General features: G+C 55.1%; 4 protein-coding genes across 14 annotated transcripts; 2 read left to right on the forward strand and 2 right to left on the reverse strand.

Moving 5' to 3' along the window:
- Window positions 1–5,800: 5,800 nt before the first annotated feature.
- ETV3L (ETS variant transcription factor 3 like) lies at window positions 5,801–22,644 on the forward strand (the record flags this gene model as incomplete). The annotated part of the gene is made up of 6 exons (XM_084614153.1): window positions 5,801–5,878; window positions 17,049–17,109; window positions 18,328–18,565; window positions 19,439–19,610; window positions 20,518–20,641; window positions 22,010–22,644. The coding sequence occupies 6 exons, from the start codon at window positions 5,801–5,803 to the stop codon at window positions 22,642–22,644; spliced, it is 1,308 nt and encodes a 435-aa protein (XP_084470279.1).
- Window positions 22,645–45,577: 22,933 nt separating this feature from the next.
- Window positions 45,578–127,403, forward strand: ARHGEF11 (Rho guanine nucleotide exchange factor 11). Of its 6 annotated transcripts, none has more exons than XM_084613480.1 (41): window positions 45,585–46,069; window positions 86,149–86,240; window positions 89,948–90,046; window positions 91,618–91,667; window positions 91,776–91,833; window positions 93,896–94,074; window positions 94,271–94,342; window positions 94,921–95,040; window positions 95,598–95,652; window positions 97,081–97,157; window positions 98,262–98,399; window positions 99,677–99,751; window positions 100,524–100,625; window positions 101,322–101,420; window positions 102,061–102,103; window positions 103,191–103,287; window positions 103,429–103,551; window positions 104,212–104,235; window positions 106,003–106,147; window positions 107,451–107,550; window positions 108,913–108,942; window positions 111,206–111,332; window positions 111,525–111,704; window positions 112,571–112,618; window positions 113,030–113,217; window positions 113,460–113,606; window positions 114,656–114,735; window positions 115,189–115,314; window positions 115,453–115,570; window positions 115,974–116,152; window positions 116,275–116,350; window positions 117,052–117,219; window positions 117,462–117,549; window positions 118,585–118,692; window positions 119,311–119,393; window positions 119,746–119,988; window positions 120,473–120,847; window positions 121,545–121,637; window positions 123,190–123,455; window positions 123,744–123,929; window positions 126,895–127,403. In XM_084613480.1, the coding sequence occupies exons 1-41, from the start codon at window positions 46,035–46,037 to the stop codon at window positions 127,048–127,050; spliced, it is 4,848 nt and encodes a 1,615-aa protein (XP_084469606.1). In that variant the 5' UTR covers window positions 45,585–46,034; the 3' UTR covers window positions 127,051–127,403. The 6 variants fall into 6 exon arrangements, with proteins under 6 accessions (XP_084469611.1, XP_084469608.1, XP_084469606.1 ...); XM_084613481.1 differs by having other exon boundaries at window positions 45,587–46,069; window positions 107,454–107,550; XM_084613485.1 differs by lacking the exon at window positions 121,545–121,637 and having other exon boundaries at window positions 45,578–46,069.
- Window positions 127,404–129,047: 1,644 nt separating this feature from the next.
- On the reverse strand, window positions 129,048–140,176 carry LRRC71 (leucine rich repeat containing 71). 5 transcript variants are annotated; one of them, XM_084613491.1, is made up of 16 exons: window positions 140,094–140,176; window positions 138,972–139,093; window positions 138,406–138,525; window positions 136,939–137,079; window positions 136,345–136,420; window positions 135,446–135,520; window positions 134,936–135,004; window positions 134,319–134,478; window positions 133,658–133,741; window positions 132,502–132,591; window positions 131,973–132,086; window positions 131,317–131,431; window positions 130,969–131,075; window positions 130,148–130,256; window positions 129,527–129,648; window positions 129,048–129,329 (listed from the first exon to the last, which is right to left on the reverse strand). In XM_084613491.1, the coding sequence occupies exons 2-16, from the start codon at window positions 139,072–139,074 to the stop codon at window positions 129,207–129,209; spliced, it is 1,608 nt and encodes a 535-aa protein (XP_084469617.1). In that variant the 5' UTR covers window positions 139,075–139,093; window positions 140,094–140,176; the 3' UTR covers window positions 129,048–129,206. The 5 variants fall into 5 exon arrangements, with proteins under 5 accessions (XP_084469617.1, XP_084469618.1, XP_084469616.1 ...); XM_084613492.1 differs by having other exon boundaries at window positions 130,969–131,057; window positions 138,406–138,528; XM_084613490.1 differs by having other exon boundaries at window positions 138,406–138,528.
- Window positions 140,177–141,907: 1,731 nt separating this feature from the next.
- PEAR1 (platelet endothelial aggregation receptor 1) lies at window positions 141,908–198,071 on the reverse strand. 2 transcript variants are annotated; one of them, XM_084613275.1, is made up of 24 exons: window positions 197,880–198,071; window positions 164,270–164,365; window positions 163,002–163,106; window positions 162,308–162,408; window positions 160,923–161,015; window positions 158,791–159,037; window positions 158,484–158,607; window positions 157,832–157,968; window positions 153,998–154,210; window positions 153,316–153,490; window positions 152,893–153,013; window positions 152,052–152,215; window positions 151,280–151,382; window positions 150,116–150,262; window positions 149,338–149,466; window positions 148,847–148,975; window positions 148,634–148,762; window positions 147,770–147,898; window positions 147,381–147,596; window positions 146,973–147,085; window positions 145,744–145,864; window positions 144,895–144,957; window positions 143,948–144,151; window positions 141,908–143,501 (listed from the first exon to the last, which is right to left on the reverse strand). In XM_084613275.1, exons 2-24 carry the CDS (start codon window positions 164,362–164,364, stop codon window positions 143,341–143,343), a joined length of 3,219 nt encoding a protein of 1,072 aa, XP_084469401.1. In that variant the 5' UTR covers window position 164,365; window positions 197,880–198,071; the 3' UTR covers window positions 141,908–143,340. The 2 variants fall into 2 exon arrangements, with proteins under 2 accessions (XP_084469401.1, XP_084469402.1); XM_084613276.1 differs by lacking the exon at window positions 147,770–147,898.
- Between the last annotated feature and the right edge of the window lie 31,379 nt (window positions 198,072–229,450).

Here is a 229,450-nt window from a genome sequence, read left to right on the forward strand (position 1 = left end):
GCTGGGGGGGGGGGGCGGGGTTCTGCATTTGTTTGGGGCTGTGTGTATACATCTGTGTGTTAGTGAGGGGAAATGATCAGTCCAGATTACAAATATAATTTGCCCTGATGAATTCCAACACACCTCACACTCAGTTGATCCCATTTGGAGTCTCACCTCAGCCCCACCCGGGTGATATTTTGGACCAGGTAAGGAAAAAAAGTCCAGCAACTTTGTGGCATGTAGGCAGAAGGGATCATGCATCCCTTTACCTAATTAACCTTCAGGGTCCATGATGTCTGGGCCTGACGAACGTCAGAAAGAACAAGGTGGATACAGCTTAGCATCTGAACATTAACACAAGGGTGTGTGTGTATGAGAGGAAGAGTGAGAGAGACACTCAACCTTTCTGGAAATTGCAAGTTTTTGAGACAAATTTGTGTTGAAAATTGAATTCTCAATCAAAACACCCAAACCTTTTGACACTGAATTTAGTTGAAAAATATCAGATTTTCAGACCAGCAATACAGCTGGGCTAAATGTTCTGCCGATCAAAAAGTCTAAAATTTCAAAATTTTGACTTTTTTTTTTAAAATCCTGAAAAACGGGGGGAGCGGGGGTTGAAAAATTCCCACAAAATATGGTTATGGTTTTGTGAGCCACGCTGGTATCTCTCCCTCTCTCTGTACCCCCTGACCCTTCCAAGTGATCCCGCTCTTTCATCCTGCCTGCTTGCCTGAGAGGGAGCTAGAGAAGAATTAGGGCTCTGTGCTATTGGCCACTTCTTTGGTTCACTCCTGTGCATGTCTCCTGCTTTCACCAGGCATGCAGTCTCACTTTTGTTCATGTGTTATACTTTTTCTCAAACGAAACAGTCACAACTGCATAGCTTGTGCTCACGCACACCACAGTGACTCTCACTCACTCAACACACAATTTATCTTTTGGTCTTATCTAGACTAGGTGCTTGGCTACTCATCGGGTTATTCTGGAGTAGCAATTCTGAAGTAACTCCATGTGTGGAAACGCTTATTCTGAAGTAAGAGTGCTGGATTAAGCTAAAGAGGAACAAGGCACTCCGTCTCCAGTAAGAATAACACGTAGAGTTATTCCGGAATAGCTAGTGCATTTTAAATTCATCTTCTACCTCTAATCTGAATTAATTTTTTAAATGTAGACAAACCCTTGGATTTAAAGGTGTTTGGCATTAGACTGAGTGACCGAGGCTTTAACTCATGTTCTAAAGTGTAATTGCTTGGTCTCCAGTAGAGATTTAGAGTAACAGCTGTGTTAGTCTGTATCAGCAAAAAACGAGGAGGACTTGTGGCACCTTAGAGATTAACATTTATTTGAGCATAAGCTTTCATGGGCTACAGCTCACTTCATCAGATGCATGCAGTGGAAAATACAGTAGGAAGATATAATATACAGAGAACATGAAAAAATGGGGGTTGCCAACCCAACTCTAACGAGACTAATCAATTAAGGTGAGCTATTATCAGCAGGAGAAAAAAAACTTTTGTAGTGCTAATCAGGCTGGCCCATTTCAAATAGTTGACAAGAAGGTGTGAGTAACAGTAGGGGAGAAATTAGCATGGGGAAATAGTTTTTAGTTTGTGTAATGGCTCATCCACTCCCAGTCTTTATTCAAGCCTAATTTAATGGTGTCCAGTTTGCAAATTAATTCCAGTTCTGCAGTTTCTCTTTGGAGTCTGTTTATGAAGTTTTTTTGGTTGAATAATTGCAACTTTTAGTTCTGTAATTGAGTGTCCAGGGAGGTTGACGTGTTCCCCAACTTGTTTTTGAAGGTTATAATTCTTGACGTCTGATTTACGTCCATTTATTCTTTTGCAAGGAGACTGTCCAGTTTGGCCAATGTACACGGCAGAGGGGCATTGCTGGCACATGATGGCATATATCACATTGGTGGATGTGCAGGTGAACAAGCCTCTGATAGTGGGGCTGATGTGATTAGGTCCTATGATGGTGTCCCTTGAATAGATATGGGGACAGAGCTGGGAACAAGCTTTGTTGCAAGATTTAGAAGGTGTTAATTTGATCAAGCTAGGTAACTTGATCTAGCTTCCTACTTTTAGATCTTAGTTTAGACAAGAACTATAACATACACCCTCTCTCCACAAACACACCCATACCACTGGGTCTCAGTCAGACGCCCTCTCTCACGCATACTGCTCCTGTCTCTCTCTCTCTCTCTCTGACACACACTTCTCTTACACAACTTGCTCACTCAAACACAGTCACACACCGCATCCCCAGCACACACATTCCACATCCATCAGCCCAGTGCATTTATCCCATTTCCATCATGTGAGCGCCGGTGGATTTAACCAGCAAATAGCCGCGCTTTTAATTCCCCAGCCCTCTCTTCCAATCTTCATCAACTCCCAGGTCTGTGGGGCAGGAGGTAGTGAATTAAAAGGCCTCATCGCTTCTCATTGCCTGTCTGGAGTTAAAGCAAAGAACGAGGCAAAGCAGTGCATTGATTTGCAGAGGGGACATCTATTGATCTCTTCTCTCTATGTAAGTGAACAAAGAATGGGACATATGTGGAATATCCCTGGCGATATGTGGAATGTGAAGAGGATGGCTGGGCTGAGTTCAGGAGGTCTGGTCAATAGCATGAGCCCTACCAGAGAGAGATCCCCACCCTAATAGGGTCCTAGAGCCTGGGCTCCAGCCCGAGCCTGAACGACTCCTCCACAGTTAAACAGCCCCAGAGCCCAAGCCCTGCATACCTGAATCAGCTGACACAGGCCAGCCGCAGATGCCTAATGGCAGTGTAGACCTACCCAGAGGTTCCACTTCTCCTTTGCCCTGCACCTTGTGCAGTCATTTACACTAGTGCAAAGTGGGCGCAAAATGCTGCCCTTCTGATTTTACACCCACTTTGCACTGGTGTAAATGACTGCACCAAAGAACAGCCATGCTGGGTCAGATCGGTGTCCTGGGTCACATCATCTAGCCCAGTGTCCTGTCTTCCCACAGTAGCCAGTGCCAGGTGCTTCAGAGGGAACGAACAGAACAGAGCATTTAGCGAGTGATCCATCCACTGTCATCCAATCCTGGCTTCTGGGAGTCGGAGGTTTAGGGACACCAGAGGTTTCCTCTCTGACCAACTTGGCTAATCGCCATTGACGGACCTATCCTCCATGAACTTCTCCTTTTGAACCCGGTTACACTGCTGACAGGCTCAGGGCAAGGGAGTTTCAGACCCAGCAACCTGACCCATCCTGGCTTCTTCCTCAGAGTCACAGCCTGGCTGTGTTTCCGCCAACGGCGTCACTTCAGCCTCATGCAACTGGTGTTTTAGCCTCTGGTGCGAAGGCCGAGTGCTGACACAGCGTGCACCAGCATGGCATGATTGAAACCGACACAGAACTGCACCCGTGTCAGTCACACGGCACGGGTGCAAGTCACGGCTGTGCCGGGTTTGTGCAAGTGGCTAAAATCCCAGTGGAGCCGGGGCCTTGTGCTAGGCAGCCCTGAAGTGCTGAGCAGAGATTGCCATGCCAAATGCTGCAGAGAGACCAAGGGATCCCTTGTGGGCCAACCTTCCCTTTGGGCAAACCCCGCGTTCCCCTGAGCGTCAGGTTGCAGAGATGCGGAGAGCCAAGCAAGCCATTAGCTGCTCTTCCTCAAACTCTCTGTTGGGGATTGTTTCTTTTTAAAAAAGTTCTTGACTGGAGCTAGGAGAGCTAACGCTGCGCAGAGCAGGGATAGCAGAAGGCCAAACTTCCTTCATGCATTTCCTTCCTACCTGGGGCAGTGCTTGGGATGTGCTTCAAAGGGGTGAGTTCAAAAAGTCCCCGTTCAGCCACAGATTTCTTATCTGACCTTGGGCAACTCACTTAGCCTCTTTGTGGCAGTTTCCCGTTGGTCAAATAGGAATAACAGCCCTGCCCAACCGGACAGGGTGTCGGGAGGGTGAATGCATTAAAGGTTGTGATGTACACAGGCACTGCAGTACCTGCGGGTTGTATCAGTACCGAGAGAGACTGCAACTTGAGGGTGTCCAGTCCTCCGGCTGTCAACAGGGTGAGTGAATAAGGCCCTGAGTAATGATGATTTCCTGTAGCGTAGACACCTCTCCCCTTAGAAGTGGACTGAGCCCCACTGACTCATTTCACACAGGTGCCATTGAGTCTTGATTTTCAATCCTGGGCTGGATCTGAGCTAGTGATTTTGGAGGAGAATGGCTTGGCTGCATCTCTGAGACATCCTTCCCTGTTTCAGAACAGGCTGGGATGAAAAACCCTAGTTCTGGCAACTCACTGGGTCTTTCCCACCATTGGAGACCTCCCCAGGGCTCTCATGATTCTGAGTCCTGAGGGCTCAGTCCATATCAGGCCCATGGTCCCGGTCTGGACCAGTCTGTTTAATTAGGCAGGTTAGAAGGATTATTGTCCCCGTCCTACAGAGTCTGTGGCAGAGGCAGGAGTTGAACCCAGGTCGCTAGCTCAGTGCCTTAGCCCCAAGACCGCCCATTACGTGAGTGGAGAAGCAAGACGTGCGGCACCCCAGGCATCCTCTAGAGAGCCGTCCTCGTCGCAGGCGCCGGAAGGTGGCAGCAGCCCGGCACCAACAACACGAGCTGGAAGCAGGAGGCATAGCCGAACTGGGCCCAGGACGAGAACATCTGGAGGTGAGAAGCGGGAGTTGTTAGCAGCACAGGGCTGCCGGGCTGTGCCCGCGTTACCTAGAGGAGCTAAGTAACACATGCCAACGCACCCTGTGTTGCAATGGCCAAAGGCGGCTGCTGCTGTCCCACTCCTGCTTGCCCAATGGCCAATACCAATCTCTACTCCCCCAGCAGTGGGGCAATAAGGTGTCTCTGAACGCTCCCTCTAGAGAACGCGTGGAACAGAAGCTTCAGCTGGTGGGATGTGCCACCGGGCGCCTTCAGTGCGTCCTGTCTCAACTGCCAGCCCTCCGGCCACGTGACCCCATGGTCCGGGTGCAAGACCAGTTGCCCAGAGATCGGGTCCTGTGCCTGGCTCTGCTTAAGTTGCTTTCTGCTTCCCCTCCTGCTGCTTGTCTGTCTTGGCTATTTAGACTGTACGCTCTTCGCTGCGGGGCCTGTCCTCCGTTTTCTGCGCCATGCCCAGCACAACAAGCCCTGATCTCCGTGGAGACCTCCAGATATTGGCGCCCTCCTCTAGCGGCTCCACGGTAGGCAGGTAACTGGGTGTTGTGCCTTTTTGGAGCACTCAGGTTCCATATTCCATCTTGTTGGGCTTCCCCACCCCTAGCTGGGCCCTGGAAAGCTCCAGCCAAGGTCTCTAGTAGGTGTCCTTCAGCAGCTAAGCGAGATCCAATCCCAGCCCCTTCCAGTTAGTTACTCCCCCTCCGAAGAGTGAGGGAACTCTTTCCCCCTTTTCTTGCTGGGCCCTTTGCTCCCTTCCCAGAGACTGCCACCTCTTATTAGCATGGGCATTTGCTTTGCTCATTGCCTATGGCAGGAGAGACCACAGCCTGGTGTCTCTGCCACCCATCGCTCCCAGCAGGGATCGCTGCGGAGAACAGCTCCCAGCACCGGCTGCAGATAATGGCCGTAGAATTTCTGCCTGGGAATGGGGTAGGGGGTGGGGAGAAACGAACCACGTTCACCGAGCTTCCTCTCCCAACCGGGGAGCCCGCGCAAGGAGGAGACGAGACCTGGGGCTGCCATCTCCCGCAGCATGCAGCGGTCGGCAGCTGGAGACCTGCGAGGGTTAACGCGATTGTCTTTGCAACCGCGGACGCCCTCCTGGGAGTGTGGAGTGCTGGGTTTTCATTTTAAGTAACCCTAACGCGGCATGTGATGAAATGCACAAGTCGTGTGCGACAGACAGAGCGAGCGGGGAAGAGAGACCAAGAGGGATCCAGGTGGCTCGGAAAGGTAAGAGAGCAGCAACCCATTCGGGGGGGAGGTCTTTAATAAAGAGAATTTTCTCCCTTGTAGGTATCTCCAGATCTTTGTCATCACTTCGGATTTCCAGTCACCCAGTTCTTAGATCCTTGCTGTCCTCTGAAATCTGCTGCCACTCCGACCCTCTCCCATCCTTCCGTATAGCCCAGCAGAACTTCCCCTGGGAGCAGGTGGCTCTGTGCTGTTGGATGCACGTGGGCCATTGCTTCCCATCACACCTTTTATTCTCACCTGAGGGTTTCCACCTTTTGATGGCGTTCGCAGACGGGACAGAACTTTAACTCTACCAGGAATGAAACCCGCTCCTTCGGTGCACAGGGGCTGATGGGCTGTCAATATTGTAACCGTAGGGTTCCCGCCAACCCTGGGCTTGTGATCACCCCCAGGACTGCTTGTGTTCATTTCTTTCCCCCATTTAAAACCATTTTCGTGTAACCAGAGACCAAGGCGACAGCCCTGTTTGGCGAACTAACTTCTTCGGCGTGCTGCTTCTTGCAGTGAGACCGGCACGGTGCAGGACTTGTACCATTTGAGAAGGGAGGGAGCATGGCCTGTCCTTGAGGTGTGGGGGTCGGAGGGGTCTCCTCCCCAGGGAAAGGTTGTGAAATTACCTTCCGGGTGGTACATCCCACAGGCAATAATAACATGCTCTTCAGATTAGAAGAGTCTTCACGAGCCCTGGGGAGAAACGCGTCTCTAGCTGGAGAGGATTTAGCAGCATCCACAGAGCAGGGGAACCAGCGTGCTCATGGGATGGTACCGCTGGGCAGCTGTAGCAAGATGCATCTTGCCCCCACCCCAGTGCCAGCCGCAGACCTCTCTCAAAACCCATCCTGTGTAGAGCTGGGGGGTGGTCTTGTTGAGCTGAACCCCCAATGTGCCAAGGAATGGAGGAGGACTGGGATCCATGGGCCAGATCCTTAACTGGTGTCAATCAGCATAAATTGACTTCAATGGAGCGAGATGATTTGCATCAACTGAGAATCTGACCATGGGCATAGTTTGGGGAGTAGGGGGGGACATTTCCCCCCAAACTGCAAGCCTGAGGCAGGTGGGAAATTCCGCCCCCCCACGTGCAGCCCCATTGGCTGAACTGGAGGCCCCCCATCCCAGATATAGAAGTCATACTTACACCTGTGGATCTGACCCAGTCATTCCAGTTTGGGCCCATTCAGTCTCTCACTAGGAGGCGGATATATTCATCAGGGTACAGCATCCCCCTGACCTGTCTCAGCTCAGGGCAATTTTATTTACTGCTTTCATATCTCTAAGCCCGTAACAAATGCACTCCCAGCAGCTTTTGGCAGTCAGCCCTCTACGAGCATGTAGGTGGGGAGGATGCATCGGGACTGTCCTGGGCTGCAAAAAGTGCTAAGCATCATGATTCAAAAACTGGAACAACAAGATGCTCTTCATGCCTGAGCTTTGCTTCCCACAGCTGGAGGCCCGGGAAGGGGCTGCCGGTGGGGAAAGTGGCAGAGGGAGCGGAGTGGGATTACCCCAGATGGGCTGTGCTACTGACTGGATTATTCCCTCTGATACCAGCCAGGATTGTCCATCAGTGCTGAGGGGGATTTACCCAGAGACGGAAAACCCCAAAGAGCTTCTAGGATTAGGTCGGGGCTTGGAGGATAAAGGCGGCTAATATTCCATCCCAAATCCAAGTCCCCTTCTTAGTGTGAATCCTAAGCGGAGCCAGAGAGAGAGAATGCGCAAGGGCCCAATCCTCCGTCGCCCTGCACCTGGTGCTGTCCGTGACACCAGCGCAAAGCAGGGTGGCAAACAGTGCGGGCACTGTCCCTTCTGACTTGCATGCTCAGCACCTACTCCCATGGGGCCCTGCGGGCAGCAGCAGGAGCCGCGTAACCATTTATTTTGCTGTCTTCCGCGTGGGGTTTGTGCTTCTGGATCTGCACCCCACAATCCAAGTGGGCCTCTGAGTCGAAAGGGCCACGCAGCCCCTGGGTTTACATGGAGAGAGGAAAATGGCAGCACTCCTCAATCAGCCCTGGGTTCTCTCCAGAGCTGTTGCGAATCCTGCAACAAAACTGAAATCCGGACGAGCTTTGCATGGGGTTGGGTTGTGTGTGGCGAGTGTTACGGCCCAGGGAGGGCAATGACCCCCGCCCTTGCTCTTTTTTGCTGTATCCAGTGCATCGGCTCCACTATATAGTGTAACCCGGTGCACTGGCCCCTTTAAGGCAGGCCAGGATTGCTCAGGACCAGAAGCCTGGCTTAAATGCTCCCCCAACCCCTAGTGCAACAGCGAGCAGCGGCGTGAGGGAGGCCTTTTAAAACATTACTTTTATAGGGCTTTTCTAGCATCAAAGCATCCGATTCATCCCAGAGTCAATCGCTGGTTGGGCTGGAGCTGAGCCAGCCTCCTTGCCTCTGCTCAGCCGGTGTGACTGTGAAGAGTGCTCTGTTCTTAGCTGCCAGCCTCGCTCAAGGCTTTCGAGTTCAGCAGGGGGAGGCTAGTTCTCTCTGGGAACACGAATAAGGAGGTGCCGACTTGTACGCTGGGGCTCACATCTGCAGCTGGGGAGGTTGGGTGCTGCTCTCCACTGAGAGGGCAGCTTGCCAGGCACTTGAAGTGCAAGCGGGCATCATGCCGGTCTGCGTGGGCATGTGTTTATATATAGGCCTGTGTCCATCTATGTGTGTAGAGGCCTGAGTCTGGATTACAGCAAGTCCCCTTCACGCAGCCAGGGCCATGTAAATGAGACACAGGCTCTAGACATGCACGTGGGGAAACTGAGGCACAGCAATGTGACTGGCATCCAGCCCCCTGAACCGCCTGCTCATTAACATTTCCCTCCCTTTCTAGCCAGCAGGGGAGTATGTGCCAGCAGGGAGCACTCAGAAGAAGCGGCTGCTTCTAAGGGGAGACGCGTTGTTCTGTACGGCAGTGACGCCTTGAGCAGGATTTGGGCCCCATCGTGCTGGGCACTGCACACACGCAGTGAGGGAGAATCCCTGCCCCCAAAGAGCTTCTGGGCGAACTAGAGGAGACAGGGAGTGAACTGCCAAAGGTCACCCAGCAGCTCAGAGCCAGGAATAAAATCTAGGTCTCCCGACGCCCAGCCTGTCACCCTCACCTCTGTACCAGGCTGCCGGTCCATGCGCCAGGGGCTCTCTGTCCTTCCCAGCTTTGTGGCTGTGTGTTACGCTATCATAGTCGGCCTGAGCTGCCTGTTCACAACCTAACCATGGTGGGTGGTGGAGAGAGAAAGGAGCAGCGGGAAAGACTGCGATGGAGACAGCCAGACTCAGCTACTCACTCGCCTTGGGGGCTGGTTCTGGTCCTAAGCTTTGCCCCCGGGATTTGCTCCTGGCTCCTGTGGCCCAGACCCTATCCCAGCTGGGATGCTCTGAGCCTTGTCTGGCCTGCCAGTTTCCAGGGCTTTTACTTTGAGTGACCTTCATCCTTTTGAATCTGGCCCCCACTCCTCGTTTAAGGTTTCTGTTTGACAGTGTTACAAAAGCCTTTTAAATACCACTTCCCCGAGAGACCCAGACCAGCAAATGAGGAGAATCAGCACCTGGGGTCGGAAGAAAGACTTAAGTGGGGGTGGGAGAGCTGAGTGAGACCCGGAGCCTGATTCTCCTCCCACTCCCTCCATGGCTACACCTCTGACTCCAATGGAGCTACACCGGCCTGACACCGGAGTGAGATCAGAATCAGGCCTGCAGGCTGGGGTGCGGGGGCAGATCCTCTGCTGGTGTGAACTGATATACAAGAGTTGAGGATCCAACTGTCGGTTCTAAGCGCGCCCCAATGAAAGGCAGTGAGAAGCCAAGGAGGGGGTTAAAGAGGCACTCCCTCAAAGAGGCAAACTAGACAGGCAGAGCAGGGAAGTGGTTAGAGCAGTGGAGACGGGGTGTCCAGACTCCTGGGTCCCATACCCAGCTTTTCAGCGAGTGTTATCTAGGGGGTTCAAATGAGGGAGGTGGGACTCAGCAGACCTGGGTTCTGTTCCTCGCTCTGCCATGGGCCTGCTGGATGCACATGGGCAAGTCAGTTCCCCGCTCTGTGCCTCAATGTCCCCGTCTGCAACCTGGGGATAGTGATACCGACCGCCTTTGGAAAGTGCTTTGAGATCTACGGATGGAAAGCACTAGGTGTTCTTATCATCAGACCCATGTTGCAGATAGGGAAACTGAGGTGCGGGGAAGGGATTGTTTAGACTGACAGAGTTTATCTATCAAATCACAGTTGTACCGAGTGCATCAGTACAGATAGCCTAGTGTCAGTTACACTGAGGCCCCTTTTCGCTGCCAGAGTGGTATAAAGGGGGCAGAGTACAAATGAGAATCAGGCCCTCAGTGCCTAATACCTGAGAACCGGCAGCATCTGGTACTGACAAAGCTAGGATTAGAACTCACGTCCCTTGCACCGCCTGCTAGACACGCTCGCTGAAAAGCTGGAAAGGGAACCCCGGTGTCCGGGCTCTCAGCCCCCTGCTCAGGCCAGTAGCAGAAAACAACTCCGTTAAATGGAGGCTGGTGTGTGTGTGTGTCCTGTCGCTGCTCCTCCCCGGAGTGTCTCTTCTGAGGACAGAGCTGTCACGCCAGCCCCTTTCCCCAGGGCTAGGTTCACCTGTGAGAGAAGATCTGGCCCCTGCATTCACGGCTCCCTCCTGGGAAGGAAGCCATCTGCCCAAGCCCTGCTCCCCCCTCCCTGGCTCCGGACTGTTCCAATGTCCCCTAATCGGCTTGCTTTAATAGCATTAGACGCTTTTAAACAAACAGGCCCTTGACCCTCTTCCCCCACACCAGCTCTCCGCTAAGGAGGAGGAGGCTGAAACGCCCTGGGATGGCTGCGCAGGGCCAGCTAAGGCGATTGGAGGGGGATTTGGGAGAGATAAAGGGGCAGGAACCCAGCCAAGTCTTGCTTCAAAGATCCAGGCTGGTTTGTTTCGCACCAACAAGCATGAAACACTCTCCCAGCCGCACCCTGTCTCGTTCATCTCCCCTCATGGGCGTCTGCTTCTTCCCCGGCGTTTCATCCTCCCCTCCTGCCCTGGGCTGGGCAGGGCGAGCTGGTACAGAGACCCCGGAAACCAAGCTAGGGGGTGCAGCCTGAAAACACCAGGCGCTGTCTGTCAGCACAGAGAGGTGAGGTGACTGGGTCAACAAGCCCAGGCTGTGGCAGAGCCAGGGGCAGAACCCAGGAGTCCTCCCTCCCAGGCGTTGCTGCTCTAACCAATAGACTCCACTCCCCTCCCAGACCTGGGGCTAGAACCCAGGAGTCCTAGCCCCTCATTTTCCCGACTCCGCTCTAGCCACTAGGCAGTATGTGGAGTGCTAGGGACAGATATATGCTGCTTACCCAGTGCCAGTTTGGGGGCTTTCCCCACACACGCTGAGCCACGTTCTGATCTGTCACCCTGGTATAATTCTATCCAAGCTGCTTCAGACACTTAAAGTTACGAGCCTGCGGGGTCAGGGCCTGACTGTGGTCGGAATAATCCGGGGGAGCAGTTACGCTGCATCCTGCCGGGGGTAGTGTGGGCAGGGGGCGGGGGGGAATAACTCTCTACGATGCAACACTTAGCAACTCCCTGCCCCTCCAGAGCACTGGCCAGCCGCCCTCCACAGGCGTTCCTGACTCTGATCTCCCTGTGATGTAAATCAGGAGGCACTTCACTACAGCTAGCAGATTGAGCCTGGGGTAACACAAGCGTGAGATCAGAATCAGCCCTTGTCTCGCTTTCCTCCCTCCACTCATGTCTGTTCTTCCTCCTCTCCTCCTCTTCATAACTCCTGCCATGTGAGTCCATTCTCCCTGCCCCCCGCCCCCACGTCTCCCTCCCTCTATGGGCCCAGTTCTGAGTGACGCTAAGGTCCCTTTACCCACCCTTTTGCGCTAGCAGAGCAGTGTCACTCGGAACCGGGCCCAGTGGGATTATTTCACGTGAGCGAGACTGCTCATGGCTTAAGCTTTTTCAGGATCAGGACCTACGAACACTCGACTTGTGAAAAGAAAAACACTGCCGCGTATTGATATGGCGGGCTTTGCGGAAAGGAAAGCAAACTATAAAGCAAGGTCTCTATTGAAAACAGACAAACCAACGAGGATTTCATTTCTATGCATCTGTTAAACAGGATTTTACTTTTCAAAGAGACGTAAAATCCAAAAATCCAAACATCCCCGCCCCCAGCCCTAAATAATGAAAACAAGATAAAGAAGCAAAGAAAGAAAGAAAAACAAAAGAGAAAGATGGGGAAAAAGAAAGAAAGCTGGAAAAGAAACAATAAAATCATTATTCATAAACTTAAATGCCAATCAAATAACAGAGGTGTCTTTAATATCTTCCCCTTCCCCTTCCGATCTGTTATCCTCAGTGGCCTGTTTGCACTTCTGCTTTAAGCCAAGCAGAGAGAATTGTCTTTATTTGACTGTAATGTCCAGAAAATATAATAAAAGGAAAATGCAAAAGCAGAGTTGAGGACACTAGGTGAGTATCTGGCCCAAAATAAAGGCAGGTTCTGGAATAAGGGAAAAGATGGACTTGATAAATTTCACCTTGAGTTGGTGGTAGTAGGAAGTGGAGGACTTTGACCAGGGAACTGCACTCTCCCTCCCGCCCCATTGTAATGATTTTCTGTTGTTGTTTTTAATGTGAGTGAATATTAAATCACACTGGATGTTTCCATTTAACAGACGGGAGTTTAGTCACAATCATCTTCTCCTCAGTGACATTTTGGATCTGAATATAGAGAGAATGTGATTTTTATCAAATCAGGTTCTGCACCATGGGCTTGATCCAAAGCCTGCTGAAATCAGTAGGAAATCGCCATTGATTTCAGCAATGCCTGGAGCCGTCATCAAAGTTATTGTTTATGCGTTGCATACAAAACCAGCTGCCTGGTTAGAATCTGCCAAATGCAGATTCCGTCACCTACCTCGGGACCATTCCGACACCAATATCTATGAATGTGGGCACCTTCTTCCCCGCAAGTCCTCCCATGATGGAAGAAATCTGTTGTTTTTGCTTGTTCGTTTGTTTTTATAATAAACTGCATTAGATGAAAACCGTGGTGGAACAACTGACCAAAGTGGTGTGTTTGCAGGATCGGGCCTTTGTGCGTGTGTGTTCTGAACAGGCGCCTGTGGAAGTCAGTGGAAAGACTCCCACTGATATTAGAAAGGCCCGTTACTGGGCCCAAGTCTCTGCCAGTCTGCTCCTGAGCAGCCATTTGCTCTGTGCGACCCAAGGGCACACCATGGGGCTAATCGTTTTCCACCCTGGATTTTTTCTCCCTGGGATCCTGACAATGCAAAATATGTTTCTTCTCTCCAGATTTTGATGCTTTTTGGCTTCCTGTTTCCTTTTCACCCTATTTTCCCTTTAAAGCTACTTTTCTCTCTATTATTTGCTTTAACACTGTGCATTTTTTTTTTCAAAATGGCCTGTTGCCCATGCCAGTAACATTCCCAAATAATTTGCAGAGTTTTGGGGTTCTGTTTGTTTGGTTTTTGTTTTGTTTTTATTCTCAAATTAGCCAGTTTAGACTTTTCTGGAAAATAAGGGAAAGTTCAGGAAGAAAAAAACCCCCACAGTTTAAAAAAGAGAACTAATATTAAATGCATTTCATCCTATGGATTCTTTTCTCTAGTGGCGATGGCTTTTGTGGAAAGGGGTTATGAAACAGCTGTTTGTAAAAAAAAAAGCTAACCAAACTGGATTTGAATATTATTTTCATGGGATCAGTGGGTCCTGGAAAGGCAGTCGTTGCAGAGAATCCACACACAATTATGTGTGTGAGTAGCTTTATTCACACAAGTCCCATTTCTCATGTGGATAAGTGGGTACAGTCAGGCCTTTCTTCGGCTCTCTGTTGATTGGGGATAAAATGATAGGGGGGTTTCTTCTTTTTAGAGCGTTTCCTAGGGGGGTTGAAAGATGTGAAATTCACCAATCCCGACTCTTCTCTTCGTGCAGAACCTGCCTTCTTTAAGTCGTAGGGCCAGAACCTCAGTGAGTGAAACTCCAAGTTTCTCCGTTGACCTCAAAGGTCCTATGCCGATTCACACCAGCTGAGGGGCTTGCCCTTTATCTCAACTGAACCATGAATTTCTTAAATTCTCGTATTGCAAAAATAAAAAGAAGAGTCGCTCTTGGCTGGTTACAAGCCCGAGCCCTTCCTTTTCCTGCATCTCCCTGTGGGTGACTTTGTCCAGGAGGACACTGCAGGTACGTTCAGCCACAACCTTGCTGCTTGTCTGTTTCCTTATTCACAATTTAAAAAGCAGGGTGCAGAGGACTAACTGCAGTTTTACTATGGGCCGATGGAAAACCCAGCAGGAAAATTCCAAATCCTTCCAGCCTCAGGAGTAGGAGCTCTCGCTCCCTCTTTTCCCTAGGAGTGGGGTAAGAAGATTTAAAATTAACCCTTCCCCCTCCTTTATATATAAAGATGAATCTTCCTAAAACTCTCAGTGTCTCTCTCTTTCTCATTCATTTCTAACTGCATGCAGTAGTTTCTAGCTGAAAAAAATCCCCAGAGATCCACATCTCAGCGGCAAGGTAGGTGAAGACTAGATCTGAGAGCTCCCAAGATTTCTAGTTTTCAAGGCTGTGATTTTCAAGGGGGCCACTTTCAACCCTTAGTCAATTTCTTTCTTTCTGAGCCAGCAGTTTACCTAGGGAATTTTGGGTGAATGGGGTTTTTTGCTTATCACCCTATGATGTTTGAAATCCTGAAATGTGTTAAGACGCTCAGAAAATAGTTATAAATCATAACCAACAAAGGAGTTTTCTCAATTAAAAAAATTGCATTTTTCTTAAGTAACAACCCTAATGGAAGGGGTGTGGGGGGAGGGGGCAGGGAATTTCTCTTACAATCACAGCAGAGTGACTGAGATATTTGCCCAAATTGGAGACCTAGATCTTGGGGAAAAGTGAAGGTCCTTTGATTTAATTTTCCAGCCAGGCATTTGTTATATAATTCTTCCTTCTGCTTCAGAAATATTGGGCCCAAGTAACAAATCAATGCATCCCCACTCACAGTTTGCAGTGATGCCCTGGAGAAGTCAGGAGTGAGAGGTCCAGAACCGCTGAAGAATCTGTAGACAATGAAGTGTAGAAGTCTCCTGGAGACAAGAGAGCAGAGGACAGGTCTTCTAGAGATGTAGACAATAGACATGGTTTTCTGGATGTTGGTCAAGGAGATGTGAGGTGCAAAGGCAGAAAGGAACGACATGCCCTATAGCGCGTGGGTCTAGGCTGGGTCTTTAGGGTGCAGAAGGGGCTTTGGCTGGCTCCATATCCAGCCTTTCTACGCTCCTCAAAGGGAAATCAGCAGAAGGAGCAATCAAGAGGAGGAAATACACTCTCTCACGGCTGTCTGGCAAGAAGTGGAGGTGGCATCTGTCTGTGGTGAAGTTACACAGCTCTTCGTCTGAGGTACAGAAGTGATGGGAAAAGCTTGCTATGTCCAGTCAAGTGTGTCCAAATGAGGGTCAGTGCAGGATTGTTCCTTCCAGCCCCCTCTCCAAAACTGCCTCTCTCTCTCTCACCACACATCCCCCTCGGCAATCTCTCTGCCCCCGTTTCCCTCAGCCTCGAGTCTCTCACTCCCAGTGCTGACCAATGCTTCGGGTTTCTCCTTCTCACATTTGTTATGACCCACGGGTTATATTGGTCCCTCTCCTGCGTTCCTTGTTCACTTTCATCCACTAGCTCCTGCCCTTTCGACTTTGGCAAATATATTTCAGCGGGTCTTCATGTCACATTGCATCCGGATGCCCAACTCCAAGCTCTGAGCAAGAGCCGGCCTGACCTCCTTGATCATGACGCTGAATCAGTTCGTGTTTGGAAAGTACTTTGGAGGGGCAATGTGCTGTAGGCCCTAATTCCTATTTACACTCTGGCCCCTTTCGGCAGTCGCTGCAGGAGGACCACAGCGCCCACGGAAGGGGGCCTGTCTGAGTATGAGAAAGAATCGGGTCCTATGGGGCCGATCCTGAACTGAGCTTCGCCCAGTTCCACCGAGAGTTCTGTGTATTGTTAGCGGGAGCAATAATCTGGGCTTCATTCTTGTTTGCCTGCCACTCTGGCAATGTTTAGGGGCCTTAAAGTGAGAGTAAATTATAGCTATAGCGACGTTACAGCCTTGGCCTGGCCGGAACTGAATAAAGGAGCCTTAGTGTGAACAAGAATCAGGCCCTTTAAGTCTAAAGAAACATGACGCCTCGTAACTTTATACTGGAGAGCGTCCTTAATGATCGTTGTGTCTTCGCTGGCTGCTATGATGTAGATGATCGGGTTATATACTGTACCCTACCCTGGCCCTTAGATTATTATCTTGATTTTTAAAATGTTATTTTTGAGATTGTTAGACACTTTTTATTCTTCAGCCTGCAAAATCCTCGGGGCAAGGACTGTCTTTTGGTTGTTGGGCCCCACTCTATGGTTATGGCCCCACGGGGCAAATAATAATAGAGCGTATCCATATGGCCCAGTAGCGGGAGCTGTGGAGGGGTTGTTGCTGGACGGGGGTCCTGACTTGGTTGACATCTAGGTGCTATTTGCAGGGACAGACACACACACTCAGCAGAACAAGAATGTCCTGTCCTGGAGTGACTCTTCCCACATCCTCCACGGGCCAGGGCTTGCGAGCTGTAGCTCTGGGTTTAGGAGGGGCAGCTGGAGAGAACACCCCAGCCTGAGGCATGGTGGCAGGTTTCTTGACACTCCCAAGGGCCTTTGGCCAAGGGCTCCCAGCAACCACAACACATGCACCCTGTGTTTATTTCCTTGATTTATGCAAATGTCGTGTGCCACCCGACAGTACGTGTTCTGCAAGAAACAAGAGGAGAGATCCCTGAGGGAGCCAGACTGTAGCTGCGTATGAATGAGTGTGGAGACCCCTTTCCTCTTAGCCCTGATGTCAAATACACCTGTGAGTTAGGTAATAGTCCCCCTTGCAAAGAGGGGGGAAACTGAGGCATAAGGCAGCGAAGTGACTTGCCTAAGACCATGCAGCAAGTCTGTGGCAGAGCTGGGAATGGAACCCAGGAGTCCTGACTCCCAACACGGCCTCCAATGGTAATCAGACCATATTGTGCCCTGTGGTCTGAGCCCATGTTCCATTTCACTGCCATGGTGGCTTTGATTTTGTGCGTCCCCAGGTCTGTAAGATGCACTGTGGCTGCGTGTCTGAGGGGGTCCCCAGCTCCTACTGGATCTCAGGTGAGAATACAAACCATGCCGCGTGGAACTCCAAGGGGAGAGAGGAAAGAGCGTCTTCCTTTCCTCCTGTGGAGCCGGTCCAAGTCCTTGCAATGCTACACAGGGTGAAGCTAAGTTAGGGAGTGAGGGGCCCAGCCCTGAGAGGTGCTGAGCACCTACATCCCCCTGGAGGTACCACAATCTGGTACCTTTATGCAGCAACTTTCCTCCCAGAGCTCTTTACAGACTATACATATGGGGATCACTCTCCCAGCACTGAAATGCAGCCACCTCTGGGGTGGAACTCAGCAGCTGTTTGACATCCTCACAGCAATGCTGCACTTAGGTTGGCAACTTTCTAATTGCACAAAACCCGAACAGCCCTGCCCCACCCCTTCTCTGAGGCTCCATCCCCACTCCCTTCGTCGCTCGCTCTGCCCCACCCTCACTCACTTTCACTGGGCTGGGGCAGGGAGTTGAGGTGCAGGAGGGTGGTGAGGGCTCCAGCTGGGGGTGTGGGCTCTGGGGTGTGGCTGGGGATGAGGGCTTTGGGGTGCAGGAGGGGCAGGGGGTTGGGGCGTGTGTGGAGGAGTGCAGGCTTCAGGAGGGAGTTTGGGTGTGGGAGGAGACTCTGGGCTGGGGCAGGGGGTTGGGGTGCAGGAGGGGATTCGGAGTGCGGGTTCAGGCGGCGCTTACCGTGGCTCCCAGGAAGTGGCCGCCAGGTCCCTGCGGCCCCTAGGCACATGGGCGGCCAGGGAGGTGCCGCGTGCTGCCCCCCAAGGCACATGGGCGGCCCTCGCACCCATAGGCGCCACCCCCGCAGCTCCCATTGGTCGTGGTTCCCTCGGGGCGGGGGCAGCACGCGGCACCTCCCTGGCCCACCATGTGCCTTGGGGCCGCAGGGACCTGGCAGCCACTTCTGGGAGCTGCACAGAGCCAGAGCAGGCAGGGAGCCTGCCTTAGCCCTGGGCCCCCGCTGCCCCACCGACCGGACTTTTAACGGTGCCCAGTCGGCAGTGGGCGTTCCAGTCGAAAACCAGATGCCTGGCAACCCTACACTGCACAGGGCTCACTTGCCCAGCACTGAAATGCAGCCACCTCTGGGGTGGAACATGGCAGCTGTTTAACAGCCACACAGCAATGCTGTGTAATACTTGAAGCCAGGAAGTCCCCTGGGAGTTGTGGGGAGGCTGAGGGCAGCACAGCTGGGGTATGACTATGCTCTCACTTGCTCTGCAGGGCTGGCTTTCCCAGACTGGGCCTACAAGGCAGAATCCAGCCCCGGCTCCCGTCAGATCCAGCTCTGGCACTTCATCCTGGAGCTGCTGCAGAAGGAGGAATTCCGCCATGTCATCGCCTGGCAGCAGGGCGAGTATGGGGAGTTTGTGATCAAGGACCCTGACGAGGTTGCGCGTCTGTGGGGCAGGAGGAAATGCAAACCGCAAATGAACTACGACAAGCTGAGCCGGGCCCTCAGGTGCGGAGAAGGGGCCATGTGGGGCGGGGAGCACGGGAACCCGTCTCGACCCAGGGCAGAGACTAGGGGTCTTATCGATCAAAGGAGAGACTGGGTATTTGGTGGAGAGGCAGAGAGCAGCCCATTCCAGCACCGCTTTGATCCATCCAGGATTCAGGGACACTAGGTAGCTCAGTCCCCGAGCTAGAGGGAACCACGGGGTCTGTCTGTGTCCAGCAGCCTCATTATAGTCCTCGCTGCTGAGTCCTGCCTCGTCCCACCGTGAGGAATCAGGGCAAACTGACGCCTGCTAGCCATGGACCTGATCCAGGCCGGGATCTGAATTCTCCTGCTTTTAGGGGAGTTCAGGCCCCAGGCCTAGCACACAGATAAGAGGTGACCTGTGAAACCCAGACATGGATTTAAAGGAGGAGGGGAAACTTGTTTCAGTCTGGCTGTACCTTGGATGGACTCAGAGGGACACCCAGATCCATCCCCGACCCTTTGGAGCAGGAAAAAAAAAAAAAGGATGATGGAAAAGAGAGAGTAAGGGGACAGAAAGAGTGAGAGAAAGAGCTTATATCTCTTTTATTTTTCTAGGGAAAGATAGTCCCTCTTCTCTTCTCGTCTCGTCTCGTCTCCTCTCGTCTCTTCTCTTCTCTTCTCTTCTCTTCTCTTCTCTTCTCTTCTCTTCTCTTCTCTTCTCTTCTCTTCTCGTCTCGTCTCTTCTCTTCTCTTCTCTTCTCTTCTCTTCTCTTCTCTTCTCTTCTCTCTTGTCTCTGTTCCTGGATCTTCTCTCGGCTTCCTGGTGCTTGTCTGTTTAGTGACACGTCCGTCCGTCCGTCCGTCCCCCGCTGCTCTAACCTCTCAGGCTTTTCCCTCCCCCGCCCCCAGGTATTATTACCACAAGCGCATCCTGCACAAGACCAGGGGAAAGAGGTTCACCTACAAGTTTAACTTCAGCAAACTCACCTTCCTCAATCCCCCGCTGCGGGACGCGCACTGTCCTTCCCCGCCCGCCAGCGCGTGCCGCCCGCCCGGGGTCTCCGCCGGCCTGCAGAGCGAGGTAACCACAGGGCACGGGGCTGGGATGGGGTCCCAGGGTGCCCCGTGGGTGGGGGCAGGTCCCAGAGTGCCCCGTGGGTGGGGGCAGGTCCCAGGGTGCCCCGTGGGTGGGGGCAGGTCCCAGGGTGCCCCGTGCACGGGGCTGGGATGGGGTCACAGATTGCCCCATGGGTGGGGGCAGGTCCCAGGGTGCCCCGTGGGTGGGGGCGGGTCCCAAAGTGCCCCGTGGGTGGGGGCAGGTCCCAGGGTGCCCCGTGCACGGGGCTGGGATGGGGTCACAGATTGCCCCGTGGGTGGGGGCAGGTCCCAGGGTGCCCCGTGCACGGGGCTGGGATGGGGTCACAGACTGCCCCGTGGGTGGGGGCAGGTCCCAGGGTGCCCCTGCACAGGGCTGGGATGGGGTCCCAGACTGCCCCGTGGGTGGGGGCAGGTCCCAGGGTGCCCCATGCACGGGGCTGGGATGGGGTCCCAGACTGCCCCATGGGTGGGGGCAGGTCCCAGGGTGCCCCATGCACAGGGCTGGGATGGGGTCACAGATTGCCCCGTGGGTGGGGGCAGGTCCCAGGGTGCCCCGTGCACGGGGCTGGGATGGGGTCACAGATTGCCCCGTGGGTGGGGGCAGGTCCCAGGGTGGCCCGTGCACGGGGCTGGGATGGGGTCCCAGACTGCCCCGTGGGTGGGGGCAGGTCCCAGGGTGCCCCGTGCACGGGGCTGGGATGGGGTCCCAGACTGCCCCGTGGGTGGGGGCAGGTCCCAGGGTGCCCCATGCACGGGGCTGGGATGGGGTCCCAGACTGCCCCGTGGGTGGGGGCGGGTGAGTGTCAGTACCAGCTGCCCCAGGGACCCCAGGCTCTTTGTTAGGACCCTAAGTATGGGGGTCCCCACTGCAAAGCTCATTCCCCCTCCAGCTCCTGCAGAACATGATCTTCGCCCGCCAGGCCTTGGCCGACCAGCTGACCTTCCACAGAGGCCTCAGGGACCCGCTGGACATGGCGAGCCCAGGGAACAAGAAAGGGACTGCCAGCGGGCCCCGTAAGTGCCATGTGTGTCTGTGACAGGGAGGGGGCAACAAGGGGGACAGCAGCACAGGGCAGGGTCAGAGAGGAGCTTTTCAGGAGACCTCAAGGCGGTACCCGCACGCATGTGTGTGAGTGCACTGGTGTTTGTGTGTGAGTGTCCCAGATCAGTGGGTGGCTGCCGTTAACACAGCAAGGGAGAAAGAAGGGCCCAGCTCGCGTCCGAGCCGGACCGTGGGTGAGAGGATCCAGCCTCTCACCAGTCCGAGCAGCAGCGTCTGGCAGCTCCTGGCACTGGCTGCATGATGGTGCCGGGCAATGCTGAGTCCAGCCCTGCGGGCCCCGCAGGGGCATGTCTGCCCCAGGGTCTCTGACCAGCTGGATCCAAACACCCCTGAATTTGGGGGGATTTGAATCTGGATCCAAATGTCCCTCCCCCACCCTCCGCACACTCCCGCTACCTGCTGCAGGTCCCTAAAATGGGAGGGGTGGGGGGAGGATGTCCTGCCAACAGGGAGGGGCTCAGGAAGGGCAAAAGCCTCAAAAAGCCCTTCCCCCACTGCTCAACCCCCTACCTGCCTGTTTCTGGAAAACTTTGGGCAGCCACAGCTGCCTTGCAGGGGTCACCTGCACAGAGAGCTGCCTGGTTTTCGAAGGGTTAATCCCCAGCAGCCTGGACTGCAGACCCCGCCTGGGTGCTCTGGAGCCAGGCCGGGGGAGGAAGGTGCGACCCAGCTTCAGTGACCCCTGCGGGGCTTTGCAGGGACACAGAACCGTCTGGATCTGCCCTGCCCAGGCCCCCTCCCCGTCCAGGGCCCCTGGCAGAGCACAGGACACAGGGCCACTCTGAACCAGGGGTGTTCCCGCCCCAGAGCCCCTTTGCCACAGCTCCAGCGTGAGCTGTATTATAACAGCACCTAGGGCCAGATCCGGGCCCCATTGTTCCGGGCGCTGCAGACAGGGAGAAACAGTCCTTGCTCCAAAGAGCTCGCAGTCTGAATAAACAAGGGTAGGAGGGGAAACTGAGGCACACACCAGTGGCGTGACTTGCCCAAGGTCACCTGGCAGGGCAGTGGCAGAGCCCGGGAAGAATCCAGGTGTCCTGACTCCCAGCCCAGTGCCCAGTGTGTGCTCAGCCCCCCACCCCCAGCACGCACACAGAAGGCCCAGCTATTGAGGTCTCGTTTTCAAGGAGGTAGCGGGGCCTAGGGGCTTGGGCACTGCGTGTGGGGACTCAGGACTCCTGGGTTCCATCTCCAGCGCTGCCAGTGAGCTTGGGCTCCGTGACGTGGGGGCTGCCTTGGGATGCGCGGTGGGGGGCAGCTGGCTGGTGTCGGCTTTGGTCCGGTCTCACTTTGCTCCCTGTCTCTGTTCCTGTCCCCAGAGTTCAGCTCGCTCCCCTCTCCCTGCCTGTTCGGCTTCTGCTGCTGTGGGGGAGTGCAAGACAAGTTCCCCCGCCTGGGCGCCTTCCTGCCAACGATCCCGCACTCCGGCCTCGGCCCCCACTCCAGCTGGCAGCTCTGCCCCCCTCCCCAGTACCCCCAGCCCAGCTCCCCCGACTGGTGGCACTTCCCCAGCCACGTCTTCCAGCACGGCCGGTCGGTGCTGCCCCTGGAGGAGAGGGCCCACCCACACAGCCCATTGGGACCCCCCAGATCAGAAGCCCTCCAGAAGGGTGTCAGCTTCCCAGCCATTAGGCTGCAGGGGAGAGCGTTCCCCGGGCTCCCATTGGGTGCCACGCGGGGCCACGGGAGCGCAATGGCCGGAGGGAGGCTGGGGTTCCCGCCGGACCTCTCCCAGCCTAGGGAGGAAGCAGAGGCCTCCTCTGCAGAGAGCTGCCTGGGTGTGAAACCGGAGCTGGAGCTCGAGGGCCGGCCTCAGGCCAAGGGCGCCGGCAGTCTGGAGCCCAGTGGGGGAGGTGAAGGTCTGCATTACCCCCCCGAGTTACAAGGCCTCCACCCACCCAGCATCCCCTGCTTGCCTGGCTTTAAAGCTGGCTGCTCCCTGGATCCTACCTAAGGCAGGTGGGCAAGAGTTGAGGGGATGTCAGCTCTTCTCCTCCAGCCCTGATTCCACTGTCCCAGGGGACCCTGCCATTCCAGCTAGCAGACCAGAAGCTCCCTCGACCAGCCGGCTCTCCGCAACCCGCCACTCGCCCTGTCTCAGGGCTGAGGAGGTTGGTTTCCAGTGGGGTGCTGGCTGGGCCCCCAGAAAACCAGCCACCAGGGTCTGCCAGTGACTCATCCTCATTCACCCACCAATAACCCCTCCACCCACAACTCCCTGAGGCAGAGCCAGGGAGATAGGTGCCCCGAGTGTGCAGAGCCCTCTGTCTTCCTCGCCTGGTCTCAGTGCCCCACTCCGGTAGCCTGAGACATGCTTCATTCATACCTCAAACTTCCCCAGCCTCTGCTCTGCTTCACAACTAAACCTGGGTCCAGCCCAGCCCGGCCACTCTTTGTGATCAGACACCCTCTCTCCGGGACGGCCCATCCGGTGCCAGACCCCAGCTCTTCATTCGCTTTGAAGCTCTCGGCGTGTGTCGGGGTGGCGACCGGAGCTGATGTGCAAACAGGTTTGGAATCCCAGGGGAACCCCTGAGGAACACGACAAAGTTCTCATTTTCCTTGCCATTTTTTTCTTCCAAAGGTTTAGGTGGGGAAAAAAAGAACAAACAGATTGTTCAGTGTTTGGCAACAGGAAAATTTCAGCCAAAAAATTTCAAATTTTCAACAACCCCCGCACTCAGTTTAGCCCAAGACGTCACCCGCAGAAATCTCTGCTTTGACTAAAAACTTGGTTTCTGTCGGAAAAAACCTTGAGAAGGGAAAATATTGACTGGCTCCAGTACCGCTGCTGCTGGCTCATCCCCAGGGATCCCACGTGGGACGTCTGGATCAAAAACACGAGCCACCCGTGTCAGCAAAAGAATAAGGCCTGTGAGCTTGGGCTGTATCTGTCTCATCAACTTCATGCATCATCCAGCTCCTGGAGGGGGGAAAGTCCTGCACTGGGTCCGCATGGGGAGGTTGAAAGTGACTCAGTATTTCCCATTAAACACTCAGTTTCCCCCACAGGGTTATTCTACCCCTTTTTTCTTCTGGTACTCCCCAGCCACCGCCCCACCCATGCTGGGGACACGTTCTGAATTGCTCAGGCCCCAGTTCCCTTTGCCTGGCGACACTCTGGAAACCAGAGGGGGGGGGGGTGTCTTTCCTCTCGACTTTCCTCCCTCTTGTTCAAACATTTGTGTGGAGTGTTTGCTAAGTGCCTAGTTGTTGGTCCCCTTTGCCCTGCTGTTGGGTTCCCTCTTAACTCCTCGTCTGCCAGATCTCAACTCTGGTCTTGGGCTGCGCTGCATTCGCGCCCTGCTGAAATCAGGGGAAGGTCAGGGGCCGTCCAGCGCTGAGGCAGGGTGTTCTGCCTGGGGGGTCCCAGACCATTCAGCACAACAGGTGTACTCTGGAGGTGCTGGGCATGGAGCAGCTCGGCAGGGATCTTCTACCTGGATAGGCTGCTCCTTCCAGCATCAGAACAGGTGCATTCTCTTCGGCTGGAGCCTGGAGGTTCACCACCAGCCCAGCCCGATTTGTCTGTATATACAAGTCCCTGTGCCACATCGCCCTGACGTCTTCCCCGCTCCCCCTGTCCAGCAATACCCTCGCGCCCCACGGCACAGTTTGTCAGTGAAATAAACGTGCACGGCCTGTCTAGTCTCACCCCGTCTGTATAAAAGATGAAACCAAACCCGGTGAATAAAGATTGTTGGTAGACCAGAATCTCTCGGTTGTTTCCCCAAATCCCCATCTGAAGGGGGCTAAGTTAGAACGAAATCCACCTTGTCATCTGGAGGGTTGGAAAGGGTGCTGCTTGTCCAAATTCTTGACAGAAAATGCTCACCCCATGTTCCTGGTGGCCAGAGCCACTTATTCCTATGTGCCAGTAGGTGGCATGTTTTATATCACATAGGTCCTAGCTAGACATCAACCTAAGCCACAGTCATCCAAAACGGGATGTTCTTTGAAAAGACCGACACTAGTTCACCACAGCAATTGGACATGGCGCAGGAATTAATTCAAGGAAGCCCTATGGCCTGTGTTATGCAGGAGGTGCGATCAGATGATCACAATGATGGTTATATTTGTAAAAAGAACAGGAGTCCTTGTGGCACCTTAGAGACTAACCAGTTTATTTGAGCATAAGCTTTCGTGAGCTACAGCTCACTTCATCAGATGCATACATCCGATGGAACCTGGTAACACCTGGTCACACCCATTGTTTCATGTTCTCTGTGTTTATAAATCTCCCCACTGTATTTTCCACTGAATGCATCCGATGAAGTGAGCTGTAGCTCACGAAAGCTCATGCTCAAATAAATTGGTTAGTCTCTAAGGTGTCACAAGTCCTCCTGTTCTTTTTGCGGATACAGACTAACACGGCTGCTACTCTGAAACCGGTTATATTTGTGTGGACAGGCGATGGCCGTGCCTGGAAATCCAGGTGCAGGGGGAAAGAAGACATAGCAGTGCGAAGGCTTTGCCGCGCTTGACATCTGAGCGGTGAAATATTGCACATCGAGAAATTGACGTGGAAAAGCACAGGCCTGGTCTAGCGGCCACATCTAAAAAAGTTGACCCCTGGTTCTTATTATTCTTTGTCATGTGGTAGCAGCTAGACCAAACTTTTGTGTGAGTGGCCCCTTTCACAGAGCAAGCTTCTGAGTGCGACGCCCCTTATAAATTAAAAGCACGTTTTTTATATTCAACACTATTATAAATGCTGGAGGCAAAGCAGGATTTGGGGTGGAGGCTGACAGCTCGCGACCCCCCGCCCCCACATAATAACCTTGTGACCCCCCCCCGAGGGGGCACAACCCCCAATTTGAGACCCCCTGAGCTAGACCATCCCGAACCAAGGTGATCAGGGTCCCTTCGTGCTAGGTGCGGTACATAGACCTAGGAGAACCGGTCCCTGCTCCCGAAAGGTCATAATCTAATAGAGAAGGCAGGCCTAGAGAGAATTGCCCAGCTGGGCAAAGATGAAGGGACTTGCTCTAGGTCACGTAGGCCGTGAGCAGGGCCAAGAACTGAATGCAGCTCTCCGGCGCCCGACACCAGTTCCCGACCCACAACACCAGCCTTCCCCGGGCCCCGGCGTGCTAAACAGCTGGTGGGAGCGAGAATATGAGACAAGCAAGCGCAGCTGGCGTGGATCTCGGGGCTAGGCTATTTCCCATCACCTCCATTGCTTCGTCTCTGATTGGCATTCTTTGCCATGCGGGAGGGGAGCCCCCCCCAGGTGTGCAAGACGCTGGTGAACGGTGCAATCTCAGGGAGGCCTGGCTTGCAGGGGCCCCGCCAAAGGTATTTCTGTTACACTGTGGCCTCTCAAAGCCGCCTGCTAATGATTGACTCAAGGGTCTGTGTGGCACTAGTGACCCCTAGTGACCAGCCTGGGTCATCGCCGATTCACCTCCTGCTCACCTGGCATTATTACAGTGGGGTTAATAGACAAAGCCTCCCCTCCCCTCAACTAAAGCTTTGGAGACACCAGGCAGAACACTTGGGGCCTCGGTGACATAGCTTTCCCACATGGAAAATGTAGGGTCTAGACCCAGATCTGCTATGCAGCCTTGGGTACGTCCCTGCCTTTCTCTGGGCCTCAGTTTCCCCTTCCACCCTTTGTTTAATAATCCCTTGCTCTTATCTAGCACTTTTCATCAGTAGATCGCAAAGCACTTTACAAAGGAGGGGGCAGCCCCATTAGCCCCATTGTACAGATGGGGAAACTGAGGCACGGGGCGGGGCAGTGACTTGCTCTAAGTCACCCAGCAGGCCAGTGCCTGAGCCAGGAATAGAATCCAGGTCTCTTGAGTGATTTCCAGCCCAGTGCTCTGTCCCCTGGGCAACACTGTCCCAGTTGGTTTCTTTAGCCTCTTTGGGGCAGGGAATGTCTCTTGCCATGTGCACGTGCAGCACCCTGCACAACGAGGCCCAAATCTAAGTGAGGGCGGGGCCAGGAATAGAACCCGGGGCCAGTGCTCTAACCACTGGACCCTGCTGCATCTCCCTTGGGGGGGAAAAAAAAGACTTATTTTCCTTTCACTTTCAGAACGTAAGAGCTCATGAACAGTGACCTTGGACACATGGACAGCCAAGCGCCCGTCACTTACAGGAAAATAGTGACCGTATTCCAGAGTAAAGGCCCATCCGCCATATACCTGTGCCCGGGGCAGCCTCCAATGCCATAGAACCCCATTCTGGCTGGGAACCTGCCATAACGCCCATCACAGGAGGGCAGGTCAGTTCACAGCTAGGTTGGCACTTACTGAACACCAGAGTGGGTTTGAGAAGGAGTGATGGGGTGCACTGGTCTTTGGGGGCCCCCCGCTGGCAGCTGCAGCATCCTGACACAGCCGAGCCCGGGTTTATTGGAAGCCTCTTGACTCTGCTAAAGACAGAAGGGATAACGACATGCCCTGTTGCCTCCTGTGTGTGTGCAGTGCCCTGCCCCATGGGCTGATCTGCGAGCGTTACTATATTCACAGTTTTCAGAGTAACAGCCGTGTTCGTCTGTATTCGCAAAAAGAAAAGGAGGACTTGTGGCACCTTAGAGACTAACCAATTTATTTGACCATGAGCTTTCGTGAGCTACAGCTCACTTCATCGGATGCATACTGTGGAAACTGCAGCAGACTTTATATACACACAGAGAATTTGAAACAATACCTCCTCCCACCCCACTGTCCTGCTGGTAATAGCTTATCTAAAGTGATCATCAGGTTGGGCCATTTCCAGCACAAATCCAGGTTTTCTCACCCTCCACCCCCCCACACAAATTCACTCTCCTGCTGGTGATAGCCCATCCAAAGTGACAACTCTTTACACAATGTGCATGATAATCAAGTTGGGCCATTTCCTGCACAAATCCAGGTTCTCTCACCCCCTCACCCCCCTCCCAAAAACCACACACAAACTCACTATCCTGCTGGTAATAGCTCATCCAAAGTGACCACTCTCCCTACAATGTGCATGATAATCAAGGTGGGCCATTTCCAGCACAAATCCAGGTTTTCTCACACACACCCCACCCCCATACACACACAAACTCACTCTTCTGCTGGTAATAGCTCATCCAAACTGACCACTCTCCAAGTTTAAATCCAAGTTAAACCAGAACATCTGGGGGGGGGGTAGGAAAAAACAAGGGGAAATAGGCTATCTTGCATAATGACTTAGCCACTCCCAGTCTCTATTTAAGCCTAAATTAATAGTATCCAATTTGCAAATGAATTCCAATTCAGCAGTTTCTCGCTGGAGTCTGGATTTGAAGTTTTTTTGTTTTAAGATAGCGACCTTCATGTCTGTGATTGCGTGACCAGAGAGATTGAAGTGTTCTCCGAGTGGTTTATGAATGTTATAATTCTTGACATCTGATTTGTGTCCATTTATTCTTTTACGTAGAGACTGTCCAGAGGCCGGACAGGATCCCTGGGAAGCTCTGTGGAGTGGAGACCACCTTTGATCGATGTTTGTGCTGCGCCTAGGGCCCTGAGGCTCTGGGCCAGGACCGGGGCGCCCTGTACCACAATACAAATAATAACGTTCACAGAGTTGTAGATTTCAAGCCAGGAGGGAACCGTTCTGCTCAGCTAGCTGAGCTCCCGCAGAGCACAGGCCGGAGGATTTCACCCAGTGATCCCTGCATCCAGCCCAGAGCTCCAGCCTGAGAGAGAGCGTGTCTCAACAGCAGAGGCTGCGAGAGACATACATATCTGATTAGACCAAACTGCACCCGTTCACGTTCCAGAAGGACACACGAATCCTCGAACCGATCAGACCCGGGTCAACATCATCCTCTCTCCGGCAGGGGCCAGCTTCAGAGGAAGATGCAAGGACACTAATGGTACACCCTGACCATAGGGCTTTGTGGCTGACTTGCCCTGCCGCTGCTTATTTCCTTGGGGCCGCAGCCCTTCGTTGCTGGGCATGCTGGCCCTTTAAGGGGAAGGTGGGCTCAACCTCACCTATCCCCAGTTAGGGCTGTGGTTGGATCAGGTGACATGCTTCCTATAAGAGGCAGCCTGCTTGCTCAGCTAGAGGAGTTGAGGCTGCTGTAGCAGGGGACACAGAAACCAAGAGCTGGGAACAGGTGCTCCTTGCTCGCCTGAGAGAAGGGTCCGGCTGGAGCTATGTGCAGTGAGGGGCAGCAGGAAAACCCTCTTCCAGCGTGGGAGGGTATTTCTAGAAGGAAGCAGCCTGGCTAGGACAGTGCAGGCAATGGGGCGTGTGACGAGGAACTGGCACTGACTTGAGGCTCTCGACTGGGCCTTTTAGGGAGGACAGGAGGCAGCTTCCCCACCTGCAGCTTCTTTTGCCCTGTGGTGAAAAGGTCAACAGGCTGCTGAACTGAGGGGGAGGCGGAGAGAGAGGAGCTGAGGCCTGGTGTACGTGAGACCTCCCTGAGGGCACCCCTGACTGAGGTGCCTCTGTTGGCACATGACTCCAGGAGCTGGGGCTTTAAGAAAAGCACCAAAAGGTCACCAGCCTTGCAAGGATCCACAAATCTCTGACCAAAGCGCGTACACAAAGGGTGGTCGGGTGCATAAGGAGCTGGCCTGCAAATCAGGAGATCTAGAGTCAATCCGTGACTCACTTAATCCCTCTGCACCCCAGCCCCTCCTCTAACACAACCTTCCTTTATCTCCACTCTTTGGACTGCCGGCTCTTGGGGCAGGGATTGTCTTGCTCTGGGTATGTACAGCCCCGAGCACCATGGGGCCTTAGGTGCTACAGTGATGCAGCTGGCACTGATCTAACCCTGAGGCTTTGGCTCTGCCTGTTGCTTGCTGAGCAGAAATGGCTTCACGATTTAAATCTTAATAGAAAGCCAGTGAAAAACGTCAAGGCCTCCGTAGTCCTTGCTTTAGCTCTGCCTTAGCTTGTACCTGGGCAAGAAAGTGGGAGGGAGGTTGCAGAGAAGGCACCGGGGAAGAATCTCTGGCCTTCCAAGCATCCGCAGGCCTGTGCCATCCCATCGGCAGACTTCCTCCTGCTTGGGGGGCTGCCCCCTGCTGGCTGGCTGGGGTGCATGCTCTAGCAACAACTCTGGACCGCCAGGGATGGAGGTCGGTTGGGGCCATGCACACCTAGAGTGCCAGAAGAACTGAGTTGCTCAGAAGATCCTGAAGACCACCTCCATGTCCTCTGAAGATCCCGCTTCCCCCCTGCCCCCCACCCCAAACTTCCTGGGCCTGACAGCACCCTGGTCGCTTCTCACAGAGTTGCTCAGAAAATGGATTTTCCAGCTTGTGAAAACTGAGATTTTTTTATTTTTAAAAAGCTTCCATCCCCAAGCCGGAATTCTGAAATTTTCACAAAAGTTAAATTCCTCCCCCCTCCCATCCCCCCCAAAAAGTTTTGAAACCATGGGAATTTTTTTCAGTTGTATTTGAAACACTCCCTTTTAATGCTTTTCATTTCAAAATGTACTTTGATTTATACAGGAAAACAAAAGTGGTTCGGAAACAACAAATCAGAGGTGGTTTGGTTCCAGTGGTTTTCAACATTTTCAAAATGTCCTTTGTCCCTTTTTTGTTTTAAAATGACTTTATTGGTCGATCAGCCTTTGGGACATTTGGGTTGTGTCGAAATGGCATTTTCTGATGGAGAATGGTTTAGACCCTTTTCCAACGGGCTCAAAGCAACTTTAAGGGGTGTTGTGGGTTAATTCTTCTCACCCCCAAGGGAGGGTTGGGGCGTAGTGGGAGTGTCATGGCAAGAAAGGTGGGTGTGAAGGGGTTAAACACCTCCCAGCTGTCACAAAGTTAAGCCCCGGGGTTAAGGGGAATTGAACCAGGAATGGCGCCTCTTAGTGGAGGAGCTAGGAAGTGCAGGGAGCTAGGAGGGTGCTGCTTACCGAAGCCGGGGGGAAAGGGGGGTGCGAGCATAAGGCTGGTGAGTATGGTCCTCCCGTCTCGTGGAGTGGGGGAAACTGAGGCACAGACCATGTAAGGCTGACATTTTTGAAAGCAGCCACAGATTTTGGCTGCCTCAAGTTTTTTGGGGGAGCCCAGCTGGAGACTGGGCTCTCCTCTGCCCCACGATTTGTGGGGTGCGCTTACATCCGTGTAAACGGGAGGGGGTGTGTGAAAAATGCTGCATCCCGGTAGTTGCGCTTCACGCTTACTTTGCTCTGATGCAAACGGGGCTGCTCCAGGGTAAGGAAGAGTCCGCCCCCCTCAGTGCTGAATTCTCTTCCTCGAGGGGCAAACTGGGGGCTCCTGTGTCCCCAGGGTGCCGCACGCTGGCAGCCCCCCCGGGCGGTGTGTCTACACGAGGGGCGCGACACCCGCGCTGATAATTACGAGGTGTCCAAGACAGAGACCAAATGTGGGCGTGGAGTAAACAGCTGAACCTCCCCGTCCAGCCAAGGTGGGTGACACCCCCAGAGAGGGGAGTGGGGTAGGGGAGGGGAAAGTTTCCCAGGGAGAATTGTCCAGATGTCACTTTCATTTTCACTCTCTCCTGCCCACCTTCCCAGCGGCAATCAAGGGGGATCAGCTCAGCCCTTCCCAGCACTCTCACCTTCGGGGTAACCCCCTCACCCCACCGTACCCCAGTAAGGCTGTTTCCTGCTCTCCTCCCCAGCGTCCTCATGAGCAAAGGGGGGGGGGAAGAGGGAGGAGTGTGAATATGAACCCCTCTCTGATACCCCCAGGGGAAGAGGGATAGGGGACCCCCAGGGGAAGAGGGGCTGTGAAGGTGGGGGACACCCCAGGGACCAGAAGGTACGGGACCCCAGGGGTAGGGGGGTCTGTGAGGGTGGGGACCCCTCTAGCACCCCCAGGGGCAGGCAGAGTAGGGGACCCCAGGGGAAGGGGGGCTGTGAAGGTGGGGGATCCCTCTGGCACCCCAGGGGCAGGCAGGGAAGGGGGCTCTGGAGGAAGGGGGGCTGTGAAGTTGGGGGATCCCTGTGGCAGGCGGGGAAGGGGACACCAGGGGAAGGGGGGGCTGTGAAGGTGGGGGATCCCTCTGGCACCCCAGGGGCAGGCGGGGAAGGGGACCCCAGGGGAAGGGGGGGCTGTGAAGGTGGGGGATCCCTGTGGCAGGCGGGGAAGGGGACACCAGGGGAAGGGGGGGATGTGAAGGTGGGGGATCCCTCTGGCACCTCAGGGGCAGGCAGGGAAGGGACCCCGGGGGAAGGGGGGGCTGTGAAGGTGGGGGATCCCTGTGGCAGGCAGGGAAGGGGACACCAGGGGAAGGGGGGACTGTGAAGGTGGGGGATCCTTCTGGCAGGCAGGGAAGGGGACCCTGGGGGAAGGGGGAGCTGTGAAGGTGGGGGATCCCTGTGGCAGGCGGGGAAGGGGACACCAGGGGAAGGGGGGCTGTGAAGGTGGGGGATCCTTCTGGCAGGCAGGGAAGGGGACCCTGGGGGAAGGGGGAGCTGTGAAGGTGGGGGATCCCTGTGGCAGGCGGGGAAGGGGACACCAGGGGAAGGGGGGCTGTGAAGGTGGGGGATCCCTGTGGCACCCCAGGGACAGGCAGGGAAGGGACCCCGAGGGAAGGGGGGGCTGTGAAGGTGGGGGATCCCTCTGGCAGGCGGGGAAGGGGACACCGGGGAAAGGGGGGGCTGTGAAGGTGGGGGATTCTTCTGGCAGGCAGGGAAGGGGACCCCGGGGGAAGGGGGGACTGTGAAGGTGGGGGATCCCTGTGGCAGGCGGGGAAGGGGACACCAGGGGAAGGGGGGGCTGTGAAGGTGGGGGATCCCTCTGGCACCCCAGGGGCAGGCGGGGAAGGGGACCCCGGGGGAAGGGGGGGCTGTGAAGGTGGGGGATCCCTGTGGCAGGCGGGGAAGGGGACACCAGGGGAAGGGGGGGCTGTGAAGGTGGGGGATCCCTCTGGCAGGCGGGGAAGGGGACACCGGGGGAAGGGGGGGCTGTGAAGGTGGGGGATTCTTCTGGCAGGCAGGGAAGGGGACCCCGGGGGAAGGGGGGGCTGTGAAGGTGGGGGATCCCTCTGGCACCTCAGGGGCAGGCAGGGAAGGGACGCCGAGGGAAGGGGGGGCTGTGAAGGTGGGGGATCCCTCTGGCAGGCAGGGAAGGGGACCCCGGGGGAAGGGGGGACTGTGAAGGTGGGGGATCCCTCTGGCAGGCGGAGAAGGGGACACCGGGGGAAGGGGGGGCTGTGAAGGTGGGGGATTCTTCTGGCAGGCAGGGAAGGGGACCCCGGGGGAAGGGGGGGCTGTGAAGGTGGGGGATCCCTCTGGCACCTCAGGGGCAGGCAGGGAAGGGACCCCGAGGGAAGGGGGGGCTGTGAAGGTGGGGGATCCCTCTGGCAGGCAGGGAAGGGGACCCCGGGAGAAGGGGGACTGTGAAGGTGGGGGATCCCTGTGGCAGGCAGGGAAGGGGACCCCGGGGGAAGGGGGGACTGTGAAGGTGGGGGATCCCTGTGGCAGGCGGGGAAGGGGACACCAGGGGAAGGGGGGGCTGTGAAGGTGGGGGATCCCTGTGGCAGGCGGGGAAGGGAACACCAGGGGAAGGGGGGGCTGTGAAGGTGGGGAATCCCTCTGGCACCTCAGGGGCAGGCGGGGAAGGGACCCCGGGGGAAGGGGGGGCTGTGAAGGTGGGGGATCCCTGTGGCAGGCGGGGAAGGGGACACCAGGGGAAGGGGGGGCTGTGAAGGTGGGGGATCCCTCTGGCAGGCGGGGAAGGGGACACCGGGGGAAGGGGGGGCTGTGAAGGTGGGGGATTCTTCTGGCAGGCAGGGAAGGGGACCCCGGGGGAAGGGGGGGCTGTGAAGGTGGGGGATCCCTCTGGCACCTCAGGGGCAGGCAGGGAAGGGACCCCGAGGGAAGGGGGGGCTGTGAAGGTGGGGGATCCCTCTGGCAGGCAGGGAAGGGGACCCCGGGGGAAGGGGGGACTGTGAAGGTGGGGGATCCCTCTGGCAGGCGGGGAAGGGGACACCGGGGGAAGGGGGGGCTGTGAAGGTGGGGGATTCTTCTGGCAGGCAGGGAAGGGGACCCCGGGGGAAGGGGGGGCTGTGAAGGTGGGGGATCCCTCTGGCACCTCAGGGGCAGGCAGGGAAGGGACCCCGAGGGAAGGGGGGGCTGTGAAGGTGGGGGATCCCTCTGGCAGGCAGGGAAGGGGACCCCGGGGAAGGGGGGACTGTGAAGGTGGGGGATCCCTGTGGCAGACAGGGAAGGGGACCCCGGGGGAAGGGGGGACTGTGAAGGTGGGGGATCCCTGTGGCAGGCGGGGAAGGGAACACTAGGGGAAGGGGGGGCTGTGAAGGTGGGGGATCCCTGTGGCAGGCGGGGAAGGGGACACCAGGGGAAGGGGGGGCTGTGAAGGTGGGGAATCCCTCTGGCACCTCAGGGGCAGGCGGGGAAGGGACCCCGGGGGAAGGGGGGGCTGTGAAGGTGGGGGATCCCTCTGGCAGGCAGGGGCAGGCGGGGAAGGGGGGCTGTGGTGATGGGGGATCCATCTGGCACCCCAGGGGCAGGTGGGGAAGGGGACCCCAGGGACAGGAGGGGAAGGGGGGCTGTGAAGGTGGGGGATCCCTCTGGCACCCTGGGGCAGGAAGGTTGGGGACCCCAGGGGCAGGTTGGGAAGGGACCCCGGGGGAAGGGGGGGCTGTGAAGGTGGGGATCCCTCTGGCACCCCAGGGACAGGCAGGGAAGAGGGCCCCAGGAGAAGGGGGAGCTGTGAAGGTGGCGGATCCCTCTGGCACCCCAGGGGCAGGTGAGGAAGGGGGCCCCGGGGTAAGGGGGGGCTGTGAAGGTGGGGGATCACTCTGGCACCTCAGGGGCAGGCGGGGAAGAGGACCCCGGGGAAAGGGGGGCTGTGAAGGTGTGGGATCCTCTGGCTCCGCAGGGGCAGGCGGGGAAGGGGACCCTGGGGGAAGGGGGGGCTGTGAAGGTGGGGGATCCCTCTGGCAGGCGGGGAAGGGGACACCGGGGGAAGGGGGGGCTGTGAAGGTGGGGGATTCTTCTGGCAGGCAGGGAAGGGGACCCCGGGGGAAGGGGGGGCTGTGAAGGTGGGGGATCCCTCTGGCACCTCAGGGGCAGGCAGGGAAGGGACCCCGAGGGAAGGGGGGGCTGTGAAGGTGGGGGATCCCTGTGGCAGGCAGGGAAGGGGACCCCGGGGGAAGGGGGGACTGTGAAGGTGGGGGATCCCTGTGGCAGGCAGGGAAGGGGACCCCGGGGGAAGGGGGGACTGTGAAGGTGGGGGATCCCTGTGGCAGGCGGGGAAGGGGACACCAGGGGAAGGGGGGGCTGTGAAGGTGGGGGATCCCTGTGGCAGGCGGGGAAGGGGACACCAGGGGAAGGGGGGGCTGTGAAGGTGGGGAATCCCTCTGGCACCTCAGGGGCAGGCGGGGAAGGGACCCTGGGGGAAGGGGGGGCTGTGAAGGTGGGGGATCCCTCTGGCAGGCAGGGGCAGGCGGGGAAGGGGGGCTGTGACGATGGGGGATCCATCTGGCATCCCAGGGGCAGGTGGGGAAGGGGACCCCAGGGGCAGGAGGGGAAGGGGGGCTGTGAAGGTGGGGGATCCCTCTGGCACCCTGGGGAAGGAAGGTTGGGGACCCCAGGGGCAGGTTGGGAAGGGACCCCGGGGGAAGGGGGGGCTGTGAAGGTGGGGATCCCTCTGGCACCCCAGGGACAGGCAGGGAAGAGGGCCCCAGGAGAAGGGGGAGCTGTGAAGGTGGCGGATCCCTCTGGCACCCCAGGGGTAGGTGAGGAAGGGGGCCCCGGGGTAAGGGGGGGCTGTGAAGGTGGGGGATCACTCTGGCACCTCAGGGGCAGGCGGGGAAGAGGACCCCGGGGAAAGGGGGGCTGTGAAGGTGTGGGATCCTCTGGCACCGCAGGGGCAGGCGGGGAAGGGGACCCTGGGGGAAGGGGGGGCTGTGAAGGTGGGGGATCCCTCTGGCAGGTGGGGAAGGGGACCCTGGGGGAAGGGGGAGCTGTGAAGGTGGGGGATCCCTGTGGCAGGCGGGGAAGGGGACACCAGGGGAAGGGGGGCTGTGAAGGTGGGGGATCCCTGTGGCACCCCAGGGACAGGCAGGGAAGGGACCCCGAGGGAAGGGGGGGCTGTGAAAGTGGGGGATCCCTCTGGCAGGCGGGGAAGGGGACACCGGGGAAAGGGGGGGCTGTGAAGGTGGGGGATTCTTCTGGCAGGCAGGGAAGGGGACCCCGGGGGAAGGGGGGACTGTGAAGGTGGGGGATCCCTGTGGCAGGCGGGGAAGGGGACACCAGGGGAAGGGGGGGCTGTGAAGGTGGGGGATCCCTCTGGCACCCCAGGGGCAGGCGGGGAAGGGGACCCCGGGGGAAGGGGGGGCTGTGAAGGTGGGGGATCCCTGTGGCAGGCGGGGAAGGGGACACCAGGGGAAGGGGGGGCTGTGAAGGTGGGGGATCCCTCTGGCAGGCGGGGAAGGGGACACCGGGGGAAGGGGGGGCTGTGAAGGTGGGGGATTCTTCTGGCAGGCAGGGAAGGGGACCCCGGGGGAAGGGGGGGCTGTGAAGGTGGGGGATCCCTCTGGCACCTCAGGGGCAGGCAGGGAAGGGACCCCGAGGGAAGGGGGGGCTGTGAAGGTGGGGGATCCCTCTGGCAGGCAGGGAAGGGGACACCGGGGGAAGGGGGGGCTGTGAAGGTGGGGGATCCCTCTGGCAGGCGGGGAAGGGGACACCGGGGGAAGGGGGGGCTGTGAAGGTGGGGGATTCTTCTGGCAGGCAGGGAAGGGGACACCGGGGGAAGGGGGGGCTGTGAAGGTGGGGGATCCCTCTGGCAGGTGAGGAAGGGGGCCCCGGGGTAAGGGGGGGCTGTGAAGGTGGGGGATCACTCTGGCACCTCAGGGGCAGGCGGGGAAGAGGACCCCGGGGAAAGGGGGGCTGTGAAGGTGTGGGATCCTCTGGCTCCGCAGGGGCAGGCGGGGAAGGGGACCCTGGGGGAAGGGGGGGCTGTGAAGGTGGGGGATCCCTCTGGCAGGCGGGGAAGGGGACACCGGGGGAAGGGGGGGCTGTGAAGGTGGGGGATTCTTCTGGCAGGCAGGGAAGGGGACCCCGGGGGAAGGGGGGGCTGTGAAGGTGGGGGATCCCTCTGGCACCTCAGGGGCAGGCAGGGAAGGGACCCCGAGGGAAGGGGGGGCTGTGAAGGTGGGGGATCCCTGTGGCAGGCAGGGAAGGGGACCCCGGGGGAAGGGGGGACTGTGAAGGTGGGGGATCCCTGTGGCAGGCAGGGAAGGGGACCCCGGGGGAAGGGGGGACTGTGAAGGTGGGGGATCCCTGTGGCAGGCGGGGAAGGGGACACCAGGGGAAGGGGGGGCTGTGAAGGTGGGGGATCCCTGTGGCAGGCGGGGAAGGGGACACCAGGGGAAGGGGGGGCTGTGAAGGTGGGGAATCCCTCTGGCACCTCAGGGGCAGGCGGGGAAGGGACCCTGGGGGAAGGGGGGGCTGTGAAGGTGGGGGATCCCTCTGGCAGGCAGGGGCAGGCGGGGAAGGGGGGCTGTGACGATGGGGGATCCATCTGGCATCCCAGGGGCAGGTGGGGAAGGGGACCCCATGGGCAGGAGGGGAAGGGGGGCTGTGAAGGTGGGGGATCCCTCTGGCACCCTGGGGAAGGAAGGTTGGGGACCCCAGGGGCAGGTTGGGAAGGGACCCCGGGGGAAGGGGGGGCTGTGAAGGTGGGGATCCCTCTGGCACCCCAGGGACAGGCAGGGAAGAGGGCCCCAGGAGAAGGGGGAGCTGTGAAGGTGGCGGATCCCTCTGGCACCCCAGGGGTAGGTGAGGAAGGGGGCCCCGGGGTAAGGGGGGGCTGTGAAGGTGGGGGATCACTCTGGCACCTCAGGGGCAGGCGGGGAAGAGGACCCCGGGGAAAGGGGGGCTGTGAAGGTGTGGGATCCTCTGGCACCGCAGGGGCAGGCGGGGAAGGGGACCCTGGGGGAAGGGGGGGCTGTGAAGGTGGGGGATCCCTCTGGCAGGTGGGGAAGGGGACCCTGGGGGAAGGGGGAGCTGTGAAGGTGGGGGATCCCTGTGGCAGGCGGGGAAGGGGACACCAGGGGAAGGGGGGCTGTGAAGGTGGGGGATCCCTGTGGCACCCCAGGGACAGGCAGGGAAGGGACCCCGAGGGAAGGGGGGGCTGTGAAAGTGGGGGATCCCTCTGGCAGGCGGGGAAGGGGACACCGGGGAAAGGGGGGGCTGTGAAGGTGGGGGATTCTTCTGGCAGGCAGGGAAGGGGACCCCGGGGGAAGGGGGGACTGTGAAGGTGGGGGATCCCTGTGGCAGGCGGGGAAGGGGACACCAGGGGAAGGGGGGGCTGTGAAGGTGGGGGATCCCTCTGGCACCCCAGGGGCAGGCGGGGAAGGGGACCCCGGGGGAAGGGGGGGCTGTGAAGGTGGGGGATCCCTGTGGCAGGCGGGGAAGGGGACACCAGGGGAAGGGGGGGCTGTGAAGGTGGGGGATCCCTCTGGCAGGCGGGGAAGGGGACACCGGGGGAAGGGGGGGCTGTGAAGGTGGGGGATTCTTCTGGCAGGCAGGGAAGGGGACCCCGGGGGAAGGGGGGGCTGTGAAGGTGGGGGATCCCTCTGGCACCTCAGGGGCAGGCAGGGAAGGGACCCCGAGGGAAGGGGGGGCTGTGAAGGTGGGGGATCCCTCTGGCAGGCAGGGAAGGGGACACCGGGGGAAGGGGGGGCTGTGAAGGTGGGGGATCCCTCTGGCAGGCGGGGAAGGGGACACCGGGGGAAGGGGGGGCTGTGAAGGTGGGGGATTCTTCTGGCAGGCAGGGAAGGGGACCCCGGGGGAAGGGGGGGCTGTGAAGGTGGGGGATCCCTCTGGCACCTCAGGGGCAGGCAGGGAAGGGGACCCCGGGGGAAGGGGGGGCTGTGAAGGTGGGGGATCCCTCTGGCAGGCGGGGAAGGGTACACCGGGGGAAGGGGGGGCTGTGAAGGTGGGGGATCCCTCTGGCAGGCAGGGAAGGGGACCCCGGGGGAAGGGGGGACTGTGAAGGTGGGGGATCCCTCTGGCAGGCGGGGAAGGGGACACCGGGGGAAGGGGGGGCTGTGAAGATGGGGGATTCTTCTGGCAGGCAGGGAAGGGGACCCCGGGGGAAGGGGGGGCTGTGAAGGTGGGGGATCCCTCTGGCACCTCAGGGGCAGGCAGGGAAGGGACCCCGAGGGAAGGGGGGACTGTGAAGGTGGGGGATCCCTCTGGCAGGCGGGGAAGGGGACACCGGGGGAAGGGGGGGCTGTGAAGGTGGGGGATTCTTCTGGCAGGCAGGGAAGGGGACCCCGGGGGAAGGGGGGGCTGTGAAGGTGGGGGATCCCTCTGGCACCTCAGGGGCAGGCAGGGAAGGGACCCCGAGGGAAGGGGGGGCTGTGAAGGTGGGGGATCCCTGTGGCAGGCAGGGAAGGGGACCCCGGGGGAAGGGGGGACTGTGAAGGTGGGGGATCCCTGTGGCAGGCGGGGAAGGGAACACCAGGGGAAGGGGGGGCTGTGAAGGTGGGGAATCCCTCTGGCACCTCAGGGGCAGGCGGGGAAGGGACCCCAGGGGAAGGGGGGGCTGTGAAGGTGGGGGATCCCTCTGGCAGGCAGGGGCAGGCGGGGAAGGGGGGCTGTGACGATGGGGGATCCATCTGGCACCCCAGGGGCAGGTGGGGAAGGGGACCCCAGGGGCAGGAGGGGAAGGGGGCCTGTGAAGGTGGGGGATCCCTCTGGCACCCTGGGGCAGGAAAGTTGGGGACCCCAGGGGCAGGTTGGGAAGGGACCCCGGGGGAAGGGGGGGCTGTGAAGGTGGGGATCCCTCTGGCACCCCAGGGACAGGCAGGGAAGAGGGCCCCAGGAGAAGGGGGAGCTGTGAAGGTGGCGGATCCCTCTGGCACCCCAGGGGCAGGTGAGGAAGGGGGCCCCGGGGAAAGGGGGGCTGTGAAGGTGTGGGATCCTCTGGCACCTCAGGGGCAGGCGGGGAAGAGGACCCCGGGGAAAGGGGGGCTGTGAAGGTGTGGGATCCTCTGGCACCGCAGGGGCAGGCGGGGAAGGGGACCCTGGGGGAAGGGGGGGCTGTGAAGGTGGGGGATCCCTCTGGCAGGTGGGGAAGGGGACCCCGGGGGAAGGGGGGCTGTGAAGGTGGGGGATCACTCTGGCACCCCAGGGACAGGCAGGGAAGAGGGCCCCGGGAGAAGGGGGGGATGTGAAGGTGGGGGATCCCTCTGGCACCGCAGGGGTAGGTGGGGAAGGGACCCCGGGGGAAGGGGGGGCTGTGAAGGTGGGGGATCCCTCTGGCAGGCAGGGAAGGGGACCCCGGGGGAAGGGGGGGCTGTGAAGGTGGGGGATCCCTCTGGCAGGCGGGGAAGGGGACACCGGGGGAAGGGGGGGCTGTGAAGGTGGGGGATCCCTCTGGCAGGCAGGGAAGGGGACCCCGGGGGAAGGGGGGACTGTGAAGGTGGGGGATCCCTCTGGCAGGCGGGGAAGGGGACACCGGGGGAAGGGGGGGCTGTGAAGATGGGGGATTCTTCTGGCAGGCAGGGAAGGGGACCCCGGGGGAAGGGGGGGCTGTGAAGGTGGGGGATCCCTCTGGCACCTCAGGGGCAGGCAGGGAAGGGACCCCGAGGGAAGGGGGGACTGTGAAGGTGGGGGATCCCTCTGGCAGGCGGGGAAGGGGACACCGGGGGAAGGGGGGGCTGTGAAGGTGGGGGATTCTTCTGGCAGGCAGGGAAGGGGACCCCGGGGGAAGGGGGGGCTGTGAAGGTGGGGGATCCCTCTGGCACCTCAGGGGCAGGCAGGGAAGGGACCCCGAGGGAAGGGGGGGCTGTGAAGGTGGGGGATCCCTGTGGCAGGCAGGGAAGGGGACCCCGGGGGAAGGGGGGACTGTGAAGGTGGGGGATCCCTGTGGCAGGCGGGGAAGGGAACACCAGGGGAAGGGGGGGCTGTGAAGGTGGGGAATCCCTCTGGCACCTCAGGGGCAGGCGGGGAAGGGACCCCAGGGGAAGGGGGGGCTGTGAAGGTGGGGGATCCCTCTGGCAGGCAGGGGCAGGCGGGGAAGGGGGGCTGTGACGATGGGGGATCCATCTGGCACCCCAGGGGCAGGTGGGGAAGGGGACCCCAGGGGCAGGAGGGGAAGGGGGCCTGTGAAGGTGGGGGATCCCTCTGGCACCCTGGGGCAGGAAAGTTGGGGACCCCAGGGGCAGGTTGGGAAGGGACCCCGGGGGAAGGGGGGGCTGTGAAGGTGGGGATCCCTCTGGCACCCCAGGGACAGGCAGGGAAGAGGGCCCCAGGAGAAGGGGGAGCTGTGAAGGTGGCGGATCCCTCTGGCACCCCAGGGGCAGGTGAGGAAGGGGGCCCCGGGGAAAGGGGGGCTGTGAAGGTGTGGGATCCTCTGGCACCTCAGGGGCAGGCGGGGAAGAGGACCCCGGGGAAAGGGGGGCTGTGAAGGTGTGGGATCCTCTGGCACCGCAGGGGCAGGCGGGGAAGGGGACCCTGGGGGAAGGGGGGGCTGTGAAGGTGGGGGATCCCTCTGGCAGGTGGGGAAGGGGACCCCGGGGGAAGGGGGGCTGTGAAGGTGGGGGATCACTCTGGCACCCCAGGGACAGGCAGGGAAGAGGGCCCCGGGAGAAGGGGGGGATGTGAAGGTGGGGGATCCCTCTGGCACCGCAGGGGTAGGTGGGGAAGGGACCCCGGGGGAAGGGGGGGCTGTGAAGGTGGGGGATCCCTCTGGCAGGTGGGGAAGGGGACACCGGGGGAAGGGGGGACTGTGAAGGTGGGGGATCCTTCTGGCAGGCAGGGAAGGGGACCCTGGGGGAAGGGGGGGCTGTGAAGGTGGGGGATCCCTGTGGCAGGCGGGGAAGGGGACACCAGGGGAAGGGGGGACTGTGAAGGTGGGGGATCCTTCTGGCAGGCAGGGAAGGGGACACCAGGGGAAGGGGGGGCTGTGAAGGTGGGGGATCCCTCTGGCACCTCAGGGGCAGGCAGGGAAGGGACCCCGGGGGAAGGGGGGCTGTGTAGGTGGGGGATCCCTGTGGCAGGTGGGGAAGAGGACACCGGGGGAAGGGGGGGCTGTGAAGGTGGGGGATCCTTTTGGCAGGCAGGGAAGGGGACCCCGGGGGAAGGGGGGGCTGTGAAGGTGGGGGATCCCTCTGGCACCTCAGGGGCAGGCGGGGAAGCGGGTCCCGGGGGAAGGGGGGGCTGTGAATGGGGGGATCCCTGTGGCAGGTGGGGAAGGGGGGGCTGTGACTGGTGGGGATCCCTGTGGCAGGCGGGGAAGGGACACTGGGGGAAGGGGGGGCTGTGAATGGGGGGGATCCCTGTGGCAGGCGGGGAAGGGGACAGCGGGGGAAGGGGGGGCTGTGAATGGGGGGGATCCCTGTGGCAGGCAGGGAAGGGGGGGCTGTGAATGGGGGGGATCCCTGTGGCAGGCAGGGAGGGGGGTGCCGGGGGAAGGGGGGGCTGTGAATGGGGGGGATCCCTGTGGCAGGCAGGGAGGGGGGTGCCGGGGGAAGGGGGGGCTGTGAATGGGGGGATCCCTGTAGCAGGCAGGGAAGGGGGTCCCGGGGGAAGGGGGGGCTGTGAAGGTGGGGGATCCCTGTAGCAGGCAGGGAAGGGGGTCCCGGGGGAAGGGGGGGCTATGAATGGGGGGGATCCCTGTGGCAGGCAGGGAAGGGGGTCCCGGGGGAAGGGGGGGGCTGTGAATGGGGGGGATCCCTGTGGCAGGCGGGGAAGGGGGTCCCGGGGGAAGGGGGGCTGTGAAGGTGGGGGATCCCTGTGGCAGGCGGGGAAGGGACACCGGGGGAAGGGGGGGCTGTGAATGGGGGGATCCCTGTGGCAGGCGGGGAAGGGACACTGGGGGAAGGGGGGCTGTGAATGGGGGGATCCCTGTGGCAGGCGGGGAAGGGACACCGGGGGAAGGGGGGGGCTGTGAATGGGGGGATCCCTGTGGCAGGCGGGGAAGGGGGGGCTGTGAATGGGGGGATCCCTGTGGCAGGCGGGGAAGGGACACTGGGGGAAGGGGGGCTGTGAATGGGGGGATCCCTGTAGCAGGCGGGGAAGGGGCTGCTGTGAATGGGGGGGATCCCTGTAGCAGGCGGGGAAGGGGGGGGCTGTGAATGGGGGGATCCCTGTGGCAGGCGGGGAAGGGGACCCTGGGGAAGGGGGGGCTGGGAATGGGGGGGATCCCTGTAGCAGGCAGGGAAGGGGGGGCTGTGAATGGGGGGGATCCCTGTGGCAGGCGGGGAAGGGGGGGCTGGGAATGGGGGGGATCCCTGTGGCAGGCGGGGAAGGGGGTCCCGGGGGAAGGGGGGGGCTGTGAATGGGGGATCCCTGTGGCAGGCGGGGAAGGGGGGGCTGGGAAGGTGGGGGATCCCTGTGGCAGGCGGGGAAGGGGGGGCTGTGAATGGGGGGATCCCTGTGGCAGGCGGGGAAGGGGGGGCTGTGAAGGTGGGGGATCCCTGTGGCAGGCAGGGAAGGGGGGGCTGTGAGTGGGGGGGATCCCTGTGGCAGGCGGGGAAGGGACCCCGGGGGAAGGGGGGGGCTGTGAATGGGGGATCCCTGTAGCAGGCGGGGAAGGGGGTCCCGGGGGAAGGGGGGGGCTGTGAATGGGGGATCCCTGTGGCAGGCGGGGAAGGGGGGGCTGGGAAGGTGGGGGATCCCTGTGGCAGGCGGGGAAGGGGGGGCTGTGAATGGGGGGATCCCTGTGGCAGGCGGGGAAGGGGGGGCTGTGAATGGGGGGGATCCCTGTGGCAGGCGGGGAAGGGGGTCCCGGGGGAAGGGGGGGGCTGTGAATGGGGGATCCCTGTGGCAGGCGGGGAAGGGGGGGCTGGGAAGGTGGGGGATCCCTGTGGCAGGCGGGGAAGGGGGGGCTGTGAATGGGGGGATCCCTGTGGCAGGCGGGGAAGGGGGGGCTGTGAAGGTGGGGGATCCCTGTGGCAGGCAGGGAAGGGGGGGCTGTGAATGGAGGGGGATCCCTGTGGCAGGCGGGGAAGGGGGGGCTGGGAATGGGGGGGATCCCTGTGGCAGGCGGGGAAGGGGGTCCCGGGGGAAGGGGGGGGCTGTGAATGGGGGATCCCTGTAGCAGGCGGGGAAGGGGGTCCCGGGGGAAGGGGGGGGCTGTGAATGGGGGATCCCTGTGGCAGGCGGGGAAGGGGGGGCTGGGAAGGTGGGGGATCCCTGTGGCAGGCGGGGAAGGGACCCCGGGGGAAGGGGGGGCTGGGAAGGTGGGGGATCCCTGTGGCAGGCGGGGAAGGGGGGGCTGTGAATGGGGGGGATCCCTGTGGCAGGCGGGGAAGGGGGTCCCAGGGGAAGGGGGGGGCTGTGAATGGGGGATCCCTGTGGCAGGCGGGGAAGGGGGGGCTGGGAAGGTGGGGGATCCCTGTGGCAGGCGGGGAAGGGGGGGCTGGGAAGGTGGGGGATCCCTGTGGCAGGCGGGGAAGGGACCCCGGGGGAAGGGGGGGCTGGGAAGGTGGGGGATCCCTGTGGCAGGCGGGGAAGGGGGGGCTGGGAAGGTGGGGGATCCCTGTGGCAGGCGGGGAAGGGACCCCGGGGGAAGGGGGGGGCTGTGAATGGGGGGATCCCTATAGCAGGCGGGGAAGGGGGGGCTGTGAATGGGGGATCCCTGTGGCAGGCGGGGAAGGGACCCCGGGGAAGGGGGGGCTGCTCAGCAGCAGGAGGAGGGATTAGCTGGGGGGGGCAGGGATACCAGGCAGCTCCCCTCCCTCCTCCCGCCGCAGCCTGAGCTGGCCCCAGCAGGGCAGGGGAAAAGGCTGCGGCTGCCCCCTCCTCCCTGCCCCCTGTCACCTTCCCTCCTTCCTCCCGGGGTGGCCTCCCCCCCCTTCCTTTTCCTCTGGGAGAGGGAGGGAGCCACGGGAGCCGGGGGGAGGCAGGGCTCCACAGAGGAGGGGAGGCAGGGCTGGGAAAGGCTGGGGATTGAGAGCTGCAGCTAGGCCGCTCCCTGGGCAGGATCCCACCCCAGCAGCCCAGGGAGAAGGGGCTTTGGCCCCCAGGGGCCCGGATTCGCCCCCCCCTGCCATTTCCAGGGGCTGGAGGAGCGCAGGAGCCGGGCAGCAAAGAGCCAGAGAGGGAGAAGGGGAAAGAGGAGAAAGGGGGTGGAGAACCCCCCTTCCCCCAGCTGGGATGCACAGAGACCAGCAAGCATAATTCAACCAGAAGGGGACAGGCTCTTTACTTGGGTTTCTCCCCCCCGCTTCCCTGCCACTTAATGCAGTGAGAGAAGGAAGAAAACAGGAGGCGGGAGGGAGAGATATACAGGGACCTTTCAAACCAGATTTGCCAGCAAGCTCCTAACAAGAATTGGTGCAGTGTTGTGGTTTGTTTTTTCCCTTTTTTCTTCTTCTTCTTCTTCTTCCCACTGAAAGACTCAGACAGAGGAAGAGAGAGAGGCAGAGAAGCGGATGAGGGAAAGGGAGGAAGAGAAATAAAGAAGGAAAGACTCTCCATTTCGTGGAGAGGGGGAGTTTGCAGGGAGTGATTCATTTTAGGCTGCAAGGAAAAGGATATTGGGGTTCAGAGGCAGAGTTCAAGAAAGGGGTCACTAGGCCTGGAAAGGTGGAAATTGGGGAGTCTTTTGAGGAACCAAACAAGAATTGCTATTTATTTTCAGGGAGCCTGTGGATTTTTTGCTTTCGGAAGCTGGGTTTGCATGAGCTGGTATTTTATCTTCTGGGTTTGTTCTGTTTTGTTTTGTTTTTAAGGAAGAAACCAATTTGTGTCAAGTTTTAAGAACCTTAAAATGCAGTTTGGGGGTTTAAAAAATTAGGAAATCTTTTTTATTTAATTTTTTTTAAGTGTTGAACTGGACTCAGAAATAGTGTACATATTATTGTATGATTTTTTATTGATTATTTATTTTTCAAAGATAGTAAGGAAAGACCGAGCTGTTACCCTAAAAGAAGTGCCAATTTGTTGGAGAATTTGAGCTTCTGGTATTTTTTTTCTGCTACAATTTTTCAAGTATTAGGCGAGGGATTTTATTTTAATTTTTTTTTTTTTTGGTCTCTGCCCTGCAAGCAGAAGAACAGCTGTTAAAACTGGATTATAAGGATGTTTTTTATCTGTGTTTTGCAGTTAAGACTTTAATATTTTGAAGAAAAACTGCTTTGTTTCCTTTTAATTTTCTTCGACAGCATCTGTAACCTTGAAAAGACTATTTTTGGGCGTAATATAAAGGCAAGTGCATTTTTTAGGTTTTTTTAGAAGAAAACAGGAGGGGAAAAATTAAAAAAAAGAAAAGGAAAAAAAAAGAGACCATGTTCCGACTCCAGCTCAAGATGGACCTGCAGCTTCCAGGATCTTGGTCTGTTTTCCTCTTCTGGAATTTTTTTTTTTCCGGGAGGGTGCGATTTTAAAATTATAAAAGCAGCAAAGAAAGCAGAGGACCCTGGATTTTTGGATCAGCGAAGGAGACGAGAAGAATCATGAGTGTGAGGCTTCCGCAGACTGCACTAGACAGGTATGTGTTTGTTGGGTTATTTATTTTTTTGTCCTCTTAATGCTCGTGATTGAATATCAAATTTAGTGATGCTACTTTGGGATTTTGGTTCATTTTTCTGGGCAGGGCTTGTTTTGAATTGAGGAAACTGGCTACTTTGCTAGTTTGAGTGTGATGCAAATGGGGGGAGTTGTTGGGGGCTACTAGTGGTGCTACACAAATTGTGTATGGGGTGTTTTGTGTGTGTGTGTGTGTGTGAGAGAGAGAGAGAGAGAGAGAGAGAAAATTGGTATGTGGGTTGTGAGAATTTGCAGGCTGGGGAATGCCCTGTTTTGTTTGTCCACAGGAGGAATTGTGTGTGTGGTTTTTCTACATAAAAATGCTTTTAAATAATTTTATTCTCAGTGTGCGAGTTGCTCCCTGTCTGGGTCACCCCCCTCCCCCACTGATCCTCCAGCTTCCTCTGTTTCCATCCCTATGCAGACTGCAGTGGGCTGTGGCTGGGCCTAGTCTAGGATGGGCGTTATTACATGTATGGTACCCAGGTTCCTCTGCAGACTGTGTGGCCACTTGGTAAATTACCTAGATAAGCTCCCCTGGAAGAGGAAATTCCCTCCCCCTCTCATGCACCATGTCAGTACTTGATCCTGCAGTCCTCACGCAGGCAAGGCCCCCACTGGAAGTTAATGGGAGTCTTGACTGCAGATGTGACCCCTTTAGTGTGGTCTCTGGTGCCTGGAGTAAGGTTGTTGCAATCTGCCAAGTGATGTTGGAGAATGTGGATATGCCAGGCGGCAAGTGGGGTGTAGGCAGTGAGGTTAGTTGCTGCAGTGGGGTGGTGGTAATGGATTGGGACAGTGCCATGCTTGCTGGGGGCTGGGGAAGGCCATTGGATTGAAACAGAGGGGAGAGAAGTGCATGGGGGATTACTCCCCCACCTCTTCCCAAAACAAAAGTCCATGCAGAAAACACTGCACTGATTCTTTCCTGGAATGCAGTATTCTCCTTTCACTACTGTCATTGGTTTAATATCCTCCCGTGTGGAAAGACATGAGATAAAGCCGGTATTTTAGTGCATTCTGCATGCCTGGGGTTCTATTTTTATTTATTTAGTTTTTTGGTCCTATCCCTTTCTGTGCTGCTCAGAGGATTTTTATCATCCACACACACTCAGATTTCTAAATGCCACCCAAGCAGGAGCTGATCCATGGAGTTTAATCTCTCACGTGTTTTCTATAAGTTAATAATAACGAATAATATGGTGCATTTTTAAAACTAACACTTTTCATCCTCTGAGGAACCCCACTGTGCTTTAGAAGTTGCAGGCTAGGCCTGCATGCTCTTCCTAGCAGGTGTACTGTTTACTACTGCAAGTAGTCTCACTCAGTAGCAAGCACTACTCCAGCTAGTTAAAGTCACGTCTACACTCGAGGTGCTACAGCTAAACTGCTGTCGTGTAGATGCTTCCTACAGGGCCAGAAGGGGTTTTCGGTCGATGTAGGTAACCCACCCCACCCGCCCCCGGTCGGTGGTAGCTAGGTCGACAGAAGAATTCTTCTGTCAATGTAGCCGCATCCACACTGGGGGTTAGATCTGCTTAACTGGGGCGGTCAGGAATGTGAACTTTCCGAATCCGTGACGGCCGTAGCTAGGTCGATCTAACTTCTAAGTGTAGACTAGACCCCAGGGTTTGGAGTGTTGGGAGATGGCTTCACTCTGAAATGCATCCACCCCTAGGGTGGAGGATGTCAACAGCCAATGGGGAGGGGCGAGGAACGAACCCCTTATTATGAAAAGTTCCACAGGACCTTTGCGGTACCTGCAGCGCCGTCCCTGCTAGGATTCGAAGTGGCTTGTATTTCGGCACGCTGTGGTACTGTGTCTCTGACACCTGCCTCTGGTAGCAACTGGCTTTGGGCTGGTAGCTTCAGTTTTCCCTGAGGAGTGTTGGCTGTGCAAACAGCAATGGTCTTTCTCTGTCCGTTCAATCTCAGCTACTCCCTGTATTAGAACAAATACAGATTTTGATTAGGTAGTTATTAAACCCTGATAAGTTAGGGCCTGGTGATTCATTTACTTAAAGATATTTCTCTTGCTCTCATTGCCACAGTAGTCAAGTTTCTGTAGGCAAATGAAATCACTGCCAGAGGTGAGGCCCCACCCCCAGGGTCAGGTAATACTGTGGGCAAGCCAGGGGGCTGGCTGGGGGTGCTAAGCTGAAAGTGTGAAGCACCTAAACCACCTGGAAATTAAAATCTTTCTTGGCCGCGGTGGGCCCTGAACTCTGTGTCTGCAGGATTTCAGCTGTCGTTGGAGCTTGTAGCCCTCCTGGTTATGACGATATAGCCTTACAGCCGCGGACCCAGGCAGGGCTGTCTGAGTCTGCACGCAGGCCACCCCCGGGCCTCTGCTGATGCTGGGAGCTTTCCGAAGGAGCTGTGTGATTGTCAGGAAAGCGGTAGGATGCAGAGCTGGGATTGGGACCCAGTGGGCAGCGGCCACACCCCCAAAAGTCCTGCTGACTTCGTGCGGCTGCTGAGGGGTGTGTGGGAGGCTGTGGGCTGCAGGAAAACACCCTGCAGCTGTTTATGGGGGAGAGGACAAAGGACCCCAAAATGGAGTAGAATAGTGGGAGCCTCCCTCTCCCTCAGTCCCGACCGGAGCCAAGATGCTGGGGGAGTCGGGGATCATAGAATCATAGAATATCAGGGTTGGAAGGGACCCCTGAAGGTCATCTAGTCCAACCCCCTGCTCGAAGCAGGACCAATTCCCAGTTAAATCATCCCAGCCAGGGCTTTGTCAAGCCTGACCTTAAAAACCTCTAAGGAAGGAGATTCTACCACCTCCCTAGGTAACGCATTCCAGTGTTTCACCACCCTCTTAGTGAAAAAGTTTTTCCTAATAGCCAATCTAAACCTCCCCCACTGCAACTTGAGACCATTACTCCTCGTTCTGTCATCTGCTATCATTGAGAACAGTCTAGAGCCATCCTCTTTGGAACCCCCTTTCAGGTAGTTGAAAGCAGCTATCAAATCCCCCCTCATTCTTCTCTTCTGCAGGCTAAACAAGCCCAGCTCCCTCAGCCTCTCCTCATCAGTCATGAGTTCTAGACCCCTAATCATTTTTGTTGCCCTTCGCTGGACTCTCTCCAATTTATCCACATCCTTCTTGTATGGATGGTAGGAGAAAATAGTGGATACCTAGCAGACGCCATTCCAGTCCTTTTTACTTCTCCCTGATGGCTTCTGCACCCATATTCCAGTTTCCGCTGCGGCCCTTTGCTCCCTAGTCAGCAAGCTCTGACATCGGGGCATGCGTCGGGCTTCCTTTTTTTCCCCAACAGCAGAGGACCCAATGGCCAGAGGCTTCTGAGAGAAGAGCACGGACAGCACTCCGGTGGGAATCCCAAAACCCTTCCCAGTAGCTGTGGGTAGCAGGTGGTCTGAGGTTTTCACTCCAGGACACAGGAGGCTATCAGACATTCCTAGCATTTGTATCGGTCCCCGGGAAGGTTCATTTGTTTGGTTTGTCCCTGCTGATGTAACACGGGTTACATTCTTCCTCTGATCAAAAGAAGCTCAACCCAAGCCTCCGAGGCCCGCAGCGGTTTGAATCCTGGAAGAGACCCTGCTTATGTGATGGCCGACACACCAGGGATTGAATCCGGGGCCTCCAGAGCTGCTACAGCTTGAGCCAAAGAGTGACGGCGCTCTAGGAGGGGTTGTAACAGACTCCTGTCCCCTGTGGATCAGGCACAGGGTTGCAGGTTGGAGACAACTCTGTTTAGCTACCTGGGCGCACCATAGTTTGCTCTGTAGGACTCTCTATCCAGGACCATAAAAACCTCTGTGCTGTCTGCTGAGCAGGGGATGTTGCAGACCTTGTTAATGTCTCTTCTTCCAGTTGCGTGGCAGCCTGGAGGCTGCTGGGCTTCCACCCTCCGTCCCGCAAGCGGCTCCGGTTCCAGTTCTGCGCAGCTGACATGAAAAGTGCAATGTCAGTGTAGCACCCAAGGGCGGAGCGCCTACTGAAGTGAGCGAGTGGAGACGCCCCTCTAGCTCAGCTGGATGGCCACCTGCCTAAGAAGCCGTTTTCTAGTCCTTCCTCCGGCATCTCCTGCCTGCGCTGGGATAGCAAGCGCCTTGCTGGTGGTTGTTTGTACTACTCTTGTGCTTGGGAGCCCTAGGTGTGGACCAGGACCCCAGTGTGCTAGGCGCTGTACAAACAGAACATTTACAGGTGTGTGTTGTGCCTAGCTGGGGCGCACAGGGGCACAGTGTGCCTAGGGAGTTAAAGGAGAGTGATTACAAAGAGGCTGCCTGTTTCTCATACTGGGTCAGACCAATGGTCCATCTAGCCTTGTAGCCTGTCTTTCCAACAGCGGCCAATGCCAGGTGCTTCAGACGGAGTGAACAGAACCCGCAATCATTGAGTGATTCATCCCCTGTCAACAACTCCCAGCAAACAGAGGCTAGGGACACTCAGAGGACGGTGTGGCATCCCTGCCCATCCTGGCTAATGGCCCATCCTTCTCAGTGCCAGTAGGGCACTGGTGGCGAGGGGGCGTGATGCCTTCTGTGCCCTGCAGGTGTGGGCTGGTGCGGGTGGCAAGCGAGGCATTGGTAGCGCGGGTGTCTGGGGTAAGCCTTCTCCCTTGGAGCCCGGGGTGGCCGTATCACGTGATAATTCTGAGCCCTTGCACAGTTTCTCGTCCAGGGATCTCAAAGCACTTTTCAAAGGTCGGTTTGGGTTAACAATCCTTGGGTGGTGGTGATCAGAGAAATGAGGAAACCCCTTGGCTCCACGCCATATAGTGAGGCTCACAAACAGAACCCAGCTAGAAACAGAAACCTTGAGCCTTAGTCGCTCGTTCACACTCCTTCTTTGAACTGGAAGTAGAACCCAGGAGTCCTGAGCTGGGACTCGAACCCAGGAGTCCTGTGAAAACCGCTAGGTAATGCTGCCTTGAGACTGGAGTTCGTGTTGTAGAGTTACAAAATATACTACCCTAAACAGGGAAGGGAAAGTGCAGCCAAAAATAGAAAGGAGAAATAACAAGGTTTATTCCTCTGCTGTTCGAATACCTTTTGCTTGTCACGTAACTGGAGCTTGTCAGGAACCTTTATGCCCCGATGAGTTTGCAATTTCTCCGCATCTCAGTTGGGGAGGTATAGGGCTGAAATGCAGCTGTACTGTGTGGCCATGGTGATGGGCTGTTAGTCGGAGGAGGGAAGGATTTCTGCCCTTTTATCCTCTGCAGGTTTCAGTTCCTCGCAAGCTAATGAAAGCAAAATAATCGGCTGCAATGTCCGCAAAGCGCTCTGCAATTTTACTAGTTAAATCTCCACAGGAAGCGGCCCACTTCTGCTCCAGCGCAGCAAATCAGATTAACTGTCTGTACCAGACAAGTGTTGGAGGGGGTGGCTCAGCAAGCTACGCATCCGTCTCCATGGAATCACGGGTTCAAATCCGTGCCTGGGTCCTCTCAGCTCTTCATCCTTACAAGGTCGAGGAATTCAGCTCCCCGCTGGCTACAGCATAGGAGACGTTAATAAAACTAGATCTGGACTCTTTCCCCCACACGCCCAGGTGTTAGTGCGTGACAGAGGGATGCAAAGGTGATTCTTTTGTAGGAGAATGGGATTGGTCCTGCCCACTGCCTCTGTCGTGCTCTCTACCAGTGAATTGCTGTCCTCCACCCCAGAGGTGGCTGCATTTTGTTGCTAGATTTTGGTACATACAGGTATCGGTGCTGTGCTGAGCTGGCAAAGCCCTGCTCAGAATCTCATTAAAGACCAGGAAAGAATAATTGCATGTGTGTGAATCTGATCAGGAATCCCAGCAGCAGGGCTATTGGAATGGGATGGTATTTCAGGTTTGGATAGGTCAGTGAGGCTTTATCGGGACCAGAGAGGCCTGCTCAGTGGAAGACAAAGGCCCTATTATGGGCTTTGCTTGCTAAATAACCTTTCTGGTGGCAGGTAGTTCCTTTGTTTGGCCTCTGATTTGGGCCCTCTATTCTGTACTCTGCAGAACCTTTTACCTTTTAAATACGTGTAAGTTTCTGTTTCTTCTCCAGGCCACAGTTAGTACTGGGATGATGATATTACCCTAAAAAGAAAAGGAGTACTTGTGGCACCTTAGAGACTAACCAAAAAGTGAGCTGTAGCTCACGAAAGCTCATGCTCAAATATATTGGTTAGTCTCTAAGGTGCCACAAGTACTCCTTTTCTTTTTGCGAATACAGACTAACACGGCTGTTACTCTGAAACCTGATATTACCCTAGCGATTATATAGTGCAGTTCATCAGCAGATCTCAAAGCACTTTACAAAGGTCAGTATCGCCATCCTCATTTAACAGCTGGGGAAACCGAGGCACAGAGAGAGGACGTGACTTGCCCAAGGTCACCCAGCAGGCCACTGGCAGAGTCTGGAACAGACCCAGGTCTCCTGGATCCTGAGCCAGGGCTCAGTCCCCTAGGCCACACTGCCGCTCCATCAGCAAAGTTGTATTTCTCCCCTACGGATCATCTTATTTCTCTCTCCTGGTGTGGCCTAGTGATCTGAGTGCTGCTTGCATCAAATCCCATCTCTAACGTGGTGGCACATGTGCCTCTCCATGCCTTGGTTTTGGGGATATCGATGCCTCGCAGCAGGGTCATGGGGACCAGTTGGTAAAGGTCCTTGGATGGAAAGTGGCAGAGTTTGATGCCCTGGGCCTGGGAATTTCCTTGCCTGTCATGGTTTCAATACCAACTTCCTACAATAGGCATGAGGCTTCAGCCAGGGTACGAAATAAATCCGGCTCTGCAGCCATATTTAGTGCCTCCGAGGTTGAAGCTATGCATTACATGGTTATTCTTGTCCTTTGGGTCTAATGGCAGAGACATGGGCCCTAAGTCTTGGTGGTCTGTTTTTTATTTTACTCCTGTTGGCTTTAATGCACTGGGTCAGAATAGACCAGAGTTTGTTCCTGCTGCAGCTGATTGGAGTGCCAGCTTCCGGACCCTGGCATGCACAGTAGGGAGGACCCCGTATTGGCAGCCCGTTAGAATGAGCCTTCTGTCTCAGCACATTGTGCCCGAAAAATGAAATAACTTCTGTGAGTAACTGAGGGACAGAGGCAGATTGTTCACGGCATGGCATGGAGAGATGCTTGGGATATCAAATTGCAGTGAGCAGTTTCCCTGTTCTGCTGGCGTTGGCCTCACGTCACCCGCTGGAATCCCTAGTTAGCCGGCTCTTTATCGTCTGTGTTACAGTCCCGCTTCTGGGCGACGGCCACATGGATGTGACATTGGCACAGCATTGTCTTGTAAGAATGAGCCTGCTTCATTCATACCAGCAAGCTCTAGCGTGGAAGCTGTTCCCTCTCGGCGCGCTTTCTGCAGAGAACAAGGTTTCCTTTCCCCCTTCTTGTGGAAGAAGCTGGGACGGGGCATTGTAAATATGGCCTTAGAAGACTTGACACTCACTTGAACAGCTCCTCAGCTCTGTTTGTTGAAGTGGCTGGATTCTGTGATGTTGCGCCAACTGGGAAGATCTCTTGCAGGCCTGAACTTCCATCCAGGCCTGCCTGAGGACCTGATCTGGACACTTCGAATGTGCCCATCACAGTGGAATCTAGGCACCATCAACTCTGACTATGTCAACACATGCCACTGCATCCACTCTTGGCTTTGGTTGGAAAACCTTGCCTTCATAGCCTAGAAGATGCAAGTAGAAATGTACCAACAGGGCAGCTGTTGATTATTCTGCAGTTGGAATGTGGCATTTTTCACAGCAGGTGTACAGTTGATACTGGGGAACACACCTCCCAGTTACCCCGATCCAGCAGTCCACTGGAGATCTCCTGTAAAAAGTACACACCTCTTTAACCCCTGGGCCATGTGCCCTGTCAGAGGTGGGAATGGAACCCAGGAGACCTGAGTTCTATCCAAGTTTGCTGTTGGTGGTTACTGGGCTATGGGGACTTTAACCTCTGGGTGGCTGATCTGACTGTAGCCCAGGTGAGTGGTGAACAAAAGCTGTGGTGATCTGATGGCTGGTTAGCAGCCCCCTGTGCGGAATGTTTGGTGGGTCTCTGCCTCCTTCCCAGTATCCACACAAGCCCATCACTACGCTGGCAGTAACTGGGCATCCTTGTTGAAAACCTCCACAAGGGTGAGTGAACTACATGCAGGAGGGAGTCCAGTCTCAGGAGTCTTTCCAGGTTGGGGTTGAGGCACGCGGGGAGGGAGGATAGGACTGGTTTGCGGATAAATAGAGAGAGAGAGAGAGAGCATTTCTGCCTCCAGATCGGTCGTTCTGGCCACTTTTATCAGCCCTAAATTCTCACTCTTCAAAATAAACAAACCAGACAGATGCTGGTTGCATTCTCCTGCTGCAAGGTTCTTGTTTCCATGCTGAGAGAGAGTGTGTGGGTGGTGGTGGGGATGGACTGGGGATGGAGGGCAGGTATTTGCTGGGAAAAAAACACTTTCTTCATGTAAATTTCTAATAAACCGAAAAAACCATCCGGAAGACTAAAAATAAATAGGGTATGTCTACACTGTGGAGACGATAGCCCCGTCTTGCAGATACAGCTTACGCTGACAGAAGTTGGTTTCCTGACAGTGTAGGAACATCCCCTTTGCTCTGTCTAATTTTTAGGCGTGTGAGGCTGTTGGTTAAGGCACCTGTCCAATCTGGCCTTGAGGCGAGGATTACTTCCTGATTTTTCTCTCTATTGCAGTCAGCTCATGCCCTGAAGCATGAGACATGGTTACTCTTAACTTGTGCTGTATAAGTGCAAATACTGGGCTTAACATTTTCTAGCCCTTTTTGTTTTTAATAGCCAGATTGTCCTCCGCTGCTTTTATTTAAGCCCTTGTCTTGTCTACATGGTGGAAGCTGACTGGCCTCTCTATTCCAGAACAGCTCTCTCTGTGGACACACTGTTCCAGAGTGAAAGTGACTTTTATTCCAGAATAAGTGTGTCCACACAGAGAGTGGCTCCAGAACAGCTAAATTATACTGGAATTATGATGGTTTATTTCCCTGTGTAGATGAGGCTTGAGGCACCAATCACCACAGTATCTGTGTCAGTGCATCTGCAACTTGGTCTCAGCTGGTCTCTTTTAACACGGGCATTGTAGCAGTGTGGTGTGAACCTGCTCCCATTACCACACTGTCCTGTGGAAACTGATACCCAACTGTGTCTTTGTGCAGTGGAGGACCCAGCAAATAATTGCACTGGCATCTTTGAGGTGGAGAGTGAATGGGGGTGGGGGTTGATGGCTCTTCTGTGTCGTTTCTGGAAAGTTATAGGGTCGTACCCCTGCTTTAGGGCTTGACCCTGAGGTGTGCTGTTCCTCTAAAGGGAGTTGCTTCCTTATAGAATTAATATTCCTGGGCCATGGAGTGTAATACGCGATTATGCTCGTGATAAAAGGGGGAGCATTGGTTTGGGGTCGTGGCGTCAGTTTGGAGTCATGGCATCTTATTTTTGAATAGGCCTTCCCTGTTTTAAATGCAGAGCACATCGGTAACCAGCGAGAGAGGGCCTGGCTGAACTGAATCAACACGGCTTTTTAATAGCAGTGGCCTACATCTGCTGAGGTCCCTTCCAGCCCTACATTGCGATGATTCCCTCAAGATGTCATCTAGTCCAGCCACCTGCTCTGAGGAAGGACCAAGTAAACCTAGGCCAGCCCTAAAAGGGGTTTCCTTCTCTTAAAAACCTCCAATGATGGAGATTCCACAGCCTGCCTTGGAAGCCTGCTTCAGAGCTTAACCACTCTTAGGGCTAGAAAAATTTTCTTAATGTTTAACCAACATCTCCCTTGTTGCAGATTAAGCCCTCTACTTCTTGTCCTACCTCCAGTAGCCATGGAGAGCCATTGATCACTGTCCTCTCTATCACAGCCCTTAACATATTTGAAGACTTTCAGGTCCCCCTTCAGTCTTCTTTTCTCAAGACTAAACATGCCAGTTTTTTTTAACCTTTCCATATAAAAGGTTTAGAAAACGTGACCTATCATTTTTGCTGCTCTCCTCCAGACTGTCTCCAGTTTGTCCACATCTTTCCTAAAGTGTGACACTTAGAACTGGATGCAATACTCCAACGGAGGTCTCATCGGCACCTAGTAGAAAAGGACAGTGACCTCCTGAGTCTTACATACAGCACTCCTGTTAATTAGGCTTTTTGCAGCTGCATCACACTGTTGATTCATATTCAGTTTGTGATCTGCTGTAACTCTGGATCATTTTTTTTTTTTTAAGCATTACTACTCTCTGGCCAGACGTTCCCCCTTTTGCAGTCATACATTTGATTTTTTTCCTTCTTAAGTGTAGTACTTTGCACTTGTCTTTATTGAATTTCATGTGTTTGTGAGGGGGAATAATACACACACACACACACAAAATCTCCCAAGGCCTGTTTTGCCACTGCCCTGCACTATGTGTAGTCTTTTCCACCAGGGCAAAGTAGGTGTGAAATGCTACAGCTCTGTAATTGACCCCACACAATGCAGGGTGATGGAAAGTTGGACCCTACCATTAGAGGTGGTGTGATGGAATTGGTGGTGTTTAACTCATTCTTACTATAAACCCTGGGCTTATCATTTCACCATCAGATACAGAAGCTGGGGTGAAACTAGGTAAACTTTCCACTCCATTTTTTGTCAAAGAGCTGATACTGCCAATTTCGAGGCAGACTTGTCTAGTGGTTAGAACAGAGGGCTGGGAGCCCGGGCTCCTGGCTGTTAGAGCTATGGACAATACAAAGGAGTTTTTAAAGTATATTAGGAACAAAAGAAATCCTAGGAGTAGTGTAGGCCCATTACCAGGTGGAGATGGTAAAATTGTTTGATGATGACTCAGAAACATTCAGGAAATATTCCTGTTTCATAATTGGAAAGATGCGGGATGATAAAATTGTATTGCATGAGGGATGACTAAGCTCTTTCCGGTCCATTAGTAACCAAGGGGGATGTTGAACAACATTTCAAATCAGCAGGCTGGGATCACTTGCACCCAAGAGTCCTTAAAGAGCTGGTTGTGAAGATCTCTGCGCCCCTGATGTTAATTTTTAATCAATTGTGGAATGCCAGGGAAATTCCAGAAGACTGGAAAAGGACCTTCTCAGGGAGAAAGTCCTGCGTACTAAAGGGTTCTTTAGTCCAGTGGAGAAAGGCAGAACAAAAACCAACAGTTGGCAGCTGAGGCCAGACAAATTCCAATTAGAAATAAGGCACACATTTTGAACATGGAGGGTGAGCGACCATTGGAACAAACTGCCAAGGGAGGTGGTGGATTCTTAGTCTCTTGATGTCTTCATATCAAGACTGGATGCCTTTCTGGAAGAGATGCTTTAGCCAAACACAGCTGTTGGGCTCAAGACACGAGTAACTGGGTAGAGTTTAAGGGCCTGTGATATATATATCAGCTTGGAAGGATTCGATTTTTATCAGTAAATGTCGATTTCACCGTGCGCGCACGCACAGGCTGATGAAAAGATATTTCTGTCCATAATTTAAATTTACAGCGAGGCACAGTAAGAAAAATGCTCCTTGAGACACAATTAGGGTTTAATTTAAGGATATTGGCTTTGTGTATTTTGACATGATGTTGACAGTTTGTGTTTTAATGGTTATAAAGCTTTAATTTTTTGAATCTCCGCATCTACTGTCATTAAATAGTTCTCTGACCTCCCCCCACAATTTCCTGCAACTGTGAACATTTAAAATTGATAAAAAAAATGCTTTAAAATAACCATCTATATTATCTATTGAAATTATTTAAAAAAAAAAAAACAACCGCATTCTGCCACGCCAGGATATATGGGAGGACAGGCTAGATGATGTAAGACAAGGGTTCTCACAACAAATTTTTTGGTGGCCTCAGAGTGCGGCCACCAACTCTGGCTGGTGGCTGTGCTGACAATTTTTCGTAAATTATTTAATTAACTTTAGGAAAAACAAATAAATACGCACATATACACGTCCAAATCATTGTAATTTATTTATGTAGGGTTTTTTCAGACTCAAGAATAAAAATAATTTGCAGTTGCCTCTATTCTTTACTGGACATAAACAGAATAGATACACAAATAAGGTGCTTCACTTGTTCTTGTCTTTTTGTTGTTGTTTCTTTTGCTGTTTTGGTTGCACTTTCCCCCCCACCCACCACGCCTTGCTAGCTGGTAACTCTTCTGCTGTGAAAAGTGATATTTGTATGTTTGTTAATATCACTTTTCACAGAAGACTTACTCAGCCCTGGCAAGCCCTGGGACAAATGAAGCCGTGGATGGGGAGTTGGGCAGGGAGGCAGTGGGGCTCCGGGACAATGGGGTGAGGGGAGGGGGTGGTGAGCTGGAGGCTGAACCAGAGCTTGCCACTGCATGGACGGAGCCCAAAGCCCCATGATCGAAGCCTGCCTCCCCTATGCCCGGGAAAGCGGGGAATTCACCAGCTGCCTGCACCTCCAGTGTTTGTGTATCCAGAGGGAAGCAGGGCCCAACTGCTGCTGGGGGAAGGGCCACTGCTTTGCGTCCCCCTGCCCCCATCACAGCCCAGGAGGCTGTGGCCGCAAGAAAAAACCCTGGTGGCCACATTTGAGAAACACCGAAAGGGTCCCTTCTGGCCTATGAATGGGAAACTACTACCATCTCTGCTACTGCTTCATTGTGTGACTTGAGGCAAGTCATGTCAAAGATCCGTGCCTCAGTTTCCCCCACCTAGAGATGAAAAATTCCTTAGTGCCAACAAGGAAATATATGCAACAAGTCGCTCTGTGTGGAATAAGAACATCCACTGAGAGTGGTACTGTCACCTCCTTGCATAAGTGCTGGAACTAAGGGTGCGGGGAGTGCTGCCCGCACCCCCTGGCTTGAAGTGGTTTCCATTATATACAGGGTTTACAGTTTGGTTCCAGCACCTCTGCTTCCTTGCCATAGGCTGCTGTGTCACTGTTGCATTTTCCAGTGTAATTTAGACTGTGAATTTCTTTGGGGTAAAGGCCGTATTGTTCTGAGTGGCCTGTAAAAGCCTCATGCATGCTAATGGCACCATAAAGATCCTAATTCTTCACCCGCTTTTTGTAAAATGCTCTGAAATCCTGCTGAAAGGTGTTAACATGGTGGGGATAAATATTGCTGTAAGTTTGTTCATCTCTTTCCTGGGCCTAGACATAGTCTCTCTTAAACATAAATAAATCGAGGCATCTCTCTCTCTTTCTAGTTCCATTTTTAGTTTTCAAATAGTGAAGTATCAGTGATTGGACTGGAAGGTTTAGATTCCTTCAGACTTCATAGCGCGCTCGTCTGGTATGGATGCTTCACGCTGAAATACAGGGCCATGCAAGTAACTTAAATGAATGCAGGGTTTGTGTGAGCAGACCCCCTCTGCCCACCCAGATCCCCCTTGACTTCAGTTCAGCCCTCATGGGTCAGGTTCTAGGAGCAAGCGGGGAGGGGTGTAACTGCAAAGTTGACAGCTGCTGTTGCTCAACCTTAACTGTGTCCCCTTGTGCGTATCTATTACAAAATTGGCTGGAGCTAGGTGACGGTTGCAGTAGGAATGAAAAGTCCCACCATTCGCTGAGCTGCATCCATTGTCATGGGCATACATGTCTTAGTATCCTCGTAGAGTCTGCCAGGTGCTAGTATTGTCCTTTGTCGACAATAAACCTGGCCTGGTGCCTTCATCCCTTAACAGATCTTGTGGTCATTGGGTGATTCGCTCGAGGTCTGGCTGTCTGCACAGAGCTGGGGCAGCACATAGGGAGAACACACACAGCCAAACATCTAACCCCAACTGTAATGCTTCTTGAATAATGCAGCTTGAAGTATGTATGTTGTGTGACTGCCATGGTGGAGAAGATGCTAAGTCAAAATCTGTGGAGGCTGAAATCCTTGATCTTGCCCCAGGACAGAAGCTGGCTGAGTAAATACATCGTTAGTGGGAGAGCTGGGGGATGGTTGGGTGGGGAGTAAATGATGATCATTGTAGATATGGCCTGAGGCTTGGCCTACACTTAAAAGTTAGGTTGAAATAGCTTTATTGATCGGGATATGAAAAAACCACACCCTTGACCGATGTAGCAGTGCCGACCTAACCCCCAGTGTAGATGCAGTTATGTCAACAGAATTGTGCTTCCATCAACATAGCGAGCTGTGTTTGGGGAGGTGGTGCTCCTGCACCGATGGAAAATCCCTTCCGTTGGTGTAGGTTACATCTGCACTGCAGGATGGTGTCGGCATCGCTGTGCTTGGATCGTCTCCCGAGTGTGGATATACCCTTGGTGTTGAACAGAAAAACTTAAGCAAGGGGTTAAACAAATTGAAGTAATAAACAGTGTAAAGGTGATTGTAAGCTCTCTAGGGCTGGGACCTCTTTCTGTCATTTCCTAAGCCCCTCTGCATCGCTCTGGGGCTTGATTTCTCCTCTGGAACTCATCTACATGCCAAATTGCTCTAGCTTAACGTAAGCCCATGTCTACACACACACATTGTACCACTAGTGTAACTTCATCCGTCCTAGGGCTTGTGCCAGTAACACTGTATCAGCAGAAAAATCACCCCCTTCAGTGTATGGTTTTATCAGTATAAAAACGGTGTGTAACAATGCCTTGAGGGGTGTTTTAAACGGATTTAGTGAAACTAGTGCATGGATGCGCTTAGGGCTCGTCTGCATGAACGTTTAGTTTGCGACAAGCTGGCTTGTGAATCCACCCTGCACGAGCCTGCTGCGGACGAACTATCCGTGTGGTCCCTGCTCACGCAGTTCGACCAAGTGGCGCTCCATTTCTGTGCCGCAGTTTCCCTATCTGTGTGAACTTGGGGCGGGGGGTGGGGTGGGAATAATGACATTTACCCATTTTTTGTAACTTGTGCTGAGCTTTGCGGATAGAAAGCGCTCAGGGTTACTGTTAATCTTACTTGGCTTCCTTTGCTGTAATAATGATATTTCGCATTTACATGGGACCTTTCAGGTTCAAAGTGCTTTGCAAACTTTACCTAATTATGGCATAAATACTTGTTTATGCCTTTATCGCTTATTTCTGCCTCCTGGGCGCCTGCTCTCTAATCTTTCATGACCTCTGGAAAGCAGAGGCTATGCAGCTCTTGATCCAGAAAGCCTCCGTTCAGAACCTCACCTATGGCTTTCAACCTGCTCCTCCAGTCTTAGGCTGCAGCCACCTTTTGAGAAACTTGCCGGACTAGAACCTGGAGCACTCTTCTGTATGGGGATGCAACATATGTTACAGGCATGGTGGGTGATAACAGAGGCTCTGATCAGAGTCTCAATGTGCTAGGTACTGCGCATAACATAACTCAGTTGGCTTCAAGAGGCAGCTTTGGGTGAGGATGCTCTTAAATGGATTGTAAGCCTCATTTACATTGGTTTCGCTTGTTGAATTCACAGGGCACACCCCAAACTTTCTAACTAGTTTTTAACCAGTCTGTCCACCTAGTGGCTTGCAGTGTCTGAACTAAATCAGTTTTTAAACAGATTTTTAGTTGAACTGGTGCAATGTCTGTGTGTAAACAAGCCCTCAGACTGGTGGTGGGGGAAAGAAGGTGAGTGATTGTTAAATTTCAGACGAAATAATTCTGAACTCTAGGGAAGGTATATTAACTAGTTGCGCCCAGCAATACATCTCTTTAAAGTTCATTGCATTCTCTGGGCCCAGTCCTGCCACGTGCTCAACACATTTTCCAAATGGCTGACGGGATTATTAAAAAAGACTAGGAATCGAGCCTCCATGACCCCTTGGTGGCTTTGTAAACTTCAGCATAGAAGGTGGTTTTTAATTTATTTATTTTTTTGGATACTTAAAGTTAATAAACAGAGATATTTTATAGCACTGATTTTAGGCCTCGTTGAAACACAAGTGCGGTTTTCGTTATAAGGGTATTGTTAAACCAGCCCTAGTGTGGACACAGTTTTATCGATTATAAAGGTGCCTTGTACCGAAATAGCTCATTCTTATATAGGTATAAAGGACCCTAATACTGCAGTCCTACTGAAGTCAATGGGACTAATCACAAGCTAAGGTTAAGAACGTGCTTAAGTGCCTTGATGGACTAGAGCGAAAATACCATTGAATGCCCTAAAATAAATTTAGGGCTAGTCTACATGGGAAGCACTATATGGGTGCAACCACACTGATGCGCTGTGTAGCACATCTGGTGAAGACGCTCTGTGCCGACCACAGAGAGCTCTCCATTGGCATAAGAAATCTACCTCCACAAGAGGCGGTAGCTAAGTCGGGGGAGATGTCGGGGTGGGGACGGGGGTTAGACAATTGAAGGGTCAGGCAATAATATAATGACACTAGACATTGAGATTCGAAAAGCAAAAGCTTTATGACCATTAAAACACAAACTGTCAACATCACCTGTCAGAAGGTACAAAATATTTTTCTTAAATCAAACTCTAATAAGTTCTCAAGCAGCAGTTTTCTTATGTTGCCAGTCTGTAAATTTGAATGATTATCAATGAAAATATTTTTGCACTGATTTGTGTGTGTACGGGCGAAATTGACCTTTACCAGTAAAAATCTAATCCTTCCGCGTCTGGTTACAGGGACTCCTAAATATGTGGTGTAACTATTGTAGGTAAAAGAAAAAAAAGCTCCCAAATGCAATTTTATTCCCCCACACCCTTCTTTAAATTTACGGCATTGCTTTACCAAAATGTAAACCTACCTCTGTTTGTACTGAAACTAAGAACCAGACAGATAATTATAAAACTCCCCTGTGCATCATCCCTTAACGGTTTTACAGAGAGGCCATGAAACAAGCCCATGAGATAAAACTCCACATCCAAACCCATCATTTTCTCCATCCTTGGTTTTTCCAAATGGCCTGGCAGAAAGGTGGGCTATGCAGTCTGGGAGCGCCTACAGACCACAGCTGAGATTGGGGCCTTGTAGCCTTGGTTTCTGTACAAATGTGCTGTAGAAGACGGGGGAAAAATTTACAAAAGCACCTAAATGACATAGACTCATGGATGTTAAGGCCAGAAAGGATCGTCATGATCATCTAGTTTGACCTCCTGCATGGTGCAGGCCACAGAATCTCACCAACCCTCTCCTGCAATAGACCCCTAACGTCTGCCTGAGTTTCTGACATCCTCCAACCATGCTGCGCGTAAGTCCCATTGAAAGTCAACTCCCTTAGCCATGAGACTAAATTTTCTCTTGCTGGAATGCCCTGCCTTGTTCACTTCCAACTTCTGCAACATATGAGGCAGGGGTCTTACAGACAACAGCCTCCTTCACTACCCAACCCTGATTAACCCCCAGAGCTGGGCCAGTCTGTGCAATGAATTAACTGGGGTGTTGTGGAAAAAATAATATGTGATCATGTAATTAAAGACGTCCAGTCAGGTTTGGGAGCCAAGATTGGATGGCGCATGCACAGTGAAGACAGACTATCCAGATATTGTAGCTGTGAAAATCTCCCAAGTTCTATTGAGCATGTGAAAATTGCAGTTTTTATGAAGATTTATAACTGGGCCAAATGGGGAGGATTTTCAAGGGGACTGAAAAGACACATCCCTGACATCCGATGAAGTGAGCTGTAGCTCACGAAAGCTCATGCTCAAATAAATTGGTTAGTCTCTAAGGTGCCACAAGTACTCCTTTTCTTTTTATCCCTGACACAAAGGTCCAGCCACTGCTTCAAAGCATTGGTGTGCTCGACCTGTTCAAAGAAAAAGTGGCCAGCATTTTTAGCACTGGCGAAAGAAGGGGTATTTTTCCCGAGCCCCATTCTTGGAAACAGCTTAACCATTCTCGCTGAAAATCCCCCCCGAAAAGTCAGCCTGAGGCCGAGACACAGCCTGAGTGGTTGAAGTTTGACAAAGTTATAAGCCACAGAAAACAGGATCTTATAAGGGGAGACGTCTGCCTTGTTAACAGGTGGGGCTGGTGCCAACAACTATAATGTCGTAGCCCAGTCTCTGATCTGGGTTGGGACAATACACAATGGGAGCAGTGAGTCCGTTGTAAGGCCCGATCCCAAAATGACAGCTATTTCTTCCTAAACGGCAGCTTTCATTTTTGTTCCTATGATCAGTCCTGATCAACCTTCCCGTAACTTACAGACGAGAACATTTTACAGGCTGACTTGCTCCTGTGTCCACGCCAGGGATTACGTTGGTTTAAAAAAAAAAAAAAATTGCAGCCCTAGCAGAAATACTTATCCTGGCATAAATCCGTGTGTAGACCAGGGCTTAGTCAAAGGTTTGCAAAAGGGCATGTGGACACTGTGATTTGGTTTAAAACAGGCTTATTTTGGCCCATTTGTAAAATGCTTTCTCTTCCGAGGAGGTGGTTCTGGGGGCCAGGGACCATTTGGAGACTTAAAATATCCCAGCTTCTCAAACTGCGTGTTTGCCAAGCCCCAGCTGGAGACTGACCCACTTTAAGGATTTGATCCTGTTTCTCTCTTAATCTTTTAATTGCAGCATTTGTTCCGCTCTGGCTCCTGAGACGAATGCGTTTTCTTTGCCTTAGGTGTTTTTTTTTTTCCCCCCTCTCGTTTTTTAAAGTCTGCTCTAACACAAGGTTCTGGGCATGCTCTGGCTTTGCAGTTGGCTGTGATCAGAAGAGGCTGTCCTCTAATGTGGAGAGGTAGGGAGCTGTTCGGAGTCCCACACCTTGGACGGGCCAAAGGGGAAATAAGGAAAGAAGGTGGAGTTAAGGATTCGTGGTACCAATGAGAAATCTGTCTCTGTTCTTGCTTTGGCCAATACCTTTCAAGGTGCTGTAGGCCCTCCTTTCCTACTGTTGTCAAATCCTGCTGACCTCTACCTTGCAGAATCCGGCCCTGCTGTTAGCAACACTCATTCATAATCTGGAGTCTAGACTGCTGGAGGAAAGCTGGAAGAAGTCAGATGTCATTTGCTGTGACCCCTCTGATGGGTTATTGCAACAGGCTCTACCTGGGGGTATCTGCGGAAGTGGCCTGGAAGCTCTGGCTGATCCAGTTGTGGGTGGTGGGATGCTGACGTGAGTTGAATTTATGTTTGCGTTGCTGCACTGGCTGGTGCAAATTCAAGGGACTGTCTACTGTACATAAGGCCTGGAGGGGTCTAGAAACGGGCTATATTAAGGATCACCTTGCCATCTCTGACCCATGGCTCAGTGCTTAATTTGTAATTAAAGTGGTGCCGGGGCTCAAGCAAAGATTTACTTTCATAACTGATGCAGCGAGCCCAAAGCTGCTAGGGCTATGAACCGCCAAGCCCAGAGGTGCTGGGGCTTGGCCCTGGCCTGATTCCGCACTCACTCACCTTGGGGCAACCCACTGACATCAGTGGGTGGACAAACTCATGCACACCCACACATTTTCTTCCTTCCAAGAGGGAAGCTTGTGGGTGCTATAGGCAGAGCTCTCTTGGGCATCTCCAGGAAGCTGCAGTAGGTGTTTCTTTGCCACGCCCTTTCCCAACTGATAAAATCTTTGTTTCCCAGCTGCCTAGTAAATCTGAAGGCACATGTGGTTTGGCCTTTCTTAAGGGAATCTTGAATGTCACTCCTTAAAGCCTTGTAACGCGCCCAGATATCATGGTGATGGGCAAATCAGTTAAACGCGTGTAGTAATTATAATCTGGGTGATAGGCTGTTGGTGAAGGATGTTAGAAACCTGTAGCTCCATCTAACTCTATGGGCAGAGTAGGTAACATATAATGCATTTATAATTCTGAACCTTTATAACTTGTTTTAATTAAGTAGGTTAATTATCCCTATTTCACAGATATGAAAACTGAGGCTCACAGAGAGAACGTGACTAGCCCAAAGTCACAGTGTGAGTCAGTGGCAGAAATGGAACCCAGGAGTCCTGGCTCTCAGTTCCCTATTCTAGCACCAGATTCTTTGGAGGGCAGGACGTCAGAGAACTCCAAACACTCTTCATTTCATTCAAAGCAAATCGTTTTCTTTCTTAAGAATCATTGATGAAAAACATCTTTATTTCTGAAAAACTGAACTGTAATTTGCCTAAAAATAACTCTCTCTAAAACCAGGAAAAATAAAAAACTTCAAACAAGAAGCCTTAATTATACAACTAATAAGGGAAGATTGTATGATGCCCAGATGCAAGTATAACACAGAGATGGTGCGGGTGTGTCCGTAAGTGACTTCAGAGGATGCCAGTTTGCGTTAGGCAGTAAGTTCCCCTCTGAAAACTATGGCCTCATACTTGCATGATCCAGTTGATCTTGAAGGAATCTCAAAGCCTCTTCGTGCGCCAGGGTTTCATTTTTGTGCCTTGCCTGCGCTAGAAAAGTTTTGCTGGCATAGTTACACTGGCATAAGTCTACCGGCAAGCCATCCTAGTGTAGCTGCAGTTTATGCCGGCATAAAAATGCTTCACTTGTCATAGTTTATGCCACTTCCCTGAGAAACATAAGCTGTAGTGGCAAAAACACTTTTAGGTCCATATCAGTGCGCCTGTGCAAGGGCTTACACCGGTGTAGGCATGTAGTTTTCTTTTAAACTGATGCAGCTATGCCAGAATAAGCCCTAACGTAGATGCACTTATCCCACCATAAAAAAGATTTTTCCCACGACAGCTAATGTCTTTCAGGGAAACGGTGTAAGCAATTTCATGGTGGGAATGTGGTTGCCAGAGCCCCGTGGGCCAGAGATTTCTGCTGGGAATACCCCCGTACCTCACTGATGTGGGGATGGTCTTTACTGGGTTCAACAATGCAATTTATAGCTGAGAGCAAGGCAATAAATTGACTTTTCAGTGGATTCCATCGCACGTTGGTTTATAAAGGGGTCAGATAGCTAAAAAGTTGGCAGGTCAGAAACTCAAGAAGGAGTGAGGATGCTGATGCCCTGTCAAGGAGTATCTTAACTGAAATAAATGGTTGAAAGATAAGATCCACCGGTCGATATCAAAGCATCTTGGGAAAATAACATCCATTATCCATGAGACTGCGGACAGGGCACACTGCAGGAATGAAAATCAACCGAAATATAGCAACGCTGCAAGCTGTGTCGGGAGCGGGCTGTATGTAACTTTCGTCCATGCTTTTGAATGTAATAATGGAAGGAAAGTGATGCTATTCGGCTGGGATACTTTTGATCGAGCCCTTTCAGAGGACTCCGTAAGAGTTGCCAAGCCCATGTTTGAACTTCACGGCCCAATCCTATTATCGGGACAAGACAACAACAACTGTGTAAGCTATGCAGCATTTTTATGCAGGTATCAGCCACATCTACACTAGGAGGCTTTGCCAGATAGCTATGCCAGCAAACTCATCTAGTGTAGACAAGGTTGCACATAGCACTCTAAGGCCTGGTCAGTACTGGTGCTGAGAAAAGGAGTAATCACTCCCCTAACTGATGTCGTGTTGCCGGTATGAGTGTTAAGTGTAGAGCACACTACATTTTGCTTTGCTTTGATGACACCTGTATAAAGCTGTACACCCATATCCCTTACTGTGGCTGCAGTCATACCGGTTTAAAGATGTTTATACTGGTATACTAATCCTATACAGGAAGAGGAATAAGCCATACTGGTTTAAGTTCCTTTTGTGCTGGTAAACTGCATCCACAGCAGGGGTTGAACGATCATGTCTAAAAAAAAATCACAGCCCTAACCAAAATAGTTATCCTGGCATAAAATCTGTGTGTTGACTAGGTCTTCGTCACAGTGGTGCAAAAGGCTATTTGGACACCTTGATTTGGTTTAAAACAGGCTTATTTTGATTGACTTTGTCAGTTAGGAGCCGGTTTAAGCTAATCACAAATTGGCTAATCTTAAAATGGAGTAAGCAAGGCCACACAAAGGTTTGCCCGGTTTAAAAACCTCACCTTTCGGTTAAGCTGGTGCAACTTTCTCATTTAGATGTGGCTTTTGTGTTTTGTGTGGCTTCTGCTGAGCACGGTTTGTCCTTGGCTGTGCCCTGTTTTCAGCCGCACCCATTGCGACACCTGTTGTTAGCAAGAGATAACTATCCTAGAGCAGAAGAGAGTTAAAATCTGCTTCCCTCCCACCTTGTTCCCCAATGTCACAGCCTAAGACATTGCATCAGGGCCACTGTAACAAGAGCAACCCGTCCCGCCCTACCCCGGTTACAACAGCATCATCTGATTGGCCAGGAGTCACCTGGGCCAGGCCTGTGGAATAATCTCGCCTTGCTCAGCTTCTCCATAGTAGTGTTGGCTCTGTAATCATGTCACGCCTGTGCCTGACTGTCAGCAGCTGTTCATCCAGGCTGCTGATCTCTATTGGTAGAGACTTTCCTGACAAGAGGGGAGCCCCACCCCATGGGCGCACTTGTGTGTATGTGGGGGGGGGGGGGGGCGATGCCAGATCTTTAGGGCTGGTGTGTTTGCTTTTGAGGGTGGGGAATCTGACACAGTTGAGACACGTGACTCTCAAGTATCTAGGCTGTGTCTGTAGGAAGCAGCAATTATTTTCTTCTTTAGGGGCGTGTGTGTCTGAGGGTATCCAATGGGGCAGGCAATAAACCCTTGCGCTTTACAGTAAAACATCGCATGCATCCCCCAGAGGGAGACCCATTCTCTTCCACCCTGGGGTAACGAGGGAAAGCATCCGCCAACAGCCGAGCTGAGACTGTATTATTGGTGAGATGGGCTATGCAGTACAGGTGCGAGATACCAGCGAGATACCCGTCCCAGGACGTTCACCTTCTGACGCTGGAGTACAACAGAAAACCAGTGAATGAGCCCTTGGAAGGGAGAGGAGCGAGGCAGCATGGGGAGATGGGTCAGGCCGCTTGGAGTTGACGCAGCCTTGTGGCTGAAGCTTTGGCCTCGCATTTGGGAGTCCTGGCTTCTATTCCCAGTCCAGCCACAGGCTCCCTGTGTAACTTTGAACACGTCACTTCCCCTATCTGTGCCACAGATCCCCACTGTGCATGTGGGGATAATACTGTTCCCTTTGTCTTGTCTAATTTAGATTGTAAGCTTTTTGGGGGCAAAGCCTGTCTCTTGCTGTACATAAGTACAGCACCTGGCATGATGGGGCCACGACCCTGGCTGCGGCCTCTAGCTGCTACTACGATACAAATACTAATAAGCCGACGTCCCTCAAAGCCAGGCCATGCAGAGGTCCAACAGCGCTGCCTTGCGCCTTTGAAAGTCCCACCCACGGGGTGCTTAGCATTGGCCTAACTCTGCTCCCTTTGGCGAAACTCCTGTTGAGTTAACGAGAGCAGCGCAAGGCCAGCGCTGGATGCTTTTGGAGCTCTTTACTCCTTGTGTTTGACACGGCCTTTGTTCCGTGGCAGTCATAATGGGCTGCGTGCTAAGAGGTAGGACAGGAGTCGGAATGGTAACAAAGGGGCTGCAGCGTTACTCCTTTTAGGCAGCCTAGCTCCCGTCTTTCCCAATTTTTACTGACACTTGAACAGGCAGCTCTCTGGTTCAGCCATTTGCAAATCATTCAGGGACGCATCAGCTTCTAGGAGAGGTGTCGGCCCCCCTGCAACTTACTGTAGTACTGAACCCAAGTACAGCCTGGGGGGATGCATCTTGTTTCCTCCGTGGACCAGTCAGTACATGTTTCCTGGCTGCTCCCTGAGAATGAGCTCTAAGGGATGGATCTTTGAGAGCTCTGCTCCCATCTGCACCAGACTAAGTGGTCAGAGTGCGGCACACTTGAAAATCTGACTGTGCCTTTTTTTAAAAGGCCTGTGTCCATGAGTTACAATAAGCCAGACCCTCAACTCCTGGTGACCATGCAGGATCGGCCCCAGACTCTGGGCCTGAGTAATAGGATGGAAAAGTCTGCGTAAGTTTGCTTTTTTTAAAACCAAGTCGAGTGTGTGACATGAACCATATTAACAATCCCACCTTGACTTTAATGGGATTCTGCCTGTTTCTCTGCAGCTCAATTTGTAGCTGCTGCTGTAGGTCAGTAGTGACCCCTGTGCTCTTTACATTGGCTGCCTAAAAAAATATTCTACATTGCACTTGCACTGGGGCTTTTTATCCCAGGATCTCAAAGCGCTTCACAAAGGTGGGTCAGTATCATTATCACTGAGAATAGAAGCCCCCGGCTGCCAGCTCCCTGTTACCCCTGCCTTTCCCAGTGCTGGGGGTAGAACCCAGGGGCTTTTCGGTAGAACCCAGGGGCTTTTCGGATTCTGTTTAGATTCTTACATTGTGGTATCTGAGCAACGGCTTATCTGCTGCATCTGGCAGGCTCATAGTTCTGCCCTTAAGGTGGCAGAATAGTTTTAAAGGTCCAGGCCGCACTAAAGACATCCTCCTTGAGCCTCGTTCTAACAGGTGCCTACGCTTTGGGTACCAAGCTGCTGTCTCTTAAAATTCTGCCATTGTACCTCTGGCTAGCAAGGGAGGGTAAGACTGTAGAGGGAGGAATTGCTTCCCTTCTCCAGCCTGGAGCAGTGTTATGGCCAGCTGTGGTAATGCTGCCTGCAGTTAAAGTCACCTGATACTCTTCATACATCCCTGATTTCAGTTGCTTTTTAACTTTGCCATTCAGGCTGCAATTTTCCTTGGGGGGTGTCAGCTTTTCTGAAAAGGTGAAGCAAAAATCTTCCAGCTTTTTCCGAGAAGGAGGTTGGCCAAAACAATATATTACTCCCTCTATTAAATTCTGACAGCCGTTTCGCTGAAAGGCTCTAGTCCCTCCGAGCTTTGTAACAGGGACCTGAATTTTGGCAGGAGGGTCACCCTGGTATCAGGAGTGTGCCTTTTACCTGTGCACCCTTAATTTGGCCCTCTTGTGTGTATACCTCCTGATACAGTCTTTAGTCACGTGAGCCCACATACTTCTACTTCCACAGGGTTCCTGCCTCTTTCCTGGCATGAGATGAATGGTGCTCACATCAGAGATGTGTAGTGAGGAGCTGAGAGGTGAAGTGAGTTGCCCATCGTCTAGACTAGAGCCAGCGCTGGGAACAGAACCCAGGTGTCTTAGAAGAACATTATTATTTATTTGCATCGTGGTAACACCTTGTTAAGCATAAAGTAATAGGGATAGTTTGGGGGCCAGACCCCCCTGGTGCCAAGCGTTGTACAAACACAGAAAAAAAAATCCAGTCCCCACCCAAGGAGCTTGCAATAGACGTGTGTGATTGGCATTTACACCGGGGTGCCATGCACAGCCAGAGGAGCGTAACAGTGCTGCTGTGTGACTGAGGATCCCTGCTTACGGGTCATTTGCTTATTGGATCAAGTGACATCTCTGCTGCTGCATTCCCACCCCCCCCCCACCACCCCCCATCTCTTCTCTGCAAAGCATGCACCTTTTGCAGCGTGGCCATGAGGCCTGAGAGAAGGCCCTGGGATTTCCCTCCTGCCCCCGCCCCCCCCGGCATTGTCAAAATGGCGCAGAGTCGTCCAGAGTGCCTCACAGGATCAAATTGCTCTGAACGAGTTGGGCAGCTTGGCACAGCCGACACCTCGACCATCAGCACCCCCCTCTCAGTGGACACCTCTCGCCTCCTTCCCTCTGACTCCATACGCCTCAGGGCCCGGGGCGGGGCGGGCTCTCTTCACTGCTAGAATGGCCAGTGCTGGGAGGGGAGGGGAGGCTGCTAGCCAGCTGCGTGCGCTAGGCAGCGGATGGAAGTTTCAATTAGGAGTACTCACTGCGCTCTGACTTGGCCACCGGGGGTGCGGGAGGAGGGCATAGAGAGGGGCAGGGGAATGCTGATCCAATGGAACGGGGATGGAATTACCCTCCCTGCGTCGAACTCGCCTATAATTATGGTTTCAAGGAGCCATGTCGTCTTGGAAATCTGCTTCAGCAGCAGAGTTTATGCTTCAATGGACTATGACTTTCCATCCCTCAGGATGGGGTAGGGGTAAGGAGGGGGTGGAATTGCTTTGAAAAACCCCTATTGTTTGGAGCTTATTGCTAATGTACCTGCTGGATTCTACGTGTACTCCTAGTGCCTAGGAGTGAGGGGGATTGGGGAGTTTCTTGATTAGCTATGGGTTTTTTTTTTTTGTTTTTTTTTTGTGACTGACAATGCACAAAGGCACAAAGAGGTGAGAACTGGCTGTTCCTGTGGTTTTGTATTTAGCTTGTGGCGTCTTCCTAAGCCAGCGTTGTGGCTCTTCTCTCCCCCCTCCCCCCGCCTTGATAATATGCCCGATTTGGCTTCCCTCTGAACTTAATGTTTTCTTTTTTTCTTCTTTTAATTTGGAATAAAACCCAAACTTTCCCTGTTACTTTATGCTTAATAAGGACATTCGGCCCCAGGGCATCCTGGGACTGCTGCCCCAATGTTAATTGATCCTCACGATCGCCGTGGGAAAGGGGGATGTCTTACTATCCTCCTCCTAGTATACAAGGGGTGGAAAATGCAGGGGGATAGGACTGAGGCTCAGAGGAAAAGCGTCTTGCCCAAATAGCTCGTCTGTCAGAGCCCACTTAGGAACGAGGACACATCTATGCTACAGCAACAAAGGAGTGTTTCCATTGATGGAGCATGTCTTCAGTACACTTCGACCAAGTCCTGCTTGTGTGCCTTTGTAGTTCTCCTGCCATATCAGTCCATGCTTGGCATGGTTCTGTTGGAGATCCCACTCTAGGTGTCACGCTGTCTTCCAGTGCTCTGGGGCTTGCACTAGTTTTCTCACCTCCAGCAAGCCCTGCCACTCCAACCAGAGCCAGAGTTTCTCAGCTCTGCCCGGATTATGATACTTTTGGTTCTGCTGTTTGTCTCCCAGGTCTGCCAGTTGCTGTTCGACTTGCTCTGTGATGCTTGGGGCTCTGGTACGCAAGTGTGACCTTGCTGTGATGCATCCATATAGAGAGTGTGAATATAATGTAACTAAAATATGCTTCATGCAAAAGGTCTCTTGTAAGGTATCATTACAAAGCTTATAATTTACTGAGTGTGGTCATCCTATTTGTATAAATGCATCACTCTTGTATCTGAAACTAGAAAAATAAAATAAAACACGCCAGTCTAAGTCCAGTACAGTAATAAAAACTGAATACAGATAAGGGTGCTGGAGTCCTAAGCTGGCAGGGCAGGAAAGCAAGAGCAGAAGTAGTCTGGGCACATCAGGTGGCAGCTCCCAGGCAGTTTCTGTGATCCAACCCATCACAGTGGCGTAGTCGGCAGGATCTGTGCACAGCTGATTGCTTTGAGATACTGGTAGTGATTTGTAAGTGAGTCTTAAGTGTGGTGGCTGGAGAATAGACAAAGTGGTTACTGATTTGTTATTTTCTGTTTGCTTATTTTGGGTAAGGGAAGTAGGGACAGAAAAGGAAGCGAAATAAGTTAGAGGGAAGATCAGAAGAAGCTAAAACTGCACAGGTTGCAAATTGCCCACAAAGGCTGAACACTGGGCACTGGGAAAGTCTCTGTTAACTAAGAAGCCCCTGAGCTGAGTGCATCTCAGTGTCAGTGAACTGCAGATGGATATGGCCCAACCTCTGTGTCTGTGCTGAAGCTGACTGGAGTGTCTTAACTTAGCAAGACAGGAGTGGAGGGGTGCCTGTTCTGGCAGGAGGGGGTTCTCTGTGGTATCCCAGCTCGAGTGATGGCCTAACGGGAAGACAAATGGAAATTGATGTGCAGTTTGCCCGGGAAAAGGCTGCTCTGGAAAACGAGAAGGCTGCTCACCAGCAAACCCTGGACAAAGCAAATCGAGACCCAGAAGCATGAATGGGCTGTAATGGAGTGGAAGAGGTGCACAGAGACATGTGTCCTGGAGCTGGAAGTTGGGGTCCTGGCGACTGCTGCAGTGGGAACAAACCCCAAGGACTCTGTAGCTGGAAGCAAGCCCAACTTGAGTGAAGTGGAGCGGGGCGGGGGGGATTTTGCTGGCCAGTGAAGGGTCTGTCATTGCTGGTAGCTGTGAGCCCGCAGCTGGATCAAGGTCTCTTTCCCTTTTGGGGGACACAGGAGTGTCTTCCCAGAGGGGAGCCCAAAGAGGAATTTTAGGTATACTGCCTCCGTCATGGTCAGTGTCCAAGTCCCTGGCAGTAAGTTCAGGAGGAGGGTGTGACACACTCTATAGAGAGAGTGTGAATATAATGTAACTAAAATATGCTTCATGCGTAAGGTCTCTTGTAAGGTATCATTATAAAGCTTATAATCTACTGAGTGTGGTTATCCTATTTGTAGAAATGTATCACTCTTGTATCTGAAACGAGAAATATGAAATCTAACTCAGAGGGCCTACTGTAGTTATGCAAAGTGTGGGCCATTAATGGTGGTTTGGAATCTTGATGGCTCCCAATAACCAGGACAATTGACTGTGGATGGCTCTGTTTGCAGGCAGGCCTTCCTGTGAGTCAGGCTCTGAGGAATGAAGGCTTGGAGTCTCACAGGACATGTGATCATGTCACCTGAACTGGAATCCATCTTTAACCTGGTGCTTTTCCACTGAGACGGAAGGGTGGGAACCCAGAGGGACAAAGGATTCCCGCCATATGCAAAAGATATATAAGTGGGTGGAACAGAACAAGGGGGGCAGCCATCATGGGGAATCCCCTAGCTACCATCTGAGCTGGAACAAGGGCTGTACCGGGGAAAGGATTGTGCCCAGACTAGGAAGGTGTCCAGCTCCAGTCTGTGAAAGAAACTTATTGAAACATCTTTAAGGGTGAGATTTTATCTATATTCAGTTTTTATTACTGTACTAGACTTAGATTGGCGTGTTTTATTTTATTTTGCTTGGTAATTCACTTTGTTCTGTCTGTTACTACTTGGAACCACTTACATCCTACTTTCTGTATTTAATAAAATCACTTTTTACTTATTCATTAACCCAGAGTATGTATTAATATTTGGGCGGGGGAATGGGGGGGCAAACAGCTGTGCATATCTCTCTATCAGTGTTATAGAGGGCGAACAATTTATGAGTTTACCCTCTATAAGCTTTATACAGGGTAAAACAGATTTATTTAGGGTTTGGACCCCATTGGGAGTTGGGCATCTGAGTGTTAAAGACAGGCACACTTCTGTAAGCTGCTTTCAGTTAAGCCTACGGCTGTTAGGGAACATGGTTCGGACCTGGGTCTGGGTTTGCAGCAGGCTAGCGGGTCTGGCTCAAAACAGGCAGGGTGCTGGAGTCCTATGCTGGCAGGGCAGGAAAGCAGGAGCAGACGTAGTCTTGGCACATCAGGTGGCAGCCCCAGGGGGTTTCTGTGATCCAACCCCTCACACTTGCGTAATCCCGTTAGGTGTGATTGGTGACAGGAGGTGGTGGTGGTGGCAACAACTGATGGCAACGTGGTTTTATTACGGGGCCTATTTAGTGAACCTCCCTCTGTATCAAGTGGCGCTTGAAGGTGGAATAGTTTGTTGCGGGGAGAGATTCATAGCTACTCATGTGAATTTAGATTCAGCCCTCTTTGTTGGACCATTTAGGAATGCAAGAATTGCCAGACTGGATGGGACCCATGGTCCATGTTGCCAGGATATTATCTCTGACAGTGGCCAGTACCTGCTGCTTTGGAGGAAGGTGGACAGTCATGTAATAACCTCCACAAAATGTCTTTCAAACCTCCATCAAATTAGGCCTCGGCTATGCACGGTTTTTGTACCAGTGTAACTGTGCTGTTTGGCGGTGTGACTTTTTTTTGTATTGGAAGACTTACACTAGTACAATTCTTAGTATGAATACAGTTCTGTTGGTATAAAGATGCCTCATACTGGCATAATTTATTCTCTTTCCCACATAGGAATAAGCTGTACTGGTATAAGGATCTTTGTACCAGTATAACTGCATCCCCATAAAGAGGGTCATATTGCTGTAGTTAAACCCGTACAACCTTTTTTGTGTGTAGACAAGGTCTCAGTAGTTGACCGATTCCCTGAAGCAGAAAAACTTTATCTTGCTGCATAAATATGTATCCTGTCCTTTGGGGCAGACCCAGGGTATGTCTGTTCTCCTGCCTCTACAGTGCTGCTGTATTTCCGTAGCATAGACACTTCCTGTGTTGACAGAAAGGGTTCTTCCATCAGCGTTTCCGTCTCCAAGAGGTGGTAACAAGGTTGACGGAAGAATCCTTCCGTTGATCTAGCACCAGGAGTAAGGGCGACCTAACTATTGTGCGCAGGGGTGTGAAATTTTTTAGCTAGGTTGATCTAAGTTTTAACTGTAGACTAGGCCCAGTGCCCATTGAAATCACTGAAAAGGCTCCGATTGACTTACTAGTTTTTGGATCAGGTCCTGTGTGTTCCTTTTCTGCATGCATTTGAGTGCTCAAGCATGGATGCTCTCACAAGTTGAACTTTTAGCTCTGGTTTTTGCTGAAAATGAATTTTGAACCTTATATTAGAATTTTATTAAATTTTGAGGGTTGCCTTGGTGGTTGGTTGCATAAATCATCCGGTCGGCCAATAGGCACAGTACCCTATGACTTGGGTAACTAATCAGCATCATGGGGATTTTAAATACTCTCAGCAAACTCAAAGCTGGATAGGCTTGGCAAGCCGGTCAATTGACCGGTCCAATAATCTCAGATGACGGGTCAATTGACACCTATTATTTGACCAACGTCAAATATTCCAGCAAGAATGTCCTGATGTAGGCGGCAGCTTATGTTTTTGATTGCATCATGGTGCCATCTGTCATCAGGCCTTCTTAAATATCTTGATCACGCTGCGACAGGTTAATGCCGCCTGATGGGGAAAAAAGGTGAACTAATTGAACATTGAACAGTGGCTGGAATCTTCAACAAGAAACGTGTGTATATATATAAATATCTCTTTATTTGTATACCTGGCCATCAACCCACATGGCGGTTTACAAAGCACATTAAACATCTTAAGGACAAGGTCCCTTCCTCAAAGAGCTTACAGTCTAACCGACTAACGGAAGGGAGTGGGGAGGGGGAAGGAGGGTTCACAGTCATTAAACCTCCTCCCCCAACACAATGAGAAGAGATGCACAACCCTTAAGCTGCTTGGAGATCTGGCCTGCTGCCTGCCTCACAGAAGTGCATTTAAAAATGACTTTGCTTTTATAGGTGCTATGTGTTTGTATCATTTTGCTTTTCTTTTGTAACATGGATAACGTTCACCGTTAAATGCTGACTGAACATTGCTAAATAGGTAAGAATAATAATTATCCTTTTTTTTTTTGAACTTCATTTCAAATTTTTGCATTTTTCTGAGTTGAAATAACTCATTTCAACAGCTTTTTTTTTTTTTTTCATTAGACGTAAGTAGCTATCTAAGGGTCATTCTGCTGGAGACCATAAAAACTTACTCCTTTTTTAAAACCTGTTGTTACTGTTCTAATAGTGCTTTAAAATATGTGACCATTTTTGACATTATTTGGCCAGTCAGTTGACCAGTTATTTTTGGATAGGTCAAATGCCCAACCCTTGACCTGCAGTCTCAGAGATGTTTCAGGAAGTAACTAATCAGTTTCCAGTAACCAATAAACTGGATAATATTGCCACCTCTTGGACAGCCAAAAATGAAATGGATCAAATTATTTGCCATGAATTATTTGATTGTCTTTATTCTCAGTCAGTGTTTGGACAGTCTACGGAGTAGAACTGGAGGAGGCGGGTGCAGCAGTGAAATGGTAAATTCGAACTTCAATGTCCTAGAAGTCGGGAGGCCTTTGCTTAGATCTGGATCTGTGTTTCATTGGGTCTGTTAAATCCATGTGGACAAACGCGTCCGAGGCATCTCTGGGCTGTTCAGGATACTGCAGCGGCCTGGGCCAATGAAAGAGTCTCGCTAGTTGGCTTACACAGTTTCATGGGTCTTATGCAGCTTTTCATGCATAGCTTTCAGTGTGCTTTACAAAGGAGGTCAGTATCATTATCCCCACTTTTCAGATGGAGAAACTGAGGCACGGCGGTGAAACAGCTTGCCCAAGGCCCATGGCAGGACAGTGGCAGACAATACCATTGACATTCTTTGTTCAGGAGGGGGCCAGGCCTGAAGGGAGGGTCCCATGGGGAGCTGGCGACGAGATGCCCAAGGTTGGAGGGAGAAGCGCGGGGGGAGCTAGTATTGGGGGGTAGGAGCTACTCCAGATGAATTGGAGGAAGGAGCTTCAGAAGTGACACTTACATGAGTCTCTCTGTAACTGTGCCTGGCTCTCCCCTTGTTCTCTCTTAAAATCGAACTTGGGCATTTAAATAGAAATGAAAACCACGTATAGCTTTGCACCTTTATTCCACCTGCCCTTGCACATGGTGGCCCAGGAGCTGCTTGACTTAGCTAACTTTTCTTGGAAAATACAAGTGTCTCTTCTGCTTCCTATGGCTGCTCCAGTCACTTAGCTTCTTCCCTGTTTCCATTCACTCCCTAGCCTCAACCACCTCTCCAGATAGCCTGAGAGAGCGCGCGGTCTGATGCTGGATGCATAGAGGAGGGGGAAGTTGGCCCACCTGGACCTACGCAGATCTTGCTGTTCTCAGATGCAAGTGATAGCACGTTTGGCAAAGAGGGAGAGGCTTCTGGCAAAGGCGTGGGTATCGCTGGGGTTGCTTTTGGCTTGCAGGAGAGCCCCAAGTGGATTTTCAGGGTTAAGCTACTAGCTGAAGAATTCATAAGAAATAGGGAAGTGAAAAGCTGACCCAGAACTCTCACTAGCAGCTAGAGCAGGGGGCTGAGTTGGGTCCTGGTTCTGTTTCCAACTTCACTGCTGACACTACAAATTACTTAGCAGTTTGTTCCCATTGAATTTCATCTGCCATCCTGTTGCTTGTTTGCCCAGTTTGGTTCAATCCCTCTGAAGTTCCTAGCAATCGTCTCCTCTGGTCTTGACTGACCTAAATAATTTTTGGATCATTTAGCAAATTTTGCCATTTTTTTTCTCCCCCCACCACCACTCCCAGTTCACCAAATTCTGTAAAACAACACCAGGATTAATTGAGTTAAATCAACGATGATTTAAAACACCAATTTTAATAATGATTTAAATCAACAAATAGGAAACCTTGGTTTAAATAATTGATTTCAATCAGGTTTTGTCTTTGCACTTTAGTTATTGTCTTAAAGAAAAGACGATTCTCATTGGTTGGTAACCATTAAAACATTGATTGGCAACTAAATAAAGACTCTACACTAAACCCGGTGGTACTTTTTGCTAACCGGGAGTTTATGCTCTTTCTAGTCACGCTTACTTAAGCAAGTATGTAGCTTAACTTACATTTATTCAGATTCTTATATGTACATTTTTTTTTTTACATTGGAAAATGGTGAATGACGCATTTCTGATTTTACTAGATTAATTTTTTGCTTGTGATTTGTGTCAAGCTCTGTTTGGTTTAAATTGATTTAAAGTGCACAAAAATAGCATTTTAAATTTTTTGTGTTAAATAAAACTACCTTAAATGTGCTGGATATACGAGGGAAAAAAGGTTTATCAAAACATGTTTTGCATTTAAAACTAATTGATTTATTAGACTGCTTATCTGTCTATGTAGCTAAACTATCTGCAAGTTAATGAATTGAACTGATTGTTTTTGGTCACCTTGTCCTTCAAGATTTTAGAGCTCATAGATCTCATCCTCTCACAACTAGTTTTTATTCATAGATTGGAAGAGGAAAACAAGCTTTCCTGTCTTTTCAACTCCCAACTGGTTTCTTAACTTTGAATGAACTAGTCATTCAGGGTGGATTGATTTAAATCACCAAGTGGAAAGCCTTGGTTTAAATAATTGATTTTAATCAACTTCTCCATTTTGTACTTCAGTTATTTTCTAAAGAATGGTGCATTCTCACTGGTTGATATAACCATTAAAACATGTTGATTTACGAAGAAATAGAGCTTTTACACTAGATTTGATATAACGTTTTTGTTCCCTAAGGGGGCACATTATAACTAGGCATTTATTAAAGCAATTATATGGCTTAAATGGTTTAGGTTCTTATTAATTTAATTGTATATTTTTAGTATCTTAGAAAATGCCGAATGATCTATTGCTTATTCACTAGATAATTAATGTTTTGTTCATGGTTTGTGTCAAGCCTGCTGGTAACCTGAATTTACTTATATATACACAGAGCAGCATATAACATTTATTTTTATTATAGCAAACAAGCCCTTGGTACAGTACTTGATGCATTGTGCCATAAAGCTTGACCTCAAAAGTTCGATGTTACCCCCCCCCCCCCGCCTTAATTCTTTCTTTATATAGAAAAGCAGCCTTTAACTTAAAGTTTTGGATAGAGACTCAGGGATCCAGCATATTTATATTTTTACTTAAATGTTTTAAGAGATTCTGAAAAGTTAAGGCCTTAACATATTTGGTATTACATTCAGATTTTATTTTAAACGGGTTTATTTTTAAAAAGAAAAAACTTCTTATTTAAATAACGTCAAAAATTCAATTACAATTTTTTAAAAATTTGTTTTTTTAAAAAATCCATTTTTATCCACCTGTAGGCATTGAACTGAACTAGTTGAATAAACTGAAATGAAGAAAAGCCAGAAGTAGCTCCTAGGAGCCCTGACTCTATTCTGGTACCCTCTCGACTGGACGTGGAGCCATTCTCATCAGCTGGTGGTTTCATTGGGTGAATCTCACTCCAGTGTCTGCATCACGCTGGGCACTAACTGGGCTCCCTGGCTGGCAGAGAGACCCAGCACAGAGTGCGCCATGAGGGCTGGGACGCTTTCTCCAGAGCAGGGTGCTGTGGCTTTGTCTACACTAAATGCGTTGCGATGGTTTAACTGAAGCAAGCTGAACTGATTCTTCTTTTAAGCCAGGGTTAAACTGACTCGAGTTCATCTGCAGTCGGGGTTTGCACCAGTTTAGCTAGATCAAACAGCTTTATTACAGTAGAGCCTGTCAAGCCCAGCTGTGCATTGCATGCGCTTCGCCCCTGCACCGATGAATTTACAATCTCAACCGATGAGACAGACAAAGGGTGGGAGAGGAAACTGAGAGAGGAAGTGACTTACCCAAGGTCACGCAGCAGGTCAGTGGCAGACCTGGGACTAGAACTCAGGTCTAGGTCAGTGGTTAGGGCCTCTTGTTTAGTAACTTCTCTAGCCTAGACCAGGCCTTTGCGTGTACTGCTGTTTGCGCTGTCCATGCGTTATAGATGCACAGAAGACATTGCTTGGGAGCTGTGGGACCAGCACCGCTGACCAGCCCAGGCCCCCCCCCCGCCCTCTTCAGTGTTTCTCTTTACTTGTGCTTTGATCAGTGGGCCCTTCACCTTGACAGTCCTGGGAGTGTGCCATCCACTCATGCAGGAATGTTGCCAGGTGGCTTTGCTTTCTTATCACGGCTGTGACTCCTCCGAGAGGATGCCAGGTGTAACTTCATATTTGGGAGGTACAAGCATGTTCAGTTGAGATTTACCCCAGCATTACATGCCGTGGGAACAGGCGCCATGGAAATATCGTAGATTGGTCTCCGTCCCTTCATCTGTAAGCAGAGGATGCTTCTTCCCACCTACTCCAGAGCAGTAGGTCACATTCTCCTCCTCTTCCCGGTATGAACCTCTCTGTAGTTCTCCTCCCCTTTTTCCCCAATGGAACGTTTTACTGCCCTACAACTGCTGCCGAAGCAGAAATCGTTTTTCCCGTGCATACTTGGTGCCTTCTGCATGCAGTTAGCACACTCTGCGGACGGCAGCCGGATTCCATCTGCTGCTGATCATGAGCAAAAGTTTAAAGGTTGGGCCTTTGTGTTTTGTCTGGGCCAAAAAAAAATGTTCAAGACCGTGCCAAATTGGAAATGGAGTTTAACAGTCGTGTCGACTTGAGGCGCGGTGTGAGCAGGCTGCAGGGGGATGGATCCTGGGGATTTGCTCCACCAATCTGGCACAAAACTTGGCAGTGGCTTCTTGTTTTCGTGTGTCTGTGCACACGTCCCAAAGAGCATTATAATGCCAGTCCTTGCTTTGGCCTTGCAGAGTACAGAGCCCAGGAGCCAAATCTCTGTGTGCATGTATTAAAATATACATACGGTGTGCCTGGCTTTTAGTTACGCTTTGGTCCCTGTAGGCTGCCCTAGCAATGTACAGGGGCTTTCAAGTGGGCAGAACTGGCTCCCTGAGAGTCCCGCACATGCCGGCCCCTTGCACAGCCCGTGTGGAGCCGGCATGCGAGCTCTGCTCCGGACCTGTGCCCAGTCCCTGGGGGGGCCGATCGGGGAAGTGGCCAGAGCGTGCTGCACTGTTGCTCTTCTCAGCTTCCCAGCGACGGTAGTAGAAGCAAAGAGCAAGTTCGCGTGGCCCTGCGGCTGCTTTTCACAACACGAGCCAGGCAGACCCCTGCATGGTTCTGGCCTCCAGGGAGAGCAAAGGTGGCTTGCAGGCATCTTCACGCCCCGCCCTGACCTCTCTGCCACTCACTGCCCACGCACAAGAATTGAGCGGCTGAGCATCAGGCCTCGTTGGATTTACCTAGGCTGTGTGTTTTCTAGGGAGGAGCTGAGAACTCTGCAGCAGCGTCCAGACCTACCGAGTTTCATTAGTTCTTCCCCAGCCCTTCCCCCTTTTCTGGCTTTCATTTTTAAGTGTGGACTTAGCCTGGCGAGAAAGGAAGGAATTTGCTGCCTGCCTCAGTGAGATGGTTGCAGTCTGACTCATGCGTGTTTGGTGGTGGTGTTGCTTATTCGATAAAGGTATGCGTGCGGGAGAACGGGCTTGATCCTGCCTCATGGAGGGTGTGCGTGTGGGTGGGTGTGTGCCCGTTAGCGTGCCGTGCAACGCACGGAGGCGGTGCGCATTTTCAGAAGGGCGCCCAAAGGATTTAGGAGCTTAGGGAGGAGAGTCTCAAAAGCATCTAAAACGGTTAGTGGGATGCGGGGAAAACCCAGGGCGTGTCCTGATGGGAGCGCTGCAGCCGTTCTGTTACCCCTGCTAAGCAGCAGGTGGGCAGCTTGATTGGCAGGGTTAGGCCCTTCCGTTTGCAGGGTTTTAGACTGTAAGCTCTTTGGGGATCTCTGATGCTTATTGGATGTCCGTACAGCACCTAGCACCGTGCCACCTGCAGGCGCCCTTCAGGTGCCGACCTGGTAGACACGCCATGACTGCCTCTCTCAGACGCAGCTCTCCCATCCGCTGTCTTTCTGGTCCAGAGCAGACTGACGTCGGTGGGATCCTCTCGGTGGGCTTTGGATCAGGCCCCAAGGGAGCAGGCACGCAGATGGCTCCGCGGCACTTGGAGAGATCCACTTAGTGCTGTGGCTTGCGTCTCTGCTCTTGCTCGCACTTGCGGGCAGCGCCCCTCCCTGCCAGCGGTGCAGGGGCTTGGCAGCGGGATCAAGGCCTGAGGCTGCGTGGATAAGTGCTTGGGGAAGCCACCAAAGTTCAGACTGGACCTGTAGTTTGCCCCCTACCCCCGCTGTGCAGGTGGGCACTTGTGGAACCTGTCACCGGCCCCACCTCGTCCCCCTGCTCATGTGTGCTCATGGGACCCATGGTGTCCTCTCCTGCACCATCACCCCCGCTCCCCCCCCATCGCACCCCATTGCAAGGGTGTGCTCCCGATGCAGTGTCCCGTTCCAGGGTCACACGTGTTCTGTTACAGTCCAGTCGCGTATCGTACCCAAAGGTGAAGATGTTTTGTCCCAGTGAGTACAGCTTGCATTTCCTTATCCTCCTCCTCCTGTGCACAAAGCAGTCGAAGGAATCTGGTCCAAACTTTCTGATTATGTTCACTCTGAGCCAGACCCCGAGGCTGGAAAACTCCAGCCCGAAAGCGGGGTCGTAACGGAGACCACTCAGCGCCCTTTTCTGGAGCTGTCGCTGCCTGAGTCCGCCATAACAGTCTTGCTCCTTTTTAAATTGTCCTACCCTGGAGCGGACTAGATGGGTTGGGCAAGGGGTGGGAGAGGGAAGGGGCGTCGCTCTTGGGGCTTGGGAGGGAAGGATCAGCTGCTGAGAAGGTGATCAGTATGCAGATGCGTGGGGAAGGGAGTCAGAGGGAATTTGGTCCCGATCTTGCAAAGACAGAAGCACCTACTTCGCTTTCTACAAGTGACTCTAATGCATAAAATTTAAGCACTTGCCTGAGTCTTTGCAGTACCAGGGCCTGTGTGAGGCTCTGAAGGTAGTTGTACCCCTCTGGCTGTTGAATGCCCTGCAGGAAACGATTTTGGTGGGACTTGGTCCCTAGTGGACACCTTTTGGCATCCCCCTTGGCACTGTCAGCTTGAATGCAGAGGTCAAGAGCTGAATTGGCTACAGAGGGGGAGCTCCCCTTCCGCTCCTCGAAGGAGTCCTGTTGGGTCACTGAGGGTATGTCTGCAGCCCCTCCCAGCCCAGGTCGGCAGACTCTGGCTGGTGGGTAAAAAGCACTTTGAAGCAGCAGCTCTGGCTCTGAAGCCTAAGGCTAGCCGCGCATCTGCCTCTTCCTGTCTGTCCGTCCCCTCTCCTGAGTGCTGAGTATGTTTACAGCTGCGTCATCCATTACACCTGTCTCTTTTCTCTATTTGTCTCCTCTCCCCCCGCCACGCACTCCCAATGCTGTCCTCTGGACCATGCGCCATCTTTACCACCGTCCTTGTCTTTGGTGTCAATTTCTGTCTTCCCTCCTGGGCAACAGGCCAGCCAGTAAAAAGCACTCTCACCTGCCCAGGTAAGATGGGGCTGGGGGCGGGCTGACAGAATCGCATACTTGGCGATGCACTCGCTTTGTCGAAGCCCCTGCGTGCAAAGTGAAGGTGGAGATGGTGTCACTCAGCTCTCATGTAAATGTCCTCGTGGCCTTTCTTCTGCCATTTTATATTGTCCACAAAAAAAAAAACCCAATGACCCCCCAACCTGGCTGGCTCAAGGGGGCCAGGGAAGATAAAACGGGGTTTTTCACCTCTTGTGTCCTGGTACTAATGTGGCATCAGATCAGGAGAACTGGCTGGCCCCGGGGATATTGGGGAATGGAATATGGGGCCTTCCCCCATAGGATCCTGTAGGGTGCTGTCTCCACTATGCCACCAGGCTCTAGAAGATCAGGAAATCAGATATGGGGCCTTTCCCCTATAGGGCCCTGGTTCCAATACCAGATTTGGGGGAAATGGCTGTCTTGGGAGGTGCGGGGTGGCAAGAATGGGATATGCGGCCTTTCCCTTATAGGATCCTGACTCCAGTCTGGCCCCACGCTGGGGGCAGTAGGTACTAAGGTCTTGCTTTCGCTGCAGTTAATTCAGGTGTTGCGCCAATCTCAAATCCTGTCCACACGCACAACCCCCTCACTCGAGTACCGCGGTGCTATTAACTCAAATTGGCTGCGGGGGGGAGGGGGCAGGCTACAGCTCAAGATAGCGCTGCTCCCTGCAGCCTGCGTGTTCTCCCGTGTGGTTGCTCTCCCTCGAGCCTGGCTAGCTAGAGAGGCATCTGCGCAAGGGTAGGTAACTGGAGTGAACTCCACCCTTCGCCGTGAGTCACGGCTGCAGGTCGCCCCCGTGTGCTGGCTGCCTAGCGGCTTGCGTGAAGAATTTGTTGGGACTCAGTCCAGCTCCTGCTGGGTCGGTATGTCCGCAGCATGCCGACCCACCACAGCATTAGGCAGAGAGAGCTGGCCAGGACCGAATGGGCCGTGGATTCGGAGCTCCCTTCTCACCCCACGGTCAGCCGGTCCCGCCTGGGTAGGAGAGGCCTGGGAAGCTTGCAAAGCCAGTGCTATTGTTGTACCTCTTCCATGCGCAGAAAGCAGCTTTGGCCTGCAGGGCTCTCAATCCAGCCCCCTCCCCCATCACAGAACTGCCTGGAATAGCAAGAGCACCTCAAAAAAAAAAATTAAAAAAAAAAGAGAAAGTAACTGTCCATTGTCTCTCTCATTCGTTCCTCGCTGCTTCATGTTCTCTTCTTCCATCAGCCCCATTGCAGCCTGGTAAGCTCTGACGCTGACCTCCTGTGCTGTGCGTGTGGTTTGCATGAGCGCATCTCTCTGTTGTTCGTCATGTTCTGTGGAAACCAAACCATCCCCTCTCCCTGCCCGTCCCTCCAGGGTTAGCAGACCCGCGGGTTACACGGTGTAGCGCCCTCCCTGGGACTCTGGCTCTCTCTGCTGGAGGCCGCTTTTGGCAGTGGGGAGAAGCATTCTTCAGCTCCTGTCCTGGCCCTGCGGGAACCAGCGATCGCTTGCCCTGAGAGCTGCTCTGACTACTGCTGGGGCTTGCTATGTCCTTAGAGGGAGGCGTCTTGTAAGTGGAAGGATAAGTCTTGTTCCTCCATGACTGTGTCTGTCTCATTCCCTTCAGGTTAAGCAGCCTGTCTTCACTGGGCGATTCGGCTCCAGGACGCAGGTCTCCCGGGCACCGCCGCCAGCCGTCTGACTGCACTGAAACTCCAGGTAGCTTTTCCTTCTTTCCTCCCCACTCTGAGTTGCTATGACAGCAGGCTCGGGGCTGTACCATCTGGCTGTCTTGGCTACGTCTCTGGCCCCCCCATTGCCTCCCAACACCTCCCAGTTGTGATGGTCTTGATCCCCCCCGGGAGGTGGGCAGGGCTTGTCCGCCCTCTGGGCGCACAAGGAGCTCTGAGGCCCACAGACGGGAAGTCACTTGCCCAAGGCTGCAGCAGCAGAGCAGAGAACAGAACCCAGGTCACCCACGTCCCAGGCGAGCACCCTGACCATGGGACCGTCAGGCACACAGGTAAAGCTGGCTGGAAGATCATGATGCAGATGGCCGGAGGCTTTGGCATGCGTGTCTCTGTGCAGCGTGAAGCCCCTGTTATCAGACTCAGAGATTATAAGTCCAGAAGGAACATCGAGTCGGGCCTCTTGCAGCACCTAGGCTAGACAGTTTCACCTGGTGATTCCTGGACTGGACCCGTAACGGCTGATTGAGCCAGAGGGCATCATTTTCTAGAAAGAGACATTGGATCCTGAGTAAGCTTTGGAGTTGGGGCAGGGCAGGCTGGGAATGACATTGAGGGGTAGGGGTGTCTTCATGAGCCATCAGCTGTTCTGGTCTTTGTGGGTTTGAATGGCTCACCTGCCCTTTACCGCCATGGGGGGGAGACATGGGGGATAAAATGATCTTTTCCAGGCCTGCGATAATTACTCCTCCCATCTAGGCCTTCATATGGGGCTACTTACACCTTTCGTCTAGGGTAGAATTGGGAAATGAGAGTTGGGACCCCAGGAATCTATTAATATCTCTGCCACTGATTGCCTGCCAAGTTGCTGCCCTCCCTGTGCCTCCGTTTCCCAATCTGTAAAATGGGGATAATGACACTCCCCTCCCTTGTGAAGCACTTTGAGATCTGTGGATGGAAAGTGCGAGGTTAGAGCTAGCGGGATGATGACGATGGTTCTGTTTACGATTCCAGTTGCCCAACCAGTGAAAACAGAAGAGTGGCCTTGTGGCTAGGTGTGGACATGGAAAGCGTGTTGCAGCACCCTCCCTGCTTTGAAATGTGCCACCCCAGTTCCCACTGGAGGGGCAGTCCCCCTCCTGCACTGTGAGTTGCAGTCTAGCCCTCACTCCTGCTGCATCAGGTTGGTCCCTGTACCCTAAAAAGGGGAGAGGAAAATCCTTAGAACAGAGCCATGCGTACGAGAGCAGCGGTGACATGGGGCCAGGCCCTTGCCCTGAAATGCTTCTGCAGTGCTGGAGCAAAGCTTGCAGGCCGTGATCCTCGATTAGCCCCCGGGCCACAGTGCTTGGGGTATAACTGCAGAGCATGCACCGAGTGCAAGAATCGGCCAATGCAAAAGCGCGAGGTGATGCAGGGCTGTCTGGTGCCAACGCCAGGTGCTGATCTTGGAGAGGGAATGGCTGTCTGCCTAGAGCAGTGGTTCTCAACCAGCAGTACGCATACCCCTGGGGGTACGCAGAGGTCTTCCAGGGGTACATCAACTCATCTAGATATTTGCCTAGTTTTACAAGGGGCTACATAAAAAGCCCTAGCGAAGTCAGTACCAACTAAAATTTCATACAGACAATGACTTGTTTAGACGGCTCTATGTGCTGTGCGCTGAAAGGTAAGCACAATATTTATATTCCAATTGATTTATCTTATAATTAGATGGTAAAAATGAGAAAGTCCGCAATTTGTCAGTACTAGTGAGCTGTGACACTTCTGGTTTTTTATGTCTGGTTTTTTAAGCAAGTCATTTTAAAGTGAGGTGAAACTTGGGGGTACTCAGGACAAATCAGACTCTTGAAAAGGGGGACAGTCGTCTGGAAAGGTTGAGAGCCGCTGGCCTAGAGGAAGGATCACTTGGTGGCTAAGGCACTGGGCTGGGACGTGGGACTTTTCAATCGGCATTCTCTTTCTGTGCGACTCCAGGCGAGTCACTCAAGCGGCCTCCGTTTCCCTGATCTATAAAATGGCTCTGATGCGTTCCTCTCTAATGGGGTATTTGGAGGCTAAAAGCTCGGGAGGCGTTTGGATCCTATGGCAGTTTGGGGGAGGGGATATAATAATCTACCATTGATGAGTGAGGCCTCAAAAGGCTGGATTAATTGAAGGGAACAAAAAGGAGTGTGGTAAAGGGGGTAGAATTTGGGAACAGCGGGTTGTTTAATACAGGAACCAAAAGAAAGTGTAGCCAGATGAACTGACCATTCTGTTTGTGGGAAACCTGTTGTCTGAGTCTGTTACCTTAAGGTCCCTGTACACCATGCTGGCAGTATAAAGGACCTCAAAACGAGTGCAGATGAGTTACACCCACTTTACGTTTCCTTTACGCTGCCAGAGCACTGTAAAAGTGAGAATGAGACTAGGGGCCCAGACAGTCTCACGGCTGTGGCCGTGGGGGGATGATGAATATGGCAGACAGAAATTCCTGTTTGTGGGCTCAGTTGCAACAGTATTTATCTGCCCTATGAGATTAGGTAAATAGGTCCAGTCCTGCTTCCATATTGAACCCCATGGGTGTGGGATGGAGCCCACAGAACTGCAGAAAGTGAGTTTATTCACATGCTTCACGTTGGTGTGTTTCCCACTTCGAGACTGCATGTTTGTAAGTTACTTCCTTCTTCTCCAAAGACCACTGTGAGTACAGATGATAGGAACTGATTTGATTTGCACACACGCCCACACCCGCCCATGCGCACACACACGAGCCCCTGACTTTGTGGCATCTCTGTCACTTGTGCAAAACTGGGTCCAATTTCTTACTCCCTCCCCACACCTTTGTGTCATTAGTTGCATTTGTGCAAAATCAGGCCTGATGTTTCCCCTGCCCCGACTTCATGTTGTCACTTATACCTGTGCAAAGTGAGTGTCTAACACGATCACTGGTGTAATGTGAGTGGAGAATCCGGAGTCTTTTGTACACTCGCATGGCACAGGTGGAAACACGGTGGAAAGGAGACTCAGGCCCTGTTCATTTTTCTGAACCGGACCTCAGACACTCAAGAATGATGTCAGCATTACATGCACTGCAATGAACAACAGAAGCTGCATCACTTGATGATCACTAACAACATCTGCATTCCTAACAGCGACAATGAGCATAATTGCATCTCTGGCTTTCAGGGTGGTGGAAAGGAACCATAGAAGCTAGAGATAGAAAAGATCCATTAGGTCCTGTCTAGGCTATCTATCCAGGTGTCGTATATAGCAGCAGCCAGCATGGTATCTAGGGACTGAAAGGCAGCTGGTACCAGGGTATACCATCCCTGGATAAAACATCACTGCAGCCTTAAAAGGGAATGGAGCCACTGAAATCTAGAACCCATGAGTCCTGGTGCATAGAGCTTTGCTTTATTACCCATCCTACTCCCCTCTCCTGGGCTCTCTGTGTGGTAGGAACATCTCTGCTTGTGATCTCCAGCATCGTGTTCAAAAATGTGTTCTCAAGCCCCGCCCAAATTATGAGTTTGACATTAAAAGTCATGGGATTTTGTTAACAAATAATTAATTTCAGGGGAGTGGGGTTTTGTTTGTTTGCATTCTGTTTTCTGGGCCTTAGTCTTCCCCTGGCCTCGGGGAACGAACAGTAGCCATGGGCCGTCTGGAATTGGAGCCACAACTAGCCTAGAGCCTGGATTTAAACTCCGGCCTCTCATGCCTCATTTGTTTTTTCCCCCCGCCCCGCTGAAGGTTTGGTCCAACGCTGTGTCATCATCCAGCAGGATCAGCATGGCTTTGGCTTCACTGTCAGCGGGGACCGGATCGTCCTGGTGCAGTCTGTCCGGCCAGGTGAGCAGCTACCCTGTGCCCCCCTCTTGGGGGCCGTGGATATTTGTGTATGAATGGGACTCCCCTAGTTCACTTGGCCCCCAGCTCCTCTCTGGCCCCAGGGAACAGGGGGATCCTTCTTTGCAAAGCCTGTTGGATCAAGAGAGAGAGCAGTTCTGGAGGATGAAGAAGAATTAAGCTGTGTGAGAGCATGGTTGGGATGGTGGTAGGGGGATTGGGGTATGTATGTGTCTAGATGGGAGTCTTGATTCTGACCAGCTTGGGCACCCAGAGGTGGGAATTAACCCAAAAGCGGCTCCCGAGAGCAACAGCCAAGTTCCCATGTTGTGCCGTCTCTGCTCTCCGGACAGCGGCAGGTTACATAATCGCAGCTGGTTGCTGACTATGGGCGCAGGGAATTCCCCTTCTAGCCCTCAGCAAACACACATTCAGCAACTTTTGCTCTGCGCTTTGTGGTGCAGAGGTGCTTTAGCTTTTTGCTGTCTGATGGTTTTGAGGGGAGGCAGGGCTAGAAGCAACGATTTCAATAGACAGCGAGCTGCTCTTATTACAAACTGATGCCTCCCCCTCCCCCCCACTAAAAAATAGACTAACACTCAGACCAGGAAAAATTCAGATAGATAAAGGAGGAAAAGTCCTACAGATTTAAAGGGACACAGATAAAAATCAAACCCCTTATCCTGCAATGGGATCTGCATGGAGAGACCCGCTGCATCGACTCCAGTGACTTCAACAGGACTTTGGATGGGCATAGATTCCATTTGCATGAATCCTATGACAAGTCCCAAATATTTTAATAAAGGACAGCCAGTGTGCCTGATTCCCCACTGCCCTGTTACTTCTGCAGTCACTTACACTAGTGCAAAGTGAGTCGGGTTCTCTAGTGCCCTGTCCTGGGCAGTCACGCCCGCTTTGTGCTGGGGTAAAGGACCATCCTGGGTGCAGTGCTGCAAAGAGACATGCCCCTCCGTTCTGACTTGCGTTGCCTTTAATGAGAGAGCATTAAAGCTGAAAGAATCTTTAATTTACTTTCCTTCTTTGCCTTTTTTTTATTTGCTAGTCTTGCCGTTTGGAATTGAACCTCATGGAAACATTTCCTCTTCGCTTTAGCAACAGAGAATTTTTCAGTGTATTTAAACTTTTAACAGTTGCATTAAAGAAGGGGGGATTGGCAGGGGAAGAGCTTAAATAATAAAGCTACTTTTACCGATGCTTAGGCCCCAATCCTGCAATTGGATTTGTGTGGACAGATCCCCTTGCCTAGACAGAAGCCCTAAAGGAGAACAAACACATGGCAGATGGTAGTCACGTTGCTTAATGCACTACTGGAAGACACTTGGATATTAGTGATGAGGTCGATATAAGAACCTACATGGAATAGAATAAAACAGAGCTCCACACAGGAGGAGGGAAAACCTAGATTTTGGACCCTAACGTCTACTTATGCTGTTGCAGGGAATGTGTTGAATCCCCTGGCGCCTTGTGGTGCGAGCACTGTGGATGTTTTCATGTTGCTGGGGCTGCACATTGTTATTTACTGTAACTCCCTTCCTCTGCCTGTTGCATTACAGGAGGAGCGGCCATGAAGGCCGGGGTGCAAGAGGGTGACCGGATCGTCAAGGTGAGCAGCAAACCCCAAGCCGAGGCTTCCCGGGGGTGTTCCCTAGTGCTTCGCTCTGTGGGCCAGCGCTGGGGCTGCGGGTCTGAGGCTGTCTGTCTCCTCTTGCAGGTGAACGGCACAATGGTGACAAACAGCTCCCATCTCGAGGTGGTGAAGCTCATCAAATGTGAGTAGGTAGAAGGGGTGAATGGGGCCTTTTCCCACTAGGTCGCTGGTTATAGGCCAGCCCCGGTCTCTAGTGGCGGAGAGTTTTGGGATGGCGTATTGTGGAAAGGGTTAGGGGGCCCTGAGGCTAAGAGCAGAGCGGAGAGGGCAGAGACCAAATGAGCAGGCTCACTGAGCTCTCTTCTCCCCCGGAGAGGCAGGGGATTCTCCAGGATGGGGCTGAGGTGCTCTGGTGTGGGGAAGCTTGCTGTCACCGCTGTGCCTGTTCCATGCACAAACTGGGGCGTCTGGTCTCCCGGGTGGAAAACGCCAACAATCCCATGTTTAAAAAGTGCTTGATGTAAAATGTGCTGATTGGCGAGCCTCGCTGACCAACGCGTTGGGAAGGGGAGTCATTTGCGAGCTGGGGCAGTCAATAGAGCGGTGGGCGCAGCCAGATCTCTGCGGCTTCCCATTATGGTTATTGCAGGAGGAGCTGTTTTGGAGAACGTCACTTCCCATCCCTTTCCTGAAGGGACTTCCAAGAACAGTTTAACCCTTCCCTTGCCGATTTGGTCATCCCCACCCTGCGTTACAGTGCTCTCTATTTATCCATCTGTCTGCATCAGGGTTTTATATGGCTGCCCGTCACCATAGCGGCTGGGCAAATAGCCAGTAGTGAAGTCTCCAGTGGACTTCATGGGGTGTCTGGCTCTTCTCCTGTGGAGAGGTAAACGCTTTGACTAGGGTGGGGTTTTGGTTGTGTTGGCTGGTTTGTTTCAGGGTTTGTAGGTACGGGGTGGGGGGGGCAAGGTGGTGTCATCCTCGCTATGGAAGAGGAAGGTTTTTCGGCATCCCCTAAAGGCGGTCTGACTCTGGATTTGCTCCGTCTCCTCTGGACGTCCATTTCATAGCAAAGTCTCCTCCCCCGGGAATGCTTTGACCCTTGGTCTCGTGCCCATTGTCTTGCGTTTTGTGATCTGCATCGTTGTCGCCATGGGTCACAGATTGAAGTTCAGTCTTCGAACGTCGCTGGGGCTTGACCAGTTGCTTTTGACGATTAGGACCGAAGCCTTAAACTGGCATCGGGAACAGACTGAGATGTGTTCACGGTGGCCTAAGCCGGGGGAAGGTGGGCAGCTGCATTCTGCACCAGCTGGAGCGTGGCCGTTGTCTTCAGATACAGATAACAGTACTCCACCTGGGAGGTGATGGATGCATGGGTCCTTGTCTGGGAGAGTGGGAGGAGATTCCTAGCAAGCTGGAGGAGGTGGAAGGTGTTTTAGACCCTGGTACTCTCTGGGCTTGGTGAGGACTCAAACCAGGACCCTGAGTCTTCACACCACCTTGCTGATGGGGGCCTGTACACCTGGGCAGCCTTGGGCTCTGTGCCTCAGTTTCCCCGTGTGTGAAATGGCGATAATGATACTGACCCCCTTTGTACAGCTCTTTGAGGTGTATGGATGAAGAGCACAAGATAAAAACTAGGGATTAGTATGTGCCTTGGCTGCCTCCTGGGTACGCTTTACGAATGCTCCTAAGGCTGGTGGTGTACTGTCCTCCTGCCCTGTATAGGGTGCAGTGGGCTAGCGTCTGTGACCTGAATTAACCCTAATGCTGAGGGTAGGAGGGAAAATCACCCACCGTTTTAATCTAAGGGTTGGTCTACACTGAACACCTGTGTCTCGCAGAGGTGTGAAAAATCCACCCCCGAGAGACGTAGCTCCGTCAGCCTAACCCCCGGTGTGGACAGCACTAGGTTGATGGAAGAATTCTTCCAGCCACCTCGCTACTGCCTCTCGGAGAGGGGGATTACCTACGCCGAGGGGAGAAGCCCTCTCGTCACTGTCGTGAGTGTACAGCAGTGCAACTGTTGCATTTTCAGTGCAGACGTACCCTTAAGATCAGCTTCGGTTGCAGCTCCATCTGTTTCAGACTCCTGCGTTGTGGATTTGGGGTTGGGGTGGGGGGAGGCAATGATCAGGTCTCTTCTAGATGCCGTGATCCCCCCATTTTAAATCCTCATCCACTGGCTAGTTATAAAGTGGGTCTCTCTCTCCACCCATGCTCCTTTTCTTCTCCAGCCGGTGCCTACGTTGCGCTGACCCTCCTGGGGTCTCCTCCTCCCTCAGTGGTGCTCTCCAGTCCTCAGCAAGACGTGAGCATATCGGGGGCGCCTGGGATTGCACCCCTGTGCCCCCCGCCACCTTCCCCGCCACCGCTGCCTCCACCACAGCGCATCACAGGACCCAAACCGTTGCAGGTAACCAGATGGAGCGGCGCTCCTGTGGGTGGTTTGTCCTGGATCTCCTGGGGGGATGGGAAAGCGGGGTCCTCAGTCTGCTGCGTCTCTCCAGCGCTGCTCCACTCGAGGGGGCTGGGGGGGGGGGAAAGATGGGGAGATGAAAGCAAAGCTCTGTCCGTCCCCTCACTCTGCCCACGTCTGTTCCAAATCGCAGGACCCAGAAGTTCAAAAGCATGCGACTCAGATCCTCCGCAACATGCTGAGACAGGAGGAGGCAGAGTTACAGGTACGGTGCATTGGCTGTCTCCTTCCTATGGTGAGCCACACTGGAGCAGACCTTCGCCCTGTCTAGTATGCTGCTAGGCCTCTTTGCTTATCCTGGAGCGGACTATTGCTCCTTCCAGTCCAATCTTTCATGTCGGATCAAACCAGTGGGCCGTCTCCTCTGATATCTTGCCTGTAGCAGAGAAGACAATTGTTCCAACTAATCTCCTGGTTCTCCTTCCTGCCGTGCGGCTCAGACCTCCATTCCATGTAATCCAGGCTCCTGCCTCCGTCCATGGCGTGACTGGTGTTTCCAAGGAAGAGGAACCTTCCCCGCCCCACAGTAAAGTGTGAGGCCGATTGTACAATCTTTGGGGGACGAGAGGTGTATTTTCTTCCTCGTCCCCCTGGCCACCAGCTGATGCCCTGTAGCAGCAGGTGCGGTTACACCGAAGCTACACCAGGGTATTGTTCAGAGCCATCCCTCCCTCCCCCGCCTTATTTTGTTTTGTAGCCCCCGCTCCGTGCTCTGCACCCCGTGCCGGTTCCCCTCAGTGTGGCTGGCTGTAACCTCATCCCCCTTCTTGTCTCCCTGCTCAGCGGTTCTGCGAGGTGTACAGCCGGAACCCCGCCACCACGCTGGAGGAACAGATCGAGGGGGCGCGCAGAAGGGTCAGCCAGTTGCAGCTCAAGATCCGACAGGAAACAAGCAGCTCGGTGGTATGCAAGAGGAATCCTTACTTCCTGGTTCTAAATGTCATGTGACTCCCCCCCTCTCCTCCCTGACACTCCCCCCTCCTCAGAAGTTGGTGCCAGGGGAAGCCTGAACTGGGTTTAGTCCCGTGGTGGAGATGGACAAGCTGAGGCGTGCCCTCCTGCAGTGTGAAATCTCCCAGAATGCACTGCCCCTGGGGGCTGAGCCGTGAACTGTGGGGGTAGGTACCTAGAGGGCATTGAGGGTGAAATGGGTTAGGTGAAGGCTTGAAACCAGTTCAGCAGGGCTAGTGAGGAAGTGCGGCGCTGTGTGTGCATGAACTGGTTGAACACCCCCGCACACACCCCCCCGCGTGACCTATTCTGGGGTACCCTTCCCAGCTCTGCCACAGACTCTGTGTGACAGCTTCATAGCCCTGGAGGTGCTGAGAGCCCCTCTTGAAATTCAAGGCAGCTGGTCTGCCCCCTTGATAGACCAGGCTCTTGGCCCTTTCCGTGCCTTAGTTTCCCCACCTGTAAAGCAGGGCTAACAACACTGACCCCTCCGTATCCTTCAATTGTAGGATTTGGGGCGGCCGTGCTGCAACTCCGGCTCAGCCAGTCTCCAGGGGACAGAAGGTGAGTCGTGCTGTTGTTGACGTGCAGCTGTGCATACCTGCTGCTACCATCCGTCCGCCCTCGCAACAGACGATTGGTCTGGGCGACTTCAGCTTGCAGCTCCTTGTCTCCGGACGCTGTAGCTATCCCAGGCATTTGACAAGCTTTGCTTGCACTGGGTGCGATGAGGGCTTCGGCTCGGCTGTGATAGCATCTCTCCGGCGCAGATGGGAAGCTACGAGCATTGTAACTGTCCCCGTTCAGGAGTTCCTCGCATTGGGAAATTACCCAGAAGTCTTTGTTCCCAACAGTCACACTGCTGCGTGCTATAGGAGAGGGACTCCCGGACTCCCAGAATGCACCGGTGCAGGGCCACTTTAGTTCTGCCCAACCGCATTGCTGTATGGGATGTGTTATAAAGAGACACGAGTGTTTGCAGCCAGCATCCCTGTGACGGCCACCTGGCTCGGTGTAGATAAACGCTGCACATATCCCTGTTCTCCTCCGCCCCAGGGTTATCCCTCTGCTAGTGTCCACTGGAGAGCCGGGCGGGAAGGTTTCCTCAAAACGTGTTTTCACCGGAAAATGAAAACTTGTTGAAACCGTAACAGTTCGTGGGAAAGGGTTGGTTTCAGCCAATTTCCTGGTTTTGGGGGGTGGGAGATGGGATTCAAAACGAAAGGTTCCATTTTCCACTTTGAAACAACGTTTTTGTTTTGAAATTTCAGTTAATTTGTCGTAAAATCATTTTTTTAAAAGGTTGAAATCGAAATGAGATGTTTCAGAATTATTGGAAGAAAAGGTGTCGACTGACCCGCGCTGAATTTTATTTTATTTTGATATTTGCGGAAATGTTAGAGATTTCAACTTTTGGGCCCAATTTGGAATGGGGAAATTTATTTTTTTAATTGCAAATTTTTGTGGGATAGAAAAACCATCTCCTGCCTCGCTCTAGTCCGCTGCTCTTTGCCTTTTCACACTCTACACATCCCGTGTGGCTCCCCCTCTTTCTCCTCCTTTGCTGCCCAGCGTTGCTTTCCCATCTTGTGCCCAGCAGAGCTCCGGTCTCGAAGCCTGTAGGACTAGTCGCATTTGCATGTGGCTTTCTGCTTTCCTTTGCCTCTGGCCCTTGTCCGGGATTCTAACGAGTTGTAACCCCCGGTAAAGACCAGAGCTTCTCTTCCCTTATCAGAGGCCAAAATTGGGGTTGCATGAACCTGCCTTAAGCATTCTCAGTCTGATTCTCTTGCGGGATCTCAGCCAGCCCACAGATCTACCCCTTCTGTCATCAGAGGAGAGGAGATGGCAAAGGGAATGTGGGGAGGTGGGTCCACAGGTCTAGACTGAGGACTGCTCTGCCCCCTCTCCCATCGCTCAGTGTCTCCTTTGCCATTGATCCTCTTGTGGGGTTTAATTTGGCCTCCATCTGCGTGTCTCCTCCGTTCCCAGGTCGCCTCTCTCTGGACTCTCAGGACGGCGACAGTGGTTTGGATTCGGGCACCGAGCGGTTCCCTTCAGTGAGCGAGGTGAGGGCTGCACAGAAGGGCATCATGGAGGTGCTGCTCACTGTTCCCGAGCCAAGGGCCAGGTCCATTTTGCGTGTAGAGCAGAGAGTCGACCTCTGTGCTTTGTTGGAAAAGTAGCTTCTGTCCCCCAAACCTCCAGCACTCACTAAGTGCAGGGGGTTGGAAAAATCAGACATCATTTAAAATCAGTCTAATCGACTCTGGGAATCCCAGACCCCAAATCAGGATCCTGGTGTTATTGCAAGGGGGGTCCCTGCAGGCAGAGTGAAGGTTTCGTACCTTAGCATGTTGGATATCTTGTAAGTACAGCCGTCACTCTAAATGTCTTGCGGTTTCTAAGGGTCAGGGTTTAGGATCATTGCAACATCCCTGTGAAGTCTCTTCCCGTTCAGTTATTGATCCATCCTCTCAGCCTTCTCCTCCCTCAATACAGAGGGTACCGCTGTCCAGAATGTCCCAGGGCCAGAGTTTTAAAACTATTTAGGTGCCTAGAGGGACTCTCAGTGGGTGTTGCAGGCTTAGACCCTTTTGAAAATCCCCATAAGTGTCGAAACGCCTTTAAGAATCTTGTCCTAAGTAGGAAATTTCCCCCCTTAGTCTTTTTTGGTCTGGGACTTTATATAGAGCCACAGATTGACATGGTGCTTCCCAGAGCATGGGTAAGAGTACCCAACCTAGCCCCAGGAATTTGCAGTGTCAATAAGACCGGTCAGACGCAGGGGAGGGAGGTGTCTGCAGGTTACTACTGAGAAGAGTGGAGGCGTCAGGGGGCAGCGTGGGGGAAGGCCGGAAGTTGAGCCTGGGAGCGGGTGTCAGGTGTGCACACCGATCTAATTACACTGGTTTAGAAATTGATTTGTTAATTTGGTTCAACCCTCCCTCGCATTTGGGCATGCTGTTGGATCGGTTTAGATGTTGGCCTTGGTCTTTGATGTGGCCACTGGTCCCTTGGCCACTGGTCCCTTGGACCTGGGAGGCACGTGAGTCAACACAGCCTGGTACTCTCAGCCTGAGCTGGCCTGGCACTGCTTTTGTCCCTGGGGGTTTCCCCGGCTGCCCCCTTCTCGGTTGCTAATGTCGTAAGATGATTGCTGTCTTGAGCAGATCTCTCTGAACCGGAACTCCGTTCTCTCCGACCCCGGCCTCGACAGCCCGCGCACCTCCCCGGTCATCACCTCCAAGATGTTCCACCACCATTGCCGCCAAGGCTCGGACACGCCCTTTCTGCCCGTCGTGGAGCAGGTGAGGCTGGGCGAGCTGTCGCGGGCAGAGTGGCTGGGCCTGCGCCCGCTCCCTTGTCCAGCTCTGTGGAGTTGAGTCCGATTGACAGCGACAGGCTGTAGCCAGTTCTGCCTTGGGCTGTGATCTCATCGGGGTGGGTCTGATCAGCACCCAAACTGCAGCAGAGAGCGGGGTGAGTAACTTAATGGGGGACGCTCTCCCCCTGGGGTCAGTGCTGACCCCATGACACAGTGTGCTGCAGGGAGTGGGGCGCGGGGCTCCGTGGGGACGCTCTCCCCCTAGGGTCAGTACTGACCCCATGACACAGTGTGCTGCAGGGAGTGGGGCGCGGGGCTCCGTGGGGACGCTCTCCCCCTGGGGTCAGTGCTGACCCCATGACACAGTGTGCTGCAGGGAGTGGGGCGCAGGGCTCCGTGGGGACGCTCTCCCCCTGGGGTCAGTGCTGACCCCATGACACAGTGTGCTGCAGGGAGTGGGGCGCAGGGCTCCGTGGGGACGCTCTCCCCCTGGGGTCAGTGCTGACCCCATGACACAGTGTGCTGCAGGGAGTGGGGCGCAGGGCTCCGTGGGGACGCTCTCCCCCTGGGGTCAGTACTGACCCCATGACACAGTGTGCTGCAGGGAGTGGGGCGCAGGGCTCCGTGGGGGCGCTCTCCCCCTGGGGTCAGTGCTGACCCCATGACACAGTGTGCTGCAGGGAGTGGGGCGCAGGGCTCCGTGGGGGCGCTCTCCCCCTGGGGTCAGTGCTGACCCCATGACACAGTGTGCTGCAGGGAGTGGGGCGCAGGGCTCCGTGGGGACGCTCTCCCCCTGGGGTCAGTGCTGACCCCATGACACAGTGTGCTGCAGGGAGTGGGGCGCAGGGCTCCGTGGGGACGCTCTCCCCCTGGGGTCAGTGCTGACCCCATGACACAGTGTGCTGCAGGGAGTGGGGCGCAGGGCTCCGTGGGGACGCTCTCCCCCTGGGGTCAGTGCTGACCCCATGACACAGTGTGCTGCAGGGAGTGAGGTGTAGGGCTCCGTGGGGACGCTCTCCCCCTGGGGTCAGTGCTGACCCCAGAGTGCTACGGCTGGCCATGTCTGTGGGATGAGAGACAAACTGAGGTCCTGACTGCTTGTTTCGTGAGGTGCCAGCCACGTAGTAGCTGAGAGCGAAGGGGGCCCCAGTGAAGCCCCCCATTGAAGGGGGAGCCTAGAGTTACTGAAGGCCGAATCGGGGCTGTTAGCTGTGGCTACTGTTGGGGTGGCCGTGTCCCAGCCTGGCCCTGTCTTCTCAGGGTTCGGACCGGATGCCGAGGCCTCTCATCATCGGGCCAGAGGAAGATTATGATCCGGGGTATTTCAACAATGAGGTAACAGCTCCCAAGGCATCCCTCCATCTTTGTATTTACCCTGTTGGTGTCACCAGCAACCGCAGCAGCTGTGCCGGGGAGTAGGGGTTGGGACTCCTGGGTTCTGTCCCCAGCTCTAGGAGGGGAGTGGGGTCTAGTGGTCAGAGCAGGGGGGGCTGGGAGTTGGAGCTCTCAGTGGGAGTGCAGTCGAGTGTGTCCCCAGATCTTACCTCCTGGCTTTACCAGCAGGAGCATGCTCCAGCTGCTGGAAGCCGTAGGTAGGGCAGCGCGGTTACAGATGTCCACTCCAGAGCTGGGATGATATTGGCACGTGCTCGGGACCAAGCGCATTGTTTGCTAGGGGCTTCCCAGCCTCTGCGCCCACCAAACCTTTGCCCCACTCCATGCTGTGTCCTATTCACTTTGCACACGTCTTGTGGAGCTGATGACAAGGGCCAGTGGGTAGAAGGCAGCATACAGGGAACCCTTGTTCTGCTGGCCGGGTCTGGCTGTCTTAGGCCTAGCCTAGCCTGAGGGTTTGCCCCGGTGCCAGGTAGCTGCACTGTGCAAGCAGGCAGAGCTGCAAGGGTGGAGTCTGACTCCGGAGCTGGATTGGCTGTGCTGGCTAATAGCCGCTCCCCTGCCTGCCCTGGGGTGTAGCTGCTGCAGCGACCCCAGTGGCTGGAAGGAGGCAAACGCCAGTTTCATCAAGGCCTTAGCTGAAGGGGGAGCCTGTTCCTTGCCCTTTGCTCTTCCCAGCTTGAATGGCTTTTTCCCTGCCCTCCCCCCACAGTGTGACACCCTCTTCCAGGACCTGGGGAAGCTCAAATCCCGACCAGCTCACCTGGGCGTCTTCCTGCGCTACATCTTCTCCCAGGCAGATCCAAGCCCCCTGGTAAGAGCGAAACACGCCCTCATCAGCTACTGCAACTGCCTGTCTGTGGGGTGGGGGTGCGGAGACCCTGGCTTCGCCACAGGAGCAGAAGCATCCTGCAGCACTGGGGGTGGCTACTGACTTGATCTCGGGAGTGCAGATATAGTGGAGTGATGGGGGATTTTGGGCATTTCCCACCCTCTGTCTAACCCTCATCCAAAGCCCACTGAAATCACGCACTGATGGCCACCGGCTTCGGACCAGGTCCTATCCTTTCGCTCTTCCCTGGATCCAAGAGGGCAGCACTCCAGCGTAAGGCAGTGCATTTCTTACCACGCCCGCTCCATTTTCTGGGGTCCGTGTTGTTTGCTGACTGCCCATGAAGTCCTGACTGTAGCTACTTGCGCTTAGTCCTGCCCAGGAGCCCCAAAGGCCCGACAGATACATACACTGGTGGGGCTAAGGCAGTGCTGGGTCCGACCCCTGCTGTCGTGCTGGTGTGTACTGTTGAAGTCAATGGACTTACGCAGGCGTGAGAGGTTGAAATGCCGTCCCAGGACTCCGATTCCTCCCCCCAGCACAGGGCACAATCTGCCCTTGTAGAGGTCTCCTACAGTCTGTCCTGTTTCCTGGAGGGATTCGCTGCTGCTTTATTAAGTGTTTCTCCTTCCTTCTTCATCTCTGGTTCTTTTTCTTCTCTCTCCCCCATCCTTCCAGCTCTTCTATTTGTGCGCAGAAGTTTGCCAGCAAATGAACTCCAAGGATTCCCGGGCGTTGGGGAAGGAGATCTGGAACATCTTCTTGGAGAAGACCGCGGTGAGTGTGGGAACTTGGCTGCATTGCCAGCGAGTATGGGGCTTTCCTCCCATAGGAGAAGACCGTTAAAGTGTGGCTTCGCGATCTAACTTTCCATGTATTCAGCCTCCCAGTGTGGAAAACTTTTAACCAAGGCCTTGTGCCCCCTGGGTTTTTTGCCACCAGCATAGCTGCACTGAGGCAAACTCCAGAGAAGATGTGCTTTGCATTACCCTGGTGCAAACTGTGTTGCATTGTTGTAAACAGTGTCTGCGCCGATGTTTGCCACCCGTGTAGCTACGCAGCGGGAGGAAAAGCCAATACAGACAAGGCCCGGCAGCCTGCTTTAATTGGGATGGGTGGTTTTGGCTGTTGCCTTTTCCGAGAGAAGTGATTTTTTCCCCTTGTTGCTTAATAGGCATGGTGGTAGAAAATATAGTGCTTTACAGGGACTCGTTAGTTGAGTGCCAAGAGGTGACGCTTTAATCGGGTTGTTTAAGTTGGTGTGAAATTCTGAGCTCTGGTCTTTTAAATACAGAAGCTGCTGAGCAAAGCGCATGCAGGCTTTATTAGCACTCCCCCCGTGCCTATCCTCCGACCTGGCACACCTATAATAATAATAATTACTGGAGACCTAATTGCATTGTTTTTTCCCTCCTAGCCTCTGAGAATAAAGGTGTCTGAGCAGTTACTAGCTGAAATCGGTAAGTGCGCTTGTATGTGACCTCTGAGGCAATGCTGAAGCAGGACAGTGTCTGCAGCAGCATTAGATCTCGGCATCAGGGACCACCGGCTGCTTTAAATCAAAGATTCCCTTTTATTAGAGTGCAGAACTCTTTACATGCTCTGAACCTCCCTGGGGAAGGACTGTCTGCGTGGGAGAGACCTTGCTCCCCCCTTCATATTGCACTGCATTAGGGAGGAAACATCGCCGTGTGGTTCGAGTTGGAGTCAGGACTCCTGGGTTCTTTTCCTGGCTCACTTGGGGAAGTCGCTTCCCTTGTATGAGCCTCAGTTACAGCATCTGTAAAACAGGGCTGAGGACATTACTATTAATTAGACTTACGGCTGTGCCTAATGGGTCCCAGCTGAGATCAGGGCCCCACTGTGCATGACCAAAGGGAGTGAGAGTCCCTGCCCTGAAGAGCTTAAAATTGAACTAGATAGAGGGCGGAAGGGGAAACTGAGGCACAGAGCGAGGCAGTGACTTGCCCAAGGTGACCTAGCAGGCCAGTGGCAGAGCTGGCAAGAAAAGCCAGGGTTCCCAAGTCCCTTTCCACCGGGCCATGCTGCCTATCTGTCTTACCATACCTGTCTTGCAGGCAGGGTTGGGTGGCTCAGGCCTGGATTTGCCCCCAACTCCAGCACCCAGGTGTAGCTGCCCCAATGCAAACAGACAGAGTTGCTTTTTGCGCCAGGGTGGCTTTCTCCTGCTTGGAACCCTGGTGAGCTGTGCTGTTGCTAATCGAGGGGTACAATGGGGCTGCCCCGGAGCATTCGGGTTTGCAATGGTGCAGCTCCCCTGCAGGTAGGAATCCAGGTGGAGAAGTCCCAGGGTAGACAAGGCCTTAACTTGGAGGCTGCTAGTGGGGGTGCTGAGCACCCACCGTTGCTGCTGGGGCATGCACCCCTGAAATCAGCTGCCTGACTGGCAGGCCTGGTGAGGTCCTCAGCTGGAACACGTCATGTCAGCGCCTGATGCTGCGGGTGCCCCGGGCCATCCGTGCCCCCCCTGCCGAGCGCGGCTGATAACGAGCGCGCTTTCCTCTTGTCTCCCGTCCGCGGCTCCAGAGTCTCGCCTGCGGAATGGGGAGGACGTCCGAAGCGCCTTCTCCGAGGCTCAGGGCGCGGCGATGCCCGAGATCCAGGAGCAGATCCAGGACTACAGGTAAGGCCCTCGCACTGCCTCTGCTCCATGGCCAGGCCCACGCGTCTCGCTTACCCTCATCTTGGGCAGCTCTTCGATGGAGTGATTGCCTGTCCCACAGAGGCTCATGGGGCTGACCTGTGGCCCTCTGTCTGTCCACAGGACGAAGCGCACCATGGGGCTGGGAAGCCTGTATGGAGAAAACGACCTGCTGGATTTGGACGGAGATCCCCAGAAGGAGCGGCAGGTGGCTGAGAAGCAGCTTGCTCAGCTGGGCGACATACTGTGAGTGCCAAGCGGGTCCCCGTCGGGCGTGCGATCCAGACCGAGCCTGGATCTGGGCCCACTGACACCAGCAGAGATCGGGAGCGGCTCCGGCAGCGGGGTGCAACTGTGGGAGCGGGAGCGGAACCCAGCTCCGCCTGGTACATTAATCCCAGGGCCGCTCCTGCGAGCTTCTGGGCACTATGGCTTTACCACTGAAGTCCAGTTAGGACTCTGTGGTGGTGGGGGCGCAGGTGAAAGGAGCAGGCTCTGAGTGTGTGGGGCGGTGGAAGGAATGGGCTCCTGGTGTGCGGGGACAGGGGGAAGGAGCAGACGTGGGGCTGCGGGGGCCTGATCTGTTACACCCTGGCCTGTCCCCTCTTGCCAGTGCTGGTTGGAGCAGTATTGACCCTATATGGGGGTGGGGTAGGGGGGTTCTCAGGTGTAAATTGCTGTATCCCCATTGCAGTCAAAGGAGCTCTGCTGATTTACACCGCCAAAGGATCTGGCCATGCGCCTTTAGTGCGGCTGCTTTGAGTCATGGCCGTGAAGGGCTTGGTCTGAGACATCGTCCCTTCTCCTGGGCTCAGATCCTTCTCCTGGGCTCAGATCAGGCAGATTAATGGTGGTTTACGGAGGTGGCCTGGTTTCTCACACCCCTTCCCTCTTTCCCTGCTCTAGGTCGAAATACGAAGAGGACAGGAGGTGAGTGTCGGCCTGGCACCCAGCAGTCGTGTGCATCCAGATGTGATGGTGCCATACAGATGTGGCTGTGGGGGTGGGGTTCTGGAGAGCTGAGGGAGGGGACGTGGGGCATTGCTTGGGAGGGGGTCCTCTCATTGCTAGATCACTGTTTCCCCTCCCAACGCCAAGGCAACGGTGGCACAAACTTGTCATCCGCTGGATGAGTGGCCCATGTGGAGGCAGCTGGGGAGCGTCTGTCTGGGTCCTAGTGTCCCGCAGAGCGGCCCCCTGCTATCGCAGAAGGCATGGACTGGCCCCGGCGTCGCAGCAGGAAGAAGAAATTTGTCCCTAGAACTGGTTCCCCACCCCAAATGCACACTGAGGTCTCCTCTGCATCGCCCCCACCCCACCGTCCCCGCTCTGTGGAAAAACAGCCCCCAGGGAGCTCCGCAGAGCTAGGGAGACATTGCTGATATCACACCGGCAGTGAGGGTTTCATGCTTGGGGTCCTTCCGTGCCCCATAAGTGAGTTGGCCTTGGAGCTGGGTGGGCACCTGCTCTGTTTAATAAAGCCATTCCACAGCGCAATGTCCTGGAAAGCAATTCCAGGAGAAAAGGTCCCCAGGCCCAGCTCCTTCGGTGCTGGACACAGGGTGGATCTTGGGGTGCGTTGCAAACATTAATGAAACTCTCCTGGGTTGGGGCAGGGGGAAGGTAGGGCAGTTGATAGATGGGGAAACTGAGGCACGGCTAAGGACTTGCTCAGGGTCATGCAGGGTGTCCCTGGAAGAGCCAGGGATAGAACTGGGGGGCCGGTGCTTTAGCCACAAGCCCGTCTGTCCAATCCGTGAGCTGAAGTGACTAGGAGGCGGGGGGGCTCCTTCCCTTGCTGCTCGGAGCCGTTTGCTGGTGACTGGATCTCTCAACCAGAGCTACGGCAGGAGAAGCTGGAGCGTGGCAACAGGCTTCGGCTCCAGCTGCCCATCTGAAGGGGCCTTTGGTGCAGTGAGAACCCTCCACGATCCAGCTGTCCTGAGTGTGCTTGTCTTGCGGCAAAGAGCCTTTCTCCTGAGTTGGCAAGTCATGCAGGAGTCAAGCTGTAACCTGACTTGCCCCTTTCCCCTGACTAAGGAGACTCGGGGGCTGGCCGGCAAGATGCTGAGTGTCGTATGAGACCATTGTGGCACCCTTTGGGATGTCTGTCTCCTTTGCGCCTGGACAGACAGTTCCCTTTGGGCTGCCACTGGTGCGGGGTGTGACCGTGGGCAAGTCATTGCCCTGCCCCGTGCCTCAGTTTCCCCAGCAGTAAAATGAGGACAGAGCAGACAGGGGCTGTCATGAGGATCAGTCCATGTTTGTAAAGTACGTGAAACCACTCCAGGCCTGACCCTGCAATCTCGACTCCCCCCGGCTATTCCTGTTGATTGCACCTGCTCGTCGGAATAAGGGTTGCCCAGGCGAGCCAGGATTGCCGGGTGAGGGCCCAGGGGTTCTAACATCTGTCAGCAAAGCGCCAGCCGCCCTCACAGTGCTGCAGGTGCTCTCCTTGGGAAGGCCCCGGTGCTTTGGGAGCGTTGGACAGTGGGAATTCCAGGGCTCCCCGCACCTCTCTGGAGCGCTGTGGGCGGATACTCCTGTCCACGCCTTGCGGTGGCTTTGAGCCTCTCGCCGGCTCTTTTCCGGCCAGTTATCCCTGCAGTGGCCAGACTAGGCCAGTCGCCTGACGCACCGGTGCTGGTGTTTTGTCCTGGATGATCTGCAGCGTGTCTGTGTTTTCCTCTCTTCCAGCTCCCCCATGGCCTTTGCCCTCAGCACCTACATGAGCCACACAGGAATCCGGATGCGGGAGGCCCGGCCAGCCAGCACCAGTGAGAAGTCCCAGGCCTTCCCAGACAAGGACAAGTGGCTGCCCTTTTTCCCCAAGGCCAAGAAGGTGAGTGGGGCATTGGCCACGTTCCCTTTTCTGAACGGATTCTTCCCAGTGCTGTCAGCTCCTCATGCCTGGCCTAGTGCAGTTCTTTTCTCCACGGCCTCCCCGAGCCCCAGGTCCCCTGCAGAAATGTGTGTGAGCACCTAGTCCCCATCCCTGGGGAGGTGAACTCCAAAGGCTCCCTTGAGGAGCCAGCTCAGAATTACCTTCCAGCCACAGCCCTTGGGCGGGATGCCCCGTCGCTTGCACCTGGACAAGGTGGGCACAAAACGTGGCCTTTTTTCTGATTTGACGGCACTTTGCACCGGTGTACACGACCACACAGAGCCCCAGGGTGTGGGAGAATCGGGTCTCTTGTGTCTCCTGGCCTCCTCTCGCCATACCTTCCGCTCTGTCCCTTTGCACAATCTGTTGGTGCAAGAGCCACCTCCTCTGCTGCCCAGAGCAGCCTCCCAGTATCTCTTCACCTCCATCTCCCTTCCTCCCACCCCCTTTCCACTGTCTCTCTCCCTCCCGCCGTTTGGTCCCGGTGCCTGGTGTTTCACTCTGGGATGGGAGTGGGGGTGGTTTGTGTAGCAGACCTTGTGCAAAGTCAGGCTGACGCCAGAGCCTTGCCTCCATTTGTGTGGGAACTAACGAAAGCGCCTCACACAAGCTAAATGTGACTGGCAGCTGCTTGCCCTCTCTAATTGGAGGGTGAAGACAAGGCCGAGTGAGGTATTGCTGGTGAATTTAGGCACGCAGGAATGCGTACCCATCGGTATAAACAAAGTGAATTGTGTTGTACTGTAATAAACTGGCTGGTTTGTTTACATACTGCTGCCCCCTCCTGGTTTGAATCGGAACTGTTCCACTGTGTCATAGGCCCTATACTTCTAACAACGAATGTAGATTCTCCATTCGCTCCAGTAATAGAGGCTTGGACTTTCAGAGCAGGCGGATCAGAGTTCTGTCCATGCTGTTCCTGGGAAGTTTGAAGTTGCTGCAGGTGCAGCATCCTGGTAGACATGTAGCAGAAAGGTATCAAGTACTGTACCCTTGAGAAAAGTGGGCCAGTGTAATTGACCCCCATTGCACAGATGTGGGGAGAACTGTAGCACAGAGTGACTTGTTCAGGACCCCGGGGCGAGTCAGTGGGGATTAGAACCCCATCTCCCAGCCCTGGCCCCTAACACCGGCCCCACCGTGCCTCAGTTTCCTTCCTTGCAAATTCAATGCAGCTGCTGATTTAGCTCATGTTGCCCTGGGAGTTAACTTGCCTCCTTTGCAAAGACCTTTTCCCCAACTCTCACTGCGTGTGTCTCAGCAGAGCAGCAGCACGAAGAAGGACAAAGACGCGATGGAGGATAAGAAACGCAATCCCATCCTGAAGTACATCGGGAAGCCCAAAAGCTCCTCCCAGAGTAGTGAGTACTGGGTTGTGTTGGGGGCGCTGTGGGTCACAAGTACTACAGGAGATGCCCGATGGGGAGCTGGGTTCTTTGAGACTCTCGAGTGAAGTGCCCGAGCCAGTAGGGGGCGCCACTCCTGGGTACGATGGAGTAGCCATTTCCCCGTCCCGGAGGCAGTCATCTCATCTGGCTGGCTGCCTGAGAATCAACGTTTTGGGAAGTGTAAGGCGTTGTCCATGCCGGGACTTGAACCAGGGGCACGGCTGCACGAGTGTCAACCTCTGCCCTAGACGTGACATGCACCAGGGCCACTTACGCTGCTGTCCAGCTAGGCTGCACTTCATTAGTGTAAAACTTTCTTCCGCTCGGACTTTGCGTCAAATCCCGATGTAGGTGATGCCTGAGGAGTCTCTCCATGTGTCTTCAACCCTTCTCCCCCTCTCCCCTGTATCCCAGCAGGAACTCTCACGTGAGCTCTCTCTTCTTTTTGACTCTCAGGCCCGGTCTATTCTTTTAAATTTTGTAGATGTGGTCATGCGAGCACACAAGTGCTTTTGCCCCCGTAGCTTATTTTGCTTGGAGAACCAATCTAAGCTGTTCCGGCACAAGCCACGTTCGTGCCTGTATAAACTATGTCTGCCCTAGGAGAGAGCGATTTGGTAACAGCTGTTCCAGACTGACCGTGCCTGCACCGTGTGGAGTTAGGGATAGCTCCTGGGGTAGACAACCCACAACTTTCTAATTAAATCTCACACACACCTGCCCGTGCTTGTGGGTGCGGTTTCCGCTCGTCAAAGCAGCCCCTACAGAAATCGCATGCTCACCCACGTGTGTCTGCCACTGAAAACCCATCCCTTCAAACTGCTGAGCGCCCATGGGCGGGGGTTTTCAAAAGGGAGCTACTCCGGGGGAATCAGTGGGGGCTTTCAAGGGGAGCAGAAATCGCCCGGCGCTGGGTGCGTTGGAAAATCCCACCAGACATGGTTCGATTTTGGCCGGTAGTTATATGGGAAGGGGGGTGCAGCAGGGGGGGTGGGTTGTTCAGAAAGCTGATGTGGTTTGTGGGGGGTGCAAAATTGCTCCTGCGAAAAAGGAGCTGGGCTGAGACCATCCTAAAAACTTCTTCCAAAGGTTGTATGTGCAGTTCTGAGCATGCATGTTACAAGCACCATGCACAGATACAGCACTGTCCATACAGTCAGAGCCGTGTGCGTGTTCCCTTTGGGGAGCACGGGAGAAGTGTTTGTGTGTCTCTTCACTGCCTTTGCTTTCCATTTCCTCCTTTGAGTTCTCATTGTGCAGCTCACACACCCTTCTGACCTCCTTCCTTGTTGAAATGCAGGATTGATTTGACATCTCATTGTTTTTTCCTTTCAGCATTTCATGTCCCTTTGTCCCCTGTGGAAGGTAAAAGGCCTTTTCTTTTCTTTTGTGTTCAGCTTTGTTTGTTTAATTTTTTAACGCGAGGCTTTCCCCAAAGGTCTCCCACCTCATTGCACTGCAGCATCAGGGGCGGGCGGGCATCGCTGGCGTTTGGGCGGGGCTGGGGAGGGGAGGCTTAGTGGACAGAGCACCGTACTGGGACTCAAAATACCTGGTTTCTAGTTCCAGCTTTGCCACTGGCATGTTGGGGGACCTGGGGCAAGTCATGGCCCTACTTTGTGCCTCAGTTTCCCCATTAGGCAAATGAGGTGTTCATGTACTGGCCTGTTTCTAAAGTTCTTTGAGATCGACTGATAGAAAGGTGGTGATGGGAGTCTTTCCCTTGACTTCACTGGGAGCTGGTTCGTTCGTACGTCAAAATCCTTCTGCTCTAAGGCTCAAGGCCTTTGTTTCCTTCGCTCCTGGGTGATTTGTTTTCCTGTGCCTTTGAGGCTGCCTGGTTTTCTGCCCTCTTCTCCTTTTCCTCTTGTCCATTCAGGAATTGAATGGACAGTGGTACCTAGTCGGCACTCTCCTTTCAGAGGCAGTGCTGGTTCCTGTGCCCCAGGCTCATGTTAGGGGGCGCTGTGCTGCGGGGTGGGGTGGCTGGTCCAGTAGGGGGCGCACTTCCTGCCTTAGGACCGATCTCAAGACCCTGTCCTGGCACTAGGGTGCGCTATGCCTGCAGAAGAGGCCCAGCTGCATGCGAGACGTGAGCATTTGCAGAGTGAGGTTTTTTCACACCGTGCTGTGGCCAGATTCAGATTGGGCCAGTTAGATCTTAAACTCTCCCTGCGGTTTCCAGTAGACAGGTCGTTCTCCTTCTGCCCCGAAGCTGTTACAAACTGCGAGAGAAACGTAGGCTGAAATGCTCCCTGGGCGGAAGGTCCAACTCAAAACAGGCCACTGTGTAGTGATCAGTTTCATCTTAGGGCCTGAAATCTCAGTCCCAGGTGGCCCGTATAAGCCATTTCTTTGCTGCCCAAGCAGTGGGTATAACTAACTTATCTCCACTTCAAGGCCCCTTTTCACTGAACGGCCATGCAAAGGGGCCGTGCTGCAGGGAAGGTTCAGGCCAATGCTTATATAGTGGGATGGGACCTTTTGGGATGGAAGGCACCTGTCTAGCTAAGTGCCCGGATGCCGTAGGACATGAGTGCCATATAAATGTCATCTGCATTCCTAGAGGGAGGCAGCAGATTGGCTCAGGGAAGAAGCTCTCTCTCTCTCTATTAGATAACAAGGCTGTTAACGTTTGCACATTGTCAGGACTGGACTCTGGAGAACCTTTTAAGCCGGGGAGGGGGGGAACAGAGTCTGCAATGGATAACATCAGGTGCGATATGGAGAGAAGTGGGTGTCTAAGACACCTCCAGGCTTTCGGGGTAACCCACCCCACGCTCCCTCCTGCCCTGATTTCATATGCCGCGCACCTGCCACTAGGTTATAGTACTCTAGGTTGTAGATCTGTTCTGCTTTGTAAGCCCCTGCATAGTAGCCACCAGCAGTGCTAGGATCCCCAGGCGACAACCTGGCCTGGAGGAGATGCCCCGGTGTGAGAGGCTGAGTGGATGCTCTTAATTTGGATGGGAACGAGTTGAAGCTAAACCGAAATCAGAGCGTCCACACACGGATCTGCACCAGGTGGACCAAATCGGTGCAAGTTTCCTGTGTAGATGACCTGCTCAGCTTCCTCTTGCTATGTGATTTACTCTGCAGCCTGTCCACTGAGTAGGCTGGTTCTGCAGGGAAACCCAGTCGAACATTGGGAGACGGATGAGTTTTTGGGGGGACCCTCCCAAACCAGGGGTGTCCTGAAAACTCCCCATAATCAAGTCACTGGTTTAGTGCCAGGCCACCCAGATGTATTTCAGCTTTGCAGCCACTACGGGGCCGCACTGATTTCAGACCCTGTTGCCGAGCGCCTCCAGCTGGCGGTTTTTCATGCGCCGTCTGTGCAGAGGTAGGGGGTGGTAGCTGGGGGCTCATGGTAGAGACAGGGGAGCTGCCCTGCCTCCCAGAACCCCAGAAGCGCCCACCCCACACCAGGCATCTCCAGACCCTAGGAGACTAGCCAGACCCAAGAGGGTCAAACTGCTGAGGCCGGGCTCACTGCTGCTAGGATATATTTAGCCCCTAGGGGGCTATGCAATGGGCTGTGGATTAACGATTTAGCCATCAGCCGTCAGTACCTATGTCTCATGTCTGTCCGTCTGTCCTCCTGTCCCCGACTCCCCCGTCCCACCAGTCAAACCTGGCAATGTGAGGAACATCATCCAGCACTTTGAAAACAACCAGCATTGTGAGTCCCAGGAGCCTGGCACGCAGCGCCTCTCCACCGGCAGCTTCCCTGAAGAGCTGCTGGACTCGGACAGGTAGGGCTGCTGTGGGGGCGGGGGGGTTCTAGATTAATGAGACAGATTCTAGCTCCCTGCTGGGCCTGGGGCTCTAGATTAATGAGACAGGTTCTAGCTTGCTTCCCCACACGCGTGTGCGTTCTCAGCTCTTCCGGCCGGTGTGAAATCCAGGTGGCTCTCGCGTCTCGCCAACCTCACTCCCTTGTGCAGTTCCAGGTCTGAGGTCAAGCTGGGCCGGTCGGAGAGCCTGAAAGGGCGGGAGGAGATGAAGAAATCGCGCAAGGCGGAGAACGTGCCACGGTCTCGGAGTGACGTGGACATGGACGCTGCAGCAGAGGCCACGCGGCTTCACCAATCGGCGTCGTCTTCAGCTTCCAGCCTGTCCACGAGGTCAGAGTCCCAAGCCCGTGGGCAGGGGGACAAAGGCCTCCGTATGGTGCCTCTCATCTGTTTCTATTGGCAGTTTCAAAGGGGCCCGATTTCCAGTGGGATTTGGGAGCTGAACTCTCATGAGCTCCCAGCCAAAAGTGTCGCCGCTCGGGTTTGAAAACAAAGCTGCTGTTTTAATCGAGAGAGATCACTTGATCCCTACCTGTTAGGTTCACTCCCTCTGGGGCACCTGGCATTGGCCACTGTCAGAAGACAGGATACTGGGCTGGATGGAGCTTTGGTCTGACCCAGTAGGGCCGTTCTTATGTTCATATGACGCTGGAACGAGAAAGCCCAGCCGCCCGGGGAAGGGCTGAAAGCCGGGTGGGCGGGCGGGCAGGTGAGCCAGCTGGGGTTCCATCGCAGAGTTTATCCAGCAATGGAGAGGGGGAAGCTCCCGAAATGGTGGGAGAGATTTAGGGGTCTAGATCCCATTTTAAAAAGTGGCTGAACCCCCTGCGCCGCACCCCCCAGGACTGTCAGCTGGTCCTGAGGAAACCGCCACCCACCCCCACCCCCCTCGGAAAGTTTTTTACCTGGTTGATAGAGGCCAGGTTCCACCCCCAATGACTCGCACTTGAAGGCCCCAATCCTGCAGAAGTTTGCTCCCCAGGCTGTCTTTGTGCCTGTGATTTTCAGAGGGAGCCTAGGGAATTGTGCAACCCCCCCACCCCCCCCAAATCCCAGCCAGCCCCTCTTGGCAGCCTCGGGCTGATCCGCAACAGCAGCTGGCGTGCAGTAAGCTGTGATGCAGCAGTGTGGGAGGGCAAAGGTCACCGGGATACCATTGCTCGAGGATTTAGTGCAATTTTCAATTGCGTCCCCAGGTCCCTGGAAAACCCCACTCCTCCCTACACGCCCAAGATGGGGCGCAGGTGAGTGACCCCAAGCTCTGCATGCTCCAGGGCCGGGGTGGGGGAGCTGGGTTTCGTGGTACAGCCAAGCTGCCTGGAATCCCCTGAAATGCCCCAGTTTGAGCCAGTTCTCCCGCCTGTGTCTGACTTCCAAATGACTGTACGGGTTAGGACAATGGGGTTGGGGGTGAAGGAGAGTCTGTGGACCCCTCTCTCCCCCCGTCCCCAGTGGCTGGGTCAGCCCTGGGTGAGCCCTTTAGCTCAAGCATTAGCGGTTTCTGCTCTTCGGGGTGAAGGTCCCAGGTTCGAGCTGCAAGCAGAAGCTGGCTGCATGTCGGCTGGGTTGGGAGTGCGGTAGGGACACCGCATGGGGTCCATGCACAGCTACAGGGAGTAACCTTCCCCCCACCCGCCCATCCAATATCCTCCCAGGAGCATCGAGTCCCCCAATCTGGGCTTCGGCACCGACTCCTTCCTCCCCAACCTGCTGGAGGATGACCTGGGCCAGCTGTCGGACCTGGAGCCGGAACCGGACTCTCAGAACTGGCAGCATACAGTCGGCCGGGACGTTATGGCTTACCTGAGCCACAGGGAGATAGACCGCCAGGAGGTGATCAACGGTGAGGAATCCTGCTGCTCCTGTTCCCTAGGGGCTGTGGTGACAGCACCCCCGCGGGAGGGACTGGTCCCTGGTGGGAATGGCAGGCCCTGTGTGCGGGTGCCGGGGTAAATCTGGGGAAGGACAGAGCTGGTACATTTGGTGGCTTTGCTTAAAGTGTGGGGCCCCGACTACCTTGGCGGGTTGCTGGAGCTGAGAGCTGGCCTGTCTCTGAACCCCTCCCTCTCTCCCACCTGGGAGCAGAGCTCTTTGCCACGGAGGCGTCTCACCTGCGGATCCTCCGAGTTCTGGACGTCCTCTTCTACCAGCGGCTGAAGAGGGAGAGCTTGCTGTCACGGGAGGAGCTGGGGCTGCTCTTTCCCAACCTCCCGGACCTGATCGACATCCACAGTAAGAGACTGAATTTCCTGGGGTCTCCTTCACCCCCTAGGGCTAGGAATCCCCAATGCCTGTCTCCTTAAGGTGGCCCATGGACCCACTTGGTGCAGCCTGCTGCCACCCCCTGGGGTTTGCGGAGAGAACAGCTATTTGAATCCCGAGTGTCCCACGTTAACGCTTCTGTTGCTGCCTCATTTTCACTGCCAGCGGCCGGTCCCGAAGGGGATTGAGCATGGTCTCCCCTCGGGGGCTGTGACGCTTTGATCTCCGTCTGTTTGCTGGCCTGGTGTGCGGTGATCCACAGGCAGTCAGACTAACTGCTCTGCTGGTCTCTTCTGGCCTTGAACTCTGGGACTCTAGAGGGGCATCTACACGGCTCTGCAGACTCGGGTTCATGGGGCTAAAAATAGCCATGCTGTGGCTCCGGCTCACCCCATGGTCTTCAGAGCCTGACGTCAACACCGCCAGTTTTAGCACCGGACCACGATCCCGAGTCTGTCGACCTGGCCGCTCGGACTTTCTTCTGCTGGCTGTGTAGATGCTCCCTGTTGTCTCTACAGTCAGCTCTCCAGGCTGGCTCCAGTACCAGACAATAGGAGGGCTGCGTGTGGCTATCTGGGGCAGACACGTTAAATGTACAAGCCAAGGTAGCTGCAGCCTCTTGGTAGTAAATGACTGAGATGGGCCTGTTCATGCCTCTCTGTAATTGTGCACCTGCTGCTGAGAATGGAGGCAGCTTGTTCCAGGAATGGCCACTGCTCCTAGGGGTATCCGCTGGCGGCTGAGCATAGGAGACATGCGCCAGAAGGGCTGTTGGAAAGGATTTAGGGGTGAGGAGCTCACAGGGACGTGACGAGAGAGGCTGGCTGTACGGTGTCGGGTGTATGGCGGTCGGTTACATCTAAAATGTATGAACGTTCTATGTGGAATGTAGGTCAGCAGATCTCCTGGGGAAGGGGCATGCTGCCACACCTCATTAGAAGAGGACGTATTTAATTTCTTTCTCCTTTCCCTCACTCCCCCTTTACTTGTCCCCGTTCCCCCTTCCCGTCCTTGTTCAGATTCTCTGTCTGAATCCATGAAGAAGCTCCGAGAAGAAGGACCAATCATCAAAGAGATCGGGGATCTCATGCTTTCTCGGGTAGGGCCGGGAGAACTACCGGGATGGTGGGTTTGGGGGGTCTTCCTGTCTCCTGATGCAGGAGACCAAGGGGCTGCGCAATGAAATGAACAGATGCCACATTCAAAACCGATAAAAGGAAAGATTTTTTCATTTGCTATGTGATTAACCTGTGGAACTTCCTGCCACTGGATGGTGTTGAGGCCAAGAACTTAGCAGGGTTCAGAGAGGTACTGGACATTTCTAGGGATAGCAAGAATATCCAGAGTTACTACAGCTCATGCGAACAACTTATGCCTTCCGCTGAAGCAGCTAGTGCTGGCCACCGTCAGAGACGAGATCCTGGGCTCGTTCGGCCCCTGGGTCCCTGGGGCGAGAGGGTCCTGGGTGGTGCTGAGGGGTCACACTGCTGAGCAACTCTCTTCAGAGGGGCTGACAGCTCAGCTCTGGTCCTTTGTCTTTCCCCGCCCCCAGTTCGACGGGCCGGCGCGGGAAGAAATCCAGCAGGTGGCGGCTGGTTTCTGCTCATACCAGTCCATCGCCCTGGAGCTGATCAAAACCAAGCAGCGCAAGGAGACCCGCTTCCAGATCTTCATGCAGGTACCGTGAGCTCCACTGACCTCTTCTCCCCCAGCCCCCCGGCTGGAACTCTGGGCTTCTGCCCACGGCGTGGTTCTCCCCAGCCGCGTGTCCCCCCGACATGTGGTGGCTGCAGCGGTCTCTCTCCCTCCGTCCCAGGAAGCTGAGAGCAACCCGCAGTGCCGACGCCTGCAGCTCAAGGACCTGATCATCTCCGAGATGCAGCGCCTGACCAAGTACCCGCTGCTGCTGGAGAACATCCTCAAGCACACGGACGGTACAGGGGGGCCTGACGGCGCGACCACGTCCCCTCCACGCCCAGCAGAGGGGCCGTGCATGGGCTGGGCTGTGGCTGGGCCCCATGGGGCAGGGCAGTGGCGGGAGCTTGCCTTGCTGATGCTTGCCATGCACCTGTTCGGCAGGCAGGCAGGGGTCTTTAGCCCACTGAACTTAGCAGCAGCCTTTGCTCGTGGCCCAGGTGGGCTTCGGCCCAGGGTGGGACTAGCTGGGGCCCGGGAGCCGACACGGCAGTTCCCATAGCCCTGTCTCCCCCAGAATGGCTCCATTAGGTGGGGCGCCACTGCCCTCGAAATCCACGGGCGTTTCGCCCTGGAGAGAGAGAGAGAGACCAGAACCTCCAGCACCGCCTCCCGCTCCTGACGCCCTCTCTCCGCCCGCAGGCGGGACCCCGGAGCACGAGAAGCTGTGCCGTGCCCGTGACCAGTGCCGGGAGATCCTCAGGTACGTGAACGAGGCGGTGAAGCGGGCGGAGAACCGGCACCGGCTGGAGACCTACCAGAAGCGCCTGGATGCCACGTCTCTGGAGCGGACCAGCAACCCCCTGGCAGCCGAGTTCAAGGTACCACCCGGCTGGGAGTGGTGATGGTGGTGGTCGCGGGGGCAGGAGGGGACTCTGTCCTGATTTCCCCCCGTCCCCATCCAGGGAGAGCCAGAAACTAACCGTGCCTTCCCCACCCCCAGAACCTCGACCTCACCTCCCGGCGCATGATCCACGAGGGGGCTTTGAGCTGGCGCATCAGCAAGGAGAAGACTTTGGGTATGTACCTCCCAGCAGGGCCCATGGCTGACACGTCCCTCTGCCTTCAGTCCAAAACCCCCACCCCCGAGAGCCCCCCAGGACCCTGGTCTCCAAGGAGCTGCAGGGGGCAACTCTATTAGCTGCTAGCATTACCAGGCTTTTATCCGCTGGGGACCTTCCACTAGAGGGAGCCCCGATCGCACGTCTTAACTGGCGTCTCCCTCTTGGGCTGTTGCCGTTCTTCCCCAGCAGGGGTGAGCTTTCCATCTTCCCCACTGGCCCCCAGAGAGCCGGGGGGTGGGGTGACGCAGCAGGGCAGGACAGGGCCTGAGGATCTAAAGTGGGGGTGACTTGTCTTCAGGCCTGTGTGTTGCTTCCTCCCCATCAGCCCTGCAGAGGGCACTGAGCCAGTTAGTCCCTGTTCTCTGAGGCTGGGCAAAGGAGACCATGGGAGTTAGGTGCCTGAGTTCTTTTAACTTCCAATGAGAGTCTGGGGCCAAAGCAGGTTTGCAAATCCCCGCCTAGGGGTGGATCTGGCCTGTCCCTTAGTGCTCACGCCAGACAGGTCACCATGGAGCAGCCTGGCTCCCGATTCACCGTAGAGGGGGAAACAGAGGAGCTGGGTGGCCGGGGGTGTGATGGGAGAGAACCGAGGCCTTTGAGACACGGCTGAGCTTGACACCCCCTCACCCCCCGGGGGCTGCATCTGGCCCGTGCAGATCTGCACGTGCTGCTGCTCGAGGACCTCCTGGTGCTGCTGCAGAAGCAGGACGAGAAGCTGGTGCTGAAATTTCACAGCAAGACAGCGCTGGGCTCCTCGGACACGAAGCAGACCTTCAGCCCTGTCCTGAAGCTCAACTCCATGCTCATCCGCTCCGTGGCCACAGGTAGGGAGCGGGAGAGGCCCGGGGGCGCTCTGCCCAGGCGGGCGGCTGGCACGGGCATTGATAGGGAGGGAGAATCTCGTCTTCCCCCCTCGGTGGGGGCGTGGTGGTGGGAACAGCTCCGAAGCAGAGCCCCGGGGGGGGGGGGGGGACGGGACGGGACGGGACTGTGTTCCGTTCCATGCGCCGGTTGCCTGTGGGGCCCGAACGTCCCCCGTAGCGTCCCCTCTCCCCTCTGTCTGCAGACAAACGAGCCCTCTTCATCATCTGCACCTCGGAGCTGGGGCCCCAGATCTACGAGCTCGTGGCGCTGACGCCCTCGGAGAAAAACACGTAAGGGTGTAAGGACGGGGGGGGGAGGGGCCGCGCGACGTTCCTGGGGGCGTTGGGGGGATGAGAGGAGTCCACGCGCCAAGGCATGTCCTGGGGCTGCAGGTCGGGAGTGGGGGGAGCCCGGGGCTGGGGTAGTAGGGGGCTGCGGGTTGGGAGTGAGGGTCGCCGGCAGAGCTTGGGGAGAGTCCGGGGCTGGGGTACTGGGGGGCTGCGGGTTGGGAGTGAGGGGCGCCGGCAGAGCTTGGGGAGAGTCCGGGGCTGCGGGTTGGGAGTGAGGGGCGTCGGCAGAGCTGGGGGAGAGCCCGGGGCTGGGGTACTGGGGGGCTGCGGGTTGGGAGTGAGGGGCATCGGCAGAGCTGGGGGAGAGCCCGGGGCTGGGGTACTGGGGGGCTGCGGGTTGGGAGTGAGGGGCGCCGGCAGAGCTTGGGGAGAGTCCGGGGCTGCGGGTTGGGAGTGAGGGGCGTCGGCAGAGCTGGGGGAGAGCCCGGGGCTGGGGTAGTAGGGGGCTGCGGGTTGGGAGTGAGGGTCGCCGGCAGAGCTGGGGGAGAGCCCGGGGCTGGGGTAGTAGGGGGCTGCGGGTTGGGAGTGAGGGGCGTCGGCAGAGCTGGGGGAGAGCCCGGGGCTGCGGGTTGGGAGTGAGGGGCGTCGGCAGAGCTGGGGGAGAGCCCGGGGCTGGGGTACTGGGGGGCTGCGGGTTGGGAGTGAGGGGAATCGGCAGAGCTGGGGGGGAGCCCGGGGCTGCGGGTTGGGAGTGAGGGGCGTCGGCAGAGCTGGGGGAGAGCCCGGGGCTGCGGGTTGGGAGTGAGGGGCGTCGGCAGAGCTGGGGGAGAGCCCGGGGCTGGGGTACTGGGGGGCTGCGGGTTGGAAATGAGGGGCACCGGCAGAGCTGGGGGTTAGGGCGCCCTCCCCTTGGTGCAGTCCCTTCTGCGTGAGTGGGTGGGGCTCTGCGGGGGGCGAAGCCCTGGTGTCTGGTCTCGGAGCAGGCAGCAGCCGGTGGGTGGCGGGGCTGTAATGCCCCCTCTCCTCGGCCTGCAGGTGGATGGAGCTGCTGGAGGAGGCAGTGGAGAGCGCCATGAGGAACGCCACCTCCCCCCCCAAACGCAGGGCCCGGGAGCTGCCCATCCACAGGCCGGCCCCGTCCAGGTGAGCAGCGCCACCCCGGGAGCCTCGCTGCCAGGAGCAGGGAGGGAAATGGGGACATCCTGGCCTCAGGACCTTTAAGCAGCCACAGCTGGGTCCTGGGGTCTGGTCCGGAAGCTGAAGCTGGGGGGCAGCAGGGAAGGGGCTGGGGGTGGGGGCAGGGCCAGCTCTCCATTCCTGCTTGGAGCAGTTGGGGATTTCTCACTAAGGCCTGCCCTCGCTGACCCGGGCACAGATCAGACTCAACCCCAGCCCCGGGCTGGCTCACTATCCCCCTCCAGTGGCCAGGCCATGAGTAGAGCTCTGTGAATCTCACGCTGCCTTTTAGTTCTCAAGGGACCCGGGTTTGATTCCCACTGAGGCTGGCTGGCTGCCCTGGGAGATCAGCCCAGGGGCCACGTGTCTGGAGGCACCGGCCTCTACAGGGCTGAGTCCCTCCCTGCGGCTAGAGCGGCTGGTGGCTTGGAGCCATTGGTAATTAAGGGCCCGATCCTGTGGATGAAGTGAGCCCTCCAACCAAGTGAGCCTTGCTCCACGGTCCTGCCTAGGCCCTCTCTTTGGCCCCCAGCCGCTTGGCGTACCCTGCCACTGCCTGTCTAACTCAGCTCTTCTTCCCATCAGCCTGGTCCTGCAAGACCCTGACGTCTCCCCAATCCTCTCCCAAGCCGACAACTCCGGGGCAGAAGTGGAAGACGTCTCTTCAGGTGAGCTCCCCTCCCAGCCGGGGTGCCCCCCATTCCCTCTGCCAGGGAGCTCTTACAGCCCGGAACAGCAGCCCATATGTAGGGGGCGCATGGGTAGGTGCGTCCCTGCGGCTTCTGGTGTCGATGCAGCATGTGGGGTGATAACGGGAACCTCCTGTGCGAGGATCTAGGTGTCTGAATGGCCCCACTCCAGGACCCCTGTTCCCGCTGCACGCTCGGCCCGCTCTGATCTCCTGGTGATGTGCAGGGGTCCAGCCCCCAGCCACTCTCCCCACCCCCAGCCCTTTCTGGTCCTGTCTCTTCGCCACTGCCTAATCCAAATGCCCCTCTGTGATCTCTCGTCCCGGCCCAGCGGATGAGAATCCCACCGACTTCCTGGGCAAGGGGAAGCATCCAGTGCTGCCGGAGGAGCCGGAAGCCGAAGGCAGCGAGGAGGAGGAAGACGGGGAGGCGGCACGGGCGTCCCCCGTGCCGGCACAGAGCTCTGCGGAGTTAGATGAAGCTGGGGAGTCCGAGGGACCAGGACCCAGCATGCACCTGTCCCTCCCAGGGCTTGTGTTGACAGAGGGGCTGGCCGAATCGGCTCTGGAGGATGGTGAGTGAAGGCTGGGTCGTGATGCTGCCTATGGGGGCCCATCCCTGGGGAGGGAGGAGGGCAGCTGCTTCTCTTAACCAGAACCTGGGTTTGAGCCGTCCCCATCTCTTATTACACACACAGACACACCCACACCTGAGCTGGAGGTGGGGTTTGCCCTGTGCCCAGTTCTAGCTAGTCCTACCAGCCCCTTCACTCTCCCAAACGAAGGGAGGAGGGTTTCTCTGCCCCGTGGTGCTCTTGTACCCCATCGGGCCAGCTGTTTCCAGACACGCCCCTTCCACGGGTGCCCTGGGAGACCGAGAATCGGACCAGGCACTTGGTTCTCGCTGGGGGAGTGCCCAGCATTGCTCTGCAGCGCCCCCTGTGGCTGAGTGAGGAGGTGCACGCGTAGGCGCCGAAGCCAGCCTGCATCCAGCCCTCCGGGTGGGGGATTCCCTGCCAGGGCCCGGCCCAACGTGCTCGTCTTCTCTCCCCCTCCTAGTGGAGAACCTGCGGCATCTGATCCTGTGCAGCCTGCTGCCCTGCCGGGACCCGGAGCCTGAGGACGACCTGACCCCCACGCCCTCGGTGACTGGAGGAGCTGGGCAGTCCTGGGACTCGGTGCTGTCCAGCCAGGACTCAGGCGGCCAGGAGCAGTCGATGGAGCATGCGGGGCGGGGCGGCCCCACCACGGACAGGGCTGGTCTCACAGGCCACTCGCCCAGCGGCAGGACAGAGCTGGAGCCGGAAAGCCGGCCGAGCGCGGGGGACGTGGAGGAGACGGGCTGGAGTTCGGATGGTGGTCGGGAGGTGTCCCAGGAAGTGGAGAGGCCCCCGGCTGCGGAGGGGCAGGTCGGCTACAAAGTGGTCCGGAAAGGTAGGGGGAAGGCGGGGCCTTGGGGGGGGGGGCTCCTCTCCAGGCTTCTAGGGCTGTTCCCTGCTGTCCCCCCCAGCCCCTTCTCCGTGGTGTTTGGCTACTAGGACAACAGCCGCTTTGCATGGCCATCTGCTGGGGCAGAGCCGCCTGGAATCCAGCGGGCTCCTCTCCGGCAGCCGAGGGCAGTCGGTCACCTCCCCTCTGCCCAGCGGGGGGTGGCGGTGTTCGGGGAAGGGCTGGTAAGTGAGCGAGCCCTGGGGGGGGTACGTGCCAGCTCCTGACCGCTTGGACTCTAACGATCCTTGCGCTATTGATTAAAACATCCATCAGTCCCTTGTTAACCCTTGTGTATCAGCTGCGATCCCAGGGGGGTGCGGTCCAGCCCTGTCTCCTGGGGCCCGGGGGCTGTGAAATCAGCCGCGTCAGTGACTGGCTCCTAGGGCGGCCGCTCTCCTCCTGTCACTACATCCCTGCCAGCCTGGTGAGCCCAGTGATTTGCATGAGATCTGCCACCCTCGGACTGCTGCAAACCCTCTCCTCTCTCTGTCTGGGCATCCTGCACTAGCCGCTTCGCTGGGCACAGCCGGTGATTGGGTTCTGAGTCCTTCAATCAATCAATTTCTCTCTCCCCCTCTCTCCTCCCCTCGACATTTTCTCTTCTTCCCCCCCTGCTCTTTTCCCTGGTGTCTCTGCACAGCTGAGGTGGAGGGCACTAAGGATGCCACGCCCTTGGCAGACAGCAGCCAATCAGAAACTGAGTTGCATGAAGGAGGCGCAGCTAATGTAGATGGTAAAGAAAAAAACCAAACCCTTTTCCCTATTGTCCCCAAGAAGGCGAGGAAAGGGAATTGCAGATTGACTAAGAGAGGAAGCAGGGGAGAGGCTGCTGGCCAGACCAGGGGCGGCTGGAAGGCAGGACTCCTGGGTTCCATCCCCAGCTCCAGGAGGAAGTGTGTTTTGTGGATTAGAGTATCAGGCAGGGCTCCTGCTTTGCAACTGGGCCGGTCCTTTATGGCCTGGTCCCGTCCTGGTTTCATCAGGAGTTGTTTGCCTGAGGCGACTGTAGTAACTGACTCGTAGGTGGCAGGTCAAGGCCAAACGCCGCCCAGCTGTATGAAAATGTCTCCCTGCATGTACCCAGGGCTGGACCACCAGCTTCCCTGCCTCCGATGAGTCCCTGCTCAAAGTAATAGACTATGACTCCGGGACGGCCTTTGACTTGGTGCCGCTTGATGTTTGGATTGAAAAGCTAGGACGATGTTCATTAAATGGATTAAAAACCGGCTCATTGATAGGTCTCCAAATGTAACTGGAGAACTCTCACGGAGCGGCTCCGTTTCCAGTCGGGTCCCACAGGGATCAGTTCTTGGCCCTACACTATTTAATCCAGGACGTGGCTCTGTTTGACTGAACAAAGAGAAGGCTAAGGGGAGGCTTGATGGCAGTCTACAGGCACCTGCACAGGGAACAAATATTTAATAATGGGCTGCGCGGTCTCGCAGAGAGGGGGTCTGACATGAGCCATGGCCGGAAGTTGAAGCGAGAGAAATTCAGTTTGGAAATAAGGCATCAATTTTTAACAGCTGGAGCAATTGACCGAGGGTTGTGGATTCTCCGTTACTGACCGGTTTTGATTCAGGATGGGAGGCTCTCCTAAAAGCTCTGCTCTGGGCGTTATCTGGGGGCAGGTCTCTGGCCTGGGCTACGCAGGAGGTCGGAGGAGGGGGTCACAATGGTCCCCTCTGGCCTGGGACTCCGGGAATCTGTCTGGATGCAGCTACGGGAGAGGGAGCTGGATTCGCTACCTGAATCCTGGCTGAATTTTTCAAACCTGGGTGTGGAAAGTGACGCACCTAAATCAACATCGAGGTAGTAACAGATTAGGGGGCTGATTTTCCAGCGCTGCTGGGCGTATTCCCCCTCTGGCATATCAGGGCACTCGTCAAAGGGTGGAATTTTCAGAAGCGCCCGACTTAGGGCCTCAGTCCCACTGATGGGGAAACTGAGGCACACGGTCATGAGGTGACACGCAGCCATGAGGTCACCCAGCAGGCCCATGGCAGAGCTGGGGTTAGAACTCCTGAGTTCCGGTCCAGGGCTCTATACACTAGGCCATGTTGCCTCCCAGTTTAGGCACCGTCTGTTCTGAAACCAGGACTTGGGACTTTAAGAACTGAAAGCAGACAGGGCTAATGAGGAGGACTCAGTGATGTCAGTGGGCTTTGAACCAGGCCCTGATTTTGCACATTTCAGCCCTGTAGGTTTCTACAGGGAGCTCAGAGTGCCCTGGGCACTGGGCTCACAGGGTAAGCAGCTTTTCTACCCCCTCCCCTGTAACGCAGGGAATTACTTCTACGTCAGCATGCCCTCTGGCCCCGCAGAGTCCTCCACTGAGCCCCCTGCCCCCACGCCACCAGCGAGCCTCGCAGAGCAGCCCCCCAGCCCGCCCCGCCTCGCCCTCGGCTCCCGGCAGCACGACCAGGACAGCACGCCGGGCCCCGGCAGCCTGGATGGGGCCCCACCCCCCGCCCCCAGCCTGGTGATCCAGGACGTGGACATGATCTTCCGGACGATAGAACAGCTCACGCTGAAACTCACCAGGCTAAAGGTGAGGGGGAGGTGGGGAGCTGTCGGGGGGGGGACGGGACCAAGGCCGTTACGCAGCTCCGGGAGCACCTAGGGCTCTGCCTGTGGGTGAGACTTGGAGCCGCTGCCTGGGCCAGGCAGTGCGAGGGGCCTTGGCCAAGCGAGGAGCCTGCAGGTGTCGTCCTAGCAGGTGGGGGGCCAGGTGAGACGGCTGATGCGCACCTGGGATGTGCAGAGGTCTGACACCAAGTCAGGCCGGGGGCCCCCCCCATTCCCACCAGCTTGTTTCTCCCCCGCTTGGTTCCTTCAGGACGTGGAGATGGCCCATCGCGAGTTGCTGCGGTCTCTGGGAAGAGGTTCATCGGCCGAGACCACCCCAGGCGGGGTCACCACGCTGGAGATGGGCCGGTGGCTGGAATGCCCGCCCAGCCCTGCCAGCGATTGCTGCCCCTCCCCTGCCCGGCGAGGCTGCGGGCACCGGCAGCCAGCGAGTCCGGTAAGTGGAAGGGACCTCGCAAGCCCTGTTGAACGTGCCCCGAAACCCTTGCCCGGACTTGGAGCCGCCCCCACTGCACCTGGTTCCCATAGTCATGCTTCCCCTTGCTCGGTTCTGGGCCACTCACTTTCCTTGGAGCCAGCTGCAGGGCCAGGACCCAGCAAATGCTAGAGGTCTAAATAATAAGATGGATGAACGAGAGTGCCTCCTATTAAATGGGGATATTGATATAACGGGCATCACAGAAACCTGGTGGAATGAGGATAATTGATGAGACACAGTAATACCAGGGTACAAAACATGAGAAGGACAGAACTGGTGGGGGGAGCGGCACTAGATGTGAAAGAAAGCGGAGAATCAAATGATGTAAAAATCTTCACTGAACCAAACTGTACCGCAGAATCTCTGTGGACAGTAATTCCGTGCTCTGGCAGTAGGGATCTCTTACCGACCACCTGACCAGGATGGTGATAGTGCCTGAGAAATTAACAGGGAGATTAGAGAGGCTATTAAAATAAAAAACTCAACAATAAAGGGGGATTTCAACTATCCGCATACTGCCTGGGTACATGTGACCTCAGGACGGGATGCAGAAATAAAGTTTCTTGACACCTTAAATGACTGCTTCTTGGAGGAGCCGGTCCTGGAATGCACAAGGGGAGAGGCAATTCTTGATTTAATCCTAAGTGGAGCACAGGATCTGGTCCAAGAGATGAATCTAGCTGGACCCCTTGGTAATTGTGACTGTAATATAATTAAATTTTACATCCCTGTGGCAGGGAAAACACCACAGCAGCCCAACACTGTAGCATTTAATTTCAGAAAGGGGGACAACACAAAAACGAGGAAGTTAGTTAAACAGAAATTAAAGGTACAGTGTCAAAAGTGAAATCCCTGCAAGCTGGATGGAAACTTTTTAAAGACACCATAATAGACGCTCAACTTAAATGCATACCCCAAATTAAAAAACATAGTAAGAGAACCAAAAAAGTGCCACCGTGGCTAAACAACAAAGTAAAAGAAGACGTTAGAGACAGAAAGGCATCCTTTAAAAAGTGGAAGTTAAATCATAATGAGGAAAATAGAAAGGAGCATAGACTCTGGCAAGTAAAGTGTAAAAATACAATTAGGAAGGCCAAAAAAGAATTTGAGGAACAGTTAGCCTGACTTCAGTACCGGGCAAACTGGTTGAAACTATAGTAAAGAACAGAATTGTCAGACACAGAGATGATCATAATTTGTTGGGGAAGAGTCATCATGGTTTTTGTAAAGGGAAATCATGCCTCCTAATCTACTATAATTGTTTGAGGGGGTCAACAAGCATGGGGACAAGGGAGATCCAGTGCATAGAGTGCACTTAGATTTTCAGAAAGCCTTTGACAAGGTCCCTCACCAAAGGCTCTTAAGCAAAGTAAGCAGTCATGGGAGAAGAGGGAAGATCCTCTCATTGATTATTAACTGGTTAAAAGATAGGAAACAAAGGGCAGGAATAAATGGTCAGTTTTCAGAATGGAGAGAGGTAAATAATGGAGTCCCCCAGGAGTCTGTACTGGGCCCAGTCCTGTTCCACATATTCATAAATGGTCTGGAAAAAGGGGTAAATAGTGAGGTGGCAAAATTTGCAGATGATACAAAACTACTCAAGATAGTTAAGACCCAGGCAGACTGCGAAGAGCTACAAAGGGATCTCTCAAAACTACAAACTATAAAAGGATCTCTCAGAAGTGGCAACAAAATGGCAGATGAAATTCAGTGTTGATAAGTGCAAAGTAATGCACATTGGAAAACATCATCCCAACTACAAAATGATGGGGTCTAAATTAGCTGTTACCACTCAAAAAAGAGTCGTTGTGGGTAGTTCTCTGAAAACATCCATTGTGCAGCGGCCGTCAAAAAAGCCAACAGAATTCTGAGAATCATTAAGAAAGGGATAGATAATAAGACAGAAAATATCATATTGCCTCTATATTAATCCATGGTACGCCCACACCTTGAATACTCTGGGTAGATGTGGATGCCCCACCTCAAAAAAGATATATTGGAATTGGAAAAGGTTCAGAAAAGGGCAACAAAAATGATTAGGGGTATGGAACGGCTTCTGTATGAGGAGAGATTAATAAGACTGGGACTTTTCAGCTTGGAAGAGACAGCTAAGGGGGGACATGACAGAGGTCTATAAAATCATGACTGGTGTGGAGAAAGTAAATCAGAAAGAGTTATTCACTCCTTCTCCTAACACAAGAGCTAGGGGCACCCAATGAAATGAATGGGCAGCAGGTTTAAAACAAACAAAAGGAAGTATTTCTTCATGCAACGCACAGTCAACCTGTGGAACTCTTTGCCAGAGGATGTTGTGAAGGCCAAGACTATAACAGGGTTGAAAAAAGAACTAGATAAGTTCATGGAGGCTAGCTCCATCAAGGGCTATTAGCTAGGATGGGCAGGGATGGTGTCCCTAGCCTCTGTTTGCCAGATGCTGGGAATGGGCGACAGAATGGATCACTTGATGATTGGGGGGACGGAGAGCTCAGTGGTTTGAGCATTGGCCTGGGTTGTGAGTTCGATCCTTGAGGGGGCCATTTAGGGATCTGGGGCAGAAATTGGGGATTGGCCCTGTTTTGAGCAGGGGGTTGAACTAGATGACCTCCTGAGGTCCCTTCCAACCCTGATATTCTATGATTCCCTGTTCTGTTCATTCCCTCCGGGGCACCTGCATTGGCCACTATCAGAAGACAGGATACTGGGCTAGATGGACCTTTGGTTTGACCCCGTATGGCCGTTCTTATGATGACCTGGTCCCATGCCTTCCTACTTGCCAAATCCCTTCCCATCCCTCTGTACCTCAGTTTCCCCAGCTGTAGCCCAGGAAAACTATTGCCGACCCAGCAGGCACCAGGGGGCGGGTTGGCAGCCTGGAGCTTTGCTGACCATCCCTCTCAATGCTGCTTCTCTGCATCTCTTTCAGGCTGCCGAGCCCCCTCAGAGGAACCCCTCTGCACCAATGCCCTGCAAGGAAGGAGAACTCCCCAAAGATGGCTGGGAAGCTGGAGCGGCAGGGCACCCCCTGGACCCACCCAAACTGGGGAAAGCCCCCTGGGAGGCAGGGCAGCCTGAATGTTGAAACAGGCCCATGGGGGCTGCGACTGGAAGCTCGGAGCAGAACTGGAATCCCGTGGGGAAGCGCATGTTAGTTTTGGCTGATCTCGGTGTCTCGTCCCAGCCATGGGGCTGGGCGGCCCTTTGCCTGGAGAGCAAGTGCCCGTCACCCTGCATGCTGCCTGCCGCTGGCAGGCCGGGCCCCCACCGCTGTCTCCATCTCTGTGCCCCCCACGGGCAAGCATCGTCCCTGTACACGAGAGCTGGAATATAGTCTGTCGAAATGCACTTTTTGTTTCTCTCCGTGCTGAGGAGCCCACGCAGTGGGTCCCGGCCCGCCCTCTCTGCTGATCAGATATAAATATGTATGTATGTGCATTGGGTTCTTGTAAATAACTGGACTGTATCCCGTGACCCTGCAATGCAACGGCCATTACCACTATCCCGCTGCCCTGCCCTGCCCTGCCTGGGGAAATGGGATTCCCAGTGGCCCAGTCCTCTTACCACTAGGTGTCCCCTCTGGGCCTCCCCCGGCCCCGGGAAGCCACAGCGTGTGCTGCTGGCATTAGCTGGCCTTTCTCCCTCCGGCAGATGCGTTGCCCCCTGCTTCAGGCCGGCTTTTCTGTCGGGGCTGTCTGGAAAACGCACATCGCTCCACTGGAATGGCTGGATCCCAGGGCGGGCAGCGGGCTGGGAAAACGGGACACCCCACAGCCATGCCTGCCGTGGCAAAATCCCTGCGCTGCTTGGAGACAGTCAGCCGGCTGGAGGAGTCGGCTCTGCTGTGCTCCTGGGGGCTGGATGAGCCCAGCCCGCTGGATACGATCGCCCCTAATGGTGAGCACAGCGCAGCACTGACCAGCTGCTGTGGCTGGAGAGAGGAGCTGGGAGGGCCCAGGGTAAGACCCCACCCACTTCGCAATCGGCTTTTGTCTACTTGCAGGCTGCTGCTGCATTGTCAGAGGCCAGGCCCCAGGCCTGCCCCCCTCAAGCTAGAGGACTGACTGTTGGCTGTTCCATGATGTATAATCCGTTTTATTTTCTTCCCTTTACTGGTAAAGATTTTTTTTTTAAAGAAAAGTGAAATATTCTTCTCTCGCTGGCATGCGTGTGATCCTTCCCCGGGGGGGTCTCGCTGCACAGCAGTGCCTGCTTTCACCCACTGCAGCATGGGAGACTGGGCCATCTCTTCCCAGCCCCCCTCTTCGCTGGCCTGTTAGTTCTGCCAGCCAGGTTCTGCCTGTAGCCCTGGCAGCTGTTCTCCACGGCGATGCCACACGGCGATGCTGCCGGGGTACGAGTGTCATGGCTGGAGCAGAGAACGGGGCGCGGTGGGTTGTGGGCCCCGCCCTGACCAATGCTGCTGCTGGGAGTGGAATCAGGCCCCCGCGTTAAATCAGCAAAATGGCTGACGTGTCCTTAACCCCCAGCTCTCCCAGTCCCCCGGCGGGGATGTCTCAGGGCTAGTTGACATGACTTGATTGGCCCGGCTCCATCACTTCGGGGTGAAAAATCCATAGCCCAGAGTGACTTGGGGCAGCTGCACTCAGGCCCGTGCAGCCAGCACCTCTCAGGGAGGTGGATTCGCTGGGCCGTGTCTACACTGAGCAGTAGCCGTGCAAGTGAGGACAGGCCCTGGGAGCCCGCCCGTGCTCCCTTCTGCTCCCAGCACCGGTTCCCCTGGTGTGGGCGCTGCAACATGCCCTGCAGGGCCTCGGGCTGGGAAAGCGGGAGAGGAGAGGTTAGCAAGTGTCCTGGGGGAGGACGGGGGCTCAGCGCTCCAGCCAGCACAGCGCTCTTGGGACCATTCAGTTATGGGGTCACTGCCTCTGACCCTGGAGACCCAGGTAGGCCTTCCCTCAGAGCTTCCTCCCTGTTGCCACAGCCCCTGCGTGGATGGAGCCCTCCTGCGTGAGGAAGGGGCCCTGGCTGTGGAAAAAGAGCCTGAATTCCAGTGGGTGTAGAGGGCCCCAGCCCCCCACCCCCCCACCCCTTGAAGTTAATGCTCCACCCCAGAGCAGGCTGTGTCAAAACTATTTAATGGGAGGCGGGAACGGTTACAGGCTGGGCTGGGTCAGAGGCGGAGGGGATCAGAAATCCCACACAAGGCTGCCCCAGCGCTCTCCAGGTCCGTGGGACTCTTCTGCTCTCGAGCAAGTGGAGGCTTTTGCCCCTCCACCCCTAGCTGGGCACAGCCAGCTCCTCATCCGGCGCCTTGGACAGCTGGCTGTAGGTGGGGTCGCGCGGCAGCATCAGCTCCTGGAGCTTGGCAAAGGTCTTGCTGTCAGGAGGGAAGCGGTTTTTCTGAAAGGGCGGAAAGGGGGGTGGGTGAGTAAAGGGGGGGACTCGCTTCTGCTCCCATTCCAGCCCCGCCGCTCGTGGGGAATGCTCTACCTACAGCTGTAAGCCCCGGCCCACACGGCGGCACAGTCATGAATGAACAAGGGCCCTGGGGCTGGATCCAGCTCCCTCCCACCGCCATGCAGGAGCGTGGTACTCACCCCCAGAGACAGCCGCAGCAGGCCCGTCTGCGACTTGACCCCAGCCGTGGACTTGCTGGCCTGCTGCTGGCTCTCCATGGCTGCCAGGAACGCTTTCAGGCCCTGCTCTGTGATCTGGTTCCCTTGGGGAGGGAAGATGCGGATCAGTGGCTAGTTTAAACCCCATCTCCTCTGGGGCCTAGGGTGGGGTTTGCCTGGGCCACTCCCTGGGACCTCAGCCAGGGCCTGCGCCCATTGAAGACACTGACCCAGCTGCTGTGGGGCAGAGGATCGGCACCTGGCTCTAGAAGCATGAGCGTCTCCTGCCTCTGCTGGGGATCAGGCCACAGAGGGAGCCCAGGAGCTACGCGGCACCGAGGTGAGTGACCAGGCTGGGCCGCATGGACGGAAGTGGAGAAGGGCGGGTGGTACTGAAGGAGCTCTGTGGATAGGGCCTGGCCCAGCACCAGGGGCTGCAGGCCCCACTCAGAAGGAAGGGCACACGCAAGTCTGGCAGAGGCTGCTGCATCTCCCACCCACTGCCACAGCTCCCAGCCCAGCTTGTTGGCCAAGGACAACACGGGGGACGCTTGCCCTGCCAGGCAAGATGGTGGGTTTCCAGCCAGCCCCGGGCCAACGTACAGGTGAGGTTTAAGTTGATGAGCACACGGTTGCCTGGCAGGAAGACCTTCCCGTCGCGGTGCTCGGCCTGTTCCAGCAGTGGGTTCACGATCTCGGTGGGCTCCACCACCTGGGCACAGAGAACGTTTCACCTTCAGGCAGGTCCCAGAGCTGCCCCTGGGAGCAGCTCGGCAGGGCCCCCCGCTGCATTGGCACTGCCCAGGAGATGATGGGGGGCAGGGATCAGCCCATTGCTGGGTCTGATGTGGGGCAGGAGATAGGACGTTTTGGCTGGAATCCTCTTAGGTGCCTAAGGGAGTTGGGAGTACAGATCTCCTTGATTTTCCCTGGGCAGCAGGCTCCTTACTCCTCCAAGCCCCTTTGAAAATCCCCAGCTTTCATGCTGAGCCAATGGTTCCACATCTTTTTATCCCAACGCAAGTCAGCCACCTCGGGGGCGGAACGGGGCAGTCGTTTGCACCATGCCCAGCCGGGCAGGAGTGGGAGTGAAGCCCACTGTATCCCCCCTGGCAGGGGCAGAATGGAACAACCTGTGCCGGAACTGAACCAAGAGGCCATCACAGCAGCTCCAGCTGAAGGGTCAGTGACCCGGCCCAAGTTCCCAGGCCACCAAGGCCCATAACGCAGCTCGGGCTGTAACTGAGACACTAGCTCTGGAGGTGACCAGGAACTCAACTCCGGATCTTAGCCCAGAGCCAGGCTTCTGCCCCACTAACCCAGTGCCTTGAGCCTGGCCTACGGGCAGCAGGGAGCACTGTGTATAGCAGTCCCTGGAGGAGATGCCAAGCATTGTACCCCGTGGTTGGCCAGGGCTCCCTCACCTCCAACTCCGGCAGCAGACTGCGCTTCTCCTTGGCGCCCGATTTGGTTCCTTTGCCTCGAACAACTTTTTGCTCCGGGGTGGAAACCACTAGAGGGAGGGACACACCTAGAGCTGGGTGAAACACTCACAAACCTGACCGAGCCTCTGCCACGCAGAGAGCTGCAAGCTGAGCCATGGGGGGCCCTCCCATGGGCCCTGCCTTGGAACCAACTGGCCAGGCGCCCGGCTCAGAGAGGGTCATCGCCTCCGGCCACCCCCCACTCTGGCACAGTTCACCATCTAGTTCCTTAGCCCATCTTTGGGGGTCCCTTGCACAAGGGACGGGGGGGTTAGAATTTCGACTCACTTTTCTTGGCTTGTTTAGCATCCTCCTTCTTTGCGGGCACAAAGGCTGAGCCGCCCACGACCCCACCGCCACCTGCAGTGTTGGCCTGAGCTTTCTCCTCTTTCTTCAAAGGCTCCTGTAAGGAGAAGCACAGGCCTGAAGGGGGCGCTGGCAGGCAGGCTCGGCATCTCTTTAATATCTGTCGCTATTTGCAAAGTCCCCATCAGGCTTGACCCCACTTCGCTTCTGGCCCAAGCATGTAAACCACCAGCCTTGCACACCCCCAGTCCCGCATGAACCCTGTTTGAAGGATGGAGGCACAGGAAAGCCCAAGGTCACCAAATGAACCCAGCGGCAGAGCTGGGAAAAGAACCCAGGAGTCCTGATCCCTAAGTCTCTGCTCTAGCCACGAGCTCACACTCCCGCTTCAGAAATGAAATGAGAACCCAGGAGTCCTGAGGGTCACTCCCTGGCTCCACGAGCCCCCTCCTTTTCCTTAACATTACCATGCGCAAGTCCTGACCGCTGCGATCCCCTGATCCTTACAAAGAAGCGGATCTTTGGGAGCTGCTCGCTGTGGGATTAACCCCTTGCTCCCAGGCAGGGTGGACACGCCTGGAGTCCCTGGGAAGGGCTGCGTGGAAACTGTCCTACTCGGTTCAGCCCACACCCCTCACCTTTTTCTTGGACCCGCTCTTGCTCTGTTTGGCTGACTGCAGCTTGTCGATGGTGGTGTTGCTGACGAGGCTGGAGGGACGCTCACTGCTTTTGGCATCAGCATGTCTCAGAGGCTGGAACCCAGACCCAGAGGGATTTTAATAGAGATTCGGACACCACAGGCTGCTCTACATTTGCTACCTTTAGGACCCTAGGCAGCGCTAACTGTAGCAATTCCTAGCATGGGGTGTCAGCTGGCTTAGAACCAGGGACTCTCAGACCTCTACAATGTGAGCTAAAGGAGTGATGCCACTAGGTGGCAGCAGTAGTAGGCTGTTATCCTCTAGGTGGCTCAGAAAGTAGAGGGGAATACAGCACGCTCCAGGGTAAATCTTGTTACCTCAGCGACCTGGTTCATGGAGCTCTGAGTTTATAGCAATGTTTGGCCGGCCGCTGTGGGAAAGAGGTCAGTCGCTAGCACCTCCCGCCCCTGAGGTGAATTGATCTGTCGCCCTCAGGTGGGCGCACATGGCCTGGCAGGAACCTTACCGATCGGGACCGCTCCTGGGATTCCTTCTCCAGTAAAAGTCGCCTCCTTTCCACGACTTCGGTGTGAGTTAAAGCGAAAGGTCCCAGAACCTGCCCCAAAGCAATGGGGGAGTCAGTGTTGCTCAGTCTCTCTTGGTCACAATAGCTTAACTCCCCCTCTTCCGCCCCACAGAGGGGGCAGCCCGGGGCCTAGGCACCACTTCAATCCCCGTCACTTCTCTGACCACAGCCAAGCTCGCAGACGTTACAACGGCCTGAGCCGAGAGGTGCTCGGTACCCACTGAGCATGCTCAGTCCCTCGGGATCGGGTCCCGAATTTCCGAGCTCAGGTCCTGCTCCCTCAAAGGGATGTGCTAGTACGTCCCTTTTCGGTCATTCATACCGGGGGGAAGGGGCTGGGAAGGACGATCAAATGGGAACGGGGCAGGGCAGCAGGGATTAGCCCTGGAACGTCCCGCTGCCGGGTCAGGGCCTGGTGCAGGTCAGGCCTGGCCTGCGTTAGAGAGCTGCAGATGGGGAGAAGAGCTGCGCATCTGCTCTTTTGTGACGGATGAAGATGTCTTACTCATTAGAAATTCAGCTCGTTTCTTTCCCTCGCAACCACTATGGAGAGCTGGGAATGCAGGAGACGGGAGGTGCTGTGCCAGGGAAGCCTGGTTAGCTGAGAGAGGGTTGGATTTTGATTCAGACTGATTCAAACTCTCTTTGTTAACATGCATTCAACTCAAAGGCCTTTTAATGGCTGGGAGAAAAACTCTTTAGTTAAAGAGCCACCACCCCTACCCCTTGGATGAGAGAGCTCTGGATCCACAACTCGGACTCCTCCATAGAGCCCTCCACCCCCACTAGATGTTCCTGATAAGAATGGCCAGCTAAGGTCAGACCAAAGGTCCATCTAGCCCAGTGTCCTGTCTTCCGACAGTGGCCAATGCCAGGTGCCCCAGGGGGAATGAACAGAACAGGGACTCATCAAGTGATCTATCCCCTGTTGCCCACTCCCAGCTTCTGGCAAACAGAGGCTAAGGACACCCTCCCTGCCCAGCCTGGCTAATAGCTGCAAAGGGAGGGAGCAGTGGACACTGGGCCGGGCAAAGAATTTTTTAAAGGGTAAATCCATCCCCTGTACTGAAGAGCAAAGGCCTTTTCCTGGACGCACCTCTGCGAGCTTGAGTGTTCCCTGGTCTCCAATCTGATTGTGTGCCAGAGACAGGCACAGCAGAGAGCGATTCAACCGCAAGCCCTGGACAGACCCCGGGGGGCGGCGGTGGGACGCAGACATGCAAGGAAAGGAAAGAAAACGTCAGCTGTGAGCAGTGACAGCCCTGAACCCTCCATCCGGCTGGGCTGGCTTCCCTTCACCAACTCCTGCCAATGGCCCAGTTCCTGTGTCACAGGGGATTTCAGTCTCTCCATTGGCCCAACCCATCCTGCTGAGAGATCACCAGAGCTACGCAGCAGGTGGATTTTGAGTACTGGATCTAGCTAGACTGGATTGGCAGGAGAACACGCAAAGCTCCAGCCTGTAAAGTTCCATCTCTTCGGCTTCCCTTCACAGCCTCAGCTATTAAGGCTCCCCCAGCTGCCTGTTCCCATCTACATGAGACAATTGGACTTAAACTGGTTTAAAAAATAACCTAGTGACAAGGCTAGGATTTGAAGCCAGGCCTCCAGGGAAGTGCCTTAACCACAAGGTCTCTGTCCCTCCCTACGTACCCAGATCTCCCTTGGCACAAGTTCCCAGGAGAGACTCCCCCTTCAGATGCTCTACGGATGTTCATGCCCCAACACAGCCAGTCGCTTTCTCTCTCACCCCTCACCTCTGCGATGTAGCCTGCTCCCAAGTCTGAGATGTGATTGAAGCTGAGGATCAGCGAGACCAAGCTCTTGTTGGAGGACTTCAGCGTGGAGAGGGCTTGGCCGATCAGCTTGGCGTCGGCATTGCCGATGTTGTTGTTTCTCAGTGACACGTGAGCCAGCCTGCAGGGGTGTTGGTAAGAGTTTCCAATCAGGTCTGGTTGGACTGTCCTGCTCCCTGGGAAGGGAAAGAGACGCCCTGGGAGTGGGGAGGGGACTCTCCAGGACAGAGCCTTGAAGTAGGCAGGAGCAATCCCAGGCCCGCTCGGCCTGCGGGGTGGAAGGGTAGGAGGCAAGGAATCCGCACACCATGCGCTGGACTCTGTGTGGGCACCTTGCCGATGGGCTGAGGGTTTTGTTTATGAGAGTCTGAGACAAAGCACCCCATCCCGCCCAGTGATCCTCAGCCCTCCTCCCCACTGGGACCTCCCTCCCAGGAGTATCCCCCAGGGTCCCACCCAGAGCAGACGCAGTGGTCTGAAATTTCCCTTCCCTCGCCCAATGCTGTATCTGCCCCAAGTATGGTTAACTAGCATGCACTCCCCAGGACTCCTGGGTCTTCGATTCGGAAGGAACTCACGTGCTCTCCTCTCCGATCAGCCTATAGAAGGACCCCTCTGCTAACGGGTTCCCCTCCAGCGTTAGTGTCCTGTAGGGAAAAGCAGAAACTGACCAAGGTGCTAGAGAAGTCACTTGGCCTGCAGACATGCAGCCACCTCTGGAGTGGAACACAGCAGCTGCTTCACAGCGACAAAGAAACGCTACATAACAGCCTGGAAGGGAAAGTGAAGAATGCTGTACACCACTGAAAAGGCAGGGGGAAATCTGAGGTAGGCAGCAGCCACCCCGCTAGGGCTTTGGGCAGGACAGTGGAGTTGGCGGTTCTGCTCTGGTACAGAGTGCCATGGGATCATCAATGAGCTTCACAAAGCACTGCCTTCAGGTCCCATCTCACTGGCTCCTTCAAAGATCATTACGATCAAATTGAAAAAGAAATGGGGTCCCCTTTCCGAGATGGGAGCCAAGAGGGAAGCAGCTGCCTCCAGCACTGTCTGAGCGCCCCCATCCCCGCAGCTTAGCTCTCGCTTACTTGAGATTGGGGCAGTTTGGTAGGATAGCGATCAGAGAGAGGAGCGAGAGATCCGTCAGGCCGACCTTCCAGAGGCTGAAAGAAGAGAGACATGGTAGCCTTAGCAGCAGCATTAACTCAATAAGAGAGATCGTAAAGCATTCTCGTCCCCAGATGGGGAAACTGAGGCACGGGGAGGGCAGAGGAGTTGCCCAAGGTCACAAAGTGAGTCAACTGCAGAACCAGGCCTCAGAGGCCTATGCTCAAACCCCTTCACCAATATCTGCTATTCAAAAGCGAATGCAGGCATTTCCCAGCACCCGAGTCCTGGCGTTCCAGAGGCCCCAAACTAGCTATTGGTTTTAAAGAGCTAGCAGGGCCCCAGATTGATTCTAATTCCAGCATCCCAATTATCCAGTCAACTTGGAGGACACCAAGATCAGGATCTCAGAGAGGCAAGAGCCAATGCACTGGGAGGCAGCAAAAGGGGGTTCCAAAGAGGATGGCTCTAGACTGTTCTCAATGGTAGCAGATGACAGAACGAGGAGTAATGGTCTCAAGTTGCAGTGGGGGAGGTTTAGATTGGATATTAGGAAAAACTTTTTCACTAAGAGGGTGGTGAAACACTGGAATGCGTTACCTAGGGAGGTGGTAGAATCTCCTTCCTTAGAGGTTTTTAAGGTCAGGCTTGACAAAGCCCTGGCTGGGATGATTTAACTGGGAATTGGTCCTGCTTTGAGCAGGGGGTTGGACTAGATGACCTTCTGGGGTCCCTTCCAACCCTGATATTCTATGATTCTATGTCAGAGGGAGGCTTGGATACTGAGGGTTCAGAGAACTGAAATCCTGCTGTATTTCCTTGCCCGTCTCTGGGCCCTTTCAGTCAAACAGCTCCTGGCCCTGCCCAGCCCCTCACTCACTGAACAGCCTGCAGGTTGGCAAGGGCAGGCAGACACTTGCTGAAAACAGCCAGCATTCTCTCTTCGATTTTCCAGCCTGCCAGAGAGAAAGCAGATGGAGCTGGTTACGCAGAAGAGAAAACAGCCAGAATGCGATCCCTCACCCCTGCCCTCAAATGCCCCTTGGCTCCCCGGCCAGCTTGGATGCCAGTTCGACATGGCACGGCTAGCTGGCTGGGCTCTGGTATGGCCTATGTTTTTTTTTAAAAGGCTCCAGAGGCGATCGTGGCAATTACAAGCCTAACTTCAGTACCAGGCAAATTGGTTACAACTATGGAAACAGAATTAACAAACACAGAGACAAACGACTCTTGTGAAGGGCAATCATGCCTCACCAATCTATTAGAAGTCTTTGAGGGGGTCAACGAGCACGTGGACAAGGGGGATCCAGTGGATAGAGTTTATTTGGACTTTCAGAAAGCCTTTGATGAGAGAGGAGACGGGGGCAGTGCCCCGAAATACGGCCAGCGCCTGGTTTGAATCAGTCTCCCCCACCTCCCCCTTCCTGTTTTACAGTGCTGAGCGGGGCTATTCGGAGTGAGCTGAGCTCCTCACCTCGCAGGAAGATCTCACGGGTGCTCTTGGGGTCGTCATGCTCCAGCTCGGTCTGGATGCAGGGCTGGAAGTAGGCGTACTTGCTCTGGATCTGGGTGAGGTTGGCTGGGACCTCCTTCTCGGCCAGTGTGTCGCTTTCCTCTGCCAGGCAGGGGGCCAATCTGTCACTCGGAGGCAAGGGCACCAAGCCCGAGGGAGACTTCTGCAGCGCCAGGTGAAGGCTCATGCAGGCCGCTGCCCTGTGTCAATCACTCCACGCTGCCCCACCATGGAGAGACCATCCCCTTCTAGCTGCATGAGCCTCTCTTCACTACACTCTGCCTTCACTAGGGCTGGGGAAGCTGGGAGACATGTTAAACCCATCTGGGGCTACATTGCCTTCCCAAACTATTTAACTAGAGCTTCCTGCCCCTGAAATGGGTGGGATTGAAACGGACACGCACAATCTCCTTGCGACAGTCCTCTGCAGCTCATATCCCAGATGCATCCTCCACCAGCAGAAACGGCCAGCATCCCCTAGGTGAAAGCTGTTTTAGCTCCGATTTCCCCAGTGCTTTGCCTCCAACTTGGCCAGCTCCCTCAGCCAGGCCACTCACCCCAACTGTAGCCAGGTCCCCCCAACTCAAACCTGGAGTCCACTTGTAGTTAGCAAGCTGGAGAGCACAGAGCTCAGCCTGCACGAACAATGAAGTGCACGACCCACTGATAAGCTGGGCCTCTTATTTCTTTGCCTTCTGGCATCTGAACTTCTAGAAGTTACGTTTCCCAGCTTTTCTCTGCAACACCAAGGGCTGGAAAGGCCTTGTTCTTTAAGTGAATGCAGAGCTTCTCCAGAAAGCAGAGAACTCTAGGAGCTGGGCCATTAAGAAAACACTGAATCCTGCAAGTCTTGAGCCCTGTTCTCAGCAAATAGTCTTTCCGCCTTGCAGAACCATCTAGGAAAGGCTCCCGGGGAAACCCCCTCCTCTGGACATCACGCTTCATTGTTCAAGGCTGCTTGCAAGCAGGGAGGGCACGGGGCTTAGCCTGAAGGCTGGTGCACCAAGTGCAGGAAGGAGGTTACAAGGGTGGCTGCTCTCATCTGTCTCAGGCATTTGCCCCTTAGCAACCTATCAGAGAATAGCCAGAGCACAGCGTGTCCTAGCCCTAAGCCATGCCCATAGGGTGGCTAGAACACAACGTGCTCTGGCTATTGGCTAAACTGCCATGATGGGGGCTGGCATAGAGCAGGCCTGCCTGTACTAAGCCAGCTGGGGAGACCGTTACAAGTCTTGTAAAGACTTCAGTGCAGGGTCAAGGGAGCCACAGGGCAATGTGGTGTGGGGCCCCTTGCTGGTACAGAACCCCTTCCATTGCCCTCCTAAGTGCCGACTCTTCTCTCCTAGCTCATGTGGGATGAATTCACAGCTGGGGTGAACAATACTCCCACCCTTTGCCTCACCGGGAATCCCCGGAGGCTCCACTCACCTGGCAGGAAGAGGTTACAGACAGATTGCAGCCTAACTGTGACCTTGGGGATTTTGGTGAGTCCGGCGCGGGAGCACAGCTCATTGAAATCCTGCTCCAGGAGGCCGGTGCACTGGTATTCTTCTGGGGAAAGAGCAGGGCAGGAGTCACTCCATCCACACCACAGACACTCCAGAGCAGCTTTTGTGCTAACAGCATCTCAAAGCATCTTACTTCAGCCACGCAAGCTAGTCGCAGAGACTCCTCAGCGAGCACTGAAGTGGCTGTGTTTTAACAGCAACCACCACAAGAAGTGAAGAACATTGCAAGGGGAATTCAGTTAGCTTCAATGGGAGGACCCACATGCCTACAGTTTAAGCATCGCCTAGGTCGTTACAGGGTCAAGGTCAAAGTCCGCTAGGGCCAGATTTTCCAAAAGAACCCAGCTCCCAGGTAGACACCTGAATAAGGGCCAGATTTCCTGGCCCTGGCATTATATGAGCAGGACCCACTGCCCGACTCAGCCAGTTAGATTGAACCCCTGGGTGGCGTCCTTGCCAGGGAACAGAGCAATCGGGGGTCATCACCTTCACCATGTTGGTCAGTCCTTTTAGCCGCGTTCTTTCCTTCCTCCTCAAGGCTCACGCCAGCCACTTTATCCTTGGCCCCCCGGTCCCCTTTCTTCCCCATAGTTACGCTCTTCAGGGCACTGGAGGAAAACAAGACGGGCTCAGCTGGTAACACGTGGTCAGAGCCAAGAGCGCTGCCCTTTCGCCCCAATGGGCTTTTGTGTCTCCCCACAATTTATATTTCTGCTCCTTCATTCCTTTGCTCCTCGGGGCAAGAAACCCCACCCCCTGGCCAGGGGGCTACGGCACTGGGAAGGGATGGGGCTCGGAGCGGGCGGGCAAAGGGAGGATCCGTGGCACGTCGGGGCGGGGGCGTGGCATTGGCACCTGCCCCCAGAGATACAGGGCGAGAGCTGCTGCTGCAGGTGGTGGGCTACGGGAGGCGTTTGTTGGGGGGGGGGCGGGGGAGTCCCAGCTCGGTTTGGGGGGGGGGCGGGTCAGGGGGCCTAGCAGGGGACTCTCCAGGTTGGGGGGGGAGGGAGGGGCCTAGCCGGGGGGGGTGGGGGCTGGCTGCGGGGAGTGTATGTGAGCCTGGCTGGAGGGGGGGGTGTCCCTGGCTGCGGGGGAGGGGCTGGCTGGGGGGAATGTCCCTGGCTGCGGGGAGTGTATGTGGGCCTGGCTGGAGGGGGGGGCCCTGACTGGAGGGGGGGCTCCCCTGGCTGGAGGGGGGGGTGTCCCTGGCTGCGGGGGGGGGGCTGGCTGGGGGGAATGTCCCTGGCTGCGGGGAGTGTATGTGGGCCTGGCTGGAGGGGGGGGCTCCCCTGGCTGGAGGGGGGGGCCCTGACTGGAGGGGGGGCTCCCCTGGCTGGAGGGGGGGTGTCCCTGGCTGCGGGGGGGGGGGCTGGCTGGGGGGAATGTCCCTGGCTGCGGGGAGTGTATGTGGGCCTGGCTGGAGGGGGGGGCTCCCCTGGCTGGAGGGGGGGCTCCCTGGCTGGAGGGGGGGCCCTGACTGGAGGGGGGGTGTCCCTGGCTGCGGGGTGTGTACGGGGGCCTGGCCGGGGGGGGGTCCCTAGCTGCGGTGGGAAGCGGGGGCGGGGGCCCTTGCCTCGGGGGGCGGGGGGGGGGTCCGCCTCGCCCCACCTGAGCCGGGGCGGCGGCGGCTCCGCTTGGGGCCTCCCCTGCCGGGCCCCGCGCGGGTCCCCATGGCAACGCGGGGGCGGCTGGCGCGGGGGCGGGGCCCGGAGCGGGCGGGGCGGGGCTACAGGACGCTGCTGTGGGGGCCGGGGCAGCGCCCCCGGGAACCCCCGCCAACCCCCAAAGGGGGGGGGGTCACCGTTGCCATGACAATGGGGGGGTCCAGGTCACCATGGAAACCCCTGTGTGACTGGTGGAGCAGGGGCGTCCCCATGACCCCCCCCCCATCCCCGAACCTGGGCACGGCCAGCCCCGTTCCCATGGAAACGGGGGGGGGGGTGTGTCCTGTCACCCTTAAAACTGGGGTCACCACGGAAACCCCCGCGTGTGGGTGACGTCCGGCTGGAGGTTGGGGGGGGGTCACGGCGCTGCGTGCCCACGCCGGGTTATCCCAGCCCCCTAGAAACGGGATCCCCCCCCCCCACTGTGGCGATAGAGGTGGGGGGGGCTGTGGAAATCGGGGGTGGGGGTGCCCCATAGGGTGACCAGATGTCCTGATTTTACAGGGACAGTCCCCGATTTGTGGGTCTCTTTCTTATATGGGCTCCTATTACCCCCCCCCCACACACACCCCCACCACCCCCCCTCCCCATTGTTCGCATTTGCTGCCTGGTCCCCCCCCCGTGCAGCCCCCGGCCCTTTGAGCCTGGGAGTCCCCGCAGGCCCGGCCCCGCTGAGCAGGCCAGCCGGGCTGTACAGGTGGCCTTGCTCTCCTGCCCACCCTTCCTCTCCAGCCCCCGCCTGGCGCGGTGGGCTCCAGCGCTTTCCCCTTTGTGCAGTGCTCCCGCCTGGGTGCGGAAAGTATCCGCGGGTGTAACAATCCGTGGTAGGTGTGCGCACTGGGTGGGGGTGCGGGGGGCTCCAGGGCAGGGCTGTTCTGTCCTCCTGTGGCAAGAGAAAAGGGTAAATTTCTTCCCATTTTCTAGTCAGGTTTAACTGCCCCCCACCCCACCCCACCCCACCGCGAGTAAGAAATCCAGAGAGGCTTACAGCGTGGATTGCAACTGCCGGGGTGATCTGGGACAATTCCCTTCGTGGCTCTCAGTCAGCATCACCGTTAGCACCATTTTACAGATGTGGGAAACTGAGGCACAGAGACCTGAAGGCACACGTAGACCCCAGGAGTCCTGGTTCTGTGCTCTGCCTGCTGGGCAAGACTGTCTCCCTTTTACCACTTTAAAGATCAGTGGTGGACTTAATGCAGGATTTAGAGGCAGTGATATCACCACACTGAGAAAAACGTATGTGCTACCTCCCCTGCTCAGCATGGTGGTTTCCCTACGTTCACAGGATGGGCTTGTGGTTAAGGCACCGTACGTGGACTCAGGTGATCTGAGCTCTATTCCTAGGGTATGTGAGCCGTGGTAAGCCACTGCACTGCTCAGTGCCTCAGTTTCCCCATTTGTGCAATGGAGATAATCTTTTCTTTGTCTATTTGGAGTGTCAGCTCTTCGAGGTAGGGACTATCTCTCAGTCTCTACCTATAATGCCTAGCAAAACGGGTCTCCACTTTTGGTTAGGGCCTCTAGTTGTTACTGGAACCAAAATAATAATCCCTCTCACGCCCCCCTGCAGCCCATGCAAGAGCATCCCCTCCTCCCCAAAGGGTAACATTTGGGAGTTCAGTGTCTTTGCTCACCCCAGCTCCTGTTTAATCTCATGGCCGTACCCTGACTATAAGCCTATGGAGTGATGTTAGCAGTTGGGTGGAGGCTGAGCCAAAAACTAGACAGTTGCATAGTTAAAAAAGAAAACACAAACATCTTTATTTACATGCACACTGGAGCTGTATCAATTGGGCTACAGATCCCAGCTCTCCCCCAGAGCAGAAAGGGAAGGAAACCCAGCTATGTCCCTTAGGCCAAGTTGAGCCTGCTGGGCTAGTCTGCTCTACCTGGAGGTGTCATAAACCAAGACCATGTGCAGAGAGACTCCAGCCCTGGAGCTCAGCCCTGGCCTCTGTCACCTGAGCCAAGGAGGAGCTCCCATTGCTGCAGGTAAGTAAAGTAGCAGGCTGTTACAGCTGCTAGGGCCGGCCGCAAGGGGGAGACACTTTAGGCCGGTATATTGCACAAGGTGGGGGTGGTATGCCGTGATGGGAAGGGGTGTGCTGAACCCTCAGCAGCTTCACAGTGGTAGGACTGTTGTGGGTGGTGGTTGAATGGTGGGGAAGCTTGGATTCAGAGCTACCAACTTCCCCTAACAGCGCAAACATCCTCTACGGCCCATCTCCAGTGGGGCTGGTGGCGGGATGAAATGAGGCAGCTGTTCGGAAGCTGAGTCTAGATGCAAAGCGAGACCGAGCCAAAAGCCCAGATCCAGTCCCCCTCCACAGGCTGGAATCCGGATTGGGAGCCGAATTCGGTAGCGTCTCACTTCCCAGCCATGTCTCTCCTGGGGCTGCAGCAGGGCTGGTCTTGGGGTGTTTAGTCTGTGTCAGCAGGGCGCAGTGGTCCAGTGTCTGCAGCTGCCCTGCTGGGTTATCAGTCCCTTCGTGGGGGCTCACTGGAACATCTGCCGTTCCGCGCCCCAGCACTGTGGTGTCCCGTTCACATCAGCTCCACCGAGGCAGGCTTCTCCTCAGATCAGTCCTCCCCCTAGTGCAAAGCCGTGCCCTTGGGGCAGAACACGCCTGCCGATGGCTTGACGGGGGACCCCACCCTGAAGACAAACACTGAGGGGGGGTGGGATGCCGCAGCTGAGGCAGGAGCAACACGATTTTGCAATGTGCCCCCATTCCAACACCACCCCACCAAGATCCACATCCCTGCTGCATGGGGGAGGCTCAGGATCCAGATGTGGGTGGGTGAGATTCTGTGGCCTGCGTTGTGCAGGAGGTCAGACTAGACAATCAAAATGGTCCCTTCTGATCTTAAAGTCTATGATTCTATGTGAACGTCACAGACTCTGAATCCTCACCTGGGGGAAGGCGATGAGCTATATTCAACCCCAAGCGGCTGGGTCAAGGGGTCTGACTCCCCCCTTCCCTAGTCCTTAGCAGCTGTTGCATTGTACAAGCAAAGACAGAGGCTGTGGGTGAATCCGGGGGGTGCTGGTAAATGGCCATCCACGGTCCTGCCATGGCTCTCCACCTGCTGGGATTCGGAGCTAGTCCTCCAACTTTCCCTGGGAAGGGTGGACAGAGAGGATGGGGAGGATGGACGAACAGAGAGAGACAGCGCCCTGTGGCTCCTCACCGGTCCTGCCTCCGGAGTGGCGGGGATGGGGGGTAGTGCCGGACCGGTGGCATGTCATAGTGACTGGGGATGTGACTGTTCTTGGGGGAGTCGTAGTGGTTGGGGGCGACGCTGGGGGCTGCTGGAGAGACACCTTCTGCCCCCGGGGGGCAACTCTCTAGAAGGAGGAGAAGAGGAAAGACAAGGGCATTACCAAAGGCATCTGTGAAAGTGTCTCAGGACGGGCTTGTGGTTAAGGACTTGGGAGATCAGGGATCGATTCCAAACTCTGCCACAGACTCCCTGAGTGACCCCGGGCCAGTCACTTTACTGGTCTGGGCCTTGACTCCCCATCTGTAAAATGGAGATAAGGACCCTTCCTTTCTCCCATGCTGCATCTATTTTAAACCGTGAGCTCTTTGGGGCAGGGACAGGCTCTCACTTTGTGGGTTTGTGCAGCGCCCAGCACGATGGGGCCCCGATCTCGATGAGGGTGGCCTCTGAAATGCAAAAGCCTGGCAGTGGACAAGTACCCCCTTCCCATGTGCCATTCAGTCTCTGGCATCACTGCAAAGTGAACGGGACTGGAGGGGTCCCGCAGTCCGTCGCGGTGCCGAACTCTACCTTCTGCCCTGGAGCCGGCAGCTGGCTCCTCAAAGAGCCCGATCTCAGCGTAGGACATTTCTCGCTTCACAGGGGACTTCATCTCCATGTAGCTGCCCTCCGAGGGCTTGGCCATGAGCTCGGGTAGGTCCTTGATGGTGGCGTAGGGGTTCTCACTGTTCAGCGAGCTGTTGCTGGCGCGTAGAGCCTCCTCCTTGATGTAGTCTGGAGGGTGGGTGGAAGGATGGCAAAGGGAGGGTGGGTGAATACAGGAAGTGGGAGAAGCCGGGGGGCTGGGACGCCAGTTTAGCCTGGAGGAGACGAGTTTGCTGGGCCTGTCTAGCTCCAGGCACATGGGCCGCAATCAGTGCTAACTGGGCCCCTCGTCGGCAGCCTCAGCAAAGAGGCCTAGGGCTGGATGGGGCCCTACGCACCAAGCTCCCCTCTTGCCCCCAGGGCGTCCCACCTGGGCAGCATGTGCAGGGGAGCTTGTCCAGGCTGGAGCTGCTCTGGGGATACACAGAGCTTCTCCAAAGCCAGCCCAGCTTCCTCGCACCCTGTTGAGCTCCCTGCCCCACTCCCACAGCACCCCCTAGTGCCGCACTGCAACATGGGGGTCAGGGCTGCAGTAAGCACGACTCCTCCCCCTCCCGCTCCTCCCAGACCCCACCCCAGGAAAATGAGGCCATCGGCCTGAGCCGAGAGCATCTGCGGGAGGGAGAGCTCAGTGGTTTGAGCATTGGCCTGCTAAACCCAGGGTTGTGAGTTCAATCCTTGAGGGGGCCATTTAGGGATCTGGGGTAAAAATTGGGGATTGGTCCTGCTTTGAGCAGGGGGTTGGACTAGATGACCTCCTGAGGTCCCTTCCAACCCTGATATTCTACGATCGAGAAGCCCGCAGGACCCCCTCTCCTGTGCGCCGGGGCCCCTGGAAGCCCCTCCCCCCCAGAGGGAGCCGCTGTGCTCACCATTGCCGTAGTACTTCCCCAGGCTGTTGCTGTAACTGTAGCTGCGGTCCATGGGGCCGCCCCCTGCACACGGAGGGAGACCGTGAGGCTGCTGGACACAGTCAGACCCCGGGGGTTCCCCCTAGCTCCCCAGCCTGCACGGCCCTCCTTTAGCTACAAGGGGGGCTCCCTTCACGAGGCTGGGGTCTGTGTCCGCCCCCACAGCAGAGACGGGGGGAGGTCGTGAGAAATGGGGACACTGACTAGAAACTAGATGAAGGCAGCTCCCAGCCAAGGAAGGGTCTCCCCATGCAGCATCCAGGGAAGGTCCCCCACAAGGGCCCTGGCTGCTTTTCTCCCCACCAGCTTGGGGGTGGGGAGGGCAGTTTTGCCCTGGTTTGGGGATGAAATTTATAGGGCTCCGACCAAGACTGGCCGTTTGAGCTGAAATGGACCCAGGAGTCCCAGCTCCCCTTCTCCTGCTCTAATCCAGAGAGCTCGCTCCACTCCCAGAGCCAACAGAACCCAGGAGTCCTGAAGGGCCCCCCCTGCAGCTCCTTCCCTAACTTCTAGGCACCACTCCCCTTCCTGAGCCAAGACTAGAACCCAGGAGTACTGAGCCCCACCCCCCCACTTCCCAGTCTCCTTCTCTAACTACTAGGCATCACTCCCTTCCTAGAGATGGGAAAAGAACCCAGGAGTCCTGAGCTCCCCCATCTCCCAACTCCTAACCCCACTCACCTTCCAGCACTGGGAGTAGAAGCCATGGCCCCACCCTGTCCTGACCCCTAGACCCCACTTCCTCTCCCCACACCGTCTCCTAAAGCCCAGCCCTGCTCAGAGCTGGTGAGCCTTCGCCTCCCACCTTACCCCGCTCGCGATGCTTCAGCCCTGGCGCCCCGTAGTGCTTCCAGTCGGCAGGCAGCGAGGCGTTACAGTCCGGCCCGTAGGCCACGGTCTTTATGCTGGAGAAGTGCTGGCTGCAGGGCACCTGTGGCCGAAATAAGGGGCGGAAATCAGCAGCGTCCTACCGCCCCCTGCCCACGGGGTCCAGCTCGGCAGAGACAGGCAGCCAGCCGCCCCTTTGCCAGGCCAGGATTTTGGGAACCACAGGGTCTGTGTGTGTCCATGAAGAACCCCTTCATTCTGGAGTGGCCCAGAGTTCAGATTGAGACAAGCACTCGCATTAAGAGCGGATGTTTCGAAGCACTCTAAAATCCCTGCACATACTCAGATGGTCTCGAAACCTGCTGTGCCCCATGGCACCCTGGGGTGGGGCGAGTGGGGCAAATTTGGGGTCATTTGACCCACGGGTTCCAGAGATACAGCACCCAGTATAATGGGTTGATCTCTACATTTGGCCTGTTCTCATCCCTTAGTTGTTTGGACACCCCTGGGGTTCAGACTACAGGACTGGTCTGCACCCAGCTGTGCTTATCCAACCAGATGGGCCCTCAGCTCGGGCCCAGCACCTGGCTCTGGACTGGAGAAGAGATGGTTCAGCAGTTACTAGAGGGTCTGTCTGGCTCTCTGAACCAGCACAGGCTGGGAAACACAGGCCAGAAAAAGGGATTTGCACAGACTTGGGGCACCCAGCATCCGGGGCGCTGCTGGGGGGCCACCAACCTGATGGCTTAGCGCATGGAGTGGGCAAACTCTTTGGCCCAAGGGCCACATCTGGGTATGGAAATTGTATGGTGGGCCCTGAATGCTCACAAAACTGGGGGTTGGGGCCAGAAATGAGGAGTACAGGGTGTGGGAGGGGGCTCGGGGCTGGGGCGCGGAAAGGGGTTCAGGTTCCGGCTGGGGGTGCAGGCTCTGGGCTGGGGGTGCAGGAGGGTGCTCCAGGCTGGGACCAAGGGGTTCGGAGGGCAGGAGAGCGATCAGGGCTGGGGCAGGGGGTCGGGGCGTGGGGAGGGGGTCAGAGGTGCAACTATTTTTGCGGCAAATTCCCAGCCCAGCCTAGCCCCGGAGAGACGCTACAGACAAGCTGTCTCCTCTCTGCCCGTCCCCAAGGGGCTCCGTGCCTCGAGGCTCCAGAGAACAAAAAAGGCTGGGAACTTCCCCGGAGCAGTGTCACCCTGAGGGCTGGGGCTTACCTTGAGGGAGCTCGCCCTGTCCTGGCTGTTGGGGGCGGGGGAGGTCGGCACGCACCGCGACAGGGTGTGGTAGCTTGGATTGGAGTAGTAATGGGTGTAGCTGGGTGGGACGTCTGGACAGACACAAAGGGACAGACAGAGTTAGGCCGAAGTCTCTGGGAGTCCTGTCCACTAGCTGTCCCCAGGGGCTGCGCAGCGCCGGGTGCCTGTCCCCATCCTGTGCCGGGCTCCGGCTGGATTCCCCTCGCGAAGCCCAGGGCGGCTGGGATCGGTACTTAGCTGGGAGACTTTCCCCGAGAGCGGGCTGGGGGACTCCGAGCTTAGTGTCCTCGGAGGTGCCGTGCTAGCGGGAGCAGGGGGGTGACTGCGAGAGCAGAGCCCCCGTTACTGAGCGCGCCACGCCCTCACCTGGCACCGCGTACTCCGAGCTGTCCGTCCGCCCCGTGGTGTAGGCCACGGCCAGGTGCCTGTTCGCTTTGCCCTTCTGCCAGTGCCGGTAGCACAGGAAAAACGCCAGCAGCGCCAGAAGCAGGATCACCAGGACGATGATGCCAATGATCGCCCCCAGGGAGCTGTACCCCATCGGCACCGCTGGCACCATGGTGAAGGGGTGCTCGGGGCTCCCTGCACACCCGGAGGAATAATTAGAACTTCTGCCCAGATCTGGGGACAGAACCCAGGAGTCCTAGCTCCCAGCCCCGCCCTCCCGCTCTAACTACTAGACCCTGCTCCCCTCCCGGAGCTGGGGACAGAACCCAGGTGTCCTGGCTCCCAGCCCCCTGCCTGGTCTCACTCACATTTCTCACACTGGGCCCCGCTCCTGCCCGGCTCACACTGGCAGCTCCCTGTCACGTGGTGGCAGGTGGAGTTGTGGAGACACTCGCAGACCTGGAGGCACCTGGGTCCAAAGGTGCCGGGGGGACACTCTGCCAGGGGCGCACAAGGGCCAAGGTTAGAATCCGTGGGGGGAAGGGGACTGGGAGGCAGGGGCATTTACACAGGATGGCTCTGGGCAAGAGGAAGGGGCAGGCCAGTCCCAGGGAGCGGCTTGGAGCCATACAGCTTCGCATCCCCCCTCCTGACTGCTGGAGGAGACCAATGGTCCGTATAACCCAATATTAGAGCTGGTTGGGAAATAATCGGTGTTCCAGCAAAACGTTTCGATGAACGACAAACAAAATGTTTTGGTCAAAATTTTTTTCTTCCAAGTTTCCGGGTTTTCATCCAAAACCTTAAAACCCAAAACTCTGTGGCTGAAAAGTTATAGTTTTTTGAGTGTCAACAGTCAGAAACAAAGTGGAAAATATTCGGAGTTTTGGCCAACATTTTAGGGGGGGTTCAGTTGCCAAAAACCCAATTTTTTTTTCCAGATTTCTGTTCTTCCAACGAAAGCCCGGAAAATTTAACCAGAATCGGACATTCCCCGGGGAAATTTCTGTTTTAACCCAAAAAGCCGGGGGGAGGAGGGGGGTTGTGTCAAAAAACTTGTCAATCCACTTCCCTCAAGACCCGCCCAGAAGTCCTGTGTGGGTGCAATGCTCCCCTCTGCCAGCAGTGGGCGCTGCAGGTGGCTCCCCAATGCAGTCTTGGGGCCGTCATACAACCCTGTACATTCCCCGGGGTTTTCCTCTGGCTCGGCCAGGGCGGGCTCCGCGGCTTACTGGTTTCACAGTGGGTGCCGGTGTACCCAGAGGGGCACAGACATCTCCCGGTCACTGGGTCGCACTGAGCCTCGTCCTGGCACTGGCATGCCTGGGCACAGTTCTCCCCATAGCGCCCCAGGGGGCAGCCTACAGAGAAGAAACCAAGCGGGTGAGGTCTGTATGGGAAAGGAGAAGTGTGATGCCCGGGCCCCCGCCCGGCACAGTCCGTACCTTCCGAGCAGCGTCTGCCGGTCAAGCCGGCCGGACAAGAGCAGGTCCCATCCACGGTGTTGCACTGGCCTCCGTTTGGGCACCGGCAGGTATGGCTGCAGGCCTCTCCCCACGTGCCGGGCGGGCAGGCTGCGGAGGAGAGGAGACGTCCGTCAGTCCCACTACGCACCTGGCTCTGGAAGCTGCTCTCCCCAAACGAGCTACTGAGTGTATGTGTGTGAGATCCCGTCGCCCCCTGGTGGCTGCCCAAAGAAAGGATAAGAGTCCTACTTCTGCTACTGGCTGAACGAGATCTCCGTTAGCTCAAATGGCAGAGGCCTAAATTTTGGGGGCTGACAGAGCCTCCAGGCCCCCCAGATCATAGTCCTGGTGACCCTATTGTGTCCAGATTCCCTATAACCCCTACAAGTGGCTACCCACCCGCAACTTATTCCCCGTTGACCTGTGCTGCCCGTGAGTTGGGGCGCCCCCCGGCAGTGGATGTGACTCACGCTGTGAGCAGTCGCTGCCTGTCCACCCGGGGAAGCAGTCGCAGGAGCCATCCACAAGGTGGCAGGTGGAGCGGTTGGAGCAACGGCAGGACATTGCGCACTTCTTGCCGTAACGCCCGGGCTGGCAGGCTGCGGCAAGGGAAGAAGAAATGGAAGGGGTGTGGAGGCGAGTCACGTACCAGCCCTAACCCGGCCCGGTCAGATGGCTGCTCATGTGAAACGAGTTTGCTGGGTCTTAGCCCAGATCCTGACAGGGACCAGGCAAAGCCACCCAATCAGTGCTGACCGACCCCGTTGATGCGCAGCCTCGGCAGATGGACCCAGACAGGCCCATGGAGACAGAACTCCTTGCTGCCCGCTAGAGGGAACAGGTCACGGGGACACACGGGCTGGTGTGTTCTCATGTGGATTTCTTATTGGGGGTTTGCCCCCGACATGTATCCATCTCCCCGAACCCTGGCCAGCTCCACTGGGGGCCTGGGATGCCCGTGCAATGGCCTCTGACCCTGCCCACTGCACCCGAACCAGCCCTTGGGGTGGGTGGGGGGGCAGGCTCGAAAGGAGGATGCCAGTGCCAACTCGCAGGCTGGTCCCCCTGGGGTTTGCGCAATGGACTTTGCTCTGCTCTGGCACTGGACGGAGCCAGGCGCTCGCCCTGCCAGGACAGGACAGCTGCCCCAGGGCTGGGCAATGCAGAAGCAGGACCCCCTTAACCCCCCCCCACACACACCCCAGCCCGCTGGCTCCAAGCGTCATCCTCGGTCGGCACAGCACTTACGGCGCTGGCAGGCGGGGCCGCGGTACCCGGGCGTGCAGCTGCAGCTCCCGTCCTCCGAGGAGCAGGCAGCTCCGTTCTTGCAGACGCAAGGCTGGCTGCAGTTCCGCCCCCAGAAGCCGTCGTCACAGACCAGGTTGCAGTGGGGCCCTGGGGTGGCAAGGAAAGGAACAGGGTGCTCTTAGTGGGGACCCCTCCTCACCAGGCAGCTGGGGAGGGGGGGCAGACAGGTCCCAGCGCCAACCCAGTCACCTGCGTGGAGAAATAAAACTTCTCGCATCCCAGGTGGTCAGGGATGCCAGTGTCACTGTCCACAGCTTCCCTGTCGGTCGAGTGAGTCACCGCACAGCTCCCTGCAGGCCCTACGGTCTCCCAGCCCAGCGTCTCCCAGCCCAGCGCTGACCCAGAAACTTCCCTCTTTGAGGCTGCGCTCCCATCACTCAGACTGCAGTTAGCTCCTTATAACTCCGGCGCAGCCCCTGACTCGAGTCTCGTCCACACACACACGAACCCTTCATGCCAGTGAGGGCAGGTTCTTAAGTTGAACTGGCCGGCCCGTCAGCTGGCACCAGCTGGCATGGCTCGAGTCCTGCTATTCCCCCAAAGCTTGCCGGAATTCCCGCTGGGCCACGCGTCCCTGCCATCTGGCTGCGAAGGAAACCTCGCGAACCTGAGCCAAGTGTAACCTGTAGGGAGGAGGGCTCGGAGAGGTGTGAACTGCCCTCCTTCCCCTCAGGGAGGAGTTCTTGCCGGGCAGTTTGCTAAGACCGGAGCAGGAGCCAGTCTGGCTCTCTTTGGTGCCCTGCGGGGGCGGCGATCGGGCAAGCACCATCACTTTATTTCGACCTCGGTCCAGGAGGTGCCCCACTGAGTCCAGCCACGCCCCCCTAAAGGGGAACGGACCTCACACCGATATATCCTGGACCTCTGCACAATTCACTGTGAGCTGTGCCTCCTTCAGGCGTGTCAAGTCCTGTGGGAGGAGCTTATGTTGTGGGTGGAGCCTGGAAGAGTACCGCCCCCTTCCTTCTCTGAACTAGCCATGCTCATAAGAGCTGTGTGTTGAGCTGGCAGGGATGCCAAGGGGCTCCCTGGATGCCATCATGGACAGAGACAGAGTCCTCCCGTCCCCTCCCCAGATCCCTGCCTCCCACCGGGCCCCCTCACCTGTCCATCCCGGCAGGCAGTGGCAATGTCCCGTGACGGGGGAGCAGCCGTCCGCGTGGCTGCAGTCACAGAGACTGCTGCAGCCGGGTCCGTAGGCACCGTTCTGTTAGCGAGAGGGGGATGCAACCGGAGTCAGTGGCACTGGGATGGGATTGGGGTGGGTGATTTTAACCCAGAGCCCTTCCTGGTCCCGTCCCACTGGGGCATGGGTCCAACCCCACCACAACCCTCCCCGGTCTGACCTCCACCCCCGCCCTGCTGGTGCACACAATCTAACCCATTCCCACTCCGCCCCGCCGGTGCCCACGGTCTAACCCTAGCCTCCCCTGCTCCACAAAAAGCACATGGTCTAATCCATAACCCCACTCCCAAACCAGCCCCCTCTCCATCGCCATTAAATCACCCAGCCCCTTTCCCAGGCTGGGCCCGCAAGTGACTTTCCCAATCAATTTGTTAGCCCATGGTTGCAATTATTTTGTCCAGTGGGACAATCACAGACAGCCGAGATCCCGGCTCACGTGCGGGCACCGAGTGGGCAGCGGGCACCGTTAGAAGCACCCGGCATCCCATCTTGCCAGCCGCTGGCTGGACCTTGCTCTGCACGGGGTGCATGGCAGCACCTGGGGGGTGGCCCAGGGCTTGATGCAAAGATCATGGAAATGGGCAGCAATGGACGTAGGATCAGGTCCTTCCATGTCAGCTGGGACGGCCATAAAGGGCGCAGAGGCTCCCGGGAGCGGGAAGCGGCTGGTCCAAGGGGGTGGGAACATACCGCGCATGGCTCCTGGCACCTGCTGCCATGCCAGCCAGCACCGCAGGAGCACAGCCCGCTGACAGGGCTGCAGGCGGCACCGTTGGCGCACCGGCAGGTCTCGTTGCACCCAAGACCCCAGGTGCCGGCGGGGCAAGGGCTGGAACAATCCCCTCCGTGCCAACCTGCAGAGGGGAGGAGAAGGGCGGAGAGGTTGGCAGGCGGATCGACGGGAACTTGGAATCGGAGCGCTTGGGAAATGCAGGCAGCTCAACGGGTGGAGACGTAAGGCAGCATGGGGGCAATGCCGTGCCCAGTCAATAGCCCCTATGGGGGCTATATTGTCCCACAGCCAGATGTGTCCAGGTATTAGAGGAGAGCGAAGGAACCTGGAAGGAACCTGCTCTCAGCCATGGCTCCAGCCTGAGGGTGTCTGGCACCACTCACATCTGGGCGCCCCACCTCGCGGCTGGGTGCCGTGGCTCCGGCGGGGTCTCCAGGCTGTGTGGACCACACCCGCTGGAAGAGGTCGCCCGTGGAAGGAGTGGCCTGGGTCGTCCCGCCAGACCCCGAGCCTGGCAGAGGGTTCATGCCGGGAGTTAAGCCAGGGGAGGGGTAACCTGGGCTGGTTCCAGCCGGCCCCCGCCCACATCCAGAGCCAGGGAGCCGGGGCGGAGAGGGATATTCACAAGGCCTTTCCCGAGTGAACTTAAAAGGGCTCCCACAGCCCTTGCAGAGAACGGTCTCCCACCTCCCAGCCCTGTCTGGGGGCACAGCTAGAGCCCCCCGGGGGTGGGGGGAGGGGAGCCGGGGCCGTGCCTTCCGTCGTGAGCAATCCCAGGGGCTCCCGCCTGCACCCTACCTTCTTTGCAGACGCAGGTGCCATCAATGGGGGAGCAGGCAAAGGCGTTCTTGCAGGTGCAGTGCATGGAGCAGTTCACCCCGTAGGTGTCGGCTGGGCAGTAGCTGGAGCAATGCTCCCCCTGCAAACACAAGGAGACAGTGAGGGGGCGGGGGGCAGCGTCCAGATCTCCCCCCCAGAGGCGAGTAGCCGTAATATTTTGTGTTGCTTCAAAGACAACCGCCTAAGCATCACAAAGTTATCCCTGCTCTAATCACTAACCCCCCCCCACCCCCAGGGTCCGGAATAGAACCCAGCAGGAGTCCTGACACCCAGTCCTCTGCTCTAACCACTAGACAACTCGCCCTCTCGCAACCCCCATAATTACCAAGACATTAACCGCCTTGTTTCCCGGTGTCTCGGCAGTCTGGGCCCCCGACTCACCGTGTACCCTGGGGCACAGTGGCAGAGCCCCGTGGTGCCATCACACGTCCCTCCGTTCAGACAGAGGCAGGGCTCCTGGCAGTTGGCCCCGTAGTATCCGTGGGGGCAGGTCTCGTTGCAGTGAAGGCCCGCCCAGCCCGGTTTGCAGGTGCATTCTCCGCTCATGGGGTGGCAGCTGGGCCCCGGGGGGAGAGAGAAACGCGTGCCCATCAGAACGCCCCCGCGAAGCAGCTGGGGCGGGTTTGTGCCAATCCTGCAGGGCTGGCCCTTTCCCTGAGAGCTGCATTGCCACCGTGTCAAGGGGTTGCGGGTGTCCCAAGCCGGACACCCCATGCGTGCGCCCACTGGGTGGCTCCTGGGTAGAGCACGCATGTTCTGAATCCGGGCCCTTTGCACCCCCAGAGCCTGGATCCCGGGGGTGATTCCCCTGCCCCGCTGCTCCTGCAGATGGGAATCCTGCATTCCAGCACTGGGGGGCATTGGCAGGATGGTGCCATGTTATTCCCCTTATGCCCCGCAGAGGGCAGCAAACCCACAGGACTGGAAATAGGGACGGTATTCCCCCTCCCCTGTACACTATTAACCCCTAAGGCGCTGGCATGTTCCAGGCGCCCGCATGCATGAGCGGCTGGAGCGAGGGCCCGCTCAGGTGGCTGCCGGCGGAGTCCCTCCCCGCCCCTACCTTTGGCTGTGCTGGGGGCTGCAGAGGCAGGGCAGGTGGCAGGCCAAGCCGTAGAGGCCGTCCAGACACTTGCGCTCCTCGCAGCGCGTCCCGAGGAAGCCGGCCTCACACAGGCAAGCCCCGTTGATATGGAAGCAGCGGCCCCCGTTGGCACAGTCGCATGGCTGGCCGCAGTCCTGGCCGTATTTGCCGATGGGGCACTCCTCCCGGCACCTGTTCGGGAACGGGCGGGAGGGAGGGGGGAGAGAAGGACATGCCCCCATGGTCAGACCCAGGGCAAGTCCAACGCCAAGGAGAGGAGAGCCAGCCGGTGCTGGGGTGAGCAGACAGGGGTCGCTGTCCCTGTGCAGGCTGGTATCTCTCATCTGCTCAATCCGGGTGTCCCCTGTAGGCTGAGGCCACCAAACTCATTCCATGCAAGACCCTGGAAAATGTTGAGGACCCTCCCACCAGCTGCTCTGCAGGGCGCTCCCAGCATGGGGCCTGCTGCACAAGGAAGCTATTCCCCTATCTGCCTCTTGGAGGCGCCCGGGGAGGACACCCTGAACAGCCTTTCAGGCGGCAGCTGGCCATCTTAGCCGGTTGTGTCTCATTGCTCAGCGGCTGGATTTAACCTACAGGGGCCATGTCTGCACCAGGGGTGGGCGCACCACGGTCGCTGCATTGGCGCACACTCCTCGTGCGGGCCAGCTGCACCAGGGTAAACCCTGGCTCACACGTGGGCTGCAAGGGGCTTGCGCTGGTGCAAAAATCCCCAGGCCCAAGACTGTGAATGAAGCCTTCAGTGCAAGCCCAGAGCAGGGCAGGGATGGGGTTCTACCAGCCAGGCCTGGCTGTTTATTTAGGCAATAACAACACGACTGTCCTAAAGTGCCGCTCAGCGGAGGGGCTCAAAGCCTTTGCCAAAGGATCATCATTTTAAAAATGGGGAAACTGAGGCACAAGTGCTTTGCCCAGGGTCACACATTAAGTCTATGGGAGAGTCCTGGCTCTGACCACTAGACCCCATTCCTTTCCTGAGCAGGGAATAGAACCCAGAAGTTCTGATTCCTAGTCCCCCTTGCTCTGATAGACCACATCCCCTCCCAGTACTAGGGAAAGAACCCAGGATCCTGGATTCCCACTCGCTTAATCTAACCTCTAGATCACAAGACTTCTTTCAGTTAAAACACCAACAAAACCCTTTCCTAGGGATCCATGTAGTGCTGGTCACTCCTGTTTGATTCTGGGTTTATTTTTTCCTCTCCATTGTTTGGAACACCAGCTTAAAAGCTGGAAAAACCCCTTGTTTCCTTCTCCTTTCCATGTGGGAAACTCCGACTGATTTCCCTCCTCACCCTGGCCCAGCTGCTATTTACTTCCCTGCAGCACAGCTGGGGAGATCATCCCTCACCCCAGCGTTGAACTGGCGCTCCCCCAGCTGGCAGGGCACCTCCTGTGCCGTAAGCCAGCCAAAAATCAGCACAGCCAGGCAGTCAACATATTGCTTGGAGTATTATATGCAGGCATTACGGTAACAGTGGCCATTCATGTGGTGCATTACATTATGAGCATTACGGTAGCAGTAAGCACTGTATATACACTTAGCAAAAGACAGTCCCTGTCCCAAACAGCTTCCTTCTCAATAGACAGGACAAAGGGTGGGAGGGGAAACCGAGGCACAGAGAGGGGTGAGGACATGCCAAAGTCACATGGCAGAGCTGGGGATAAAATCAGAAGCCTCATTCTCAGTAAGGCCCTTTACACCACGCTGGCAGCGCAAAACAGCCTTAAAGCGGGGGAAATTTCAGTGACAAGCATTTTAAGGCCCCTTTACATGGGCAGAGCCGCATAAAGGGGCCCTGGCGTAACTGAGAAGGAGGGTCCAGGTCTCCTAAGTCCCAATCCAGTGCTCGATCCATCAGTCCACACTGCTTTTAGGGGACTGCAAAGTGCTAGGATGGCACGCACTCCAGCTTGTAACCCCGCCCCATGCACACACGTTAACACAAGAGTGTGCAAGTCCAGGAGCCAGTGCGTGGGTGGGTTGACATGGAAGGGTGTGAGGGACAGGGCGTTGGCGCATGTGCGTGTTTGAAAGCCCCTGAGGGAGGCTGCGCGGGACAGGGACAGAGGGGAGTACGCATTCCCCGCTATGAGGGAAGTGGATGTCAAGTGGCCGCAGTGAGGAGTCCGGGGCACAGACAGGAGCAAAGTAGTGAGGGGCCCGCCCCACTCCAAGCTCACCTGTAATTCGGGCACCGAGCCTGTGTGAGGGTGAGGCCTTATCTACACTTAAAAACTTCGCTGCTTTAACTAGATCAGTACAGTTAACCAGGTACAACACTCCCAATATGGATGCAATTACATCAGCATGAAGGTGTTTATACTGATAAAGCTTACTCTGGTTTGGGAATTAAAATAAGCTATTCTAGGGTAAGGCATCTTTACACTGGTATAACTAAGTCCATAGTAGTAGCACTGTTTTGGCAAAAAACCCACAACCCACCTTGCTAATTGACTTCAGACTATGCAAAAGGGACCCCTGTGATCGTCCAGTCCAACACCCTGCGTAGCACAAGCCAGAGAACTCCTGTGTGAACTCCAGCCAATCTAGATTTAACAGCCGCCCGGGATGGAGAATCCCCGCACAGCCCTCGGTAAATTATACCAGTAAAAATGTGAAGAAGCGTAGCAGGTGTGCGCACGAGGGTTTGTCTACACAAAGAAATTCTGCAATAGCTCTCTGTGTGGACACTCTGTTCCGGAATAAGAGTGCCTTTTAAAATCGACCTAAAGCTGCTAAATTCAACCTAACCCCGTAGCGTAGACCAGGCCTGAGTTGGCTTGATCCACTTTGGAAACGGATTAAGTTCAGCTGGAAAAATCATTCTTACACCTGGTCTACACTTAAAAGTTAGGTCAACATAGCTACACCGCTCAGGGGTGTGCAAAATTCACCCCCCCGACCGCTGTAGTTAAATTGACCTCACTCCGGGTGTAGACACACCTAGATCAATGGAAGATTCATCTGATGGCCCAGCTACCGCCGCTTGGAGAAGTGGACCGACTACAGGGATTGCTGCAGGAAGTGTCTACACTTGGGCGCTGAACAGCGCAGCTCTGTCGCTCTGCGCCCTGAGTGGACACATGGCCTCACTTTGAGGCGGTCGAAAATTTTGCGTCTAAGCAGCTTTGTCAGAAAACGCCTCTTTGACAAAACCCATTGCTTTCACCAAATCGTGTCAATGTCAACAACATTTTGTAAAACAAACTGGAAAAATTATTTTGAAAACGCTGAAGTGTCCCATTTTGACATTTCTGGGACGGAAAGTTTTGATTTTTCATATTGGAATGACCTTTCCTTTCCAAAGGTGCTTTATTTGATATGACTTATTTTATGCACAAAATAAAAAATGGTCAAAACGTTTGTGTTGAATTTCGTTTCGCAAAAAAAATGTCGAAATGTTGGCTTCTTATCCCAATTTCAGGTGCTTTTTTGTTACAACCTTGACATGTTTTTACAGGATGAAAAATCAGTTTGCCAAGCAGCTCTACTCTTAATCCAGAATAAAAGTGTCCACACAGGGAATTACTCCAGAATAGCTACAGATAACACTTTAAATTCCTGCCCTAACTTAATCCAGATTAACTCCCCTGTGTAGACAAACCCGGAAAATGTGTGTGATTCACAGAGGGGCGGCTTGTGACTGAGGTTTCTAGCTAGGCTTCACCAACTGAGGAATCTCCCTCTAAGCCATGCCAGTTGCTAGCCCCCGACAGGGACGTGGTTCTTTCCATGGCACGGCCCCCACCCCAGCGCTGCAGGGAGTCGCTCTGCCAGACCCCACTCACCGCTCTCCGGTGTAGCCCAGCGCGCACTGGCAACGCCCGGTGACTGGGTCGCACAGCCCGTTGTTGTGGCATTGGCACCCCCCCAGGCAGCCTGAGCCGTACCACCCCTGGGGGCACGGGACGGAGCAGATGGCGCCCTGCAGACAACGGAACAGCAGCGTCAGGGAAATGCCCTCTCTGGGAAAGCCAGGGGACGGGGTGGGATGCTCGCAGCATGGAGCCTGATCTCCCCCGTCCCCTGCAAATTGAAGGGATGGTCCCTGCTCAGTGCCCCCCAGACCACCCCACGCCTGAATGCGGCCACGGGTCAGCAGCACGTGTGGGAGCGGGAAAGGCTCACAGCCCATTTCTCGCCCTGCTGGGGGCATCTCGCAGCCCCGAGGAGGCTGAATGGAGAGCGAGGCTCATGCCGCCAGGGCCGGATCATCCGGAGACCCCACGGCAACATGACTTTGCCGGAGGCAGCTCCACCTCACGCCGATGCACAGAGCCAGCTCAAGGCCCACTCCAGGCCAGCCGGGTCCCATGGGTGTGAGGGCCGGGGCACAGGTGGGGCAGGACCCCTCTGCCCCCAGTTTGTCCCAGCCTGATCCTTTGCTCTCCAGAGGCTGGATGGGCCTGGGTTTGAATCCCCCCCACCCCAAATACGTACCATCCATCCTGGAGGACAGACACAGCGGGTGGTGTTTGGGGGGTGGCAGATGCCCCCGTTCTGGCAGGGGCAGTGAGCCGGGCAACGCAGCCCGTCCGAGCCATTGAGGCACAGGAGCTCGCAGCTGGAAGGACAGGGAGAAAGGGGTGAGGGAGGACAGACCCAGAGTCTTCTCTCTCTCGCCAGAGGCTAAAGAAATCCCACCCTATGGCTGGGTCGGAACCGGCGCCCCCCAGAGAGGAAAGACCCCCTGATCCCATTCCCACCCTCCCACTGCCGAGGCCAGACAACCATTCCCCGCACTCACTAGGCGCCTGTGAATCCTGGCTGGCACAGACATGCCCCGGTCTCTCGATGGCACTTGGCCCCGTTCTTGCAGGGGCAATCCAGCTGGCAGCCCTCCCCGTAGGTGCGTGGGTCACAGGGGACTTTGCACACGGGATCCTTGTATCCGGGCGAGCAGACACAGGCTCCAGTGAAGGGGTCACAAGCTCCCCCATCGCCGCACTGGCAAGGGTTCTCGCAGCGGGGCCCCCAGGACCGGGCATCACACACTGGAAGAAGGAAGGGACAGTTGTAGCGTTGACAACCCCTTTGCCCTTCTGCAGACAATCTCTAAGCACATCCTAGACCCTGGTGAATGAAGCCCTGCAATAGCCCTGGGAAGAAGGGTCAGAGTTTCAGCCCCATTTTACAGGGAGGGAAACTGAGGCACATAGATGGGACATGCCATCCCAAGAGCCAGAAATAGAGCTCAGGAGTCCTGGCTTCCTGTCGCCTGCTCTAAGCACTCTACCCACCCCCCCCATCAGAGCTGGGAATAGAACCCAGGAGTCCCGATTCCCAGGCCCTGCTATTCTAACCACTAGCTCCCCTCCCAGAGCTGGGAACAGAATCCAGGCGTCCTGACTCCCAGTCCTGCCCACTCTCACCCATTAGACCCTGCTGCTTTCCATTAAACATATTGCTCAGTTAATGAGGGCTTAATCGTTATTGCGTCTTTCAAACCATTTCCTAGTTATTTTGTCCGGAAGCTGCCACATGGAAAAATTTGCTTGATTGTTTTAAGTGGTGGCATTATTCAGCAGGAGACAAAGGGCGGTCACTCGGGTTAAGGGGAGGGAATTTAACCAGGGATGGTTTACTCTGAATCCAGGGAAATCTTCCTAAGGAAGACGGATCAGAACAGTCTTGCCAAGGGGTGGGGTGAGACCCCCATGCTTCAGATTTCAAGATTATCTGCCACCAAGTCTAACTGGACAAGCCCTTGGGATCATTTCAGACCCCTGGCGATTTTGGGGGGCACCCAACACAAGACCCCTTAAAGCTACCTGACCACCAGAGGGCGCGGGGCCCTTTCCCCAGATCCAGCCGCTTTTAAAGGCATTACAAGTTGAGTCTCCTACCCCCCACAAAAAAGCTAGGTGCTTTCTAAACTCTTGGGCATCAGCTGTTAGCAAAAGGCCCCTGGTCCTGCGCCCCCTCCAATTCCCCCTGATGCAGGGGCTCGGGGGCTGCTGTTTGGGAAGAGTGGCATGAATAGCTGGAAAGAAAGCAAGCCATGGCAGACAGAGAAAGGGATGCAGCGACTCAGTGGGGGTTTTGCCCACAGCTGGATGCCCCTCGCTGAGGGTACCCTGAGCAACCCCCTCCCCTCCCGTCTGGGCCATGGGCTAGGGCCCACTCCCAAGCATTCCCTATGCAGCCAGTGACCCCCAGCTTCCGGGAGCCGCCCCTGGTGCGTGGGAACCCATTGCCTCGGGCCCCTGGGGAAGGACAGGGCGGCTCAGCAGCTGGAGTCTGGGTTTAATTTGGCTGCAGGTGGAGGGGGGAGCGGAGGCCCCACACGCCCTGGGCCCAGACCAGGATGCCAAGGGGCTGAGGAGGGGCCAGGGCTGGCCAGGCGGGATCCTGCCTTAGCACGAATACCTACAGTGCCTGGCTCACGCCAGCACGTGGCATGCTGATGGCTGGCCTTCCCCCTCATGTGTATCCCCTAAATCCTAGCCCACCCACCACCTCCCCCCTCAAAACCCTCTGGTCCCCTCCCCCTCCCTCCGTACCCTTTCCCCCTTCAGCCTCTCCCCCATAACCCCTCCTCGCTTATTCCATAACACCCCAATTCCTCACTCCATCCCCACCCCCCACCACTCTGCCCCTCTCCCTCACACCATAGCTCTCCTCTGCCACTTTCCGCATTGTCAGTCCAAAGCCAGGGCCCACCCCCAGAACCCCACATCGACTAGCGGTCACCCCAGCGCCTGCTGCCTCCGGCCGGCCAGCTCACACTCGCTAATGGTGTCTGCAAGTGACAACTCCCCCACCCTCAAATCACCGGCCAGGCTCCTGGGGGCAGAGCCACCCCCTTCGGCCATAAGGCAATGGCTCCGGTGCGCCAAACCCAGACCGCCGTGGAGGGCCCGGGCCTGTAGTACTCACCGCTGGAGCAGTCTGTGCCCCTCCATCCCTGTTCGCACTGGCACTGGTCGGGAGCCACGCACCTCCCATGGACGCACTCCTTGGTACAACTGGCTGCAGGGAGGGCACCAGGCAGAAGGATTCAGTTGGGCTGCTCCAAGATCTTGTTTTAACAATGTCTAACCTGGCATTTCACCCCCAAATGCTACAGACTGGTATCACCCAGCAATGAAATGCAGCCACCTCTGGGGTGGAATATGGCAGCTGAAAAACAGCACTCAGCAACGTTGCCCAGAGATCACACAGGTAATGCAGCCCCCTGCAGGGTGCTCGGCAATACTGCACAGCTATTGCTCGCCCGGCACTGAGATGCAACCCCCCTGGGTGGGAGACAACCCGGAAGCTGTTTAATAGCCACTCAGCACCAGGGATCACTCACCCGAGTCTCCCTAATCCCTGACCTGGAGCAGGGGACCACACCAGTGAGTTGAATCACAGCGCAACCCACTGCAGGAAAGTGTGGGCACCCCCTCCAGTGACCAGTCCACAGAGGAGCCTTCCACTGCTTCCTCCCAGAGTCAATCACCCCCCCACCCCCGGCTTGGCGGAAGGGATGCAAAGATGATGAAACACAGCAGCAACTTATGGTCTGGTCTGAGTCTGCTGGGGTGAGGGGGTGGGATGAGGGGGGCCGTCTGCGGGGATCAAGGGAAAGTTGCCAGAGGACAGGCAGCCTGGCCTCAATCAGCCCCAGAGCATGCTGGCTTCCCAGCACGGAGCCAGCTGAAAGTGGCCAAGAAGGGTCCCATGGTAGCCAGGTGGCCTGGAGCCATGTGTCTGCAGGAGAGCTGGCAACTAAGCCTGCACATGAAGGGCTAGAAACCCCAGCAGCTTGGAGAGAAATCTGAGAGGGCCGGAAGGATGGGGGAGGATCAAAGAGTGCAAGACAGGACAAACAGCAACGAGCTGTAAAGAATGTGCGTCCCCTGTGGGGTGGGTCCTGGCAGATGGCCACGCTCTTGAATCCATTACAAAGGTGTGATTTCTCAGAGCACAGCGGAGCTGGGATGTGTTTCAGGACACACAGTGGGGAACGAGGGGGCTATGAGAACTGGGCTAAGCAGATAGAAAAATGAACCATGACCCCCATTTCAGAGATGGGGAAACTGAGGCACAGAGCTGGGGGGCAGGGAACATCACCCAGGATCACACAGCAAATCAGTCGCAGAGCTGGAAATAGAACCCAGGAGCCCTGCGCCCTGGTCTGACTACGGGCCACCAGGCAGAATAACCCCACCAGACCCCTTCGATTTCTGCAGAAGCATCGTCTCGCACTGGACTGAGGGACGCAAATGCCACACATTCCGCCCCTGGGGCCCATTAGTGACTGTCAGGGACAGACTTACGGACACAAACATCTGCACTCTCGTAGTAGCCCTGGCAACAGCGGTACCTCTTCCGGTAGTCAATTTTCACTGCCTGCCGGTACGCTGTCTTGTACACAATCCTGTGCAACACAGAATAAAAAGCAGAGTGACCCCCCACATGCAGAACATTTATAGAGAACAAACCACACCTGGGGAACTCACCGCCCCAGGAGTGTGCTAGGGCTCATCCAGAGAACTTACTGCGGTGAGGTCATGTCAGGGTTACTGCCACGTGCTATATATGACACTGACTGATATGGACAGAGTTTGGGTTACCCAGCTACCAGGATAGAATAGGGGTTCATTGGTATCCAATACTGGTGATAACCTTTGGAACTCACTGCCACATGTTCCTAACCAGCAGAGCTAACAGCAACAAGATAATATTGGAGTTAACCTGTGAGACTCCCTGCTTCAGACTGGTTCCAGGTGAGCTCACCGAAATCAGAACGGACTAACCTTAACCTCTGGAACTCACTGCTGCTTGTTAGTAGCAGGGTCAAAACAGTGGAGCTCACTGCTGCTTGTTAGGAATGGGGTCAGCTTGTGGGACCCTGCTGTTGGGGGGCTGTGCTGGGGTAAGCCTGTGGGATTCCCAGAGAACTCTTGGGGACAGCGAGTGATGGCTCAGAGGACGTTTGCCACGTCCCCTAGGCAGAGGGGCACTCCTTACTTGTGCTGGGTGCACGGCTTGAGGAAACTCCAGGTTCCATCACACGAGTCCTTGGAGGCCTGAGCATAGGGGTGAGCGTAGGACTCCTTCGTCGCCGTGGTGAAGCTGCCAGGGGAAAAACAGAGCCACTTTGGTGGCAGCCCAAGGACAACCAAGGGAAATAGCTGATTCAACTCTCCCCATTGTGGCAGGGCCGTGGCTCAGTGACAGGGGCTCTGCACCTCCCATGCAGGACACCTGGGGTCCAGTCCCTCTCCCAGCATCCTCATGGCAGCAGCCAGTGCCTTTGGAGTGGAGGCACAAGGTACCTGCCCTCTTCCTGGGGACAGACTGGAATGAAGTAAGGTCTGCCAACTCCTGGTGCTTTTCATCAAGCCCCAGCTCCCGGAGTCATGAGATTATGGGGGAAACACAGCTTTCATTTTTTTTTAAGGCTATTTCTAGCCATCATGGTTGTGGAGCAAAGCTCGAAATTGTGACCCCTAAAGGCTGAGACACCAGGAGACAAATTATTATTTTAAAAAATCTCATGATATTTACACCACTCATGATTTGGGGGGGGTCCTGACTAATGATTGGGGGTTGGCAACACTGGTACCAGCACCTCGAGAAGCACGAAGGGATCATTACAGCCTGGAGCTTCTCAGGCCCTGGCAAAAGGCTATTTTCCAAGTAGATACAGAGACAGCCTCAGGTTAATAACCACAGCTCTGGGACTGACAGTGTAAATGCTGGTCAGGCCAACCCTGCCGTGTTCCAGATATTACCATGCATTGTCGCTACAGAGTTCTTTACAGACACGGACCCAGCCCTGAACAGGGTCCGGTGGCCAGACACCCTCACAGCTGTAACCAAAGCTGACGGGATCACAAGCAAAAGGGGTTAACATGTTAACTGGTTCCTTGTACTCCCTATCTGACTGTCTCTGTCTCATGTCTTCTATTACGCTCCTTGGGAGAGGGACAGTCTTTTTGTTCTGTGTCTATACAGCACCTAGCACCGGGGGGAGGGGGAGTCCCGATCCCCGACTGGGGCTCCCAAGTGCGACCACAATACAAATAATACATAAGAAGAAGAAAAAGGGCGAGAGAAAGAGATAGAGATGAAAAGAAAAGTGTGAGCAAGGTAAAGCAACAGAGAAAGCAAGCGAGGAAGAAAGGCTCCATTGCAAGGATCAGCGATGAACCCCCACCAAGAGGTCTCGGGGGGCAGAGCGGAAGGCCCAGAACCACACACCCATTTCACCCCGGGGCTCCCCCACTCCTTACCTTTCCCAATAGCTGCAAACATTGGGGTCGCTGGGGTTGAGAGGAGTCGCCAGGTGCATCTGCAGCCCCAGCAGAAGGACCGCGTGCAGCTTCATCCTGGTGAGAGGAGAGAGAAACAAAGAGGAGTTGACAGCGAGGAAGGAAGGATGCACAAGGCTGGCTGGTGCTGTGGCCAGCGCGGATCAAGCTGTAGCATGGATGGGGTCAGTCGGCCACACGGCCCGACTCCTACAGCTTTGCTGTTTACAAGCAGGTGAAGGTTGTTGCCGCAGCCAGCATCTCGTAGCTGCTAACCATCAAGAGGGTCACAGAGGTGGCTGTCCACGCTATGGGATTTGCAATGAGGCCAAAGCAAAAAGCTCTGCTCCTTGAGCTAAAGGACAAACTTTGTTAGCTGGTAGCAGTAGTAGGTTGTTATCCACTCTGTGTTAGCCCTGCAGATGTTGCCAGAAGCTTTGGGAATCATGCAAGGTTGCTCTGCACCCCTGGAAAAGGGGCACATCTTGTTTTATTCAGGCCTGAAACCGAGCCAGAGAAGGACCCAAACCAACGCTGCCGGTCCAAACAGAACAAGCTGTAACCACGTCCACCTGGACAGCCTGGCCGATAGCAAGGATCGAACTCAGAGCTAAGGCGCCAAAAGCACAAGCTTCTACCACTTGGGCTAAAGGGGTAAATCCCCCCATGGTGAGTCAGTAGCAGGCCATTGAAGTTAATGGGGCTGGCCACTAGTTAGAACCTCTTTAACTACAACATTAATTGGATTGCGCATATTGACATGCGATGCCACCCATCCCCTCCTCCAGCTTTGAGGAGTTCAGATCTGGATGTGACCTTTGTGGTCAGCCCGTGTCTGTGCTGAGGGTAAAAATCAAATCCGAGCGTCGCCGAATATTTAACCGACCTGCACGCATGGTCCCCATCACACCAGACCCTCCAAAGTACGTACTGACCCCTCCCTTCTTGCTGCAATGGGATGTTGGACACCTACCAACCTTGACACATATGCCCTAAGTGACTGGTCCAAGATCTCACCCAGGGAATCCATGGCTGATCCGGAAACAGATCCCAGAACCTCAGCCCCGCTGCAGTCCCCTGCTCATTGGGCCATCCTTGTTCCAATGCATTGCGTTCACACCAGGTAGGTTCTCACCATCCTCGCATCCCCTGGTCTCTAAGCCCCATCCTTCCATTCTAGCCAGACTGACAATCCCCAAACCGGGAGGGGAAAGCCGCCGGGGCCGACGAAAGTACAAGGCCAAGCCCATCTCCCCAGTATGACCGGCGTTTTTCTTAGCTGGCTTTTCGTGTGCGACGCCAGCCCCTTCCCCGCCAGGCAGCTGGGAGCTCGGAGCAGGAAGCGCGGTGTGAAAACAGGAAGCAGGTTGTGTCGAGGATGCTTCCCTCCCGCCCCGGCTGATGGCACCTCCACATGGGCAGACAGCAAAGTGCCGCGTCAGCCCGAGACTTTTAAGAACACCACGTCCTGGCTGGAAAGAAAGCAGGCCTGCTCGGTCCGTGCCGTCGGGCCTGAGCTCGCCGTTACATCCCACCCCGCTCAGTCGGACGCCGCTCATTGCCTCTTGCCTTAGGGTCTGTCTACACGGCCGCTGCAGGTGCACTTGGGCAGACGTGCGTGAGCTTGCTCTGTCCGCGCTAGCTTATGAAACTCAGCCCTGTGGGCTTGGCAGTGCGGGCTGGCCACCCAAGTGTGGGCCTCGGGCGGGTCTATTTTTAGCAAGCGAGCTCAATCAAAGCTAGCAGGCGTACAGCTACCTGAGCTGCAATTACTGCTCAAGCTGCTCTATATATACCACCTGGTATGTAGACGCCAAACTCTTTGGGGCAGGAGCTGTTTCATTCTATGCACGTGCAGCAGCCAGGGGTAGCGCAGTCCTGGTTAGAGCTGGGCAAGTCCTGGAGCTTTTGGCTCACTGGCTAGTCCGAACAAGTTTTTTAAAAATTTTGTTTCAGGCGGAGCTGAAATTGGTTTGACATTTTCAGCGAATCAAGAAGCCCGGGGGAAAATAAAATTCACTTTGGGTCACACAAAAAGTTTTGGATCGGGGGTGGGGGGGTCGCAGTGTTAGTCTGGATCTGTGAAAGCGGCGACGATTCTGTGGCCCCTTATAGACTCACAGACGCACTGGAGCGTGAGCTTTCATGAGTGAATACCCACTGCGTTGGACGAAAGCTCACGCTCCAATACGTCTGAGAGTCTATAAGGGGCCCCAGGACTCGTCGCCGCTTTCACAAAAAGTTTTGTTACGATTCGGAGCATTTTCTCCTGGTTTTTTCCCTTCATTTTTTAAAAAATAAAATGAAAGGCATTTGCTGAATGACAAGCTGCTTTGAACCGAAAAAACCCCAGAATGTTGCCTTGCACAAATATTCAGAACGAAAGGTTTGGATTTTTCCAGAACGGCTCTTCTTTTCCCTGACGAAACGATTCGATGAAACAGACGCGAAGTCACAGAATGTTTTGGCGTCGACAAATCTGAGCTTTTCGCGGGAAAAGAGGTCACAGTTGGAACATTTTGCCTCGCTCTGCTCCTGATTTCTGACGGAAACCTCAAGCGCGACTGCAGAACCGCTCCCATCTCCCAGCACAGGAGGGTAAGACACGCAGCTCAGCTGGACAGTCTGCGTTTTGGCCTCATTCCCCTCACACAATTATGAGGCTACCTCACAGCTGTGCTGGGCCTTGATTTGTTATATACGCCGGTGCATCAGGCTGGACTTGGCACAGTGGCAGGTCACACGAAGCCTTGTAGGAGCTGGGCGCAGAACATTCAAAGCACCGGCTCTGCAGCGAAGCAGAGACCCCGCGGGGCATGTGGTGATCTGTGGAGTCAGGACTCCTGGGTTCTATTCCTGGCTCCGTCACCCCAGCAAGTCACGTCCCTCCTCTGTGCCTCAGTTTCCCCCACCTGCACAATGGTGGTAATGCTTGGCTAGCCAAGCAGTCCCGGTGGAGGGTGACATGCTGCGGAAATCCAGCTCCAGGCTTTGGGGCAGTGGGGTCAGGGGGAGAGTTGGGGGCTGGGCTGAGACTCCCAGGTTCAAAGGCAAGGGAAAATGAGTTTGCTGCAGTGGGACAGACAGACTCATGGGGTTCCAAGAGAGCAAAAGAATCATGCATTATAATATATATAATCTTAGAATAATCATCAGCCCTGTTCACACTAGGAGTTCAATGGGGTTTGTAAACCTTAACCAATTGAGCCACATTAGATGTCATTATCCGTATTTTTACAAGTGATCTGGTGATGCGGGAGAACCCAGACGTTTGGTCTCCCAGTGCCTTCCTTCCACCACCAGGACGGCTGCCTCTCCCTAGCAAGGCTGTCTCGGATTGCGTAAGGCAGGGCGATGCTCCTGCATAGGCTGAGATATTCTTTGGCCGGCTGGAGGGCGAGAGACTAGAATAAATCACATAAGCTTTCTAAAAAGAAAAAAAAAAAAGAAAGAAAGCTGGAGTGGGGGCGGGCTCCCAAATCCCCTGATGAGTGTTTGGCTGGCCGTGCAAACACCACACAACTCCGGGCCCATCCGGAGCCCCCAGGGGCAGGCCCGCCCCTGGCTGGAATCTATAATTAGAAAATGATTTGCTTAGATTTTAAATCAAGAAGCCATCTGGCTCTGACAGGCTGAGCTCAGATTTTAAGTCGCAAGGTCCGATAGACACTCAGCCCCTTCCTCGCGGAGCTGGTCTTGCCTGGCCGCAGGAAAAGATGGCTTGGAGAAGAAAGACCTCAGATCGAGCTTGGGAAGGTTACTTCTCTAATTGAGGCCGAGTTAGACAGGAAGGGCTCTATAAACCCTCCTGCTTCAGGGCCTGAGCCGACGTCTCCCTGATAGGGGTCAGGAAGTAAGTTCTTCCATAGCTGCCTCCTGCAAGGTTTCCTCTGAAGCAGCTGGTGCTGGCCAGCATCAGAGACAGAATCCTGGACTAGATGGCTCAGAGCAGTGGTTAGGGAGCCATCCTAGGATTTAGGAGCCATGGGTTCAATTCCCTACACTGATACAGACTCCGTGTGACCTTGGGTGAGTTACTTAGCCACTCTGTGGCTCAGTTTCCCCATCAGGACAATGGGGCTAACAGTACTGCCCTGCCTTCCGGAGGTATTGTGGGGATAAATTAAAGGGTCCAAGGTGCCCAGATAATACGGTGATGAAGGCGGGGGCCACAGAAGCTCCTCCGACAAACCCTGGGTCTGTTCCCACCTCTCTCTGGTTTCTTACTGTACCCAAGTGGCCTCATACTGCCATGCTGAGCTCAGTAGAAAGGGCTATGTGCCGCAGACATTGTGCCCGTGTGCGTAACAATGCCCAGTCGGTGCCTGCCACGATAATGGTTTTGTGCGGTGGGCACCTGTCTGCTAGGAATCGGGCTGAGGCCCTCCAAACTCATTGCACGTAGGCAGCCCTCAGGTGGGGATGCCTTTTAGTGACTGGTATTGGGACCGACGATGACTCCGAGCCAGACAGCGCTCCTCCTGCTGGTGAGCTGGCAGCTGACAACCTTTCCTGTGCTTCCCGATGTAGACCAGCACAACCTCTAGTGTGGACGCAGTTAAACCAGTATAAAGCAGCCTTGGACCAGCATAGCTAGCTGAGTATAGCTGACTCCCTTTCCTGTGCAGGAATTACTATCCCAGTATAAACATCTTTCTACCAGTACAGCTGCCCCCACACCAGGGGGCTGTCCCCCGTTGACTCGGCTGGGAGAACCCGGGTGCACAGCCAGGCCTAGGTGTGGGGACAGTGTCCTCACGGAGGGGCCCTGCTCCTCCGCTCAACATACCCACGAAATCACAGTCCATTAATGATGGTGGATCCCAGGCGCTCTAACGAGCTGCGCGTTTCCCTTTAAAGAAAAGCCACCCCATCTCCTCCTCTCCTTGTAGCAGGGGGAAGGCAGAAAGACCACGCTCTGCATTTCCTGCCGCAGGATGGGAGGGGATAGGACTGCCCCACTGTCAGCAGCCCCACACACCCCCTCCCCCAAAGGGGAGGGTGGGTTAGAAGACTGGGAGCGGGATCCACCCGCAGGGATCCACCCGCAACCCTGGCTCCTGTGCCAGGGCCTCCCAGCCCTTCCCTTTGGCCGGAGCAGGGAGCTCAGCCGCCCTGAGGGTTCGGCACTTGGCTGGGGCAGGCGCTTTTGGGGGCCTCCTGGCCTCTCCCCTCCTTCCACTGTCCCACCAGGGCCCCGTCCTGCGCAGGGACCTCCAGCTGCGCTTGCGCCCTCCTTGTTCGTCCGTCCCAACCCCCTGGGCTGATCTCTCTGCTCTGCCACGACCCCCGGCCCAGGCCGGAGCCGCTGGCTTGCCTGAACCGTTCCCGGATGACGCAGGGAGTCAGGGCGGGACCCTGCCCCTGGGAACCGCCAGCGCCAACCTGCCTCCTCCATCCTGCCCCCCACTCACTCGGCGACAGGGGTGTTCAGATTTTGTCCCTAGATCATCCCCTGGGGGGCGGGTGGAAGGGAGTGGGGAGCAGGGGGGGAATCTGTCCTGTTTGGGGTTAGGAGAGAGGAGGATGAGACAGAAAAAGTGGGACAGCTCCAGTGTGTTTCATTTTTACCCTCGGGATCAAGGAGACCTGATGGGCCCCGAGCAGCAAAATGCTCTTGGTCTGGCGTTTGAGGGGGTTGGATCCAGAGCTCTGATCGGAGACAGCTTCAAAACCGAGATCCAGCCTGCATTCAGCTTTCAGACACCCCCAAAATGAAGAGGGGTCTAGATTGTGTGGGGAGGGGTCTAGATGCAAACTGCCTCAAAGCTAGGTGGGAGTAGGGCTGAATCTGTGGCTTTGCCTGGAGATAGCAGGGGCCAGCGGCAAAATTCAGATCCAGATTGCGAATGCTCCTGGTATCTGGAGGGGACGGGAGCGGATCCAGACCCGAGCTCTCTCGAAGTGTGATGGGTGTTTGGATCCAGGGGTTCTGGGTCAGGCAATAGGTAAGCATGACAAAGGAAATACACCAGACCAGATTCCTCCAGCCTTAGGCCCCTCATTACTATCTGCATTACAGCAGCACCTTGAAATCAAGGCCCCCTTGTGCCAGGCGCTGCACAGACACTGTACCTGCCCCAAAGGGCTTGCACGAGACACCAGAGAGATAAAGGGTGGGGAAGGGAAACTGAGCCACAGAGCGATGACATCATTTGCCCAAGGTCATCCAGCAGGTCAGTGACAGAGCGAGGAATAGAACCCAGGTCTCCCAGTGGCCAGCAGAATAGCCTAGCCACTAGGCTGTGCTGCCTTCCATAGGTCTACTTGCAGAGCTAGTCACCGCTTGGTGCCTTTAAAACGTTCCCAACCACTGAAGACGCAGCCCCTGGAGGCACCTGCAATTGATTGAGGCCAGAGGATGCTGCTTCCTGCTTGCTCCCCTCTGCACATGACTCATGATCTCTCCCGCCCCATTTCCATAGACCACCCCCGTCGTGGGACCCCTCCATAACAGCAGCAGCTTGGAACGAGCCAGTTCCCTCCCTCCTGGACACGGCGAGGCGAGGCAGGTGGGGGAAGTGGGGATGAACCACCCCCGTCTGAGCGCTGACCCCTCAGGCTGGATTGCTGACAGGATGGCTTGGATCAGAACCCACTGCTGGCTTCCCAGGGGTTGGGCTGGACTGGTGAGCATGCAGCAGCTAGGGCCGCAGCGCCCTTGGTGGCTTAATAATCACAACCAGATTCGTGCAGTTTAAAACTTCTCCCCCCGCCCTTTCTTGGCATGGATGGAACGTTTTAATTCAGCAGAGAGAAGAGGCTTGCTCAATAGTACTGGTGGTAGCAGCTCCAACCACGCTGATGGCTGGTCGGTACCCCTCCCTTCCCGATCAATGCAACAGATTCCCTGTGGATACATCATGCCTGGCACCCTACATCCTGAAGGATTTTGCTGTCGATATACCTACAGCGACCACCCAGCACCAAAGTACGGAACGTGGCCGCTGTTTATTGGTGACGCTGGACAGAATCACTGACCCGGCACTGAAATGCAGCCACCGCTGGGGTGGAACACACCTGCTGCGTAACAGCACACAGCAACGCTGCACAACAATGCAGGGCAGGAAGCGAAGAACAACCCGGGATCTAACTGAAAGTGCAACGGCAACTGGAATTTGGCCAGGACATCAGGTCTGCCACCCGCGCTTATAAAAAGAGAATTGGGATTCTCTACCGTTCTACATCTCATCCCCAAAACAGCACCCCAGCCACTACCCGAAACTCAGGGTCAGTCTCAACTGTGGAGGAAGAGCCCCACTTCCTGTACTACTCAGGGGTCTCCTTAGACACCCCACCACCCGCAAGGGCTGAGCAGGTTAACCCGAGAGGGGACACAAGGCCAGCACGGCTCGCAGCAAAGATTCAAATCCTCTCCAGGCCCTTATTGTCCGCTTGCCACGTGCAAAGCTCAGACGGGGGCACTCCCCTTGCTTTGCCCCAGGGATGCCATTTTACTCAGCTGACAGCTTCAGGTTAGGAAGCCAACTGGCCCACAGCTCCTCCGCCCAAGAGACGGAGTCCCCAGTGCAATTAGCATATGATCGGCTATTCCTTCAGCCAGCTAGGGGATGGGGCCAAAGAGGGAGCGTAATGGCTGTTAATGGAAAGGCCCCAGCCTTCTGGAACAGAGCAAAGACTGGGAACCAGCCCACTGCAGGTGGTAAAGGAGAGAAGCGGGGGGAAGGGGTCTGCGTTTGCTCCTCATTCTGAGCCCCAGCACCTCCCAACCCATGCAGGTTTCTTACCCCTTGAGTAGGGTTACCCTTGGTTCTTGAGGCTGGGGGAGGGAGTCTCCCTTCCTTCAGTTCTCTAGTCTTTCAATACTTTACTTTACTTTACTTTACTTTACTTTACACCCCCTCCAATCCTCTCCCCTGGTCTACCAGGGAGCAGGGGGGGGGGGGGGGGTTTATTAGGTTCCTGACAGGGACTTAATTGACTACAGGTGCTCCAATCAACCTGTAGTAACCTTCCCAAGTCTACAGGGAACCACACCTTTAATTAGTCTAGGTCTTATATATCTCCCCTGGACCTCTCTCCCACTGCTCCATCCCCACTTGTGTTGTCTGCAAGACCTGCTGATAAAGAACAGAATAAAGGACATTTCTGGAGTTACTATGTGCTTGTGTAGGTCAGGTCCTGTCCTTTCCGCTCTCATCTGCCCAAAAATGTACTGATGGAAACAATTTTCTACCTATCCCCATACTTACACTTCTATCTACCTACCTAGCCCCATACGTACACATCTATATACCTACCTATCTAGCCCCATACACCTCCTCTATCAATCTATTCATCCCCCATGTACCTTCTATCATGTATCTAATCTATCAAGCCTTCCATTTCCAGCACATGTCTACCTATCCATATACTCACCTCTTCCATCCGCAGTATCTATCCATCCACCTATCCCTCCATCAACCATATCCACCCTCTGCCATTCTGCTGAGGTAGTTTACTCTGAATGCCTCGCAGTGGCAGCCGGGCACTGTTCTTATGGCAGCATTTATTTCTATGGCTCCTCGAGCCAGTTACACTGTCTTGATCCACCGTGGCACAGAGTGGGGCTGAGCACAGGGGTCTAATCTGGGGCGGCAAGTGGGCCTACTGTGCCCTCTAGCCAGAGCACTGATCTGCTGTGGCAGGTACCAGGTGGACCAGCAGGCTCTAAGCCAGTGCGACAGAAGGCAGGGTGCGGCCGATCAAGGCTCCGGTGGGGCACCCCAAGCATTCTGAAGGCTCGGTGACACACATGGACGCTGGTCCCAGGTCACCCGGCATGCGGAGGGAGCGGTCTGAGGCCCAGCAGCAGAATGGCTCGCTGGCCCTTTAAGGGCAGGAGCATGCCGCACAAAGCATGCATCTGGACTGCATCAGGCAGTATAGCTGAACAGAATGAGCCTCCCCATTAATCTCAGCTCGGCAAGGCCTCCACATTGCTGTGGGGTTTTATTTAAACCAGCTGGAAACAGGAAGTGACCCCTGGAGCTTCCCTGTTACCAGCTGGAGGTAGTGTGGGAAAGTGGTGCCCTCGCGTACACACACACACACTCAGACAGACACACACAGACCAGCCCTAGTGCCCTGGCTTTCCCCATCCTAGAGGTGCTAAGGGGGTCAGGGAGGAAAAGGAGCTGATCCCCCCCTTGCTGAGATTCGCCAACCGCCTGATTCCCAGTTACTGCCTCCCTGCGCTTGGGATGGGGTATTGTTTTAAGACACCATTGGGCTCCCTGTATTCTGGGGCCAGGCAGGCCCCAAAGTCAGTTAGAGCAGCCTCAGGGCTGCTCTAACTTACATTCTGGGACGCACTAAGTGGCTGCAGCATGGTGTGCTCCTCCAGCCTCAGGCCTGAACTTTCCCCTGCACTGGTGGCTGGAAGCAGGGCGGGGCTAGGGTGACCAGATGTCCCGATTTTATAGGGACAGTCCTGATTTTTGGGTCTTTTTCTTATATAGGCTCCTATTACCCCCCACCCCTGGCCTGATTTTTCACACTTGCTGCCTGGTCACCCTAGGCGGGGCTCAGGGCTCTTAAGCCAGCTGCATGCTGACCCCAGGTCCCTGCAAGGGGGTGAGATTTTTACGTGGCTGTTTCCACCCACTTTAAGGCCACTACACACTACCAGGGTGGCCTAGAGGGCCCTTAACGTCACTGAGAATCAGGCCCAGAGGGTTCTGGGATTCACGCCAGAGAGGGACTCTGAAGCACCCAGCTTTGACGCTGAAATCGTGTCCCTTGAGTCGCCGATCGCGGGAATGTGGTGTCAAACCAGCTGACGTGTCAGCCCCCGGGGGCCAGTTTGTCCTAAGGTTACTCGGGGTTTCCCGGCAGCCCCAAGAACATTCTCACTCACTGGGGGCCCTAGAGGTTATAGCTGGTCAGTGGCAACATAGTGACTCCGGCCCAGCGGGATGACAATCCACCCGGCAGCCTGGATCGAATCCTGGGAAGGCGGTGTGCTAGCAGGGTCTGGTGTAAACTGGCACATCTCCATTGCCTTCAGTGCAGCTGCACTGATTGACATTGGCCATTGGCCCTCAAAGTCGGGTTTCCCCACGCTGGATTAGCTGTGTCACCCCAGCCCTCAACTGAATCTCATTTAGTCATTTCCTGGCCATGTTTCCAGATCCCCTTGGTACCATCCACCTGTCCTGCGTGCTGTTTGCAGCTCCTCCTCCAAAGGTCTGTATTCCTTCTTCCGGGCGATCAGCATTTTCAATCAGACCTGTCCTCAAAGGAGCCTGACGCTTCCCCTACTAGAGAACCCCAGCTGCCCTCGATCCCCCCAGCTCCCACCAATCCCCGGGAGCCCTCAGAGACATCCCCCAGCTTCCCACCAATCCCTGGTGTACCCCCCATAGAGACCCCCCAAGTTCTCCTCAATCCCGCGCTCCCCCACTAAAGACCCCCCAGCTCATCCCCAATCTCCCTGCTAGAGACCTCCCCACAGCTGCATACCTTATCTATGGCTGGTATTTCCAAAGGGCCCAGAGGGTGCGCCAGGCCCAGATCCCATTCACTGGCAGCCGGACGCTACGTCTCTTTTGAACTGATTGGAAAACTCTCTTCTAAAGGCCTGATTCTCATCGACACTAAGCCCCCTTTATAGCGCTCTGGTGGCGTAAAGGGGCCTGACAGCGGGTGTCAGTGACCGCTGGACTCCCTGCCCCAGCTGGATCTCAGTGGGGGATAATTCCCTCGGGCCTGTTAGAAACTCTTCATCATCTCCATCTATTGTCTATATTACAGTAGCACACAACACTTCCCCGGCTAGAGGAGCTCCCGGCACCCCTTGGACCCGAACCCCTTGGTGCTCGGGGCTACACAAGCACAGAACAATGACAGTCCCTGCCCCCGAAGAGCTTAATTCACTCCAAAGGAACCCTGGTTACTACATGGATTTTGGTACAATCCAGTGGGATCCGGTGATTCCAGCAAAGGATCCACTGGGATCTAGGGGGTTGCTGCATTTGAACGGCATTACTGTAGGACCCTGGGAAAGTCTCTGCAACTCCATGGACCCCAGTCCCCAGCTTTGAAGAAAAAAAAGTCATCAGAAATAACCAAGAGCCTACTTAAAAAGATAGGTTGCCAAGCATGAGCGGAGACATCCCTGGGGAGAGCGAGTAACGTCAGACACAGATTCCCCCGGCCTGCACGTCGGGTTGGAGCCAAGATCTGGGAGGAAGACTGGTGTTTGTTAGCTTGTTCATTTCTTTGGCAGTTCTTTGCAAGGGATGGGAAATCATTCGGGATCATGATGCTAATTATGTGGATCTCAGCAGAGCTGGCGTGGGTGGGACGAGCAATTCCCATAGCCAAGGTCACTATAACACCATAGATTGAGAGATAGGGATGGAGATAGAAAGATAGAGGGGGGTATGCAGGGATAGATAGATAGAGGGAGTGGATGGAGATAGACAGATAGATAGATAGATAGATAGATGGGGTGGATGGGGATGGATGGATAGATAGATAGATAGATAGATAGATAGATATGATTAGATTCCACTGCCAGGGCCCAGTCCTACTGAAGTCAAAAGGGGTTGAGGGCCCTCAGCACTTTGCATGATGAGATCTTACTTTCCCCACGACCAAACCCCACTCTTCTCAGCTGTTGCCTTGTATTCCTTTGCACGCTGCATGGTCTGTGTCCCCCTGAGACGCGCTCCGCTCTCTCTACCCAAAGAGCATAGGAAGCACGTCTCCTTTCCAGTACCTGCAATAGCTCTAACTGATTCCAGAACCCCCAGGATGCTTGGTTCAAAGCTCAGCTCTGGTTAAATCTGTCTGCTAGGCCATAGATTCCCTTAATCGGTTGTACCCACTCTAGGCTGGCAGCTGGCGGGCTCAACAGGCAATGGCCAGTGGGGTGGGGGAAGGAGCTCTTTCAAAAAGAATCAAGGTGTCCCTGGCCCTGTTCATCGCTAAGCTGGCCTAAGAGGGTTTGCAGCGGTTCTTGGGATGAGAGCGTCCCCGTGTGCTGCTTGTTACGGGATGAAATCATGCAGCAGCGAGTCTCAGCACCCAGGTCAGCCGACTCGGACTTGTGTGATGGGGCTAGAAACGCCCTGCAGACGTTCCCCCTCAGACTCTGAGACCCACCTGCCTCATCAGGGACCCTAACCACTGAACCATCCTTCCTCTCTAGCCATGAACTGGAAACCCTGCTCCTTCTTCTGAGCCATCTGGTGCCAGCTGCTGGCAGAGACGGGATGCTAGGCAGACCTGAGGTCTGATTCAGCCAGATAATTCCTACAACTCTGCCACTGCTCATTCTTTAGCCTGGGGGAAATCTTTCCCTCCAGGGATGGGAATGGACAAGGGGAAGGATCCAAGCTGGAGAGCGAATGGGAACCATCAGAGGCCACAAGTACGTGAGCGAAGCGTGGGAACGGACAGGGTCAAGGATCTGTTATTTACTAACTACAAGGGTGATTTGCAGTCCCAACTCCAGCAGGGAGGCCACGAGCTGCACGGCCGGCCGGCCAGTCTCCCTTCAGCCCTTTCATGCTCTTTGCTTCAAACAAACCACATCTCGACACCACGAAACTGTCCCCCCAGGGCCAGGAACACCCTGTTTCTTTTTGAAAGAGCTCCTTCCCCACCCCACTGGCCTTTGCCTGTTGAGCCCACCAGCTGCCAGCCTAGAATGGGTACAACCAATTAAGGAAATCTGGGTCCCCGGACATGCACTTGAGTCCCCGCGAACCGAGGTGGTGGGGCCAGGTATGTCACTCCCCTGCCTCTCCCTGTCTCGGCCACGGCCATCGGCATCGCTGCTGGAAGGACAAAGGGACGGCTGGCACAGATCCCCAGCTGGGGTAAAATCAGCTATATGGGGTACCAGTTCAAGTTGGGGTCAGGTGGGTAGGGCCCAAAAGACATGAGCATTTTGTCCCTCCGAGGTATTTAGGGAGCCCGGGCATTAGGTCTTTGAGGATCTGTTCAGCAGCCTGCGTGAGATGAGGCAAGGGGTCTCAGTCCGTTTCCTAGCAGGCCAAAGCCCGCCCCGCAAAAACCCACCCCCTGCAACTGGCCCCCTTCTCAGCAGTGGGATCATTTGGTGTCGCAGTAGTTCCCCCCAGGCTCAGCCCCTCCTTGTGCCAGGTGCTGCCCGGACAGAGCGAGGCCCAGTCCCTGCTCCAAAGAGCTTGCAGGCTGAATTGACAATGGGTGGGAGGGGAAACCGAGGCACAGAGCGAGAAAGTGACTTCCCCAAAGTCACATGGCAGAGCTGGGAATAGAGCCCAGTAGCCTTGTTCTCATTTACACGGAAAGCCCCTTCACACGGCCCTTGGGGTGGAGCCTGTCTTTTTGCCCTGTGTCCGTACAGGGCCTAGCACCATGGGGTCCCGGTGCATGACTGGGGCTGCAAGGTGCTACCGTTATACCCCTAATAAATAAAGACATGAAGACCATCTGCCATCCTGGCAACACAAAGAGTCGTAAAGTGAGGGGCATTTCAGCAGAGCAGCGGCAAAGTTACCATTGAAATGGGCTCCCGACCACAGGGCCTTTCTGAGCGGGCCGGGCACACGGCCCAGCTGTCCGGCGACGGGACAGTGGCCCAGTTCAAAGAAACCTTTGCCACCAAGGACTCTCCATCAGATCCTGGCCTCGCTCGCAGCAGGGGAGGGCACAGGGGGTCCTCCTGCCAGGGGCTTGTGTTCTGCACTTTATGGTTTTTGGTCAGTTGCAGCCCTTTTATCTGTGTGTTGATTCATTTCCTGCGTGGAAGTGTGTTTTTCTCGCCCAGGGCACCCTATGACTCACCCATACGCACACACTAATGTCCACACATTCGCCCCTCCCAATCCACCCACACACCTCCTCGTGAACGCACACAGGCTGTACACACACACAGGCTGAAGCACCCCGTGTGCACACAGACTCACAAACATCCATCAACGTCCTGACAGACACTCCACCCGTAACACACACCTGTCACATCACCCGGCACCTGTGTGTTATCCACTGCACAGGGACATGTCACCCGGACAACGCCCCCGCCCCTCCATATACTGCTCACATCCATCCAGCCCCTGTAGCCATATTCGTCACACACACGTGCGCACACATGACATATCAGACACAGACACCCCCACACACACACGTGCGCACACATGACACATCAGACACAGACACCCCCCCCACATGACACTTGGAGACGCTCACACGACACTCACATGGACACACCGACACACCATGCACTCCTCACACACACCTGCTCCCACACTCGCCACCCCTCAGACCCACCCGTGTGCACACAACAGACCCATCACATGCACACCCAGCACGTATGACCAGACACATCCATGCAGCCCCCGTCACACTCGCCAAAAGCCAGCCGACGGACTCTCAAAGCGGAAGCACGGCCATCCCGTGCCCCTGCTCTCTCCAGCCGAAACACTCTATTCCCTGTTTCCAGGGAATCACTATTTGCTGGGATTTCCCCCATTCCCATTCTCTGCATCACAAACAGCCACTCAACCCTGTGCGCTGAGCCGCTGGGCCGTTCCCACTGGTCTAGCTTATAGAGGGCCTGATTCAAAACCCACCCGACCTACCACTTCAATGGGTTGTCGGATGAGGCTCATAGGGGGTGGACCCCAACAGGCCTGACCCCACATGGGGGTGGAACGCTAACCCAGCCCGATTTAGGGCCAATCTTCGTAGCACGTGCCCCACAGCAGGCACCCCCCCCACTTGTGGGGAAGACGCTTCCCTAACCCCACCTTGGGGTTGCCCTGGGTTTGACTCGACACCAGAGGAGCACCTGGGGGTCCCCGCCCCCGGGATCGCTGCCCTAGGCACAGCACATAGACATAGGGAGAGGGGGTCTCCGACTCCGAAGACTTTTCCAGTCCAGACAGGATTCTTACACACAGGTGCGCACAGAAGTGACTGGCCCAGGGCCACAGGTGGAGCATGTCGCAGAGATGGGACTTGAACTGAGATCTCCCAAGTCTGGGGCTGGGGCCTTAACAACAGGGCCAGCTTCCCTCTTTTCCTAGCATAACCCACTGCTGAGTGTGTGTCCAGGTCCCAGTCCCTGCTTGGCCCAATCCACAGAGAAGGAGGCTGTAACAGCCCCCTATGGCCTTGGCTCTCCTCCAGCTCAAGCTGAAATCGCTCTGGTGTTTAGCTCTGGAGGGCCCTGGTTCAGCTCCCACTGCATCAGCCAAGACAAAAACTGCCACATAAGTGGGGGCTTGCCCACAATTCACTCCATCCCCTGAGGACGCTGCTTTATCCACTTCCACTTAAGCCAACCCCTCCCCTCACTGACCTCGAGCAGGGCTTGCAGGCTCTGGGCGCGTCTGATCAAGCTCGTGTGGGTACGTCCACGTGACCCGGGAACGACATCTTCCCGCCGCAGCGTGGGCTGTGAAACCGGCCTGCAGCAAGCGCTTTCCCAATGCTCTTAATGAGCCCCTAGGTATTTCCACAGGCGTTGTTCCTCCGAAGGGAGTTGCCTGGGCCAGGAGCATTTATAATCTGCAAGAGCTTTTACTGGGATGGCTGGAGGCTGTCAGTTGTCTGGCAAATGTCCCCTTCTCCTGGGTCTTTCCCACCCACCCCCACGCCAGCCTATTATGTTCCCAGTGGACTGAGATCATCAACACCAGGTCTGGGAGACCCTCGCCGGGGACAGGGCGGCACCAGGCAGCATCCGGACAGCGGGTTTAGCAATCCACCTGCCGTTGCTCTATCCTGGAGCAGTCAGGGCCCACAGGACGGTGCGCATCACCCCTAGGACAGGGCGTTGCCGTCCCAACTCTCCTGAGAGGGCAGAAAACGCTTCCTCTGGTCTCATCTAGTCATCCCTTCTCCATCTGTCTGTTTATCTATTTTCCTTTCCCCTCCCTGTGCTGCGTGCTAGCTGACAAAAAAGAGAGTAAATTTGTATGTACAGCAGAGAAGAACCTTCCTCCTTCACCTATCCATCAGTGTCTTCCTATGTATCTATTTATCCATCTAACCTTTCTTTGGGCCCGCTTCCTTGATTTCTAGTTAAAGAAGAAAGAACGAATATGAATTAGTGGATGGATCAGAAAATATCCTTCTTCTCTCTCTGTCTAGCTATCGCCAGACACAGTCATCCATTCATCCTCATGCACACCGCACACCTATCGATCTACGTATGTATCTCCATAGATAGTCATCTATTCATCCATCCCTCTATCTACCCTCTCTTCCTCCCTACCTCTCTGCTTAAGATGCGAGAGGGAATTTGAGCTGATGTGAATCTCTGGGGCCTATTGGGAACCCGAGTGCATTTTCCCAGGCTTCCCGACCTCGCTGTGCCAAAATCTCGTGCCACAAGTTAAAACCGCACCATAATTCCGGCTGGCTCCAGCATAGAGCGACAGCCGAGCAGCTGCTGCTTACCCCAGCGACGCCCCTGGCCCCGGGCAGCGTCTCTCCTCAGTGTGGCACCGGGGCTGGGTTTCTGCAGCATCCGTTTTCATCCCAGCGCTTGACAGGACGAGGAGCTAAACGCTTGGCCCCGTGCAGAAAGGGGAGCATCTCAGCAATCAAGGGCTCAGCCATCCTGGGACAGCAGATCCCATTGGGTCGAGACAGGAGCTGGGATTGCCCCAGGCAACATGGGTCAGAGCTCAGTGCCGCGGCTCAGGACGCCTGGGTTCTGTTCCCAGCTCTGCACCGACTCCCTAGGCGACTGGGGGCAAGGCTCAGCCCCTCTCCACGCCTCGTGCCTCGGTTTCCCTACCCATACATGTGGAGCAGCGAGGGGAGGGAGCAGTGCCCCAATATTGACCCACCTCTGTTAAGTTCTTGGAGACGTAGGACTGAACAGCTGCTTTATACGTGCTACCGCTGTTCCCCACGATGTGCAAAAGCACCTCATGATTTTGGGGCGCCCAGCTTCCGACGCCCTAAAAGGGGTGACGAAGTCTCCACGGCTGGGGCATCCATCCACCGCCCTGACCCCACTGCTGCACTCACTTGGGAAGAGCAAAGGTCCTGGTTCTAATCAGGAGCCAGGCCCTGGGCCAGAGCCCCCAGCTACTGCTGCGGGGGAGGCAGCTCCCAGGGCCAGAGCCTGGCTTCTCGGGGGGGGGGGGGGGGTTTGGATTTTTCTGAACGCACCCGAACACCTGCATGGCTGAGGAGCTGCGGGAGGCTCAGCTGGTGTTTGGTGTTTGGGTAATTGGTCTGACTAAGGGATCCAGGAGGACTCGGGCTGCCGCTTAACCCCTGGCCTGGGAGGAAAGCTAGAAGGGATCAGAATCTGGCACAGGGAGCTCTCAGGACAAGGGGAGCCCTTTCTCCACGAGGGAGATTGGGCTAGTGGCAGAGCCAGGGGTAGAACCCAGGTGTCCTGGCCCCCAAAGCCCTGTCCCAACCACTTAATCAAACCGCCCGGCCCGCCAGATCTGGGAATAGAACCCAGGAGTCCTGACGCCCTGTTCCCTGCTTTAAAAAGCTCGGCGTAGGTCTTCCCTGCAGCGTTAACCCAGGCTCTTGCAGGGGTGTTCCCCTCCCCTCCGTCCACACAAACCCTCTCACCTGCATCTGTGCGGCACTCAGCCCAGGCTAGCTGGGTCTACACTGGGTCTGACGCTGCTTTCACTCAGGCTGGTCACCCAATGCAGGCTACATCGCTCCGAGCCTTCCAGCACCTTCCCACAATCCCCTGCCCCCCCTCCATATTCCCAGAAAGACAGATAAGTTCTGCCACAAGGGAAATAAAATCAGAGTCCAGCTCAGCAGCACAAAGAACCACAGGATGTGCCCCGAGAAGTGCTAGCAGCATAGACGGGGGACACGCGGAATCAGTGAAGACAAGGTAACTCAGCAGCAGGGTTTTGTCGGGTGGCTGCAACCCAGGTGCTAATCACCCAGGCTAACTCTGCAGTAAATATACACCCTAAACCGCATTCCCCCCTCAGGGCTAGGGACAGAGCCCCGGCGTCCGGTTCCCTGCTGTAACCACTACACCACACTCCCCGCTCAGAGCTGGGCACAGAACCCAAGTACTCTGCTCTAACCACTGGGCTAACAGTACCACTCAGAAAACATGGTTCAAGTGCATCCTTAAAGGCTCAGAAACCAGAAGGAAAAAAATATAAACCCCAAGGCCCCCTGAATTTAAAATCTCATGCTTGCGAGGTGCCGGACTCGTGACTTGTTGAACCCTGGGGGGTTAGCGACACGGGGAATAATTAGGCAACTAATTTTACATAAAAATAAACTTGAGAGAATTGTGATCCAGAATTCCAAGATGAAATTCACTGAGTCCCACTGCTTAACACTGACTGGTCCCCCAGCTGATGCCTGAGCTGCAAGACAGAGGCCCTCATGCATCTGACCCAGTGGCTTTGACTTCAGAAACTTCTGCTGAAACCTGACAACCAAACATTGAACCCAGCACATCTGTGAGCTGCTGGCTTTCTTGAGGCACCAGTTTCACAGGTGGAAAAGCGGCAGATGGAAATTCATGAATAGGACCTTACCAAATTCACAGTCCATTTTGGTCAATTTCACAGTCCTAGGATTTTAAAAATCGTAAATTTCATATTTAAATCCGAAATTTCAGGGTGTTGTAATTGTAGGGGTCCTGACCCAAAAAGGCACTGTGTGTGTGGGGGGGGGGGTCACAAGGTTATTGCGGGGGGGGGGAGGTTGCAGTACGGCTACCCTTACTTCTGCGCTGCAGCTGGCGGTGGTCCTGCCTTCAGAGCTGGGCAGCCGGAGAGTGGCGGCTGCTGGCTGGGATCCCGGCTCTGAAGGCACGGTGGGGTATGGCCCCTCTTCCTTCTGTGCGGCTGCTGCCTTCAGAGCCGGGTGCTCGGCCTACAGCCACTGCTCTTCGACCGCCCAGCTCTGAAGGCAGCGCGGAAGTAAGGGTGGCCATGCCACAACCCCCTTAAAATAACCTTGCGACACCCCCCCCCCGCAACTCCCTTTGGGGTCAGGACCCCCAATTTGAGAAACGCTGGTCTCCCCAGGGCAATCTGTATATTATAGCGTCAAAGCACACAAAAGACCAGATTTCACGGTCTGTGATATGTTCTACATGGCTGTGAATTTGGTAGGGCCCTAGTCACGAAGAAGGGCTGGTGCTAAAATCAGGGGAGAGGTAACAAAGGTTCCATTGATGCAGAGGAACCCTGAATTTGTCAGCTCTTCTGGGCGGGCCTTTGTCTGGGGTTTGTACAGCATCGGGCGCATAGGGTCCTGGTCCAGGACAGAGGCTGCTGGGCAATACCTCAATACAAATAAGTAATAATAATAACGCAGGGAAGCATGTGGCTAACTTTAGGCACATGCTTAAGTCCCATTGGGTCATTTACACTAATGAAATAAAATAAATTACATCTGCACCCACTTCACGACCCCTTTACACTGCCAGTGGGGGGTGTAAAGAAGCAGTCGAGAGGTGAATCAGGTCCATTGACTTCAGTGGGGCTGAAGCACAATCTTATCGTTAAAGGCCTGCGGTATGGTGACAATGTGCGTGGATCCCAGGGCGCTAGGTGCTGTACAAATGCAGAGCAAATAAAAAGGCTCCGACCCCCAAGAGCTTGAGTGGTTTCCCAAACTGGAGCCTAGGTCACAGGCCTTGCCGGGCCGCCACGCCTCAGTACAGCAATGTCTGCACTCTGCGTCCCGCACCAGCCTTGATTAATTCAGCTTCAAGCGACAAGCTCCAAACCACAGGAATAAGCATGGGACTTAAGTCTGCACGTGAAGATGGTTTTCATTAGCCCCCACCCCCACCCCCGCCATCTCCGCTCAGCCAAAGCCTTGGGTTATGAGAAAGCCAATTAGACATTTACAGACTGTCAGGGCCGGATTCTGGTCTCCACCCGTGTAAAAACATTCAGTTAGTGGGGAATCACACTGGTGTAACTGAGCGCAGAAGCTGGCCTTTACCGTATACTCAAAAAGCACAAACCCTACGGATATTAACTGGCACACACTGAGAATTCTTCTAAATACAGCAATTCATTTCTTCGGCTGTCTAGTAGTTTGCAAGTCTAGCACCTTCCACCTAAGCAGCTCCGTGTTAATTGGCTGAGCCGCGTGACTCACTTGTGTTATCAGCCTAGTTCCACAGAGAGGCAAATTGAGTCAGCAGCAGCCCTGCAGAACCCAGGCATCCTGGCTCCCTAGCCATTAGACTGCACGCCGCTCCTTGCATTTATTTAAAGTGATGTGTTTTCCATGCCTTGTGATGCTGGTTCCCAGAACAAAGGATAGGGAGAGAGAGGATGGAACACATGTTGTTCCTGATCAGAACTGCTGTTGTGTCTCAAACAAAGCCACTCCCCAGCTACATGAAATTGGTGTGTGGTTTGCTTTTCAGCATGAGCTCACTCATATATTTGACACGATGGTTTAATTGCAGGAAAACGTCCCTTTCAGGACAGTCCATAACTGAAGAGACAGCCAGGAAGCGAGTATGTGTGAGACAGAGATCAACAAGTTTGTCAAATGTACTTGTTGGAATGGACTGTGCTAGACACATCTAGGTAGGAAACACCTGCAGAGCTGGATGGTCTAGGTACGTCCAGGGGAAGACACCTGTGGAGCTGGATGTTCCAGGTACATCTAGGTAGAAGGCCCCTTTGGAGCTGGATGTTCTAGATACACCTAGGTAGGAGACACTTGTGGAGCTGGATGTTCTAGGTACATCCAGTAGAAGACACCTGTTGAGCTTCTGAAAATGTCAGGTGTGTCCAGGTTGAACTTGTCTATGGGGATATTGAACACTGCAGGTACCAAGGAGAACACACCTGCTATTCTGCTGGGTGTCACAGGCACATCCTCATATGGCTTTGAAGATACGTTACGGTGTGCTGCCGAAGAAGAACCAGGAGAGTAGGAGTTAAGCAAAGAAGACCCCAGTTTTTTCTGAAGTGTCTGGCAGACTCTTCATGGGACCAAGTTTCAACGGTTTTAAAATGTACTGCAGTTTGGTGTCTTGGAGCTGCCATTTTTCTGTTTAGTTTAGCGATGCACAACCTGTTTCTCGCAGTGAGATGATTTTTAAAAGGGCTACCAAAGCGCGGGGTAGTAAAAGGGATCTGATGCCTAGTGAGGGTGTTTCATACTCACACACAGAGAGTCTGGAAATCAGGACTCCTGGGTTCTGTCCCTGGATTTGGGAAGGAGGTGGCTTAGACATTAGATGAGATGGGAAAGGAGAGGAGGTCAGGAGATGTAGACTCTATTCCCAGCTCTTAGCAGGAGTGTGAGCTAGTGGATAGAACAACGGAGAGTCTCTTGGGTTCTATTCTCAGCTCTCAATCAACGGAGCTATGTGGATTTACACCACTTGGGAATCTGGGCTGCTGGGTCCAACTCATCCCTGTTGTAATCTTAATGTGGACCATACAGGGTGGTTGTGCTGATGTTCTTTGCCTAATGCTTTAAGTTAACCGCAGCCTCATGTTTACAGGGTTGTGTGTTTTATGGCCCTCAGATAAACACGTGTTAGGGAGGAGGAAACAGAGATTTCCTGACCCAGGCAGCTGTATTTACAGTCGCTTCCTCCTGGCTACATTCACAGTTCCATTCCCATCCCGCTGTCCCCTGCCTAGCGGCGAGGTCTCCTCTCTAGTGCCACACGAGAATCTTTTTTCAGAGTAGCAGCCGTGTTCGGCTGTATTCGCAAAAAGAACAGGAGGACTCGTGGCACCTTAGAGACTAACACATTTATTTGAGCAAAAGCTGTAGCTCCCGAAAGCTCATGCTCAAGGTGCCACACGTCCTCCTGTTCTTTTTAAGAGAATCTTTGCATCTCTCAGCCGGGCTGTGACACCAAAGCCCTGAGAACACTTTGCCAATCAGAATGAAAACAAAATGTTTTGACATTTCCAGCAAAACAATATTATCGGGGCAGGGTGGGGGGGGGTCAGTTGAAATATCCCCTTTGGATTCAGTTGCAATGTTTGTCCCAATTTTGACAGCTTTTATTTTATAATATCAAATAAAATAAATTTCGCAATGCTCCAATCCAACAAGTTCGCTTCGTTTCATTTTTCCCCCCCAAATCTAAATGGACATGTTTTGATTTTCAACAAAATGGTATTTGCCGATGGGAAATATCTTTTGTCCGAAATTTTTTGACCAGTTCTACATACACCCCTTTCCAGTGCGGCTAATTCCTTTCTACCTTCCTAAATTCCCCCAGAATTGGAAATGATTCTCTAGTCGAATGCCCCAGCCCCCAAGAACTGTTGGGTAACAGCCCTGAGGATCAACACCAGGACAGTAAGATGCATGGCACCTGCTCACGTCAGTCATAAATGCAGCCCGTCGCCTATAAACTGTCGGCCTCATTCACGCTGAAAGGCCCCGCCTACAAATCCATGTTCGTTATATTTGATCTTCCTTTATTGCATTCTTCTTTCGGAAGATCAGGCATCACACCCTCCATCCAAAAACAACTGCACGAGAAACAGCACACTCTTTCTTTCCTTTTCTTATAACACGAGGGAGAAAAGAAACCAAGTGCTTGCCAAATTCCGCCCCCTCTGAAAAGCACAGTTGGAATTAATGGGAGAATGTAGAATTTTTGGAGCCAAATGGAATAATAAGAAACAAAGTATTATCTGGAGCTGTTGGCAGGGAAATCTGAAGAGTCATCAAAATGTGTCCGGCGATGGATCCATATGTTAATAATAACAACTCTGCTAGCCAGGCCCAGGAGGAAAGTAGCACGTAGGAGCCCCGGTCACAGACCAAGACCATGGTGTGAGGGGCTGCACCAACACAGAATAAAGAGACAGGCCATACCCCAAAAGCACTTGCAATCTATCTCTTTGCTTATCTAGCCTGATCGACTTTAGCAATAATAAATATGAGACAGATTTTATTGCAGGAACTTCCAGTTTCTTTTTTAGTTCTTGGAGGGGCAGGCGGGGACCTTGAAAAGGACAGAGATTCATATCAGAAGTGGAATCATGCATGCCACTATAATGACATCTTATTGTGTGTGTGTGTCTGTCTGTCTGTCTATCTCTGTTTGTGTGTGTGTATGCATGGCCCCCATTACCGTAGTGTCTGGGCGTCTCAATCTTTAATGGATTTATTCTCACAACACCCCTGTGAAACAGGCAGTGCCATTATCCCCATTGTACAGGTGGGGAAACTGAGGCACACAGTCTCCAAGTGGCTCTTATCCCCACTTTATGGGTTTATGGAGGTAATAAACCCTCCTTTGTCTAGCTGGCCTATCTAGACGGTGAGCAGTTTGGGACAGGGGCTGTCTCTTGCTCTGTGTATGTCTAGCCCCCGGCGCTCAATCTCAGTCAGTGCCCTCTAGCTGCTGCCATAGACTACTCCTAATCAAGAGAAGGAGCTTTGTTTTCTGAGGGGGGTCTGAGGTGCCTGGCCCAGATCCCTAGAAATGAGCGATGCCAGCCAGCTGGCCGTCAGTGTGTAATGCCCCATGCTTTCCCTGGCGCTCTCAGCCTCTCGCGGGGCTCCATCTCTCCAGAAACAAGCCGGCCAGTGGCCAGCAGAGCTGCTGTTTATCGCGCAGACAGGGAGGGAGTTCGGAAGCTAGAAGCGAGCTTCCTCTGGGTGAGGGACAGGAAAAGAGCCAGAGCAAGCAGGGAAACACACTCCTCCTCGCGGTCAGGGGCTCTCCCCTCCCCCCCACACACTTTGCAGATGCTCTAGGTACACCATAACACACGCAGCAGCCCACATCCCTGTAGCGGACACATAAGACACCCAGGCAGTCCCCTGGCCGATAAGCAGATGCGTGCCCCCCTTACAGACACACCGCCACTCACGGGATGGACCTCACCGTGCAAATAGAGTCACACCAGAACGAGCCTCAGACCCAACACACTCACCCATCAGACACACACCCAACAAACACCCTACGGACAAAGAGTCCAGCCAGGCTCCCTGCCAACAGCCACATGCAGACACCGGCTCCCAACCACTGGTGAAGCGAGGGGCATGTTTTCTGTACTGGGGACCGATCCGGAGGGCTCTTGGCCAAAGAAAGACAGGAAGAGTTGGCCTTGGTTGAGTGGAGAGGGGGGGTGCATGGCCGGGGAAGAGCCAGGGGGAAGCAGATGCACACACCAGACACATCGCAACATATCCCATTACACAATGCCCTTACACATGTCACACACCCACCAGAAACATCACACAATGCCCTGACATCACACAGTGCCCTGACACACATCACGCACTCCCCAGAGACATCACACAACTACCACACACATCACACAACACCCTTATGCATGTCACACACACACACACGCACACCAGAAACATCACACAACACCCTGACATCACACAATGTCCTTACACACATCACACACACACCAGAGTCATCACACAACCACCACACACATCACATCACACAACACCCTTATACACATCACATACCCACCAGAAACATCACACAACACGCTGACATCATACACCCACCAGAAACATCACACAACCACAACACGCATCACACAAAACTGATATTACACAACACCCTTACACATGTCACACACCCATCAGAGACACCACACACACATCCCAAAACATCAGTCACACGAAAACCAAACACAACCACATCACACATACACCAAACATATCCCATAACCCTCCTGACACTGACCCACACACACACACACACACCACCAAGTACATCACTCTGACATGCACATACCAAACACACCATCTCAGGGGGCTGAGGGGAGCAGGCAGGTACTGGTCCTGACCCCCACTAAATCAGTATTCCCAAAACGATGGACTCTACAACCCCACCCTGAAGCACATGGAAATCAGATCTCTCCTAGCAGCAGGCCAGCACTTGTGGAACTCACTGCCCAAGGAAACAAGAACCACCATGGGCCTCACTCAGCACCTTCAGGGTGAGACGTAAAAATCGCATGGTCACTTTACGCTTCCCCAGGGCAAAGGCAGCTAAACTCCAACAGGGACAGGGATCAATGGGCCTTATCGGTATATTGGAGAGGACACGCGAGGTGCCCAGAAACAATTATGAGCGTAGGATAAAGGCAAGATAGATCGATTAGACGACAAAGCAATCACTCCATATCTGACCTCTCAGGGTACTGCTACACTGCAAAAAAAGATAAAACAAAACCGTGCAGCCAGGAGCCTCAGAACCTGGGTCAAATGACTCAGGTCCGCAGGGCTAAAACTAGCAGTGTAGACGTCCTGCTTGGGCTCTGACCGCTGGTGAGAGGGAGGGTCTCGGCACCCAGCCTCAGCGGGAATGTCTACACTGCTATTTGCATGACCAGGCTCTGAGCCTCTTTGCTGCAGGGGCGTTTTTGCAGCGTAGACGTACCCTCAGTCCTAGTCCTCAAAGGAAACCTGCACAAAAGGTGCCCGGGAGCTTAAATTCATAACTACTGGAGACTAAAGACCAGGGTGGTTTCCTGGCTCATCACAACAATTTGCAACATACCCTACTACTGGCTAATCCTTAATTGGCCAACTGCATTTTAAGTGGCCTCTTAGCGCATATGTGAAACCTTTATGCTGTTAGTCTCTAAGGTGCCACAAGTTGTCCTTTTCTTTATGCTCAACAATCTGCCCCACCTTGTATTTAGCTGACACCCTCCGGATACTTGCTCCAGACCTGAAGAAGAGCTCTGTGAAACTCGAAAGCGTGTCCCTTCTTCCACCCACAGAAGCTGGTCCAAGAAAAGAGACGACCGCCCCCACCTGGTGTCTCTAATATCCTGGGACCCACATAACCACAACAACACTGGAAAAAAGCAAGAAAGACTGGCAGGCAGACTGGCAACCAAGAGGAGCCAGGAAAGTCATTAAAGGCAAATGGGAACCACAAGAGAGATTCCTGAACCAGGCCCGTCTGGCTTCGCTCCCCACGCATGGTGACACTTTGAAACCACCAGGCACGACCCCCCTCCTGGGAAATCAACTCCCCGGGCCCCAGACGAGTAACTGGAAAGAGGCCTGTCTCGCCCCAGAGCCAGAGCACTGCATTCGAAATCCAACCGTGTGAAAAACAGAACATTAAAAAACTGGTGGAAACTGACACCCAGACCCAGCCGATTCTGCACCAAGGCTCCCGCGCTGTCTGCAGCGGACAGGGACGCGCCCGGGGTTGCAGGCGGCTATTGCCAGGTCTGGAATAGCAGAGGCTGGGGGTCAGGGCTAAAACTATTGGTAGAGCTGGGTGTGTGGGGAGCCCAGCACTGGAAAGGCAGGGGGGCCACGGCGTGGGACTGAAGGACACCGGCAGAGCTGCATGGGAAGGGGAACTCAGGGGTTGATTAACGGGGGGGGGTCTGTGGGGTGGCACTGGAGGGCAATAGCAGAGTACTCAGGGTACGAGTAGCCGTGGGGCTGTGGATTGGGACTGGGCGGGGGGCGCTCAGGACATGAATAAGGGGTGCTGCCATTCAGGAAGGAGTTCCATCCCCAGAGCCGGGGGGAGGGGAGCGGGGGGGTTGGGGAACCTGCCTAGTGCCTGTTTCCCTACAGCGTGGGCACAGCAACACCCATCTGTCAAGTCCAGCACGAAATTCACTTACCAAAAAAAGCGTCTATTGATTGTCTAGTGTGTTCCCAGAGCACCGGACGAACGTTATCTCCACTGTGTTTACTGGCGTGATGAATAGGTTTCTATTCCCCATTATAAAGAGCATCACTAGAACATATTTCATTAGTATTGACGGGAGCTAAGAAGGAAAGTCTCTGAATCCTTTGTCAGTCCTGTTTGGGGCAGAGCCGCAGCTAAGAAAGCCAGCTACAATGGTGCCCCGTCGTGATGCTCGCTGCAGCCCCACAGCGAGAGACAGCCCCTGCCCCAGCTGAGATCGGGGCCCCTTTGTGCCCGGCGCTGCCCAGACACGGGGAGACGGACGGTCCCTCTTGAGACCAGGACCCCATCATGTGTCAGACCCTGCACAGACGCACAGCGAGAGACAGCCCCTGCCCCAGCTGAGATCGGGGGCCCTTTGTGCCAGGCGCTGCCCAGCCACAGAGCAAGACAGCCCTTACCCAAAGAGCTCAGAGTGTAAACAGACATGGGTGGGAGCAAGCAGGATCTCTGTGCTATCTCCGTTGTCCAGACGGGGAACAGGACAGAAGCAATAGATTTGCTCCAGGTCAATAGTCATAGAATCGTAGGACTGGAAGGGACCTTGAGAGTCATCTGGTCCAGTCTCCAGCACTCATGGCAGGGCTAAGTATTATCTAGACCATTCCTGGCAGGGGTTTGTCCAACCTCCTCTTAAAAATCTCCAATGACGGAGATTCCACAACCTCCCTCGGCAATTTATTCCAGTGCTTCACCACCCTGACAGTTAGGGAGTTTTTCCTAATGTCCAACCTAAACCGCCCTTGCTGCAACTTAAGCCCGTTGCTTCTGGTCCAATCCTCAGAGGTTGAGAAGAACAATTTTCTCCCTCCTCCTTGTAACAACCTTTTACATACTTGAAAACTATTCTCATGCCCCCCTCAGTCTTCTCTTCTCCAGACTAAACAAGACCAGTTTTTTCCAATCTTCCCTCACAGGTCAGGTTTTCTAGACCTTTGATCATTTCAGTTGCTTTTCTCTGGACTTTCTCCAATTTGTCCACATCTTTCCTGAAATGTGACACCCAGAACTGGGCACAATACTCCAGTTGAGGCCTAATCAGAGCGGAGTAGAGCAGAAGAATTACGTCTTGTGTCTTGCTTACAGCACTCCTGCTAATACAGCCCAGAATGATGTTTGCTTCTTTTCCAACAGCATTTTCACTGTTGACTCATATTTAGCTTGTGATCCACTATGACCCCCGGATCCCTTTCCACAGTACTCCTTCCGAGGCCGTCATTTCCCATTTTGTATGTGTGCAACTGATTGTTCCTTCCTAAGTGGAGTATTTTGCATTTGTTCTTATTGAATTTCATCCTATTTACTTCAGACCATTTCTCCAGATCATTTTGAATTTTAATCCTATCCTCCAAAGCACTTGCAACCCCTCCCAGCTTGGTATCATCCGCAAACTTTGTAAGCGAGGTCTCTATGCTGTTGTCTAAATCATTGACGAAGATATTGAACAGAACCGGACCCAGGACTGATCCTTGCGGGACCCCACTCATTATGCCCTTCCAACCTGACTGTGAACTACTGAGAACTACTCTCTGGGAACGATTTTCCAGCCAGTTATGCATCCACCTTACAGTAGCTCCATCTAGGTTGTATTTCCCGACCTTGTTTATAAGGTCATGAGAGAGACAGTATCGAAAGCCTTACTGAAGTCAAGATATTCCACAAATAGGGGCAGGGGGATAGAAGCTATCTCCCTAATCAGGTTCTTGCCTGCCCAAACTCCCAAGGCATCTGGTCATGGAAGAGACACGATGGGCCAGTGTGTGATGAAGGAACAATGTGTGATGAAGGAAAAGCCCTGGCCGAGGGGATGGACCGTGTGGGTCACAGGCACCGGAATAAGCATTAGTGCGCTTCGTCTCCCGAGAGGGGTGAACAACGCTCCGCAATCCTCCGGGGGGAGTCCAGGGTGATGTCAGCACCTCTCCGCACACGCCGGGGAAGGCCGCGGTGAGTCACCCAGCCCCTCCCCTCGCTCATTTCCCCCACCACGGGGCGTCGGCACCCGTCGCTTGACCTTGCTTCCTCCATTGCAGGCGAAGCGTGCAGCCGAGCCCGGAGGCGAGACGGACCCCCAAGGCCTCTAGGAGGGGCTCAGCCGCTCCACAGGGAACCTGCCCGGGGGGGAGGTGGGTGCAGCCGCAGGGTGGCCACTCTAGGGGCCAGCACATGTGGGGAAGCGCGGTGGCCGAGGTTGCACGCATCAGCCCCAGGGCAAGGAGCAGATTGCAGGAGTGTGGACGGCCACATCCCTCTCCAGCCCTACGCCACGTTCCCCCCTCCCCGCCCGGGCCTCACTCCAAGTCCACAGCTCACTTTGCACCCCAGAGCCGAGTGTAGAACCCAGGCGTCCTGCTCGGAGTCCATTGCCCTAGCACAACATTCCTTCAGTCCGGATTCCAGGGCCAGTTCTGCTCCAGCCACTGGGCCCCACTCCCCTCCCAGAGCTGGGCACAGAACCCAGGCGTCCTGCCTCCCAGCCCCTCCCTCCCTGCTCTAGCCATTGGGCCCCCCTCCCCTCCCAGAGCTGGGCACAGAACCCAGGCGTCCTGCCTCCCAGCCCCTCCCTCCCTGCTCTAGCCACTGGGCCCCACTCCCCTCCCAGAGCTGGGCACAGAACCCAGGCGTCCTGCCTCCCAGCCCCTCCCTCCCTGCTCCAGCCACTGGACCCGACTCCCCTCCCAGAGCTGGGCACAGAACCCAGGCATCCTGCCTCCCAGCCCCTCCCTCCCTGCTCTAGCCATTGGGCCCCACTCCCCTCCCAGAGCTGGGCACAGAACCCAGGCGTCCTGCCTCCCAGCCCCTCCCTCCCTGCTCTAGCCATTGGGCCCCCCTCCCCTCCCAGAGCTGGGCACAGAACCCAGGCGTCCTGCCTCCCAGCCCCTCCCTCCCTGCTCTAGCCACTGGGCCCCACTCCCCTCCCAGAGCTGGGCACAGAACCCAGGCGTCCTGCCTCCCAGCCCCTCCCTCCCTGCTCTAGCCATTGGGCTCCACTCCCCTCCCAGAGCTGGGCACAGAACCCAGGCGTCCTGCCTCCCAGCCCCTCCCTCCCTGCTCCAGCCACTGGACCCAACTCCCCTCCCAGAGCTGGGCACAGAACCCAGGCGTCCTGCCTCCCAGCCCCTCCCTCCCTGCTCTAGCCATTGGGCCCCACTCCCCTCCCAGAGCTGGGCACAGAACCCAGGCGTCCTGCCTCCCAGCCCCTCCCTCCCTGCTCCAGCCACTGGACCCAACTCCCCTCCCAGAGCTGGGCACAGAATCCAGGCGTCCTGCCTCCCAGCCCCTCCCTCCCTGCTCTAGCCATTGGGCCCCACTCCCCTCCCAGAGCTGGGCACAGAACCCAGGCGTCCTGCCTCCCAGCCCCTCCCTCCCTGCTCCAGCCACTGGACCCAACTCCCCTCCCAGAGCTGGGCACAGAACCCAGGCGTCCTGCCTCCCAGCCCCTCCCTCCCTGCTCCAGCCACTGGACCCAACTCCCCTCCCAGAGCTGGGCACAGAACCCAGGCGTCCTGCCTCCCAGCCCCTCCCTCCCTGCTCCAGCCACTGGACCCGACTCCCCTCCCACAGCTGGGCACAGAACCCAGGTGTCCTGCCTCCCAGCCGCTCCCTCCCTGCTCTAGCCACTGGACCCGACTCCCCTCCCAGAGCTGGGAGAAGGAGGCAGCTCCAGCCCTGGAGGCAATGTGGGGCCAGGCCGGGCCACAGAGGGGTTCAAAGCCTCTGCAGCTATTTTAAGCCACGCTCCAGTCAGCAGAGCAGTCACACACCTGCCCGGCGGGGTCTGCACCCTCCCCCCTAGCCCCTGTGCTGCCACCCCTCCCACTGACATCCGGGCAGGCCGAGTCACGGGGCAGAGCGGTGCCTAATGGTTAGAGCAAGGGGGTTGGGAGAAGGATGCTCCAGGTGGTGTCACGGCTCCGGCCCGCTGGTGCGGCAGGGGGAGGTTAGCTCGCATCACTGCTGCATCTCAGCTACCCCAAAGGCGGGCTGAGCGCAGGGGCCTGGGAGTCAGGACGCCTGGGTTCTACTGATGGCTTTGGGAGGGGAGAGGTGTCTAGTGGTCACAGCGCAGGGAGGGAGGGTATCAGGACTCCTGGGTTTTATTTCCAGTTCTGGGTGGGGCGTGATGATTAAAGCCTCAACATGATCCCTCTGGTGGGAAGGGGGGGGGTCAGTTCTGCTCTGATGGGGAAACTGAGGCACAGAGACAGGGAAGTGACTGGCTCAAGGGCAAAGAGCAGAGCTGGGAATAGAACCCAGGAGTCCTGACTCGCAAGTCCCCTGCTCTAACCACTAGACCACACTCCCTTCCCAAAGTCATGTAGAACCCAGACCGCCCATCTCTGTCATCCGCTCTAACCACCAGCCCATCTCCGAGCGTTGAGCAGGAAATGGGGAGCCACTGCTCCTGGGTTCTGCTCCCAGCTATTGGAGGAAGTGTGGTCTAATGGTGAGAGCAGGCGACTGGGCAGCAGGGCTCCTAGATTCCATTCCCGGCTCTGGGAAGGAGTTTAATCGAGTGATGAGAGCAGAGGGCTGAGAGCCAGGACTCCTGAGTTCTGTTCTGCCACTGACTCTCTGGGCAAAATCACCTCCCTGCGCTGTGCCTCAGTTTTCCCATCTGTAAAATGGGGGTAACAGTGACACCTGCACCTCCCGAGCAGGTTTGAAGGATTAGCTCATAAATAAAATGCTTTGAGATCCCGGGAGGGGACGCGCTATGCCAGGACCCCCAGCCCGACCTATTCCCAGTGCACAGGGGTGGATGTTGAGTGTCTGGAGCCCGCTGGGGTGACACGTCCGCTGAGCATCCAGGACGCAGCACGTTCCCTTCTGCAGGAGGAGGCAGGATGACAGCTATGGTGACCTTTCCCTCCGCATGCAGCGTGGGCCACGGATGTCACCCCTCACCACATCAAGGGCGCCTTCGCTTTGGTATCACACTGCCTTGGTCAGGGTGAAATGCCACAAGGACCAGGCTGTCCCCTGGCCCGCAAAGTTAAACGTCACCATTTGCGAAGGAGGGGGATGTGGTTAGTGAAGGGAACCGGGAGTCCAGACTCTGGGGTTTTAGTCCAGCCCTGGAAGAGGAATGGCATCTAGTGGTTAGAGCAGGGAGGGCTGGGAGCCAGGACTCCTGGGTTCTATCCCCAGCTCTAGGAGGGGAGTGGGGTCTAGTGGTTAGAGCAGGGAGGGCTAGGAGCCAGGACTCCTGGGTTCTGTTCCCATTTCTCATGCTGACTCTCTCTATGACCTTGTGTAAGTCCCTTCTGGTTTGGTGGGAAGGGGGCTGTCCCGAGACCCAGTGTCTCTCTCCAGCCCTTCGCGATGTCCCTTTAAGGGCGTTCTGTCCCGGGAAGGAGAGGAGCCACTATCTCTGCCCCTCCAGTTTCCGCTGCAGTGTCACCGGCACTGACGTGCTTCCTCCCGGGGCTGAGTGGATGGCAAGCTGGCCCGGAGACCGCTGGCCCAGCCAGGCCCTGGGAGGCTACACCCGGCCCTACAGCCCCAGCCAGAGCCCTCTTGGGAGCTGGCCAACTTGGGACCCAAGCTGTTCAGGGCGGGACAAGGGGAGCCTGTGCTGTGATGGGGTTAGATGGGATCATACCTGGCCTGCCCCATCCCTGCCCTGCCCTGATCCCAGCCCAGCCCCTGCTCCAGATCCACTTAGTCCTCAGGTCCACCCAGCCCCCAGGCCCTACCCCAGATCCACCCAGCCCCCAGATCCGCTCTAGACCCTCAGATCCACCCCAGACTCTTTACCACATCCACCCAGGCCCCAGATCCCTGCAGCACCTGCCCCAGATCCACTCCAGCCCCCAGACCCTTCCCCAGATCCCAGATCTACCCCAGACCGACCCCAGCCAGCCTGCCCAGCCCCCATACCCTACTCCAGCCCCTAGTCTTTACCCAAGATCCCCCCCACACCTATCCAGCCCAGCTCCCACGCCGTACTCCAGCTCAGCCCAGCCCACTGTCCCTGTCCCATTCCATGGCTTATTCCCCCATCCCATCCCATCCCATCCCGCCCTGCCATGCCCCATTCAACTTCCACTCCACCCCGACCCCCCATCCCACTCTGCTCCAACCCCCCCCCCTCGCTCCCACCACCCCTCTCTCCCCAGACGGGCCGCTCGCAGAAACAGGTACCATGGCCGGGTTGGGGGCTTGCCCAGCTGTTTCCAGGACTTAGGTCAGGGAGGAGGAAATCTTCCTGCTGCTGGCTGGTGCAGGGTGGGATGGGGGCGTCCATCTCTTTGAACGCCATGCTGGACTCGACTCGCCTGACCCCCCTTCCCCGCAGAGATGCCAGCCACCTGCCCTGGCTCCAGGCCCCCGCGCCGGGTCCATCTGAACAGAAACCAGCCTCTGCCAAGCCCTTGTCAGCCAGGTCTCAGCTCCAGCACCACAGGGCCGATCCTGCCCTCCCTGGCATGGTGTCGATTCAGACTCCAGCAGAGTGACTCTGTATTTACACCGGGATCACCGACCGCAGAACATGGGCTGGACTCCTTTGCCCCCTACCGCCCCCCCCCCCGTTACTTTGGATTCACGTCACTGTAACGGAGAACAGAATCTGAACCGATGTCCATTGTTTCCCGTAGAATTACTCCATGTTTGTACCGATTTAACTGAGAGCAGAATCTGGCCCCAACTCTTGACACCCCCCGCAGATTTGCACCAGCGTCACGGAGACCGGAATCGAGCCTCAGACCCCTTGGGAAGACAGAGCTACCTAGACGCTGGGCCCTGGATGCTCCGAGGAGCCCCCCGCCAATAACTGATAACTGGGGTCGAACATTAGAGGCCAAGCCCCTCTGTACAAAGCAGGCTGCTCCAGAATGCCCCTTGAAATCTCTCGTAAACAACCTCTGTAACTCGGACACCTGGCTCGGCTTTTGGTGCTCGGATTCCAGTGATCAGCGCCCTGACAGTCCCCGATCTGTAGCCATCCAATAATCTGCTGTGGGTAAACCCCACCGTACTCACCTTTCTTCTGTCCTGGGCAAGGTCTCTCTCACGGCAGCCTCCCAAGAAATCCTCTAGCAGGGAGCAGATGGGCCGTGGGAAGCAGCTGAAAGAATTTGGGGCGGGGGGAATAAAAAAATTGGCAAGGGAGAGTTTATTTCCCTCTCCAGGAAAAAAAGAAGCAACGAGCCCACTTTTGGGTTTGGGTCTGGTCTCCTGCTCGGGGCAGGGTGGGCACTGAGTCTGTGGGTCAGAGGAGGCTGTGGCGGGGAGGGGCCATTAAGTGTGAGGGGGAGGGAGCAGGAAAGGGGCTGGGAACCAACTCAGGAAGTTTTGACAAGGAAACTAGTAAGGGCGCTGGGCTTGGAGGAAGAAAGAAGAAGAAAAAAAGAACACGCACACACACCACTTTTCCCTTGGCAAGGAACCAGCGTGTGTGAAATAGAAGCTGCAAAACAAACGTTAAACCAGAACCCATCACACAGAGCTCTGTGGTCAGGATCCAGCCCCCCGGGGCTGCGTCCTCACTAGGGAACAGGGTGGGTCGGCTCCCACGTGGTGAAACCCGAATGAAGACGAGGCAGTTCGTAGCTTTCACACGAGCTAAAGACTCGGGAGCAACCTCGGGCTTCCTTCGCCCGCACTCATGTTAAAGCTACGACTACAACTGCCTTATCGTCACTAGGCAGCCTGGTTATAGCCGTATGGGTCCCAGGATATTAGAGAGACAGGGTGGGTGAAGTCATACCTTCCCGGCCAGAACAACAGATACAAAACCTGCAGACACCTCCCCACTGTTACAATGATCAACGCTGTGAGGGTGCCTCCCATAAGGCTTTATGGAGATATGCTTATGAATGTATATATGACATAACTAGAATATGTTTTATGCTACACATGCCATGTAACATCTCTCTGTAGAGGTTATGATCTACTGAATATATTAATCCTATTTGTATGCATGTATCATTTTTGTATTCGTAGTTATGAATACTGGCTTGATTTCTAAGCAGCCTTAGTAGAGCATTTGGTCAGCTTCAGGAGAAAGGAATGTGCAAATTAGGTACCCAGTCAAGAAACACTTAAAGGACAATGAATCTTGGAAGGCTCCAATCCACATCAGAAGTCTACTTGAGGACATTCAAGGTAGCATGTGACCCATGGCTGCTACCTGTAAAAATCTGAGTCATGCGTGGACATGTGACTCCAAAAATCCATCTTGGAGCTGGACTTTGCATAGGAGAGAGGAGGGGATCTCCACCCACAAGAGAAAGTCTATTTAAACCCCTGGGAGACCCCCTCCATTTTGTCTTCAGCTGGCTAAAGAGAGAGCCTCTCCACCCCCAAAGATATCTGAAAGAAACTGGAACAAAGGACAGTAACTACAGGAAGTGTGAGCAATTGCTGGACCCAGACTAGAAGAAGACTAGTCTGTAAAAGGAAGCTTGCTGGAACTGGTGAGGTTTTTATCTGTGTTCAGTTTTATTACCATACTAGACATAGACTTGTGGGTTATATTTTATTTTGCTTGGTAATTCACTTTGTTTTGTCTCTTACTACTTGGAACCACTTAAATCTTACTTTCTGTATTTAATAAAATCACTTTTTACTTATTAATTAATCCAGAGTATGTATTAATACTTTGCGGAGGGTGGGGGGGGAGGAAACAGCTATGTGGATGAAACCATGCAATCACTAGGCTCTAAAATGAACTGCCTGGCTTCCCCGTCCATTTCCACGCTGGACCTGTTGCCCAAAGAAATGGGTTTTTTTACGCTGGGGCAGAAGCATTCGGATCCCCTTGTTCTCAAACCCAGCAGAATTGCTCCCACGCCTGGTCAAAGCCAGGCCGAAAAACACAGAGGGCCCGATGCACCTTGTAAAATCCTGCACACCAGGACAAAGTGGGTCCAATTCTCCATTGCCCTGCACCTGATTTGAGTTTACACTGAGGCCCCTTTTCACCCCAGTGGCAACATCAAGGGGGCACAAAACAGGTGACAGGGAGGCTCGGGCCCTTGTGCTGGGGGTGGTAAATGCTCCCAAGCCAGACGGGTGGAGCTGTGTGCTCCCCCTCCCCACTTTGCATGAATGTAAAATGACTGGACAAGGTGGTGGATGACAGGGGAGCAAGCCAGGGCTTTTCCTCCAGCCTGCGTGGGTCGGGGGTCCACATCCTCAGAGGTTGCTGTCAATAGAAGACAGGCACCTAAATACCAGTGAGGCTCTGAGCTGAGGATACTCTGGGTTCTGAGTCTCCCCTTACACTGGTGTAAATCGGGAGCAGCGCTGCTGGAGCGGGGTCAGCAAGAGCAGGGGGAGCGCAATGATCCGGGTTTGCTTGGAGCAAAGGAGGGCGGCTTGCAAGGGGCAGCATTCCCAGCAGATATTTCTCTCTGCTGAACAGCAACATCTGGTGGCCCAGACAGCAAACTGCAAAGCAGTGAGAGGGATGCAGGGGTGGTCAGGACTTCCATGCAAACAGAGGGGTGGTCTGAGCATAGGCCTGGGAGTCAGCACTCCTGGGATCGAACGCTGACTCGATGCATGCTCCAAGGCAAGTTACTCCCCCACACACACACTCTGCGCCTCAGTTTCCCCACCTGTCAAGCAGCAGTGATGATGCTGATCTCATAGAGGGAGGATGGTCTATTCACATTGAAGGTGATTAGTATAGAAAGTCTCAACAAGATGAAAATTCTCCAAAGACTCCAAAGAAACCCATTTTGGGACAGATCCGTTGGCTCCAAGCTCCCCGGCTGGCTGGGAATTCATAGAATCATAGAATATCAGGGTTGGAAGGGACCTCAGGAGGTCATCTAGCCCAACCCCCATTCGAAAGGCGACGGATACATTAAAGATCGAGAGACACTCACATACTACAGCGACGGGAGCCATATAAGAACCTATGACAGGTAGACACCTAGTCAAAGCCATAGAGCTTGGCTGGGGCCTCTGGGTGCGACCATATTCGTAATAAGAACGGTCCAGCCATCGGACAGCAAGCTCTTTGGGGCAGAGACCATCTTTTTGTTCTGTGTTAGCCTAGTTTTACAACAAGCTACATAAAAAGCCCTAGTGAAGTCAGTGCAAGCTAAAATTTCAGACAATGACTTGTTTAGACGGCTCTATATATGACACACTGAAATGTAAGTACAATATTTATATCCCAATTGATTTCTTTAATAATTATATGGTAAAAATCAGAAAGTACGCAACTTTTTACTGTCGGTGTCCTGCGACACTTCTGTGGTTTTATGTCTGATTTTATAAGCAAGTCGTTTTTAAGACAGGTGAAACTTGGGGGCACACAAGACAAATCAGACTCCTGCAAGGGGGACAGTCGTCTGGAAAGTTTGAGAGCCGCTGGTTCTCTGTGAAATTATAAAGTGCCCCACCAGGGGGCAGTCAGGGTCTGTGATGCACAGAGCAGCGTGGCGGCTGGTGCGAAGAGCTGCTTCTCTCAGAGCTTCATTGAAGCCACTTGCCGAACGGAACGACAACGATCAGCTCTCGCCCAGCCCTTTTCAGCTGTAGATCTCCAAGCACTTTACACAGGCGCTCAGGGTCATTGTCCCCGTTTTACAGATGGGGAAACTGAGGCCCGGCCCGGGGAAGTGACTGGCCCATGGTCACCCAGCTGGCTAGTGGCAGAGCTGGAAACAGAACCCAGGCCCCACTCTGCTGCTCTACCCGTTAGGACACACTGCGAGATGAGTCCCATGCAACTACCCCATTCTGCAGGGGCAAGTGGCTGAGGGAAGCATCCAGCCGCGAGGCTGCTCCTGTGAACTCCTGCCTCACGTCCCACCGAGATCTTGGTGCCTCGGGAAGGTTGCATGTGTACAGACAGGAGAGGCCGCAGAGCTGGGATCAGCCCAGGTACGGAACAGCTGCAGTCAACTTTCCGAGAGGCAACTACTAGGTAAATAGAGGGAGGGCCAGATCCTGATCCCAGCTGCACCAGTGCAATCCAGAGGGCCTGATTCTCAGATACCCTAAGGCCCCTTTTCACTGCTCTGGCTGCACAAAGGGGCCTTAAAAGTGGGTGCAACTGCTCCACCCACCCACTCTAAGGCACCTGTCACGTGGCCAGAGCCAAAGTGACAATCAGGACCAAGGTGTCTCCATTGCAATGAGCAGCGTCACCCCGGATTCACTCTAGTGGTGCAACCGAGCTCAGACCGGCCCAGAAATTCGCGTGGGCTGCTCCTCCCCTGCTGTGCCACGTGCGTGGTGCAAAGCGAGCGTGAAACACGAGGCTGAGAGCAGAAAATGCCAATTGGGGGGCCACATTTTACACCCAGGTAGAACCGGGGCGATTTCAAGGCACAGGGCAGACAAAACCAAAGCCCAGCAATGACACGCCACAGCACGGGCACCGACAATTCACTTCTTATGACCCTCCTACCCTGCCTCTGGAGCTCCAAAAGCGGTCGGGCAGAGTAACAGGCAGGCCCCACCGGGGATCCCTAGAATTCCTTTGCTCCCACTGCACACCGGGTACCCTATAGGCTTTACTGGGGCAAGAAGAGTCTTTGCCAGGCTGGGGCAGGTTTGTGTTGCTGGATTGTGGGCCGGCCCAGGCGATGCTCCTGCCGGATTCCAACCCAGCCGCGCGGGGAACGTGTTCTTTCGAAGCAATGTTGCTACAGATGATGTAAATCTGGTGTTTGCTGACGGGTCTGCAAGAGAGGGTTTGTGGGCTGCGTCCATCCGCCTGTCTTCCGCTCTGCAAACTGGTTTGTCTGGTGGAAAACAAGGGATGTGTGTGGAAGGGGGGTATGTCCATTGCAAACCAACCCCGCTCTGTTGAATTCAGTGCCACTCTGGTGTCTCCCACCAGCTCAGGGTTTGGTCTCAGATCCGCGGCTGCTCCCCGGTTCGCCGCGGCCTTGCAGCCGGTGCAGTCAGTTCCCCCTCTGCAAAGCGGATGCCACACACTGTCCCTGGGATGAGCGGGAGGCGAGTGGCAGCGTCCAATGCAAACTGGGGGGACCGGGCTCTGCGTCTCTGCCAGCTTCCCCGCCGATCCCCCATCGGGGTGTATTTCTCAAGAGCAGGAGCTGGGTGGAATCTCTCCCAATGGGCAGAAACAGACTCCCAGCAGCCAGACGTCGGGGGGCTTGGATCCAGGTTGTGCTTTGGCCCATTTCTGACAGAGCGTTCTGGAGCGGAGCATCAGAATCTCTTGGGTTCTGGCCCCGCTGAACCCAAAGGCAACCCTCTCCTCCAAACTCTTGAGCTCTGAAGGACGTAGGGGAGCTGAATTCCGACCACCTGTGGGTCAGCATTGATGGAGTGAAGCTGACAGAGCTTGCTTTGATGGTGCCCCACGGTGCAGGGGGCCCAAGGTGCAAAGAAAGGAGACATCACCTGCCCCAAGCCCCGGTTCTCCTCCTGCACCCACCACCAGGCACCGTACTGGCCCGGAGCCCCAGCTGCTGGAAACGGGCATCGCTCCATTTACGCCAGTGGGCTGGAGTGACTCCCTGGCGGGATGGAGGCGAGAGCAGGCCCCTGCTAAGCTCTCAGCTATTCATAGCTAGTAAGTACATTAGCCGGCTTCAATTGATGTCAAGCCACCGTTAATTGCCTCTCCTCTTTACACTAATAACTCTAATCACTCATAATGATTTTCACATTCCAGCGGGGCGCACCACCCCCCCTCCCCGGCCTGAGCTCCATTAGAAAAGCATCCACCCCCCACCCCTTCCCAGTCCCCAGCATGCCTTAAATCAGTGCCAGTTACCCAGGAGCCCGGCTAAATAGCTCTTTGGAGAGCCCTGTGATGAATGGACTCAAGTGGGGCGCTTCCTGGCCCAGGCCCTAGCCTGGGGGTGGGGGGGGAGAGGGCTCCGGCTAAGCTCCCAGGGGTGCCAAAGGTTTGGTTTGATCACTTTGACTCATCATCCTTTGGCCTTTATTAAATGGTGGAAATTAACTGGGGGAGTGGAGTCTTGGAGTCTTTGGGGAGCTGTTTAAAGAGACCCCCCCTCCTCCGCCCAATCAGTTCCTGGCTGTCCATTTCCTCACCATTTCCTCCCGCAGCCAAAGGCTGCTCCGTCAAGTGGGAGGATGTCGACTCACCCTGGTGCAACGGATGAGAGAAGGGGCCCGCGGCCTGCCCCAGCCGCTCCGCTGAGGGTGCTGGTGGGTTGCCCCAGGCAGAGACGCATGCTCCATCGCCTCCCTGGCTCGGCATGGGTGCATCCAGACATGGGCAGGGCCGGCATTAGGCCCTGGTGAGGCAGGTGCCCACTGGGAGGGAAGCAGTGAATGCCTGGTGGGCCATGATGCCCCAGGGCCATACTCCCCATCCCCATGCCCCTAGTCCAGCAGCTGGGGGCAGCTGTTCTGCCTGGGCCTCCTGCAAACCAAGGGCATCCGTTTTGCCCTCTCCCTGTACCCCTTTCCCCGACGGCCTCCTCCCTAGGACTGGGCTGGGCCCGACTCCCCTGCAGATCTGGGGCCACTCTCAGTCTCTCCCTTCTTGGGGCAGGGTTAAGGTGGCTGGAAGCCACCTTCGTCCTCCTGATACTCTGGGGCAGTGCCCAGCCCCTGTTGCGAGAGCAGCCTTTGGGCTGCTCTAACTGACACTCTGCCCCCTGGGATGCACAGAATACCCATAATGCCATGCGCTTCAGTGATCCCGCCCCCGCCCTGATCTGCCTCCTGCACCAGAGGCTGGGACTTATGCCAGTTCCACACCAGCTGACACCCTGCATGGCGGGGCGGGGGGAATTCTCAGGGGCCGTTTCCACCCACCTGAAGGCCCATTTAAGCTGCCGGAGTGGCCTACCAAGCCCTGGGTGTGGCTGAAGATCAGGCCCTGGGTTGGGGCCCCGGTCTAGCTTCCCTGGACTTTTCCAGCAGCAGCCTGAGGCCCCAGGGGAGTAAACAAGCTGCCGCAGAAGATGCCGTGTTTTTGCAGCCCTGCGTTTCCTGCACACTTGCCAATAACCGCATTAGCCAAATGCTGGCCGGCTCCGGCTCGGGGGGGAGGCAGCAATTGCTTTGCCACACTCCTTCCTGAGCACGAGGAGCTTGAGGGACTGCGGAAAAGCAGGCGAGGGGCCCAGCGCCGCATGGAGCCGCTGCTCCTGGGAAGGACACGTCCCACGCAACTCCTTCAGGCCGGCCGTTCAAATCTGGCCCCGGGCCAGCAGCGAGCGAGTTCAGCCCAAACAGGCCGCAGCCAGGCCGAAGGATCCCAGGGTTTTGCAGACGGCTCCTCTGGATGTAGACAGCCCGGAGGAAGGACCTGAGAGCTGAAGGGTCCCGTGGGCTCCAGGGAGGGCCCGAATCCAAACTTTGCCTCTTTCTGGGAACACCCCCCCGCAGCAGTGCCTCTGGATGCCGGGGAAGCTCCCCTCTGGACTCCACAGCCGATGCCCACCTTCAGTCTCGGCTGCCCCTGGTGTGGCCCATGTGCCGGAAGGAGACGCCGGGGCCTGTCTCACGGGGGCCGTGGTCTCCGTGGCACTGTCTCTCTCCCAGCCCCTTCCCCCTTCAGGGTAGGCCACGGCACGGGGGCTTTGCTGGACAGGAGCAGTGGGAATAGGCTGACCAGATAGCAAGTGTGAAAAATCGGGACAGGGGCTGGGGGGTAATAGGCGCCTATATAAGAAAAAGCCCCAAATATCAGGACTGTCCCTATGAAATCTGGACGTCGGGTCACCCTAAGTGGGAACCGGTTACCAAGCGGCCTCCAAAGCCCACTTCCCAGCCTCTTTTCCCCCACACCCCACTCAGGGCCACAGCAGAAGGTACCGACCCAGCTGTACAAAGCCCACAGATCACCTGCCAGGGCAGCGTCTCCGGCTAGGGGCGCACATCCTCAGAGCCTTCCCGAGCAGCTGCTATGGCCCAGCAGTGGAGCACCCATCAATCCCCCGCAGCTCCCTGGGACCCACCCAGCTCCTCTGGGGAATGCAGGGTCCGGTACAGCTGCGCCGGGGAGAGAGGGAGATGGCCACGTGGTGGGTGCCCCTGGGTGGAGGGGACTTCTGCCTTTCTAGCCGGGAATCGCCTTTAGCCGCTGCAGAGCGATGGAGGTCCCCGGCTTGGATTCTGCCCTCTGGAGCGTCTTGCCTGTTCGACAGGGGGATAAGAGGGCCTGGCTGGGCGCCGTTTGCCCCAAGGCAGGCAGGATTCATCACCAGTCCTTTGCTGAAGTTCATTTATTCATCTCATACCTGCTTCTCTCTCCCCACCAACCAGTGAGAGATGATTTGGAGAAACCCAGCAAGAATGAGCAAATCTATTGATCTGGGGCCAGTGCGGTTGGGTTTCTCCGGCTGGTGCTATCCTCAGCCTCAGAGCGGCAGGAGGTGATGTCAAGCAGAGGAGCCCTCGGCTTCCTGCCTCTAGCGGGCAGCGGCCGAGAGCCACCGAGCTGGATTCAGCCAGAATCCCAGGGGAGGGAGGCTGCGGGCAGCTCTTGCCACAGAAACATGCTGCCCTCATAGCAAAGGGCCCTGCGCCATGCCTGGACGACCAGCGGGGCCCTGGCATGAGCTTTGCACCCAGCTCCCTTGCCATCAAAGGGGTTCTGTGCGGCTCCTCTGGCAGCAGAAAGACCCCTGAGAAACCCCTTCAGCCAGCGCAGAGGGCTCTTGGTAACGGGAAATGCTACTCCCAGCGGGAGGCGAATGTGCATGGGGCTCAGAACGAGGTGGCAGAGGGGAGAGATGGCACAGCTGCATCCAGATGCTGCATGAATGCTCAGGGGAGATGTGTTCGGGGTGCCGGGCCCAGCCATATTCCAGGGACTGGTCTTATGGTTGCGCCGAGAGGCCACAACGGAGATCCGGGCCCTGCCCAGACACAGAGACCCTGCCCCAAAGAGCTCCCAGTGCAAACAGACAAATCATCTCCATGTTACGTGATGGACAAACTGAGGCTCAGAGGGACTAAAAGACTTGCCCAAGGCGACACAGGAAGGCTGGGGCAGAGCCTGGACCCCAGATCTCCTGAGTTCCAGCCCATCCATGACACCAGAAGGCCACCCTTCCATCTAGGCCTCAAGGAAAAGGACAGATGGCCTCCCGCCTGCATGCGGTGGCAGCCGACGGTTTCATAGCCGAGGGCAGCCCTGTTCCCGAGGCCGGCTGCGTCCACCCTCCTTGTGCAACGGGAACTCTCCCTTCAGCCAACAGCAGCCAGCAGGGAGCATCCCGCCTTCAGACATTGGTACCTCTTTGCTCTCCTCTGCTGGGGGCCAGAACTGGAGGAAAAAGCCCAGTGGAAACCTTAAATAAGGACCATGTGGTTTGTACCAGAGCCCAGCTGAGAGGCCTTAGAGAAATCGAGCTCTCTCCCTCCCCATCCCCCAAAGCCAGGAGTGAAATATTGTTCAGGGACAGTTAAGCACCACTTAAGTTGCGTCTCATTAGAGCAGAGAGGCCTCTCCCGCCCCACTGAGCTACTTAGTGCAACGAGAACCGGGTGGGGAAGCAGCGAGGGAGATAATTGGTCAAGTGCATTTGTAGCATCAGCCCGGCTCTGAGCTTCCAGTTGCATGGCAGCATTTACAGCCCGGGCTCGGTTCTCTGGTTAGAAAAGGTGGGGCCAGGTTTGGGGTTCTTTTTTCCTCACCCCAGTGGAAAATTTGGGGTGGGGGTTCATTGGAAAAAAGGCCATTAGAAGCCAAACAATTTGGGGGCCCCAGAACTGAAAAACTTTTTTGAAGTGTTCGGCTGAAAACCTTTGGGTTTCTGACCCAAAGAATTCAAACTTTCCTCCAATGCTCATTCCGCTGGAAACCCAGCTTTCTGCAGGGGGTGGGGAGGGGTGGTGGAGGTTAGAAATAAGAGTTTGTGACCAGTCCTTGTGAAAGCAGCACTAAGTTTAAAAAAATGCTTAAAATTGAAACCCTTGCCCTCAATTATTGAAATCTCCCGATTTAACTTGTTTTTGTCTTTGTTCCTTGGCTCAGGGACAGTGGAACTGACTCGGAGCCCGATCCTGGGACAGTTAATGAACATGGGCCAGCAGCGTACACCACCGGCAGCTCAGCCCTCCTGTAAACCCACTTCATTTAGGCGTCGGCCTGGGTGCAGAGGGCTCAAAGATCAGGCCCAGTTTGTGCACAGTGGGGCTGCTGGCTATTACCGTAATACTGATGACATGACAGCATGTGAGATGCAGATTTTAAGGCCAGAAGGGACCATTGTGATCATCTGGTCTGACCTCCTGCCCATCGCAGGCCTCACCCACCCACTCCTGTAACAGACCCCACCTCTGGCTGAGTCACTGAAGTTCTCAAATCATGGTTTCAAGACTTCAAGTTACAGAGAATCCACCATTTACACTAGTTTAAACCTGCAAGTGACCCGTGCCCCATGCTGCAGAGGAAGGTGAAAACCCCGCAGGGTCTCTGCCAGTCTGACCGGGGCAGAGAACCTCCCCGATCCCACATATGTTGATCAGTGAGACCCTGAGCACGTGGGCAAGACCCAGCCAGACACCTGGGAAAGAATTCTCTGTAATAAGTCTGAGCCTGTCCCATCTCGTGTCCCCTCTCCAGCCGTTGGAGGTATTTGCTCCTAGCAGTCTCAGATCAGCTACATGCCATTGTAGGCCATCCCATCATCCCAACCCCTCCATGAACGTATCAAATGCAGTCTTGAAGCCAGTTGGGTTTTTTGGCCCTTGGGAGGCTGTTCCAGAACCTCACTCCTCTGATGGTTAGAAACCTTGGTCTAATTTGAAGCCTGAACTTGTTGATGGCCAGTTTATATCCATTTGTTCTTGTGCCAACATTAGGGTGTAACTTAGATAACCCCTCTCCCTCCCTGCTGTTTATCTCCCCTCTGCATTTTTTTTTTTTTTGGTCGGGCTAAACAAGCCTAGCTCTTTGAGTCTCCCCTCATGAGTCAGGTTTTCCATTCCTTGGATCATCCTAGTCACCCTTCTCTTCACCTGCTCCAGTTTGAATTCATCCTTCTTAAACGTGGGAGACCAGAGCTGCACAGTCTTCCAGATGAGCTCCCACCAGTGCCTTGTACAATGGTAGTAACACTTCCCTCTCGCTACTGGAAACAGTAGATGCATCCTAAGACTGCATTAGTCTTTTTCACGGCTGCATCACCTTGGTGGCTCATAGTTATCCTGTGATCAACCAACACCCAGGTCTTTCTGCTCCTCTGTCATTTCCAGCTGATTCCTCCCCAGCTTATAGCAAAACTTCGTGGTGTTAGTCCCTACATGTATGACTTTTCCCTATTAAATTTCATCCCATTTCTATTACTCCTGTTTTCAAGGTCATCTGAAGGTTGTGGGATATTCCAATCCTCCTCGGTATTGGCCATACCTCCCAACTTCATGTCATGAACAGATTTTATTAGCACACTCCCACTTTCTGAGCCAAGGTCATTAATGAAAACATGAATAAGACCAATCCCTAAGCAACTCCACCAGTAACCTACCTCCAGCCTGACAGTTCACCATTCAGCATGACCCACGGTTGCCTCTCTTTAACCAGTTCCTTACCCACCTTTTGATTCTTATATTCATTCTCTCATCTTCTCCAGTTTAACAACTAATTCCCCATGTGCAACTGCATCAAATGCTTTACTGAAATCCAGGTAGATTAGATCTACTGCATTTCCTTTGTCTAGAAAATCAGTTATCTTCTCAAAGAAAGAGATCGGGTTAGTGGAACCATGTTGGACTTTATCCCAATTACCTGTTACCTCTATGTCTTTAATTACTCGCTCTTTCAAAATTTGATCTAAGACCTTGCATACAACTGAGGTCAAACCAATGGGTTTGTAGCTTCCTGGATGACTTTTTTTGCTTCCTAAATATAGTGCTATTTTTGCAATTCTCCCATCATAGGGTACAGCCCCCACATTTACAAATTAATTAAAAATCCTCACGATTGGGCTTGCAATTTCATGCACCCATTCCTTTCATACTCCTGGATGGAGATTCTGCCAACGAGCTTGCAGCTTAAACAGAATTAAAAACCATTCTCCCCAATGTCGGCAGATAGAAGCAAATCGTAGGGATTAATTTTTGAGAACATCGGTGACTGCTATTTCTGGGCACATGTCCGGCTCTGGCTAGACATCCCTGGATGGGTCATCTGTGGAGACGGAGCCCAGGCCCTCTGGATCTAAAGACACAAGTCTCTGTGACTGAAGGTAAAGAGCATTAGCTGGGAAGCACCACTAGATTTTAAAGGGTCTGGCAGTAGAAGGGACAAAAATCAGCACTCTTGAAAATTTATGAGTCTCTCATAAATCCCCATCTCCTGGAGTCATGTGGTGAGGTGTCAGCTATTTAAGTAGATTGGTTTGTAGCACTCATGGTTGTGGAGGAAAAAAATATCTTAAAATCATGATTCTAATGGCTCAAAACTCAGCAGGCAAACCCTCCCCTGCAACTATTTTTAAACCCTGTTTTTTCGGATGCTTTGGGGTGGGTGAAGCCAATAGACGCACTGTGCCGATGCCTCACAACAAGCCTGCTAGCTGCTCTGCGTGACAGCCAGTTGGAGGTGCTGTGAACACACTCCTCCAGCCCACCACCCATCCCAGTCTCAATTCCAGCAGGGACGCTGGCCGTTCTGTCCCCCCCCCGGCATAGCAGATGCGAATTCGAGGTAGCTTTGTCCCCCTCCAGTGGTTGTACGGAGGTTTGAATGCCTCCATATTAGTGGAGCTGGTCCTTTAACTCCCCCAGCATAGGTGCCTGCTTTTCAGAGGCAGAGCAGAAGGTTCAGTTCCCACAGAGAACCCGTCAGGAGCAACTCGACGCAGACACAGCGGGGGGTTGTTTAGAGCAGTGTCCCTTTAAACTCAGATTTAACCTCTCCTCTCGGTGCAGCCTCTCTCTTTGCTTTGGGTTCTCAATTATCCCGTTGTATCTTCTTTTCTTTTTTTTTCGTGGGTCCTGGAATAGTGGCTGCTATGGAAACAGCCATTGACAAGAATGGGGAGGAGCAGGCGTGTAAATAACCGGCCCCATCGCTCTGTGAACTATATTGAATTCTTTGACGCGCCAATCAATATTCCCCCCTCAAATTCAGAGACATTAATAATTTTATACCTCTCTTGGCCTCCACGCCAAGTGCATTAGCCCAGACCACAGGGCACATGGCTGCAAAGAGCCACATGGAGAGTATCGATGCGATGCGGATACACATGTGGAACCAGCTGGGTAGGCAGAGGGAATTAACGCCTTGCGCCTGAACCCATCTCGCCAGGGAAAGGAGAACTGGTTCAGATACAATCAAAATCCTTTGGCTCGGATGAAATCAGAGCAGGGGGGCGGGGGAAATCTTTATCCGAAAAAGCTTTTTCCATCTATTTTTCAGTGGAAACAAACATTTCCTCTCCCCACCCCTGCAAACAGTTGGATTGGAACAATATATGTTTCAAATCTTTTTTTTTTTACTGAAGACATTTGAAATGCAACAAGAATTCGCCTCCCTTTTCGAATTCAAGTTTGTTTCATTTTGAAAAAAAATTCATTTAGAGCTTCGTTGGTTTGGGGATTTTCTCTGTTTCTTGCTCTTTTTTGGGGGATTTTCTCTGTTTCTTGCTCTTTTTTTAAAACAAACAAACAGAATCTTTTCTCCACTTTTCCCCACTGGGAAAGGTAGGAAAGAGGAAGGTTAAAAAAGGGGCCCCGGGGGACTGTTGTGCCCCTTTTTATGCCCCTTCCAGTGGAGACAAGGTAAGGTAGGGGGTGGGTTTCAAATATCTGAAAATAATTCCCCCCACACCCTGTTTTTAAAAACCCAAAGGAAATGTTTTTCATTTTTAATCTGTTCATCCAAAGTATTTAGTTAAATTAGGGCTGGTTGAAAATCCTCCCTCCAAACTTTTTTCGGTGGAAAACATTGGATTGTCACTAAATTAAAGTGTTTGTGACAATATTGGCTTCTGCTGGAAACCTCAAAACATTTGGTTTTCAACTGCTGCAATCTAGTGGTTAGAGCAGGCAGGGGCTGGGAGTCTGGACTCCTGGGTTCTGTTTGTAGTCCTGATACTCTCATGGGTCTGCTTTGGACAAGACCCTGCCTGTCAGTGCCTCAGTTTCCCCATCTACAAAACAGGTATAATACTCCCTCACAGCAATTTGAGGAAGCCCAACTCATTATCATGGTGCTTCCAGCTCCCTGGCAAAAGTTATTCCTTTTTCCTTACATTACAGCAGAAGGGCCAGTAAGCCACTGGGGTGCCCTCTCCATCCCTGGTTGTGTGGCTAGCCATGGCCCAGAGAGGTGTGAAGAGAAACAGGCTGCCGGGCTCCTGACAGCTTCCGTTCTTTAGCGGCTCACCAGAGGTTGCAGCCGCTAAGTGGAGGAGCGTTGACTGGCCTGAAGCTGTGGTTGCTGGAACCATCCTGGCCAGAACCAGCTGTGTAAATACTCTGAACATAGCGGGAGGGGAACCCAGGAGTCAGGCTGGCCTGAGGCCACCATTAGCCCAAAGGCTAAGCGCTGTGTAGGCTTTTCCCAGGGAAACAGCCCTTGCTGGATAGACAAAGGATGACTTTGTGCTTGAAGCATAGGAGCAGGAACCAGGTCCTGGGTTCTATTCCCAGCACCGAACACGCAAGTGACAGATATTTTCAAAAATCAAGCCTCCCCTCCCCAGTGCCTCAGTTTCCCCTCTGTGACATGGAGGGAGGAGACTATCCCCCAGCAGGGCTTTGTGAGGCTTCATTAATTAATGCTTGTAAAGTGCTTGGAGACTCTGGGAGCACAAAGCAGTAGTCGCTGGGGGATAAATAGTCTCAGAGCAAATGGGCCGGGTGTAGTAATAAATCTTCCTCTCAATCCAGAAGGATCCCACAAGCTGCCCATTAGCACTCAGCAGCCATAGATCAATAGCACTAGCCCCTGCATCACAGATGGGGGAAACTGAGGCACAGAGCTGGGCAGGGACTGAGCCAACATGCGGTGGCAATGCAGGGATAAGGACTTAGGTCCCTTAAGTGCCTTATCCGATGCCTTAGCTACCAGCTCATGCTAGAGAGGGGTCCTGTGCTATGCTTTTGAAATGCAGCCCCCTCTGGGGTGGAGACCAGCACCCATTACATTTCCCAGCAATGGTGGGAGTTTTGACCAGTTACAATGGACCAAACTTTTATTGGAAGTGCCCCAGGATCTTTACTGTTCATTCAGGGGCCTCCAGCTACAGCCGGCTGGGAATTTTTCCAGTGAAACTTTCTTTTTGGTGGTTGGGGGCGGCCAGAAAAATGCTGATTCCTCAAAACGGGTTAGTGGTTGTGACAAATCAGGAAGATTTCTCAGGTCCAGGTGGGAGAAAGGGAGATCCCCTCCCCTCAACACCAGGATAGCTTGGTGGGAAAGGCACCCAGCCTGAGCCTGGCTTTCCCACCGGCCAGGTGAGTACCCTAACCAGCCAGGCCATGCTGGGCTCCGGGGCTCTCTGGAGAAATCCCGGAGACTCCAGTTTGTCGCTCTTGGGTCCATCGGGGGAGGCTCCAAGCTCTGAGGCAGCCTGGCTGGAAAAGGAGGTTTCCAGTTCAGGACGGATTTTGTGGTTTCTGAATTTTTCTTCTCTGGCGCGAAACAAAATCAAGACCTTGCAGCATTGTTCGCTAAGTAGAAAGAGTCTTTCCCTGACAACCATTCTTAGATCTTGCTGCCTCCCCCGAAGGGCCAATCTCCTCTGCCAAGCAAACTGCAGCTCAGGTCAAGCCTTCCAAAGCAGGTGAACTAAGCCAGCCTGCTGGGATTTGAATCCCGGGTCTAATGATGTGACCATCTGTGTAACCTCTTCCTCTAAGGGTGGCCAGCCTCCTTCCAATGCTTATCAATACAGAGGGAGTTCCTCAACCCTCGCTCCATACTCCAGCTGCCTCACCCCTTCTGTCCTGTCCTCTGCAATGCAATGGTAGCAAACCTGGGGAAAAGGAAATCTCTGCCCCCCGCCCGTACCTCCCCCAGGAGGGGCTCAGAGAAGCAATAATGGTGTCCGCTGGGTTTGAAAGCCCCTGCCTGTATCCGCTGGGCTGCCCGGTGGGAGCACTCAACCGGGGCTGTGGAAGTCAGGCCGTAATGGGAAAGACAGACCTCATCCGGCCCAGAAGAGGAAACAGGGGGTTTGACCTGCAGGGCAGGGAGTCTGACAAACCCCCAGGAGGGGAGGGAAGGTGAAGCTTCCTGCGATTCTGGTTTATCAGCCCCACAGAAAACCACTCAGACCATCTACAGCCATGGGCTCCCCTGGCTTTGGCACTGGTGCTCAGCCCAGCTCTGAGCAGAGCATGCTGGCTAGGGAGAGGCAAATGAACTGCCCACCAGGTTATGGACTCTGAAGAGGGTTTGTGGCCCAGCTCTGGGAGGGAAGTGGAGACTAGTGGCTAGAGTGGGGGCGGGGGAGGGAAGGGCAGAACCAGGACTCCTTGGTTCTCTTCTCAGCTCTGCCACTGACTCATTATATGACCCCGATATCAGGTTGTTTCCCCTGCCCCTTGCCTCAGTTTCCCCACTGTGGCAAAGCATGGAAGTAGGCAACGCAAACAGCGTTCTATATTGGCTAACCTCACTGGAGAGGAAAAAATGCCTGACAAAGGAAGAGCTCCTCCCAAGAGAGCCAGGCCGGAAGGCTGGGAGCTCCCCACCCTTGCCCATTCCCCCTGCCACAGATCCCATGCTGGCCTGCGAACATGCCAACCACCACCCAAGCTCAGGGTGTGTAAGGCCAGAAGGGACCATTACAATCCAGTCTGACCCAGGCAGTGCAGGCCAGAGCCCCTCACCCAGCCCACAGCCTCAGTTTTAACGGGGGGGGGGCTGCCATTCACGTCAAGAATGGCACCTGTCCAAGCAACGCAGCTGTTAAAAGTAAGTGAGGCCGATTTAATGGGGATGGACAGGCCGCTCGCTACGCGCATTACGGAGCATCTGCAACAGACACGGTTACTGCTTCTATGAATATTACATGAATTACAGCCAGGCCTTTATTTATGGGCAGAACCTCCACCAGGAGCGAGCCCGAGGGGCCGGCGGGGATGATTCCCGGCAGCACTGGGCTCTTCCTAGGCAGCGAGAGGCTATGGACCGCTGGGAAGATTCCAGGACTATGGGGAATGCCCAATGCCGAAGGAAGGAATCACCTCTGGGGGGTGCGGGGAGAAATGAGCCAATTGACCCCTGTTGACCCCACTGCTCCTTTCTCTAGGCTGGACCATGTGGGGAGAGCAGGAGGGGCCCTGCGGCTGCAGCTGCTCGGTCATCGGAACAGCTGGCTCCAACTCCCTTGAAACCAGGCTTTAAATGGGGGGCAGCTTTGCCCCCTAAGGCAATACTTTGGTATGAACTCACCCCCGCCCCCCGCTGTGCCCCACGGCCCCTAGCGCCCCCTGCTGACAGCTGCTCTAACAGCCTCACAGCGAGTCCTTGATCCAGGCCAGCTTCACTGGTCCTGCCACCCCTGTTCTCCAGGGTCTTTGTCCACCTTCCTCGGGGGTTGGGGGGGGCGGGGGGGGCAGAAGGAGGAAACCCAGCCCTCCCCCTCCTCTGGGATCCAGCCCAGGGACTCTTTAGTGAGGATGGGGGCAACATCTCTCTGGGCCCATGCTTCCTTTCTGGGCTGCTTCCTACCCTGCCTGTTTGCACAGCCCCCTTCCCTGGCCCACTGTGCCCCCATCTTCCTCCCTCTCTGGGGTCACCCTTCTTTCAGGGCCAGGGCTCCCAGCATTCCCCCAGAGCCTCCCCCCAAAAAACCCAAATCCCAGCGGCAGCCTCTGCCCTCCGCAAGCATGAACGCTTCACCCTGGGGTTCCCCAGCTCTGCCCCCCCCCCCCCGCAGCTCTGCCCCTATTTCAAAACCCACCACAGAAGCCCACCCCCTGTCTTTCCCCAGCTCTCCTCCAATCAGGCCCTTGCTTTAGAGAGGGAGCCCCCACCCACTCCTTTCCTGGGCCCCCCTGTTGCCGTCTCTTCTTCCCCTCACCAAGGCGGCCCCAGCTTCTACCCTGCTGGGCCTTATAACAAATCAAGCCTGACCCACCCTCTGGGTGCAGCAGGGTGGGCTGATTGAGCTCTCTGCCTCCTGTGTCCCCTGGATTCACCCGGGTGGGGTTTATACCCTATCACAGGATGGGAGGAGGGGGCTAGCAAGGTGGGGTGGGGTGAGGAGCAGAGAAGTAAGGAGCTTAGGGGTAGGTGACGGCAGAGCAGAGAGAGAGATCAAAAAGGGAGCACTGATCTAAGGGACTGATCCCCCTCCCCCACGCCTGGGGTCATCAGCCCTTGGAACTCCTTGCCACCAGATATCACAGAGGCCAAGAGCTTCACAAAGTTAATTAAAAAAAGGACTGGCTATTTAGCTGGCTACTGATACCCTTCCGGGGGGGGGGGCGTTAAAAAGGCCTAGAAGTCTGTTGCTTTTGGGCACGAACCAATCGCCACTGGGGGTAAGGAGGGAACATTCCCTGGGGTCAGGTGAGCCCGTTACCACCTGCGGCAGGGGTTACAGCACCCTTCTCTGAAGCAGCTGGTGGAGACCGACCGTTCCTGTTTATTCTTGGCATAGAGAAGCCCCTCACAGAGCAAGGCCCCATGGTGCACCGTGCTCAGTAGTGGGCTAGGCACACCCCGGTTCTGATCCCCTCCGGCGAGCCCCGGGTGTGTCCCGAGAAACGCCGCCAGGTATTTCACAGCTGAGCTCCGCACGCCGGCTGCCCTCACTCGCTCGCTCCAGAGGTCTCTGCTTTAATTAGCATTGATCCATATTCGCCGGGGGGTGGGGGGCTGTAAATCTGGCTCCCTGGCAGAGGCGGTGACAAGGGCGGTCTCTCTGGGGCAGCCTAATCGCTGCAGCCAGAATGTCAACACGTTTAAAAATTAAACAGGGAAGGGGGCAGCTGAGTTGGGGGCGAGGCAGGCAGCTCAGTAAACAATGGGGGTCTGGGGGTGGGGAGAGGAACTGGGACAGGTAGAGCAGGACATGGGGACAGACAACAGGGGCTGGGCTGTATAACTGGGGGGAGGTAGGAGAAATGCCCCAATACTTAGGGGCAGATTTTCAGCTCTGCACACTGCTCTAGGGTTACACAAGAACGGCCACACTGGGTCAGACCAAGGGTCCATTAACACAGTGTCCTGGATGCTGACAGTGGCCAGTGCCAGGTGCCCCAGAGGGAATGAACAGAACACTGACTCATCAAGTGATCCATCCCCTGAGGCCATTCCCAGCTTCTGGCAAACAGAGGCAAGGACACCATCCCTGCCCATCCTGGCTAATAGCCATTGATGGACCTGTCCTCTATGAATGTATCTAGTTCTTTTTTGAACCCTGTTATAGTCTTGGTCTTCAAAGCATCCTCTGGCAAGGAGTTCCACAGGTTGACTGTGCGTTGCGTGAAGAAATACTTCCTTTTGTTTGTTTTAAACCTGCTGCCTATTCATCTTTAAATGAGAGTCATGGCCCTTTAAACAGCTGCCAGAACGCTGACAGCCACCCCAGCATCAATGAGCATCAGACTCTCTGTCAGCCACACCTTTCACCTGTTCTGCTTTTCATCTAGGGAAACAGCGTGGACTCGTGGTTAGAGCACTGGACTGGGATTCAGGAGACCGCTGCAGAGCAGTAGCATCCCCATCGGTCCCATGGGGAGAATGAGGCGGAGCTCCTTGGTTCAGACATGTTAAGCTCTACAGAGAGCTAGCTCTAGGTAAGAGCTAGAACTGATTATTACCTGGCGGTGCAGCAGGGCGAGTCACACACACCACGCTCTCCTTTTGGGGAGACAATTGTTATTCCTTGCTTTGCACCCTGCAGCGAACATCAAAGTCACTCCCATTCTAGACCCGTAGAACTGCAGGACAGGAAGGGACCTCAAAAGGTCACCTAGTCCATCCAGCTCACCAAGGCAGGAGACCTAGCTTATGACTGCTCCCTGCATAAGGGGGGGAAAAAATTCCAACAGCCTGAGATTTTTCCATTGCCCTCCTGCGCTGGGAGACACAGTCATTAGCATTGCATCTCTGCTGTGCCAATCAGCTGGGTTACATTTAGTCCTGCAATGGCTTATGACCTCTGGTAGGAAATTGCTGGCACGGGGGATTAAAAAAAAATATATATTTCCACTGATCTCAGCTCAGGCTTAATGCGTCGCGCCAGGTTTGTTATCTGAGTGGAACGTGTTTTGGTTTTGATGGAATAATGGAAGTTGTCAGACTTCGGACTGCCCAGCTGCACTGTGTTGGAACAAGCTGGCTACATGCAGCGTTGCCCTTGGATAGATGGAATAAGAGCTGCTCAATGGCATGTGTCATAGGCCCTGTACTGCTAACAGGGAGTGAGGAGTCTCCTATAGCTCAGAGGCATGGCAGGAGGCTTTGAGTTCTATCGCCACTCCTGTCATGAGGTCCCAAGGGGCCACAGATTTGACAGAGTATTTTTTGGTTTTGCAAGACCACTTTTTGTTCTCGATTTGATCTCATTTCCATGAGTGCAAAATGGGTGTGAAGTGCAGTGCTGCCATTCTGATCAGGCAGCATCACACACTTGCCTGGAACAACTGTATGAGGGGCAGAGAGGCCGGCCCAGAGAATTGGGGGGCAGGGGGAGGGTTATTAGAGGCTCATAACCCCACTGTGCTAAAACATCATCTCCCTCTGACTCCAGACACCTCCCTTGTCCCTTCTCCTCTTCCCAGCTCCGCTCTCCTCACCCTGCTCTTCCCACACAGGGACACTGAGCCCAGGGTTTCGGTTGAGGCCAGGCCTTCGGCTGGCAGCAGCGAGTTTTCCAGGGAGCAGAGCCGTTAATTACCTCATTGTCAGAGTCCATTACTGCTCCCCCCGGAGCCCCTTGCTCTGTGGCAGGGGCGGGAAATAAATCAATCTGTTCTAAACACTTCAGGGAACAGGGCACTCCTGCACTCTTAACCCTTCGAGGGGCAGACTGCATCACAGCCTGGGAAGCCGGGGTCCAGGCACGAGCAGCTGGGAATCTGCAGCCCATTTTTAGAGCCAGGTGGAAATTCTATGTCTAGCCCCGTAGCCCGGCTCCAGAGGAAGGTGCAAGAAACTCCCCAGAAGGCAGCTCTGGGGTCACTCGCGCTCGAAGGTTATGTCTCAAGGTCACCCCCGTGGGGGTGCAGGCGGATACCTCACTTACCTCACGCATCGTTCCCTGGCTGACGGCAGTCCCAGGGTCCAGTCCTGGGGTGTAGCCCTCCAGCCACGCCTCTTAGCAAGTCCACCCCCTTCCAGGGGTACAACCTAGTCCAGTGGTTTCAGGACCTCAAGGAGAAGCAAGGTTCAGAGCTCACTAGAAGTCTCAGTTCCTGCCATCCTTCATGGCCAGGAGCTAGCCTGTGTGTGTGTGTGAACAAAAGAAACACACCAGCCCATCACCTGCCCTCAGAGGGATAAGCCCGGCAGGCCTCTCACCCTGCTCTCCAGCACAGATTCCCCAGTTCTAGCTCCGCATTTTTATGAGCATCCCCACAGCTGGGCTGGGCCCTTATCACCCCCAGCCCTGATCAGCCTCACAGATGTGAACGGGTGTGGGGCTGATTGGGGCCACGGGGAGTTCTTTAACCCCTTCTTGACTGGTGGTGGGTGGTGGGGTCATCTGCCTCACCACAGCGCCCACAGGGGAGGTTTCTTCCTGACCCCAGTAATTAGAGCTAGGCTGATGCCCTGAAGCCTGGGAGTTTCTATCCCTTTCAAGACTCTTGGCTAGTCTTTAAATCCTCCCTGTCACAGATCTGGTTATTCTCATTATCCAGCTCAATGCCCAGGCCTGCATTTAAAGCCCACTATGTTCTCAGCCCCAGTGGCACCTAGTGGCAAGGAGTTCCACAGGCAAAACAAAAAAAATGGCATTTCCTTCTACCTATTATAATGTTGCTGTTTCTGCTTAGTGCCTGAAGGTGAGGAAATCAGAAGAGAATACCCATGGGGCGCCCCCGTTACCCAGAATCCCCAGCACCCTAGACACATGTTCCCCAAAGCAATTGCTCACTTAGGCAAGAGCCTTCCCCTAATTAAAAATTACGCAACCAATTTGATCCTAGAAACATTTCTCTTGTGAGCTCTGGGGGAACCAAACTGCTGGCGTGGCGTTAATATGTGCTGTTCAACAGGCTGCCGTGGCCCACCCCAGAGGTAGCCGCACCGATGGGGGAGCGTTTGGACTCCTGCACGCTATAAAACCCTAGGTGCTGCAGACTCAGTGGGGCTGATTCTTCCCTTCACTGGAGAGGCCGCGCTTCTGCATTCAGCCCTCCGCGCTGCCCCCAGCATGGATCAAACCCCCGGCTGCCGTCACATGACGGTGTGTGGCGGGGGGAGGCCGATGGGGGTCCTGTGAAGCCAGGCAGTGATTATGGCAGCTCTGCTTCCAGTGCTTGCGGCTCCTGGCCCGGCCGCGCATTAGCGGGAGAAAGTGTTATTTAAGCAATAAACCACAAGCAGCATATGGATCCCAGGGCAGGCGCGGTGCGGATGCAAAGCCTTGCACTTCACACCGTGGAAGGAAGCACACAGCCCACGCCGTGGTGGGGTCACTCCTGCTGGAATGAGAGAAGATCCAGCAAACAGCTTGGAATAGGCTTTATGGGGCCTGCTTCTCAGTGCACCGGACAAAATAGTCCTCTGTACCCACCTGCCTGCCCTTCCCCTGTATGCCCGGAGTGGGGGGGGAGCACGCCAGGGCAAAAGGGCCGGTATGTGGCACACAGAGGGGCTTCTGCAGTCACTGGCATGGCTGCAAATCAGCATTGTCCTTCTCAGGGCAGACAAGGGCGCAAAGGCAGGATAGAGGCTCGGACGGCTCTGATCCTGACTGGCAGTTCTGGTCCAGCACTGATGTCGGCGGGGCGGTGGGTCAGGATGGAGAGCTATCGGCAGAGCTGCTCGGGAATGGAGTAGCCAGGGAGGGGCAGCAGGGGCTGTGGTTTGGGATTGAGGGGGAATGACGCAGCCCGGGGGAAAGTTTGCAGCAAAATGACTAGCCAAGTGGTGCGGAAGGCCATGCCCTGTCCTCTCTCCTCTGCACACAAAGGCCAGAAACGGCACGAACCCAGAAGCTCCTGTACTGGCCAAAGAGGCAATTTCCTGACAAACAGGATGGCGCAGGGCTGGGGAAACTCAACCTTTTAATCACGTTGCAAACTCCAGTTAAATAAAGAGAGTCCCGTAAATTAGCAAAGGGACGATGAAACCCAGAGGACAGAGCACAAGGAAACAAGGAGACAATCGTGGGCAGGCTGGTGCGCAGGGGGGCAAGTTTGTGTCGGGGTCCTGGAAAAGGAGGGAGGGATCTGAACGAGGCAGCTTTGTGGCTGGTTCTGGGGACCCACGCAGAAGCAGCCAGGGGAAAAGCACCAAAGTTGTTTGAAAACGCTGGAGGGAGGCTGGGATCCTGGACTGACGGGAAGCAGAATCCCACACCTCGGTAGTGTCTGCGAGATGCTAGGCCAGGTGGGGATAAACCCTGAAGGGCCTTGAGCCTGAAGACGTGTAGCTGGTGCTGGCTGTGCTGGAGAAGAGGCAGCCGGCGGAGGGCTGCAGAGAGAGGGGGTGGCGTGGGCAAAGCGCCGGGCTAGGACCACGCTCTTTTCAGCAGCATTCGGAACGGGACCAGTCGGGCCAGATCACGTTTGCCGGGGCCAGAGAAGAGGCTGTTGCAGTCTCATTCGGATTCACTCCAGCAATGGGGCTCCCAATCCACCCCCGCCAGATACGTCCTGCCTCCTTTTCCTTTGGCTTATTCTCCGGGGTGGGGTGCGGGGGGAAGCAGCATGGGACAGATTGTCAGCTCTTTGGGGCAGGTCCCTGCTCTTCGGTCTGTGTCTGTACAGTGCCTAGCACCGGGGGGCCGCGACTGGCCTCCTAGGACACGCCCACAACCCACAACCTGATTGATTAATAAATACCTAGCACGTGGCGCGCTGGGTTGGGACGTGGGAAACCTATCCCCAGCTCTGCCTTTGACCTGCTGGGTGACTTTGGGCAAGTCGCTGCCCCACTCTGTGCCTCAGTTTCCCCTCCCAGGCTTTGTCAATTTGTACAGTAAGTGGCTCAAGGCGGGCTGCCCTTGCCCATGCAGCGCCCAGCACTACAGGGCCCCGAGCTCAGGTTTCCAGGCATCTCCAGAACAGAAACCACCGTCTCAGGCTATGTTGCCAAATTACTACCCCTTGTAGCACCGCCATGGGTCTGCCTCCCTCCTTAAAGTCTGTGATGCGTGTGGGCCCCCCGCCCCACCAGGCAGCGCGTCATGGCATCGCCCAGCCGGGCAGACGTCATCGCTCTTTCCCTTCTGTGCTCGCAAGGCAGCTCCTCCCGCCTGGGCTACCCCAGCCATTTCTGTCTCGCCTCTCTGCTTTCGCTCTGGGCCTGACTCTCAGCCCTCCAGGCCACTGCCTCGGCACCCGTTTCATCTCCCAGCGCTCTGTCTCCCCGGCAGATCCCTGCGCTAGCTCGTCCCCCGCACCCGCCTCCCACGACACCTCCGAGGGGGCTGCTCTATTTTTTTGTCCTACTTAACTCCTCTTCATTCCCCACCACCACCACTCCGGATCCTCTCTGTCTCCCCGCATTCCAGGTTAGCTGTCCTTCCACGGGCGCTCTGACTCCCAAGGGGGCCTGGCTGGGGCGTCTTTTCCGTATGGCTTCCCGGTGCCTATTTGCCAAGCAGAGAGGGCGGTGGGGGCTAATGGATTAAAGATTGATTTCAGCCCAGCGAGCCTGGGGGAGACCAGCCGAGACCAGCTGACGCGGCGAAGGGCACTGGGGACGGGGCTAGTTTCCGGGATGGTCTCTCCAGGCAGCAAACAGCCCCCGGCTGCGCTTCGTTTGTGCCGCAAACTGGGTACAGACAGCTGGGGCTAAGGGAGCGAACTGGATTCAGCACCACCCCCACGTGTGTGGACGCGCGGAGCACAGGGGCACGAGGGGGCTGGCTGGTTCTGGGGTGTCCTGATTTTATAGGGACAGTCCCGATTTTTGAGTCTTTTTCTCACATAGCCACCTATTACCCCCCACCTCCAGTGTCAATTTTGGGTACTTGCTATCTGGTTCAGAGTGGCTGTAGAAGGCCCTTCCCCTCAAAGGGGCGCTGGTTCCAATCCAACGCCCTTAAGCATCGTCGGTCAGGTTACGCGGGGTCAGGTTGCCTGGATTTCAGGGTGTTACACCACGAATGACCCGTGAGACATCGGGCAGACCTGGCTCCTCCAGCAGAGCGGGGCACTGAGCAGCGATAAATCAAGACTGTTTCCAGCTCACTGGTTGGGGACACTAGTAGCTCTGGGAACTGGAACTGAAATGCTCCGGCTTGGAGCCCGGGCCTGCTGTAGACTGGCCCAGCTCACTTGGTGCCAGGGGAACGGAGCTGCCTGAAGATCTCACCCTGGCAGCTAAAATGCAGCTTCCCCTGAGGTGGAAGGTGGCTGCTGCTTGACAGCACCCAGCAACACTGCACAGGGAACAATTACCCAACACAGCAATGCGCCCGCTGCGAAGCAACGCCTGGCAGCTGGCGAATGGCACCCAGCAACCCTGCCCAGGGATCGCTCACCCGGCACTGAAATGCAGCCAGCCTACTTCACAGCCAGGCTGCAACAGTCCGGGTGGGACATGCAGCTGCGCCAGTCCAAACTGCAGAGGGGGGCATTTATAAAGACAGGCAGAAGGAAACTACCCACCACTGGAATTTGGGCAGCCTGCTGGCTTTAAGCCCCCGCCCGCCCCTCCTTTGTTGACCAGAAGTGGCCAGGCCTGAGCTGAGTTTTATGGGAGTCGAGAGGGAGTAACTAAACGCAGGCATTCCTCCTGTGAGACAGTTCAGTGCAAGCAGATTAACTTTCCTTACTGTGCAGCGCACGCTAAGCTCATGCCCTGCTCCCACCCTGGGCGGGGCGGGGTCAGATACGTGGTGCCCTGTTTGCACGCCAAAGGGGCTCATAGGGCTTGCCAGAGTGGCTCAGGCCCCAGCCCCAGCTAGCCAAAGATCCCAGCTTTGACAGTGGCCAGCATCAGCTGCTCCTGTGATGGCATAAGCACCCTGCATGGCAGCTGTGGGGTAATCCACCCACACCATGAGGTGCCATTCTGGTTTCTAATAGTCAGGGGGCAGGTAAACCCTGAACTAGGAGGTTTAATAGCCCTGCTGATTTTTTTTGTTAGCACCCACTGTATCAGCACTGGCTATGCTTGTGAGCCACAGAAATGGCCAGGCCACTCTTTGGGTCTTGCTAAGCTTCAACAACTTCCAGTGGCTGGTAGTTCCACAGGCTAAGCATGCTTTGCACGAAAAAGGTATTTCCTTTTAGCAGCTTTGCATTGGTCACTTTTAATTGCATTGCAGGGCCCCTTGTTCTTGTGCCCCAGGACAAGGCTCGAAAGGGGTGGCTGAGTGGGCCAGGCACTGGGTTTGGGGTCAGGAGACCAGGAGTTTAGACCTGCCTCAGTATAGGCTTTGCTCTGTTTACATTCACTGCTGGCTCATGGTAGCACCAAAAGGGGTGTGTACCACCAGCCCTGGGTCCAATTCTTGGCTTTGCCGCTCACTTTGCTGGGTGAGTGTGGCCAACCCCTGCTCCTGGCTCTGTGCCTCAGTTTCCCCACTCATAACCCCACCAATCTGGAAAAGTTCAAGCCCTGGTTCAGTGCCCGAAGCCACTGTCCTGACCCTGCCAAGGCTGCAGTCCCCATTTCTTATCTTAGGTCTCAGTGGGTAACAAAGTACCTGCAGTGACCAAGGCTGCAGTCACTAATTGCCCAGATGAAATCAATTCACCTCCATTACAGTCAGATCCAGGGCCCGAACATTAGCAAGGCAGCAGGCTAGCGCCAGCATTACCCCGCAGATGTGATTATGGGGATGCTGCCGGGGATACGATAAGGCGTTTGATTCGATGAAGGTGCACATGTGTTCTTGCTGGCTGGGCCTCCTTTCAGGTTGCAGAGTAAAGTAAAACCGAATGCCACTGACAGCTGGCCGCTGGCCGCCTGCCCCTCTGCAAGAGGGCTCTGCGAGGTGGCTGGGGCCGGCGCAACGAAGCAAGGCTGCAAACCAGCGTGACGCGCGTCAATTGCAAGTAACAACATTAGCGGCCTGGGGAAGCGAAGGCGTTTTTATTGGAAGCGAAGGGAGGGGAGCGGGGCTGGAAGCCAAGGGAACACGTCCCAAGCCTTTATGATCACACGCACTGGAGGTGCTTCTGAGTCACCCCAGGGGGGGCGGGGAGGGGACGGTTATTGGCCTTCGCCACACAGCTGCGATCTGGGGCCCCTTGTACCAGGCGCTGTATAAATACCTAGTGAAAGAGATTCCCTGGGCTGGAGAATTCAGTCTCAACAGACAAGACAGAGGAAATGGGGAACCAAGGCCCAGAGAAATAAATGACTTGCCCATGGTCATCCAAGAAGTCAGTGGCAGAGCAGCCTATTCGGCCTGTGAACTCTTCAGGGCAGGGACTGTCTCTTGCTGCGTCCGGCCTGGGGGGCCGGGGAGCACTAAGTGCTGTTACATCGCAACCACCCACTGCTAAGAGCCCTGCAGTTACATCCAATGGGCAGTTGTCAAAGGAGACACATTCATGGCACCGGTGGGCTGGTGCCTATGTGACGGCCACCCCCTTGGCCAACACACCAGGGCCCACTGGAGCGAACAGCGTGTGCTGAACACCCAATCCCCTGGAGCTGTCCATCCTCCGCGGCTCGGGCTCACAATGGGGCCTGTCCCACACACACTCCCCAGGGGTTACCCCCGCCTGTCCCAGGGCCGAGCAGGCCATGGCCGATCAGCTTTTCTGCAGCCTCGGAGAACCAGCCCAGAGGGACGCTGGGGCAGCGACCCTGGTCACTGGAACCCTCTGGGGCTGGGCCCCCAAGGGGTAGAAGGAACCTCTGAGCCCAAGGGCTAGCTCAGCAGTTGTCTTGAGATTAATGTCTCAGACGGTTTCCCCCAGCTCTCAATAGCTCTTGCTGCTCTGGTGGCACGGGGTGGCCCACGTACCAGATACAGCCAACGCCATGGTAACACCCTGTTGTGGGGCGAAGGCCAGGCAGGAGGAGGGCTGGGGAGATCGTACGTGTAGCTGGCAGCCTGTTCAAGGGGCAGATCCCTTCCTGACCCTTCTCCCCCTCCCCCATTATGCTCAGCACATTATAAAGGAACGTGTCATTATCCTGCTTTGCAGATGGGGAAACTGAGGCACGGAGCAGGGAAGTGACTTACCCACGGTGAGTGGCAGGAGCTGGGAACCCAGGATGCCCCATTCCTGCAGCTAGCACCCCACTGGAAGGATCCCTTTCCCCTTTATTTGGCTGTTGGCAGCCAGCAGCTGAGGTTCCTCCTTCCAAATGGCAACGTTTGAGCGACAGGAAAGCAGCCTGAGATCTCAGCTCTCTGGGGCAAGCCCAGCGTCTGTGCTTTCTGTGGCTGTGACGCTCAGCAGGCCGGTGCCCCAAGCCATGAACAGAGCCTTTACGCCCTGCCGGAACAGCAATCACAGATCCAGAAGTGCTTAAATTCCCCTGCAAGAGAGCGAAGCTCCTGTCTATCCACCCCCCCACCTCATGCCTGGAGCAGCAGCGCACCTCACAATCTTGAATGCATCCGACGAAGTGAGCTGTAGCTCATAGAAAGCTAATGCTCAGATAAATTTGTTAGTCTCTAAGGTGCCACACGTCCTCCTAATCTTGAGTGTAGTTTGTCTGCTCACCCCCTGCCCCCAGCGTGAAACATGCACAGAGAGACCCAGGCCGTGTTTTCTGAAGGCATTCGCTCTCTCTCTGCAAACTCCTGCTGGTGACACAGCTCTGTGGCTTTTACGGTGTAGCGAGGCGAGGTCACAGCCAGGCCAGGAAGGTATCACATTGCTACAGTGGCAGTAAAAACTGCCTAGCCTTGTCTCCACTAAAATTGTATAGCAAGATTAAAAAAAACCCAACAACCCTGCTGTCGGCACAGGTACAGAGTTTGTCTATGCACTAAAGTTAGTGGGGGGTAAAATAGGGCGTGAATTTAAAACAGATTAACTCTCCCTGGTTAACAGTGTGTGGATGCCCTTATTCTGAATGCTCTTAATTCACTTCCAAGAAGGATTAAGCCAATTCGGAACAAGGCACTCGCATTCTGGAATAAGAGCATGTCGTCACCCACCCCAGCCCCCATGGGGTTAATCAGGACTAGCTACTCCAGAACAGCTCCCCATGTAGACAAGCCCACGGTCACACCAAGAGCCTGCAGCAGAGTCAGGAATTGAGCCACACTCTACCCACTAGGCACTCCTTCCTCTCTTAGCACACGGGTGTTTTCCCTTCTTCCTGCGTCCCAAGATGCTCTGATTTCTCCTTAAACCCATCTCTCCTCCTGAAGGCACTGTATAGCAGACAGGGCCCGGTGTGTGTGGCAACATGGCCCAATGTGACCCACCCCTGGTAGATCTGCACCGGGTGACGGGGCAGGGTGTGCATCACTGTGCTGGCTGACTGGGAAGCCGTGGCTGAGGGTGAAGGAGAGAGTGGAGGAGGAGGGAGGCAGCGGGATAATCCTGTTAGGGAGGAAAGAGAATCATTTTCCAATGAAGCCCGGCGCTGAACTAGCCCCCGCGGTAAAGAAACAGCAGATGCAATAACTCCCGCTCCATCCATCGCCTGGAGTTTGAGTGAAATGGACAGGAGATTTTATTCCTTATTATTTTCCTTCACAGAGTTGACTTAGTGCTCAGAAAGACATGTCTGCTACCCAGAGCCCTGCCAAGGGCAGAAACAGCGCTAAAGAGATAGGAACACGGAGAAAGCCAGAGATCCAGAAGGCAGCTTCTAGATTCGTAGGATCCTGTTCTCGCTTACAGCAGCATAAAATTCCCTTGTGACAAAGGTTTTGGCTCCAGGGCAAAGTTCCACCTGTTTAACCTAAGGGTTTGCCTCTCTGGGGACACATGGGCAAGTTAATTGGAATTGACTACAGGTGTGAATTTGAAGTGGATTAGTTAAACTGCATTAAGCGCCTGTGTGGACACGCTCATTCAGAATGAAAGTGGCTTTAATTTGGTTTAATTTATTTCATTTCCAAACTGAATTAAGATAAACCATGAATTAAGGTGAAACTTTTGTTCCGAATAAGAAATTGAATGTGGCTTAACTAACCCACGTTAAATGTTAATATGGATTAATTTTCCTGAGTGTCCCCAGGAAGATAAGCCCTTAAGGTGTGAATTTAAACTGATTTAGTTAACTGATGCAACACTCTTTCCCCCCCCCCTCCATTTTGATATAAATCAGGTTTATTGCACTTTAGTTAGTCATTTGGCAACAGGCTTAAACTAAAGCGATATAAGGTGCCTTCACACCTGAATAAGCATCCACACAGCGGTTTGCACCACTTTTAACTAAACCAGTTTAATTAACCGGTGTCAGGAGGAGGAGGCAGGCAGGGGCAGACACTGCTCTGGCAATGTAAAGGGACCATAAAGCGGATGGAACTATGATGGGCTTGTCTACACCCAGAGTTATTCCAGAATTGCAACAGTGCTTTAAATTCACACCCTGCTTTAATCTGAATTAAGTGTAGACAAGCCCTCACAGCAGCGGTTTAGGACAGTGGGGACAGTGGGGTCCTAATCTATGACTGGGGTCCTAGGTATTATCACCATACAAATACAGAATAATAATTTATGCCAAATTTATGCCACAGCTAAAGCCCCTTTACAGTACCAGAGCAGCAAAAAGGGGCCTCAGTGTAAACAGAATCAGGCCCAGTAACTGCAGTGGAATCGCTCCAGACTCCATGGGGGTGAGGGAACATAATCAGGCCCCATCAGTTTCAGAGAACCAAGGTGACCCCCAGTCTGGGCTCAAGTGGGGGCGGACTGCCCAGTGTTTCCTGTGTGGAGCTAAGCTGCGAGACACGGCCCAGCTGACCACATCTGCACAGTGCTTTGGTTGACATTAGTCCTCCGCTTGCTCTTGGGACCTGCCCCATCCTTCCCTGCCCCACAAATCCCCTTTGCCCTGGACTTTCCTTGCACTCCTGCCAGCAGAGCATTTAACTTGGAGCCTCTGCAGCTCGACCCTGCAGAGCCCTGGAGACCAGAGTCCTTAGTTACCACCCCTAGCACTAAAAGAACAGGAGGACGTGTGGCATCTTAGAGACTAACAAATTTATTTGAGCATAAGCTTTTGTGAGCTCACGAAAGCTTATGCTCAAATAAATGGGTTAGTCTCTAAGGTGCCACAAGTCCTCCTGTTCTTTTTGCGGATACAGACTAACACGGCTGCTACTCTGACACCCCCACACTGCGTCTCTCCCCAGCCACACTGGGAGGAAGCAGCTCTGTCTCCAAGGCCCGTTCAGCCCTCAGGGGACAAAGAGCATGGGTCGGGAGGGGGTGACTGGCTGCCTGGACAGCCACATGCCAGCTCCCTGCCTCACCTTTCCGGCTCCTCCCATTAGCAGCTGGCCAGATGGACTTCCTAGCCCCGGCCCACAATTGCCAAGCAGGGCCTGAGGCCCCGAGAGTCCCGGGGCCAGATCCTCAGCTCGTGCAAATCGGCATGGCCTGGAGCGATGCAGATTTGCGCCAGGGAAGGATCTGCTCCCACGGGCCAGGCAACAGAAGGTCTGACA

Source organism: Lepidochelys olivacea (genome assembly GCF_965140295.1).
Source record: "Lepidochelys olivacea isolate rLepOli2 genome assembly, chromosome: 24".
Taxonomy (NCBI): Eukaryota; Metazoa; Chordata; order Testudines; family Cheloniidae; genus Lepidochelys; species Lepidochelys olivacea.

Bases quoted from the DNA above. Each gene is read 5' to 3' on its own strand.
- LRRC71 (XM_084613490.1), bottom strand. From the start codon at position 139,074: ATGGGGAAGAAAGGGGACCGGGGGGCCAAGGATAAAGTGGCTGGCGTG. The intron at 136,421-136,938 runs GTGAGGAGCTCA...TCTCTCTGGCAG, and splicing joins CCGTGAGATCTTCCTGCGAG to GCTGGAAAATCGAAGAGAGA. The intron at 135,005-135,445 runs GTAAGCGAGAGC...TTTTCCCTACAG, and splicing joins CCAAACTGCCCCAATCTCAA to GACACTAACGCTGGAGGGGA.
- ARHGEF11 (XM_084613480.1), top strand. From the start codon at position 46,035: ATGAGTGTGAGGCTTCCGCAGACTGCACTAGACAG. The intron at 117,220-117,461 runs GTAGGGAGCGGG...CTCTGTCTGCAG, and splicing joins CATCCGCTCCGTGGCCACAG to ACAAACGAGCCCTCTTCATC. The intron at 123,456-123,743 runs GTGAGGGGGAGG...TGGTTCCTTCAG, and splicing joins TGAAACTCACCAGGCTAAAG to GACGTGGAGATGGCCCATCG.
- PEAR1 (XM_084613275.1), bottom strand. From the start codon at position 164,364: ATGAAGCTGCACGCGGTCCTTCTGCTGGGGCTGCAGATGCACCTGGCG. The intron at 154,211-157,831 runs GTGAGTGGGGTC...GTTCCCGAACAG, and splicing joins CTGGGCTACACCGGAGAGCG to GTGCCGGGAGGAGTGCCCCA. The intron at 147,899-148,633 runs GTAAGCCGCGGA...CGCCCCTGGCAG, and splicing joins CGGCACCCACTGTGAAACCA to AGTGTCCCCCCGGCACCTTT.